At 42.4% G+C, this 232121-nt stretch overlaps 8 protein-coding genes across 22 annotated transcripts; 3 read left to right on the forward strand and 5 right to left on the reverse strand.

The window, feature by feature from the left end:
- Positions 1–876: 876 nt before the first annotated feature.
- alcamb (activated leukocyte cell adhesion molecule b) lies at positions 877–43088 on the reverse strand. 2 transcript variants are annotated; one of them, XM_086126065.1, is made up of 16 exons: positions 42648–43088; positions 15333–15439; positions 14780–14996; positions 14143–14207; positions 13696–13783; positions 12437–12610; positions 11838–11962; positions 11618–11750; positions 11238–11350; positions 11009–11135; positions 8314–8435; positions 6037–6169; positions 4079–4108; positions 3640–3751; positions 2539–2684; positions 877–2468 (listed from the first exon to the last, which is right to left on the reverse strand). In XM_086126065.1, exons 1-15 carry the CDS (start codon positions 42712–42714, stop codon positions 2582–2584), a joined length of 1716 nt encoding a protein of 571 aa, XP_085982191.1. In that variant the 5' UTR covers positions 42715–43088; the 3' UTR covers positions 877–2468; positions 2539–2581. The 2 variants fall into 2 exon arrangements, with proteins under 2 accessions (XP_085982191.1, XP_085982192.1); XM_086126066.1 differs by lacking the exon at positions 4079–4108.
- Positions 43089–80524: 37436 nt separating this feature from the next.
- On the reverse strand, positions 80525–89401 carry zpld1b (zona pellucida-like domain containing 1b). Its single transcript, XM_086125771.1, has 10 exons — positions 89241–89401; positions 86926–87146; positions 86589–86770; positions 84926–84998; positions 83396–83493; positions 83098–83178; positions 82799–82970; positions 82625–82730; positions 81155–81184; positions 80525–80927 (listed from the first exon to the last, which is right to left on the reverse strand). The coding sequence occupies exons 1-10, from the start codon at positions 89380–89382 to the stop codon at positions 80743–80745; spliced, it is 1290 nt and encodes a 429-aa protein (XP_085981897.1). The 5' UTR covers positions 89383–89401; the 3' UTR covers positions 80525–80742.
- A 6568-nt stretch (positions 89402–95969) lies between these two features.
- picalmb (phosphatidylinositol binding clathrin assembly protein b) lies at positions 95970–115452 on the forward strand. 11 transcript variants are annotated; one of them, XM_086125169.1, is made up of 24 exons: positions 95970–96672; positions 100221–100363; positions 100510–100585; positions 100657–100759; positions 101564–101657; positions 101813–101924; positions 101997–102103; positions 102196–102237; positions 103622–103633; positions 104947–105032; positions 105121–105244; positions 105329–105462; positions 106013–106113; positions 106214–106453; positions 106798–106881; positions 107124–107216; positions 107360–107470; positions 108653–108769; positions 109413–109443; positions 109519–109618; positions 110126–110185; positions 111317–111421; positions 111803–111908; positions 113808–115452. In XM_086125169.1, the coding sequence occupies exons 1-23, from the start codon at positions 96543–96545 to the stop codon at positions 111893–111895; spliced, it is 2298 nt and encodes a 765-aa protein (XP_085981295.1). In that variant the 5' UTR covers positions 95970–96542; the 3' UTR covers positions 111896–111908; positions 113808–115452. The 11 variants fall into 11 exon arrangements, with proteins under 11 accessions (XP_085981295.1, XP_085981296.1, XP_085981300.1 ...); XM_086125174.1 differs by having other exon boundaries at positions 95976–96672; positions 106301–106453; XM_086125170.1 differs by lacking the exon at positions 103622–103633 and having other exon boundaries at positions 95974–96672.
- A 3136-nt stretch (positions 115453–118588) lies between these two features.
- Positions 118589–139116, forward strand: sytl2b (synaptotagmin-like 2b). Of its 4 annotated transcripts, XM_086125791.1 has the most exons (19): positions 118589–118792; positions 120466–120620; positions 123844–124001; positions 124226–124331; positions 125693–125741; positions 125847–126373; positions 127484–127641; positions 127785–129749; positions 131626–131739; positions 131820–131870; positions 131951–132042; positions 132130–132201; positions 132985–133154; positions 134296–134398; positions 134511–134672; positions 135030–135114; positions 135931–136027; positions 136103–136308; positions 137387–139116. In XM_086125791.1, the coding sequence occupies exons 2-19, from the start codon at positions 120520–120522 to the stop codon at positions 137533–137535; spliced, it is 4365 nt and encodes a 1454-aa protein (XP_085981917.1). In that variant the 5' UTR covers positions 118589–118792; positions 120466–120519; the 3' UTR covers positions 137536–139116. The 4 variants fall into 4 exon arrangements, with proteins under 4 accessions (XP_085981917.1, XP_085981919.1, XP_085981920.1 ...); XM_086125793.1 differs by lacking the exon at positions 132130–132201; XM_086125794.1 differs by lacking the exon at positions 127785–129749.
- A 39-nt stretch (positions 139117–139155) lies between these two features.
- Positions 139156–145372, reverse strand: LOC147197467 (zona pellucida-like domain-containing protein 1). The gene is made up of 11 exons (XM_086125795.1): positions 145269–145372; positions 144456–144556; positions 144143–144369; positions 143896–144080; positions 143729–143801; positions 142620–142717; positions 142459–142539; positions 142197–142368; positions 140513–140612; positions 140012–140038; positions 139156–139407 (listed from the first exon to the last, which is right to left on the reverse strand). The coding sequence occupies exons 1-11, from the start codon at positions 145370–145372 to the stop codon at positions 139328–139330; spliced, it is 1248 nt and encodes a 415-aa protein (XP_085981921.1). The 3' UTR covers positions 139156–139327.
- Positions 145373–148659: 3287 nt separating this feature from the next.
- Positions 148660–156082, forward strand: hspa8b (heat shock protein family A (Hsp70) member 8b). The gene is made up of 9 exons (XM_086124723.1): positions 148660–148828; positions 151549–151758; positions 151837–152042; positions 152298–152450; positions 152529–153084; positions 154218–154420; positions 154500–154698; positions 155319–155551; positions 155652–156082. Exons 2-9 carry the CDS (start codon positions 151554–151556, stop codon positions 155850–155852), a joined length of 1956 nt encoding a protein of 651 aa, XP_085980849.1. The 5' UTR covers positions 148660–148828; positions 151549–151553; the 3' UTR covers positions 155853–156082.
- A 2506-nt stretch (positions 156083–158588) lies between these two features.
- On the reverse strand, positions 158589–161437 carry lim2.3 (lens intrinsic membrane protein 2.3). Its single transcript, XM_086124724.1, has 5 exons — positions 161299–161437; positions 159925–160100; positions 159373–159522; positions 158826–158960; positions 158589–158746 (listed from the first exon to the last, which is right to left on the reverse strand). The coding sequence occupies exons 1-5, from the start codon at positions 161361–161363 to the stop codon at positions 158685–158687; spliced, it is 588 nt and encodes a 195-aa protein (XP_085980850.1). The 5' UTR covers positions 161364–161437; the 3' UTR covers positions 158589–158684.
- Positions 161438–163130: 1693 nt separating this feature from the next.
- LOC147197470 (roundabout homolog 2) lies at positions 163131–225418 on the reverse strand. The gene is made up of 25 exons (XM_086125589.1): positions 224966–225418; positions 210647–210973; positions 196890–197047; positions 195514–195773; positions 194324–194451; positions 188683–188807; positions 187298–187469; positions 186661–186866; positions 182950–183031; positions 182715–182883; positions 181307–181473; positions 180204–180325; positions 179883–180099; positions 179581–179699; positions 176624–176801; positions 175230–175454; positions 173082–173124; positions 172410–172546; positions 172059–172340; positions 170888–171023; positions 167806–168089; positions 167590–167706; positions 166135–166263; positions 165877–165968; positions 163131–164602 (listed from the first exon to the last, which is right to left on the reverse strand). The coding sequence occupies exons 1-25, from the start codon at positions 225024–225026 to the stop codon at positions 164591–164593; spliced, it is 3948 nt and encodes a 1315-aa protein (XP_085981715.1). The 5' UTR covers positions 225027–225418; the 3' UTR covers positions 163131–164590.
- Between the last annotated feature and the right edge of the window lie 6703 nt (positions 225419–232121).

Genomic DNA, 232121 nt, shown 5'->3' on the forward strand with positions numbered 1-232121 from the left:
GCATTGTATTCAGATCATCCATCCATCCAACCATTTTCTATTCCGCTTATCGTCACAAGGGTTACGGGGCGTGCTGGAGTCTATCCCAGCGGTCTTCGGGCAGTAGGCGGGGGACACCCTGAACTGGTTGCCAGCCAATCGTAGGGCACACAGATGAACAACCATCCGCGCTCACATTCTTAACTAGGGACAATGTTGAGTGTTCCATTAACCTGCCACGCATGCTTTGGGAATGTGGGAGGAAACCGGAGTACTCAGAGAAAACCCAGTGCAAAGAATGTGCTAACTCCACATAGGAAGGCCGGCGCTGGAATCAAACCCTGCACCTCTGCACTGTGAGGTGCAGATCAGAGCAGATTATTATATTTCACTAGTATTCTTTTAAACCGTATTCCCTCACATAGTAGACAGGGACAATTATGTACTCAGGTACAGAAATTCACAAACGTAGGGCCCGTGGGCACTAGGTGGCCCCAACAACAATTATTTCAGTTGTAGATTGACATGCAGGCGTATTAAACATTACTGAAAATTTTTTTTGGGCGGGGGGGTAATACGATACATTTAAACAATCACGACTAAAAGTAACCAATTCAAGTCATTTCAGTTCAACATCTAAAAATTTGTGGATTAAACATCAGAGAAATATTTTCCTGTTTTTTTTTTTCAGTAAAACAACCCAATTCATATAACTTCGGTTACATACCGGTTTAACCAATTATGGGAATAAAAACAAAATGCTGCTAAATTAAAATATTTAATTGAGGGAAGATGTGGCATAAACCCTTGAATAGGGAGCTGATGTGCATTTGTGAAGCCATGGCAATGAAAAGTCCACTGACAACAATAGAAAAGGAAAAAAAGACAGTGAGCAAATGTTTTCCACATGACCACTTTATTTTAAACAAAAGTACAAAAAAAACAAAACAGATATTTACAGTACTTGCATGGCAATGTTTACTTTCTTTGGTCATTCTTCTAATTGGATGCTTTCAATTCAGAAATTATCAACTACGTATCTCAAGCCTGTAATCGTGTTTTCATCTATAATTCAAATTACCGGACGTTCATCTTGCCCAACATAAATAGCAACAGCAACAACAAAATAATATTCATACTTCACAATGGCATTGTCCCATTTTGAGAACCAGCAGTGGCAACTCAACAACTCAAACATGAATCATTGAATGCAGACACGAGCAGGTAGATTTCCTTGTAAGGCATAGGTGTCAAACTCAGGTCCTGGAGGGCCACTGTCCTGCATGTTTTCCAAGTCTCCCTGTTGCAACACACCTGATTCAAATGAACAGGTTCAATGTTAGGCTTCTGCAGAGCTTGCTGATGATCTGATCATTATAAATCAGGTGTGTTGCAACAGGGAGACTTGGAAAACATGCAGGACAGTGGCCCTCCAGGACCTGAGTTTGACACCTATGTGTAAGGGATGCGAAATGGACATCAAATCCATCCAAATCACTTGCTCGGCCGATCTACCCGGTCGTTGACGTTCGATGCCGTACAGTACATTTGGAAAAAAAAAATCATAAATGGCACATTCTCGCCAACTTCAGTACTAACCCTTTAGCCATTTCTCGATGCAAATGAACATACACATGTACCATATTTTCCGCACTAAAAGGCGCACCTAAAAGCCTTCCATTTTCTTAAAAGCTCACAGCGCGCCTTAAAATTCGATGGGCCTTGTGTATGGTCATTATGGTAATATTTCGACTCCAAAAAGGCTCCTGGCTCGAGACATGCTGACAATGCAGAGTTCAAACTTAAGGCGATAGGGTTATGCAGCTGAACACGGAAATAGAGCAGCGGCAAGAGAGTTCAACGTTAACGAGTCAATGTTATAGCTTGCTGTTGGTTAAGTGAACTGTGTCGCTGCTTTATTAAATAAGTTTTACTGACATCTGATTGTTCCGTTGGTGTTTGCTAGAGCGTAGCTCCATCTAGTGGATGCATTCTAGAGTGAGTCTTATAACGCGGGGCTCCCAATGTATAAAAAAAATGACAAAATAGGCCATTCATTGAAGGTGCGCCTCATAATCCAGTGCGCCTTTTAGTGTGGAAAATACGGTATGTACATTTAACCCCCCCCCAAAGAATAGATGACATAAGCCACGATGCACTTCGTACACATCTTTACAGCAAAGACAAAACTGGACTAGAAGTTATTTCACTGGCAGCAGCTAACTAAAAAATGCTCTTTCCTAACAACCATGATTGCTAACATAAGACAGAGCTACACTGTGTACGTATATGAGCGTGTCAAGTAGTGCATGTATATCACATATAGTATCCAATTATTGTTGTTTTTTTTCCCAGCGTGTGATTGGATTTGTAGTCAAATTCTCCCTGAAATCAAATCCAAGTTGTCTTCATTGTAATGTACACTTTTTTTTCTTCGTTTCCCAAAAGATGAAGTGAGGAGGAGAAACGTGAAATGTTCTATGTTCTCACTGCAAAGGACCACAATGTTAGTTAGAATTCACATTGATATGATCGTGTGCAAATGTCTCCGGATGCAACCTTTTCGCATTCCCACAGGATTGTAGGTGGCTTTCGCGTTCCTCTACACTTCAGCTTTTTGGCTGTTCTCCTCCACCTTCTCCTCGAGCTTTCGCTCCTCATCGGAGGAGCCGTTCTCCTTCTCGCCAGTCTTCCAGCTGCCTTGCCTGTGGAGGACGGTACATGTTTCACAATGACGAGAGCTGGGACGATGAATCGAATAATTCAATTACAAAAAATAGTCAAAGCAAGAGATCTGCTTTGAAGCTTCGCTGGGATAATTTTTTCCACGTGGCCGAATGTTTCTGCACTGTGCGCTGCACCCAGTGTATTTGCATTCTCCTCCACTGACACCCACGTCACTCACCAAGCCAGGACCCCAAACATTTAAAGCCACACACACACACACACACACACACACACACACACACACACACACACACACACACACACACACACACACACACACACACACACACAGGCGTAATGTCATTTTATCCAATTATTTGATGAATCAATGGGATAATCAATAGAATCCAGCCCTAAGTGCTAATCATTACAGTGAACCTTTTTGGCGGAACCTATCCTCAGTTACCGAAGATCTTCTCGATTGGCTGTTTTTAGAATTAGGCCAAAGCAAAGTCTTACTTTTGTGTCATCTTTAGGTTGAATGCAATGATACTGTTTTTTTTGTTGTTTTTGTTGACTTGAATGCACCTCGTGCAGCCAAAAGTAAAAGTATGTTTGTACTTCTCCTATGATGCAGCTCCAAATGGTCACGTAATTTACAAATTGCGTTACAATTTGCTTGTATTCCCAAATATCTATTATTGTTTGCATAGGTCTGTAAGTTTAATGACTAAAGACTGTTTGTGTTTGGTGCTAGTGTGCATATTTGTTTGGCCATGGGCGATGTTGAGTTTGTGCTCGTGTCTTATTCAGGCTAGTATGCTGGCTAATGTGAGAATGGCACGGTTGTGTTGAAAATTTCAACTGGAGAATTCTGTTTATGTGACAGGGGTTCATGATTGTGTCCCTTCTAGTTGCATGGTGTTAACGTTAATTGAGGCCTTATTCCCCTCTATTCCGCTGTACTGTGTAGTAGGCTCGATTCTGACTCACTTGGATTTCTTCTGGCAGATTCCGTAAGCCAGCCCAATGACCATGGTGGCGATAAAAAGGCCGACCACCACTCCAACCACCAACTTGGTTTGATCGGCGTCCTCCGATTCGTCTGCACGACAAAAGACAAACACAACCGTCACACACCTGACGGTCACGCACAAGTGTGGACCTCCTGACCACAAACAGGAAGTTGTACCCTTAACATATCGGCTGGATGGACACACTGCCCCTGTACATGATTATGAATCGCTGTGGTAAATGTTCATGACAGAAATCCCGTTTACCACGTCATTTGTTCAGCCAGCAGGAGAATGGGTCATGTTTGCCAGGATGCTGGTGGCACTGTTCCTCCTGTGTATTTATCTACCGGTAATTCTTTCAAAGAACATTTGATTTCCAGCCACTTCCCCCAATTCTCACAAGCAAGAACACTTACCTCGTTTATCCACTCTCACCTCCTCAAATACTGAAATCAGATACGAAAAAAAAAAAAAATTAACGTCCAACCAAGGCAAAAATGACATCTAACGCTATGTCTAGTCTACTGTCTGCGTGCAGGAGGTTCAGATCAGAGGGAGGACAGATCGAGTCCCAGCATCCCAACACACACACACACACACACACACACACACACACACACACACGCACACACACACATGCATGCGCAGACATGACTCAGTAAGACAGAATGAGACAGTGACATGGCGAACCGTTGAGACGAGACTGTTGTCATGCCAGCATCAGTTATTTGTGATGAATGACAAAAGTATTCAGACATGCCTTCATGACTTTATCAATTCAGCAGTGTGGAAGAAGCCGAGATTAACCCTCCTCTTATGTTATGGAAAGCTTTGTTATTTTATTCTTTTTATTGTACAGTGGACCCCTGCTAAGAATTGTGAAAATGAATATCTGTATATTATTCACGCTTGCACGATTATTGCGTTGACATTTTATTTTAAACCCACAAATTCTTGTGGAGGGTGGCACAATGGAGGACTGGTTAGCACGTCCACCTCACAGTGCAGTGGTGCAGGGTTCGATTCCAGCTCCGCCCTTCCTGAGTGGAGTTTGCATGTTCTCCCCGTGCCTGCATGGGTTTTCTCCGGGTACTCCAGTTTCCTCCGACATACCGCTCTAAATTGTCCCTAGATGTGATTGTGGGCGCGAACGTTTTTTTTTTTGTCTATGTGTGCCCTGTGATTGGCTGGTAACCAGTTCAGGGTGTCCCCTGCCTACTGCCCGAAGACAGCTGGGATAGGCTGCCTGCAACCCTCGTGAAGATAAGCGGATTAGAAAATGGATGGATGGATGGATGGATGGAAGGAAATTCTTGTAGAAGCACGGATATACTACGAATGAGCATCAACCATCAAAACTATATACTATGTATTGGAAAAAAAATAGTCTGCCAATAGGTGAACCCGCCGGAGTCCGTTGTTTAGATTTTAGATTATAATTCTCGGGGGCGGCATGGTCGAGTGGTTGTCTCCCAACCCAGAGGTTGGGGGATCAATCCCCGGTCATTGCGACTTTATCGAAGTGTCCTTGATCAAAACACTGAACCACCAATTGCTCCTGATGCTGCATCATCAGGAGGTAAATGAAACAGTGTCAAGCGCTTTGAGTACTGAAGGTAGAAAAGCGCTGTACAAGTGACAGCCCATTTATAGTTGATGTATTAGATAGGGCTGCATGTATTGTTTTTTTAATATGGACTATGATTGTATCGATAAACACACCAATTAATCAAGTAATCAGATAAAAATGATTTGGCATATTAAATACGTGCAGTGCAGTGATTCCCAACAATTAATGTGCTGTGTGAAATTCTCCATTTTCAATTTATCATCTCCCTCCCACCCCCACTAACAACAACAAAACTATCATTGGACATTTATCTCTGCCAGTGACGTATAGTGACAGGCTAAATTAAATGTTGTTCCACTAGATGGCAGAAGGTACATAAATGCTTTCTGTGATCTTTCTGTTTTGCTGGTGTGCCATTTTGTTCTTCTGTAAAATATGTGCCTTGGCTCAATAAATGGTGGGAGACACTGTCAGTGTAATATCTCCAATATTCACATTTCTTGCATTCTGTGAAAGAAGCTAAAATAATTATTGAAATCCATTCATTCTCTTTTTTCCACATTTTCTTCCCCAGTCGTGTCCTGTTTTTGCAAAGGCTAAGTGACCAAATACTTTTGTCCATTAATTTTTTTTTTACCTGGAAAGGAAAAAAAACCAAACAAACAGTAAGGTGATGGTTAATAAGAGTGAACATGATTCGTGTTGTGATGTCATGCGAGCAGAGTTGAAGAGCTGCGTCGGTGGGCGGGGAGGTGAAACGACACACCTCAGCGGATGACACCGCCAAGGAGGATGAATACTTACGAGAAGACACATCGATGGTCCATGTGTCCACGCCAAACTCATTGGACACGGTGCACGAGACCGTCAGGTTGATGGTGGGCACCACCGTGATTTTGTGCGTGACCTTGCCATTGAGGAAGGGACTTTCTTCAAGCTGCAGGACAAAATCCAGCACAGTTCATTTGCCTTTTCTGAGCACTGATTGTTTTTTTTATTTTATTTTTACAGCAGCATACAATTTCTTGCATATTTCCCCAAATCCTCACCAATAAAACCTGCCGTCCACTTAATTTATTTTTTCCTGAAACGTCTTAGCTATAAATTGCACCACATGGTAAAATCTGCATTGCGCAAGCTTTTATAGGTCAAATTTAACAATAAATGAAAATATCTCCAAAAACCCGAAATGCTTGGGAAAAAAAATTGAAGTCACCGTCAAAAATGCATTTAGGCCATCTCTGATTAAAAGTTGTTGCCTCATTATTGGGGCATAAACCGCGCATGTTACAGCTTTGAGCTCAATAATCAACAATAATACACAGTTTTGATCAGGGTTCGAATAGTTGTGGATCCCCATCCAAAATTCAATTAGTTTTAGTTAGTTTTTAGTGTGGGTTTATTCGTTTTCATCAGTTTGATGTCTCAAAAAGTCTATGTTTTACTTTTACTACTGTTGAGTATTTTAGTTTTTTTTATATGGAGTATTGTGGAGTGTGACATAAAACAACAACAACAACAACAACAACTGAATCAGGTGTGTTGGAGGATGGAAACATCTAAAACATGTTGGATAGCCAGCCCGCCTGCCCAGGACTGGAGTTGGTGACTCCTGGCTCGATTTGTAATAAAGGAAAGTCACAGAATGTTAAGTGCTTGTTGACACCACTAGGAGGCAATGTTCTACTAGTTTGACTTTCTTTTAAAAAAAAAAAATACGCGCGCGCGCGCGCACGCGCACCCCCCCCCCCCCCCCCCCCCCACACACACACATTCGCAGACATGACTCAGTAAGAAAGTATGACCGTGACACGGCGAACCGTTAAGACGAGACGGTTGTCATGCCAGCATCAGTTATTTGTGATGAATGACAAAAGTACTGTATTCAGACATGCCTTCATGACTTCATCAATTAAGCAGTGTGGAAGAAGCCCATCAACCCTCCTCTTATGCTGTGGAAAGCTTTGTTATTTTATTCTTTTTATTGTACAGTGGACCCCTGCTATGAATCGAGAATATGAGAATATGAATACCTGCGTATTACTGACACTTGCACTATTATTGCGTTGACACTTTATTTTAAACCCACAAATTCTTGGGGTGGGTGGCCTGGTTAGCATGTCCGCCTCACAGTGCAGAGGTGCAGGGTTCGATTCCGGGCTCCAGCCTTCATGAGTGGAGTTTGCATGTTCTCCCCGTGCCTGTGTGGGTTTTCTCTGGGTACTCCGGTAATGAAAGGTTTTTCGTTTTTGTGTGTGTGTGTGTTACATTGTTTTTTTTGTCTCAGAAAAATGAAACTTGATTGAATGAAACTATTATCAAAAACAATATTCGATAAATTAAGTTTTGTTCACACAATGATTTTTTCCTCTTAGTCCCTGCCCAAAATACAACTTCATACATAGAAGTTCATTTATACATTTATGACATCCTGTTTCAGAAAAACTTACATGCCGTACATTGAAAGGAAAATGCTATTCCTGTAATATTTTAATAGGTTTTTCTAACATAAAAAAATTATTGTTATATATTTTTCCCGAACTATAAAGTACTATTGTAATTATGTTTCCTTTTGACATTTTCTTCTTTTGCCCTAAAAACAAGTTTACTCTCATAATATCGTTTTTTAACATATTCTTTTGAAACAACTTTAAATGAAATACACTAATCGACTTTTTTTTCTTGAAAAAGACTGAGTGTCATTAGCATTGTCAAGGCAGACTATTCGTTTTTGTTTTTTTTACATCTCATTTGGGGATGCATCGTGAATGCTAATATGGCGAACAGATGAAAAGAACACCGTTTCATTTCAATGCAAGGTGTTAAAGAAAATTAACTAAAAGGGAGAACACAGCCATACGCTGTGGTGCGTCTTAGGTAAAAGAAGAAAAACAAAACACACACACACACGCACACACACACAGACTTATATATGCACAAAAACAGAAAAATATTTGTGACACCCTTTTTGCTACTGCTTGTATATTTTTCTAAGAAAGGCAATTAATAATTTCCAAGTGCTGCCGCTGCTTTGGCAGTGTGTGTATGTGTGTGTGTGTGTGTGTGTGTGTTCATACATACCGAGGTGCCATTGATGCTCCAGGAAACAGATGGCTTTGGAGAGCCCTCGGCCTCACAAATCAAGACTTTATGTTGACCGTCTTCACTACGCTGTTTGGACAGCTGTTTGATCACTGGAGCGCCTGCAACGGGATGCTGTTGTTGTGATGTTCTTTTTTCTTTTCATTTACAAAAACGCACACATCCAAAATAAAGTCAGCAAAGCTGACTACTGGTAATTAGTCAAAAGGACATAATTTAACTAATATCCTGGTGTGTGTATGTGTGCAAAAAAATAAATATATATATATATATTTGATGCACACACACACACACATTTTCTTTAAGTGTACAGCTGTCTGGGACTTTGTGGAGTCTCAGATAGTTGCCTGGCAACAGGTCCTGGACAGCTGGGCACAGAAATGCAGAAAAATCACAAAGGGTTTTTACACTGCATTTTTTTTGTATGCAAAAAAAAAAAAAGAAAAGAAAAAGGGGCATGCTAATTTATGCTTATTGAGCGTAACATTTGCTCGCAATGCTCATAAAATGTGCATCCCTCAGGGTTATGCTGAAATTATAGCCATGGAGGGGTTGCTTGACTTGCTGAGTTCAGCTTGACTGATATGACAATCGAAGGAATTGAGGTCATATTTAGTGAGAGCTGATCACCACTTATTGTCAGTGGATAACATGTAATTATACAAATGACTTCACCTAGAAAAATAACAAAACAAATACACCCATGATTTAAAAACAAACAAACCCCAAAGTGAAATTTTAAATATGATGTAAATATAGTACAATCAAGGTACACAGAAAATGTATTATGATGTGGTACATAAGTTGGTCAAAAACCATTACACATGATGTCAAAAGAGTACAATAGAGCTGCATGGACCATGAAATATTGTCCAAAATACTCGAGCTACACATATGATGTGAATGTGTTTCATTTGAAGTGCAAAGTCCATTCAATATGATCTAAATATGGTACATCGGATGCACTTTGGTGATTAAATACGGTATATTAGAGGTGTGCAGAACATTAAATGAAATTTTACTGTGGTAGAGTAGAGGTGCACAGTCCATTAAATCTGATATAAAAACACGAAATTGGAGTGGTGTCAACCATAAGTAAGATATAAATTCAAAAGCAATGACTTGAATGAAGCAAACAAATAAACGAAAAAAAATGGAACCTCCGAACAGAACCTCGGTTCCCGAACAGATCAATTTGCCACATTTTTTGGGGGACAAATTTTGCTTGGGTACACAAACTATGCTATGCAGTAACGATTCTGGATTGACTCGACTGACTTTAGCATGTTTCAAAACACTGAAGAATTTTAAAGTGGCCCTTTCATCCATCCATCCATCCATTTTCCGAACCGCTTGATCCTCACTAGGATCGCGGGGGGTGCTGGAGCCTATCCCAGCCGTCTTTGGGCAGTAGGCGGGGGACACCCTGAATCAGTTGCCAGCCAATCGCAGGGCACACAGAGACGAACAACCATCCACGCCCACACTCACACCTCGGGACAATTTAGAGCGTCCAATCAGCCTGCCATGCATGTTTTTGGAATGTGGGAGGAAACCGGAGCACCCGGAGAAAACCCACACAGGCCCCGGGGAGAACATGCAAACTCCACACAGGGAGGCCGGAGCTGGAATCGAACCCGGTACCTCTGCACTGTGAAGCCGACGTGCTAACCACTGGACTACCGGGCCGCCCTTTCATCTTTCTATTTTTATGTATGCGGCCCTCAAACGAAAACGTTTGGACACCCCTGACATCCACATACATGTACGAGGTCAGTGCATATCAGGGCTCTCGACTAACCTTTTGCACTGGTACACCCAATGTTTTTATTTTGGTGCAGCAGCACACAAGTTAGGTGCAGCCACATTTTCCACTGCATCACATTCAACAATGAGGTATTACAGGTTCACTTTTTTTTTTTTTAATATAACATTGCTGCCTGCCTTTTTAGGCAATATTGACTGGTATATGATCAACTACAATCTGGTCATCATAAAGTTATTTATTTGAATCACAAGTCCACAAGACTGCTAACTTACTCAAGTTTGCTTGAAGTGATCTGTGTCAGGGTGTTGCTTCGAACTTTTGAACATATCAGGCCGTAACTTACCATTCAAGGCGTTTTCAGTTGTTCTTATCCTCTTATCATATGCAGCTTTTTACACTTTATATTTGATGGGCGTAGGTCACTTACCAAGGCCGGTCCCAATAACACATTTTTCGAACAATCAATTTCATCATTGTTTTTCTACACTGCAGATACCGCGATAAATCATCGGAAATTGAGTTTTTTTTTTTTTTTAAAGAGCAAATAACTTTCTTCTCAGGAACATTGAACATTGGCATTGAAATGCAGAACAAGAACAAACTCAATATTGAACATTGGCATTGAAATGCAGAACAATAAATAAAATGTCTTGGATAAATTAAATAAATAGACGTACAACAGACTCACGCAAATTGCACGTAAGCAAATATTAACCATTTGGTACAGAGGTATTGTCACGAACACCTTCTTCTCCAACCGCTCAAAAGGCTGGTCGCACCGGTGCAACCAGTAGCACATGAGCACAAACTCTGAAACCTTATCTTTATGTAGTAGATCAATGTTGCATTGACTATTATTTTATGCCCACCAGAAGTGAGTGAGTGTGTTTTTTCTAGGGCTCTTACCTTCAACAACCAGGTCAAAAAAAACCTTCTTGCTAAGTGCTCCCATCTTCACGTCACTCTCATAGCGGCCAGAATCAGAGTACTTGAGCTCGGTAAACTTGGGCTCTTTGTCCAGCTTGACATTGTCCTGATGAGAACGTAACAATATTTTTCATTTCAAGAACAAATTCATTCTTTGAAGCAGACACTTTCAGCAGTGGAAGTCGTTGAGTGTATTTTTTTTTTTTACCTTGGTCCAAGAGACCTTTGATTGTCCTGAAGAGTCGATCTGGAAAGATAGCTCCAAGGCCTCCCCAGCTGCCTTGACGACGCTCCCGGTGGGACTTAATTTGATGTCTAGGTCTAAGAGAGAAAAAAGACATGAGAGGATGGCAAAACGTCTCCCAGCTCTGACAAGCTCAGAGATATTTCTATTATTGTTACACTCCTCTTGCTGCGCCGCAGCTTTTTAGCAGAGGATGACACAACAAAGTGAGGAGAGCAAGAAATCTGAAAGCGACGGGGCCAACACGCTTCAGTCTCGACAGCAAGTCCGGAGGCTCCAAAAGAGGAGAAAAATGACATCTCTGATGGGATAATCTTTCAGAGAAAGGCAGCGTGGTGTCTTACAATTGACTGTGACGTCCTTGGAAGCCATCATGGCGGGGTTGTCAATTAGGGAGCATTGATATTCACCGGTGTCGTCACGCGAGACATGAGTGAGTGTGTAGGTATCCATATTTTTCACAGGAATGACATCGCCCTGCAAAGACACACAATAGCTGCTGATTAGCTCGGGATGCTCTGCTGATTGATGACACAATAAGAGACTACAGACTCATGAGTGTACCTTCACGTGGAAGTTGAAGCTGGTCGGGGCAGGGTTGCCGTCTGCCGTGCACTTCAGGGTCACGTTGTCACCTTCCACCAGAGGTTCTGGGGCAATCACCTGCAGGACAATGTTCTCCGTGGAGTCTGGAGGGAGCAAAGGGGCAGAAACTCCAAGCGCTCAAATGGGAGAACTGGTCTACAGTTTAGAAATGCACGGCATCGTATGGAGTGGTGATTCGAATATTGTGGTAACTTCATTGAAAGTCTCTGTAAAGTGAAAAAAAATCCAAATTTAACACAGCACAGAGAAGACTGTGTTAGCCTCCCCACGTGAAACTGCACCTGCTTATTTGGAGGCTACGCCGGGCAAGGTGGCTCAATATTTCATGCGGCTTCTCCATTAACCCCATTTTGCACTAAAGACCAAAAGTCTGGAGGCTTTTTTTTTCCAGACAACATGCACAACGGAGCTGGGATGTAAAAAAGAAAGGGAAAAAAAATCCTTTTGTCAAGGGAGGTAAACACACGTCAAAATGATTATTTCATACTCCGCGATGATGAAACTCAAAGAAACAATAGCAATGTTGCATCCAAATGCAGAGAAAGCGTTCGGCTCACATGTGATGGTGAAAGTGAGCGCAGACGATGCCAGCTCCTTCCCCACGACGTGCTGAGCGCTGCATGAGAACCGGGCGTCGGTGTCCTCCTTTGTAGCCGAGTACTCCAGTATGGACGAGGTGCTCGACAGGCCGCTCGCCGGGTCCACCTGCACCGAGGCTCGGATGGAAACGCCTGCGCCGAAAAACAAACAATAAGCTGGAGCTCGCCAGACACAAACATAAATTCACGGCAACTTTAGCCCCATGCAAAAATGTCTGTTGACTCGTACTCTTTCAACGTACACTACAAACAGACTTCACTAGGAATTCCGGACTAGGACGAACAGACTTTAGGGTGGTCAATTTTCCATGCAGCATCGAATCATCAGTCCATTTTATTTATTTTTTTATTCATTTATTTCATTGGGACAGTGCACTTTAATCAACACAACAGTGTAAATGTGCCGGACTGAGCATAAATGCTAATTTTCAGCCGTAGTCTCAAGGTAGGTTTCTTAACATAAACAAGACAGTTAGCATAACAGAATAATATAACACAGCACAAGTCAAGTCAATGATATACAGTACCCTAAAAAACAATGATTTATGTATTTAATACTGGATGCCATTTATTGTCTGCTCCGCCAATTGAAGTTTCTCCCTGGGGAGTTAATGAGCTCTTGATGAATCATTTTTTGCACAACTCGCTGTATTTAATACTGAATACAATTTAACAGGAGAATGAGAGCAGCAAAGTACAGTAGCAGACCACTGCAGTCATATGGTGACTGAGCAGTATAAATTCTGCATGTCTCGGCTAAGCTAACGTCAACACGCGTGTTTATTTGAGTAATTTCTCACTGGGTTTCCTTCACTCTTACAATGACAGAGCAAAGATGAAAATATTGAACAATTAGTGAACAGAAATGGTTGCTATCACCCATATGGTGTCTGCTTGGAAACCTTTGAACAGGTAACAAAACTCTACAGAGAGTAAAAAGGGGGACAAGGTATTGAGAAATTGGTATTGTGATCCCCGTAGTTGGTTTTTACGCAGCTAATGTGGGATGAATTCTCAATCAATGCCGCGGTTTGCAATAGCCCTGCAACTTAACACGTGACTATGAGACTTGAAATCCATGGTGATGATGTATAAAGGCAAAGGACCACAAGTGCCAATACAAACTAAAGACAAACCCAATACTCACATGTGTTTTCATGACATTAATACTGAGCACATCCTACTCCGATGATGAGTTTTGTAACACAATAACACACCTTTCCCGCCATCCACCAGGGGTTTGTTGTTCTTGAGCCATGTGATGTTGGCTGCCGGATTGGCGTCCTTTGCGATACATGTGGCCAGCTGCGGGACAGAAAGACAAAAATCCATCAAAAACACTTCCAACGTCATTGTTTACACTGAGTAGCAGTCAAACCACCCCCACCGACGCCTTCTGATGATCTGAGGATATTCTAGGCAACAGACCATGAAATGCCCAAAGACTCCTTTCCGGTACTTTGGGTATTCTAATTGCAGCAGCGACGAATGTGCTTGTTACTAATTCATGAGCACCACTTCAAAAGGACTCTTTATTGTAGTAAAATAGTTGCTGCCACGCCTCACGAGTGGGGGTTCCCTTGATGTGTGTGTGTGTGGTTTTTTTTAATGTCGATATAGGAAATGTTTGTCACACACAGGTAATAAAAAAAATAAAATCATACCTTTGTAAGTTTGCCAATGGCCAGCTCTTGTGCCTTGTCAGAAACCTCCACCCCTGCAGGCGCCTCTGCAATACACACAATTATGAATATATTAATAATCCAAATGCGATCATAAAGTGCAGCAGGAAGCAGGCAGAGGTTACAAAGTTTTTCTCTAAATTTCCAGTGTATTTCAATGTGAATTTAAAATGGGTGACATTTTGGATATATTCCACATTGGAAACTTCCCACGGGAATTAAGGGTCATTGAATGGAAGGGGGTCTCATTTGTGCTTTAATATAAACATTTTGTTTTGTCATTTTTTTAAGTGTGAGATGATCCAAAACTTTGTACATTCGCTCTCTTTTACACATTCACCACTCCTCTTGGCTCGCTGCCATCGCACCAACTTCTTTCTTCCACTGAGTGGTGCGCGAATCTGCACTTTAATCATCTGGAAAAATGGTCACCACTAGAAGGTGAATTTTTGGCTTCGACTTTTGCACTGTAATCAAATTATTCCAGCTAATTAATGGCTTATCCATCTCAGCCCTAATTTAAGTTCCCCATCAAGAACTGAGCTTCATTTTTCTAAATTAATTCTAATGGAAAGTTTCCGATTTGGAATTTCGCAACCCGACACTCCACTCCACTCACTATAGACGACCACGTTGACTGGGTACTCGTCAATGTCTAAGCCGACCACCACCATGCAGGTGAAAGTGCGCTGGTCGCTCAGCTTGAGGGCAGAAAGCAGCAGACTGGAATTGGCGGCCATGTTGATGCGACCCTTGTATTCATCGGTGGTGCTAATGGAGACGCTTTCAGTTTTCTTTCTGACCAGCAGGTCTCCTGAGAGTCCATCCCCTTTGTCCTGGAAAGGATTTGTTGCAGAAGACACACGAGGAATGAACCCATGAACACACACACACACACACGCACACACGCACACACACACACACACATGCACGCACACACACACACACACACATGCACACACACACACACACACACACACACACACACACACACACACACACACGCACACGCACACGCACACGCACACGCACAGTGAGGAACAGATGCACGCTCCGGTGTGCAGCAAATGCACTCAGACCGGGTGTGGCTCAGACATGATAAATGGGTGTCAAACGCTCGGTGTCAGACAGACTTCTGCATTTCGAATCCATTGACCTCTGCGTTGACTTACATATTTCCACTTTGTGATCAGCGCGTCTTCCGCTTTCATGGCTCCTTTGTTGCACGGAATCTCCAGTGTTTGGTCGTACAGGCCCATCACCGTCTCCAGGCCGCTCACTGTGAAGACAAATCAGCAAAGGGAATGTTATTCCACTTATAAACGAATAATTGAAAAGCACATCATTATGATATTGATGCCTAATGAGCGATGAGAATTCAAGTACGTGCATGTATAAACCTACCCATCTATCTTTCCCCATGACCACCACTTTCTCTCCATATTTTAAGAATTAATACCACTTCACTTAATGTGTGGATCAAAGGAATAATTTCAAATAAGTCCCTCAGACAAAGGAACAAACAAAAATAACCCTCTTGGCCTAAGTTTCATTCTCAACATTGCCATGGAGACAAAGTGCTGGTAAGGAGGGTGGGAGGAGGTGCCTTCGATGGGATGCGGTGAGGGGTGAAGAGGGAGAAGGCTGCAGGGAAGGAGAGGCTACCATGTCCCTACTGGTAATGAGCTGTTTTTCTATTGAACTTTTTCATGTGGACCATGTGGGGACATGCGCACGAGTCGCTGTCAACAGTCAGCCAGCAACTGACAACTAAAGCTTGAATATGAAAAAGAGCTCATCAGCACATGTCAAATCTAAGAGGGCAGAGTAGTCCCCAAACGTGGTCTGGCAGAAGAGTAATGTCCTTGCGCTAAGGGGAAATTAAAGGCACATTCAAGAGTGGCTGTTATTCATCATGTCGCGTCGTATTCGAGTCACAAAGAAAGAGACGCCAAACGCCTTTACTCTTCCCCTTCCTGTGTTGTAAACGAGCACAATAGATGAAAAAGTTGAGTTTCCGTACTTTAAATTTGGTTCACAATTCACCTCACATTTGAGACTTGCTTGAATCGACATCATCATTACAGCTACTGTTGTGTGCAAGGACGTCACAGCAACTACCTTGCTGGCGTATTTGTCTGTGAAGAGGACAAACATATCAAAGCTCGCACCCTTCACTTAATTGGATGCCATTTACTCGTCTGGAGAAATATGTGAGCGGTCTACTACCAGGCAACCATGTATAATGCTGCTGTGGTGTGGACACAAGCAAACGGAATGTTATCACAAGACCGTATTTTTTTGCAGGGGAAAAACTAGTAATGTTTCAAGAAACATTAGTAGTTGGAGATGTTTGGAGATGCAAGTCAAAATGTGAATTAAGTAATATTGGGAAGAATAATTTTTGGGGTAAAAAAAATTGTCACAATAGGAAAAAAAAAAGTGTCAAGTTATGAAAAATGAAGTTGAAATAAAATTTGTAAATGTATTCTTGTATCATTACATTTCTAATCAAATCAAGAGTTTTGTAACATGCCAACATACAGTATTTATAAAGTGGGAACTGTGTTATCCTATTTGTGTTATTGTCAAACACATTCTCATATGACACGGTGATTCATGATTGCCCTGTGACTTTATTGTAGTTTTATTTTTCGATTCAGCAAGGCCAGAGTAATCCAACCGTCCATTTTACGCAATATTCATGAGAGGCGTGCAATGTTTCCAAAGTGTTGCTGACATTTAAAGTGAAATATAAGCGTTGGCAGAAACCTTCCAGCAACATGTTGCATATCGAGATACAATACCTGCATTTATACTGAGGCTTGGTGGCATTTAAGCACATGGACCAAACAAAGCTTTTCACAATTTAATACACAGAGAGCTGCGTGGAGTCGAGTTGATTATAGGTCTGCAGCGATTCAGGCGTAAGGTAAAAAAAACAAAAAAACAAAAAAAAAACCTAAGGGAGTAAAACCTGCCTGAGTTCACATTTGAACAATAAGGAAGCCAACTGAGCAGACCACCACGTAGAACAAAGGGAAGAAGGCACTAAACTGAAGATGAGAGCGTTCGAGGAGAAGCAGCTGATTGACTGCAGTACCGCGGGGCGGGGCTGATGAGCCCGATAAGACGCAGGTGTGAAGACAAAAAGGTGGGAAATGCAAAGACAGGGCACGAAGGTGAGATATGCGGGTAAAAAAAAAAAAACTCAATAAAACGAGACAAAAGACTCCAGGCGCGCTGCATTTTAACCCGAAGTTTCACAGAGTTGAGGTTTAAACTGGGGGTGCGCATGATGCTGCCGCCAGACGACGCTTTTATTTTTGTGCTGTGCTGATGCAAACGCAACGAAAACCGACTCGAAGGCTTCAAGGGGCATTTTGAGTCAAAAGCACATCCTACGCATATGGATGCTATGCTGCCACACTTTGAAATAGTTGTGCATTATCGAGATGAGGGAACTATTTTCTATACTTTTCCCAAAGTCAAATTCAAGCAAACCATGTCAGTGTGTCATGTCAAACTGGGGTGTTAAAAGAAAGGATGTTTTTAGAAGAAACAAGGCAGACTGGGGCAGAAGGGGGGAAATGAACCACATCACACTGTGGAGCAAATACATCAACATTTCCTGTGTGTAAAGACAGTATTTCCGCATATTGTAAGATCAACTTTAATACTGTGCAGGAGATTTGTTTACATGCTCTAATGCTGCTGTTTTGGTTAGCAACGAAGTTTGCCAGAACAGAGATTATACTGTTTTTTTTTCTGATGGGAAAGGGGAGGCATTTATTTATTTTACCCCCCTTCTTACCTGAAGTTAACTTAGATAGGCTGCGGCTAATATGGGACCCTATTGTGAAAAAGTAGTTTAAAAGATGGATTGATTGATGGATGAATAGACTCACTGTGTAAACGTTGGTTAGTGGTAGACAACAATGTGTTGTGATGTGTGTTTTACATATCCTTTGTATCCATATTCCCCATAGTTGTTACACCCTTGGCAATCTTGCAATAGTCAGTTACACCTGCCACGGCATATAAAAGATCCTTTGAGTTAAAAAGACAGTTTCTTTTCTTTTTTTTTTTAAGTGTAAAATGTGTCTGAGGTTTAGAAAGTGAATTTAAGAAACTGGTCCTTATCTGCACCGATTGCATTGTTATACACTGACAGCTAATTGCACGTTGGAGACGACAGAGCCGCCGCTGCTGGCATCGACTGAGATAAGGTAATACTTCTCAACTAAAGTAGGTGACGTCCGTGACCTCACTTTGACAAACACACGCAAAGGCATGAGCAGCTGTCCCAAGTTTAAATCAAACCGCATTCCTTCGAGTGTCATCAAGTGCAATTTATGAAACACATTAGCCCTATGAACTCGAAAGGGAATTCTCAGCTCTGGTGGGAATGTTCTGAGTGGACAAGGAGACGGCGACAAGAGATAAATCAATGAGTCGACAGGTGAGCGATATTGACAGGAGGCGGCGCCACAGGAGATGCTTTCATGTTCCTGATTAAGGTGCCTCCGTAATAGGCAGGAGACGGGGTGGGGTGGCAGCTAAGCTATACGCTCACCGGGGGAAATCAGCCGTCTCCCTCCACACACACTCTTCAAAGCATCCCTCCATAGCCACTTGAAGCCCTCTCTGCCCCCCACTGGTGCAAGTGCTTGTCATTCAGCGACACAAGAAAGAGCGGGTCCAAACTTATTAAGTACTGAAAATGAGGCCTGCGCATTGAATGGAGGTCCCGTGGCGCCTGTCCACAAAGACAGGATGGCAAATAGCCTCGTTCCAGCAGCGAATCAGTGGTGAGAGGGCAACTTTAGTTGGATCGATACCACTTGGGAAAAGGCTTCTGATAAGGAGCCTTCAGTAAATGCCTTTTGACTTTTGTAAATAAACTCACTGGCCTAGACAGTGAACAACACATGAGATGAAATACAAATTGCTTGACTGGACATAATCTGTAGGAAAGTCTGAACTCACTATGCATCACACAAGCAAAGACACAGCCGCTAACCAGTTACAAACACAACAGCGACCATAACAATTAAAAAATAAATAAATAAAGTAGTTTACCGAAATTACAAAAAGAACATAGGGGTACATTGACGACATTTAATCACATTAACACAAAGCTTTTAAAAGTAAAAAAACATTTAAAAGTAAGTTTCTAAAATTACTAAAATATATATATATTTTTGTAAATGTTCAAAACACTTTAACCTAACTTCACTTCTGTTTGCTGCTTATTCAATTCGCGTGTAATTTTGCCTCTGTAAATTGGGAATTTCTCCATTGTGAGACAAATAAAGTTTTTCTTATCTTATCTTACAAAATGTTCACTTTGTACTTGTTGAAATTATTTTGACAATAAGTGCAGTCTGACGGCAGGAAGGGCCTCAATCACATTGTTGACCTTTCATTCATGTCGCTCAATGAAATGGGTTGAAATGTCAAATTTGTGCTGCGCCATAATTTTGCCTTTTCAAGCACTCCGTAATTGCCCATCACTGTCATCACAACGTCACGTTAATGGTATACCGTTCTGTATGATTTTAAAAAAAAACCACTCATGTCCAAGGCGGGCAACTAGCATGCTTTCATTGTTATTGCACAATATATCGTTTTTTTTTTTGCGAGACTGTAAAGGAAAGGTGGAAAAAATTTACAGCCAAAAGTTTACCCCAGTTTCACACAGTAACCTTCCTTTAAAGCAGCCTTCGGGTTGGGACCAGGTCGCTTTTTATTGGGGTGCCAAGTGAAGAGTAAAAGACTGTAAACTGTTTTATTGGCTATCAAGCAGGCACACATTTTCTTGGCAAAGGTCTTTTTGATTCATGGATGCCTTGGTTAAATAAAGTCTGTTGTGTTCTTTATCAGTAGATTATATGTACAAATCGATGTTATAGCAATGTATTGTACATTTAGAAATTACGCTGCAAAAATTTGGGAAACCCTGCTCTAATGCAAAAAGTTTAAATGTGACCTTTAGGAACCTCACTGTAGGGATGCAATGATACCACTATCTTGGGCCGAGTAAGTGTACAAATACTTGGTACTCACTGATACCAAGTACTTGATAATGCCATCATGTCTTGCAATTACGAAGAAAATATATTATTTTTCAGTAAAAACTTATTGAAAGTAAAAATTTAAAAAAAAAAAAAAAAGAATTGTTCATACGACCCCCCAAAAAGCTCTCTCATTTTTATTTATTTATGTATGCATGCACATAAAGAATCTGAATCGAATCTAGGAATCGCAACCAGAATCGTCCAAATTCAAACGATGCCCAACCCTAACACTCATGCTACATTAGCACTAGCACAGGTGCTAACATTATTAAGATTAAGATTAAGATATCCTTTATTTGTCCCACACCGGGGGAATATTGTTGTTCCACATTAAAATTTGCCAACGGTGTTTACCACAAATGGTCGCTGTCCAATGCTAAACACATTAAAAAAAAGTGTGGACGTTTTAGAAAATTTAAATATGCATGCATTCTGTATTGGACAGTGACAATATGTGCCTCAATTGTTATTTACCATCGCTTCGGCCCAAACCTTTGATACGCAATCAATTCCAAATGTCTTACTTTATACAGTATACTAAATATGTCTTAACTTTACATGATATGATGGCAGTTAGCAGCATCAAATGACTATTCTGCAAATGTGACAGAATTCTTAAAGATCAATTCATCGATTAACCTAATTTCTAGTTGCAAAGAGGGCGGCCCGGTTGTCCAGTGGTTAGCGCGGCAAACTCACAGCGCAGAGGTACCGACCGGGTTCAAGTCCAACTCCGGCCTCCCTGTGTGGATTTTGCTTGTTCTCCCTGTGCCTGTGTGGGTTTTCTCCGGGTACTCCGGTTTCCTTCCACATTCCAAAAACATGCATGGCAGGCTGATTGAACACTCAAAATTGTCCCTAGGTGTGAGTGTGAGCACGGATGGTTGTTCGTCTCTGTGTGCCCTGCGATTGGCTGGCAACCAGTTCAGGGTGTCCCCCGCCTACTGCCCGGAGACGTCTGGGATAGGCTCCAGCACCCCCCGCGACCCTTGTGAGGATAAACCACAGAAAATGGATGGATGGATAGTTGCAAAGAATATCTGACGGATTGTTACTGTTATCTAGAGCAATGTACTGGTAGAGAAAGACTCACTCTTGCTAAATACATTCATGTGCTGGGAAATAAAAAGGAGGCAAATCATGTAAAATGGATTGTACAGTGTGAGAATTTCAGCTGTGCCATCTGTTTCAGGTCAGAGTGACCCTTGCCTCAAAAAGATGTTGCCCCGCATCTCCGTGACCTTCAAAGGGGTCCTTTTAGAGGGAATTGTGTGAAAATAGGTCCGTTTGTGTGTTAAGAGGTGAGAGACAAAGGTTTCATTTACTGAGGGCGTTAGCCCCCACAGGCTCTGTCTGAAGACCGGCTCAACTAAGTCATGCTATTCTTTCCTCTAATAAGTGAGCCACTTTATCCCACTTCTTATCTACAAGTTCCATGAGATTTATTGTCAAAAGTCACACGTATATATGAGCTTTATGACGAAAACGTCTGATATGGTCTGACATGGGTATCATGCCGAACTGATGCACAGCCATCCAATGCCAAAAATATATCACAAGTGATAAATTCACACTTTGGAGCACATTGCCTTCTCCCCTGCCACTCATAATGTGCAGGAGATATTCCGCTGGGGGATCCAACGTGAAAATGAATTCATCATTTGCATAGCAAAGTTTCAATCAACAATAATAAACAACCACACAGTAGCAGAAGACAAATAACTGCTCTAGGACAGTTTTAGCACCAGCAACGTAAATCTATCATTATATAGCAATCACTTTAAATTTGTATTTATGAGCAAAGTATTAGCACTTGCTTCATCAAAATTCTTCAAAATAAATGCAATGATCTCAGTGGTTGTTTGGACGTAAATTTTATTCAATGCAAAATTTTTGCCAAAGTGATTGTTGATTATTCAGGTGTCGAAGAAACTGACGCATAATCCAGCGGTGCCTTGAGATACAAGTGACCCCACTTGCGAGTTTTTCGAGACTCGAGCCGCCAATCATCTGATTTTATTGCCTTGACTTGTGAGCATAAATTTGCGATACCAGCGCTGCACAGTGGCAGTCAACTAAACTCACCACGAAACAAGCAGCAATTTGGCAGATGGCAAACAACTGTCCACATTGCATATCAATGGCGGACACTTGCGAGCATGTATTCTTTATTCTCTGTGAGGAACAGCAAACATTACGCCAGTTTACAAAGAAGCTTTGAGCATCTCCCGTTTTATAACTAAGAGCAGCACAATGCCAAGTGAAATTAAGCAAAAAGTATGGCAAAAACATTTTACACTGTGTTGAATTACACCAAGACTGTATCTTTCAAATGAAGTACAATACAATGAGGAGCGATGTTTTTTCCGATCAATAACAGCGGACGCAATGTTAATTCCTTTCAGTTTGTGGTCCACAGAAAGGACAACTTGAGCTACATCTGGAATGCAAACAAGTTAAAAACATCCCGCCATCTCTACCAATTCAATTATATCACAAGAACTCTGTTCGGTGTTTTGGTTGACAAAGTAAAAAGACCCACAGCAGCCTGCAATGGAGTTGTATGAATGTCAATTATGTCAGTTTGGCATCATGGGTCAATGTCCACTGAGCATAATAGCTCCTCTCTGTCACCAGGCAACGTGCATTTTTTTTCTTTAAACATTGTGCTGTCGAGTCGGCGATGGCTTGGCAAACAAAACCCCCAGCATGTCATTTGGGAAAAATACGCCAAAACTTTTATGATGAAGTGAGAGGCTTTACAAGGTTTTCATGCTTCTCTGTGCTTCATTGTAATTGAAGACTGAATAGGCCAGGCTATGATTAAATGGCCAGTGTGAAATAGAGGTTTTCTGAGGAGACATTTTAATGGCTGCCACCCCCTCCGGCAAAGAAAACTATTTTCATTTGCTGCATCATGTGTGGTCACCAGACACTCACGAAGGGTAGCAGGTGGGAATCCCGCTAATGCATCACTTGCAATCTCACTTTGTCCGGTTTCTATTGTTCCTTTGTGTCTGCAAACGTTTCCTCGGTTTCTGTACCTGTTCTGGCCTGCCGCTGTGGCATCAGGTTTCTGTTTCCCGCCAAGACAGGAGGGCCGAAGGCAGGACAAAGGATAATTTTACCCTCTGGGTTTTAGAATGTACTTGTTTCAATGATACCATGACCCGAAAGTTAATTTCCTGAAATATTTTTTGGTTCAGGCGGCAAATGAATCTGTTCCACTAACCTTTGCGCGATGTGGGATTTGAATGATCTAATGAAGGATCTTTTTTTATATTTTCATCGCATGAGACAGGCAATATATTGTGGTCTGATGAACACTTTGTATTGCTAATTATGACAATGATGACTTTGTGTATTATTGCGATGATGTTTTGCTACTCTTTGTTTTTCCATTCGTGACCACAATTGTGCTTCCGAAAAGGAAAAAAAAATCTTTCCATACAGTCCACACTTTGCCGATGACTTTGGTTTGGAGAATCAAGACTCTCACCATTGTCAAGACAAAAGCCATCCACTGCTAGCTACTTTGTTTTAACAAACCAAGCATCGCTATCGTTGGTTGATGAACGTAATGTTCTAGCATATGCTCTGGTTCAGACATAGATATCTCAGCTTGAATATTCTAAAAAATGAAATGCTGGGCCAGCCCTACACAATGCGGTGCCCTCAACAACTACCATGATATGGTAGGTGGGGCAACGTGCTTACAAAAGAAGTCAAATTTCATTGTTTTTACCTGTCTTTAATTTAGAAAATAACATGCCAGCTGTGCGTTGCTTATCCAATGAGTGAAGAAACAGTAAGCCCAGAGAAAAGTGAGTCCTTTTTGCCAAAAACAGTGAGTGCATTGCATTATGGTCCATCACAAAGACAGTCTCGGGCTTGCCGTTGTGTTGTGTTGGTTTAAACAACGAGGAACAATCCTGGAGATTCCGTATTATATGCATGTTGCTGAAAGTTGCGCCATTTTTTCCTCAGCGTGATGCCTGATTGTTTCTGCGCAGATGAACTTGAGCAAAACACGGCACCACATAACAACCCAGGCATCTTGTTGTGAGCGCTGGTTCTATTCATGTACTGCAATCTCACAGAAGAAATCGAAATGCTTGTCTTGGAGCCAACATTCAAGCTTTGATGCCGCATGGAAGGGAAACATGCTCAATTTACAAAACACAGAAAACGGCAACACATTCTCTCACATTTATCCCTTTTGATTAGGAAGTAGGCTTGACATGAGGCTGAGATGGGGGTTTTTCTTTTTCTTCCAATTGATTAACATCTAACTCTGAAGGGACTCGCAGCACAATCAAAGCAATCGATCTGGATTTAATTTCAATGGTTCCGAAATCATGTTTTTGCTTGCAGTCTCTCACGTTTCCCCTGGCGTTGTCTTCCGCTGTTTTGATGAGGAAGATAAAATGCATATTACCCAAGAAAAGTGGATTATCACTATTTTAATGATGTGCCAAAAGGTAGAGAAATTGATCTCGCGAGTACGATCATTATTCTTTGAAATTATTTCCTCCGCGTACTCGACCACACAAGCATCCTCTTTAAAATCACGCAATAAATTGCGTCTGCAGATGAGCTGCTCTTAAAGACTCCATCCGGCTGTAGTGGTCGAGCGGTGAGTGCACTCAGAAATCATGTCCATTATGTTGTGAATTATGTATTTAAAGGGGTCCAGGCTGTGGGGGTGGGGGGGGGGGGGCGTAAGGCAATCAAGACCATTGGAGAGGTCACTGTCATGACTTAAAAGACCTCCCATTAATGGCATGCCATTAAAGGGAACAGAAGGCCATTAAGCAGGAACAGCCATTAACTCCACCTTATCCATTAAACATTCCTGATATAAGCCAATGTTTCTGGGATTTTTTTTTTTAAACAGATCTAGTTTCCTGGTAAGCCAGTGGTTAGTGCGTTGACCTCACAATGCAAAGGTACCAGGTTCAATTTCAGCTCCGACCTTCATGCGTGGAGTTTGCATGTTCACCCCGGGCCTGCGTGGGTTTTCTCTGGGTGCTCCGGTTTTCATCCCACATTCCAAAAACATGCATGGCAGGCTGATTGAACACTCTAAATTGTCCCTAGGTGTGAGTGTGAGCGCGAATGGTTGTTCGTGTCCGTGTGCCTTGCGATTGGCTGGCAACCAGTTCAGGGTGTCCCCCGCCTACTGCCCGAAGACGGCTGGGATAGGCTCCAGCATGCCCCGCGACTCTAGTGAGGATAAAGCGGTTCAGAAAATGGATGGCTGGATGGATGCTTTCCTGGAAGTGTTGATCTCAAACCCAGTCACAAGAGGGAGCAAATGGACTTAACGTGTCACAAGAAAGATGTTTCGTACGTGATCATTCACGCATGACTGACTGCAGGGATATTAAACTCTGAAAGTAATCACACTGTGGACTCAGTCAAAGGTTTAACAGCGCAAATGGGATGAGCAAATAATTTCCAGATATTAAAAAGCAACAAGCGGGTCCTGCCAACCTGATTCCCAAAGCAACGCTGATAAAACTCATTCTATTTCGCGTGGTAACGTGCGGAAAATGATGTGCAACATATTTACGAGCGCTCAAAAATTCCACATGGGGCATTGTGATAGATGAATCAAGTATGTGGAAGCCATTCTCACTCCAGTAAAATTGACTTCTAGTGCAAGTAACCTTCACTCTCAATGTATCTTCTTTAGAAGTAAATCCATACGGTTAGTCCATGACAAATGGTGACATGCTCGATGGTGGACCCCCATTCGCTCCTCTAAAACCAAACCAACGACCTCAGGAAATGGGGGCAACAGGAGCAGGATTATTGCATCGATACGTTTCTTCTGGCAGAGAGCATCTATTAATCTTTTCACCAGACATTGGGGTCAAGCTCTGACCTTTATGAAGCTGAAGTGCTTTAAGGAGTCATCGTTCTTTCTTGCCCACGGGATGAACCAAACCTCAAATGCTTCCCAATTTAGTGTCACCAATCTGTGATTCACGTTCTCTCGGACAAGGTAGGTTTCGAAGGATCCCCGATCATGGTCAAAATGACTTTGGCTTTCAATCAAAATGGCTGACTTAGTGTGTATTTTCCGGCATGGGTTCATAAGACTGTGGGTTTCCTTTTGATAGAAGTCAAACTGCCTTCCCAAAATGAGATGAGTTTTCCAAGACTCCTGGGCGGGGCTCTATGGAGCCAGGTTTTCGGGGTTGCAATCAGGCATGCATTTTGACCAGGACGAACATGCCTGAAAGTGAAGGCAAGTTTTCTGGTATGAGAAACCCCTGAAAAGGGCCATGTATTTGGCTTAGGTATAAAGAGAGAAGAGCAAAACAATTTTAAAAAGCCTTAAGGGGACCATTAGAAGACCCCCAAAACATTCAACACATAAATGCTCATAATACATCGTTGCATAATATGTTTTCATAAATGTACTCTGGTCCTCAGAGGGCGTAATACTTTACGTCAATACTGAACCGGCCCCTGATCGGAAATGTTTCCCCACCTCTGCTCTCATTACGGAAAAACAGCAATCAAAGCATGCCTATTAAAAATAACAGTGCGTTGCTCATGGGCAACGGGCAACAATGTGAGGTTTATAACGCTCCAGTAAAAGAAGCTGTGCAAAATTTATGAAATGTATCCACCTGCCTTTCAATTTCCCTGGCAGGATCCTGCAAGCTTTCTTGTTGCCTTGCTGCTCTTTGTTGATTCATTCTTCCTGCAGTATATGAAACAGCTCTTGGAGTCACATTTGGTTACCGAAGCTGAACAATAGCTACCATTCAAAAGGCTTTTCCCTGGCCATTCTTGACTCAGGGGCGCTGATTAAATCCCTTCGATCCATTTCAACATTCCGCAGAGAAACCGTGGTTTTTGCCACAGGCGTGTAAGAGGAGAGAGAGAGGCAGTAGAGTCGAAAACATCATTTGGCAGCATGGCCCGTCTTTCCTTGCACATATTGCACGGATTTGAGCGGATCTATAAGGTTTCGCTCGCAATACGTCTTGAACCGACGGTGGAGAAAAGAGGTTGCGGCGCAGTGCAAGGAAGGCAAGGCTGGACTTGTTTACAAAGTATATCGTTTAGTCAGGGTAATTAAAACTACAGCCTGAAATCACAGAGAGGCATCCTCAACTCAAGGAGGGGTTTACATGGCAGTGAAACTGGTCTCTTTAAGAGGCATCGCATTAGCCGTCGAGGGTTGACTCCTTGTCCTGACTGTATATGAGTCATCACTCCTAATCACTTTTGTTCATCACCTAAAAGGCTCCACTTGTGCCATAAAGCGGAAGAAAGCCTGAAACAGCTAATCAATGAAATTGATTCATCTTCAAGCCCAGAATTGATTTCGTCATCAATCAGTCTGCCCTATTTCACCGAGAAGTGTGTTCAAATATAGAAATATTATGCAAACGTGTCTATTTGAAACTTTTGGAAGACAGGCAGGATGAAAAAACGGGAAGCTGGGATGGGACCTGTGTAAAAATGGGACAGAACAATGGAGCTGGCAAAGTCCGCTGGGACTTGAGACTCGGGGCTCGAAACAGTGACTGACCCAATGAAACCGGGATGTCTGGTCACCATATTTCAGTGGCGTCTTACAGCACAGTTCAATGTCCACAGAGAGCTTCCAGAGCAGAAGGATTTCACCGTTCAAAGTTACCAGTCAGGAGAAGGGAACAAAAGAAATTTTCCTGCAAAATGAGAGTCAACCAAATTGAAGCAGTTTCAGGAATTTGATGCAAGTATTGGTTGTTTAATACATGTGACTATTATCTTCTGTTTTCTTCGTGTCTGGGCAATGGTGAAGGGTGGCAAGACGGAAGCCTGATTTTACAAAAAATAAAATAAAATTTAAAAAAAATCTCGAAATCTCCCAAAACTCATGTGGGACAATATGTTATGGTCAATGCCGTGTAAAGATTGGGGGCCAAAGGGACGCCACCGTCAGGCATCGACTTGAAGGGGGCACAACATTGCTCATCACCAAAAGCACACCATACCGACAGTGACTCATGGTAGTGCCAGCGTTATGCTTTGGGGTGTTTTTTATTCAGCTGGAACTGAAAAGCCTTACTCAAGGTGGACGGAATTACGAACACTTCCACATGCATGAGTGTTAACACAAAACCTTTGGCCCTCTGCTAGAAAGTGAACAAAACATAACGATTTAAGGAAAAGCCTACTAGAACAGCGGCCGTGTATTTGGGGTTCATCAGAGGCACTTGGAACGGTAGCAGTTGTGTGCTCCCATTTAACTTGAGTTTGAATGTGATGAGTAAATTCTGAATGCAGTCACATTCCCATTTAGAAGATAATATGTGTAACCACATTATCTCGGGTGTTTATCTTTACTCCTACCTTTTATTTTCAATTGAGTTGGACAAGTAGTTGTTTTGAAATTATGTATCTTGGTCTCATCGTTTTAATCAGCAAGCCCTGGCATTTGAAAAGGGGCTTGTTGATTTTTCCTAACCGTTGTACGTGCGCTCTGATTATTAACGCCTGATTTGCATGCACTATGTCGACCGTGCTTTATGTCTTGACAGTCTGTAAACGGCACACATTATTAAGAGGCAATATCATTCACTCAGCAGATGGTTTTGTGCTGCTGATTGTCGTTCCGAGTCGGATACAGTACTTTCACATGAAGCCAAGATGAAGTGCTGCATGTTGCGATACACTCATAAGGCAACAGCAGACCTCCTGACCCCCTGTCGCTGAGGACCACAGTGGGCCGTGCCTGCCATCCCAATAAGCCCGGCAGTCTGGTTGATAATGAGAGGGCAGGACGCTTTCAAAGTGCACTCTAATTCACGCTCTTAGGGGGGATATGCGGAATGCAGAAAATGCACACAAAGGATTATGTATATGCTTTCAGAATACAATCTCTGGCTTTTCCACATTACACATCTACCAGTGGAGCGTAGGCTTACCTCTTTGATCAAACCACTAACCTGATTTCTTTTGATTCGTTAAACGTCATAAAAAGTGGAGTAAAATGCCTTAAATCTCTTTTATCATGCGCGACAGCCACATATCAGCACTCCCCACGGGACCTAATTTTCACCTACATAAAAGGATTAACTCCACATACGTGTGGCTTTTTGCTTCTATGGCTTTCTGTGACGCTTTTTTTTTTCTGAAAGACAGACAGTGGTTAAGAGAAGTCTGTGAGAATTTCAGACAGCTATCCCCAGAAAGTCACTGTGAGCTCAGCTCAAGCAGTACCGCAAGTGTTTCCGTGTCACGACAGTCCGAGACGCACCCAGTGTAAGCCTGTCAACGACCCCCACGAGTCCACGTTTCCCAGGATCCTGTGTCCATTTTCATGGGCATCCATAGTCCATACGACACCGGTAACTAAGTATGAAGTTCTCTTAACTCGTTTACAGCTGGGCATTTTTCAAAGCATATTGGCAGCCCTTTTCAAGCATTCCCAATGATCATTCGAGATGCACAAAACTGTACACACAACAAATCTAATGAAGGAAAGAAGAGCGTTCACCTCTTCTTTCACCAGCTTAAAAAAAAGTGTTTCTACATTTCTCCATTCTTTAGCAGAACATCATGGTATTGTCACCAAAAAAACAAACAAACAAAACATTGATTTCTGACTAATAGATGGAGAAAACCACAACATGGCAGGCCATAATTATTTTGTTCTTCTACTTCTTCCTCTCATAACTTTGCTGCTGTGAAGTGGGAATTTCTCCATTGTGAGCCGATTAAAAGTTTTCTTATCTTATCTTATAACTGCCACTTCAAACTATAAAATAACGAAACAAGAATGGGCAGAATAATTTCTTTATGGATGAACAACTCAGAAAAACACTTTTAGCCGTCACTAAAGGTATATTTCTTAGTTCACCCACAACGGTGAGATACTGTCCCCCACCTACCTATTGAAAAACACGCTTAACAGTAAACAGTTTGATACCAGTTGACGCATGTCCACTGCAACGAATGAGTTAAATTATTCGCACACTTTGGTGAAGGGTTCCATATTCAGGGGGGGGAGGGGGTCCATATTCTGCAGCAGTAAATGGACCGGGTAAGGATTTAGACTGCAGCATGAGCTGCTGTACAACAACAAAAAGGTTATTTTATGTGTGTTATGGTTTCATATTTAAATTACATCAGTCATTTCTTTTGTGATAGTTAAAACTCATTCAATCCCAGCCATTTTCACTGTAGCAACCCCCTCAATCCCAGCGTTTGACTGGATTTTGACTGATCTTGCAAGGCCCACAGAGTATTTGGTTCTAATGCTATATAAACATGGAGCCTACCAAAATAAAGTTTGGACTCTCTTCTTTCAGCAGAAAAAAAATGTTTCTATCTGTTTCCATTCTTCAGCAATCGGCATTACAAAATGGCTAAGTTTCATGAAAATGGCGATTCCTGGGCAAAAAAAACGAGAAAAAGAGCTTTCTTCATAACTTTGCTGCTGTGAATTGGGAATCTCTCCATTGCGAGACTAATAAAGGTTTTCTTATCTTTTTCTTATCTTATTTTTGTAAAAGCATGCATTTCAAGCACGTGAGGCATCACTGCCACCTGCTGGGCGCTTTTTTTTCCTGGTTTACAATGCAAATGGATTATTCTCATTCACAGATTGCATCAGACCCTCCTCCTCTCTATGACGCAAAAATAAGACTTAGACGTACAAGTACGTCCTTGGTAGGCGGGGCCTAATTTTAAAAAGACGTACAAGTACACCTTGTGGAATGAAAGAGTTAATGTTTATCACCCCTCTGCACAAAGGTAAAAAGGGTTAAAAATTGTTTCTACATGTAGACCAGTTAACTTAGCTCATGCTTATATGCGGTTTAGGAATGTTCAAATGTTACTTACAACATGACCTGCTCAGTCAAAGGGTTTGGTGATGTCAACAGTTTAGACTCGGGTCTGGTGTGGATTAATACAATTGATCTCAATGCATCCATTTCTGATAGAGCAATTCGAAGAACCACCGGATCTCATATATGTGTTTTCTTTAATGAGATTCAATCCAATTAAGCAGAACATTTGTCTTTTGGCCATACAAGGTCAGTAATGGTGTTATCTTGTTTTCTTCCAACAATGCGTAACAGATCAAAATGTCACAACAAACCCAAGTTGGCTTTTTGGGGTCTGCTTCTTTTGTTTGGGCAGGAAGAGATAACCATTCTCCACTTGATGCACTTCAGCATATGTCGCTGGCGTCATGGGTCCAAATGTCCTTTAAGGCATCATAATTTCATTAGTAGTGGCCATTACGTTTTCTTCTTCCATCAGGACATGAAGGGAAGCCATACATCAAGATAAGTGCTTTAAACCATCAGCCTTGAACGGCTGCTGCTTTTCCTGTGTGGAACAATTGGAAGACTTTTGTGTGCGGCGTGAGCCCTGCAGATCTACCGACTGATGAGCTTTACAGACGACGAGGGAAACATCGCTTCGCAAAAAAAAAAAAAAAAAAAATTAAAAATAAAGAAAAACTGTCTGTCAATACAAAAAGAATGTGCCACCCCCACCTTCCCTTCCATATCCAATACAGGGCCCAAAGAGAAGAAAAACAAATCTCTGCACATATTATTCCCTTCAAGCAAACTGAGCCTACATTGTCTCAGGAGGTCTCTGGAGGAATCTTCTCCTGCAAGGTCGGACGAGCGCAGACGTCTTCAGGCAAATGCTCCAGCAGGAGAGAAACCCCCCCCAAAAAACGTTTGTTTAAAAAGGTACACCTTTACTGTTTCCAAACTGAAATACTCCAAATTCACTCTGCCACAAATATCACACATTTATCACCAAAGGCAATGTGGAGATGTGTGTTGAAAGTATGTTTATTATTTTATTAAAATAACAACTGTCAAAACTTCACATATTCATGCAAGGAAAAATACTTTTATGAACGGTGTTTATGGCAAGTAGCTAACATTAAACAGTGTAGCAAAACTCCATGTAGATTTGACTGAGCAATTGCTTTGTCATTGTGTACATGTTAAAGCATCTTCAATGGTTTATACAATTGCAAGCGTAGCATCTCGCTTCAACACCATGACCACATTTTCCAAACTTATGATGTGACGAGAGCCATGGAACAACGACACCAAAAATTATGTCGTCTTCTGTTTTCGTCATGTTAAATATAATGACACAAGATGGGAACATTTTCAGCAGCAAGAGATAGAAAATGAATGTAATCATTCAGGTTTAACATGGGAGAAAATGGCCCAAGCTGAAATTTAACAAAATGATCTCATGATCAAAAATCCGTCTGGGAGCCGTTAATGTCTTAAATGTTCACAGAACAAATAATGGAGGCTCTCCTCCTTTTGTGTGTGCTCTGCTTTTAGACTGTGATATGGCAATCCGTCGAACATCCGTAGACTGGTAGACTTGACATTTCCTCTGTCAGACTGTTCCCGACTGACATTCAAGTTTTTCACGCCGACTTTATGGTATGACACTGCACATTCATATCAAAGTGTCTTTTTGTGAAAATGAAAATAACAAAGAGCATAATTGGCTCCATATATGCACCGCAAAAGCTAATTTAACAAAGACCTCATTCTCTAAAGTGTCCAGACATGGCAATAATGCTGCACGCCACACGGGCCTTCCAAAGGAATATGACACACGTTGATTTGTTTGCACCAAGGGGATACATCAGCTTAAAAAGTCTGCATTAAAATGGCAGCGAGGGGACGCCGTGTAATACTTAACAATTCACGCCAGGGATCACAAGGCCACTTGACCTCTTCAGACATTCCATTAGTAAATGAAGTATCACTCCCAATTAGCAGACAAGCATCTCTTCACCTTCCCCGTGAGGTCTGCCAGTGGAGCTGAGGAATACTCAACAGCAAAGTAAAGCGTTTTATCAGTAAAAAACAAAAAAAAAACAAAACATCTTAAGCACCGGCCACACATTCGCTTGTGGGAGTAATCGCCATGCAAACAGTTGCCACTTGACTTATTTAACTACATTACATTTGGGCACACAGAAGAACTTTTTACACTGCCCAAATTATGAACAAATAAACAAATCATTACTTGAAATTGTTTAAATGGTGGGCCTGAATCTATAATCTAGGAAACGTTGTCTTTTTCAAAGGAATTATGAAAAACAACATTTTTTAAATCCATGATCTTCAAATATTTTGGAATGTGTCTGTAGCTCGAGCTAATAAGGCTAAGAGCTATTCTCCAGCCACAACTGCAGCAGCCGTAGAAGACCGACTGGACAGGCAAGTCGGCAGATTGGATGGCGAGATACCACTAAGACATGTAACATTTTGTCGACTTCATACCGTTAACTTCAACACGAGTAGTGAAGTAGACTCGTCGACAAATCGGTTCGACCCCTGAGACTGACATCATTTAATTATTTCATTGAAGTGAAAAGCGCATATGGCTAACCCCCCCCCCCCCCCCCAAATTTTTAAAAGTCAAATAAATACTGATTCTTTTGTCACAGCTCAGTCATTTTGTGGAATTTTCCGTTGCATCCACAAGTCCGTTACTTTCCACTACATCTTTTTTTTTCCCGGTAACCAAGAAGTCACACATTAGGAAGTATGAGCCCCGCAGTGGGGAATGAACTTTAAAGTCTCTCTTGCACACCAGGGGCGTAACTCGTGAATTCTGTACTGTGTAAAAGCAACAAACATTCCCGGAAAGAACAAAGTTAGCAGGAGGATGCAACATCGATAAACACAACAGAAAACTTTGGGCTTTAATGTCATGATTTCAACACCCATGACATTTAATGTTGCTTTGCCTGGGTTTGGATTGAAAGAATTGTAGGTGTTTTTCCAGATGGATCTTTTCTTTCAATATAATAACTGGTTGAGTGACGATGGTGCCATCAGCATGTCTATGCATTTTTTTCCCTTAACATTGTAATGCTACTTCCCCTACTACCCAACTCCCACAGCAGCTGTATCATGGCTTTCAAGCAAAAACGAGGGTCATTGCATTAAGCAGAACGTTTCCCCGTATGCAGAGATCCACCCATCCATTTTCTGATCCGCTTTATCCTCACAAGGGTCGCGGGCGTGCTGGAGCCTATCCTTAGCTATCTTCGGGCAGTAAGCGGGGTAACACCCTGAACTGGTTGCCAGCCAATCGCAGGGCTTATATAGACAAAGGACCATTCGCGCTCAAAATCACAGCTAGGAACGATTTAGAGTGTTCCATTAACCTGCCATGCGTGTTTTTGGAATGCGGGAGAAAACTGGAGTACCCGGAGAAAACCCACGCAGGCACGGGGAGAACTTGGAAACGCCACACGGGAACTCTGGACCTCTGCACTGTGAGGCGGACGTGCGAACCGCTCGATCACTGTGCTGCCCGTATCCAGAGACTTGCACGCGTTCACAGATGCCCTGAGCACAAGCGGCTTGATGACCCTGGAACACGGCCCTGCTTTTCCATCTTTCATCTCCGTTATCACTTAGCCAGTAACTGAATGCTTTTAATTCCAACCTCTGATAAATGCTCCGCTGTAAAAGAGGCTGAATTAGGGCTGCTGTCTGCTACGAGGTCACGCCCAGCAGCATGTCATTGAAGATGGCTTCGGGCTGTCGATGTGCTGGACTGCAGCGCTAAACAAAGACACAGCCTTCAAAACGGCAAGAATGTGAGGTCAGCGATTGACACAGAGCACTTCTGTTGGCCGCCAAATGAAGCACCATCATGTAGCTAGCAATGAAAAAGAGAAGCAATCCTGTGTAGTAGCGTGTGCGTCAAAGTCCAGGGCTGACTTCATGCTTAGTACGAGTTTGGTGGGTCGAGAGATGCATGCAGGACACTTCATTGGAATATTTTTTTCTTGGAACCAAACAGTAAAAAGCATCCAGCCACATCGTGATTGGAGTTTGACATATTGCGTCACCAAAATGCTGTCCGCTGGGTCACATACATTTGTTGTTTTATGTGCTTCTGTTGCATGTGTTGGAATTTACTGCGATAAAATCTGAATTCCAATGCCTGTCCTTGGCTTTGATCTGTGCAGTGTTTCTGCTGGAGGTGAAGTCAACTATCACAAACAGACCAGATCACTCAAATAATTCGATAACAAAAAGTCAAAGCTTCGCACCGATCATTTTCCCACACAGACTTTGTATAGAAATTAGTTGGCGCGTTCATGTAACACAGAAAAAAAGAAGACGAATTGCACTAACACATCACAACAGCACATCTAATCATCAACACACCATAATTAATAGCCTACCACCCCTAGTAGAATGCATTGTAATTTCCCCACAATTGAACAAAGATAGACACAACTGCCAGTGCACATTCATCTGCTTAGCTGAAAAACCGGTAACAAAATAAACAAGTCATGGTCACATTCATACACGAGCTGCTAATCATTTGCCTACCAGTTAATTGCCAGTCGCTCACCTATGCTGACAACAGCCAACTTTACACGGTTATTCGTCGACTCCAACATCACTCACCAGGCCAGATCCAACCATTAAATCGACACACATTCAAAGTCACAGATATTATAGTGTGGAATGTGAGGATGGCGACCCCATATGGACAACAACTATACATGCATCTCACGTGTGTATTGTTATGTATCGTCTATTCGGGCAAAAATAAATTCAGATGATAGTGACCAGAACGAATCACAAAACTCGCACCGTTAAATGAACCAGAATGCAACATCCCGAAATCCGTGTTTCATTTATGGGCCAGAGGCTTTGAATGAAAGCTTCACTTTCAGCACAAAAGCCTTGTTGACCCAAGTGACTTCCCTAAACCCCGGACAAACCCCAAATAAAAGTCTAATACAATAGCCTTACCATTGGACTCAATGACTTTATGGGATTGCATGCATAAATATCAGCCACAGACCACTCTTTACGAGTCAATTCCCTCTTTTCACTCAAAAAAAAAAAAAACGTGGTGCTCTTTCGGCGCCAGGACCAGTGCTGTGCTTAGTTGGTGCGGAACAAGTTCTTACGAAGAACATGTTTGGTTTTCCACCCAAAAGCGCTTGCGCTATTCATAATAATAATAATAATCATAATGTGCTGTAAGCATCTGCGAGGCAACTTGGCATAGCATCGATTATACTTGTATGTAGTGCATATTCCTCTATGTTTGCAATCATCATGATAATCCCGCCCCCCTGACCCCTGAGGGAGTTGGTGCCGGAGTCTGGCCCAGCAAATAATTGGGGCCAGCTTAAGCACCAGAGCTAGAGCCAGTTTCGGTGGTGGAAAAAGAAAGAACTGGTGCTAACCTGGGCACTGGCCCGGAACTAGCACTAGCACAAGCGTGGTGGAAAAGGGACGAATAACAGCCACCTGCTGTTCACACCAGTTAATGTTAATGACAAAAAGACGTTCAGTAAGTGTCATTTAAACAAACAAAAGCACATGTCCTTGCAGTTATTCTCCAAGGTGGCTTACTTCTCATCACAGCTAATGGAGCCATCTTACAGAATTCATTAAAGCGCTACAAAGACTGTAAGGGAGAATTTGAACAAAGGTCCGGTTAGAAAGTGGGCGTGGCAACTAGCTTTTCATTTGGAGGAGTAATCCTACACTTTCTGGACCATAAAAAAAAGTCAGGTTAGGCATGAAGTGCAGTAACACACAGCGGCGGCCGCGTGCGCCCTCTCCGAGGAATGTGTGCTGTTCCAAAGACAGAAGAGGCAGCAAGAAGTCGCCATCATAAACTCATTTGCTTGAAAAGAGACGCCTTCACAAAACAGTCGGTAGGAGTCCGCAGGAATCCAGTGAAAGCTGAGGGGGGCTGTGTCAATGACAAAAGATGACGCAACCTCACTTTTTGTTGTTTTTTCTTTTTGTCTCTAGAACAAGGCCTGCCCAATTTCTTGGTTTTCACCAGAAGCCCAGCCTTCTACCTTAATACATGTCAATGGGGGAGTTCCTGCATAAAGAAGGCAGCGCTACAGGCAGGGCAGCGTGAAGCCTCTGCCTTTATTTCAGAAACAATGACACTCTGGTCCCCTCCCTCCGATAACAAATAAACCATTATTTTTGCACAACACACAGAAGAAGAGCCTGTGGCCAAAATAAAGAGAGATAGCAAGCACGCTGTAATCTGACTTGGTTTGGTGCCACGATACAGAATGTAGCTCAAGTTGGCTTTAAGCTTTTAAAACTTTGGAATTCGAAACAGAACAATTATTCTTGTGTACCGATACCGCTCTTTACAGACCGAGTGCAAGTACTTACATTTGAGAACTCGCCGATCCAGATAAGGATACTTGGAAAATGCCATTTTGATGAAAATATATTTAATTTAAAAAAAAATTCAAAAACTTTGAACTGTTACAAGAAAAAAAATTAAATTAAATGTATAGTATCTAGAAGCACCACTTTATCATCCTTCAATATATTTTGGTGCACCGTTGAAGTTTGAATGGTCATTTAAAAGTTTATCAACGCTATTCCTTATCCCGTCTGTCGCATGTTGGATTGTGTGTCCGCGTTAGGCTAGCGGAGACCAACTTGTTTGTTCGACAAAGTATATGTTTGATAAAATGTACAGTACAATATGTGTAGCGGTAATTCTCTCAATTGTGTGTTCATTTTTTTTTTGGGATATTTCACCTGGGCTGTCAATAAAGAGCTTGAAGCAAATATGTTTGACCTCCTTTTCATGAAATGTTATCTGACAACCGCACACCCAGGGCAGACAGACTAGTTTAGTAAGTATATAAACAGGATGGTATTGGGTATCATAGTATTGGAGTGTTTTTACAAGTCAGAGTTTGAAGACGAATGTAAATTATCAGCACGGATACAGATATCAATGCTTCGCTAGTTTATAGCAGTGGTGCCCAAGCCCAAAATAGGTTAGTTTGTCGTGGGTAAGAGTGAAATGGGATTTTAATGCTCATCATGCAAGCTTTGTAGGAAAAGTCGGCTGTGTTCTTATTTTGATTTTATGAAGAATCTGTATCGATGTTATACACTCCTCACAAAAAGTTCGGGAAATTTGTCTTTCGGGCGAAATTCCAGGACGAGCCTAAAATGCATTCAAAACTTTACAAGTGAACTTAATGTGAGCTTCTCTCAGCTTTTGAATGCACATGTCCAACTATGAAATGTTTCTTTCAGTCCTTTTTGCACACGTTGCTCTTCCCTTACTAGGAGCTTCTCAGCAAAATTCACAACAGGCGTTTGATGTGTTTAAGCAATCGTCCTCATCATGCTATTCACATTTTCACATCAGAAATGATGGCCGCCAACTATGTTGGAGACGTCAAGAAGAGCTCCATACATCAGCCATTGTTGTCACCAATGAACCTTTTGTGATTGCGGTGTTACAGTGTGGGCGGGCGGGTGAGTCCAGTTGGTGAGTCCAGAACTGAATCCTATTGAAAGCCTGTGGGATCAGCTGAGTCGCCGTGGAGTGGCTCAAAACCCTGCCCCCGGAACCACAAAGACCTGAGGGCTGCCCTTCAAAAAGAGTGGGATGCCATGCCTCAGCAGACAAGACGTCGACTTGTGAACAGCATGAGACGTCGCTGTCAAGCTGTAATTGATGCTCAAGAGCACATGACGAGTTACTGAGACGTTGACATATTTTTGTGGTGGTGTACCCATCCATTGTTGTTAACTTTAGTTTCAATGATTTGTTTGAGATGAGGAAATGGCCTTCTACTGAAATGTCCTAATTTCATGATATGATATCACTGGAGCGTGAACTTTTTTACATTTTCCTTAAATTTCACCTGAAAAGCACATATGCCTAACTTTTTGTGAGGATTGTATACTTTCACAAGATCTGCAAGAAAATGACAAATGTGTGTCTTGAGCAAAAGATTTTTGGGGAAACAGGTAGTGAAGCATGAGGCAACCCTTAGTCCCCCAACATGGATTTCCAACACAATTCTAAATGGATTAACCAAAAATTCCACCGCATTACAGGTGCCAGTGTAAAGCAGCACATCTTCACCTGACTGGAAAATTAAAGCAAAATTAGACACCTGATGAGGCTATTGCAACGGGAATTAAATGGGGGCCAGTCGCAGCAGCAACACTCTAAAAAACGGGTTGGTGTAATTAAGAGTCACTTGTCGTTTTACTGACAATCGTGACTGTATAACTGTTGAGGGTTAACAAAAGATCCCCCCTTTTTACACTGAATGATTCGCAGGGAAACAATTTGTGTTTTCATTCTCTCAAGGCAACGTTAGTTATAGATCTCCTTCCCTGCTCTGACACAGAATGAGTTCAGCGTTTGCTTGCAGGAAGCTAATTTTCCTCCAACCCGTCTGTGACCAGCAGCGACCAATACCATTTCATTGCTGTTGGCAGAGTTGTAATCAAATAATAAACAATAAAAGGTTGAAAGCTGAGAGTCATGTATCTCACGGTGAGTGATGGCAACAGAGCGTTTTGCTTCCAACAACTGCACACACAAAACAGGAACCATAAAGAGACACTCCACTTGTGGCACTCCTTCGTTCCAAATCAAACACACACACACACACACACACACACACACACACACACACACACACACACACACACACACACACACACACACACACACACAGAAGCAGAATACGGCTGCAACAAGACACATTTTGACACATTCCTAATTCAACATTGAACCGAGGGAAGTCTACTTATTTCAATATTTGAGTTTAAGAATACTAAAAAAGTGACTTAAAACATTGCGTGTAAAGTAATAATCCCAATCAGAAAACTGTGCTGGTCTAATGTGGTAATTTCCCCATTGCAAGGCTAATAAAATCTTATTTATGGTCATGTGGTTAATCAATTTACCCTGGAAAATATCAATTCAGTTGCCATGACTTCTCTGGGATGTATTTTTGTTTGTTTGTTTGTTTTTGCGTGAGGACCAAATAGTATAACTATTCAGTAAAGGGACCTGTTTGTCTTTTAAGGTTCACCTGTATATAGTCACAGAGCCAATTATTTGTTGGCTGAGGCACCCAAGCAGACAGACTAGCAGGCTGATATCCACAGCCTATTTTAAGAGCAGGAATGGCAAAAAGTAAAGTACAGAAGCAGCATTTTTTTATTCAAAGACCAGACGGATTTGTCAGGACTGAAGTTTCCACAAAGGGATAGTTTTCATGTCTTTTAAGGGAGGAGGAAGGCAGATTTGAGGAGGGGGGCCATCTGCTTTCTTGTGGAGAGAAGACAAGATGTGACACGCAAGCACAGCCGCAGACAACTTGTCCACCTTGCTATGAAGCCTTCAATTAACAGGAGCCTCCGACATCCTGGCGCGCAAGTCTGGACGAGACCTGGCACAGGATGAAAGAGTGGACCCATCTCAGGTGAAACTGGGTGGGTGTGTGAGACGCATGCACCCACAACTCACCACCAGGCGTTCATCCCAACCATCCCCTCCCCACTCACAAAGTCCATTAGTGGTGGAAGAGCCCCACTTGCTTGACAAGTAATACCAGCTGTGACACAGAGCGCAGGATGGCTGTGTGTTCTGTGGTAAGGGAGGGGAAGGGTGGGTTCGGCGTGTTGGGGGTAGGGTGGAAATGAGGGAGTGAACAAAAAAAACATCTTTCCAGACTGTTCCTGGAGAGATTTAAGGCTGAGATTGTCTTTTTATGCGGGCCTTAAATACAAAGACTCGAGAGCAGCGGTGAGGCAACATATGGCCCGTGTGCCAGATAACGCCCACCACAGCATTTGATATGGCCTGCCAGTCAAGTCTAAAAACAAATAAAACCACGCTTAAACCCACAAATGCTGTCCAATTGTTGATTCATGATTTTTACACACAAAAATTTAGCACAGCCCTGAGGACTTCACAAAAACTCAAATGGGCCCAGTTCTGATCTGTTCACTCGCAATAAACACCGGTTGGTGCGTTTATGTTTATCGCTATCAAGTACCGATGCGCTTATTAAAATTAGGTCTAGCAGTCCACTGACACTCATCACTTTGATCATTCTAAAGCATAGGTGTCAAACCTATGCTTCAGCTTACCCTGCATGTTTTCCATCTCTCTTTGTTGCAACACACCTGATTCAAACATTAGCTTCTGAAGAGCTTGCTGATGAGGTGATTATTTCAATCGGTTGTGTTGCAACAGAGAGAGATGGAAAGCATGCAGGATGGCAGCCCTTGAGGACTGGAGTTTGACACCTATGTCTAAAGGAACCTCAAGCCGGACTGAGGGGGCCATCTGTTGTGTGCACATATTTACACCATCACTCCTAAATACAAACACAGAGCAGCAGGTGGGACAGTAAAAGTCTGACCTCGACCCAGTGCGCTTGACCATGTGAAGATGGGAGTAATGGCACAGCGGTGTAAAAAAATAATTTGTTTCCTCTCAAATAAATGGAGTGGTAGGTGAACATGGGGGTTAATTTCTAGGAGAAACAGCCGTGACGTGACGTGACTGAAGCTGAGGTCAGAACAGCAAGTCCACCCCCTGAGTTTCTGCAGTTTTTGCTTTTTAATGGCCAGCCACGAGGGCCAGAACATACGAAGCTTGCTACCTATTGGCCTACAGGCGAGGAACTGGTTTCGAAAGAAACAACTGATGCTGTCGAGCCAGTCCCTGTATCCATAACCATGTGCTGCAATTCCCAGCCCATGAGAACCTGCGCAAGAGGAGCCTTCTGACCTTTAGGCAAAATTATCAAAACCAGCCTCGTCAAAGCCTCTGGATCATAATCCCAGTAATTCAAGACAAGATGTGTAAGAAGCTCCATCCCGCTGCATTAAATACGAGTGGAACTACTTGAAACGCGCCAGAGGTGAAATCATAGACGAACTCATGCTCATACAGTACAATGGGAGCCACAAATGAGAGACGTCACATGATGGTAGGTATTGACAAAAAACAAGTCATGTACTATCTATCAAGTCATCCAATGGTCATACACAAAAAATAAAAAAATGAAGTACATGTTGATTTATTCAAGTCATTGATAGTGTTCTTTTGCCTGTCACGCCACTCCGTGATGGTGTGCGAGCTGTGTGTATTAAGTCCATCCTCATCCCTCAAGAAAAGAAAAAAAGTCCAATAAATTACCTTCTGTATTGGTAATTGATGCGTGCAGCGGCCATAAAGCCAACCAGAAACCAAATGAATCACAGAACGGATGAGTGGGTGGAGGAGAAACCTAAATTCTATTCAAGCGGTTTTGAATTCAAGTTAATAATATACACAAACCACTAGAGACGATTTATCATAAATTATTATTATATAAATGGAGGGCTAAAAAATATATACGTTTAACATATATTTAAAATATTTAAAACGGATTGCTAATTAAGTTTTCGTCAGCACCTGCGCAGCGCGACAGGCGGGACATTGTCCTCTCGGGAGGCGAGCGGGACCACACGGAAGTCGGGACAGACATCTCGTAGCCAGTGGAGGACACGATTTGATGACTTAAAATGTCAAAATGTGACTTACCTTGGCCGAAAAAAGTGGGGAGGAGAAGGAAAAGGGAGCCCAGGCAGTCGGCGGACAACAAGTGCATGGTGGCGAATCTCACGCAGGGGGGTCCTCGAGTGGCAGGGAATAAAGAAAGATGTTGGGTTCCCACGACGAGTTATTGTTGAAGAAAATGTCGTTTGGTGTTCTCTTAGTGATCCTGGAAAGCGTTGAAAGCAGTTCAAGTGAGGTTTTAGTGTTTGCGCGCGCGTGTATGTGTGTGTGTGTATCTTGGGCTGGGGTGACGTGGCTCACGAACTCGAGGGCTGTAGCCAGTTGCGCTGGAACAGGTAATAGTGGAGAGCGGATCGAGAGAGGAATGGGCGGAGAAGGGAGAGGGAGTGTTCATGGAAAAGGGGGGCACGGTGTGAATGTGTGTGTGCGTGCGTGCGTGTGTGTGTGAGCGAGCCACGCCCCATCCCCCCCAGGTCCCATCCCCCCCAGTCGCCCCCCACCCTCCACACGCATATTCCCACTTCAAACAAGTGCTCTTCTTCGACATCGCCCTCCAACCCACACACACCCTCTTACCTCCACCCCTCACCATGCCCCTCTCATACCCTCCTCGCAACCCCTTTACACTTATCTCAAACATTTCCCTCTTTCTCTTTATCGACATCTGCAACACACACACACACACACACACACACACACGCACACACACGCTTTTAATGGCGGGAGTGCAAACCTCCAGAATATGAAATTCAACGAGGTAGTGGTATTCAAGTTGTCCCCCACAGCCGCCAACACCACCACTTGTCATTTCAATGTCAAAAATATACTATGCTGCATCTTCAAAATAAGTGAGTCGGCGAGGTGCTTTGAGGTTATGTACTCGTTAATTTTGCCAACAAAAGTGACGTGATTCGAATCTCTTCACTGCTGGGTAGGGCGTAATAAAAGTTATTAAAAATACAGTTGGGGCGGCCCGGTCGTCCAGTAAGCGCGTCGGCCTCACAGTGCAGAGGTACCGGGTTCGATTCCAGCTCCGGTCTTCCTGTGTGGAGTTTGCATGTTCTCGCCGTACTTGCGTGGGTTTTCTCTGGGTACTCAGGTTTCCTCCCACATTCCAAAAACATGCATGGCAGGCTGAATGAACACTCTAAAATTGTCCCTACGTGTGAGTGTGAGCGCAGATGGTTGGTCAGCTGGAATGGGCTCCAGCACCCCCCGCAACCCTTGTGAGGATAAAGCAGATAAGAAAATGGATGGATGGATGGATGGATGGATGAAAAAGAAGGGCGACAGTCTGAAAATGGAATGAATAGGAGAAAAAATCAAGAATTAAAAGCTATCAAAGCAATAAAGGGACTTAGACACCGTACTTATTTTTTGAGGCTCCCACTGCGGGGTGGGGATGAGGGATGGCAACTCAGCACAAACTTGCTCATATGTATAGCCAGTTGCTAAGTGACCGAACAAGTTGTAGCCTGGTGCCTTTTTTTTTTCCAATTCTTTTTTTTATTGTGAATTCACAGGTCCATACAGTCAATGAAAGAACAAAGCGTACAAGTCCTTTATACATCTGATCTTACATAAGATTAGCTCAATTTAAAATAACCAGGACTGGGTAAGCAATACATAACGTGTAAGGACCAATAACTATATTGCCATTTTTTTAACTATAGTAAAATGAAAACGGACAATAAAACAACAAACAAACAAACAAAAACCAAATGCCTGGTGCCTTTTATTGTTGTTTATTATATGTCTTCACTGTCGAGCACAAAACCCACATGCTCAATTTTATATATTTTTTTTTCATATGATAGTCATTTGTTATTTTAAAAAAGTTGGTCATTTTCTGTAGAAGCCACTTGCCTCGTCTTATCCCACCCCAAAAAACTCTGACACATCTGGTTTACAGTAACATTTGTTGCTCCCTTCCTGCTCCTCCTACATTGCACAAGGAGAAAAAAGGAGAAAAAAAATATACTGTATGAAATTAACTTCATAATCGTCGCTCATTCACTCAACTCTGCAAGCAGCCATTCATGTCCTCAAAAAAAGAAAAGAAGAGAACATTACCGGTGGCAATTGGCGGTTATTGAAACATTGATTTTTAAAACCACGGCAAACTCACAGAAAATCTGGTCAAAAAACAAAAAAACAAACCCAACTAAATTCGAGAAAAACAGAATCATTTCGTTTTTTGTCATCATATCTTCTCAAACTTTTCCTTTCATCTGCTACTTCTTTGATTGCCTGACAAGCCTCAGGAGCGGGTCTCTAAGTTGATGGGTCAAAATTACCTTGACGTTTCAAGTGGCGTCACTTGCCACAAAGAACTTGAGTTAAGTAGCGCAAATTTGAGAAGATTCGTGAAAAGAGCAGTGTGTTCATTCAGGAGAATCCGTCATTCACTTTAGTCATCAATTTTATTTTCTCAACCGTTTCTTTTCGACTGCTACTTCTTTAATTGACTGACGTGTCTCAGGAGCGGTTCCCTAAGTTGACGAGTCAAAATTACCTTGACACTTCAAGTGGCGTCACTTGCCACAAAGAACTCGAGTTAAGTAGCGCAAATTCGAGAAGATTCGTGAGAAGAGCTTTGTGGGCAGTGGAATCAATCATGCACTTTAGTAATCAATTGTTGTTTCCTGATTAAATTTTTTTGGGGTTTTTTTACATTGCTAATCATTTTCTTACTTACATTGCTTTTTAATAATTTTCTTACTCACATTGCTTATTCCAGATGACCATGAAGTTGGAAATATCCCACTTACAGCTACCGGGATCCAACATCGAAGCATTCCAGTGAAACAGGGGGAAAAAAACATGGATCCGAACAACGATAAGCTCACTCGTGATTTCTTTGTGAAATATTACGTCATTTCTTTTGGCCCAGTTGTGGTCAGAATTTAGAATGTCGTTCCACTTTACATTTTTGCTCATCTTTGGATGGAAATTCCAACTTACCAATGACCAAGTGTGCTCAGTTTCATTTAGCATTTGGCCCCTTGATCAGGCTCGAATTAACAGCAACAGCTCTCAGTTTGAAGCAGTACAGTGAGACCACTGCAACTTATTAGATAGAATGTTTGATAACGTTCGTGTAGTGGGTGCCGCTGATTCTCTGGTTGTAGTTCATGTTGTGGCTGGTGACTGTATTTTAGGAATTATGTCATCAGGGCTTTCTTTTGTTTCCGAAGAGTAGGCGTGGCGTGTGTGCGTAGATGAGCACCTGGTGTTCACAGATGCACTTACTCACTCTCTCACACACACACACACACACACACACACACACACACACACACACACACACACACACACACACACACAAACACACAGACACACACACACACACACGCGCGCACACACAGTTTGAAACAGGGCCGTAGCATCACATAACCGCTTTGTGCCTACAGGCAGCTGACAGAAGTTTCATGGTAATGAGGCTGTATAGGATGTGAGTTCAACGTTAATCATAATGAAGACATTTTCATATTAATAATTCAGAGCCAATTAATAATTGAGCACACCGGTCATATCTTCTGACAGTTTCTTTGGGAGAGCACATTCGTATCTAGCAACCAATGATTATTTCCCATATACCATATTTTTCGGACTGCACTTTTTTTCATATTTCTCATTTTTTTCATAAGACAAATAGAGCACTTTTTCCAATTGATCTTCTTGGGGAATTTAGTTTTGAGTTGAGTCGGCTTCTTGGAACGGGCTGTGTTTGACTTTGGAGGTTCCGCTTTTTATGTGCAATCTGTGTCAGTATTTCTCATGTCAAACAACAATCGACGATGCTTTCCTGTAAAAGTAAAACGGTTCTATTTTAGAAGTTGCGAAAATGTTTAGTCTGCGACTGCAGGATCATGCTAGTCTGGTCACACCGTGTGTGTGTGTGCGTGCGTGTGTGTGTGTGGGTGTGTGTGTGTGGGTGGGCAGGGGTGAGTCAGTGTTCCTCACCCTGGCTGTGAAATTCATCTTGTTTCATGATGGTTTGTGCAAATGGAGTAAAGGCACTGGCAGTGAAAAGTTAATGCAGCTTGATTAGAAGTTAACTGAAAAGCTACATTTCCTGCCTGGCTGCACTGTGAGAGGGAGGGGGTGAAAAAAAAGCTGGGAAAAAAAGAGAACTATTTGGTTGTTTTCTGTGTGGGTGAAAACGAATGACTGATGACCGGGCCTGAAGCCTTGTGTTCAATTACCAAACATCTTGCTCATAATTGTGAATCCAGGAGGAGGGACTAAATGTGAAAAACAAAACATCTTCACCAGTGAATCGATCAGGCTGTTGTGTTCAAACTTCCCATTACAGCGGCAAATGCGGCTGCAGGTTGGTTTTGTATTCACAGGAGAGCATCCCCCCGCCCCCTACTTTCTCCCCTGTGCCTGCTGCAGGAGATTACCTACGGAATAATGAATTCTAATACGTCATGTCATGTTGCAGAAAGTGCCGGTGCCCCTGCTGTCTGTTATTTGATGAAAGAGTGAGCGCTCTTATTTTGACAGGTTGCGAGGCATCTTGTGACATGACTTCGGCTAGCACACAAACAAATGCGGCGTTGTCACGGACAAGGAGAGAGGGGGAATGACAGCACTTTTTTTTTGACATTCTAGTGTCATACCTTCACGAAGGAAATAAGCAACAACCCCCCCCCCCCCACTCCACTTCGCGCACACACACACACACACACAGGCTCATGTTACATATCCAGTTTGCATAAAATATGTGTTCTCCAGGTTGAGAAATAACATGGTTTTAATGCTTCTACAAACGTGAGCTGGCAGCAGGGAGAATGACCCAGTTAGAACCACAATAAGTGCACAACAGAAAAATGTCTCCGTCTGTCTGTCTGTCTGTCTGTCTGTCTGTCTGCATGTCTGTCTGCCCTGATGAATGCAAAAGGCTAGCCGTTTGGTACACAATTTTACAGTGCAAATTAAAAATAGGGCGGCCCAGTAGTCGAGCGGTGAGAACGTCGACTTCACAGTGCAGAGGTCCCGGGTTCAATTTCAGCTCCAGCCTTCCTGTGTGGAGTTTGCATGTTTTCCCCATTCATTCATTTTCCGATCCGCTTATCCTTACAAGGGTCGTGGTGGGTGCTGGAGCCTATCCCAGCTGTCTTCGGGCAGTAGGCGGGGGACACCCTGAACCAGTTGCCAGCCAATCGCATGGCACACAGAGACAACCATCCATTCGCACACTCAAACCTAGGGACAGTTTTTGAGTGTTCAGTCAGCCTGCTATGATTGTTTTTGGAATGTGGGAGGAATCCGGAGTACCCCGGCGAAAACCCACCCAAGCCCGGGAGAACATGTAAACTCCACACAGGAAGGCCGGAGCTGGACTTGAACCCGGTACCTCTGCACTGTGAGGTCGACGTGCAAACCACTGAAACCCTGGCCTGCCTTTTATTCATTCATTCATTCATCTTAATTCATTCATATTCCGAAGCGCTTCATCCTCACTAGGGTCGCGGGGGGTGCTGGAGCCTATCCCAGCAGTCTTCGGGCAGTAGGCGGGGGACACCCTGAACCGGTTGCCAGCCAATCATAGTGCACACAGACACGAACAACCATCCACGCCCACACTCACACCTAGGGACAATTTTGAGGGTTCAGTCAGCCTGTCATGCATGTTTGTGGAATGTGGGAGGAAACCAGAGTACCCGGAGAAAACCCACGCAGGCCCGGGGAGAACATGCAAACTCCACACAGGGAGGCTGGAGCTGGAATTGAACCCGGTACCTCTGCACTGCGAAGTCAACGTGCTAACCACTGGACTACCGGGCCGCCCCCATCTTTTCATCAACGAATATATTTCAGACAAATGAAGTGACATTGGACGGTTTCCTGCGTCACCACAAAAAGCTCTTTCACAGCATGCTCGTGTGCCATGGCACGCTGGCTGGCAATCGCTGATTTAGAGTCTTGAGTTGAACCTTTGGAATGGGGGAGGAACCGGGAGTACCTGGAGAAAGGCGTTGTAAAACATGTAAAAACTAAAATAAAACACGACAACTGCGAGCATAGTGTTTAAGGAAGTAGAGTGCAGGGTAGGTAAGAGAAGGCTTTCTTTTAACATTTCTTAACTGTCATACAAATATGTGAATACATTTACATCCAAAACTCACCACCGACCTCCCGTCAGGACTTATATCATTGATATCCCTTCATCCACATTGCACCGAGTAGTCACAAGTTCACAAGGTGGATGTGCCGCTTTTGTTTCCAAGTTCCATTTCTGCTTATCTGCATTATTCCCCCTTTACCTTTTCTTTTGCCTGATCAGTCCCACCGACCCCCCATTGAATGGGTTTTGGTCTCAAGAAGTAAAGAGAGAGTGACCCTGACATTTTGAGAGTGTGTCAGGGAGGGTAAGATCCACTTAATGGCCACTCCTGCTCTCTGGCCCGCAGCCCTGACTGGGTCGATAATTGCTTCATTTGTTAATCCGATTGAGTGTGGGATCGGGCTGCTGTCGATGCGGACTTGCCTCCCGTTCTGCAAAGAGTATTTCTTTTATTGATTTCATTGTTCTCTCACAGAGCCTAACTTTTCCTTCTCAACTAATCCTCACATTTGCACCAAGAGAAGCTAAATGGGTTTCTTAGTTTGAACCGCTCCCCCCACCCCCTCTCATTCTCTGCATCCACGGTGTTCTTATTTCAAACGTGGATGAAAGTGAGAAAATGCTGCCTTTACAATGACATGCACACTTTTGATTGACACCGGCGGAGGTAGTGCATTTACATTTACCTTCTCCGGGTGGGTTGATCGACTGAATGCCTTCCATTTTTCTCCCTGAGGGAAAAGTGAATCGAAACTACAGTTGACGACTGTCCCGCATGACATTTCATGGTTTGTGTTGAAGGGGAAGAAAATGTGGCATACGAAGTCAGGTTCGGTCACCTCCATAGCTAATATTTTTCATTTATGGCCTAAAAGTGTTTTTCATCTTTCAAATATTGACGGCATTTACCGTATTGGCCCGAATATAAGACGCCCCTGATTATAAGATGACCCCCTCTTTTTCAAGAATCGAGTTTGAATAAAGACTTTTTGAACACCAAATTAGTTTTTATACAGAAAATAATTTCAGTACATCTGAAATAAGTTATTATAACAATATATATGAGAGAAAAAGCATGTTATTTTGCCTCAATTTAATCTTAATATCTGAACATTTAAATATGTAAACAAAAGTGCAATCACATTCGTAAATGAATGGCCTCTGGTTTTTGAAATGTAAATTACATCATAATTTCTCCTCAGCTGCCGGTTAACCTGGCCGACCTTCGACCCACTTTTCTCCAGATTGTGGCTACGTTTCTCCATTTTCTGTTATATCTTCTATTATTTTTTTCTCTTTTCTTTCTTACAGCAATTTTTTATTTTTCTTCTTCATGCTACCGCTATTTTTATTTTTATTCTTTGTGGCAGGGGTTCACTTTGGCCTGGAGAGTCAAGTTCAGCATTCGCTTCAATGATTTCTGGCGCTATCTAGCGTCGTGAATGGGTATAATGTCTAGACCCCGAATATAAGACGACCCCCACTTTTTCAGCTTATTTCAATGCAAAAAAACACCGTCTTATATTCGGGCCAATACGGTATTACTTTGGCACTGCGTGAGGTTACGTCAGGAATAGACTGCGGCACGTTGAGTACATCAGGTTATGTCGCCGTTCTGTCGACGGCATTCAGTTGTAAATAGAAGACGCCATGTACCTCAATTGAAGCTATTCCTCACACACGCAAACATTGAGTTAACTACTGAGCACGTTGCTACTCAGTCACAAAAACAACTGCACCTACAGTGCCGAGGTCCAAAAACAACATAATATGCATGAGCTCCCTGCGCACTATGAAGCATCATTTTACATTGTGCCTCTTTGACGACATTTCCAGTCGACTCTGACATCTGATCATGCCGCAATGTAGTGTGTGGCCCAGTCTGCCTTGCAGTTCTTTCTACTTCTTTGAAACTCTACTTTCAATACAAATATTATTACAAATCAAGTCCAAACTGTATGGGGCTTTATTTGCCTGTATGGGGCTTGTCTTCATGAGGGTCACGGGTGATCTTGGGCGTATCCTTTGCCCCCTTTAGGTGAGAGGCGGAGTCCACCCTGGACTGTTCATCAGCAATTGCAGGCCGCATAGAGTGAAACGAGCATTCAGACTCACATCCACACCTCTGGATTTTAAAAAATTTTTTTTTACTGACCTTAACCCGCTTGTACTTTGGAATATGGGAGGAAAGAAAACTCACGCAAGCATGTGGAGATCATGAAAAATCCAGACAGGGGCCGATAGTCAGTTCCTAATCCTCAGAGGCGTGAGGCAGATGTTCTAACCACGAATGCTCCGTGCTGCCTCCTCAACCCTTCTGCATTTAGCGGGGCCGTACTCCGTCATCCTGACAAAAGTTTCTCATAATTTATGACCTTGTTTCGGTACATAATTGGAGCGTGTTATGAAAACCATCATGACACGATACTGGTCCTCTTGCACAAACCAAAGGGCTAGCTTTGCCTCCTTTTTTTTTTTTTTTTGAGAGCATGAAAACAGTTTAAAGGAAGGTGTCAAGGGTGTAATCTTTGGAAACGGCAACCTTATCAGCCTCCTGCAAATGGGCCAGCATGCTGTTGCTCTGAGGCATCTGTCAATGATTCCCTTGTCTACTTTATATCTTCATTGTCTGCATTTCACCGGCCCTGCTACTGTACTTCCCGTCTTATCAGCTCCCTGCATTCTACTCGCACTCTCCCAGCGGTGTCGTTTTACACCGTTAGTCCTTCTTGTGATAACTACTTTCAGTTTCTTCGAGGATCATTTGCTCAGTCCTGCTCCGACTCCCCCCAGCGATTTGTTGAGTCTCACCGGTCCCATTCATGATCCTAAACCCGCCGGCCTCCTTCTAAATCACGAAGGTGTTTGTGCTATTGGTGATGAGCCACTGCGCACAATAGATTCATAGTGAAATTCGACTTGCCAAGACAAGGATGTTCCTGTGAATGATCACATTCTAAAACAACAATTTAGAACCATAACCAACAGTTTATAGAAAAAGGTTATACCTATTAAGCTGCGCCAAAAGTTGACCCCGCAACAAATGATTTCTTTCTATTTATTTTACACACCCTGCAGTATGAAAAATTCAGAAATCCAAACAAATTGAATGTATCGGAAAGAAAATCACGTTTTGTGCAAATCAACAATAACGTGTCCACAGAGACAATTACTTGCATGTAAAAGATTGGCCCTTACGGAAATAAATGACTGGTTTTATGTGCTCAGACATATTGTCATATAGGACCATGAAATGAACTATAAAGAGAGATCTCGGTGATACCTTCAAGACCTATCTAATTTTATTTCATTCTCTGCCATTGCTTGATTATGCCATTATTATTATCGCTATTACATGACACACAGAGAGCCGACATGAGCATGCACCTGTAACTTGCCGTGGTTTATTGTTAAAATCCGTCTTGGTTCCCTTGGGGTGGGCTTTATAATCCTTGTATTGAGGGCGCATGTCGGTATAAATTTGCCATGACAAATTTCCTGTGAATCAGTTGTGCTCGGCAAAGGAAAGTGATTTCATCAACTCTGAAACCTTCCTGGAAAATTGGTTTCCTCTGAAGGCTTTTACTTGTAATGGTTCCAATTGCCATTGTACTTTTGATGAGAGGCATTTCCAGCCCCAAACATGAAATATGATGCGTGCCGTGTTTGACTCATTCAAAAGATTCTGAGTCATAGTCAGCATAGTGCGCGTGAAAACGGATGAGGTGATGCCCAATTTGATACAACCAACAGTGATGTGGCTGAAATATCACATGGCGACTCTGATTTGTTTTTGCCCATTTCCACATTGGGGAGTATGGTGGCCCCAAAGGGATGAAAGATGTGCAAAGTGCTCCCCGGAGACAGCTGTGGTGAGTTGCTGAGTTGTCATGACTGAACTGGTATGGTTACGGTAGTCTCACATGCCAATGTGTGATCTTGACAACTTCATGCAGTCTGCAATATCAGATTAGTTTTGGAGACAGAACCGGAAAGAAAATAGGTTATTTTTTAAAAATACGGTTTGACTACGCTGTTATATTTTGCAGAAAATGTCATTGCAAATTTGCAAGAATAGTCGGAATATTCCCAAAATTTTGGTTGTTGTTCCCCCGTAACAAATATACTGTATTGTGTACATGTTTTAAGATGAGGACGAACAAGAATTTGGTTTTGTGACACTTTTATAGATATATTTCACGAACAAGAAAATCTATCAATCTATCAATTTTCTGATCCGCTTTATCCTCACAAGGGTCGCGTGGAGTGCTGGGGCCTATCCCAGCCGTCTTCGGGCAGTAGGCGGGGGACACCCTGAACCGGTTGCCAGCCAATCGCAGGGCACATAGAGACGACTAAACCATCTGCGCTCACACTCACACTAGGGACAATTTCGAGTGTTCAATCAGCCTGCCATGCATGTTTTTGGAATGTGGGAGGAAACCGGAGTACCCGGGGAAAACCCACACAGGCACATGGAGAGAATGCAAACTCCATACAGGAAGGCCGGAGCCGGGATCGAACCCACGACCTCTGCACTGTGAGGTCGACGCGCTAACCACTGGACCTCCGGGCCGCTGAACAAGAAAATAGTCTTCAAAAGTAAGAAAATGATGTCACGACAGTAATTATGACAATTTTCCTAATGTGAGAATATAACACCTAAAATTTACCTTGAGAATAAGGATGTCTCTCATGAAAATAACATACTTATTACTTGAATAAAGACAACAGTTGTGATCGTCTTTAATGTTCAATGACCATAGATCCAATGTGATGATCAAGCAAAATCCGGTGTGCTTAAATAGACGTGTTTTGGGTTATGGTTGGGGTGTTCAAATTACTCGACTCGCCCTGGGCCGTGGCCGCCTACACTGCGCCACTGCACAAAACCATTCGTCAAAGACGCAAGCGTCAGCTGTCTGAAAGTCGATTCAAAGGCACAATAAGGCGAAATGTTCTCAGCCCGTCCGCAATTTGTCATCTGCGTGGGATGTACAGTGTAGCCGCTGTCATGTGATCTGCTCGACCCGTGGTGGCAGGCTTTGCCGCCGCCAACTGCTGTATCCACTGAGCAAAATTACCTGGCTCCATCAATGTAATTCCCTGGCAACATGAAAGGCTGCTTCCTCCGTCTGCAACATGTCGACCGAGCGACTCTACATCTGTCAGCTGCCAGCATTGATTATTTCTCACCTCGGCTTGAAACTATTTGTTGGCTTGTCACTTAATGGCGAGAGGGGGCCGTTGCCTGCTGCCGGCTGCGGCTTTGAACAACAAGCCCAAAGTAAACCACAAACAAAGCATACAGATACTTGTTACTCCTCTTTTAACATGTCAGCAAATATTCTGGGGAAAAACTTCAAGCACTTTCTCTTGATTATCTGCAACTCCCGAATGCTCCATGAAATTCCCACTTAAATGAAAGGACATTGTTATTGCGATTCTTTATATGAAAAAAAAGTGTAAAAATGTTCAGCACACTGCTGTTTCCAAGGTGAAAATGCAGCAGACTTTTCTTCAATCAAATAAAGAAAAGTACCTGTCTTTCCCTTTTTGAAAAAAATTCAAAGGATGACGAAGTGAAAATGGGTTCTCTTGCGCATTCTGTGAAGTTTTTCTTCCACCAGACATTTTCAATGGTATTTAGAATATTGTGGATATTTGTGTGTGTGTGTGTGGGTGTGTGTTTTTGTGGGTGTGTGTGTGTGTGTGTGTGTGAAGTTGTATCAATCTTTTTTTCACTTTCTTTTGTGGTCGATATAATTGCCAGGCAACCTGGCGGTCGAGTGGTTAGTGTGTCGACCTCACAGCACAGAGGTCGTGGATTCGATTGCAGCTCCTACGTGTGAGGAGTTTGCATGTTCTCCCCAGGCCTGCGTGGGTTTTCTCCGGGTGCTCCGGTTTCCTCCCACATTCCAAAAACATGCATGGCAGGCTCATTGAACACTCAAAATTGTCCCTAGGTGTGATTGTGAGTGCGGATGGTTGTTCGTCTCTGTGTGCCCTGCGATTGGCTGGCAACCGGTTCAGGGTGTCCCCCGCCTACTGCCCGAAGATAGCTGGGATAGGCTCAAGCACCCCCCCCCCCCGACCCTTGTGAGGATAAAACGGATCGGAAAATGGATGGATATAATTGCCAGTAATTTCATGTGTTCATATTTAAGGAAGATCACCATCATTATTCCACCTCCACACCCCGCGGTGGGAACACAAGCCTCAGTCGTTCCTAACTGTACCATACACGTCCCCAGCTAAGTGAACCACTGAGTGGCTTTTGTTCCCATTCGGCAGCACAGCGTGACTGAAAGTGCCACCTGCAGCAAACACATCTCAGACAAGGTGCAGCAACCTCAGGCACTGCTTGCAAACTGGCATCATAGTTCAAAATTCAGACTCCAGCCCAGATGTAAGATATGAACTCTTTTTGTGATCCCTGGCCTCAGGCAAGTTTCAGGGGCCATCTGCATTGCAAAACAGCTTTACCAAAGCCCTCCGCCGTGTCTTCTGTGCCCAGATGTCTCTCCGGAAGCATTGTCATGGGCACGGCATGGAGCTGAAGAGGAGACGAGGGCCTAAAGAGTGCTGACTGTTATGCTAACGAAGGTGTGGTTGGGTGAGTGTGGCTAATTGCAGTGTTCTATGGAAGGTCAGTGGCGTGTATGAACTCAGTGTCTTCAATGAGTTCAAGCCTGAGGCCTCTAGAAGATAATGTCGGCCAATGTTCGAAGGAACAAACAAGACCAGACCTTCAGGCCAAAGACGCTCGAATCCAGATACTGTACATTCCAAAGTCGGGGGGGGGGGGGGGTTCTTCAGAAGGCTGGGGCTCCTGTGTCTTGCAATGGGGCGTGTTTAAAAAATCTTAATCAGATTTGAGTCAGTTGAAGGCCGGGCTCGGTCTGCATTGTTGCCTCGAACAATGAATGGCTCAAGATGACATCAGGGAGGAGCCTCTTTCATACCCGGCAAATAAGGCGACTAAGTAAGCAACGACATGTATAGCTAAGAGGCTAAAATAAATAATAGCCCCAGGAAAGATTTTTTTTGCCCCCAAGTCATAATTTCACTAATATAGTAAATGCACAGGATGAATATTTATTGTTGTCATTTATATTATTTTTAATTTTTTTTAACTAAAGTGTAGTCGTGATGTCAGTTTTCGAGCAGTCTGAATCTGAATGAAAACTTGAGTTAGGATGCCAGCCTGCAGCAAAATTATTTTTCATTTCAAAATAATCCCACACAAGATGGTCAAGTCAAACAGGTCAAAGTTCAAAAGACGCGCATGTCAAATGGAAGCCGTCTCGCTGTCAAGGCAGTCGACGTTGGTAAGTGACCTGCTCCCAGGAGAGGATATCTGACCCCGGAGAAGCACACACATCGCAGGTTATGAAAGTACACACATGACATTCCCTGCTCATGTGCCATGACATGATTCCAAACATCGATCAGGGTTTAAATTACAACATTAACCTGAGCAAGATTATTTGGGAATTTGAGGGGGAGAAGAAAGCAAGATTTGTTTCAAATTATAATCTGATCGTTGAATAAAATAAGTTGAGCATTTCTAGAACAAAGCCTTTTAAAATTGCTTGTTACTGTACAATTTGCATTTTAAAATTTACAGTAATTAAATCTTTTTTTTTCAATAATTCTTAATTCTACAATAATACAATATGAAAACGCAAAAAATGAATCTGACAAAATAAAATATGGAGTCATTTAACCATGATCACTTGTTGTTGTTTTTTTATATATAAGATATATAATATATTTGACAAGAATCTCGATGAACTTTTTTTTCCAACAAAACTGAATCTTTTATCTGTTATGAATAGGTTCATGTTCTGTTGACCCATATGTGCAACAGGATATCTCCTTGCATGTGCAACATATAGATTCTCGTGATCAGGTCTCCTCTCCTCAGGCAGTGGCACGTGAACTCGAAGCCATTGCCAGCTGACACTTGCTGAAATTGTTTCTCTGTGTTGAGGGGGTGAAAATGTCAAAAGTCTGTGCAATCTTAGAAATTGGATCACAAGGAAGTTGTGGAAAGTGTCTGAAAACATCCCATATAGGCTTGACCCTGACACCTGAGGTGCATCTTCCTAAACCCCAGTGCCCCAAAAAACAGGTCTCGGAGATGAAAGTTTGTCTGGCTTGTGTGTTGAGTTTCTAACTGGAAAACTCTCCACTAAGTCAGGTAAGGGAGTTAAAATTTGCTATTTTACAGCGGCATGAATGTCGGCAGGTGGGCCGTGAAGCCGCCGCTCAAGCGTTACTTGAGACCACTCATCTGGTTTTATTCTCCAAACACATTTCAACTAGGGCCGTAATTTCCCCGGTGGTGCCCTAACTTGTAAGTGGATCAAAATACACATTTGAGTGATTGTTTATGACCTGCGATGAATTGGAGGGTCACGTGATTAAATGACACACTCCTCAATTCCATTAGGAAATTGTGATCATCGCACAAACAGCAGCAGTCGTGGCCGTCTGCGCCAAACCAGGCATGAGATCATCACGTGCACGTTTGACGGATATCATCACTCAATCAATCAATCAAACTTTATTGATATAGCACTTTTCACACGTGAAAATGCAACTCAAAGTGCTGTACAAAGCTTTAAAACATTTCAAATGTACAACATAATAAATAAATAAACAAATAAATAAATACCTCATGACAAGGACTTGTAAAATTAAGGACGCACTTTGCTTTGTGATATACGCACCCTGGGTACGACTGTACGACCTGGGTACCTGGTCCTGGGTACGACGTTAAACTGCATCCAACTGGTCCTCCAGGTTGGGGGTTGGGCGTGAGGTTAACCTGTTACAGAAACGACGAGAGGAAGCCATTCCGGTAAACCACGGCGAAGAAGAGACGACACATCCTTGGATGTATCTATGACGGGGCCGGGTGAAATCCAGCAGGAAGCCCGACCCCTGATGACCCCGATCTTTGGAACCAAAACCAACACCAGAGTAGGCACCTGGAATGTGCGCACAATGTTCCAGTCTGGTCGCATGGACCAGGTGCTGAAGAATATGAGGGACTATCGCCTGGACATCTTAGGCGTTAGTGAAATGAGGTGGACGGGGCAAGGGCGTCTCGTGGTTGATGGAGCAACTTTTCTGTACTCTGGGAAGCAAGACCACCATTCCCATGGAGTCGGCATCATCCTCTCCAATAGTGCAGCAAAAGCATTGATTGGATGGAAGCCGGTGAATGAACGGATTATTACAGCAAGGCTCTACACCAGATATGCCAAAGTAACCATCGTACAAGTCTATGCCCCAACCGAAGCTGCCTCAGCGGACGATAAAGACACCTTCTACAACCAGCTTCAGACCGTGCTTGAGGAGATCCCCAGACATGACATCAAAATGCTGATTGGAGACTTCAACGCAAAACTGGATAATGACAGAAGGGGCCTGAATGCCACAGTTGGACCACATGGTTCTGCAGGCTCCACGAACGACAACGGGGAGAGACTGTTAATGCTAACCAGTACCAACGGCCTCAGCATTGGCAACACCTTTTTTGAGCACAAGCGGATCCACAAAGTAACCTGGGTTTCACCTGGTGGCGGGACCCAGAACGAACTGGACTACATCTGCATCAACACAAGGTGGCGCTCGTCATTGCTCGACGTTCGCTCCCACAGAGGTGCAGATGTGGGTTCAGACCACTTCCTTGTGGTGAGTAAAATCAAGCTGAAGCTGAAGAAGGTGAAAAGGGTGCAGCCCAAGAGACCTTATGCAGTGGACAAGCTAAAGGATAACAACATCTCAGAAAGCTTCTGTGAGGAGTTGAGTAGGAAGCTCAAGGTATCACAACACCTTGCAAACATTGAGGAGCAGTGGAGTATGTTCTCTTGTGCCATTGCTGAAACTGCAGAAGCAGTTATCGGCAGAAAGAGGGGTACCAACAAAGAGAGATGGATAACAGACAACACCTGGAAGTTGATTGATGAAAGGAAAGTGGCCAAGATAAAAAGAGAACAAAAGAGGAGGCTCCGGAGCTGGAGGATGGAAGACGAGGAGTACAGGCGCTTGGACAGGGCAGTGAAGAAGAGTTGCAGGAAGGATAAAAGACAGTGGCTAGAAGAGAAAGCAAGAGAGGCACAGGAAGCAGCCGAGAACAACAACACGACGACCCTATACAAGATCGTGCGGGAGCTAACCAACTCCAGGAGCAGCTCTAGCGTGCCAATCAGGAGCAAGGATGGCAGGACACTTCTATGCGACGAGGAGCAAGAAGCAAGATGGCTGGAACACTTCAGGGAGGTTCTCAACCAACCAATGCCTCCCGTGCTCTTCAATTTCGATCAAGAGACACCAGCTCCAGCTCTAAATATTACATCGAAAGAGATATCCGAGACTGAGGTTGCCAGAGCAATCAAGGGCCTTAAGAACAACAAGGCACCGGGACTCGATGAGGTAGCTGCCGAGATGTTGAAACACGGCCAAGACGCTGTTGTGGAGAGCCTTACCCACCTGTTCAACCTGATTTGGCATGCTGAAGAGGTTCCTGCCGACTGGAGACGTGGGGTCATTGTCACGCTTCCTAAGAAGGGAAACCTCGCAGACTGCAATAACTGGCGGGGCATTACACTGCTGTCAATCCCCAGCAAGGTATTCTGCAGTGTCCTGCTACATCGCCTTAAAGATGAAGTGGATAACATCTTGAGGGAAGAGCAAGCCGGTTTCAGGAAGGGAAGGTCTTGCGCCGAACAGATCTTTACCCTTCGAAACATCATAGAGCAGTGCCAAGAACTTCAGACACCACTCATGATCAACTATATCGATTTCAAGAAAGCCTTCGACAGCATCCACCGGGAGTCACTGTGGCAGATCGTCCAGCTGTATGGTGTACCCCTCAAGTACATCAACATCTTCAGGTCATTGTACCACAACTCAACCTGTTGTGTCAAAACCAACAGTGGCACAACTGATGATTTTGACATTGTCACTGGTGTAAGACAGGGTTGCATTCTGTCACCCCTACTCTTCATCATCATAATTGACTTTGTGATGAGGAAGTCCATCACAGGGGAAGAAGTTGGTATCAAGTGGGGAGGGAGCAGACTAGCTGACCTGGAATTTGCAGATGATTTGGCTCTGTTAAGTCACACCCAGCCCGCACTCCAGGAGTTGACCAACAATCTGCATGAGCACGGAGTTAAGGTCGGTTTACGAATTAGCCAGGAAAAGACCAAGGCCATGGCCGTCGGACAGCACCAACACCTTCAACCACTCACTCTACACCAACATGACATAGAGTACATTGACAGCTTCACATATCTTGGGAGTAACATCTCAAATACAGGTGGTGTGGAGAAAGACGTCAACAGTAGACTTGGTAAAGCTGCGGGAGTGTTCCAACGCCTCCGCAACATCTGGTCATCGAAAGCCATCACTACGACCACCAAGCTACGCCTCTATATGTCAGTGGTTATCCCAACAGCGATTTACGCCTGTGAGACATGGATGAAGACAGCCAACATTACCAACAAGTTAGATGTCTTTCATCGGCGCTGCCTGAGATCCATCCTGAGGATCTCATGGAGAGACCACATCACCAACGAGGAGGTGATGAAGAGGGCAGGAGTGGCTGAACTGTCAGACATTGTCTCTGAAAGGAGAAGGAAAATGATCGGCCACGTACTCCGGGTGCCAAGAGAGAGACCGGCAAGTGTGGCCATGGACTGGATGCCAGAGGGTGGAAAGAGGAAGAGAGGTAGGCCAAAGAAGACGTGGAGACAGACTGCCAAAGAAGACCTCAGTGAGATGGGTGTCAGCTGGCATGGAGCAAAAAAGGTCGCCAGTGACCGGAACAAATGGAGGAGGCTCGTCGCCCAATGTTCCAAATAGGAGCGGGCGGAACTAACTAACTAACTAACTAATACGCACCAAAACTTTCTTTGGAGTCTGTGATAAACAACATTTTCTGATGCAGGCTGACAGCAACATGATGAGCTCATCGCGCTTCCTCCCTTTTCTTTAAATGCTTTGTATTTGGCTCAAGTGGACTACAGGAAACCCCCCAAGCCCCATGCGTGTATATATATATATATATGTATATATATATATATATAGATCTCAAGAAGTCCTATCAGTGGCTAGAGAGGGCTGGCCTGAAGGACAGCACAGAGGCACTCATCCTGGCTGCTCAAGAGCAGGCCCTGAGCACCAGAGCCATTGAGGCCCAGATATACCACACCAGACAAGACCCAAGATGTAGGTTGTGCAAAGAGGCACCTGAGACGATCCAACACAGGGTGTAAGATGCTGGCAGGGAAAGCCTACATGGAACGCCATAACCAGGTGGCTGGCATAGTCTACCGAAACATCTGTGCGGAGTATGGACTGGAAACCCCAAGGTCAAAATGGGAAACACCTCCGAAGGTGGTGGAGAATGACAGAGCGAAGATCCTGTGGGACTTCCAGATCCAGACTGACAAGATGGTAATGGCGAACCAACCAGATATCGTGATCATAGATAAAGGGCAGAGGAAAGCCGTTGTAGTGGATGTAGCGGTCCCAAGTGATGGAAACATCAGAAAGAAGGAACACGAGAAACTCGAGAAATACCAAGGGCTCAGAGAGGAGCTGGAGAGAGCCTGGAAGGTAAAGGTGACAGTCGTGCCTGTGGTGGTCGGAGCACTCGGGGCAGTGACCCCCAAACTAGATGAGTGGTTGCAACAGATCCCGGGAACAACATCGGACATCTCAGTCCAGAAATGTACAGTGCTGGGAACAGCAAGGATACTGCGCAGAACCCTCAAGCTTCCTGGCCTCTGGTAGAGGACCCGAGCTGAATGAGGGACGGACACCACCCCAGGGGGGGTGAGACGAGGATTTATATATATATATATATATATAGAGCCACTTGATCCTCACAAGGGTCGTGGGGGGTGCTGGAACCTATCCCAGATGTCTTCGGGCAGTAGGCAGGGGACACCCTGAACGAGTTGTCAAACAATCGCAGGGCACACAGAGACGAACAACCATCCGCGCTCACACTCACACGTAGGGACAAATTTGAGTGTTCAATCAGCCTGCCATGCATGTTTTTGGAATGTGGGAGGAAACCGGAGAACCCGGAGAAAACTCACGCAAGCACGGGGAGAACATCCAAACTCCACACAGGGAGGCCATAGCTGGAATTGAACCCGGTAGCTCTGCACTGTGAGGTCGATGCGCTAACTACTGGCCCAACGGGCACCCTTTACTTTATTTATTTTGTTTTAAATGTCATGTTTGTTTCGCAATTGGAAGTGTTCCTCATTCATTGCGCACTTTTTGGGCATGTGTATATTCATTGCGGGTTGGTTCACAGAAAGCTCCAACTGTAAATGCACGGCCCGCCATTGCAAGTGTGTGTCATTTCTTACCTGTTAATGTTGAAAAAGTCTCCTAGTGTGAGGCGAACACTTCAGCTGTTATTTTGGCTTCACGAGCACCGTCAAACTAACTCTTTCCAAATCGTTCTCATTGAAGAGATCCAATTACCTGAGCGCCTGCCATCCTGGAAGAGTTCAACATGTGCAAAAATCTCACAACAAACTTTTCAATGAGTTGTTTGATTACCCTTGGCAAGATGAAGTCTTTTCTTTTCTGGTGGGTTGCCTGTGTGATGTTCTTTCTTTGCAGACAGCCAGGGTACGTGAGCTTCACCCTGCAGCTGACAAAAGTGGTGCCTGATTGCGACATCACAATGTCTTAAGATAAGATAAGATAGGAAAACCCTTATTTGTCTCACAATGGAGAAATTCCCAATTTACAGCAGCAAAATTATGAAAGGGAGAAAGTAGAAGACCAAAAAGTATATAAATAAATATAAATATAAAATATAAATATAAGCATATTAAAAATGGGTGAGTGGGGGGTGGGGGGGGGGGTCCAGGTTTTCAGGACCATCTATTCAATAGCCTGACAGCAGTCTGCAGGAACGACCGTCGGTACCTCTCCTTCTTGCAGTGCAGGTGTATCAGTCTCTGGCCTGGAAGGGGTGGGAGGGTCTGTCCATCATAGCTGTTAGCTTAGCTAGCATCCTCCTGTTGCCCACCTCCTCCAGAGTGTCCAGGGAGGAGCCCAGGACAGAGCTGGCCCCCCTGACCAGTCGGTCAGGCTCCTGTTCTCGCCATAACCACGGTCGCAGTGCTTCTCTGCCAACTCCCTGGTTATTTTTTTTTCGGGACGAGAAAAGTGTCTGCAATGCTTTTGTTTTTCAATTCTTTGATTAATGTTTGAGGATGTCTTCGAGCGATCATTTTGGAGAAACACGCGCTCACGTTAAATGTACTCTTGCTTGTTTCCAGCTGCTTATTTCCCTATTTTTTAATAGGAGTCAGCTGCACGCATACATTTAAAAACAGTTGACTACATTGTTGATGTGATCTGACTTTTTTTTTTTAACTAACTAAGCGACGAGGGATGATGGATACTTGACGACAGAGCCAACCTGCTCACACGGCTCATTAAAACATCACAAAATCCAATGTGACTTCAAATAAGGAAAAGAAAATGTGTGGTGGATGTGTGGATATTCTGAATTTACATGAATTTACACTCTTGCATACCAGGGTGGTGGGAATTAAGGTGGCTGGGATCAGACTTTGCATTTCTGACATGGAGACCAAATAACGGCGAGGCTGCAGGGCACGATCTGACTGACATCCTCTGGAGAAGCAGGTGTCTGAGAACCTGTCAGCGTTAAAGCATCCCTGCTTATGCTGCTTCTTTCGAGCTTGAGGGGGTTTTCACACCACCCCTTAAAAAAGAAAATGGAGAACAATGATAGCAAATGACATGATTTTTTTCCCTTCATTTTGTTTTTCTGCCGACGACATCATGTTCTTCATTGTTGCAATGTACTTACCGGTATTCAAAAAAAGAAAAACTAAATGGAAGTGCATTACAGTGTTCCAGTGTATAGAGAGTCATCTGGCTGTGACATCAAGAAGTCAAGATGGTGCCCGAGTAGGCAGCCGTCAGCAAGTGCTCTCATGAGCCTTGCTTTTTTTGTTGTTTTTGTGTTTGTTTTGTCACTTTGCGTTTGTTGTTACGTCGTGTGGACCTGATGTGGACTTTTTTCAGCATTTTTTGGCCACGACATTCATCAAGGAGGAGACTCTGTGCTTGGTGGTTGCGCCTTCTCGGCAGCATGGGTATACCAGCACTGTTTTTGACTGGGAGGAATGTCGGCGCCATTTGACTGTCGTTGCTGGACAGTCCCGGGGCGCTTGTGTCTTGCGCCTGTAATGGGCAGCATTTTTCACCGCTTTGTTCAGCGGAGAGATCGGTGCTGTTGAACGGTCTGCGGCTGGATGGATGTAAGTCTTGAGGAGCCGACGATGAGAAGAAAGGAGCGTTAGTGCGGAGCGCCGATGCGGATTTGGAACTGGGAGTCGCGGCTTGGAGTTTGAAGCGGATTACGTGGGACAGGAGAAGTGAACTCATCTCTTTTCGTCAATGGACGCTACAGCATCGTGTTTGCTTTCAAAACTTAGCTTGTAGCAGACGTCTGCACATTTTCAGCATGACGTCTCTGATCCACTGGTGAAAGGACACTTATTCCACATATTATTTGACTTGATGAAAAAGTGTCCATTTATTAATATTGGACTGTGATTTACAGCCAGTAAATGTCTCCAGTTTGAGTGCAAATGCGTCTGAATGGCGTTTTTTATACGGTTTGCCGAGAACGACAAGTGAGTGAAGTTCACTCATGCATTCACCGGCGACAAACAAAACGGCTGGAAATGTTTGCAAGCATGTAAATATTGTAACCTGTTGTGATATCATCACTTCTTGATCGTGATGGAGAAAAACTGGGAGCCACTTCCTTACCCTAAACATGCTGTCTGCCAATGCCAGGAGATAGCTTTTTCCTCCCAAAAAAGAGAGAAAACATGTCTGAAAGGCTATAAATCTTTAATCACACACCGGTGATCCGCTTGGCTTCCAGCGCTCTCCTCTGCATAGCAGGAGAGCAGATGCTGAGATCTCGCATCCCTATGGATAAATCCTCATTCCCCGCCACTAAGGTCTTGTGGGAGCTGCTCTCTAAGGATAACACCTCTCAGTTTACGGGTTCCCTTCTCACCAACTCCCACCGGGAGCCTGCACTCTTTTACCGAGTGTGAGGCGCAGGCAGGAAGTGAGCACGCATCATTATTTAGCTCCCAGTTAATTATGCTAAACAGGTCTTGGTTCAACATGCAAAAGGGAGATAATTTTTCAAGTTAACCACAAACGGAGGATAAAAAGTTCATATATTTATTCAGTACAGGAATAAACAGTTTTAAAAGTACAACCCACACTGTAACAACACACTGAAGTGTGTTGAGGTACATTTTTCCTCCCTTAACTGCTCAGGAAACAATCAGGTTACCAATAATTTGGAAATATTAAACCTGTTCTTTGCTTATACAACTTATATTATGATTTACATTATGCGACCATATGTTGTGTGAAGGAGATGTCGGTTGTGCGGGCTGGATTGCTGATGCTAATGCTAAGAACAGTGATCATAATAAAGCTAACTCCGGAAAAAACTGCTGGTCTGTCAGGCAAATTACAAAGCTTTTAGTATGTTTTTCGCAGGACCATGTGTTTGTTTGTTGTCATACAACCGAACCTAAGTGATATTTTTTCAAAGAGAAAACTTTTGTAATGTGATACTTGCATAATTACGGGGGCTCCTCGGTTTGCAATGGAGTTCCATTCCTACAGCAGCAACTTAACGCAAATCAGTCAGAATAGTCTATCCCAAACCTACGCTATTGAAGTAGCAAACTTACAAGCGCAACAAACATTTGATTGAAAAACACTTACACATTCCCCTTCAAAAGTATTGGAACAATTCCTTTGTTTTTGTTGTAGACTAAAGAAAGTGAGGTTTCATTCCACAAGGTGAATTTGAGACAGAAGTTCAGAATTCCATTCTTTTATTTCACGGTATCCAGAGGTGTTAAACAGCTCAGAAATGCGCATCTTTTTTTTGGGGGGGGGGGGGGGGGGGGGTCAAAAGCAGATGCTTTGGTACTCCATACTTTGGCCTTTCACTCACTTTGGTAGAAGTTAATATTGGTCTCATCAGTCCATAAAAATTTGTTCCAAAACTTTTGTGGCTCATCTCCGTGCTTCTTTGCAAAATCCAATCTTGATTTTCTATTCTTTTTGCTGATGAATGGTTTGCATCTTGTGGTATGGTTTCTAAACAACAAAAACACAGGAAGTGACCTTGCCGTTTCAATACTTTTGGAGGGGACTACAAGCCATGGATAAAAAAACTATCAAATAAAAAACTGTAACGATTTTGCCGTGAAATAAGCACAATATACGTATATATATATATATATATATATATATATATACCTGTATATATATATATAGTATTTTCATATATATATATATATACTGTATATATATATATATATATATTGCAGAGGCATTCGTATGAATACATGAAGTGCATTTGTATGAATCCCCGCCCCCCACATACACACATATATATACAGTATATATATTTTGCCTCCAGCTAGAAAAGCATAATCTCCTGTAAATAGCACTGGCTGATGCACTTCATAAGGAAATAAAATAATCCACTGATGGTCTTACTAAAAATTTCCCTTTCCCTCTGCCATTCATCTCTTTCATTCATAAATAATCACTTCCTGTTTTTATCACCATCATGCACAGTTTGCAAGACGGCACTTAGCATAAAATCCATATGGGGTCAGAGATGTCGAATGTAAACTACTCAAAGAAGAAAAACACTTTTGTGGCGTGTGATGCAGGAAATAACCCATAACGAATGACTCAACTAATGACTTATCACTGCAGCAATCGAGCACAAAAGGTTGAGGGAAGAGCATCACCTCCAATGCTTTGGAAACCAGCTGCGCTCACTCAGAAATGTAAAATGTCAAACGAAAAACACCAGTTCTGAGGGTGATTGAGTTTGCCTGGTTCATGGAGAATAATGTATTACATTTCGCTGCTCCACAGTTCATAGTCCAGCTTCCACCAGTGAAGGCAACACACAGGCAAACTGTTACATCACTACGCCCAGAGGTGGACAATTTACCAAATTTTGCCTGTCCGTCATTCGTCAGTGCCTTGGGAACCCATCTGGCATCGTCAGTCCATCAGTTTTTTTTTCAAACCGATAGATGCCTCCACCCATCTGCAGTTGAGTAAATAAACCCGCCTGGCCAATGAGTTACTGTACATGACTCCGGGGACAGAAAATTGCATCCAGTTTGGACATTTAGCGGTGTTCTGACTTTTGTCAGTGCAGTGTGGATGTGGGTGTGAATGGTCGTTTGTCTCCATATGTGCCCTGCGACTGACTGGCGACCAGTCCAGGGTGTAGTTTACCCTCCGCCCAAAGTCAGCTGGGATAGGCTCCAGCAACTCCACGCGACCCTGTCCAGGATAAGCGGTGTTGAAAATGGATGGGTGGGTATACTCGCTTTTGTGAGCGACTGCCTCCTGTACATTTTTACATAGCCATTGCTTTTGATTATGTTCAAGCATTAGCTGTGCTATTGCTTTGCATCACACTAAGGCTTTCCATTTTGTATCACTCTCCATTAAAGCGCACTAAAATGCCAAACAAAAAGTTGCTGCATGTAAACAAGGGGCAAAAAAAATGTTGACGACGAAGTTGCAATAATTGAAATGTTTAGAGTGACACCTCAAAGCATGCGACGCAGCTAAACAACGGCGCTTGGCAACATCATAATTCACAGCTAAGAAGTTTGCACTCCTGAGTATGCGGGGTAATTTAATTCATCTCCTGCCTCCCGTTAGCATTCGTTGCCGCATCAAAGTCTTGCAAATGCGGCTCGGCGGGGATTTAACGGGAGGAGTGTGGCTACACTGAGGGATTTATCAAAAAACCTTTGCTGCTGGTGTTTGTCGCAGCCGTTTTTGTATTTTTATTTTTTTGCATTTCGAGAATTTGTCAACGCATGCCACTTAATCAATTAATTTTTTTCATTTTTTAAATAACATCTATCCATTTTCTATACTGTTGTCCTCAATAGGGTGATGGGTGAGCGACAGCCGGTCTCAGCAGACTTTGGGGCAATAGGTGGGAGAACACCCAAGACTAGTTGCCAGCCAATCACAATTTTACATTCACATTTTAACTTTAATTTTTTTTTAAGGTCATATGAGGACCTCCAAAATCAAATGTTACAGTAATGACTTAATATTTTTATATTAATGGATGGATGAATGATAGATGATAGAATTGAAAATTGGTGGCATGGTGGTGGACTAGTTAGTACATCCGCCATACAGTGCAGAGGCTCTGGCCTTCCTGTATGGGTGTTCTCCGGGTACTCCGGTTTCCTTCCATACTCCAAAAAACATGTGTGGTAGGTTAATGGAATACTCTAAATTGTCCCTAGATGCAATTGTCAGTCTGAATGCTTGTTTGTCTATGTGTGCCCTATGATTGACAACCCTGTCTACTGCCCAAAGACAGCTGGGATAGGCTCCAGCATGCCTGCTACCCTATTGAAGATAACCGGCCCGTATATTGGATGAATGAATTAAAAAGACTAACACTGCTTTAATTTGAATGTGGCTCTTTGTGGTGCTCCTGCATTGGCCACATAGATGCAATATCAGACGGACAGATATACTGTTCATTCAGACATCTCAACTCCTCACAGCTTGTCAGTACAGCACTAATATTAGTCGTTCATCACAGAGGATAAATAGTATATTACTCAGGGCTGTTATTGTCATGAAACATGTTACTGTACCTTTTGTTTTCAATTTGTTGCTTAAAGGGTTATAGCCAGTGGCGTTCCGTCAGGTCCAGCAAGGCCTTCTCTGCTGGCCTAAACATTCTCAGAAAAGTACATTTATTAAATTTACTTTTCTGAGAATACCATAAATTTAATTTGTTATTTTATTTTCATAAATATGTCAACAAAATTATTCTCTGTATTCTTTACGTCATATTATTTCCACTTAGTCGAGTGGCTTTCAATGTTATTTTAAATAACATTGAAAGCCACTCGATAAATAACTTATTTATTATGGTAGAGTTTTTAACCAATCATATTTCAGATAGCTTGTGTTGCCAGGTAAACTAAACTTGCTCCGGCCCCTGTGCGCTGTAAATGAACCGGCACAGTCAGCTTGCAATAGCCAATCAGATCACGAGTCTGCGTACCAGGGCCAGCGAGAAGGGCTTACGTCGACACTGGACGTGCGCGTTCGGTGATTGGATTAGCGCCTGCTAGAGGGAGCTCTTGCTGCATTTTGACCCAAAATGGCCGAAGGAGAAGACTTGATCTGGTTGCAGGACTACTTTCCACACAATTTTCAAGACGGACCTTCCACTGGATTTACCAATTTAAGTTGTTTTACCAAGGCAGCAAGGAAACATCAGAGCACGGCTGGGCACTTACAAGCTACGGTGCGTTTAAAAACGTTTGGGTACACTCGCGTAGATCTGCAGCTCAGTGAACAGGCACTACATTGGTGAGTAAATGAATTTTATTTTACATTTCTTCTTGTTATTTTATTTCGTTAGTATTAATGGTCACGAAATAAAATGACAAAGATACAAAAATGTATCAAATAAATCAGCTCACCTGCAATTTATAATGGCGCATTGTAGTCAGCTTCGTGCACTAAAATTCGTTCAATCTCAGCTGCTCAACATTTTCAGTTATTTGCTGTTGTATAGCCTATTCTCAAAATGCAAATGATCTGTTAATTTTATTTTCAAAGAATAGTTTGTTTTGTTATTGTGTGGTTGGTGTCTTATATGAAACTGCGACATTGCGCAATTTATTGGACAGACTTGTTTATGATCACACAGCGTAATTTGGGTGGCATTTTATTTAGTATTTTTTAAATCTTTTTATTTTTGACAATATCTGTAAATTTAGTTTCCTGCTCTTAATTGTGAATGCATACTTGATGGTTTTAAATGCTCCCGAAATTAAGTGCTGCCTGACGAGCCTATATTGTGTTAATCTATGTGACGTCACTGAAGGTCTAAGGTTGAAATGCACGGCCCGCCACTGGTTATAGCACTGCAACATACATACTAATTTGCATGACTATTAGGCTAGGAGACTGAAAGGCAAATCTACTGTATGTAACGTTTTAACCTCATCTGTGAATAACCTTGCCCATGTGATCATATTAAAATGAAAACGTCCTTTGCCATTGAGTTCTATAGCTGTCAAATATCTATGTTAAGTGGTAGCGCTGGCAGTGAATGAGTCATATGAGGCCCATGAGCTCAAATGTTTGTTCTCCCCTGACCTAAATGCAAACTTAACTCAGATACATCTTTTTTTTTTTTTTTGAAGTGTTTCAGAAAAATGTTAAGTGAACTCTGAATTGGCCAGCTTTTGATGTAATGTCCTTTCGAGTTTCCTCTTTAGCTGACAAAAAAAAAAAAGGGACTGTTTCACCTTAGCCCAGCCTGAGGCTTGTCTCTTTACGGGTGTCTGCCTTCCATGAATTATGAAGGATAATCCCCGCAGGATCCCCGGTGGCCACCAACAAATTGGGGGAGCACATCTCTGCCAGCTGTTTATATGTGTTCCCATGTCCCTCTGGTGTCTGCAAACCATACTGGCATCACGATATAAAAAAAGACAAAGGGACACTGGAAGTATACATGCATGTGAGCGCGAGCAGGAAATAACTTTTTGGAGTCACGAGTGTCCCCATGATGAATGAGGTCAAAGCAGCGAAAGACAAATTATCATGAACGTTGATAGGTAGCCGAAATAAGGATCCACATCGCTGGAACTGCAAATGTTTGAGGGAAGCCATTTGCAACACACTAACTTAGGGGTGGACGACTTTTGTGCTCTGAAGGACAGTATTTGATTTTTAAATCCACAAATGGGTCAAGTCAATTAGAGATCCGTTAAAAAAAGAAGAAGAAGAAGAAGAAAAAAAATGTGTGTACGTAAAATAGTTTAACAAAGTACATATATTTTTTATTTAATTATAATTATCATTGCAATTAATTCAATCATAATTAAATCACAGAGGATTTCTAAGGTAAATTACATTACAAATTTAAAAACACCATTTTTTTTATTTACAGTAAATGAGGTAAATTAGTACAAAGGTATTTTAACATAAAACAAAGCTTTGGAGCTTGTTCAGCTCTTAATATATATATATATATATATATAGTATTTATTTACTTCACTCAGCTTTTGAATTGCATTTTCCAATTCAGAAACGAGGCAGAAAGCGGCATTATTGTTTTTAGTGAACACCCCCCCAAAAAAGTTTAAAATATTTTAGAACAATGTGGCGAGTGCTAGTTTTAACTCTTGGGAAATCCAAAGTGAATATAAATATTATTTTCCCTTTTCTTTTCAATTCTGTAGCAGACAATTGTTGAACTGGGTCAGAGCGATATGTTAACCCATCTGCCATATGGTATGTGACTTTTATATTAGATATAAATTCGGCAAATGAGATCGTAAAACTGAGCTAGGATAACGTCATACAATCATAAGCAACAATTCCGTATTAATCCACTGAGTTTTTGCTAGATGATACATCTCCAAGGAGGAAGCATATTCACAGTTTGCTTCACTTTGCCACATCCAATATGACTGCGGCGTCAACGTACTCAAGGCGGCGTCTTTGTATCCTGTTATTTAATGTTGTTTCTGATAAAAACGTGTTTACATTTAGCTTAAAAGGCACTCTACAAGATAGAATCAGCAGTGTTACGCGAATGAATGGAGCAAAGTAAGTGCTGTCTCATCTGTAGGGTATTACTTGACCCCCCCCCCCCCCAACCCCTCTCCCCCATGCCTCTCTCCCACGGTGTCATGCACGGATGCTTTTTTTCGGAGATGGGGTGGACTGGGACAGAAACGCTTTAAAAGGATGAGGCTACAGAACGATTATTATATGAATATGGACGGGGGGACGATGACGGAAGTGTCCCCAGGTTGCGGACGGAGAACGGACCGGCAAAATAAGGTAAAGTGCCTATCTCGACTTAAAACTTCACTTCAAAAGTACCACTGTTTTTACCCCGGCTCCTCCAGTAAAAGGCCCCCAACTGCTTCCCCTACTGGCAGCGCCGACCCCTCAGCTCTACATTATTGATGGAGCTTCTGTTGAATGTGCCTTTTGTTCCTCCATCAGCGGACGCAGAGCGCATCTCCCCTGCACAGGGAGGGGCGTCGAGTGGCCGCGAGCAGAGTTGGAGGAAGGGGGGAGTTAGGATGAGTGGGTAACCCAAGCCAGTCGCATCCTGCAGCGGTCTGTTGATCCATCACGTTAAGAGGTGACGCATCAATCATTAACAAGTAGCCCAGTTCTGAAAGAATGATGGAAAGCTAGACAAATAAGTGAAGATGAACTGACGCAAGATGATGCTAGCATTTATATCCCCCCACCCCCACCACCATTTATTCACAGCAAGGTAATTTTTCAAAATCAACATGAAAATGTGAACATTGTAAGTTTTTCTATTTTAGACTGCATGATTAAACTTGATGATTATCGGCTGTGTTTCGCCTTTTGTTTTGTTTTGTTTTTTAAATTCAGAGTGTGTGCGGCAGAGAGAGGGTGTGCCGGTTCCCTTTGAATGCTGATGGCGACGTGTGACTTAAAAAGTGCATGATAAACTGATCTAAGACAGGAATTTCTGAACTGACTGCTGTAAGTAGGCTTTCTTTTGACATTTTTTGAAGGGTCTTTGACTGTGTGGAGGGGTGCACCCCCACACGAGAAAAACAAATAAAACAAGAGTTGTTGTAATTTGTATGTTCATGAAGAAAAAAATAGCACCCCATAACATTGTACTTTATGAAAACCTACTGTAATGACATAATTAAATAAAATTTAAAAAAAAAAGAATACTGTTCTTGACGCACTGCATTAATTGAATGTTGCTCATTGGTGGTCGTGTTGTGCTTAACTTGGCCACCTGACCCGAACCGACACGACCAGATACTGCAACATAGACGACAATAAGCATTAGCATCAAGCTAGCGGAATGTGAAGTTACCCTGTGGTTGTTTTCAATAAGGTGTAATTGTCTTTGTTTCATGAAGGAAAGGAGGGGTGCCAACTCTACCAGGGTGTTAAAAGCGGTGCATATTTTAAACTTTTTTTTCTTCATCCAACTATATAGTGTGTGGAAGCTTGAGAAAGCCTTTGAGAGGATTTGAAGTGCAGGTATGTTGTAGAGTGGCTCAACATTCTAGTGCTCTGTGCCCCACCCCCCCCAAAGAGCTCCAGGTTGTTTGTCACAACAGCCTGAAGAAGACACACGACTATGGGTAAGGGATGTCATCACCTGTAGAAGCAAGGCACAACCAATCAATATGTTTAAAACCATCATCAATAAATACAACTACATTGTCATGGGTTGTACTGACGATGAACCCGCAAGGTATGCAGCACTTCGGCAATTCAAAGGACCAAATAGTGAAAGCAATCAAATTCTTTATACATTTAAATACTTATCAATACTTATGACTACATTCCACTCTATCAATGCCAAGTTTACAAGGACTGATTGGAGTCTAGGTATTTCTACACCACCTGGAAAAGCTGCTTTTGTTCCTTTTTAAAAAAAATTTTTTTTTACTGGGTCGCTGTTTGGTCACAAAATCTGTTGACTCTGCAGGATTCTGTTTGCCCTGCAATTGGCTGGCACACATGATGTGTTCATTGATGATGTGCGTGGCTCCGTGCTTCCCGTGATGACTTCAACGTGACATTTTGCTTTACCCGCAGCCGTCCACTTTCTCTGTCTTATTACTAAAGATGAATGGAATAACAAGACTTCCTCCACAGTGTGTCGTAACACTTTCACACCTCTCTCTATCCACACATGATTTTTCTTCCTATTATTTTATCTCCTGCACCGTCATCACGGCCAATATTCCAAGTCATGGCCCTCTGTGTTCGCGTGCCGGTCTTAAACTAGGCTACAGCTGCTTCATCCATTTTTCATGAAAACTGTCTGCTCAAGCTACACCGTAGCCTACAGACACACTCATGTGCCTTTTAATTAGAGTGGAAATGACAGAACAATTATTCATCCATCTGATCGAAAGGAACAAAAGAACCTAAGAAGCACCGAGAAAAGAGATTTTAGTTTTTCCACCCTTGTCTGACAATATGAAAGCGACAGTTTAAATGGCATCCATTCAAATACCGTTCACGATCACAAGACAGCATGAGTCGGCTGCTAAGATATCATAAAATATGGCCTGTCATTTTGCAACACGGGCGGCAGGTTCCCGACAAATTCTGAAGGCCCTAAACACTTTAAGAGGGCAAAGCCACTGAGTTCTCAAGGTCAGTGTCCATCCCTGTTGTTTTAATTAAATTACATGGAAGTCATAAAAGGAAGGCTTCATTGCAAGCGCACATTTACCATTACCTTAATGGAGTGAGCTCAGCTGGTCGTCTCCCCTCCATTCACGTTACAAAGTGGCTCATCTCGTCTCTCACACACACACACACACACACACACACACACACACACACACACATATAAATGCTGCAGACATAGTAAATAAGACTGCATTATCTTTGGAGAACCTTGTTAAAAAATTCTAATTAGTCTGCAATTATGCGTGTTTAATGCTTATTTTAGATCACCCATATAATTGCAATTTTTTTGTGAGAAAACACAGAGTGCATATCTCTCCTCGTGGTGATATATAGAGAATGAGAGATCTTCAATTGGATTTAAGTGGTCTTTAAATGTCTTAAATATGACTTTGTTAAATGATTTAACTGATTTAACTTAAATCTGTTGCTTAGCGTGTCATCACACCAGCTAAAATCTCTTGTGATCAAGTGAACTGTGGTGGTGGTGGTGGTGGGTGGTCTTAAAAATGTTTTTTAATGAAGTTAAAAATGGTGATTAGACCCCCTCCGGTGGAGAGTCATCACAAAAACTGCATGACTGTAAATACAGTACAGATTCTTCCCTGTAAATGCTCATACTGGACTAGTTACTGTCAGGAGACGGTGTGTGATTTGAGTTCATTTGAGTCTGTCACTGGAACACGCTCTGTATTTTTGTACATCTTGCAAGCTTTAATAGTCAATGTGTGTCATGCCCAACAACAACAACAACAACAAAAACACATCAGCAAGGCTTGTACAGTTTTTTGGGGTTTGCCACAAGATTGTTACCTTTTGAGGAGCATTCAGACTAATGATGTCGAGCACGCACCATGAAAGGAAGCCCATGATGAAAATAAATAAATAAGATAAGATAACCTTTATTTGTCCCACACTGGGGAAATTTGCAGTCTACAGCAGCAAAATTGGGGGGAGGTGGGGGGATAAAGTGTTTCATTGCACAAAATAAATGTTTCAGAAAAGAACTGTACACAGTTCAATATAAGTGCAATATAAAATAAAGCATGAGCAATATATTTGTAGAATAAATATAGTAAATTAGCAATAGCATAGAAAACAGCATAGGTGGCTGTGCTAAATGACTGTATTAGTGTATCGTCTGCAGCTTTATGTGAAACGTTGTTACAACATGTGTGCGACACAATGCAAGTCAAGAGCATGCATCTGGTTGATTAAATACACATGCAAAATGCTTTTTCGGATTTCGAGCGGACTAATGCGAACGAGTCAACTCCGGCTTGTATGAAATACCTCAACAAATAGATGCAGGCTGTTAGGAAGCACTCTTGATAAAGGTTCATGCAGATAATCTCGTGATCCGTGCATCGTGATCCATCCATTATCCAGAAAACAAGCTTTTTAAGTGCTTCCGCATACGCCATGTACCACCGCCAATTCTGCTCCGTTTAGCATGCTGACCCATTGTGAGCTCAGTTGCTTCAGCTTTTGATAAAAAAAATATTAAAAAAAGTAGCCGCCAGTCAAAATGGCCATTACACCTATCACAAAGAGGATGACCACAGCAATCCCCAGGCCCACCGGCATGCCCTTGCCATCAGACTGGCCGTCGCCGGACCGGGCTGTGTGCAGAAGGAAAGGAACGTAATACTTCACAGAGACACGGTTGCAACACAGGAAATTGTGGAATGTGATAATGAAAAAAGTTGCTTTTGTTTGCATAGCGGTGGGATGAGGGGGTGGGGGGGGGGGTACTTACCTTTCTTTTCTCCTGTTGTGACTGTTTCTCAGCAACAGCGATTTCCTGGCTCTGGAGCAATTTGACCTCCTGCGGATTAATAAGTCTTATCACAAACCATTTCAACTGATGTTTAGTGCAACTGTGTCCCCCGCCTCACTGATAATGCTCCACTGAGTACAATTCACATTAAAAGAAAAATATAGTTTACATTTTAATGGATGGTGCACGTCAATTCAGAGTGAAAATGACTCACTAATTTAAAAACGAGATCCACCATGTGAATTTCTGTGAACAAAATAAGACATTAGCTAAATGGATACATTGTCTCTGTCTACGTATGTATACAGTAATTCTTAACCTTGTTAGAGGTACCGAACCCAACTGGTTCATATGCAGATTCACCGAACTCTGAGTGAAAAATAAAAATATGATTCGAGAAGTGTTCCTTCAGTTTTATTGGTGCGACACTAGAGTTGCTCAACTTGGTATGACAAATCATGCAGATAGGACGCTGAGTCCCATCACGTTCCGTGATGCATGGGAATCCATGTTATACATATTCGTCTGACCAGTTTCTCTTTTTGCTCGACATAGCATGTGTTAAAACACTTTTTAAAAATTATAAAAATCACACGACGTACAATCACGACAGTCACACATTGACGACGAAGCGAACTAAATTTCCCACAGCACAGTGGATACATTGGTAGGAGAATGTTAGAGATGGGGCTACTAGGTAGGAGACAGAGAGGAAGGCCAAAGAGGAGATTCATGGATGCCGTGAGGGAAGACATGCAGGTAGTTGGAGTCAGAGTAGAGGATGCAGAGAACAGGGAAAGATGGAAAATAATGACTCGCTGTGGCAACCTCTGAAAAGGGACAAGCCGAAAGGAGAAGAAGAAGACTGATTGGACAAGCAATGTCATGTGACCATCTGCAGCAGTGATGGCCAAGTGGGCATGTCATAACTAAATGACATGTTGAGTCGGCCGTGTCTTAATTAACCTCCATGGCAGAGTCTCCGTCGAACCCCTGAGACTGATTCACCGAACACCTGGGGTTGGATCAAACCCAGGTTAAGAACCATTGATTGAGAGTAAGCTTTTGCTATTGAGTGGCCTCAGCTTTGCATCTCTGCTCTTTACATTTCATGTGGTTCTGTTGGCCTCATCAAGCTGCCATCTTCAGCTCTCACTTGAGCAGTTAGTTCGGAGCCGAGCGGGATGAGAATGACCACCTCTAAATCTGAAACCATGGTACTCAGTCAGAAAAATAATTACTGTGTTAAATGAAGACTGATTTCTTTCTTTTTTACTATTTTATTTACCTTATTTTCTGTCAAATTATTACTGTATACATTTTATGTTCAATAAACAAACCAAAAAAAAAAAAGGTGGAGTGCCCTCTCAAGTTGGGAGTGAGATGCTGCCCAAAGTGGGGTTCAAGGATCCTCGGCTCTTGTTCGTGAGTGAGGGAAGAATGGAATAGACGCATTGGTGCAGCGAAGCGGACTCTGGATCGGTCTGTCATAGGGAGGAAGGAGCCAAAAGACAAAGTTCTCACTTTACCAAGAAAGCTACGTTTCCACCCTCAGCTCTTGTCACGGGCTGCGAGTCGTCAACGAAAGAACAAAAGCACAAATGCAAGTGGCGGAAATAAGGTTCCCCTGCGAAGTGGCCGGTCTCTCTCAACATACAGTGAAAATCTCTCTAATCCACTAGGAGCTCAGAATAGAACTGCTGCTCTTTCGTATCAAGCGGAGACAGGTGAGGTGGCATGGGCATCTGCGAAATCAGAGGCTTGAGGAGTGAGGTTTTAATAACATGCACTGACAGCCCAAGTTGGTGTCCTTTACATTGGCTTAACTCTGTTGCTATGAACGTAGCATTTGAACATTTCACTCTAGGCAAGATGAATCATTTTACAATAAATGGCTGAGTCACAACGTCGGCGCTCAATGCACATTGTCACAAGTGCAATCAATCATTAAAATGTCTGGGGGGAAACACAAGCAAGCTTCACAAACATAATAGAAAATCTGCATCTCATCACACCAAAGTGCGGGTTCAATTCCAGCTCTGGCCTCCCTGTGTGGAGTTTGCATGTTCTCCCCAGGGCTGCGTGGGTATTCTCTGGGTACTCCGGTTTCCTCCCACATTCCAAAAACATGCATGGCAAGCTGATTGAACACTCCATATTGTCTCTAGGTGTGAGTGTGAGCATGAATGATTGTGCGTCTGTGTGTGCCCTGCGATTGGCTGGCAACTGGTTCAGGGTGTCCCCCGCCTACTGCTCGAAGACAGCTGGGATAGGCTCCAGCGCCCTCCGCGACCCTTGTGAGGATAAGCGGATCGGAAAATGGATGGATGGATGGATAAATGATGTTAGAGCATGGGTAGGGAACTCCGGTTCCTCAAGAGCCATCTCCTGCCTGTTTTGGATCCCGCCCTACTTCAACACACCTGATTCAAATGATCAGTTCATCAGCAAGCTCTGTCGAGGCCTGAAGCGATCATGAACAATTGAATCAGGCAGTGACGTGCGGTGAAATTCGAGACTGGTGAGGCACTCCTTCCCCGGAGTGAGGTCAAAAAATATGAAGCGGAAAAAGATTAGCCTTATTACAATTATGATCTACGATAAAACATGTCTCAAATAAGTTCACAATTGAATTTTGACCTTATTTGAGACATGTTTTATTCATCCATGGATGGATGGATGAATAAAATATGTTTCAAATAAAGTGAAGATGATCTTGTCAGCTGAGCCAGCTGGGAAGAGAAAACTCAGATGTCAAAATGAAGGATAGGAGTTTCCGTCAGCATGACGTGACTCCAAGCAGGGCATCTTCTTATCCATTCTTACTTTTGTGAAACAAGATATTAGTCACCCGAGGCAGGGGACCCCTTAGGTCTCGCTCCACTTGTTCCATTGTTCCTTGTGTGTGATGGAGACATACACGCACGTGAGGTCTAGACTTTTATCACATGGGTCATCGCGAAGGAGAATAAATTCAGTGGAAATTGGAAAGTTAATTTCCGGCAATAATACTGTAGCCGTTGGGAAATGTTTTAAAAAATATAAAATAAAATAAGAAAAACCAATCAATCCACATTACCTCTCCCGAAGTGAGGACTGAAAATGTTGAAATGGGCTGTTTGTTGAACACAAAAATATTGAACATTAACTCAACACATATTTTATGCATGTTTTAATAATAATACAATTATGTGGAACTGGCTGACATGAAAATATCAAACCACGTACCTATTTCTCATTGATTTGTTTTTTTTTAATGAATGACTTCTGTATAAAATAATGCACCACAAAAGTAGATGGATTTTCTCTGTATTAAATAATATTGTGTTAAAAACACATTGGATATAAAAGTATACGAGTGTATATTATTTTTCTTCAGCTGGACCTGGGGCCAAGTGGGAAGGAATGTTTAACAATTCCAAATACCACTCAGTTAGCTCAAACCCTTCAGGCAACTGCGAGTAAACAAAACTGTTGTCAAGAAAAGCCAAGGAGAACAACTGCACTTTATTTTCTGTTCATCAGCCGCATCTCGATGTAGAGGATGGGTTGCATACGTGTGTAACCATATTATCTCAGTTTGTTTGCACTTCCCCTTGTAACAACTTTTTTAAAAATTCATTTTTTGCACTGGTTATAGGTTACGTTAAGGCCAAGAAGAGAATGTTTTGAAATGATTTCGCTCGGTCTCAATAGTTTCCAGATCACAAGAGCTGACTTTTGAACAGTGGTGTGTAAATATCTTTTTATTATCCACTCTATGTAAATATAAGTATGTTACACATTGTGATGGGTGATTATAATAATTGTATTAATTTTCCAAATACAGTGATCCCTCGCTATTTCGCGGTTCGTTTATCGCGGATTCGGTGCATCGCGGATTTTTTCAAACATATTCATAAAAAATTGTATATATATATATATATATATATACACACACAGTATACCTGTATATATATATATATATATACACACAGTATACCTGTGTATATATATATATATATATATATATATACATACACACACACAGTATAACTGTATATATATATATATATATATATATATATATCTTTTCAAATACAGAGTACAGTACTGTATATGTTGCTCTATGTGACTCGCTGTTGGTTTTCAGCTTCTCACGGACTGTTTGCGGACTTTTTGCGGACTTAAAAAAAATATTATTTTTATTTTTTTACCAGTATATGTTAATTGGTCGCTACTTCACAGATTTTCGTTTATCGCAGGTGGTTTTGGTCCCCATTAACCGCAATAAATGAGGGATTACTGTAGTATCATATAATCATCATCATTACCATAACCAAAATGGTATATACTGTTAAATAACAGCTTTACATACAGAACTGAACAACAAAAATAGTTTATATTATGTATTATATTATTAATGTTGCGCTGTTTTAACATACATACACATTAACATTTTTTTATTTAAAGCATTCAACAGTTACAACAGAAATCTAAGTTGTTTGAAGGTGTTTTTAGAAAGTCTATAGTTTAATTTTTTTTAAAGAATCTCAAAAAATTATATTATCGATTGATAATTAGAAAACAAAACAAAAAACAAAAACAAAACAACAACCTATTTTTGATCATGCTTCTTCTACACTTTATGGTTGGTCAGCATTATAATAACGGCATGGATCCACCCATCTTAATAGTTCTTAATAGTTATAAAAATCCAAACTATCTAACCTGAAGATCCATTTTCTTCTTTTCTTTTTTTTCTGATATGTATTGAGAATATAATCCTTCATCAGATGTCAATAATGTAGGCGGCACACAACACCTGAAACACACATTTAATGATGTGTGTGCAAATTAATTCACTACAGTGTGTTTATAATTTAATGTGTTCATTTAAAAGCAGGGTTCCAAGCTCCTGAGGCTGCAGCAGCCGAGGAGGATGGTGGGAGGCGTGTCTTCTGCAGGAGATGCAGCGACAGCAGCACGAAGCCGACGCTAATCCCGCCCAGGATGACCACGCCTGAGATCAGCGCTGTGGTCATCGGATTCATCGGCTGTGAGGGGTCGCCTGCCACTGTAAGGTAAAACGTAATGTGTGGCCAATAGAAGAAACTTGAAACAGATGCTTTGACATGAAACTTATCGCGACGTCGCTTTGTTGTTTTACTGCCAGAAAAACATGCCAAAAACAAACAAAACCTAACATTTTCCTAATAATCCCTTGTTGTCAATCTGAACATCCCAAAAAGGTCTCACACTTTTTGTGTGTTTGTTTCATCAATGTTGTGGAAGGCTGCTTACCAAGCTGAGTGTTGTTGGTGGGGGTATCATCTGGAATAAAAAACACAATTGGTTATATTTTAAATTCAGGTAGTTTGTGTCGCATAAAATAACACCAAAATAAACATGAAGGGTAAAAAAATAATAATAATTTGAAGACAGATTGTAATAGGGTGAACTCTTGCTATTAGCAAGGGTTAGGGACCAAGCCTGCCCCCCTACCCCCTACGTCAGTTTGCCAAAAATTAGACACCCTCCTAAAAATGAATTGATTAAAGCGGATCAGAAAATGAACGGATGGATCTAGTTTATTGAATCTGCGATCTGCATTTTATTCCAAATGACAGAATCAGCATTGTCCTCAGAAAAACCATTTCAGTTGGGCTCTACTGTTCACACTGTCAATATGTTACATTTTACCATCATACTCGGCTATATTTATCATTTCTGATGTACCGATGGCACAAACGAAAAGAATGGAGAGTGCGTGGGTGCAGTCAGTGAATGGGGTGACCGATCATTCCCTGTCAATGTGGCCACATTTCTGCCTTATTAGTGCGCATTTCCTCTCTTTGTGGCAATGCGCTTTGTCCTTGTTTTTGTGGTTCAGTGAAAAGAGAACGAGAAGCATTTGGAGCTTAAAAACCCGATACAGGGTGATTCTTTTTCCTTTGCGGCGTGTCAGTTGAATGATCTACTTCAGTCGCAGAGACCACGCAGACCTCTGCTGTGACAGTAATATTAAGAACAATATGAAACAGGCACAGCAACAAGGGTTCAGCACATCCATAGATACCAAAACATCAGTGAATGAATCAATTGTCTTACAGATTGGTTCTGCTGGCACTGCATACCGTATTTTCCGGACTATAAGTCGCAGTTTTTTTCATAGTTTGGCTGGGGGTGCGACTTATACTCTGGAGCGATTTATGGGTGAAATTATTAACACATTATTATATCATTTCACATGTTATTTTCACATTAAACCACCACGATGAGTCTGACGTAAGCGATGTAGAAGAGGAAGCGCTGCATCTTCTACCTCCGGAGTTGTTGGAGTTGCTTTAAAGTGACACAGAGGATGAAGATTCCATTGGATTTAGTGATTTGGAGTGACACAGATGGTTTGGTGAACTTGTTAGCATGTTCTTTATGCCATAGTTATCTGAATAACTCTTAATATGTTACTTGAACATACCAGGCACGTTCTCAGTTCGTTGTTTCAGCGTGTTGTTTTCGATTGAATTTTTATTTTAAATTGCCTTTCAAGATGGCATGTATGTTCTTGCTGTTGGATTTTATCAAATAAATTTCCCCCCAAAATGCGATTTATACTCCAGTGCGATTTATGTCTTTTTTTTCCTTCTTAATAATGCATTTTTTGGCTGGTGCGATTTATAATCCGGAGCGACGTATAATCTGAAAAATACGGTACATACCGAATATGTTGGACCTTATATCTAAACATCAGTTGAAAGAGTGAGTTCGTACCACTCCTGGTGATGATAGGTCCGGCGCTAAGAACGGCGTTGCCACTGGCAGCCGGAGGCGAACCGAGGCCGGCCCCTTCGTCTCGCTTTCTTCGCCGCCCGCAGATCTGCCAAACACAAAATCGGTCATCCCGGGATGGTAATGTCAGGCCCTGCGGCGGCGATGACGACATACCGGCATCAGCATTATGCAGTCGTCACTTTTACACAGCTTGGTGACGCAGTGCAGGAACACCGTGGACATCTTCTGGTGCCGGTGCTTCACAAAGCGGAAAACCTCAAAGGAAAAACGTCCCATCTGACTCTTGCCATTCTCAAAAACGGTGGTCTGAGGGTCTTTGTAGCAGCTGCGCCGAGACGGAGAGAAAGCCACGCATATGCGATATGACGTTCTGACATTGTTGCATTCAGCAGAGGCGGCCATGAATGGCTAATAGCTCCCCCTTTTGTTCGTGCGCGGACAAGTCACATTACCCCAGGAAAAGGTCGTAGCGGAGTTCATCATTAGGATTCCCTGAGGGGGTGGTGTAACAGTAGTCCATCAAGATGTTCCAACTGCAGGGGGACAAAACTATGAGATTGGGATGCCAGATAGCCATCTGACTACACATGGGAAAGCACACACGGGCCTTTCTCCGTCTGTCACGGCCTGGCGCCTCGGTGTCGTATAATATCATAATGGCTGCGCGTCAATGCCGTCGACCATTGACTTATTTTCATTCACGTCACATCTTTAGAATTTTGTCGGCGTTAAATAACCCCATCGCGGTACCGTTTGTCCAGGTTTGTGGCCTTGACTGCGGCAAACACTCTGGTCTTCAAAGCCAGACCGGCCATGGGGATGGAGAGCATTTGATTGTATGTTGAATCCTACACAAAAAGATATTTTGAATGAGACATAATTTGCATTTGTTTCCCTGAAGTGTTTGTAAAAATGTCAGTATTGACTATTTTTAACTGTTTTTACATTTCAGTTGTCAGTAAATATGCAGTACAGGGCCTCAGCCTAACTGTTTATATATTGATTTTATTTTTTTTTAACGAGTACCATAGTAGCCCCAAACACTAACTTTTACGGGCACAAGAGTTCAGGGGCACACACTGCAAATTGAATTGTCGAAATGTTCACATTCCCGCTGTCCTTTACTATATTACTCATAAATGTGCTGGAGCGTGGAGCAGGAGTTTGTCAGCAACAACAACAACAAAATACTCAAGAACAAAGAAAATCAGCAAATGTACTGGTTGCACATGCATGACAAGATGACATTTTTACTTGAACTGTCACAAATTTTAGGGGCAGTCTGAAGCCCTGCTCAGTAGATGGAATTACCCTAATTTATTGCAATTGAAAAAATATTTTAGGAAAATAATACTAATGATGACAATAGGGATGCTGCTTCTGAGATATTTGTTGTACTTCACACCAAAGAAAAACAATATTTGATTTTGGGGGAAGTAAGAAATAATAGTGTAGACTTAAATTCAATGTTCAATTTTTAATCTGGTGTATTTTTTTGTTGTTGTTGTTATCAATTTTCACTGTAGCATTTTTCATATGAGACTACAATAGAAAAAAATTAATTACAGGTAGTTATAAAATGAGAGTTTTAAACCAGAATAGCAATTGCCAGACACATTTTCTGTTAGCATTACTAGTCCTGCCGTTGCAAAAAAAAAAAAAAAGATACAATAAGCTTCAGCTTTTCAGAGGTAATCAAAAATTAATGACAGAAAAAAAGAATGAAATATGTGACAAATGTGTTTTTTTTCCATGATTGATTTTTAACATAGTTTAAACATTATTTTAAAAGTAAATGTACGTTTTGTGACTTAATAATCATAATCATCATCTTTATAGCTGTCTATAGTGTTGTCATAGTTATGAGCCTCCGAAGGTATAATTGGACCTCCAATGGTCAACTATTTTATTGATCCCTGCGGCAGACATACAATTTCTTTTCAAATGGCTTTTTCAATTCATATTCATTGTAACGATCTTGTTAATGTTTCTTCATTACGCATTCACATCTATACTGTATATCAGTGTTATGGCAAAACATGATGGAAATCAAATTCATGGAGAGGAACCAAACTCCAGAACAAATGAAGTTTAAAAAAATTTGAGGGCGTTGGGGTGAATTGCTGCTGCAAACCAAAGAGAAATAAGGTGATCTACACCTGTAGGAAATAGGTATGAACTTGGGCAAATATTGATTCTTTTGCAAACACAACAAAAGTCTCGACTTGAAGTCGAAAAGGTTTTGTGCAAAAAAAAGCAAGGCAAGGCTCTCTCACTCACGTTGTACAGCATGAGACTCAGCGTGCTCACAAACGTGCCGTTGCTGTCCTTGACGGATATTGCGACTGACGAGCTGTGAAAAGATAAGGCGGGTGAGCTCGGGTGCGATTCATAATAAACGCAAGTGTTGGAAATTAACAAAAAGACTTCATGGCTTCATCTCACCTCAAGGTTTTACACCGCAGCTCTTGTATTACTGGTACTCCAGAAATCGTGTTGAACTACTGTACATCAACATGTTTGTCAACTAAAGGTGATGTTTGAATCAAAATACGACTTATAAAAAGTGAGGCAGATTGGGCAGAACAAGTCGTGCAGCGGACGACTTGAAATGATCTTTATACACTGCACAGAGAATTAGCAATTGGTCTGTCACACTTCAAGTTGTCCCGGAGTTCACATGAATGGATGTAATTATTCCAATTATTTAGTTTTTTTTTTTTTAAAGCATCAGAGTCACGGGCGGGGTGGCGCCTATTGTAGCTGACTTTGAGCGAGAGGCGGGATATACCCTGAATTGGTCCCCAGCCAATTGCAGGGTACACAGAGACAAGCAGCCATTCACACTGGCATTCATATCCAAGGTCAAATTAGTTCAAGTTCAAGTTCAAGTCAACTTTATTGTCGAATGTGCTACATGTGCAACATACAGCACAGATAAATTTGATTCCTCCCAACCACAGGAGAGAGAGAGGAGCCGCTGCGGGTGCCCGCGCCGCCATCAAATTCACCATCAGATTCTCAAAGCGTGTCACGTGTGCCACTCTCTTTATGTGGGCTCCCCCTGGTGGCATGTGACAGTATCACTGAATGAATCAAAATGTGTTACGGTGGCTCTTCAACTTTTTTTTTTTCAATTCATTTGAATCCAATCCATTTGGTACACTTCACTTGTATTTAACTTTTTTTGTCCAATCCATTTGCAACTCACCATTTGCTTTATTTCAAGGTAGCTTCTACTTAACATTTATGTGCAATACATTTTAATTAAATCATTTTTAAGTCGATTTTTTTCCCCTCCATATGTTAATGTGAATGCAGTGTTAATGGTCAAACTGCTTAATGTTCCAGTGGCTGTCATTGATATCGTATTGTATTCTAATGTTGGTCACTTTGGAAATATTGTCCGAGGTTGGTACAAAAAGTTTGAGAACCATAGATTTAGAGTCGTCAATGAAAATACATGCATGTTTTCGGGTGGTGGAAACAAGCCGGCGTGCCTGGGAGAAATCCAAGCAAGCTACAAGCAAAAAAATGTTGACCATTGTTTTCCAAAGTAAAAGCAGATGTTTGCAAATGTCTTATTTTCATCAAACAGGATCAGTCTGGTGTTGTGGAAGACAGAAATTGGAGAATATTTGTTGTTGAGAGGCTGAAATATCAGGATTTGGACAATTTGATGTTAAACAATACCTCTAAACAATTAAATGATCAGCAAAATCGTCGATTAATCGAATAATTGTTGCCCCTCTCATGGACTAGCACATAGAGTTTGTATCCTATCCATAGCGAGAACAAAACATTTTTTTGTTTTCTTTCCACACCACATTCTGAGTCGACAACAGTCCACAATGTCTTCATTTGATGAAGAATTTAACATTCCTATAGTTATAAATCCAGATTGATGAAAACATAAGAATTGCAGAAAAAAAGTCCAACTTACGATGCCAACTCTGAGTTATTGACCAAGTACTCCAGTGGGTAGCTGCAGCTGAATTTGTATAACAAACCAGGGAGGTAGCTGATGATTGTCGGCGGGTCGGGGGAGTCTACAAAGCCGGAGATGTTCCCGATTTGTACCAGCGACATGTTCCCGTAAGCGTTGGGCCCGAGCGCTGTGCTGACCTGCATAGAGAGCGAGAGTCGTGTCGCTTGTGGCCATGACAATAAACAACATAATGAAGCTAACTTATTGATTTAATCAAAACAAAATGGCTCTGTGTGTGTGTGCGTGTGCGTGCGCGTGCGCGTGACCGTGCGCGTGCGTGCACGCTGTCTACCTCCAGGCTGTTGCCACAAGCTTCCAGGGTGCTGAGTCCGATGGTGAACAGCACAACCGTGGGGAAGGTGTTGTTGTTGATGAAGCCACGGCACTGGGTGTCGCCATGGTGACCGTTGAGGGCCAGGTCCGTGTCCGTGTAGCCAGAGAACAGCACGGGGCAGAAGTTGATCTTCACCGTGATGGTCTGCACGCCGCAGTACACGCTGATGTCCCGCTCGCCTTACAAACAACAAAAGCTCTTTGTACTGTGAGTATTACTTGATGCTGCGATTGGCTGGCAGCCGGTTCAGGGTGTCCCCCGCCTACTGCCCGAAGACGGCTGGGGTAGGCTCCAGCAACCCCCCCCCGCGACCCTTGTGAGCTTTAAGTGGATCAGAAAAACGAATGAATGGATGGATATTACTTAATGAACACGTCTTCAAGCTCCCGGGAGCACAAATCTACCCAAATACATCATGTATGACCATAACATTAACATATACTGTACTGTATAAAACAAGTTTGAGACGATAGATATGAAGTTTTGCCAGCAAACATATTGACTGGAACAGTCTTTTGCCAAGACACTATGTGAAGCAAAATAAGATTTCATCATTAGACTCCCAGAATAAATAAAAGAAGCACTAATCTACTGTAAACTGCAAAGTCAGTTCATTCAACGTCTGGGGATTAAAAATGTGTACATATTTTTAAAATTCTTGGACAGTCGTGTAATTCTTGTTCTAATTTATTCTGCACTCCGACACCACTGAAAGAAAAAACAATTCTGTTTGACATAATTTTTTTAATTTTTTTTTTGCTTTTTCAAACATATCACAACCTCGAAATGTATAAATGCCTTCCTTTGTTTGAAACAGGTTCTGACTATTCATTGGAAATATATTTTTATAATATAATATACTGTATTATTTAACATGTAAAATTAGTTATGAATAAGTATACGACTTAAAGATACATGATACAGAGTTTTGAAAAGTGAGGTTCAGGAGCCGAACCTAATTGTATGTTTTTATGATTTGTTTTTCTTTTATCCATTAAAGTGTATTAAATCTTTTAATATGGTCTAGCACCCCTCCTTCTTAAAATATTCGAAATGATGAGGCCTACTTGCCAGTGTGATGGAGTGCACACTCTTGATGCAGCGATTGCCTGATAACCGATTTACTGAAATGCACTCTTAATAGAATAACTTTTTTTTAAATCATATTTTCCAGCAGACTCTGGGAGATATAGAATACGGAATTTACATTTCTGTACATTCTCAGGTGTTTTTTCAAAACAGTCTTGTCATAGCAGTAGTACGGCACCATCTCCTAATATCCGGTACGAGAGCTGTATCTAATATTCTGCCTCTACCAAGGTAGATTCACAAGGAAGATTTTCACTTTTGATTGATACTGTCAGAGCACTGTCAATTTCGCAATAGTTTATAACTCAGGTGTCAAACTCAAGGCCCGAGGGCCATATCTGGCCCTCCACATCATTTTATGTGGCCCGTGAAAACAAATCAAACATGTCAACTTCCATGATGCTTGCTAAAATCTCTCCCAAAATGTAAAATTCTCATGTAATAAATAACAGACATATTGTAAGCATTTTCTTGTGACCAAACCCCTCATGACAGTAACTTAAACAATAGTGGAATAAACCGTAATTATTGAACTTTTATATGGTTTCAGTCTTAATGGCCCTCCAAGGGAAACGGAAACTAAAATGCGGCCCACGACAAAAATTAGTTTGACACCCCTGGTTTATCACATTAGCAAATATAGTGGCTTTACAGTGGTACGTTATGGTACTGTAATTTAATTCAGAAAGTGAAGATCGTATACTAGGTTCGTTAAACTCAAAGAAAAATCGCCACCTAATTTTTGAAAGATACATTTTAGATTGATTCACTATTATATTACATCTCTTTCTCTCTCGCTCTCTCTCTCTCTCTTCAATACTGTATACCCTTGTGAGGATAAGCCAATTCGAAAATAGATGGATGTTTTCAATATTTTTTAAAAGGACAGCTCATTAAGTATAAAGATGTTCCTCACGTACTTGTGTCACTTTGTATTCAAACAAAAATCATGCAAATCATGAAATATTTGGCTGTGTGTGGTGAATCTACATAATCCTGAGTCCACTTTTTTAATTCAACCGTGAAAATAAAATAACATGAATGAACTTCACAAGATCCTCTGAGTGGCACAGTACACGTCGACAATACCGCAATCAACAACAATCAAAATTTGACAGAATTCTGTGTATTTGATATGTAACGCGGTCGTGATGCTGCGGCGGAGGGGCGCATGTCATCCTCACCAGGAAACCTGCTGTGGTGGCTGGCGTCACAATTGTATCCGTTAAACTGCGCCGACACCGACGCAACGCCGCTCATCAGGAGTAGGACGAGGAAGCACGATGGCGTCATTTGGGCACCCGCGAAACGTTTGGCCGCCGTCATTTTCAGAGGGTCAACATGGCGTGCCTCGCGTTCCCCCCGGGCGGACGCTCAAATGTGGCGTTGATCTCCCGAGCGCGAGAGAGAGTCCGGAGGCTAATGCCCTCTGTGACCTCGATCAAAATAGTGCCACTGTCTGTCTCCCGCTTCTCGGTTCCACTTCTGCCCTCCCCCTCGCCTCACTCGCTCATCATGGCCGCCAACCTCCCCATTTTTCGGGGCCTTTTTAAGCCAGGTCGCGCCTCATTACACCCCCACTGCTCTCTTTTCTACACCTGTTTAACCGTTTCCTGATGCCTTCAAAGCGACCCCACAAGGGAGAAGGCGACCTCGCCTGCATTTTGTTGTGTGCGCGCAGATATGAAAGATAGCACCGCCCATTATCCAAACACAGCCTCGGTGACGGACATGGGAACCTCCATCAGATCTCAACAAATCTTTTCACAGAGCCCCGAAACCGGAGCTGTCTGCGCCGTTTCCCACTCGCTCCTCCACCGTTTCTGATCATCACCTGTCAGCTGGCACAAACGCCGGTCCTCACTAGGGGAGGGGGAGTCGTATTTGAGTTGGGGGGTGCGATGGGGGGTCAACCCAGGAATTAAGCTGTCATCGGCCACTGCGGCGGCCCACATTCACATCCAGATAATCGTCAACTCATGGTCCGATGCGGAGCTGTCTTGAGGTGATTGGGATGCACAAAGTATCGCTAAAAGCCTCTGCGAGGTCCACGCTGGGCTGTAAATTCAGCGCATCACAAGGAAAAGTGGGAATGTGGAGTTCATTTTACACTGTTGTCCTCTGCGCCTCAAGCTACTGCGTCAACCGAGTATGAAAACCGCATTGTGAAAGAACTACCGTATTTTCCGGATTATAAATCGCAGTTTCTTTTGTAGTTTGGCTGGGGGTGCGATTTATACTCTGGAGCGATTTATGGGTGAAATTATTAACACATTATTATATCATTTCACCTGTTATTTTCACATTAAACCACAAGAGGCCGCTCTAGACCTGTATTGATAAAACCACGATGAGTCTGATGTAAGCGACGTAGAAGAGGAAGCGCTGCATCTTCTACCTCCGGAGTTGGTGGAGTTGCTTTAAAGTGACACAGAGGATGAAGATTTCATTGAATTTTGTGATTTGGAGTGACATTGATGGTTTGGTGAACTTGTTAGCATGTTCTTTATGCCATAGTTATCTGAATAACTCTTAATATGTTACTTGAACATACCAGGCATGTTCTCAGTTCGTCGTTTATGCATCATGTAACGTTAGCATATTGTACACTTATTCAGCGTGTTGTTTTCTATTTTTTTTTTAAATTGCCTAGATGATGACATGTCAGTTCTTGGGGTTGGATTTTATCACATAAATTTCCCCCCAAAATGCGAATTATACTCCAGTGCAACTTATGTATGTTTTTTTGTTCTTTATTATGCATTTTATGGCTGGTGCGCCTTATAGTCCGGAAAATATGGTACAATACACTCATTTTTCTGCAACAAAAGACGCATATGGTTTATTATAACACTTCAGAACTTTGAAATAAAATGTATTCCTTTGCATTTGAATTTCGTTCTATGTCGATATACTACCCCGTACCCTCAACCACCCGTCGTTGAGGACTTGCACAGAGCAAGAAACAAGACAAGGGCACGGAAAATTCTCGTGACCCCCACCTTCCCCCCCAACACACACACACACACACACACACACACACACACACAATAGCTATCCAGCTCCTCCCCTCAGGTAACCGTTATTGAACCATGCACACCAAAACCAGCAAACATTCAAAGAGCTTCTGGCCCTCTTGCCATCAACTCCCGAGACAGTTGAGTCAAATACCATCATGTTTTCCCTGTGTCTATTTTGTTATGTCTTGTGTTGCTTGTTCTGTTTTTGCTTCCACACGCTTCTTGTCAGCCTGGCCTTTGCCTAGGAATCCAAGAACATATCTTTCCGCATTCTGACTCATAGAGACAGCAAAGGCTTTATTTGCTTGCAGTGCTTGCCTCTTCCACCTGCTTCAGGCCAGTGTCAGTGTTGACCTCCTCTTCTAAACAGGTCTTCCCTCCTCTGAGTCGTCCTGGACCTCGGCCTCGCGTGTCGGCCTCTGATCACGTTTGGAATTCCTGATGAAGCCCGTGGCTGTTGACGATGAGGTTGAGCTGAAAACAAATATAGGCCGCTTCCAAGCAAACAAGTGGCAGTGAGACGCGGACGGGATCAGATGGCCGTAAACACATGAAATGAATCCTTATGGCGAGCCAATTAGCATCTTTCTTATTTTACAATTCCCACCCAGCGAATGACCTATTTCGTCAGTGTATAGCCGAGCCATGTGTTCTACTTCTGGCCTCATCTGTCAGACACACGAGTTTCTTGACACACCAAATCACACACTCACGCTGTGTTATGAGTGCCATTTCTAATACGCTGTTGAAACTAAGATGTCAGGCGCCGGGATGGATTAAGATAAGAAAACCTTTATTAGTCTCGCAATGGAGAAATTCCCGATTCACAGCAGCAAAGTTATGAAAGGAAGAAGTAGAACAACAAAATATAGGAGCTGCTGGAAAGGCAGCCACTCATGCTGCGCCATGTTGAAGTCAAAATAACAAAAATAACACAACACAACACATAGGACACAGACAGTGGTGCAATCTTCACCACTTTTCTGCATACACGTTGTTCTCTGAAGCAGTTACAGTGCCTAGTTAACCCATTGCATATTTTTATTTTCCTTTTTTTTTACTCTGCTGTCTGCAATCAGGTCAGCCATTCAAACGATGATTTTCTGTTTGCTTATCTAGTTGAATGGAGGTTAAATATAAAATCACAATTGAAAAAGAAATCAATAGAATAACCGCATAACTTTAACTTACAGTTGGCTTTAATGGGAAATGCCATTGACAGGATGACAAATAGCATCTACGTGGCTGTTACAATACTACAATGTAACGTACATTTCAAATGAACGGTGCAGCAAAATTTGACAATTTAGTCATACTTGCAGGCATGTGTTCTTACAACCTTTACAAAAAGCGACTGTAATATACTGTCGCCTGGTGGCCAAGGGGTGCACACCAGAAGGAGGCACAATGAATGAATGAAGATACAGTGATCCCTCGTTATTTCGCGGTTCGTTTATCGCGGCTTAAGTGCTTTGCGGATTTTTTCAAACATATTCATTAAAAAAAAAAGATCATATACATGGAATACAGTATTGTATATGTTGCTCTATGTGACCTGCTGTTGTTTTGCAGCTTCTCGCGGACCGTTTGCAGACTTTTTGCGGACTTAAAAAAAAAAGTTTTTAATATGTTTATTGGTCGCTACTTCGCGGATTTTTGTTTATCGCGGGTGGTTTTGGTCCCCATTAACAGCGATAAACGAGGGATTACTGTACACAAACTGCTTAATAAATGTACATGGTCAATTATTCATATTCCCACAAAGATACTTACAATCCTCATTTACGTACTTTCTTGTATTTTTATTTGATTTTATTTTACAGTGATTAACTTCTTTCTGGAGCAGTATTTCCTGCAACCTTTCTTGAGCCCGTTTTGTAGACAAACAAAAAACAAAATAAAAATCTCAGCAGGGCAAAACGAAATGTCACATATAGCATGTGAATTTAAATTATGATTTAGTCTTAATTTACTCACAAATTGAGTGACCTCTTATGGAAAACATCACTGTAGAGTTGATGCTTTTTTTGGCTCAACTGTTTGACTGAGGATTATTTTCCATTACTGCTGTTTCCGTTAGAAATTTGATTTCCATTTCAGTCATTATCTGCATCTTCAACCATCCTCATGTTTGGCACGGGAGATTGCAGTGATTTTCTTCTCATTGCGCATCTCGGGCCACGCTCTGTTGAAGAAGACTATGTGCACCGTAGCACTCTGAGACTTTTAAAGGCCCACGAGTCACGACCCACTGCCGCTTTCAAGATGTCCCAGATAGAGCTGCTGCTATCTGATGCAGCTGAAACATCCACACTCGTCTAAAGCGCACAGTGGTGCTGGCATCACGAAACCCGTGAGAGTGAGGCAGTAATCTGACGCGCCGGTTTGAGCACAGGTGGGAAAGTGAAGCCCTCATCAAAGGCTCTACTGGGATTCAACCCTCAGTAAACGGTGATTACAAAAGCCAGAAAACTTGTTTTGGGGGTAGGGGATTGTTTTGTTGCACCTCAACAGAAGAGAAGTGTTTGGAGGTATTTGGGTCGAAATATTTTCTGTTTTGTAGAGCTCAAATGGGACACAAAAATTTGACATGTTGCTGACATAAAACCCTTCCATGTTCATTAGGGTGGTGGCTAGGGTGGTCTCCTGCAACTAATCTAAGTGGAGCAGGGAAAACATAATAGCACGTCATTGTTTATGAATGTAACCCAATACTTTCTCCTTGTCTACATATGTCTACGTGTGTGCATATGAGTCAAGGATGATGTGGACATAGTAATGATTTCTCCTCAAACAAGAACAATAAACTGTACAAGTAATCTCTTTCTCTTCCTCTGTCTCACTTTTTAATATTCCTTTATGTTTTAAAGAGTTTTGCTAAAGCTTGCCATTAAATTTTTTCTTATTTTTTTTTTTTAGCTTGCCATTAAAATAAGTCGGATGTTTCAATCATTTATTTAGTCGACAAGAGACAGGAGACATGGCTATGTGCTGCCCTCGTGTGGTTAGTATTTCTCACTGCACCACAGGTGCAGTCTCCACTCTTCCCGTTCTGGCTTCAAAGGCTGGAACAAAAGCAGGAGGTTCGAGAAAAAAATCGGTGGCTTTATTAGTCTTAATTATGCGATTGTACTCTGTTGTTCATCTTGTCTTCTTCTTTAAGAAAGACTTGATCTCCCCCGCCACCCCCGATCCCCCACAGGTCTGTTTTTAATATATAATTTTTAATATATATATATTGATCCCTCCATGGGGTGAAAATGATGCCATGTTGGTACCTGAGGAGCTTCTTATGATTTCCACCACTTGTCGTATTGCCTAATGACATTATTCTTTTTAAATTATCCATCCATCCATTTTCTAATCCCCTTATCCTCATGAGGGCCGCGGGCGTGCTGGAGCCTATCCCAGCTGTCTTCGGGCAGTAGGTGAGGTACACCCTGAACTGGTTGCCAGCCAAATACAGGGCACACATAGATAAACAACCATCCGCGCTAACACTCACACCGAAGGACAATTTTAGAGTGTTTTTGGAATGTTCCAACACGGTGGGAGAGGCAAGGAGGAGTGCTACCCAGATATTGACAAGGAACATTTCAAACTAAAATGATTTTAAAACGACCAGACCAAAAATTGACTGAGATTAAGCTGATCAAAACCAAAAACAACAGACCTAGAAACAGGACAGGACATGGTGCAACAGATGAAAAATCAGTCGTGCATGACCGTTTTTCGATTGTATGGGAGTATTTCACTTGCCATAAATTGTATTTGAGTGGAAAAAGACAGTTGTCTGTGTGTGGGTATTTCACTAGTGACTGTGCATGGAAAAACTGTTGTGTGTGTGTGTGAGAATGTTTCACTAGTGGATGTAACTGAGAAAAATCAGCTGTGTGTGTGTGACAGCGTTTCAGTACAGCATGTCAAAGTGTTTCACTTGTGTGCATGAAGGCAAAAACTACAACTGCATGAGAGCTTTTCAATTATGTGTATGAGAACATTTTAGTCACGTGTGAGAGCGCACGTGTTTAAAAGTGTACATGGACAAACATCAGTAATGTAATCCTCGTCGTTCCATTTATATTTTCAATAATTATATGCTTGTACGGGTAACTGTTTTGTTCAGCGCTTTGTTACAGCTGCAGCTGGTGTGTAAGCGCTATATAAATCAGGATGTATTGTATTGTGTTGGGGGCGGCCTGGTAGCCCGGTGGTTAGCACGTCGACTTCACAGTGCAGAGGTACTGGGTTCAATTCCAGTTTCGGCCTCCCTGTGTGGAGTTTGCATGTTCTCCCCGGGCCTGCGTGGGTCTGATTGATCACTCTAAATTGTCCCTAGGTGTGAGTGAGGGCGTGCATGGTTGTTCATCTTGGTGTGCCCTGTGATTGGCAGGCTACCAATTCGGGGTGTCCCCCGCCTACTGCCCGAAGACAGCTGGGATAGGCTACAGCACCCCCGCGACCCTAGTGAGGGTGAAGCGGTTCGGAAGATGAATGAATGAATGAATGTATTGTATTGTATATGCTGTCCATGCATGTATACAATAGCAAGAGCTAACTGAGCTCTAGTGTATGTGAGCAAAATAATATTCTGTGTTTATAAATGCTTTTCAGTAGTTTGGATGATTGTTTCAGTAGTGTATGGGAGTGTGGGGTGGGGGGGGGGATCAGCGCGTATGAATGTTTTTAAGTAGAGTGTGAGAGTGTTTTGTTGGGGCATGTCGGTCAAAACATTGTGTGTGAGTGTGTATGCGCGCGTGTGTGTGTATGCGCGCGTGTGTATGAATGAATGAATGAAAACGTTTCAATAGTATATAAGAAATATACAAATAATAATATTTTTATGGAATTATGTCCCTGACGGCTCCTCATACCCCTCCTCAACTAGACTGAGGTCAGTTTATCCTGCACCTGCGTCACCGCACTCAAAAAGCCAGGCGGTGATCCATCTGACTCCGGGTCAGCGGGACGTCGTGTTCTCCCGACAAGTTCCGCCATTTCCCCCCACTTGAGGCCTTTTCTGTCCTTCCTTCCCACCATTGCGCTACATCGGCGACGGCGGCACCGGGAGGCGGAGCGGCGTGAGGCGAGTTGACAGACAGCGGGAAGGCAGGCGGGGATCCGGTGTGCCACAGCGGCATGAGAGCGAGACCCGCGGCGGAGGAGTACAAACACCGCAACCTGTATGTGCGACGGGCAGCTATGCGGCGCCACGACACATTGTGAACGTGTGTTGTTGTTGTCGCCACATTCCGCCCCCTTATTCTAATAGCCGACTAGCTTAGCTCTGATTTCATACCGACCAACGCCGTGGGAGAGGCAAGGAGGGGTCCGGCCAGGTTTCGCAAGGAGGTGGACGTTTTATTCTCCCTCCGCTAGGGCTCGCTGACGACGATAAACGCCAGCAAGTGCTCTTTCCCCCCCATCCCCAGATTTCTTTTTGTGTGTTGTACCGAGTGAGGGAAGATGTCCGGGCAGAGCATTACGGATCGGATAACGGCAGCCCAGCACAGCGTAACGGGATGCGCCGTGTCCAAAACAGTATGCAAGGCCACCACTCACGAAGTAATGGGCCCGAAGAAGAAACATTTAGACTGTAAGTATGCCCACTTGTCTCTTTTGTTATCTATTTAAGAGCCAAGTGTCGAGGCTAAAAGACCCCCACTAGCTCGGTTATGGCGGCTGTCGGAACGACTAGGCCTCAAAGCCTGAGGCGCCGCTAACACGCTAACGCTATCGCAAGTCACGGAGATGGACGTTGAGCATAGCGAATGAAGCTGCGTTCCTTCACTTTCGTGTTTTTTTAACCAACTACTGAATCTGACTTTGGAGCTGTCTGGTGTCGATAAATGACGTTTCTTGTCGTCGTAGGTCGTTTTTCGCTCTCAGCCTGTACTTGAAGGCGACTCTAGTAATGGTAGTCGAAGTAGTAAATGCGATGCTAACAGTATGAGCCAGGACCCCATTTGACATTTAATGTAATTGTTGCCACATTAACACCTTCACTCTCCGTTCAATAGGCGGATATTCAAACTTAAATAAATTCGCAACAATAAATATTATTTATTTTTGAGGAATAAGTTTGTATCACATTTTGTGTCGTTGGCAGGTGACACACCTGTTGTGTTGTTCAGGTGACTCCTCACAGGTGTCATAAATTAAAGAAACGGACTGGGAGGCGACGTGCAGCCCGAGGAACATTTTTTAGCCAGATGTACAATCATTAAAAGAAAAAGAGATGTGACAAAAAAAAAGTGCAGCGCTATAAACATTCTAATCACAAGTGCACATGTAAACAGTGCAAGGAGGTATACTGATTTTTTTAAAAGTAACTTGTTGAAGTGAAGGCAGGCAGAAAGGGAGGGAAGGATGGATGGATGGATGGATGGAAAAATACGTTAAGACAGTTCACCGCCACTTTTAGGATCTGTCTCTACTAGGCCAACATAACTACAAACCGTAACTTGAAACTTTGACCCTGGTTACAGACCCTGCTTAGAACTTTTAACCCTAGCTTGAAACCCTCAACCTTACGTGAAACACTGTTTTGGATCCCTGATCACTGCTTGAAACTCTAGCTACAAACCTTCAGCAAGGATAGAAACCCCAATTTGAAAACTTAAATCCTAGAAATGCTATTTTAGAACACTGCTTTGAAATGCTCAAGCTAGTTAGAAACACTGACTTACTTCCTGAACACTAATCTTGTCTTGAGACAAGGCTTTACGCGATCAGGATTTTGGGGTCGAAAAGCGATCAGTTTTAAATATAAACAGTTTTCTCTCACATTCGATCAGAATATGAAGCAATATATCTGTTTAAACAACTTCTATATTTACTCAGCAGACGACCCACACCATCGTGAAAATGCACTGGAAAAAATAATTTAACCCCCCCCCCCAAATTCTGAAAAAAAATGCTCATAAACATTAAATACAATAAAATGTTAATTAACATCAACTCTGCACATTAATGGAAAAAAAATCCATTCACATCACCAGACATTAAGGTTGCCAGGACTTTTGCTAAAGCGATTGCTGTCTTGGTTCAACAGCTGTAAATAAGTCAATTCACTTCCTGAAGAACTATGCCAAGTAGCCAACCCTTGCTCCTTTTTGACTTTTATTGGAAGCTGGCTGTGTTGTATAAGTCCTGGCTCGCACAAACAGTGATTATTTCGCCCTGTTTTTTGCTGACATTTTACCACCTCGTGTATATGTTCCTTGTATGTGATAAAGTAGCACATTCTCAAAGCCCTGTGTGTGTTCATGCAGTTATTCAAGGTGCACAAGTATATATCGCGCATATTAAGAATTAGGACAGTATAATTTTGAATACATAAAGTGGGAAGATCATTTGGACTTTTATATCATTCACATTTCATTCGTAGCTCACATGCTGAAAAAGATGCGGTCTAGTGGCTAGCAGCTAGCCGCTAAGCTGTTGCTCAATATTGGCTTGCAAGAACCAATGGACTACTTTTCAAAGGCAATTTAAAAATCTTGACATTCCATGACTCCCCTCACACTTAAGAATCTTAATTTGAAACCCAAAACCATTGCTTGATACTGCTATAATTAGTCTCTGAAACTTATTTAAATGGATGCAATTGTGTGGTTCTCCGTGTTGCAAGGTTGCAATAAAATGTTTGTTCCATTTAGTGTGACCCTGAGTTACACTTTGAACTTTGAGCCCACACGTAACATGATTTATTTCCCTCAGAGTTATCTTTGTCACGCTGACGCATGGCAAGTTATTCCCCTCAGTAGGAATCATCACTACTGTCACACGAGTGTGATTATATCACAAGAAAAGCCCCCCAAAACCCGGAGTATTCACTGTGACATGGCACTGCTTCCACCATATTCATCCTCCTCCTCTTCTTCATTTGGCCCTCCAGTCAGTCATCCATGCTCACTAGCGTCCGCTTCTTGCGAAGGTTACCCTGCCCTATTTTGAAGAGTCAAATATAGGACGGGGGGAAAAAAAGAAAAGGAAGACCAACTACTTCATAATGATCTGCGCTCTCGTTTGCCGTGTTTGTTGATGTTAAATTTTTTTAAAAATATTTCTTTTTAAAAGTGGGTCGAACAGCTTTGATATATATCCCTCGGCCAGCACTGTGGATGTGAAAAATGATATGAGCCGCGAGCAAGTGGGACAGCACATGTATGATTTACTGATAGCTGGCAGCGGTCGTTATCAGTGAACAGAAAACTGAATGAATTCAGCACACTATTCGGTCATTACTATTAAAAGGACATTATGTTAAATCCAATTAATTGATCAGCCATTCCTAAATTGAGTGAAGAGCCAGTTAACATCATCACATTATTAGAAAGGTAAGCTTGGAACCTGGGGTGGGGGTTGGGGTTCCTAGCTACAACACGGGGGTCCCTTCCAACAAACCCAATGAAGTTGGCACATTGTGTTAAACATAAATAAAAACAGAATACAATGATTTGCAAATCATATTCAACCTATATTTAATTGAAAACACCGCAAAGACAAGATCTTTAATGTTAAAACAGATAAGCTTTTTTTTTTTTTTTTTTTTTTTTTTTGGGGGGGGGAGTAAATGCCCATGAATTTAGAATTTTATGGCTGCAACATGTCCCACTTGACCGGGTCAGGCATGACAAACGCAGCTTGTTCATCACCACCGCGGTCACTTCTGTTTATTCATAGCCAGCAGCGGCAGGTGTTGGTCTGCTCATGGACTCAACGTGTGTGGGAATGCATAACGTCACCTCACTACTTTATTGTCGATGAAGACATATATGACCCTCACATGAGTCACCCTCAGGTACCAACATGGCATCGCTTTCACCCCATGGAAATCCTACCGTGTGTTATTTTTAGGCAGCATATGGACAATTGTCACGAATCATTGCAACAGCACAGTTAATGCGATTTTATTTTTCATCCATTTTCTACCGCTTATCCGGGGTCGGGCCACGGGGGCAGCAGCTTTTGCAGGGAAGCCCTGACTTCCCTCTCCCCAGCCACTTGTTCCAGCTCTTCCCGGGCTTATCTCGGGACGTTCCTATTTGTGTAATTGGATTTTCTTTTTGATATTAAAAGAAAAAAGAGTGAAACAGAATGTACAACATTGCATTTCATCATCGTTGGTTCCCATGTCAGATTTGATCCACTGCACCAATGAGATGAACGTGAACATTCCCCAACTGGCCGACTCGTTGTTTGAACGGACCACCAACACAAGCTGGGTGGTCGTGTTCAAGTCGCTGATCACCACACACCACCTTATGGTCTATGGCAATGAGGTGAGTCTCACACACGTGCACATGCACACACGCTGTGTCAGATAATCTCACTACAACCCAGGCAACTGATGTCACGCAGATTACGATTGCATGTATGATTAGATTAATATCTTTTAGTGATGTATCCCCCCCACTCTCATTTGCAGCGTTTTGTGCAGTACCTTGCTTCGAGGAACACATTATTCAACCTCAGTAATTTCTTGGACAAAAGTGGCCTGCAAGGTAACCTCAGCACCTCACTCTGCAAACTTTCATTTTGTATGACGTGACGCATATCCATTTTTTTCCTCCAGGTTACGATATGTCCACGTTCATCCGGAGGTACAGTCGATACCTGAACGAGAAGGCCGTTTCGTACAGACAGGTTGCCTTTGACTTCACCAAAGTTAAGCGAGGGTAAGACATTCAAGGTGATGTTCTTCTGTCCTGCAATTTGGAGGTGCCCTTTTTTTGACAAAAGCCTCTTGAAAAGTAGCAGCATTGCATACAAACAGCAGTAAACTGCAAAGTAGAGAAAATATTATAATGTGCACTTGTTCATAACACAAGCTTCCTATTTGTTTGTTTAACTATCTTAATCGCATGTAATCGCAATGTTGCCAAGCTATAAATCATATTTTCTCGAGGTAGCCATGGGAAGATGTGGATAAATGTGCTTATGTGTTTATTTTTGACTGTTTGTTCAATAGTGATTTTTGCTTCAACATTTTTTTGTAGTCAAATTATTTGAGTTGGATAACCCTAACATAATGTTGTGATGTTTTTTATTGTAAGCTGCCATTTTCAACCCCAAATCCAGCATATCGCAATGTCTACTTAGACGACACTAACCATCACTCTGCAGACACACACTGCTATTTCAGACTTCATAAACCCTTTTTACGCATCAATTTTGCAAATTTGGCAGTATTGGCCTGGTGTTAAACAGGTATTGTGCATTCAGGCAACAGCTAGCTGAAAATTCCGTCTCCCCCACATTCCATGCTGATGCTGTTGAAACACAACAGCGACATGGAAAAATGCCACCTCTTACATGCAGCGTAAAAAGGGCTCCAGTAAAGCCATCTCTTACAAGGGTGCCTATTTGAAGTGCATTGTTTATTTGTTCAAGCGGACAACGCACATGGCAACTATTCAAAGCAGAAGATACTATGTCGCTGTCTTACGGTGTCTGCTGATGGTCCCCCTGTGTCGTGACAGAGTGGACGGCGTCATGCGGACCATGAATACAGAGAAGCTGCTGAAGACCATCCCCATTATTCAGAACCAGATGGACGCCCTCCTTGATTTCAATGTGAGTCGGAGGTGAAGCCCCCTATCGTGTTGCAGCTTTAAAAAAGTGAAGGCTTGGGGGTTGTGTATGAGGCTGCTGCATAGATGCATTCTCTCAGCCACAAAAAGATAAATGTCAGGCGTGTGTGCAAACCATGGCTGATTGCTTTCCCGCAGGTCAATGCCAACGAGTTGACTAATGGGGTCATCAATGCAGCCTTCATGCTCCTTTTCAAAGACTCCATCAGACTCTTTGCCGCCTATAACGAAGGCATCATCAACCTGCTTGGTAAGAAAAAGCCTCTCCTTCCCCTCCAGATAGTCACACCAACATTTAATCCTCACCTTTTTCACTGAATAGAGAAATACTTTGACATGAAGAAAACCCAGTGCAAAGAAGGGCTGGATATCTACAAGAAGTTCCTCACCCGAATGACCCGGATATCAGAGTTCCTCAAAGTAGCTGAGGTACATTGGTGGTTTACAGGCTGGTAGTTGGCTCTCATGCAGGATGGGGGGGGGGGGAAACAACTAATTTGGCTTACTCTGTGCTCAAACAGCAGGTGGGCATTGACCGAGGAGACATTCCAGACCTTTCCCAGGTAAGCTTGCAAGCTTCTCGCTCTCTCTCTCTTGTTCGGTCTCTGTCTCTCTACCACTGTCTTTCTTGTTTTGTCTCTCTCTCGCTCTCTGTCTGTATGTCCCTCCCTCCCTTTTCTGAAAACAACAGAGATAAATAAAATTACCGACCAATGTATACACTCACTGGCCACAATGTTCGGGACTGATGCATAAAGGAGGTCCAGTCCAAATGCTGTATCAGAAAAAGTGACTTCACAAGAGCAGTGTCCCATTTTGTTTGATGCTGTCAGAGTGGTATTTTTGTTTGCAGTTTTTAGTGGCACTGCACTTTGTCACTGAGGGCTCTTTCTAATACCGGGTTTTTCTTGCTGGAAATTCAACGGAATTCACTTTCTCTTACGGGAAACATACCTTAAGCTAAGAGTTCCAATTAGAATATGACTACTACAGTGTTAAAGCATTTGGTTATTAAAAAAAGCATAAAAAAGGCCTCTTCTCAAATCCGCAAACTCTTGGGTAAGGATTCATAAGTGCACTCACAAGTACTGCAAGGTGAAAAGTGCAGTGTGAAAATACAAATAAAAAAGCAATAGAGTAAATGCACAAGTTAGCCCTGCAGTGGATGACTTGAAGCGAGCTAGCAAAACTAACGGTGCTAACATCACCCGGCCATAAGTCAGAAGTGAGGCTCATGTTCTTATTTCCTTTTGTATGGATATGCAGAAGCATGAAACCTTTTGTTCCAGAAGATAGCGGAGCCTCGGAAGCCTGAACCGTATGCGGCCAGTGGTTGAGTCACACACAAAAGTCAATGGTGCTAAAAGATTGGTCGCCAAGCGCCCATGACACTTCAATAGTGAAATCAGATCACATCGTTTGAGCCCTTGGCTCCTCTCTGGCAAAATATGGCATTATCCTCAAGTTCCACTTTTCCTTTCTTGGTCAGCGAAGCCGTCTTCGTTGGCTTTCAGAACGCAGTCGTATCTGTGCCATTCGAGATGCTTCTTTTAATACTAACCAACTATTTTGGCTACCTGTGAGCAAAATGGCCACCATTGGTAGTGCTCTCTTCTCTCTACACTTTGCATGCTTCCTCCTTGAGCGCATGCTTCCACAGGAGGTGCTCTCTTGTTTTTTCTTCTTATTCCTTAAGCGTTCCTTTCTCTCTTCTTCTGCTGCTTTTTCTTCAGCATCCCCTTTTACAGTACAGTAAATAAAGGTGTCAGGTTCACTCAAAGGTTGCAGTCTAGTCACAGTCGCACATTGACGGTGAAGGTTATACACAATACGTGTACCGTAATGCTGTGCTGTTGGCCGTTGATTTGCTGTGCAGCTCAAAAGGATCCATCCCCTGACTGTCACCACCTTTATATTCTGTATTCTCCCCTTATCTTTCCACTTCAGTTCACAGTCTGTGTAAGTACTATCATTTCACTCTTCCATGTGTGTGACTTGCTTTGCTGGTGTTGTCCTTTTGCATGCCTCTGCGCCGTCTCACACGTCCGTCCATCCATTTTCCGATCCGCTTTATCCTCACAAGGGTCGCGGGGGCTGCTGGAGCTTATCCCAGCCGTCTTCGGGCAGTAGGCGGGGGGACACCCTGAACTGATTGTCTATGTGGTGACTTTTCTCATAATGAGGTGTACAATCAGAGTAGCTCATTTACTGTTAAATGGCTGCTCTGTTGTGCTTAGTTGTGGCCCATTTCAACAACCTCCCGCAGGTTGTTGAACATCCTTTGGTATAGTGAATCATCCCATACACATGTTGCTCCCATGCAGAGTAAGTGTATGGCTGGAATGCAGTCACTGGTGCATCAGTGGTGGGCAACTACAGGTCTATGTTGAACCCTCAAGTCACAGAAAATAACATATATAGTGGTACTACAAAGGTTGACTCAAAACAAAATTTCACATTGAGGTTAATTATATTTGGAATCTTTAATAGAGTCCAAACTGTCGCCATCATCAAACCTTTGCTAACGGTACAGGCATTCTTTTCGGGAAAATGTTGGTATATATTTCTATAGTGCTTGTCTACCTTAGGGTTGCTGGTGAGTTGGTACCTATCCCAGCTAACTTTGGGCAAGAGGTGGGATACACCCTGGACAAGTGGCCAGTCAGTAGCAGTGCATATACACTATATGGGCAAGCAACCACTTAGACTCGCATTCAATTTGGTCTTCAGTTAACCTAAAATGCATTTTTTGGGGGGGATACCGGGAGAAAGCCTACAAGTAGAGGGAAAATAGATATGATTCAAACTCTGAACTTCATAACTTAACTGTGAGGCAGACATGCCAACCATAACTCACTATGCTACTCTGAAAGTTTTGTCGGACAAAGTTACTTGGTGATCGTGTGAGTCCACTTACCTCACGGAAAATTCCAGTTAGTCTTTCGGTGCTGGCTGTGAAATAAGCTCTTTTGAGGTGCCCAGACAGGTTATGTTAATTCAATGTTCGATTTTTTTTTTTTCTAGTGCGAACATTTAAGGGATATTTTTCCGAAAAAATGTTGTTCAATCTACAAATTGTATACACTTGAAGTTGTTTAACTTTGGAGGTCCCATTGTATGAAAAGGATGGTTTATATCCTGTTCTTGCTTGGTTGCCCACCACTTTCCTTCATGGTGTCAATGTCGCACACACACAGACACACACACACACACACACACGGTCATGCGGTGTATGAGCAGAGTGCTGACTTTGTGTTTTCTTGCCGTGACAGGCTCCCAGCAGCCTCCTGGAAGCTCTAGAGCAGCACTTGGCCTCTTTAGAGGGCAAAAAGGTGAAAGACTCCACAGCAGCCAGCAGGTATGTTAATTTGGCCATCGCAGTCCGTTTCCTCGGGACTGCCATGGTGTGTCGCCCGCACCCCAGCATGAGTCTGTCTGTCCCACAGGGCAAGCACTTTGTCCAATGCCGTGTCGTCGCTGGCGAGCACGGGAATGTCTTTCACGAAAGTGGATGAGCGGGAAAAGCAAGCAGCACTGGAAGAAGAACAGGCCCGACTCAAAGCACTGAAGGTGATTCAATTTCGGTGACCTCATCTCAAGAATTGTTTTCCAGCCTCTCTGCTTTATAACTGATGCGCGTCATTTCTCGTGCAGGAACAACGACTCAAGGAGCTCTCCAAGAGGCCCTCCTTTGCCACCACCGATACGTCGCCCATTTCCACCACAGGGGGAACGATTAACACAGCTCCGGCCATCGACCTATTCTCCACACCGAGCTGTTCTAACGGGTAACTTAAAATAAATTGTAGATGGAGCTGCAGACGGGAAATGACGGTTAAAGTGCAATTAATTCAAATATGCCGCGACTTTTGCACTTTGCATTTCATCAATGTTCTATGAACAGCCTCCACCTCAAATCAGCTTTTATTGAACAGCGACAGTAGATATTTTATACTGTACTTTGTTTTGGAGCAACGCAAAAAAAACCCAACATTTTTGTATTCCTAAAAATCTGACTTTGTGGACATGCATTATTTTCATTAAAATGACTTGGTGTTATCTATGTCAATACCACAGTATGATTTTCATGTATTTTGTGCATACTGTTCTCACTGTCCATGGTAATAGTATCTCCAAAGTTTCCTTTGTCATGCATAAAACAAACAAATTTCCTCCATGTTTTGGATTAAAAAGAGGGACTCATAATTTAATACACAGGTAAAATCATCACACCCCGTACTAATGTGCCTTTCCTGTATTATCTTTTATCACACGAGGAGATAGAATGTTGTTTAGTTTTTATAACTGGATGGATAATTCATTATTTTATGTTTCCAGTGCAGTGAAAATGGAGAGCGACCTATTTGACCTTCAGTCCACGTTCCAGCCACCCATGCAGTCCGCCTCGTCAGGGCTCCCCGTGGCGACGGCGTGGGCAGGTAGAGAGCGCCACCGACGCAGCTCTTGATCGCTACATGCGTCTTTTTATTATTATTTTTTTTAACTGCTCTGCATGCTCTCTCTTCTGATGTCCACCAGTTCCTCTCCACTTGTTTTTGGTCTGTTTCATTTTCTCCTCTCTTTCTCTCTTTGGCTCTTCCGCTGTTTCTCTTTGCCTGCCTTTAGATCCTTTCACCTCTGCCGAAGCTGGAGATGACTCCATGCCAAACCTTAATCCTTTCCTGTCAAAACTCGTTGTCGATGCCTCTCACTTACCTGCCGTGTCTTCAGACGGTGTTAGCTTTTCCACTAGGACATCTGCTCATGAAATGTTTGGTGGTAATGACTCTCATTTTGTTTTTCCCCATTGTCCTCACTCATGTGCTGTTGATGTAGAAGCATGATGTAGTTTGCTTGTCCTCTATGCTGCTGTTGTCTTAATGTTACCAGTGCACTTGTTGTCTTTGAAGCTGAAATCGCACTGTTTCCAGTGAAAACTTGTTCCTCCTCTTTATCAAGATGTCATTCAAGGCCAAATACTCGTCCGATTTAAAATTATCCCTCCCATCCACCCAATTCTATTTTTTGATTTAAAAAAAAAAGTTTTGTCTGTGATGTGTTGCTGTAGTGTAGAGCTTTTAAGTATTTTTTTCCTTTTACTAATACTATGTTTGATTCTCTAGATCGTTACAATCCCTTTATTGACACAAACTCGTCAGTTTCAGCCAATAATAAATGCACAGTCCGGCTAGAACACTCTATCTCAGGTACTACAATGGTTTTGAGTCCTGCAAACATTGGATCCTATACAATTAATTTTAGTATTCAGTCACACCTTCCCATTTCCAATAACATTCGCTAATATTTCACACTTTTGGGAACATTAAAATGTTAACTGCATTTTTTTTCCTGCCTGCTTGTTTGGCTAGTTCCTGAGACACTTTTCTTTCCCCCCACCCTCTGGTTCTTTCTCTCCTTCTTATTCTTAACGCTTCCTGTGGCGTGTCAGACTCCTTCTGTGGCCCAGTGTCCATTGCCCAGCACCTCCCACACCAGGCTCCCTTCCCCACAGAGCCCTCTACTGTAGCAGGTCTATTCAGAGGTATTGAAGGCGCTCTCTGTATCGATGTGTGAATCCCGCTCCACTGTTAGCTGAGCCCCCTCACCCCCATGCTTGTAGAACTGAGTCCCGTTTTGAGAGGCATCACTTGTCTTAACCGCAGCTGCCTTCTTTTCATCTTTAAGGATACTCAACGCCTCAGCCCCCTCCCCAGCCACCTGCAGGAGGTCTCCAAGTGGACTTTGAGTCTGTGTTTGGAGCCAAAGCTGCTGGCAGCAACAGCCTCAACGCTGAAGGTTTGTACTTAATGTCGCCAATGGATTTGCCTCATGCATTTACATCAATGTATGTAAGCATCTTGTGTGGGTTTGTCCTACTGTTTCTACCAACTGCTTTAGTTAGCGGGATGGGATGAAAAACACAACCAGCTTCCATGACAAGTAACAAAACTCATTCAACTTTGGTGCACATCCAAATAAAAATGTTCATGTCCCGTCATTTGCTACTTCGTTCCTGTGATTTTTCTTGAAGCAGGCTGATCCCTAATAGATGGACATCTGACAACAAAAATACAGGGAATTTCCTTTTTATATCATGATGCCAATTCATCCTCACTGTGGTACATTACAGTCAGATTGGTATGATTCACGTTCCAATTTAATGCATACACCTGTAATGTGTGGAGGTGTTTTGCAGGGAACAGAATAGCCATGAGGAGATTGTGTCCTCATGCAATTTTATGGCTATTTGCCGCCATCTTATGATCACATAATATTACTACATTGAGAGAGAGAGAGAGCACTCACAGGAGATCCTAATATATGTAATACCTACCCTGATGAGGTTTTGCTGTTTCGGTGGGTGCGAGTATTTATCGTGCTCCTAACAACCAACATAGTTTTACGTTGTATATATGATTTATAGGGTAGCAAAAAAGTGACTTTGTTTTTAACCTGTCTGCCTTACAATTGTGATGTGCGCATTTCCATCCCTGCTCTGGGCTACCTGTGTAGAGTTTGCCAATTTTTCCCATGCCTGTGTAATTTAATCTCCAGGTACTCTATCCCACATGTCAAAACAAGCATTGCAGTTTTATTGGAGAGGGTCCGGCTCACCTGTGACCCAAATGAGGACAAGCGTGGTAGAAAATGAATGAATGGATACATATGACAGCCGATTTTAGAGGTGTCGGTCAGTATTTTCCATGTAATTTGTATATTTCACGAGAAGCATACTTTATAACAAGTTGGCGACAGGTAATCCAGTGTTGGTTGTCAACAGAATTTCATGTCATGGTCAACAGTTGGTTTAATCTTTGCATTATGCAAATTTCATCAAAACATTGTCATAGTGACTGAAAGGAATCCTACCTGCATACGAACAAAGCCATTGCCCTCATTAAACCCAATGTTGGTTGCCAATGAACCCCACAACACAATCTCTTAATTTATAAATTTGATCCTGCAATGTCTTGTCAGATATCGCCGGGGGTATCCTGAAACCCACTCTTGCTGCTTCCAACCTACCGTCCAATCAGCAGCCAGAGAAGCTGGTGTCGGACGACCTTGAGTCCTCCCTTGCCAACCTTGTCGGGAGTAAGTATGCAATTTTTTGAATATTGGTCACATAAAATGTTACGAGATGTAGTATGTTATGAAAAAAAATCAAATCACCTTTGTATTAAAATAGAAAATATAATTGAATGGAAATTTATGACAAATAAAATGGGCCCATGTTACTTTTATTGTAGGACACAGGTTATCCTAAGCATAATTCATTAAGTCAATGTGTCCAAATATGGTCCCACATTATTCAATCATAAATAATGGAAAACATGTCATTTAATAAAACACCCATATTTGAGTCACCTGCCTTTAAAACGTGTGAAAGAGCCTCATTCACGAGGCTCGTAAACTATGTCTATGTTTGGACTTGCTAAATGGAGCTGTCCATGTGTCGCCTGCGCCGTCTCTTCAGGAGGCAGCGTGAGCGTATGTGTCAATGTATTCTTCCAACTGTAGTTGAACTGCTGGGTGCCCACCCTGGAAGTGGTAATCGCAACCTGGAAGTGGTTATCGTCCTGTTTGTAGATTAAAGTGGGGTGGAAATGAAGAAATGTATTGTGTCCGTTGTGAGAGAAGTGCACAATTACTCATGGGTGCAGTTTAGAAGGGAATATTGGTTGCAACGTAATTGTTGTGTCGAGGATTTTTAATGTTTGTTCTATGTGTTCCTCAGACCTTGGCATTGGAAATGGGACCATGAAAAAGTAAGTGGCGCACAGATACTCGCCGTCGTTGCAACAGTGATAGAAACGCTTAACTCGAGCTGCCTTAATTCACAGTGACATCCACTGGAGTCAGCCCGGCGAGAAGAGGATGACAGGCGGCACAAACTGGCAACCTAAAGCGGCGCCGACGACGACTTGGAACCCCGTCTCCATGGTGATTAATATATATTTTGGTCGATGAACATATGGCCCATGCACAACATGCGTCCTGGCAGAGTATTTTATCAGGCCTGCCATACAATTCTAAAAACCAATAAAACCTCAAAAAGCCCATCTGAGAAGACTTCCTAAAATCTGAAATGATTTCTGATAACTGGTGGTTCAATCCTCAGCCATTGCAACCATGTTGAAGTGCCCTTGAGCAAGACACTGAACCCCCAGTTGCTCCTGGTGCTGCGTCACTAGTAGGTGAATGACAATGTGAAGCGCTTTGAGAACCCTACAAAAGTGGCATGGCTCATGGCTTCCAGTAAGTGTGCAATATGGACAAAAATGTATATCCCGAGATACTGATATTCCTTAAAATTAAATTAATGGCAATGTTCTTAGTTCTGGCAAATTGGCGGCCCCCTGAGATGGATGGAAGCGGGTGGATTTTATAGAGTAATTCATATTCCGCCATCCACCTGTTAAACTTAAACAACTTTTTCTGTCCCTGCAGCCACCATCCACCATGGCCTTCCCTGCCACCACACCCACAGGCATGATGGGCTACGGCATGGTGAGTGTAAAATCCATGTTTCAGTGGTGCCTCAACTTCAGACTTTAATATGTTACATGACTACACTTACTCAAAACATTTGTATCTCAAATATTCTTTCTCCATTGAAGTGAAAACAAACACCATTCATTTGTTCTGGCCCACCACAATATGAAATACTTGTTGTGTTTTTAATAAGAATGGTATTCTACAATATTGTGTTTTATAGAAATGATAAAACATTTAAATAGAATGAAACAATTGATGCATAATAATACATGTGCAGCACCTTGTGGTGTGCGGGTCGCGGCCACTAGGGGGCAGCTTCTTCTTCTCCTTTCGGCTTGCCCCTTTTCAGGGGTTGCCACAGCGAGTCATTAATTCTTTCCCTGTTCTCTGCATCCTCTACTCTGACTCCAACTACCTGCATGTCTTCCCTCACGGCATCCATGGATCTCCTCTTTGGCCTTCCTTTCTGTCTCCTACCTGGTAGCTCCATCTCTAACATTCTCCTACCAATGTATCCACTGTCCCTCCTCTGTACATGTCCAAACCATCTCAGTCTGGCCTCTCTAACTTTTCTCCAAACTTTCCTATCTGAGTTGTCCCTCTGATGACCTCATTTCTGATCCTGTCACTCCTAAGGAGGGCAGCATTATACATAAATAGGCAAATAAATCGAAGCATTTCACAACGACTCAGTGGGTTTCAGTGATTGTCCTTTTTCACAGAGGATAGAGAATTTATGCCCTTGGCTATGATGTTGAATGTTTTGCAGGATCCTTTGTTTTCAGATAGTCTTTGGTTAAAGGATTATTGACATTGCAACGAGGATGCAAGTTGTTAGCCAGTATATGGCGCATTTGCATTATGCTGATGGGTTTTTGTATAAGACAGTTTTGTGGTGATTTTAAATTCCTGAGATGTAATGCTTCAAAAGCACTCTTGACAAACTGCTGCTTGTTGTGAAGTTCGCTACTAGCATTTAGTGCTCATATCTCAAAGCCTCCCAAGACAAATAGCCAGAGTGACGACTTGTATCTTAAAAACTCTGTGATGGGTTTCTTGGTGCCACTGTTCATACTTTTGGTCCCAGTACCAGTAATTAGGCGACAGTATTTGACAAATAATCCTCCGTGTCTCCTTTGCAAGCCTCCACACATGAGTTCCATGGGCATGATGAATCCTCCCACCTTGATGTACAGTCAACCTGTGATGAGGCCGCCCAACCCTTTTGGCTCGGTTTCCAGCACTCAGGTGGGTGCGCCTCGTCTCCCTCGTTCTGTCAGGTGTCAGTGTGTGTGGAATCATCTTGCTGTGTTACATTCCCAAGTTGGCACAAACACCGATGATGGCGGTTTAAGCGAGCCTCGGTTCTCATCTTGAACTGTGCATCATCTCTTTTTTTTATTTTTATAAATCCTCCATTTAACCAACGCATTCAATTCAACATCGGTGCTTGCCCAAACTAATCTCATTCCCCCCTCTTCCTTCATCTCTGCGCTGACTCTGGCCCTCCTATTTCCTCTGTGTGTGTGCGTGTGTGTGCGCGTGTGTGTGTGTGTGTGCGCGTGTGTGTGTGTGTGTGTGTGTGTGTGTGTGTGTGTGTGTGTGTGCGCGTGTTCGTTCCTATAATAGCCCTCGGCAGCCTCTAGTCCTTCCAGCCAGAGTCCTCTCCGAGCCCCCGGACAGGACCCGTTTGCACACCTATCTCTCAAGGATTTCTTGTAGAGCGTCTCTTTAGGTACAGCATGCCTCTTCTGCTGGCGGCTGTGACTGTGTGTGTCTGCTTGTCTTCTCTCATACCATCTTCATGCTTTTGTCTTCATTTGACATAGATGCCACATGCGTTTTTCTTTGCTTGATATTGATCTTGTTTTGCTCCTCTCACCGTCCTGATTGTAGTGAGGATCACGCTGCCTGGTTGAGCCTGACACTCATCGCATATGGCTGCGAACTGATTTGTTGTCTTATTTTTTTGTTTGTTTTTAAACACATGATTGAACTTAACCAGCTGACAGTTCTGCATACCACGCCCACAAGCTAGTCTCACTCTGCAAGCTTTGCATGGCATCTCTTAGAGAGGGACACACAGCAGTACTCAAATGTTCCAAAATTACATTTTGGAACACTTGAATACTACTGTCTGAACAACCTTTCAGGTACAGCGGTTACTACAGTGGACAACTTGTCATGTTACGGTGCGCATGAAAAGGTTAATATAACTCTTTTGGATATGTTTTGTATGCAAGTTTGATGCAAGCCAGCATCACTAACCTATCCAAACATACTATGAGCTGTATGCACGGTATTTGTGTGGTCGACACATTTAACTGGGAAATATGACATAAACGACGATGGATGAATGGAAAGTAAAAAACTGTTTCATAAAAAAATAAAATAATCCTCACTCCGAACAAACAATTCCTCACTCTTGTCATGTTGGCGCGCTCGTAAGGGGGTCAAATTCCACATGACGACATTTTCAGAAGCTGCTCCACAAAATACTTAATTGTGCGCTGCTCGTGTATCTATAACTAAAAGTCGACAGCCATTTTTCTAAATGTACACTACACAGAAGAAGTTTTGGAATGTTTGGCGTTCATGCTATGTTTCAGATTGAACCCAAAATGCATTATACCCTTTAGATGAACTTAATTTGTCTTTATCTAAGTGTTTGAATCTCCATCCGTTCAACATGTTTCAGGACTTTTCACACAACTTGCTGTTGTATAATAGGGTGCTAGACAGCAAAATCCCTGCTCGCTCAACTAGAGTTGCTTCCGGCGCCTTCTGGGAGAAGCCTTTAGTTGTAAAACATTTTTGGAAGCTTAATAAACAAATGTAAATGCAGCTACATTGACCTCTTTTAGTGGTTTTAAGCCATTAATTCATTTGTATAAGGACAATTACATACGTGCATGAACAGACACAGCCGGTATGTATCTCTCCGGACTGTATTTTTCATTTGCCCCATATGGTTGAAAACACAAATAGCAGAGCTCCACCTAGTGGCAAGGTTGGAGTATCACCGTGTCTTGTCTCTGAAATTAAATTGAGGCGATCCAGCCTCAAATGTTTCATACCTTTCAACAAATTATTTGGCTGTTGGTATCTTTTAGCAAAACATCATGCACAGATGTGGCAAACGGCTCTTGAGATGTGTGGGACATACTTTTTAAAGAAAATGTCTTTTTTTTCCTTTTTTTTCCCGCAACCATCGAACAATCTTGAGGTTTCTAGTCCCTTTCATTTAGGACATTGGTTATGCTTATATTGAGAATGTAGTGATTGTTTCGGACATGGAACCTTTTGCCAAAATGTAAAAAAAAAAAAAAAGCCAATTGTTTTGAGCATGGAATATTTTGTCAAATTGTCCCCAAAAAATGGCAAGTGTTTGACAGGCTTGTCAAGTAATGTAAAGTGATCAGAGTATGTACAATATTTGGCTTAATTGTACCTTTTTTAATGCCATTATTGAAGCTCATTTTAAAACTGCATTATAAATTGTCAGAGAGGAAGTTAGTTTAGCGAAATGAATATATGTTAGTCTAGTGAGGGAAGATGTTGAGCTCACTGTGAGGTGGGGCTTACCCAAGAGTCACACTCAAATGATGTGGTCATTTTAACTTGTGTCTTGCAGACGCAGTTCATGTAACTTTGAAGAGCTCATCTCTTTTGGAAAGGTGAAGCACTTAGCAGCAAAAAGCCTTGTCCTCGTCGAGGTCTCCGGAGAGACATTCACGTACCCCCACCCTGCCCGTGCCCTCTTAGACCCCCACCACTCACTCACACATGCACCCTCACAAAATATCAATTGTGTTGAGAACTGCGGCGGCGTCCAGTAACCTTGGTAACAGAGGGTTCCGTCTCCGTTTTACAGTGTCATCTGTAAAAATAGTTCTGGCTGCTGAAAATCTTTGATGTTCTGTATTTGGGTAAAAAGAAAAAAACAACTTAAAACTACGGTTGGGTTTTGAGTGAGCGGAGAGGTGCGTTAGTTGTAGGGCGATGGCGACCTTCCCCCCCCCCCCCCTCAATGCCACAAAGTCACCCGTCACGGTGTAGTGATGCTAACGACGTTTACGCCCGTTTAGTTTGTCTTTTTTAACGTGTTTACAGTAGACATTCCCTGTGTGTCGTTTGTATTTATTTATGATTGTCAGTCGAAGGAGCTCGAGTGGGGGTTTCTTGTAAAATCAACAGCGCATAATAATGGAGCATCGAACATGCGTGGGAGTGCTTGAGCCATCATCAAGTGGTAGAGTGACAAATAGCTATTGTATAAATGACACCTATTAAGCCGAATGATAGAGCACTAAATATTGACTTTGTTCATTTGTTGGTTTTTTTTTTTGTTTTTTGTTTTTTCTTTTTAAACTATTGTTAGATGAAAATTTAAAAACTTATTATAAATTCACAGCTGCCACTGTGCTGAGAGTGCAGATGTTTCCACTAAAGCTCGGGTGGGAAACCAATGCGGTCCACCAAGCAATCATAAAAATATGCGAATAATATATGATTACAACAAACAAACGAAAACCCTAACCCCCCCCCCCCCCCCCCACCCCCACACACACACAAGTTTGTCATATTTTTTGTCCACTTAGTATAGCCCTTGGAGGACTTGATAGGAAATGGTTGACCCACCCCGGAGCTAAACAATACATAGTGCATTCTGTGCCTATATCGGGGTCTTTTTTGTTGTTGTTGTCGTCTGTAACTTGAGTAACACTTCACACACCATCCCAGCGGCAGTGACGGCGGACTCGATTTTGCTTTAATAGCTTGGCACACCATCGACTCGGTGAGCGCGCTCGAGGCTGCCTTTACTCTCTGAATGTGAAGAGTTGTCTTCATGTTGCACACATCTTTCTTTCCACACCGCACGCGCAGCCACTCACCCGCCGCCCCACTTGTCAAAACATGCTTGAGTGGCATGTTTGATGTACAGGAATTGTACAGGAGATCAAGATGACCGCTTGATGGTGAGGGACGGCGGGCAGGTGATGTCAGCGGAGGTGCAGGACGAGGGACGAGCGCTGTTGATCGGTGCTCACTGTAAATATAATAATTAAGACAAAAAAAAGTGACTGTTCTTTGATTGCAAGAGTGAAAGATGTATGAAATATGAACATGATTCAAATCCAATTTGACTCTACCTATTAAGTCTTGATTCAGGATGATCCTCTGCAGATCTCTTGTCTGTCATTAGAACCTGTAGCAGGCGACCACTCAAATCTTGTTTTTTCTTTTTCAAATAAAGAGCAGCTTACACAAAAAACACAGTCCCTTTCTCTCACTTTTTCTTATTTTTCCCTCTTACGCAAAAACAACTAACAATGACCAAACATTTGCCCAGGCCACAAACTCGCTTGAAAACTCAACGGTGTATATAATACAACAGCCCTGTGGCAAATCTTAATTTCATTGGCAAAAATGTGAGTTGATGCCTAAAGCTTTTATTTGGATTTTTTTGGAGTTTGTACTTTGATTTTTCATATTTGTGCTTCTCGTGACTTTTACATGTTTGAAATGGGCAACAATAAGGTCAGGATTTGGCTCAGAATCTTTTTAGTAAGCCTCGGCGACCAATTTATTATTGAATTGCAAGCTTTTTTAAAAAATTAAAATTAAACTTTGGTAGTTATTGTTTTTCAGAATTTAATAAAAGCATATGAAAATGATCTTTCAGAAAATTAAATGGCAAGAAATATCAGTTGAAAAAAAAAAGGTTCCACCAAAACAAATCAACCTCAAATTTGAGTCGCTGTGAAGCAACTTGACTGTGACAGGTTTTCACATTTAAAAGTATATATTGAGCTCTCGAAAACAAAATTTGAGTCACTGCTGAAACATGGCAGTTTTTTTTGTTTTTTAAAGATTCACAAAATCCGTTTTTCCGAAAACATTTGTTTTGATCCATTGTTCCAAATGATACCAAATGTAAGTCACTGCAAAAAAAAAATCCCATAATGGGTTGATCTAAAAAAACAACCCAAAAGTAAATATAGTTCATAGAAAAAAAGTTCATGTCTGCTTGAAATTGTTCCCTGATTAGATTTCATTTTTATCGTAATTTTATCGGTTTGTACTACTCAGGGTTGAGGGGGACCTTACTACTTTTATCTATAGCTATTTGTTCTAGGATTATTTTGTATAATGTTCAAACTGAAGAATTTGTTTTTAGCAAATGATCTGTAACTTATTTTCTGGCTGTAACACATTCCAGAAAAGCTGGGACAAGTGAGAAAGTTGAGGAATGCTCATCAAACACCTCTTTGGAACTTCCAACAGGTGAACAGGATAATTGGGAACAGGTGAGTGCCATGATTGGGTGTAAAAGGAGCTTCACTGAATTGTTCAGTAGCTCACAAGTAAAGATGGGGTGAGAATCACCACTTTGTGAACAACTGCGTGAGAAAATAGATGAACAATGTTCCTTAACGTACAATTGCAAGGGAATGTAGGGATTTCATTTTCTACGATTCATTATCATAGGTTCAGAGAATCTGGAGAAATCACTGCATGTAAGCGTCAAGGCCGAAAACCAACACTGAATGCCCGTGAACTTCGTCCCATCAGATGGCACCGACATCACTGTATAAAGTATATCGCCACCTGAGCTCAGGAAAACTTCAGAAAACCACTGTGAGTAAATACAGTTTGGCGCTTCATCCTTAAGCATAACTCAAAACGCTACTATTCAAAGCAAAAGCCATTTCTCAACAACACCCGGAAACGCCGCCCTCTCTGGGCGCGAGCTCATTTAAGATGGACTGATGCAAAGTGGTCCTGGTTAGCGCAGCAACCTCACAGTGCAGAGGTTGTGGGTTCAATCCCCGCTTCGGCCTCCCTGTGTGGAGTTTGCATGTTCTCCCCGGACCTGCGTGGGTCTTCTCCGGGTTCTCTGGTTCCCTCACGCATTCCAAAAACAAGCATGGCAGGCTGATTGAACACTCCATATTGTCTCTAGGTTTGAGTATGAGTGCGGATGGTTGTTCATCTCTGTGTGCCTTACAACTGGCTGGCAACCGATTCAGGGTGTCCCCCGCCTACTACCCGGAGACGGCTCGGATAGGCTCCATCAACCCCCCGTGTCCCTTGTGAGGATAAAGTGGATCGGAAAATGAGTGGATGATGCGAAGTGGAAACGTGTTGTTTGGTCTGATGAGTCCACAATTTTTTTTCTCTCCCCCCAATTGTGGGTGTCGTGTCTTCTGTCCAAAGAGGGGAAAAAAACCACCCGGACTGTTGTGGACGCAAAATGTGATGGGATAGGCCTGTGTTAGTGCCAATGGCATGGGGAAGTTGCACATCTATGAAGGCACCATTAATGCTGAAAGGTTCCGAAAATAATTTGCAAATTGACGGCCCGGTAGCAGGGGCGGTTCTGGATCAATTTCACTGAGGGGGCCGGGCTGGGGCCAGGGGTTTTGATGGGGGGGGGGCACATTCAACCCAGGGCTAAAAAGACAGATTCGAAATCTTATTAGACTTTTTATTTCTTCAGACTTGGGTGTCTTGAAAGGCGCTTATAAATAAAATGTATTATTATTATTATTAGGAGGGCTAAAATGTCTGCAAGCGTAACAGTACGTCTGTTGAGAATATTCAAGCCAGGGGATGATATGGTACCAGCCTGCCGGGGACAAAAATTGCAAATACACTGAAGCTAGATGTTTTACATGCATATCATTATCCAAATTTTAAAAGGCAATGTCTTATATATTGATCCTGTTAAATAAAAATTAAAATAAAAAGGGAGACTAAAAAAGTTACACACACACGCGCGTGCACACACACACACGCGCAAATAGCACTCGTGTCGTGGTAATTTCCTTCTCTGCGGACTGCTTCTCATTTTCCCGCTCATTTTTAAATGGCGCAGCGCACTAAAGGGTCCGACTAGAATGTTAAATCACGCACTTTGGTTCCAACTTTCGCGTCGGCGACTCGGCACGACTGCGTAATCTGCGCTCGGAGGGGGCCAGAATCGGTGCTACAGGGGCACTGGCCCCCGTTGCCCCCCCCCCCCGCCCCCCAGAACCGCCACTGCCCGGTAGTTGACTACTTAGCGCGTCGGCATCACAGTGCAGAGGTGCAGGATTCAATTCCGGCTCCAGCCTTCCTGTGTGGAGTTTGCATGTTCTCCCCGGGCCTGCGTGGGTTTTCTCTGGGTACTCCAGTTTCCTCCCACATTCCAAAAACATGCATGGCAGGTTAATGGAACACTCTAAATTGTCCCTACGTGTGAGTGTGAGTGCGGATGGTTGGGCAACAACCCAACTGAAAAAGTTGCCAAACAGGTGAAGGTGTTTTACACGCCCTTTTGGTAAACACGGACGACACCTCCAGGCCACCAAGTGATATTACAACAGGTACACGATTTGATCGCAATTTATTTTTTTTTTAAATGAGCCGTTACAAGCTGCAAGCCACACTTGTGCTTGAGTGAGGAGGTGGTCTGCCTGCACATGTTCACGTTGGTCCAACCCATCTCGAGTGAGTCCTGCCCCTTCTCTTAGCTGCACACTCAAGGTTTTGAGTTCATCCAAGCAGAAGCGGCGGATCAGCGGTGGCTGAACTACGTTTTTGCACTCCCAAGAGGCAAACCAAAGCTTCAAGGTAGGAGACATATTCAATATTTACAGTGCACTCAGAGCTGTTCCTAACCAAAATATTAGAAACTGCTTTCAGTATGAGGCAGCGCTGTTCCTCATAGGGCACCAAAACAATTAATATTGTTAAATTACGCCTTAATACGAAAGTGGGTATTATTGTCATTGTAAATGTAACATTTACGACACAGCTAATTGGGTAGCAAGTGCCAAGTGAACCAATAAAGGAATTTCAGAATATTTAAGTCTATTAATGTAAACGTTTTCATAAATGATAAAAACCCATAAAACGTTACTAAAAAGTATTTAACTATTATATAAAATTAATAATCCTAAATGAAAAATTAGCTTAGTCCTTGTGGAGGCAGGATTTAAAAATTAGGACACAGCTCCTGTATTGGATCTTACGTTGTGACTTACGTGAGTATATTGACTAAATACAAATAGTCATAAAGATTGATTTAAAATTCATTTTATTTTGTATTCATGTAGACAAAATATTTTTCTATTATGTCTTTTTTTTATTTGCCTAAATTTAATGAATTGGATATCTTCAGGAAAGAAGCAAACAACAAAATAGTTTTTAAAATGTGTTATACAATTATCTTTATTTAGCCAATTTAAAATACAATCAACACAATATAAAGAAACGTTTTGGTTAAAGATTATGAAATATTCTAACAAATTTTGTTTCTCAGTTATCTATTTCATTTCCTTTCTTCAACAAATATCCTTTTCATATCTGTCTTTCTGACACCTCTTTGTGCACTCCACCATATCTTGCCTGAAATGACATATTCAAATGTTCTTGTCAGTGCAAATATTTGAAAAAGCTCCTAACCGGGCTCTATCCGCAGCCAGGCATGGATAAATGAAATAGAAATACACCAATAGATTCACCGGAGCGAGAAGGCTTTTGTGTCAGAATGTAGAAACACACACACACACACACACACACACACACGCAAAAGCTCTTTTTCCTCATTTGTGTTCACTGTGGAAAAAATACAAAAATAATGTTCAATTACACTTGCACTGAAACTTCAGTCTGAGTGTCAACGTTGACATTTTGGTATGTTTGAAATTCATCTGCAATTTACCTGGCTTGCAAATCGGCATGAGGGGTAAGTTAGCAAGTACATTTAGTGGCTGGCAGCTCTTCACAAAAGCCTCATTTGTCATGTACTAGAAGAACTGGAAGTGTGCTGTGCTTGTTCACTGTTCTTGGTTTCATCTAGGGCTGCTTAAAATTGTTGAAAAAGCTCAAATGTCAATGATATCATTGATTGCTTATCAGCCAAAGAAATACAAATGAATGAAGAAATCAAAGCACATTTTAATGTGTGACATGTTAGTAAGTTGACATGTTTGCTGAAGAAATCAAATTAAGTGACCGTTGCAAAATGTTTCTGGTTGACACAGTTCGTGGATGAACTAAATGGTGATTGGGTCCCACAAACGTAGATACAAATCAAGCCTGTTACAAAAATATTTAAGGAAAAAAACCCGAAGGTCAGACAAAGTACAACCAGAAATTGCTGGCGAAAAAAAGCCAGGAAAATGAAACGTGAACAGAAAGCGCTTGCAAAAGGGGAATGTAACGGCAAAACCTGAAAATACACAAAACGAAAAAGAGTCCAAACACACGTCTTATCAACTTCTCTGCCCGTGCTTCTCCAGGTGTTTTCCAATCTGTCTCCCACTGTCGGAGGGAGAGAAGGACAACACGGAAGGATGATCGACCTGAGCTTCCTGACGGAGGAGGAGCATGGCGTCATTATGACAGTGCTGAGGAGGGACGCCCAACTCAAGCAGGCAGAGGAGCAGAGAATCAGGTTCATCATCATATACTTCCAGCATTAGGATGCTTTTGGAACCTTCCTTTTTGAGCTTTTCACGGCCCGCCAGCCTTTTGTTCAAGACCCCTGGGATAGACTAACACGATAATAAGGTGGTGGCTGGGAATGTGACATGAAGAATTCCGTTCATGAACACATGGGCTCACGGTCTGGTACACGCAAGAATGTCAAACATTGCCTTTAATAACCAGTCACAGCTAAGGGGGAGGTGGCAAAGCACCCGTGCACTGGCCAGAGGATTAGGTACACCTGCTTTCTGGTGCCAGATTTAGAGTAAAACAAGTACAACTGAAAAAGCCAAGCACAACAAATGCTTGTCTATCTGTTTAAATGAGTTATCAAACTTTCATTTAGGTTGACTCATTTTGAATGCAAGCTTCTGTTAAGTGCATCTCAAATTTCAGAATTTGGGAGAAAAGTCTTTTTTTTTTTTCCCCAGTAGTTCAATTCAAAGAATAAATCTTATACAGATTAAGGAGAAAGTCAAGTCAAAAATGTTCTTTACAACAATATGTTAAATGCACTCAGGCTAGTCTAAACACGGCAACATGACTACAATTGTGTTTGTGGAATATGAATCAAGCAACAAAATCTGCCCATTTTTATCCATCTCAAGGGTCGGACATTTTGCTACTTGGTGTCGACTGAAAATGGCATCGCTGTGCCGAAGGACTCTGGTAACGAGCAATCACAGCTCACCCGTTTTTCTGCGTTTAGTCATGTAACGTTTGCAAGCTGAGCCACGATTGGTCGTTACCTGAGCCCTGAGCAACTGTGATATCATTTTCTGTCGACAGCAAGTGGCAAAATGGCCACCCCCTGAGATGGATTGGAAAAGGACGGATTTTGCTGCTTAAATCAAATTTTGCAAATGTAATAGTAATCACAATGCACTGTTTAGACTACTGGAGTTGGGGCACATTGAAGATCGTATTGTCAAGAACATTTTGGAGTTGACTTCCCCTTTAAATGTGTCGGAAAATGCTGTTCAGTTTGACACCTCCTAATTTCTATGTTCAAATTCATTTGGCTTGTTTCTTAAATTGTCAATTTCTTGAGATTGTGTGTTTGTTTGTTTTTTAGCTTTCTTTTGCTCTGTGTGTTGTCAAGCTCAATCAGTGATTGTCAAGGCGTGGCCCGTGGCTCCCTCAAGTAATACGGGAAAGAATCACTGAATTACATGTTCAAACTGTGCAAAATGGTACAGTAGGTTAACATTTTTTCAAATCCAATACAGCACATGTATTAAGTACACTTTTTATTGGAATCTTTTTTTTTTTTTGCGATGGTTCTCAAACTGGGGTCGCCCCAGGCGACCGGGGACCCCAGTTTAAGAACCACTGCCTTAATGGACCCAATTGGGCCTCCACGATCAAAGAACTGTGTTTCACTTTAAAGACGAAAATATTTCCATGAAATATTTTTTTTTAACTGTTTTTAAATGTTTATTTATGAAGAATTTATTAAACTGGTGTGCAACACATTTCAACCGTATCATTATTACAGTACAGGTTTACATTTTCCTATATTTAATCACAGTGTTAATTTGAGAACTGTAAATGTTTTTGATCAGAAGTTCGGTTTCCAGTCGTTTTTAGGTCACTATGGTGGAACTCTTGAGATCCGAGCATTCTTTTTTTTGGGGGGGGTGGGGGGCTACTTGGTGTAAGACGTTTGACAACAACTGAATATAAGTTTTACTTTTGGAATTTAATTGCTGAGAAATTTTACACCATGTTCTCCCATTTTGGAGAACTGAATTTAAAAAAAAAAACAAAGAAAAATAGTTTATCCTTTAATGCTTGCGGAAATGAGTGATATGCATGACAAAAGTGACTTTAAGAAGCATATTTCTAATAGATTATGAATGGTAAATTGTTATGGTAATCAACCCTTTCGTGCACCCTGTAACCTGATAACATGATCAGCTGTCCACTGTAGTAACCGCTGTCCCTGAAAGGGTTAAAACTCTAGGTCAAGTTTGATCCAGCATTGGATCCGTGCATGTGTACCTAATGTTGTGGCCTTGGAATGTTTTTCACTCCAAATGGGGTTCAAAGTTCATCAAGCGCCCAACTTGAAAGCATTTTTAAGACAAGCATCGGTGAAGAATGCGAGCAGACAATATGCTCTTCATCAGGATTTAAGTGGAGTCGGCTGGCCAGTGTGCGTGCGTGCGTGTAAGAGGATTATGACAACATCCCATAATAATTGCCCTGCCTTTTCATCACATGACACCGTCTTTTGTTGATTCGATTTCCACTCGATGGAGATGTTTGCCTCTTTCCCCCATCCCGATCATGTGCTGATTCTTATTGAACACATCACATTTCTGTCGGCACGTAGCATTGTTGCTCGTGGGGGGAAAAAGCGGCTTCGTAGAAAGTTTAAAGTTTAGTGTCGGGTATCTGCGACAAACGACTAGAGCACAGTGCAGAAGTGTTCCCCCCCCCCCCCCCCCCCTCCCCTACACTTTGCAAATTTTCTCAGATTGTCTTGGTGAATATTTCATCGGTAGAGTTCGGAAAATAATTGTTCAAAGAATTTTCAACCTAAGCTAAAAAGAATGGCAACAAACCACATTGAGTCTTAACCCATATTAACCCTTTCAGGGCCAGCGGTTACTACAGTGGACATCTTATCGTGTTATCGGGTGACGGGGTGCATAAAAGGATTAAAGGTTTTGATGGAGGCTTTTCAGATCTGTCATGTTGTCGTTGTGTTCTCAGATGGCGGTGTAGTGACCAAACTAAAATTCCATTGGCTTGAAATGAAACTACAACAAGTTGACCGATAACAAGCTTACAGAACCACAGGGAGTCATAAGACATACGAAAGGTCTCTTATGAGGGCTTCCAAATTCTGTAATGATCTTGTCACCAACGTATGATGATTCCGACTATAAAAAAATTGTTGTTGTTGCTGTTTTTGCTTGGAAATCTCACCATGCTCCACAAAAAAAGAAAAAAAACCCCCGCCCAAAAATCAAGTGCCACCCATCCACACCTCATCTTAAAGGTCTCCACAAAGGCTTTCCAAATCTGTTCTTATGTTGTCACTATACTCGTATGTGATGACATGACCAAAAACATGTCATTCATTATCTTGTGTGTGTGTGTATATATTAATATTCTCTGTGCTATGTATCATTGAAATTGATATTGCATGAATTCAAGTATTCTCCCGCCGCCACCACCAGGAAGCTGGAGAGCATCCTGAGCCAAGGTTCATCATCAGACTCCAAGTTGAAGTACCTGACAGGCCAGTGGTTCTACGAAGCCAAGTCTCGCAGACATATGGACAAGATCCATGGCTCCGAAATCATCCTGGCCTCCATGAAGCAGAGGAGCGCTTCAGGTAGGTGCAGGTAGATGCACCTCAAAACATCTAGGTTTTTTTTCCTCGTATTTGTCTTCAAAAAAAAAAAATTATGGAAATAATTCAATGCACCCTGTGGATGAGGAGGATGCATCGAGTGGATATTGCGAATAGTTGGACATAGAGAAGATGGCAAGACTCCCTCACCCTGAAGTGTGTCTGATAATCCCTAAGAGGCTTCATATGTTTTCGTCCTGTTGCAGAGGGATCTTATAGATCGGAAAGACTGAGAGCAGCCAGCAGTCAGAGTTGTGATGTGGAGGTGCCACAGAAACCTGCCAGATGTTTGGACATGCCACTGGAATTAAAGTACACTTCCTCTTCTTTGAATTTACACTTTGACAACAGTCGACACAAATATTAGTTTTCCTGGTCATGGGTTGCTAACGCGGAATCGATAGGAGTCAAAACTTGGAATTGAGCGGAGAAAGTGGTCATTTTAATAGGAACATTCAAATCCATTGTGTGAAGATTTTGATGTCTTTTTAATATATATATATATATATATATATAACTTTTGTCATTGTCACCTCTTTTTTTTTTGTTTTAATATGACATTTTTACTGTTAAAAAACAAACAAAAAACAACTAGGCCTTTTATTCTTTCAACTTAACGATCAAAACAATACAACTTTTTTTTTTTTTTTTTTTTTTGTAGGATTCCAAAATTTTTCCCGTCAAAGTGTGAACTTGTCTCAAAAGAGCATGACTTTATTCTGGGAACAAAATGATTTGACTAATATTTTTTTTCCCCCTGTAACAGTAAAACTTTCTCTCCAAAAAGAAACATTACTACTACTACTACTGCAGCTCTTTTTCAACACACTACTGTTTTTTCCTCGTAATGTAACAATTTAGTTTTTCCATATGGAAATCTCTTAAAGTCTCAAACAAAGAATAATTCCTCTGCTTGAAGCTTCCCCCACACTACCTGTGTGTGGTAATGTGTCCGTGTGTGTTTGTCTTGTGACTTGCCGCATGTAAACAAAGGTGCGCCAAGAAGGAATATGTGACTTTTTACGAAGCCGGTAGCCTGCACGGGTGCTCTGAATACTGTACTTTAAGTCCATGAGTTCCAGTGTTCTCCTGTGGTGTGCGTGTTAAGCAAAGTGTTTAATGCAATAAAACTCTTTGCGTCATTGCCCCTGAAGGAGAAATGGCTGCTCATTTTGGCACTTGGACTTCCATGAAAGGGAATGGGATGTTTTCTGACATTGTGATTATTTTTGGTTGGATCTAAACTGGATAAAGTTTATTAATTCTTTGTGAAATCTTTTGGAGGGGAAGTTGACTTCTTGGGTTCACTTCCAAGAGATCTTTCATTGTGCTTTCTTGACTCAGGAAATATTTGACTTTTTTTTTTTTTTTCAGCCTTGTACTCAGAAGAGTCCTGGTGGTTTCTCAAACTTCTTCCATCTACCGATGACTAACCTCATTAGGGTCTTTAAAGTAGAAATAAAATCAGTACCCTTGAGACAATCCTCTCACACAGGTCTCTTATATGCACTTTCATCTATGGGGACCATCATGATGTACCGTAGCCAGGCGTGTGCTTTTCCAAGTCACATGGTGGTTGGACATCTACGCCAGAGACCTAACTGCTTATTTTAAAGTCAATTTTCTGTGATTTCTTGTTCATAGTTAATATATTTATTTTATTTTCTCTGCAGTAATGCAAAGAAAGACGATTTGACGTCAGCAGTCCATTCTCCAAGAATGGTAGGCATGTTTGTTTTGGAAAAATAAACATTTGCTCCTTGTGCGTCAGGATGTTTTCGACAGTAATTTTCTTGTTGGTCCTACTGTGTTTGTTTTGCCTTCCAGACAAGACACAACCCTTTCAATCGGCCTTCCCTCATTGTAGTGGAGCCAGCCGAAGGGCTCTCTGAGACAGCCGAGCAAAAATTATTCAGTGATACAAATCCCAACGCAATGTTTCCAAATGGTATTTCCCCTTCCTTAGAGGCTACCTCCCCCCCAAAGCGTCAGCAACACGGTGGGAGCAGTCAAACATCGGGGACCTCCATGACATCTGAGGGCTCCTCTGCAGGGTTCAGACCCATCCCCAAAAAGAGGACATGCATCTCGAAACGAACCTCAAGCGTGTCGGGCAGCAGCGGCACAGCCCCGGACCCTCAGTTGGTTTCGGTCGGGTTCCTGCCCGCCCTGAGACGAAGCCTCAATCAGGGCTCAAATGGAAGCTCAACCCGATCCATGGGTGAAGTCGCTGGCTCGGCCCACTCGTCTGCTTCTACGGAGATTCCTCAGCAGCTCCTATGTGACGGTTCTCAGGTTTTATCTCATTCCAGTCTGGAGGGAGGCAGAAAGCCATCTTTGGTTACAGCTGACAGGTAAGTGCAAACCTCCCTATTATGACCCAGCAAGCGCTTCTACGGGCCCTGAGTGTGGAAAAGAAATTCAGCACTCATAAGATCGTAAAAGAATCCACTGTATTTTCACTCATGGAGTCAGCACTTCACCACGAAGCTGCTGAATTACACTTGACATTTAGTGTAGCAGATCTGTGCATGTGGCGCTTGCAGTGGACACATCGCCAAATCGTGAATGCCACCTGCCTCGCGTCGATGACCTTGCGAAATATTTGAGTGCTTTTTATCCGAAGCGAACACTGACAACGCCTTTGGCGAATGCTAATCTGTGCTCGCACTGCAGCTCTGCTTACCTTTTGAATTTGACATGATAGTGCGACCGTGTAGTCTGACCGTTGCTTGAAGATGGTGGATCACAGAGAGAAAATTCCGAATGACCCACTCAGAGGCACATTTGCAGAACTCTTACAAGCTTACAAAAGACAGAAAAGATTTACACATTGTGTCATTTCACATTTGATGAGTGGGCAGCCAATGTAGCATGACATAATGTCCATGTCCCACTGGTAAAGATGTTTTCTTTAACTTCTACTTTGTAAGAATTTTTTTTTTCTTCTAAAAAGTATCAGATCAAAATTTAAAAGAATAGATAAAATAGGAACATCCAACCTTTAATTCAAATGCATTTATTCAGTGGGATAAAAAAATTCCACAATAAGAAGTTATTCTTTTCCATGATGCTAATACATTACAACCCTTGTTTGCAACAAGACAGCATCTAATTGAATCTGTCCACATGTAAAATGTGTGTAAAGTTACTGAAAACTAACATTTGCTGCTGCTATTGCACCCTTTGTGGAACGGACTCGCTTCTGTCTTCCGTTTGGCTAAAGTCCTGATGGTTATTGGTCGCGTTTTGGCTGCCGCTGCTCAACCCGTATTGTTTTGTATTTTTTGTTATTGTAAAGTGTCCTTGGGTGTCTTGAAAGGCGCTTATAAATAAAATCTATTATTATTATTATTATTATTATTATCACACCTGTTGCTAGCGCAGACTTATGTTTAGATTTTTAAATACCATTGTACATTTGGCTCTAAAAAAACTATTAATTTATTCATCACATGTACTAGAGGTGACGCATTACTTGACGGAGACACGGCACAGATCATCGAAGACAGTTCCACCCACCGAGAGTATCTAACCGCAGGAAGAATGCAGGATTCTGATCCAGTGATTGGCAGCAGTGTGATATCTTCGGTGAAGGAGCCAGAATGGCAAAGAACTGCCGGTAAGTCTTGATCTGTGCGGTCAGTAGTCAATGAACGAAAATGTGTTGTCTCTTAAGACTTGCAGCCTGTGTTAGGGAAAGGCAGATGCTACCTTCCTACTAGAGCTCATGTTCCTCTTACGGGTTATTTTCTTTACTTTTAGACCCTCCAATATCCTATGACATCAACTTTATTGAGCCCTCCCATCAGAAGAGATCTCAACAGAAACGCTCATTCAAGTTGACCACGCAGATCTCCAGTCCCACAGGCAACGACGAGGATTCCATCTCAAAAGTGCTCGACTGGTTTAACCGCAGCACTGACAGCAGCGATTGGCTGAACGGAAAAATTCGGCCAGAGGTCTCAAGGAACCCGGACAGAAACCGTGAGACGCATGTGCTGGGAAGCGAGAAGATCTTAAAGAAAGATGTTGCAAGTATTCGGGAGAAGGAATCAGTTGAAATGACGACAGGTCAGTCAGAAGGACCGGCCAATGAGATGTTGATCGATGCGAAAAATGTTGACGGAGAAAGCCACGACACCTCTGAAATGAAATCATTTGGGGAGAACACTAACAAATACCCCCAAACCATGACATCCACAACACCCGGAGACAACGCCGTGACAAGGGAAGGAAACGAGAAGACGCCAAACATTCATTGTGGCGTATTCGATGACAAGGTAACCTACGTTGCAAATGTGGTGAATGGAAGTCAGCATGTGGGATTGAAACATGACCAAGAGTTGGAGAGTTTTGACTTGGGGAACCCTGATAGTATGACTGCTCATCCCCAAGTAGCGGAGAGAAAAGGTTCAGATGTTGAGCTTTTATTTGTTGAGCAACTAGCGCCAAAATCAACTCTGTGGTCTAGTCCAGAGTCCCAGGTCTCTTTAGGTCAACCAGAAACGCTTCACCAGTCCATAGATCTCCCAAGTCCACAGTCAGAGAAGATCCATTTGTCTCGAAGCCGCAATTTTCCAGACCTCAAGACTTGTGGAAACGATGGAGAGAACATCTGCACAACACCCGGGAATTCCAGCGAAGACCATGCACAGTCACCCAAAACTAGAGACGCAGATAGTCCTCATTCCCCCAAAAGACAAAACCATCCTCGGCAAGAAAGCACAGCAGCGAAGATCAAGCAGCTCAAATTTTTCTGGGAGCAGGAGGCAAGCAAGCCCTCGTTGAATGGTAGTAAACCCAAAGGGATGCGGGGCGCAAAGCTGAACAAGAGGTTCACAAAATCAGAGTTTGACTTGCGGGCCATTGCCAACAATTCAGGCAGTGATGGGGAAGACTCCAATAGAGGTGATTTGACTGGTCTGCCTCTAAATCAGAGAATAGATAAAATGTCGCCCACACTTGGCAGGAGCCGGGCACAGTTTAGCAGTCTGCTAGAGTTCTGGGATGACGCCACCACAGACTCAAAGCCCAAAGCCCTCAAAAGACAAGTCAATACTCCGCCACAACCTCAAGAGTTACATGATTCTGAGCCCGAGCCACGCCACTTGTCTCCCGTTGAAACAACTCATGTTGCAGTCAACGACAACAAAAAGAACCTGCCGAAAGAACCTAAAAAGACCTTGAAAGACTCAAGCAGGCAAGAAAAGGACGCAAGACCACCACCAACTCCAACTAAGGAAGCTCGTTCTCCCAGGAAAAGAAAGGACAGTTTCAGCCATTCCAGCAGTCGCGGTAGGTCTTTGCGTCGAGCCGCCAGCATGTTCGCACTCGTTGATCCGGAAGAACCGACGCTGAAGATCCATGTCAGCCCCGTCAACTCCCAAAGCAGGAAGCAGAGCGGCGATCGCGCTCAGAGCATCAAGCGGGCCTCGGATGGACCAAAGACCCCCCTCGCGAGGGCCTTCGTGCCCCAAGACTACAGCCACTACTTGGGGCTGGCCAATGAGCCGGGTACCCTGCCACCAGAGGAGGAAGCTTTTGAAGGTTTTGATGGGCCTATGAGGACCAGCACTCCAACAGGCTCAGAGGAGCGAAGATTCAATCAGAGCACCAGAATGAGTCCGCCCCACGCGTCGATAAATAACAGCAGCACAGATGCTGATCCCGAGTCACCTATAACCAGCACGTCCGAATCCTGGTCCAACTCGAGGAACATTTTTAAATGTAAGCGATATCCATCGATCCGTGTTCTATTCTGCTTATTTTATCAAGTCCTGTCAAAGGAAAGCATCTGTCAATGACAAGGCACGTGCAGTCTCTTCCAAAAGTATTGGAACGGCGAGGACGATCCCTTTGGGGTTTTTTTTTGTGTACTGAAGACATTTAGGTGTCAGATTAAAAGATGAATATGAGAGAGCAGTTCAGAGGTTCAGCTTTTATTTCATGGTATTTGCATGTCGAGGTTTTAAACACCTCAGGGTGGAGCACCTTTTGTTAGACGCCGCCCACTTTTCAAGTGAGCAAAAGTATGGGAACGGACATTATTAGATGGATTTGAAATGAATGAGATTTAATATTTGTATAACCCTTACTTGTGTGAACTTCATCCAGCCTGTGACAAATTAACTTCACCAGTCTGTTGCATTCTTCATTTGAAATGCATTTCCACGTGCCTCATGCACAAAGACTTGGGTGGCTTTCATATTAAAACGGCATACCACCCAAATCCAGAAAAAGTCGCATGCACCCACAACAAAAAAATCCAGATGCATTAATCTGTATGTATGGATGAATCAAATCAGTTTCCTCTCATATATCTCAATCGATGCAGAATCGTTGGAGTAGGAAACTCCTCGCTCTCCACGCCCCATATGAATATGCAAATTAGGCTTGTCGGTGGGACTGGTCTTGCTGCATGCTCAGATAATCGCGATGTGATCACAGGGACTTAATTAAAAAAAAAAAAAAAGTCGATCCACACAACAAAAGTCTCCAGTCCTCTCCTGTCAGCGAAAAAATTTCGGGTCACAACCACCGCCAATATTGGATGAACGCATGTGTTAAGGGAGCATCAGTTTGTAACTGTGGATGTTTTAACTGAAAACATCCACATGTAAAATCAAAATATATCCCCCGTTGTGTTGGTAGCATTGTTTTGAGTAATTGTCTTTATTGCATGATGAAGAGTCTTCCGATGAGATGCATTTTTCTGTAAATGACAAGACAAAACAGTTTTGTAGACTTTAGAACTCATTCTGCTACAGCCATCGTGAGTTACATCGCCATAAAGACTGGTGTGCCCGTTCCAGAAGCATCCATGTAAGCCCAAGTCACGACATGATCTCCACCATGCCTCACAGATGAACTGGTGTGTGTCATCTCTGTACTTCTCTGACAAATCCTATCTGGCCTTCCAATTCGTTTTTTCCCCCCTCTTCTAATTGACAAAAACATAAGAGAAGCAATATGAAAACTGACTTGTCATGAAAATGAAGCTACAATATCTCTGGTGAAACATTTGTTAAACAAACACAAGGCACTTTACTGTATCCGTGTCTGTGTTATCTTTGTTTGCCACGGTTAGTCTCTTGTCTTTGATGTTTGGCTTGAGGGTTGGGAAAGTTCTTCGGGCACACCAGTAATGCTAACATTTTCTTTCTTTCACTCTGTTGGTTTACAACATTAAGCACAGTTGTCATTTCTTGATATTACTTGTACAGTATGATCGAAGCAACTGCACAGGACTTCATCCGCGCTCGCTCTGACAATTCCTAATAACGCAGTCGAATATTATTCACTTCACCTGCTTTCTGGAGGATGATCAACGGGTGGGCAGTGTCCTTATGATCCCGGGGATGCACTGCTCTATTGATGAACTCAAACTATGAGAATACATTTCAAGTTTGAATTTTGTTTCAGTTTTTCCAAATGAGTGACTTCTTTGCATTAACCTAATCCCGTAACAATATGTGCACCGTCGAAACAACTGCTGTGAACAAGCTAGCTGGCAGTGAACTAAGTACAATCGAATCAAGCTAGTCCTATATTTGAAATCACTGCTTCGAGTCATACATTTGCACCCCCTTTTTAACATTGCCAGGCAAAAATGATGATGAGGAGGAGAACCCGGTGAGGAAAGCACTGCGGCGAGCAGAAGCCCGGCCTAAAGGGCTAGCTAAAAGTATGGAGGACCTGGCAGGATCTTTATCACCAAGTGAGCATCATCATCATCATCCTCACTGTTTTTTTTTCTTCCCTTTAATTACACTTGCATAACTTAATCCTCTCTGACAGGACAAGAGAGAAGACCAAAGCTGAAGACTGACACGAGGCAAATCGGTGACGGTAACCATCTCAAATATCGTAAATATTTAGGGCTTGTGTTTAATTTCCTCACCTTGCTCTACCTTTTTACTGTGTCATAGGTCCCACGGTGCTCCCTCCTTCTCGCTTGTTTTTAGGCCAGGCGCACCTAAAGAAGATGAGCAAGTCTGTCCCCTCGTTCTTGCAGAGGGAGGTAAAAAGAAGCGCGGTGTTGGCATGCTCCTTGCACATCCCTGCATGCATGGCTCTCCATGCATGATGTACCACGTGTATGTTGCAGGATGACAGCCCCATTTACGAGGACATTTTCCACCCGATGGACTCCTCCTTTGACTTGGCCTCTGTGTCATCTGTACGTCTCACTCACTGCTCCATGAAACGCTTATACTAACTGTGCTTGCTATAATGCTACACGACTTACCGTATTTTCCACACTAAAAGGCGCACCTAAAAGCCCTTCATTTTCTTAAAAGCTCACAGCGCGCCTTAAAATCCGATGCTCCTTGTTTATGGTCGTTCCGGTAATATTTCGACCCCAAAATTGCTCCTTGCTCGAGACATGCTGACAACGCAGAGTTCCAAACTGAAGGCGATTGTGTTGCGCAATTGAACACGGAAATAGAGCAGCGGCAAGAGAGTTCAATGTTAACCAGTCAATGTTATAACTTGCTGTTGGTTAAGTGAACTGTGTCGCTGCTTTGTTAAATACGTTTTACTGACATCTGATCGTTCTGTTGGTGTTTCCTTGAGCGTAGCTCCATCTGGTGGATGCATTGTAGATTGCGTCTTATAACGCGGTGCGCTCCAATGTATGAAAAAAAACCCCTACAAAATAGGCCATTCATTGAAGGTGCGCCTCATAATCCAGTGCGCCTTTTAGAGTGGAAAATACGGGACAAGTTCCTAATGTGATGTTCACGGGCAGACGTCTAAGAGTTCACTGTTGCTAACAGAAACTGCAAACTCACCCAAAAAACCCAAACTCACTACTAGTTGCAAATATGATCTTATGTTACTTCACCCAGTCTGCATCAGACCCTTTTTTTTTTTAAATTTTGTCTGAAACTGGTCTTCCCTTGAAATGAAATTGTCACATACAGAGAGCTGAGATTCTCTTGTGTGTGCTGGCTGGCAGTTCAGCGGCAGTGTGATGACCATGGAGAGCGGTGACTTTGGCAGCGTGGACGTGCAAGGGAGCATCCAGTTCTCCATCAACTATGTGCAAAAGCTCCGAGAGTTCCACATCTTTGTGGCCCAGTGCCGAGACTTGGCGGCAGCTGACCCCAAGAGAGGCCGCTCAGACCCGTGAGTCCTGTCGAGGAAGCATTTTTAACATAGACTCTTATCTCAGGAGTCGGAAGTCTAAGGTCAACGTTGTACAGTATATGGCTGTTTTTGATTGGTCCCAACCACAGCGGTATTCAACAGTGGGTGTCGTGCAATTTCGCAACTGGCAAAATGAGCTATGAACCACCAGCATTCCAGACAAAATCACATTTGTTTGGATATTTCTTATCCTCATCTGAAACCAAATTAAGTCTTCACTGCGGCCAGGTTGCAAATTAAACTGGAGTCTTGATGGATTTGAGTGTAAAATGAAAAACAACCTTTATCTTTCATGAGGCAATATAATTAAGTTTTAAACCCATTTGCCAACAGAATAGCGCTTGATGTGTTGTCACATCACCAACGAGTTTAAATGGAAACCCAGAGAGCTTCCTTATGAACTTTCTAGATTTTGGCTCTCTAAAGTGTAATCATGTTTGAAGCAGTTGATTATATGCCAACGTCGGACTCCGTCAGCCCAACTATTTTCCAATTGTCATCGATTCTGTATATTTGAAACTAAATACTTTTTCGGGAGGCACAATGGTCGACAGCTTAGCACGTCCGCCTGACAGTGCAGAGGTGCAGGGTTCGATTCGGCTCCGACCTTCCTGCGTGGAGTTTGCCTGTTCTCCCCATGCCTGGGTGGGTTTTCTCCGGGTACTGCGGTTTCCTCCTGCATTCCAAAAACATGCATGACAGGTTAATGTAACGCTGTAAATTGGCCCTAGGTGTGAATGTGATTGCAACTGGTTGCTCGTCTCTGTGTGCCTTGCGATTGTCTGGCAACCAGGTCAGGGTGTCCCCCGCCTACTGCCCGAAGACAGCTGGGATAGGCTCCAGCATGCCCCCGACCCTTGTGAGGATAAAGCGGATTAGAAAATGTATGGATGGATAGATATTTTTTTTTAGTAAAATTCAAAAACATTAAACATATTTTAAAAAACAAAACAAAAAAAACAACAAGTATTTTTCAACTGTGAAAATGAATATTTTACAGCAGCTCAAAATGGGGGGGGGGGGGGGGGCATAGATACCTGATGGTAGCCAGCTGCTATTCCTCATGTGATAAAGAATTTTAGCTCCCAACCAAATTTGTGTGCGTGTGTGCTTTTCCCAGCTATGTCAAAAGTTACCTTGTTCCTGACAAAATTCACCTTGGCAAAAAGAAAACATCTGTCAAGAAAAAGACACTTAATCCGACTTTCAATGAGATCCTCAGGGTAAGTGGACACAGAAACGCACTTTTCCTATATTTAATCTCCACAGCGTATTAATATCTACAGCACATTATTGTTGTTATTGTCATTCATTTGCACCCACGTGGTTTTTCAGTATCGCGTGAGCAGCGAGTATCTCAGGACCCAGACGCTGGTTCTCTCTGTGTGGCACCATGATACGTTTGGCCGAAACAACTTCTTGGGCGAGGTGGACACGGACCTCTCCAAGTGGGACTTTGACCACACCCACATGAACGACTTGCCGCTGAGAGCCAGGGTAGAATGCACACACAAGCACACGTATATCCACAGACGCAGTGGAAGCTGCAATGTTGCCCATTTCAAAAGAACTATTTTAAATAATTGTTATTTCTGGTCTGAACGCTAACTCAAAATGTCTACACTCATATGGTCACAACACAGTTTAAAAAAACAAACAAACTATATGCAGTCAGTCCCCTTCAGCCGCTTGGTGCTCATGACCAGGGTCTTACGTTGATCCCTTCTCCGGTACTTATGCGCGATCTTGTGTTGAGACCCAAAAGTACACGTCACAAATAGAAAATCTTTTAATATAGCTCCAACAATTTTCAGGAATCTTGCAGCCTCGTGCTTGTTTTGTCCTCTGTTTTAGACAAGAAGAACTCTGACGCCTTCAAGTGGGCGAGGAGAGATTAGAGTGGCTGTACGCTTCCTGCCCAAGGTCATTCACAGTGAAGGTATTATAAAATAATCATAAAAAGTAAAGTTAAAATGAGACATCAGATTTTTTTCCCCCGTCCATTTAGGTTTTATCATGATTTTTCCCCCCCTCTTGCTTGCTGGAAATGACATTGTCCTATGTCCAAATTTAGTCAATTTCAAGTTTTTTTTCCACATCTATACTATTGCTCGGTCCCCCATGTGGGTCTGCTATTTTTACAAATTATTGACCAATCTGAAGTGTTTACGACAGCTACCTATCTTTGACGATGCACTGTTAAATGGCTAAAAAAAAAAAAAATTGGGGGGTGGGAGGTCCTGAAAAGTGATGATTTAGGAGATGAGAGGAATGCGGCTTTTCTTTTGTCGTGGGTGGGTCTGATCAGCGGTTCGCTGTGATGGGTGGAACTGATCAATCTGCCAACCCTTCTCAAATTGCCTCATGACATCCAAAATTTGCCATTTTCAGCATTTTGCCACATGCTGTCGACTGGCAACGACGTCACATTTACTCAGGAAACGACCAATCACGGCTTGGCGTGCGGACGCCACATGAGCCGTGACCGGTTGTTATCTGACCCTCCAGCAAGCACGTTATCTCATTTCCAGTTGACAGCAAGTGGCAAAGTGTGTATTTAAAGGTGTCAATTGTACATGAAAAATAGCAACCTGATCAAGTTCATGATTGACAAAATAGTTACTTGTTACTGCACAAAATGGCCAAATAAGTATCACAGTAACCCCGGTTACTACAGTGGACAGCTTATCAGGTTACAGGTTATCATTATTTGTGCATGAAAGGGTTCAAATAGTGTCTCCCTCTCTCGCTTTAGCTAACGACGCTCCCACCACAGGAGAGATTCATATCTGGGTGAAAGAATGCAAGAGCCTGCCCTTAATCAGAGCCACCATCGACCCTTACGTGAAATGGTACGCACTGCACAAGTTGGAAATCTTTAGCGCTGATGTCCAAATGTATTGACTCCTTTCTGGCGCCCTTTCCAGCTTTGTGCTGCCCGACACGAGCCGCAAGAGTCGTCAGAAGACGCGCGTGCTGAGGAGGACGGCGGATCCCGTGTTCAACCACACCATGGTTTACGACGGCATCAGGGAAGTGGACCTCGCCGAGGCCTGCGTGGAACTCAGCGTCTGGGACCGGGACAAGCTGGCCAGCAGCCTGCTGGGCGGACTCAGGCTCGGAGCTGGCACGGGTACTGCACTTGAACACAGTCGAGTACTTAGAGGCGAGGTTATTTTGATGAACAAAAACTACAGAGAGAACTTAAACTAACATTGAAAAACTATTTTGTGAATGAAATAAAACTAAAAAAACGAACAATAACTGAAACTACATTTTGCTATTACCATGCTGACAAAATGGCGTCAGATTTCAGGAAAACAATTACTTTGTCGAATGTACGAAATACCAAATATTTTTTTCATGCTTTTTTAAAACGGTATTTTGTTGAATTACTTGTGACATAAAAATATTTCATTTCAGATTTTCTAAATTTACTTTAGGGCGGACCGTTGGCCCAGTGGTTAGCACATCGACCTCACAGTGCAGAGGTCGTGGGTTTGATCCCGGCGTCTGCCTTCCTGTGTGGAGTTTGCATGTTCTCCCCGGGCCTGCATGGGTTTTCTCCGGGTACCCCGGTTTCCTCCCACATTCCAAAAACATGCATGGCAGGCTGATTGAACACTCTAAATTGTCCCGCAGTGGGAGTGGGAGCACGGATGGTTGTTCATCTGTGTGCCCTGCAATTGGCTGGCAACCAGTTCAGGGTGTCTCCTGCCTACTGCCCGAAGATGGCTGGAATAGGCTCCAGCACCCTCCGCGACCCTTGTGAGGATAAAATGGATGGATGGATTGACCTTTAACCATGCACTCGGAAGTCCATGTTTTTAACCCCCTGGAACAAACACAAGCCAGACAGTCAAGGGCGTGTTTCCATCGGTCGTCGGTGAAATGGGTGTCCGTTAGTGACGGACTAAAAGCTCTGTTGGCACACCCACAGACGAAAATTCACCTCCATCAGTGCTTCGTCCAACATTTTTTTTGGAAGTTTGTCCTCATTCGTCAGAAAAACGGGCATCCGTCAGTGACGGGTTGATGGAATGTTCACCTCTGGAAGTTATTTTTATTCTTAACATAGTTATTTGTTGTTACCCAGTCACAGAAGGAATAATGGCGCTAGTAGTACTTATACTAGTCGTAGTTTGTGGTTAGTATTGTCTTTAGTGACCACCTCCAGTATGAATTGTGAAAAAGATTCAATCTCTCTTCAGGAAGGAGTTACGGCTCGGCGGTGGACTGGATGGACTCCACTCCTGAGGAGGTGGCGCTCTGGGCGCGCATGGCGGCGGCGCCCAATGAATGGGCAGAGGCCGTGTTGCCGTTGCGTATGATGAGCTCGGCCAAAACGGTCTTCAGATAAGTTGACGTCGACATTTTGCTTGCAATACAGCTTTCAAAAGTAACATTTGAAAATCCTTAAGCCAAAAGCCATCACGACTTCTTGATGGGATTCTTTTTCGATCATTTTTCAACGGGGCCAAAGATGAACAAACGAGAACCAGGGAGCTTAAAAAAAATGTCTAACACAACTCCCTCATTTTAATGTGTTGAAGTCATTCACTACCAACAAGGGGCCCATTTATCGATCACGCGTTAAATCGTTGAGTGAATGTGTCATTGTCGCCTGTGTATTACTGCAACTTTCACCTTGGACACGCACTGATGCAACTCTTGCATGAAAGCATCCTTTCAACTCAGCAACAATTTGCTTTTTACAAGCGTGGCCGTAGCCCGGGATGAAGTCCCACTTTTTGTATATGCAAATGGCTAAACGGTTGTGCAAAGCGGCAAACAAATACGGTCCACATTGTAAAAGTTGTAGTAACCGCGACTCTGGATGGATGTCTTCTGCTTTCATGACACCGCAGAGCAAAGACTCCTGAAGCTTCTTTCAACCACAAGTACGGAGACATAAACCAAACTAGAAAACCATGATTTTCTGTCCTAACACTGTCCATTATTTTAAGGGATTAAAAAAAAAACCCACATACAGTACGAAGAAACAAGAAAAGTTTTGCTTGTAAAAATCATCACAAGATAGAATAAACCATAAAAAGTGTATGTTACTGAAAATCGTTTTTTGGAAAACAACCCAAACTTGTGCACTTCATAGAATAATTTGGGAGAGGGGAGGGGGGTTAAAAAGTTGTATGTTACTTGGAATTATTTATTTTAGAAAATAACCAAAAGTTGTTTGTCTCATAGAATCAAGTTGCAAGTCGAGAAACAAAGGTTTTACATTAGATTACGTTGAAAAAAATTAGCAAAAGTTGTACACTACTTAGATTTGGTGAAAATAAATAAATTGTACATGACATGTTTTTTTTTAAAAGTTGTACGTCACTAAGAGTAATTCATTTATTTTTCAAAGGAACAAAACCTATGTTAGAATAATTTACAGGAAAGAAAACAAAAGTGGGATATTACTTTTATTTGAAGATTGAACACAAATTGTACATTAGAATAATTTCCCCATTTTTTTTTTAAATATAACTAATTTTTAGGCAAAAGCTTCATCGAATATTTTTTTTTAAAAATAATTAAGGAATATAATCATAAAGTTTCAAACCTTTGTACTTTAACCCCTCTGGAGCTTGGTTAATATTTTCCCTGGCTACGGCCCTGTTTACAAGCTATCCAACTTCTGTAGCTCATTGTAACATGACTACACATTGCTTTAGAATACTGATAGATGTATTGGTTACTGTGAAGCATGGACTATATATAATACAATACATCTATATTGATATGGCGATTTTACAACAGCTGTAGCTGCAACAGAAATTCAGAACCTTTTGCAATTTACTAAAAATACTCGACACTCTTGGCATTTCTTCAAAACACTTTTTACAATCGCAGTATTTTCACTTCAATGGTTGCATTTTGACTGCATGCATGTGATGAACTGTTTCCACATGAATAAAACTTCAAGTGACTTTAATTTATTCATATATATTAGTCATTCTGTACTGTCATCACTTCTTATGTGACACCAACAATATTTTTGTTGATGTTCACACTAAACTACAGATGGAAAAAACACTTCTTCAATTTGCGTCTGTTAAAGTTTGCATTTACAAATAAGGTGCTTTTGAATAACGTGCCTGGGGGGAGGGGGAGCTAAACATGGTAAATATTCAGAAAAAAAATATTTAGAATCTAAAATCGGCCAAGATGACGATATTGATGATGACCGCCACCACAAGGTCTCTGTAGGGTCTCGCTGATACACCTGAGGAATGAAAAAATATACACATTGATTAGAATCATCCATACATCCATTTTCTAATCTGTTTATCCTCATGAGGGTCACGGGTGTGCTGGAGCCTTATCCCAGCCGTCTTCGGGCAGTAGGCAGGAGACACCCTGAACTGGTTGCCAGCCAGTCGCAGGGCACACAGAGACAGACGAACAACCACCCACGCTCACACTTACACCTAGGGACAATTCTGAGTGTTCAATCAGCCTGCCATGCATGTTTTTGGAATGTGGGAGGAAACTGGAGTACCCGGAGAAAACCCACGCATACACGAGGAGAACATGCAAACTCCACACGGACCGGAATAGAACCCTGCACCTCTGCACTGTGAGGCGGACGTGCTCAGCAGTTGTCCATCTATACTTACTCTCTAAGGGACAAGTATAGAAAACGCACAAGGAATTTAGTTTCACAGTTTCAACCCGTCCAGAGGAACGTAAACAGTGACCAAGAGAGGGAGACAGAACGAAAAGCCGACATCTTAGATGTGCAAGGAAAAGAATAGGGAACAAATTCAGTTACTTATGACTTCATACCAATGGCTTTTTTTTCTAAATAAAGACGCATACATTCTTACCATAAGAAGCTGTGTTAGTTTGAAAATCTGAAAAGAAAAACAAAAAAAGACATGAAATCAAACACAATGTGTTCATGACTGAACTGAATTCCCTTTTAGTTTGATTCATTTCCGAGGGTGAATAAAAAGACGTTCTACTCCAGTCGCCATTTGTGGCCGACTTCCCCCTTTTTTTTTTTAATGTTTAATTAGCCTGCCGCACATTCCCTGACAGTATTCCCTCACTATTTAATTTACTTAACTGCTGTCACACGCATAATAATAATTTAGTACTTAATCACCTACCACGGCAAGCTGGAATTTAGACTTTTTCTTTCTTTAAATATGTTTACCCGTTTAGCATACAGTATGTTGACCATCACAAGGTGAAGTGAGGCCTTCCATACATTTTCCTGTCTGTGATTCTCAGTGGAAAAAGTTTGGTCATCCCTGGTTTATATGGAGTGCGTGTGTGTGTGTGTGGGAGGGCGGGGGGGGTCAACATATATTTAAAATACACACCTCTGCTCTTTTTGGCCACCATAATGGGCAGCGAGGTCACTGTCGCGTTAGCCAACACGTCCTCAACCTCTCTTCTTTTTCTGCGGCTACCTGAACAGACCTGTTCAAACCAAACGGAACAAATACGTGTTGTTTTTTCCTCCAGGGCTTCCCAATTCTGATTTTCAATGTTACGTCCCAGCCTTTGTAGGAACAAAGGTTATTATTTTGCCGGACGGCAAAATAACCATTTGCACCTGTTGAAACCCGTTGCACCTCCTGTAAAGCGTGTAGTCCTGTATATATTTATTTAAGCGATGATCTTCTAAAATGGACATAGCTTGCTGTGCGGTCGGAAGTACTCGTGGTGTCAATTAAACTTGGCTTTTCTTCACATACTTGCTGATTAAGATAAAAAAAAGAACGACGACGGATAGCTGGGTGCAAATGTGGCAGGATGGAATGTGTAAAAATCAAATATCATAAGCAAGTTTCCCTTCGCCATGACAAGTAGCACGATATTTTTCATTTGTCTACTTTGAGTTGGACTCCCATTTTCATTCTGGGTCAAAAGGAAACGTTTTTATTGTAACTTCAAAGAAAATAAATTCTTCATTATCCATACTCATTGGCCCATCCGTATGTGAGCCAGCAGGCTAAATTCCTCCTTCAAGGAAAATGACGAATGACAGGACTGAAATTGGAAAATTCCTCAAACAAATGTAATTTTTTTTAAAAAAATAATAATAATCATGTCGCGCCATATGTTCGCTATTTTGTCGGACCATGTTAGCTAGAACAGCGGTCCCCAACCTTTTTTGCCCCACGGACCGGTTTAATGGCAGACGATATTTTCAAGGACCAGCCTTTAAGGCCGGATAAATACAACAAAATAATGTGATATGACCGCCATGAAAACTGGTATTTTCGAAACATAATCAACACAAATCATGACCCGAAGAACGTCCTATCTGGCCATAATGCTGTCTAGTCGCTATGGTAACGTTTAAACGTGCCTTCAAAATAAGATGCTGTACACCGCAGATAAAAAGTGCATGAAAAATACGGGCTTGGTGCGTGGGAATCTCCCGTTGAAATAGATCCATAATTTAGGTAGGACTCCTGATACTGTCTATTCAATGTAGCCTTTTTTTCTTGAAGGTTGGAGTCGTTCTGTCTCCTGGCTGGGCCTTTTCCCCTTCCCCCCCAAAAAAACTTTCCAAGACCTTTGTTTTTAACTCATTTTGCGAGCTCCTGGGTTTCATTTTAGCGGTAACCTATCACGTGACCGAGAAGTGCGCCTCAACCCGCGTCAAGAGTGACATACTGTAGTCGTATGTAACAGAGAAGTCGGTAAATTTTCTAAATAATCCATCTTTCAGATTCCGAAATGAATAAAACGGAAATAATGTAAGTTATTTATCCTTTCTCTGCGGCCCGGTACCAAAAGACCTACGGACCGGTACCGATCGGCGACCCGGTGGTTGGGGACCACTGAGCTAGAAGGCCACCTACTGATTAATGGAAATGAAGCTATCAGAAGAATTGCACTCTACCACTTGCATTCGGGAGGAAAGGGAACAGCGAGAAGATCAACGCGCGTAACAAAAGGGAAAGAAACATGTACCGCACGCCATGTGTGTCTGCTCATTTGTCGATATGTTACCTAACAGGCTTCAGGGTGAAGTTTCATTCGGAGGCTCACCGGTTTTAGGGCCTCACAGGCGGACACTTCACACAGCCTCGTGACACAGTGTAGGTAGAACGTGGACACGGTTCGATTCTTGTGCTCCACGAATCGAAAGGCTTCAAAGGAAAAGTGCGCCACCTGGGATTCGCCATTAAGGATGACCTCGGTCTGGTCGTCACGTGTACAGCTGGGGGAAGACATAGCGGGTGTGTGTGTGTGTGAACGGCGAGATCGTAATGCGTACCACTCTTTGAGTGCAAAGCCATCGTCTGCTCACCCGATAAAAAGGTCATAGAAGTAATCGAAAGCTGGGTAGGGGCTTGTGGTGGCGTAGCATCGATCCAACAGCACGTTGAATCTTTCAAACAGATGCGAGAGCAGTTGTCTTTTCAGTTGTCTTTCGAGACGACATGAAAGCTTTGAGAAGATGACAGGCACCTGTCTGTTAAATTGGTGGCTCGGACGGCGACGTAGATTTTGGTCTTCAGTTGGAGTCCCGTTGTTGGTATGGTGAGAGCGTTTTGGAATTGATTGTCCTGACCAATCAGAAAAGGATCCAGTTGGAGTCAAAAAGTACCAAAGGTTAAAATATGACAGCAAGAATGGATCAGAAAACTGATTGTGAGTTTCACACACAGATTGGACAATCACGGTCAGTGCTTGAACCCGGAAGCTTCCGGAATGCCTTTCATACGCAAAGTGTTTGGGCTTCACTCTCTTCTCTACACCTCATTCAAAAGAAACTAGTTGGGTTGGCGCTATTTCAAATGATTCCCTGCCAAGTTGTCCGACGGGGCGGAGACATTTGGCAGACTAGAGTTGAGCTCACACCTCACAATTTTCAGTCTCGGACTGAAAAGCAAAAGTCTTAAGGACGTGTTAAGAGTTTGACATATACTCCATCGTTGAATGTAAGCTGTTTTAGACGTCTTTTTTTTCCCCCCAGTCTTGGGTTTACGACGACATCAAACATGTCTGATATCATCACAACTATTTCTGGCTTTGTGGTGACATGAAACAACTGATAGATGAGCTCAAACAAAACCAGAAACCTTGCAAACAATCCGAGGGCAACGTGGACGAAGGGGGAAACGCCATCAAAAACGTTTTTTCGTTGCAGCCAAAAGCTTTTCCTCCATTTTGCAGGTTTCCAGTATCTCCCCGGTGGAACAAGGAAGTCCCTCGGTCTGTGTTTCAAATTGGTCTCATTTGTCTTCTCACGGGGTACTTCTTACCGTTGTCAAATCTTTGACAGCATTATCGTTAGTTTCACGTGTTATCTTCTTGTAAATGTACCCTGCATTCATCGGCAGTGTTCCTTGACTTCTCGTGCCCGAAGTCAACTCAAATAGGCTGCAGTTCCTCGCGACCACACTGAGTTCGAGCGCTACGGAAAATGGACGGACGGCAATTTGATCCTGACAAGGCGAGCATTCGGGCACGTCGCCTGCCTTTCCCCATCAGGCTCCAGCTTGCCCCACGACCCGATCACGGTCACGAGCGTAGCAAACGGATGAGTCAGCTGTAAAATCCAGATCCGCTCTTACTTCATATAACTCCAAGCTCAACGTGCTGATGAAGCTGCCGTTGTTGTCTTTAATGGCCACATTCACACCAGCTCTGTATATAATTTTAAAAAAAACAAAAGAGAGAGGGGGTTTGTGACTTAGAGACCCACAAAAGCGGCACGGTGCCACGACGCGCCCCCACTCACACGCCCAGCTCAGTGTTGTTGATGATATATTGCATGGGGTAGAGGCAGGAGAACATGTAGATGAGCTGCTGCCTGTAGGTGATCATGCTGACCGACGGGTCGATGGAGTTGACGGCGCCGGAGATGTTGACATATTGGACGTTGGAGAAGTCGGCGAATGCTCCGGTGCCCACTTGATTGATGATCTTCAGAGAAAGGCTTCAGTCAGATCATTGAGCTCGCAAAGTTAAACGACGCGACAACCTACATTAAAGTCATTCCCGCACGACGACGTGGCGCTTTCGTTGATGGGGAAGCTGAATTTCAAGACGGGCGGGTCGACGGCGAAGTCTGCCACGCCGAAACATTCGGCGTTGTTCAACTCGTTATTGAGCACCATGAGGGACTCGTTGTAGAGAGCTTGGTACACGGGGCAAAGGTAGACGCTCAGGTCCATGTGCTCAGTGCCGCAGTACACCATGATGTCGGAGTTTTCTGAAACAAACGCATGTAAGGCTTGGACCTCCTCACCGCACAAAGAAAATGTGAACAAAGTATACATCCGTGTCAACATACAGTACCTGGCGGTCTGTTTGTGTCACTCGTAACGCACTCAGCTGGTATCTGACCCCGGGCACCTAAGAGACTAAGTTGGCACACAAGCAGCGCCAGCCACATTTTTCTGGAAACACGAGACATTACAGCGACAGATATGAAAAACATCCAGTGGAGTGCAAACCTCAGTACCCACCTGCTGGGGAAAAGTCATCATTTATGAGAAAAAGAACAATTACTGGGGGGGGGCTAATATTATGAGAAAAACATTCTAGCAGCAATTATAGGAGATAAAAGATGCATTCTATGAGAAAATGTTTGCAGTTATGGAAAAAAATCTCTTTTTATGAGATATCTTAATATTAATTATTAATTCATATCATTTTAAAAATGAACAGAAATTGAATTCTATGAGAGGAAACAAAGCCTTAATTTTTTTCAAGAATAAACTTTTACGAGTCTCAAGTTTGACTGTATTTGTGTAAGGCATATTAGAATGAAGTGAACAAAGTCGCCAGTACAAAATGAGCATTGAAATCTTATAAGTTGTAATTTCACAAGAACAATGTCATGAGAATTTAATTTTTTTCTGTAAATATTAAGACTTCTTGTGATATTGTTTGTTTGTTTATTGAACATAAAAACAATTACAGTAATAAATTGACAGAAAGTAAGGTAAGTAAAATAGTAAAAGGAAAGAGAAATCAGTCATCATTCAACACAATTATGTTCAATTGAGTAGGAAGAAGTTGATATGACTATTTTCCAAAACTATTGTAATGTTATAAATAATTTTATGATGACTAATAATAATTTTAAAAATCATGATGCGTTCTCACCTGTGAATCATTTTGTGTCTTCCAGTCGTCACGCGTATGACTCCATTTATAAAGTCACTCAAAGGGGGCGTGTGAGGGGAATGCACCGAACAATAGTGCAACATGAGCCCTGACTTGCACAGCATGAATGCATTTTATTTTTGTTTTTTCAATTTCTAAATTTCACCTTTTCTTTCTGGTCAAGGGTGAAAAGGACACTGTAAATACACCAGCGATTTTATACCAGAACAATTATACTGCAGGTATTCAACATTTATTTATAAATGGTGTAATTTCAATAACAATCAAAAAGGTGACTGTCTTTCATAATTGTCCAAAATGCATCTTGTATTTGATTGTTTGTAAGGTGCTATATGTTTAGAATATTGTTTTCCATGCTTTAATAAGCCAAGGTACATTTTTGATGTGAGCAAAATCTTACAGGATGCCACCAAGCAAAAAGAGAGGTGAAGCGGCAGTCAAACAGGCCAAAATCCAGATGGAAGTCACAGCAAAAAAAAAAAAAAATGCCTATCATTTGTGGTTCAACCAATTTAATTTAAAAAAATCTGTTTTGATAGCACTATTTCCAAAGTTTGAAGCTTGAAAATTGAATGCTTGAAAAAAGGCATACTGTAAATGTTGCTTTGGCTTTCAAAGGATTAAGTTGAGGTATAAACATTTCTGCAGAGGGTGCCGTTCTGATTTCCATAGTGAGGGCACTCCAGAGTACTCTAGCCTTAACCGAGAATGCTCTAGAACTTGCTTGTTTTAAAAAAAAATTTTTTTTAGCTCTCAGAGTCACCAAAAGACCAAAACGTTACTGGCGTAAGGCTTGCTATGTAGTCATTTCTAAATGTATCATTTCTTGTGGGACGCCAAATGATCTCTCTGGATACAGCAACGTGCCACAGCATGGCGATTTTTGGGAAATGGCTATTCTTCTCTTGTGAGAATGCCTGGGGAAAGGTAAGGGCAGTTCAAGCGTTGCATAGCAAAACAACAGCCGCAAACAAAGCGATGTGAGAAGGCCATATCCTCACAACTCTTTTGATGTGATAAAAATGGCGCTTGGCACTTCTCAGAGTTTCGTAACCGACACTCTTTTGTTGCTGCCTCAGGGCTATGCTGATAACTGTAAAGAGGGGAAAGAAAGAAAAAATAGCAAAATAGAGAATGTTGTGGCTGTTAGGAAAGGCCACACCCATGCGGGAGAGATCCTGTTTTTGGTCTTTGCATCAAGGGCCGTCTAGCTTTACTGCTCCCCTGCGACTGTTGCCACAATGCGCCACTGTGTGAAGAAGGAAGGACGTCTTACAACACATGAGACGGCTCACCTTGCAAATGCCATTTTTAATTACTTTTGTCGTCCATTATCTTGGAGCCATGCCTTTGGCGTAAGTACCTGACCAAATGTCCCAGAGCAGTAAATCTTGTACCCCTGGGGAACTACGGCTTGCATGTATACATTGAAGGCGATTGAGCAAAAGCACATTTTGTCAAAGTAGCATCCACAAAAAGAACTCAGAATAGCAACGTGACCTCGTTTTACATGAAGACAAAAGTGTTGGACGACGCCCTGTTTAGGTGCAACGTGGTACCTGGACCACTTGGGAACAAGTCATCCGTTATTTCTAATGATTCCGGGTTCGGTCATCGCTGATTTTTGGATTTTTTTTCCAAATTGATTTTGCAGCAATCGATCTCTTACTTTTATATTCATTTTTCTGATGATTTTTTTTGTCCTACATCCCAAAAAATGTACAGTATATCTGTACTTTCTACTATCTTCATTGTCAAAATGCTTCTTTTTTTTTCAACCTCTGCAGATTACGACACAATGTTGAGGACTTACCGTATCAGGTGGTTCATAAAATGACTAAAAATAATTTGCAGCGACATGGAGTAACATGAACCGGGGAGCAATAATGACTATAACGCAATAGATGTGGAGAAACAAGATATTTCCCAGCCATGGTCTTATTGAAAACAAAACTGTATCAGAGATGTAAACAGTTCTTTTTTAAGTGTGCATATCTTATTTACTTCATATTTATTGTAAAATAAATACATCCTGACTTAAAATTGAGTGTCTACACAGTTATGCAAGCCCCCATTTTTAGCTCTTTATCTCTTGGGAGAGTGAGATTGCCCCCCCCCCCCCCCCCATCATGTGATAAATTGAAAATCGGAAATGATACACAATGAATAAACCAAGAAGGAAGTGTGGTCAAATGAAAAGATAATTTTAAGGAACTATCATTTAATACTGTGATTGGCTGACAACCAGTTCAGGGTGTCCCCCGCCAACTGCCCATAGACAGCTGAGAGGCTCCAGCACGCCCCGCAACCCTTGTGAGGATAAGCGGATCAGAAAATGGATGGAATGGATATCATTTAATAAAAGGGCAGGAGATAAAATAACTACGACAGAAGTTTTACCCTTTTTTATTCCAATATTGACACACTTTATTTGTTTAATTCTGACAGAATGTGAGGTATTGTTGAGTAACTGTCATGTGTCAGTGAGTGTGACGTCCATAAATGAAGGCACGTGACAATAAAGGCATGCACGGATGTTTACAGTGTGCAACATAAATGGACATCTCGAGGGGTGGGGGCAAACACGCCTCTTCACTGGTGACACTCTCGAGGCATGTGCACTCATAGTCTGTACACTACATTACGTAACACACAAAATACACAATGCACAAATCGAATGGGATATACTGTATATGCATCATATTGTCAGAACCATCAACAGTGAAACGAAAGAAAATCCGTTGAGGAAAAAGTGGAGTGCGAAATGTAAACGTAGCCTTTGTATTCACTTCGCGATATTGAGATAATACTCTGAATGATCGATGCAAACAGTGAAGTTCGTTTTTTGGGAGGCTCTCGTTTTTCCGGGGATCCCCTGGTGTAAAACACACTGATTACTGTGATTTCAGAAAAAAAAATCTGAAGTTGTTATTAACGTAAAATGGTTGTCCACTAGCTTCTGTAAGTCTGTGCATCCATCCCAAATACACAAAATGCCCCCCTCTCTTGCCATACAAACAGTTATCGCAATGTAATGTTATTTTATCATGATGTGATGTGATAGTGGTGTGAAGAGGTGGATTAGGTCACTTTCTACACGTCCCCGATGAAGGCCCATATCATATTCATCATGTACTTCTGTCAATCAGAGTGGGCTGTCGAGTTACGTCGAACCTGTGATGAGTAGTTTTCCACAGTTGTGTAACAACGTGACTGCAACGTCATAATTATTCACGCCGCCGTTTTGGGGGCGGGTATTTTTAAACCAAAGAAAAGCCTCCTTTGCAAAATGTCCTCCCTCCTTGCGGAAGCAACAGAGAATTACTTTTTTTTCATTGGACCGTCGACGGACGCGCATGCGTCAGTGGCCCTGCCTTTGCTTCTCGAGACTTCTGTGGCGGGTGTGCTGCGACGTTAAAGGCTACAGGCGAAACCAGCTCTTTCTTTTTCCTCTTGGCCATCCAGTCGACGTTTCGAGAGTGGGCCGATCCAGCAGCACCGCAGAGGCCTTAAAGTACTACGACACTTTGTGAAAAGAGGTGAGTACGACCAATTGCATTTATCTTTACTGTTGGCGAGAGTAACTTTCTAAAAGGTAACAAGCTGACGTTACAGAAGTTAAGGTAGTCGACCACGAAGGTTAATAACGGACGAAAATGGCCATTTTTAGTCCCATATGTTACAGTATCGGGGCAAATTGCAATTCGATGGCTACTATTGAGATACTTTAAATGTAGCAACGCACACGTATTGCAATTAATCCATTTTTGGGAACTTGTTACGTACCTGAGTCACCCATGTCTAGCAGAGCTTTTTTTTTTTTTTTTTGCGTGAATGACGCACGTAATACCCGACTATGGGTCACGTCGTTTTGATAAGAACTTTATAAGAATTCTCTTGTGTAACAAAGTTTTGTAAGGAAAAGGAATGCTCAAGAATGTTCGCCTCGAGGAAGTGAGGAGCCACACCCTATTAACGAGTTTTGAGGGCGTAGTCCAAGAAACGCGCATGCGTGCTTTGTCACCATTAGCTCAATTTTTGATCAGCTCTTCGGTCTGGTTTATGTAACACCTGTTACATGCATCTGTTTTCGAGAGTCCTTGGCATAGTAAAATTAGTCATACATGTATAAACACAAATACATTCAGTTCTTCAGTCTATGTATGGGGAAGAAGTTTTGCTAGATGGGTGGCAAGGATCCATATCACCTTTAATCTTGTGAGGAAATGAAGGAAAAGACATTGAGCTAATGGGATAAGAAAATGACAACCAGTATCTTTTTTTTTCGTTTGTAAATTGCTAGCTGTCAAATGATGATCCCATGTATCTTTAAAGTGTCCAAAAAACAGTTTAGTTAAGCTCATCAAAGTGGTTTCGTGCAAATTTCTTTAAGTGGTATTTATAATGTAATCGTAACTAACCATTGTGTTTATGTTAAAGATGTATACGTATATCCTTGCTTGAATACTTTTTTGTTCTAATTATGATCAATTTCAACCAGATTTAATAAAACTCAACAGGAATTAAAAGTGAATTTCAATTTGTCCATTTCTTTGGGGCAGTGCTTGATCTATTACAGGATTTTTGATTTAAATCTTTGCTAGGCCTGATTATAGAATTGTGTGGGCCCATGATCCGAACTTTGCCCTCCTCTAATCTTTTCAGATTAGTTTAATTGAAAGAAGGCGGTGCAATTTCACAAAACGCATGATTAATAATAATAATAATATAATAATACATTTTATTTATAAGCGCCTTTCAAGACACCCAAGGACACTTTACAATAACAAAAAACACAAAACAATACGGGTTGAGCAGCGGCAGCCAAAACGCGCCAGCGTTCACTCAACCCGAAGGTCAGAAAGAAACCACAGGGGAGGGAGAGAGGGAGAAAAAAACCCCACGCTCGAACTACCCTCATTTTGAGGATAATTTGAGTGAGGCAAAAAAACTCCTGCACAAGCATATGACAGTTACAACAGGTCACAAGACATAAACAATGAAGACGGTGAATCAAGGGAATGTATGAGGGAGGGGGTAATGGTGGGGGACTAGCTTCCGTGCATATTTTCATCAGGGGAAGGTCAAGATAGCAGATGTTGTTTTGGTAGCAGGCTGCCCAAGAATTTAAGACAGCCTTGAGTCCGTGGCTTATGTCTCTTTAGTGGCGTCGATCAGCCAAATCCATGATTTCAGTCAGTAATTGAACACGGATTCCAGTTTTCTCCAAGTTGTTGTCCATCCTGCTGTGACGCTCCAAACCCGCAACAGTTTGTGGTTGAGCACAGTCTGAGTCTGAGTGTTGGACATCCGCGTTATGCCATCCTTAGACCGGCAGCCTCGTCCAATAGAGCCGCTCCCGTCGGTTGAATTTTCGATAGATCAGGAAACTGCTCCCACCAAACAGCAGCATACCTGTTATCGGAAGGCCGAAAATGTAGATGTCGTCCAAATCCTCAACGGACAGTGTTGACAGGCACACCATTCTCCGCTTCCAAGGATCTAGGGTGTACCCAGCAGCAAAAGTCCCCGAGGGGCAAGTAGGCTCCCCACTGCCTGCTCTTCTCATCGAGAAAATGTTGTCGATGGCATCGAGAGACCAGCCAACCAATTCCATGTTTGTTTTTAGGATGAAAATACGACAGGAGGCTAGGAAAAGTCAGACAAAAGACAGCACAAGGACTGAGTGGCGAGCAGGGAAGGGTGGGGGTGGGGTGGGGGACAGCGCAGAAAGCAAAAGCGTCCGCCTTCGTCGAGAGCCAAGCAAGAAGCCTGAAGATTAAAATACATTTACAAGGAATAGTAAGACACTAAGTACTATAGTGGCGTTTTTGTGGTAATTGCTGTCGGGCAAAAGAACAATTTGTCAACTTCCTCTTATGTGGTTTGCATAGTTACGAGCATCATACTGCTTTATTGAGTTGCACATTCATAGTCCTGACCACATGATCAGCATTCAAACAGACTGGCCGTGTTGCCACAATAAAGGCATCAGAAGTGGCAAGGCTTGAAAACAAGTGCTGCGGACCTCCAAGTGGACATTTTTTATTTCTCTTCTCAGACTCTGATGAGTTTCTTGGGCCCAAACTGCGATGTTTCGGCCAGCATTTGATCTGTCACTCTGAAACCCACCCAGGGGACTGTTAGGAAAAGGCTGAAAATAAAAGTCTCGTACGGCTTTGAAATTGAAACGGAAATGATTCCGAATGATTGGGCGCTTTATCATTACAGAGCTCTTTTCTTATCGCCATCTTTTCAGAAGCCATGGCCAAGGCACCAGCAGTTGGTATTGATCTGGGCACCACCTACTCTTGTGTAGGCGTGTTCCAGCACGGCAAAGTGGAGATCATTGCCAATGACCAGGGCAACAGGACCACGCCCAGCTATGTTGCCTTCACAGACACGGAGAGGCTGATTGGCGACGCAGCTAGGAACCAAGTCGCCCTGAATCCCAGCAACACCGTGTTTGGTATAAAATACTTTTATTAACCAATGACCTTGTTTGTTTGTTTATTTACTTTTTTTAAATTATGATTGTCCCCCTCAGATGCCAAGCGACTCATTGGCCGGCACTTTAAAGATGATGTGGTTCAGTCCGATATGAAGCACTGGCCCTTCACTGTCGTTGACGATAACTCGCGTCCCAAAGTCGAGGTGGAGTACAAGGGCGAGACCAAGACCTTCTACCCTGAGGAGATCTCCTCCATGGTTCTCCTTAAAATGAAGGAGATTGCAGAGGCGTACCTTGGCAAGGTATGGCGGCGGCATATACACATTTTAGATTAATTCATTTAGCAGCTTACCTGATCAGTTTCCTCCTCTCTGAAAACAAGTTAATGTGATGTAAAATGTCAAGGCAATTGGTAGCAACCTCACCATGTTGAATTTAGGGAATAAAAAAGGCCGGCATCGGGCACGGTGACAGTTGGTCCCAAACGTTGCTGCCGTTTGTGTGGCACGTTGACTGGTGCAGTTGTAGAGTAAGCGTTGCACTGTGTTCCCTCGCAGTCCGTAACCAGCGCCGTGGTGACCGTGCCAGCCTACTTCAATGACTCTCAGCGTCAGGCTACCAAAGATGCTGGAACCATCTCCGGACTCAATGTCCTTCGTATCATCAATGAGCCCACCGCAGCAGCCATCGCTTATGGCCTGGACAAGAAGGTGAGGCTATATCGACGAAGCTTGACAGTCATTCTTTCCTTCAAGTCTAACCTCAGTGCCACGTGTGTCTGATGGCAGGTCGGCAGCGAAAAAAATGTCCTCATCTTTGACCTGGGCGGCGGCACCTTTGACGTGTCCATCTTGGCCATCGAGGACGGCATCTTTGAGGTCAAGTCAACGGCGGGTGACACTCATCTGGGTGGCGAGGACTTCGACAACCGCTTGGTCAACCACTTCATCGCCGAGTTCAAGCGCAAGCACAAGAAGGACATCAGCGACAACAAACGAGCCGTGCGGCGCCTGCGCACGGCGTGCGAGCGGGCCAAGCGCACGTTGTCTTCCAGCTCGCAGGCCAGCGTCGAGATCGACTCGCTCTTTGAGGGCATCGACTTCTACACCTCGATCACCAGGGCCCGCTTTGAGGAGCTCAACGGAGATCTGTTCCGCGGCACCCTGGATCCCGTGGAGAAATCGCTGCGTGACGCCAAGCTCGATAAGTCGGCCATCCACGAAATCGTCCTAGTGGGAGGCTCCACTCGCATTCCCAAGATCCAGAAGCTGCTGAAGGACTTTTTCAACGGGAAGGAATTGAACAAGAGCATCAATCCCGACGAGGCAGTGGCCTACGGCGCAGGTATTGTGAGAAAAATGTGCAAACCAAAGTCCAATAAAATCCAACCTGATACTGGTTGAATTGCACATTTCAGAACTTGGTTTCCACATACGAAATGACGTGAAGTCCATTTAATCATCAGGGCGTTAAAGGGACAGTGTTTTATTTTCTTCATTCAATGTTTCAAAAACTCACTATTAATTGCTAATCACATCGGGCACGCCTTCCCGGCAGGAGGCTGCCATATTTCGTCGCCATCTTTCTTTGACGGATCCCCAAAGGACACAAACATGGTGAACATACTTCCTCAACATGACAAGAGCTTGAGGGGAAGACTAGAAGTCCTTTAAATGAATTGCACTTGAGTGAAGTGTCTACCTTGAAGTTAAAAAAAGTGTCCTTAAGAAAACCTTTATTAGTCTCGCAATGGAGAAATTCCCAATTCACAGCAGCAAAGTTATGAAAGGAATAAGTAGAACAGCAAAATATAGGAGCTGCTGGAAAGGCAGCCACTCTCGCGGCGCCATTTTGAAGTCAAAATAACACAACACATAGGACACAGACAGTCGTGCAATCTTCACCACTTTTCTGCATACACTTTGTTGTCTGAAGCAGTTGTAGATGAAAGAGGAGAGGATCAAAGTGTCCTTTCACCAGTGGATCAGAGACGTCATGCTGAAAATGTGCACACGTCTGCTACAGGCTAAGTTTTGAAAGCAAACACGAAGCTGTAGCGTCCATTGACGAAAAGAGATGAGTTCACTTCTCCTGTCCCACGTAATCCGCTTCAAACTCCAAGCCGCGACTCCCAGTTCCAAATCCGCATCGACGCTCCGCGCCAACGCTCCTTTCTCATCCATCTAGCCGCAGACCGTTCAACAGCACCGATCTCTCCGCTGAACAAAGCGGGGCTGTGAAAAATGCTGCCCATTACAGGCGCAAGACACAACTAAACTGTATTTAGGCAAGGAGTCATTCACGTACCACTGAAACGGGAGTCCATGCACCCTTTTTAAAAATCATTGCTTTCGATGTTGACTGAGCTCAAGTCTTGCTATATTTTCTCATGTCAGACAAGTTTTGTGCAACATCATTTCCCCCTAGTGTGCGGTTCCGTTATGCGAGTCTGTCTAAACACATTTTTGATGTTTCAGCCGTGCAGGCTGCCATCCTGTCTGGTGACAAGTCTGAGCAAGTTCAGGACCTGCTGCTGCTGGACGTGACCCCCTTGTCTCTTGGCATTGAGACGGCCGGCGGCGTTATGACGGCGCTTATCAAGAGGAACACCACCATCCCCACCAAACAGAATCAAATCTTCACCACCTACGCTGACAACCAGCCCGGCGTGCTCATTCAGGTACAGCCCACCGACGCTGCTCTCCCCGCTCGGAACCATGCGTGATAAATGAAATAAGGCTCCGTGAATTACCCCGCAGGTGTATGAGGGCGAAAGAGCCATGACCAAAGACAACAACATTCTGGGGAAATTTGAGCTCGGCGGGATCCCCCCAGCACCCCGCGGCGTTCCTCAAATCGAGGTGACCTTCGACATTGACGCCAATGGCATCTTGAACGTCAGCGCGGCCGACAAGAGCACCGGCAAGGAGAACAAGATCACCATCACAAATGACAAAGGTGCACATGACGCTACACTCGCCAAAACAAGCCATGTTGGAGGACAAATTGAAAGTGGTGTTACGAATAACCTTTTTTTTCCCCCGGTTTTAAAAACTATGTTGAGAGAGGGGAGTGGGGGTACACCAAAAGGTCATCTTTAGAAAATGTTCTGAGTAAAAGAACTCGTGATTAATTTGAATGAAAAAAAAATGTTATGTTGCAAGTAGGAACAGTCTGTTTTTTGGAATTCAAAAGGCGAATGTTATGGGTTACAATAGTTCAACGAAAACATTGTAGTAATACTCAATTTTTATTTCTGGAGAAACACATTTAAGATTCCCCCCACCAAAGCAATGGTGAGTTCCCACTGTAAGAGTACAGCTACCATGTTTTGAGAAAAAGTTTGTCTTTTAGCCTTAGTTTGGGATGTGCCCAAATTGGGGCAGAAATGGAAACGGAAGAAAATGGGCCCAAAAACGAATGGAAATTTATATTTGAGGTTTTTGAAAAATGAAGCGTTTATAAGAAGAATACAGCATTGCAACTGGAAATCCCACACGCAATCCCCAGTTTGTGGAAGTTGTACTCAAGTTACAGTAGAAGTGAACATTTCTTCACATTGACTTTGCAAACATCAGGTCGCCTGAGCAAGGAAGACATTGAACGCATGGTGCACGAAGCGGAGCAGTATAAGGCGGAGGATGATGTGCAGAGAGAAAAGGTGGCTGCCAAGAACGCCCTGGAGTCATACGCCTTCAACATGAAAAGCACCATCGAGGATGAAAAGCTGAAGGACAAGATTAGCGAGGAAGACAAGCAGAAGATTCTGGACAAGTGCAACGATGTCATCAAGTGGCTGGATGGGAACCAGGTGCCATAACTTAATGTTTAAAGTTGTGAAGTTTTGTTTTTCAGTTTTACTTTTTGTGGTCTGTTTTTATTTTTTAAAACCCTTCTTACTCCTCACTCAGTCTGCAGAGAAAGAGGAGTTTGATCACCAGCAGAAGGAACTGGAGAAGGTGTGCAACCCTGTCATGACCAAGCTGTACCAGGGGGCAGGCGGCATGCCAGGAGGAATGCCGGGAGGAATGCCGGGAGGCGGAGCTTTCCCTGGGGGTGCTCCCGGAGGAGGCTCGGGCTCTTCAGGACCCACCATTGAGGAGGTGGACTAAATCCAACTCTAGTCCACCATGACAGATGTTGAATGCCTTGCCATCTGTCAGCAGCTTCTTTTGACCTGCTCTTTGTCTGTCATGGCTTTTGAGGTACTTTCTTTGGCTTTGGGCTCTCTTTGCACACAAACCAACTCTTTGGTGTTGCACTTTTATTCCATTCTGTCTTTTTGACTATAAAACTTTTCCTTAATAAAATTGCACACAACTCATCGTTGTTTGCCAACTAATTCCTGTTTGATTAGAGGTGGCTTATGTGCTTAAGTTGTTGAAATGGTGTACATTTTTTGATGGCTTATGCTCATCAGACTAGTTTTAAGTCACTAAACTTATTACTGTATTTTTAATATAACATTGCTGTAAGAGCAGAATGACTACGACTACACGCTATTCATGATATGCTAAATGATGTATAAACCAAGTTCAAACTTCATGTAAAAAATGTTTGTTTACATTGCCTTGCAGCACCACCCAATTTAACAATGGAAAACTGATTACTTAAGTCCCATGCCTTTTAAAGTTGGTGTTGCATTAGTTGGAGATGAGAAGCTGCGAAGTTGAACAAAAACTAAATTGGGGTGGGGGGTGACGCATTTCTTTAGAGGACGATCCCCGTCTGCGTCATCATAAATTGCGCACGCAAAGGATCGGGAGATCCTTTATCAGGCTGGGGAGGTGTGGGTGGGCAAACGTGAGTTTTTGAGTAGTTTAAAAGTGTCGTCGTGTGTGGCGCAGTCAAGCGTTATAGTTTTTGAATAGTTTAAAAAAAATATCTGTGTGTGTGTGTGTAGCGTTGTTAAAGTAGTTTAAAAAAACTCTTCCTAGCCGTTCTCTTAATCCCAAAAGGAAATCGCCCGTCAAAAACGCTGAAGGAGGCTGTGGCTGCATGCTATTTACCGTACAGACTGGACCGAGAATATCATCAGGAATGCCCGCGTTTGGCGTGCTCATGTCATTTCTTGTAAGTTATCGTGGCTATAACTTGATCTCTGTCTTGAAACGTGTAAGTGGTCAGGAATTTTGGAATAAATGGCAGGGCGTGTTACTACTGCTAGCTAGCACCTGTAAGTGGTCGCTAACTCATTTAGCTATGAGCTTCCTTGCGCACACGCTCAAAGTAACCAAGGCTCTCAATTCGTTGGCATGACGGTGATTGTTATTTTAGCCGTTTCCCCTTGGGCATCCGGAAACAACCCAGCAAAGTGGTTCGCTGCTGATGTTTGCCACAATTGTATCGTTTCCGCCATTTTTGTGTGATCACGTGCTAGTATGTCTTGCGCTCTGCTTTCTTAAAAATGTGGTTTCCGCGTCCATTTTTATATAGGATGTAACAGTGAAATCTCCTCTGTCGCCTCGTTTTCAATTTGATTCTCACCGGGGCACTGGTGCCTATACTTAAGAAATTTCTTCCAGAACCAGTTAATTTAGTAACTTGAAAATTTTGGAAGCAGAGCCGCGTTTTCCATGTAAATGCCCTAATCAGTTCCAAGCCCCTCCAAAATTCTGAAATGTTTTCTAAAGCATCAAAATATGTAACAAATGCATGTTACAATTACATTATTGCACATTAAATGAGAGTTGTGCATAATATAAAGAACAGAGTAAAGAATGTAATAATGGTCATTTAACTTATAACTGCATCCTCTTTTTTTTTTGTTGCCCTCTTTAGTTCATGTTCTCTCCCAGAAGTGGTTTTTGCCTGGCGTCAGCCTATTAAATGATTTTATTTTATTTTAGCCTTAAACATCTCAAGTTTTCTTGCCATCTCTGCTAAAATCAGCTCCATCCTCAGATAAACGAGTCATACAATTCAACCCTTGAAATGAAATTATGAAATGGAATTTGTTCCGTTTTTCTTGTTCTATGACAAATGATGTGGGCCATCATTTTAGGAGACTGACAAAATGTAGATAAAGATATCGGTGGGATGCAGTCTGGGCATTCCAAAAGTTGTTTTGCTGGCCCCAGCACCATCGGACGCACGGTCCGACATTTACAACTTGAATGGGACAACATGAAATGGGAATCATTTACTGTATTCCCAAACATCTTTTGACTTAACTTCATGTCGTTTGCCGTTGTTTGTGGCTAATTTCTTTTCCAGTTAACTTTCGGGTGAGTTGCTAACATCATGGCGCAATGCCTTCAGAATCCCAAGTGCACCATGAAGCATGTTGACACAATGACACTCTGTATTGATACTGTGTCACTGACACCTGCTGGACTTTAAAAATCTTTGCAGGCAACCCATTTGACAGACTGAACTGACACTGATTTGATGACCAAGTGTATACAATATCATTCAAGTCTTTGCATTCATATTGTACTATTCCATACCTGGAAATATTGTGAACATGTATCATAATATGAAAATCTAAGTGAAAATGATGTGAATGCTTGTGGACTTTTTGTAAGAGGTTCTACTGTGTTGTTGGGAACAAAAGTTGGAAACACCCGAGTGAGGTCGAGTACACTTTTTCTCAAATTATTTTTGGGGAAAAATACATTTTTAATAAATAACAATGGACATTTTCAGAGAATTAAACATAAAGATTGTTTTGAATACTTGAATCTAATTGGGATCCAGAAATAAAGACAAATTCCCAAATTTGTCATGAGGCTTTAAAGGGTGTTATATGGATTTTTCAAATATATTAACACTATTTACCTTCTTTTTACAAGCAATCAATAAAAAGAAAGAACTGTTTATTTCAAAACAACAACGTGGCAACCAGGCAGATGCACTCAGTGATTTATTGACCTTGCTTATGAATATTCATGAGGCTTGAAGAGGAAATTAAGTTGGCAGTTGGCACGGGCATCTCGACGATGTCAGCGCGGGTTTGAATTCCGTGGGCATTCGTGCATGCGGTAGGCGCACATGTAGAAGATACCTGCGACGAGCAACAAGGACTTCTCAAAACTGCAAAAGCGTGTCACGATGATGATAATGTTGAGGAGGAGGAGAAGTACCTGAGAAGAAGGTGAGCACCACTGCCACCCAGCCCATGATGTAGGACCAGGAGAAGCGCCAGCTCCCATAGCGTTTACCGTAATAGTTGACCGTCACGCCTGTGTACACTGCCATAGCCAGCAGCACAAAGAAACCTAGGCGCATACAAATTAGGACCCAAAAAATAATAGTATCAAAACCGGATGTAAGGTGTATTGTTTTTATATTTCTATTTTTTTTTAAATTAGGAAACATTTAGCATTTTTTTCCCCAGCGAAAATGGTGAATATTTTCAGAAAGCTGTATTCCTTTGGGGAAAAAAAGGAATATTTTGAGACAGAACTTGTTTTGGTGAGATACTTTTTTTTGGATATCTTGACAAAACATTTTTGTGAGAATCTGAAAAATTTGTTGTATTTCTGGGGGGGAAAACAAATCCGAATATATTTGAGAAAAAGATGCATTTTCTCCACAACCGATAATAAGATAATCCAAGAAATGTAGACGGCGACTAAATGGCAAAAAGTGAGGCTGGATGGAATGCGGAAGTGCTGCTTTGGCGCTCACAGGAGATGAAGAAGAGGATGCCGGCAGCGAAGGTCTTGTCAAAGCCGTCAAAGGAAGAATAGTGGATGAAGGCCATGACGCCGATGACGATGCCGATGAAGCACGCCAGCAGGGACAGGATCATGAAAGCCCGCGTGGCGTCCCAGTATGCTACCGACCGAAGGGATGCAAGCAAGCGCAGTCAAAACGCTGCAACTTCTCACTTTCCTCTCACGACCGAAGGGATGCAAGCAAACACAGTCAAAACGCTGCAACTTCTCACTTTCCTCTCATGCTTCATTCACCAGCAAACAAACCTCCATGGATGGCCCATTTCAAAGTGGAATCAATAACTTCATTTTCCGATTCAAATCATCTTCCATTCTACCCAGGAAAAAAAGTGTATATTTACACACACACACACACACACACACACACACACACACACACCATATACAGTATGAAATGTTCATGGCTGATACAGTGTATTGGGTTTCATGACATAGTCTACCAAATAAATGATAAATTCATATGGAATTCAAATGCACTTGTGTGTGTGTGTTTTGGTCTTACCGATGCTGTCCGTGTGTGTCATGCACTTGCCGGGCACACAGTAGCGCCACAGGCCCTGATGCATGTAGTTGCTGGAGTGGCGGTATTGCATCCAATAGTCGGTTGCCGTGGAGACGATCAGGAGGATGTTGCCTACTCCGGCGCAGAACAAGCCGCCTCCCATGAAGCTGTACATACTGACCCCGCCCCCCCCCAACACACACACACACAAAAAACATGCATGAGCTCATGCTTTCATGTCAACCGAATGAGCTGCCTCGAAGGTGAGCCGTTGTCGTTTATAAGGGGAAACAAAAGTGTGATTGTTTAAAAAAAAGACACTGGGAAGAAATTCATCTTTCCAAAGAATTTTAATGAACAACAATCAAAAAGGACTATAACATTTGTAAAATTGTGAAAAATCAGTGGGGGAAAAAAGTTTAATATTACGGGAAAGCTACCAACATATTTTGAGCATATCCACATTTTATTTTCTGAGGAAAGTTTGTGGAAGGGGTTGTTTTATTTCTCCTTTTTTAATTTAGATTTTAAAAAAGAATATATAAAAGCATCTAAATATTCCAGAAAGAAGGGTTTCAGTGTTAAAAAAAAATCACAATACTTTAAAAACGGAATCTTTTTTTTCTTTTGCAAAATTAGCAAGAGTGAAAAAACACAATAGTTTTTAGTGTTCTTTATCTTTTGAGAAATAAAATAGAATGCTACTTTTTATTGAGAAATAATCCCATAATCCCATTTATTCAAGTTGAAAGTGTTAATTTACAGAGAAAAAAGTCCAAATATGACAAAGAAGTGACCATTTTCAGTCAAAAATTGGAACATGGTGAGACAAAAAGTAAAAATTTTCTAAGAAATAATTGAAAAAACGTTTTAAAACAGAGAGGAAAGTCCTAATTTAAAAAAACATCTTCAGAGAAAAAAAACCCCTAATGTTAAAGGAAAAAAAGTTAAAATTTTCTGAGACAAAAATTGGAATTTGGAATTTGGAAAAGTTTAACAAAAAGTAGCAATCTTCAGAAAAATTCATCTGTTTTGAGAAACGTGTTTCCAAAGATTATAATTGTGCAAAAAACTTTTTACTTTGTATTAATGCATGGAGTGAAAAAACAGCATTTTTGGAAAGAAAACAATCACATTTTTTTTCTTTAAATAAAAATGGGATACTTAAATGGGGGGGACGATATTTTGGGAAGAAATGCATTAATTTTCTAGAAATAAAAACCAAGGCAAAGTTCAGATGAAATGACAATATTACGAGTCCCCCCCCCCCCCCCCCCCCCCGTTTTGAAGAATTGTTTTCCCCCCCAAAAAATTTCAGACAAAGACTGAATGTGAAACTATGATGACGAAGATTTAATGCTCTGCTTTTCTCACCTGGCCGGCGTGCTTTCCTTTCCCAAAGCAAAGTGTAAGCGCCGCTCTGATGAGTCCACGCGCATGCAGACAAGGCCGAGTGTTGCTGCAAACGTCGGGAAAGTTTTGTTTGCCGCAGGGAAACGCCGAACAGTGGGGGTGCGACCAATCGCGGGGCGCCGCTCGCTTGTGCTGTTTTGTTGTTGGAGGGAATCTGCTGAAAACACAAAACCATGAAAGCCCTAAGTGATGACTGCGCCCTTTCCTTTCAAAATGCTGAAAATGCCACCAAAACTTTAAAGGACAATTGCTGGCCAGTCAACCAAACTTATTTACGGGTGACACTCGGACGTTTGGAATAAGGTTTCAAACTAGGGTTAATGTTGCTAGAAAATCCGTTTTTGGAGTTAGCGTTTCACATTTATGTTTGAAGTTAGAGTTAGGGTTTCAAATTCCGATTTAAAATTTGGGATACATTTTCAAATTAGAGCTTCAAGGTAGGGTTGGGGCTTCAAATCAACGTTTCAAGTTAGAGTTTCAAATAAACAGTTCAAGTTGTGGTTTCAAATTAGGTTTAAGGTTTCAAGTTAGGCTTTCCAGTTATCTTCATGGTTTGGTAGGGGTTCAAATTATGTTAAGGGGTATCCTTTTTATCGACAGTAGAGTTAGGCCAGCATTAGTGTTCCAAATGTGGGTTTTACTTGAGGGCAAAGGTGTCAAACTCAGGTCCTGGAGGGCCACTGTCCTGCATGTTTTCCAAGTCTCAGGAAGAACAGGTTCAATGTCAGGCTTCCGCAGAGCTTGCTGATGATCTGATCATTTGAATCAGGTGTGTTGCAACAGGGAGACTTGGAAAACATGCAGGACAGCGGCCCGCCAGGACCTGAGTTTGACACCTATGCTTAAGGGCCTCAAATGAGGGCTTTGAGTTTGTGTAAGGATTTTAAATGTGGGGTTTCAGGTTAGGGTTTCAAATTAGTGCAAGGGCTTGATGGTTGGAGTGTGGTTTCAAGCTAGGGTTAGGGTTGCTTGCAAATTATAGGTATTGCGTTTGGGTTTCAAATTCATCTTTCAAGTGAGGGTTAGGGTTAGGGTTACAATTTTGACATTAGTTTCAAGGGAGAGTTTTGATCTAAAGTAAGGCTACAAATTACGGTTGTGAGCTAGGGCGAAGTCAGTAAAATTGGACATCAAAAAAATAATAATGGTTATTGTTTCCAAGGGCAAACAAGATGACCAGACCAGGCATTGGTTAGGTTTTCAAATAAGGGATTTGAGTTAGAAGTAGGGTTACAAATTAGGATAAATGTACGAATCCCGGGTTATGGTTTCAAGGTAGGGTTATAATCTAGGATTAGGGTTTCAAAGTAATAATAATAATAATACATCAAGTAGGGTTTTAAATCAAGGTTGTGGTTTCTACGTAGGGTTTAAAACCTGGGTTAGGGTTTAAAAGTAGGGTTTTAAAGTTTGATTAGGGATTCAAAGTTTCAAAAAAATCAGTTTATAGTTTCAAAGTAGGGGTTTAAAATAGAGTTAGGGTCTCAAAGTCGGGTTTTAAATGAGCATTAGGGTTTTAATATTGAATATTAAACTAAGGTTAGGGTTTCAAAGCAGGAGACTCAGCGTTAGTGAGCAAGTGGAGCAAAAGACGGTGGCAGATGTCACTCAAGGTATGAATCTGAAACCATGTAATGATGAGCTCGTCTTAATTTAGTCCCAAACTGACATTGTCAGTATGACTCCATTGTGGGGATGACATCCAAATTGTGAAAATTGAAACCTTTGGAAATGAAATGTATCTCTTGTCAAGCAGTCCTGGAACCTTTCCGGCACACCATGCAATCACCCAGTATTTTAAAAATGGATTTATTAAAAAATAATGAATGGATCAAAGCCAGTGGCGATGTACAGGGGTGTCACAGAACAGTGCAGTATTCACAGACACGCAGATCAATAAGTACACAGGTGCACTGACACTTTATGATTCAAATGTAATATTCACATCATTTTCTCAGCGATACATTCAAAAATGTTCTCTCCGAGATCCAAAACGACTTTTGGCTCCCCCACGCACGTTTTTCTGTAGCTGATACAACAAAAGTGGAAGCAATTGCATTCACACAAAATAGGGGCAACGTTTTAATAAGATCAAATATAAACGACCACAAGTAAGGGACATACACATCCACTTTATTGTCAGGTTGCATCCTTATCAAAGCAACAAAAATAAACTATCTGTATTATTTTAAGGATAATTAATGATTTTTGATACCTTTAAAAGGGAATTGCTGTGTAAAATAGTTAATCCATTCATTTTATTGGGGGACCTGAAGTAACATTTATTACATAAGATTTATTGAACATTTGTTTCGATATATTATTTTATTTTCCATAAATCAAATGGAAAATTTCAGCTATATCGATAATGTTTATTAATTTAAAATAATGTATATTATATTCAAAATTGAGATCCACATCTTGAATATTATATGAATGAACAAATAATACATTGAAAATTAAAATGTGAAAAATAGCGTTCTTAAGTGTTTTATACAGTTGGGAAGTCATTATATAAAATTATACAATGAGAAAATATGTAATGAATTGAACTTTAAAATATAATCGAAAAATAACTGCTTGTTTCACAAACAGTGTTAATTCATATACTTTATATTTAAAATGGACTAATGCATTGAAGTGTTCTCAAATTAACCAATACAAAATAAAAATGGACTAAAGAAATATGAAAAGTCTTACATAAACAACTATTTGTTACTATATGAGTTTAGAATACCGGTTTATTTCACAACCATTTGCTATTGATTAATTTTCATTGTCCCAGTCATTTGCATGTGGTCCAATTCCCATCTGGGCCACCAGTGGGCGCTGTTGCATGCCAATGGTTTGATAGTGTTGCCCACAGGTCAAGTAGTGTGTGCGTGTGTGTGCGTTTTAATAGCAGCAGAGAATTACAAAAGCAAATACCTCTTAGACAGCACACCATCACTGTTGTGGCCTCCTGACTTTGGCACACAGTCAATGCAAACATTAAACACACAGATGCACACGCTTGTCACTATGTCGTAGATGTGCACAATTTAATGGTAGCTATGGATTAGCATGAGCTAATATGTACACTTTATTTTTATTTCAATAATCCAGGATGACAAAACACTGTAGGAATCGTGAAAAGGTCAAATGGATTGAGTCTGGACATTTTACAGACAGCTTGGATGTGAAGTCCTTCATTTATTTTTCACACTTTTTTTAATGGATGGCTCACAAAGAAGGAAATTGAGAAGATGTCGGCTCACATAAGGTTCTGGAAGGAAACAAAAGTAGCACAGTTAGCGACGCTAACATGCGATACGTGGCTATGCAATGGAAGCAGCTTGCTTAAGTTATCTCCATCTCCAAATGCAGATGAATAGGAATGTTTTAATTAATAGTTTTTCCTGGCGCTTCTTGTTTGTTGTAAAAGAAAATCAAGATTTAATTATGATTTTAGCCAGCTAGCTTGTTGGCAGATGCAAAAAGAGATGAAAATTGCTATACGGAAATTTTAATCACGATTTTATGTTGCAATAATTTGCAGTAATCTGAATAATTGTAAGAAGCTATAATTTTTGGTGTCTTTGTTACTACTCAGAAACTAAATCGCGGGCGCAACCTAATTGAACAGATCATGTTTTCTGGTCTGTGATAAGGCAGAAAAGTTGGTGCAGCAATGTAGATCTACAGAAGTGTTGGATTCTTCTTCATGGTCCTGCTTGTTAGGCAGAAATGTCAGGATTTAATTAATATACAGTGGTACCTCTACTTATGAACATCTCTTCATACAAAATGTTCAAGTTACAAAACGCATCAGCAGGAAAATATTGCTCTTGTTACGAAAGAAATGTCAAGATACAAAAGGTAAAAATACAGTATGGGCTGCTAATCGCAGATGCGAGGTTCCTGAACGCAACTCACTCATAGCTGCTCTGCCACCGGCTAGTACTGAGCATCATCCTGGTATCCCATTGGCTAAGAGGGGCCTCTACCGAATGTGTCTATGTGTGGAGATAGATAGCTATGTGTCGATGCAGCGTCCTCGTCATTCGCCACTCGGGCCATGAGATGTTCCGATAGTTTTACGTAAATGTGAATCACCCAGAAAAAGTGCTCACCAGTCGGGCGATCGCTTACTATGGTGATGTTTGCCTTGGAAATTTTAATTGTAACATGTATTTGTTACATATTTTGATGCATTGTTATGCTTTAGGAAACATTTATGTCTGAATTTTGGTGGGGCTTGGAACGAATTAGGGCAATTACATGGGAAACACGTCTCTACTTACAACATTTTCTACTTAAGAAATTTCTTCCAGTATCAATTAATTTTATAAGTAGAGGTACCACTGTATTGGCAAATAAAAACGATTTTTATCATTGTTTTTCCTGGTCCTTGTCGCTAGGCAGAAACCTGAGTTAGAATTTTGGCTATTATGCTGTTCGGATAAGCATAACGTAATAATGCAACAACAGGACTACACATGGATTTCCCAACTGAATCAGTGGTGTGTATGACTAGCAGCTAGATGGTTCGCTCATCACCTGTCCAGAAGCTGGGGATTGGGTAAAGACGCCGACCAGCGACCCATAGCCCGACATCTGGTTGGACGACCCGTACTGGATTACATTCTCATCTGTAAATGACAACCGGATCACGTGAATTTATTTCAACATATATACTGTATATAGGTCAAACGCTAAACCCGATGTGAAGGTACAGGTCCCCCATCCTAATATCTGGATTTACATGGTCATCGCATTAAAAGTCATCCAGCTGTTGTTATCTTTACATCCACCTACCCTGTGATGACCATTTTGCGGCTGCTCTCGGGTGGGAGGAGACATGGTTGTCGCTTGCGAGGGTCACAACATCGGCAAGAGGCTGCAGGGAGTTCTCAGGGGGCGGGGGGGATGGAGGAGGGGGCAGATCTGTGGCCATGTGGGAAATAAACACCCTGCTTAGTTACAACTCGTATTAGGGGGGAAAATAGGCCTAAAGGTTCGACCGCTCGAGGCAGATGGCTGCCCCCATGGCCACAGATGCCTTTAAATATCACCTACTTTAGGCATACCATGTGCAATGTAAACAAATGCGCTAGAGACTTTTTAATCTCATCTGGTTCATTCGATAATGCTTATTTTTCATTATATTGTATGCAATTTCATTCTCAAAGTGCATTTCAAAACACATTAAGAGGATGAACACGGAAACAACTTGTTCAAACATGAATATGGTAAAATAAAATGAACGTTGCCACAGAATGATCAAATGTCAGTAAAACGTATTTAATAAAGCAGCGACACAGTTGACTTAACCAACAGCAAGTTATAACATTGACTCCTTAACGCTGAACTCTCTTGCCTCTGCTCTATTTCCGTGTTCAACTGCGTAACCGATCGCCTTAAGTTTGAACTCTGCGTTGGAAATATATCTCTAGCAAGGAGCCATTTTGGGGTCGACATATTACCGTTCCTCCTTGCTGCACGGCACGGCCCGAAATACCAAGCAATGCGCCGTGACATTACTTTTAGGTCTGATCATTTTTGTGGTTGAAACATTAGAGATTTGTCGTCTGTTTGGTCCAAGGGTGTGTTGTCTTTGGTTTGGTAGTGCGACGTAATGTTATTAAAGCCACGGTCTTGCAACTCATGACACAACAGGTTTGAGCTAGCATCATGAAGAACAGAGGCACGGTTCTGTCTGTGCATTTTGGAAAAACTGTTTGAAACAGTTTAATTGGCTCACGATTGCCGGGTGATCGCACGACAGTCAAACTTAATGACAAAAAAAAAATCGGATTGTTTAGCCATTTACGAGTTGCCCTGAATTTCCCGATTGCTGCCCCAAAATGATGTCATTTGATTTTCGGTGTGGTTTCAGTGTGTAGAGCAGACGCGATGAGGCAGACAACAGCTTCATTTCTCACCATTTTGAAGCCTTATTTTATATACTTTGACAGGGTTGCGAACAACACTCTTCTCTGTAGTGTGTCAAAGTCTCTTTATGTTTGCTTTACGGGGATTTTAAACGATTAGTGGGTGTTTGTTTTTTTTTTTACATAAAAAGGCTTTTTTTAACATAAAAAACTACATTGACCTCTTCAACCTCGTAATGCTCTGACTGGGCTAGTATTGCAGTGTTTCATACATTTTTTTTTGATGTTTTTATGACATTAGACTTACTTTGATACATTGGCCTACATTTCAGTGTCATGTGGCGCTAAAGGACAGACAATGCTACAGGGTCCGTGATACCTGCTTGGGTATGTGGCTCCCGCCTGAGTGTTCCATCCTTCGGGGATTTCTTCTTGTTCCTGCATCTGTGCGCCAGAGCCGCAGGGCTCAAATCGCCAGGCGCGGCATGAGATTGTCCTGACAAGAACGCGTGGTTATCAGCCTCGAGGATCCAAAGAGCTTGAAAAATAAATGGGATCTGATATTTGCTTCACATAAGGCCCAGTTTCCACTGACCTTTGGAGAAGCCGTTGCCCCTCAAGGTTTCTGCCCAGCGGCTGCTACCATGGTGCACCTCAGCGGTCTTGGTGAACAGATCCGGGTTGGACTGGGAAAAGTAGGAGTGCTGACTAGCCAGCAGGTTCACGTGCTGCGGACGGGGACTGTCGGTGGGGTTCAACGGGTCTCGCTGAGGGGAGGACGTAGCAGAGTGGAACTGCTGGAGGGCGGTGGAAGGTTCGTCCATCAGATAGGTTCTGGCGGGCAGCGGGGGACACCAGTCGTCGTCTTCCTCCCCGGAGCTACAAGACCACAAAGATAAGACACTGCAGTCCAAGTGGTTGTCTTCAAGGCAAGGGCTACATATTCAGAACATCTCACGACTCTTTTTCCTTCTTGTTTGTTCGGGTTTGGGTGAGTAATGGTAAGAAACTGCATTGTAAATGATTTCATCGACTTCACTGTTCCAGAATGTTGATGGACAAGCCAGGACACACATTGTGTTCCGCGAGGATTAGCATACGGTAGGCTAGGTGCTAACATTTTTTTTTATGGTGAAGTGTTATCTCCTACTCGACTGGTCCCCCAGTTACATAGTACAGTACATAGCAGACCTTTTTGGAGCACACATTGCGCTACAGCAGGGTTGTCAAACATACGACCCGCGGGCCGGAACTGGCCCCCAAGGAGGTTCGATCTGGCCCGCGGGATCATTTAAAAGTGAAAAAAAAAATGTAGTCACAGAATGAATATTTTAAATAAAATGCAATTTGTGGATTATCCGCTAGGGGGCACACTGTTTTGATCACAGTAGAAGACAACATTGTTTAGATCGGGGAAGAAAACAGCAGTCTCAGTCTGTCACCGAGATAGACCCAACGCAGCAAATGATATGAAAGCGCCAATCAATGCTTCTTGAGACCAAAACAAAGGAAAGAGATGATATTTTGGTGATTCATAGCACAGTATGGTATAATGTTAATGGTTCGGCCCACTTGACATCTACCAAGTCCGTATGTGGCCCACAAGTGGAAATGAGTTTGACACCCCTGCGCTACAGTATCTGCACATTGAATCCTTCACAGTCATGGCCCAGACACATGTAGCCCAACCTCTAAAAAATTTCATAGAACCATTTAAATAAAAATCTGTAATGTATTTTCTAAAAGGAATGCAGCTGCTATAATGTTGTATCAATAACCACAGGTGGGTAGAGTGGCCGAAAATGGTTAGGGAAGAATATCACTCAAATAAAAAGCAGTCCTTCATAAAAATAATTTTCATAAGAGTAAAAAAGTACTCTGGGGAAAAAAAGTGGTGAGTAATTTCGGTTTTTTTAGTTTTGTTTGGGTTTTTTTTTCCAGAAAACGAATGTCATATAAAATAAAATATGAATTGGCAAATAAACAAATAAGATCTGTATAAAATAAAGGCAAATTCAGCTCCAAGAAATCCCGGCGATATCACATATACCTGTGGTTTATAGCAGTTGTTTTTTAATGATGTTTTCACCACATGAGGGAAGGGTAACGAACTAAATATCTATAACATGGCAGTCTCCAAACAGCATTTCCTTAGAGTTGCTTTCATTTCAAAGTACCAGGAGCACTTTTGTGACTAACATTGTCAGTGCCAACAGGCTCAATTAAATGTCGGACATGCTGCTGCAAAACACAATGAGTTAATTCATTTTGTCAGATTACGGCTAATGCCATCAGTAAAGACACGGCACGGTCAGAGCAACCCTGCCATGCCACGTCGTTCTGTCTGCAATCCAGCCTGTCACAAGTCGTTAGAAGAGACGCAAAACACTCGGGAACCTCAGAGCGCCGACTGCAGACACCACTGCATGTTCATTTGCTCAAGCCACACTCAGATCAAAAGTTTGCTTTGAATAAGTTTGACAGGAAATTGCTGCAATCTTCAATAAAACTGCAGTCTCCCCGCCCCCACCCAAATCATGATATTTATAAAATAACAAAGGAGAGGGAACAAAAAGACTAATCTCCTGTGAGGTAAGCACAGTATGGATTAAAAAAAAAAAGACACCTCAGCAAACAGGCAAATACACATTCAGACACGACACAGACTAACACATGTGGAGGTCAGGTGGAGAATGCGAGGTGAGGGGGACGGGGGCATTACAACCGAAATGCGGTGGGCAGGTTAGGTGGAAAGCACTGATGGGTAGGCTTGCGTATTGCATTACAGTAATCCCTCGTTTATCGCGGTTCATGGGGACCAAAACCACCCGCGATAAACGAAAATCCGCGAAGTAGCGACCCCCCGCCCCCATATAGGTAGGTACATGTACATAATATTTATAAGGCCAAATTTAATGGTATACATACATGTAAAAGTAAATTTAGAAGTCATTAACATGACTTAATGCTGTATACTAATAGATTTATACAATATAGCACTTTCACAACAGCGGCAGCTGTAACAAAGCGCTTAACAAAACAGTTAACATAAAGTAAAATAATAATTATGAATAACAAAATACAGTAAACATACACTGTACATGTAGTACTGTATATGTTACTTTATGTGACTCGCTGTTGTTTTGCTGACTTTCGCTGCTTCTCGAGGACCTTTTGCGGACTTAAAATTTTTTTATGAATATATTTGAAAAAATCCGCGATGCACTGAAGCCGCGATAAACGAACCGCGAAATAGCGAGGGATCACTGTAGTGGGATTAGAAGTTTGTATGCATTTAACTCTGTGTCCTCTTGAATCCTGCTAGAAATGATCAAAATTTTGATGGGGTGCTATTTCGCTGTTCAATAGGGCCCTGCTGCGAATATCCGTCCCCAAAACTATCAATAAATGAAGTGAATTTAGATTACCGGTACAGGTGTTTCCCACAGCACACTTGATAGTCTCACAGGGCAACCCGGTGAAGGATCACTGCACTGCACTGTGTGCAGCATATGGAGATTCCCAACAAACTCCTCTCCGGAAGTTCACCCACCTTCGCCGGTCATGTCATTGGCGGCGATACTCATTGTAAGGTGGATATGATGCAAATGAGCCCCTCTGTTCCTGTATGTCCTTGTCCTTTAAAGAAGGAAGGGGAAGGTTGATAGCCGTCTTACCTGCACTGGTCCCCGCCGTCCACCTCTGGGCGATGTCCGTTCTTGTTGGCAGGAAGAGGAAGAGACAGCACGTCCACCCAGGTGAGAGGCGCTGGCGTGCACACCGACCCGCTGGATCTCTGCTTGACCAGTTTCTCTGTCAAGATTACAATCATGACAGCATGCTTCAATGACCACTTCAGTCCACTTGCTCAACCTGTTAGGGCATGAAGAACACTCTTCTCTCTGTGACATTTTTTTTTCCAGCTTCAAGGACATCAAGTATGTAAGGCATGCTTGTCCAGCAATACTGAGCTCAGTGCATTAACTAATTATTTTTGATTTTTCTTTTTTTTTTTTTTTTACTTTTTTGCAATTATTATCCCAAAATATGGACTATTGCTATGAATGACATCATGCAATCAGCTCATATCATGCGAGACCTCAGTTCAGCGAGCGTCGCATGCAGATTCAAATGAATGGGCTCTGCTTTGTGTTATTTTCATTTTTATTTTTTTTGCAACACTAATCAATCTTAAAGTGGGCTGTTTTGACGATTGGTTTTTAATCCGGGTATGCGTGACACCTGCATGACCAACACTAAGACTGAGCAATTTATTGTTTCATTTGAATTTAGTATCAACAACTTATTTTCGCACAAGATTGTGAGTTAAGAATGTTAAAATGCTTTTTTTACTCACAGAAAATTTATTGGGAAATAGCAACAAAAAAAGTCAACTCTTTTATATCATGACCAGTCTTTTTATTTTATTTTTGCAGCTATTTGTGGATATGCAAATTGAAACAAAAGTAGTGTGTTTAAAAGACAACTCAAAACCGGTTTGTATTCCTTGACTTTCATGCAGCTTGAGACTGCCCTTGTTGAATTGTTTCTAAATAATGTTCAATTGTCTTCATTTTTTTTCTTTTTTGTATTTGCAGTATTTACGCCAGCGTCTGGTTTCAACTGCGGTTGTTCTTCGAGTGCCTTATAATTAAATTGAATTGAGTTTAGTGTTTAGACATGGAATGGAATTCACCGAAGCAAGGACATCTTATTATTATGCCTCTCGGGCTTAGACTGTCGCTTGGCAGAGTGTCCTGGTGGTTGCCAGGACAGCAGCAGATGTTGAACCAATACATTCTGCAACCTTGTTAGGGCTTCATGAAAAAAAAACAGCAATCCATTCACCGTTGCTCTTCTTGGTGTAGTGCAGCTTGGCGTATTCTGAGGTGGAGTTTCCCGACTGGGCAGTCCACTGGTCCAAGTCCTGCTCCAGAGCCACCAGGCCACTGTTGGACAGTGCCGGGCTGCTGCTATACGGGTCGGGCCCCTGTTTGTAGGAGGCGCTGGAGTAGGTGTCGTAATAGCTCAGCAGGTCCTCCTCGGCCGCCGCGTTGATGGTGCTGTAGATGGGACTGTCGCCGGATGCCATGTTGCGCTTCTCCGGGTGGTAGTTGGCCATACCGACAGCTGTACAGAAATGTGGAACACTATACACCCCCACCCAAAAAAAAAGTGTTCACTCCCACACTTTCTTACCGTTGTAATATTTCTCCGAGTTTAGTTTGTCGGAACAGCAGTTGATGGAGTCTTTGCTGTTGTGCATCAGGTTAGGAGCGGGCCAGGAGTCGGCCAGCCACGGGAAGTTGCCCATGTTTGATCCCAACATGCCCGGCCTGGAAGAAATGAAAAGGTGAATTAATATCAATAAGCAAACTGGGAATCCTCATCATGTTTACTAATGTGGTTGTGATTTGCGTTGGTATTGAATGTGCAAATGGGTTGTGTTCTCATTGTGAAGGCAAAATTAGTTGAAGGAGTACAAGTGATGAATTTGAATCTGGTCCAAAAGTTTCGTTATTGCAGTAGTTCAACCAATTTACACCGACTCAATAAACATAAAGGGGATAAAAAAAAACATTCGAAAAAGTTATAGAGTACCTTGTTTCTATATCAAAATTAATTTGGATTATTTCAAAGGTAATATTCACATTTATTGAAAAAGTGAGTATTGGATTTTTGTTTGGCGCAAGCTGTAATTTACATCATGAAATTGTTTCCTCCACGGAGAGTACATGAGTTTCACTTTTTTTCTTTTTAAATCGAACTAACTGAAATAAATGCTTTTCTCATCTATTGACATGCATTTGTATATGACAACACGAACATGAAAACAGTCATCAGAGCTCAATTTGAAAGCATATTCTTTACCCTCCATTGATGATTTCAGTTCCTTCACCGTGAGCAAAGCCAACTAAAGGAAGGGAAGGAAAAAAAAGTATGATGCATAAGTCATGTTTTAAAAACATGAAGTTGGAAAAAAAGGACAAGATTTTAAAACAATTTCAACAGCATTAAAGGGATTTCAACTGAATTTGGGACTCAAAACGAGTCTGGTCAATTTTTCAGTGAGTCACCATTAAATTTCAATTATCGCACGCGCACAAATTTGGGGCTTTCTATGGATGAAAGTGATTCTAACGGTTCAGGTAGGAAATAATGTTTCTGAATTGGGCCTTGAGTTGTAAAAGTTTGAGAATTGATATGGAGTTACAACTGTTATAAACAAAACAAAGACAAGACAATCCGGTGACCTTTCAAAATGATGATGGAAAGAATAGTTTTTCTTGGTTTTCGGTTGTGGCGTTAACTGAAGCATACAACACAATTCTAACACAGAAAGTCTTTCTTAACATCAAACAGATGAGCTCATGCACCAGAGGGCTTGTTCTAAATTAAAGTTGTCACAGTTTGCTTCAGTGCTATTTGTTTTGCTACCTCAATGAAACAAATACACTTGAATCAGCCAACAATGACATGGCGCTTTGAGCATGTCCCATGAGGTCTAATAAGAACTTTTCCACTAGCTGTTTTGATGAAAATGTGTCACAATGGCATTGGGGGTGGGGGCTCTTTTGAACAGAAGTGACACCTGAAGTCACAGACATCCTTTTGACTTTGAACGACACCCCACACCTCGAAATAGAAATTGTCAAATTGTAGAGGTTCAACCCGAGTTCACTTTGGCTGCATTTAAACTGCATGGTTCAAGTGACACATTTTTTTTTGGGGGGGGTGCACAGATGGGATTTGTGTCACGACAGCATAATTAGGGAAAAAAAACTATGCGTGGAAACTTTTTCCTTCACATTCAGGTCTTTTACAAATGTGAATAAAAACCTGTTGAATGTGCCAGTGCAAAAACTGAGTAAACACAGATCGGATATACTGAATGTAAGCCAGTGTCGTTTGTGATATACGCTACTAAAAAAAGCCTCTTCTCTATGGTGGTACAAAACACAGCAACATATCTAAACACAAGAGCAACCCCCCCAAATAAATAAACAAAAGCAAAAATATATATATATCCGCAAATTCCATCCATCTATTATCCAAGCCGCTTTTCCTGATGAGTGTTGCGGGTGTGCTGCACCCTAGCAGTGGGCGAAGTACATCCTGAAATGGTTGCCAGCCAATTGCAGGGCACACAGAGACCAACAACAATCATTGACACTCATACTCACAGTCACCCTGTGGGACTAAAGTGTTCCAAGCTACCATGCATTGGAATAGGGGAGAATACTGTACCGGAGAAAACCCACAACTTCACAGGCCGGAGCTGGACTTGATTAAAAAATAAAATAAAATAAAAGCAAATGTAAGAAAACACACACAACTATTCAACACGAAAAAAAACCACAAGAGCAAATAAAAACAGGATAAAAAAACCCCCAAAAGCAAATTAAAAACAAACAAACCCTGAACTAAAATGAAAGGAACAGCCAATCAAAAAACACAAGAGCAAAACTCATCACCAGATCTTATCAAATGCTTGCTTTGATTTTGTTTTGTTGTCTTCAGAATGTTTTTGCACTTTTCAACACCCAGGCACACATTGTTCACTTTCTTCCATTCACGACACGACTGACTGGAATGATAATTTTGTCATCATCTCAGCAACAGTGCCGATTCACACTTCTGCTTGGCCTTGCAGAAAACCTCAATCGACAAAGGACTGTGTGTTATTGCTTTTCTTAGGTAGGAGAAATTGTTTTTTTTTTATGTTTCGTCCATATTACATTAACTTGGGCAAAAAACTTGGAAAAGTGCTGCCTATGCTCTTTGCTCAAGCTAGCTGCCAAATGACAACAACAGTGAAGTCTATTTAGTTTAACTAACGCATGAAATATGAGGTTTTCTCGACAAATTTAAATGTTTGGGGGCATCCATGACCAAAAAAAAAAAAAGCTATTGACGTTGAAGCTTTGTAAACGTGGCCTTTGCTATCTGTGGTTTGATTGCAAATTTCTCCATTGTGAGACAAATAAATGTTTTTCTTCTTCTTCTTCTTCTTCTTACCAGCTGGTGTGTACGCGAAGGACGTGGTGTAGTGGCCCAGCTGCTTCCTGCGGCGGTGGCGACAGTAGAACCACCCGCTGAGGCCCATCAGAGCCAGCCAGGCGGCCATACCCAGCCCGGCGATGAAGGCCGGCTGCCGCACCACCACGGTGATCTGCTCCGAGATGCTCACGTCGCCACCGGCGCCTTTCCTCACGGGCGTGGAGGTGTAGCCCACCGGCGGAGCTGAGGGATGAGCACACAGTTAGAGTCGAGGTCCTGCAACCTGTCCAAGCTTAAGGTGGACAACACTCAACTGTTTACCAGTCAATCGCAAGGCCATTGAGTGGTAATCAATCCCTTGCCACCTGCATGAAAGTAAGCAGTAAGTGTGAACCGCAACAACAATAAAACAATTGTATTAATTTTAGAAATGAGCATGAAAAAGAAAATAAATTCAAGCCACACAGCTGGAGATGACTACAAAGAATACTAACGATAAAACAAATGCATTTTGAAAATGATGAGTAAAGAACAACAAATAAATAATAAATATAGTGGAAAAATGGGTAAATATAGAGAAATAATGAAAACTAGTTCTAAAGATGGAGAGACAGTAATATAGACAGATGCAGGTAGACAGACAGACAGACAGGTATGTAGGTAGAAAGATAGGTGTGTGTGTGTGTGTGTGTAAAATTTATACATATATATATGTATAAATGTATGTAACATACTGTATATATATATGTATATATATATATATATATATATATATATATATATATATATATATATATATATATATACTGTATGTGTGTGTGAAATATATTACACTTACACGCAAGCACACATTCATAGAAAGCGCTAACGACTGTAGATAGATAGATGGCTAGCTGGATAGCTAGCTAGCTAACTAGATTTTCAAAAAATGAAATATAATAAAGCAATTAAAAACGATGATTCAAGAAGTAAATACATGAAAATAATAAGTAAAAATAGTTGTATAAAAATCAATGCAAATAAAATAGAAATGAAATATACAAAGATGTATTTTTATAATATATTTATTTACAAGTACAGTAGATCATAAAATGGAAATATTAAAAATAACTACAATAAGAGTGTTCTAAAATAAATCAATATAAGTAATAAAATTTTAAAAAGGGATTGCCAATAAATGCAATAAAATAAAAAAACAAAGGGATTGCCAATAAATGCAATAAAATAAAAAAACAAAGGGATTGCCAATAAATGAATCAAGAGCTAGACAATGGTGATAATGAAATGGATGAATAAAATTAAAACTGTTCATAAATCAGAAACATAAAAATTAGAAACACCAATCATGCTGATCATATAAAATAACGACAGTATAAGAGAGTTAATTAGTCGAGCCGATGGGTGTGACTCACTGAGGACAAGGTGGACAGGTGAGCTGGGGGTGCCGACGCCCAGGCTGGTGACGGCAGCCACGGTGACGGCGTAGCGCACGTCAGGTAGCAAGCCGGTGAGCAGGATGGACACGACGGCTCCGTCCACTGTTCGGTTGACGTGCTTCTCCTGGTCCAAGCTGCTGCTCACACACCACACCTGAACACAACCCACGCACACAATTAAAGAAAACAAAAAAAAAAAAACAGTTTGTTACTTCGATTGAAAAAAACCCCAGAACAAAACAAGTATTCCTTTTGGAAAGTGGCTTGAGAATTCTGCCTAGTGAAGCAGTAGTGTGACTAATGAGCACACTGCTTGTCTTGACGTTACTGTGGTGACTACATAAAATAGAGAAGAAAATTTAGTTAGACTGTATATGCAAAAGAGTTCTACCCGAATCAATATTTAGAGTCTACATTTAAACCAGAAGGAGAGTTGGAGCAAATATGGCGAGTAGTTTAAGGGGATTAAAAGTGATCCTTGCCTGAGGCAGATCACAATCGCACTTCTCATTACAATATCACAGACAGACGTGCGCACGGAATCGAAACAATACAAGTCTGTGCTCTGCTTTAATGTTCTTTTTCTTTCCTTTTCTTCTCAGAAATGAGGTCTCAAGTCTGAGTCATCGGCATGGCGCTCACACTGGGAGAGAGTAGATAATCAGAACGCTGCCTTTTTATTTTTTTATCAGCGTGCTGAGAGTAGATGACAGGCACAGTGGAGCTGAGAACGCGATGACAACAGCATGTACTGGCAGCAGATAAAAGGACGTGAGTAATCACCAATTTCAAAATGCAAATGTTGAGATACAGAGCAAAGGTGGATTTCAAAAAAACGTCGGCTCCATTTTCATCCCGCCACGCCCAGCTGCTCCCAATGACTTAAATGCATGAATTAAAGCTGCGGTCAAGGAGAACTGCACTGCTTCCCCATACTGCATTGCTGCGATGAATGCGAACAGGCAGGGGTACAAATGTCAACACGCTGACCAAGTTGGTTATATAACAAGTAGCGGGAAGCAAAAGAAACCGTGACAATAACAGGCTCTGAAGCCATTCCAGTCAATGTACATGCTAAATGCTAATAAGTCATCCGACCATTGAATGACTGTTACTATGGACGGCAACGTCAGCACGAATGCAATCACAAATTACGACAGTGTGCTGCCTAGTTCAAAACGATTATAAACCATTATAATTGAAGGAGGTCAAGTCCAGGAAAATGTGCACTCGTCAAGGTCAGGAGCATCAAAGCTCGCTACGTTACAGTATTTATTTCTTCAGCTATGAATATAAAAGTCTTATTTTACATATTGCTCAGTGGTTTTATGGGAGGCCTTAAGTTGATAAGATTTGCTTCTGCTCTTTCATTTTTAGCCTGAATATATTTCCTTTTTTTTTTTTTTTTAATTTGTTTGTATTTTTTAATCTCCCTTCGTTCTATGACTGAAAATAAATCCCACTTCAAATTTACTGGTCGCGCATGCACAAGTAGATAAAAAAACATTTATTTGCACCGTCTCAAATTTCAGGGGAAAAATGCCACCATTTAGGGGCAGTCATCTGTGTTTTATTGTTTTTGTTCCTGATTGTAAAGTGTCCTTGCGTGTCTTGAAAGGCGCTTATAAATAAAATGTATTATTATTATTATTATTATTTGATAAATGTGTGTGTGTGTGTGTGTGTGTGCGTGTGTGTGTGTGTGTGCGTATGTATGGTTATTTACAGTATTTACCTATAGACATTTTTATTAGGGGTGTGACGACAAAAACCAAATTGAATCCGAAAACCGTTTTTGATGTCAAATATGTGAGCACACCTACTAAGGTTTTGGTTGTCTAAACACACACGAGTACTGACTTGGGTTGGGGACAACTTAACCGAGACACACGTGACACTATACCTCTCAGTTGAGCAACATTCCCATCACCGAATGCCTCAGTACGACCGGCGAATTAAGTGAACAAATGAACCAAAGCTAGTTATAGCGAAGGTCCTAGAACAGGGGTGCTAAACTCATTTTTGTCGCGGGCCACATTGCTGTTACGGTTTCCCTTGGAGGGCCGTTATGAATTTTGAGAAACCTTGTTTAATCCCCTCCACATATTTCATACAGAGCGCACAACAAATTGATGAATGACTAGTTTTAAAATCAGAAATCAAGAATAATGACCGTTATTGTGGCTTACATATGACAATTTGAAATTTTGGTTCAGACATCAGCAAGCATCATGGACTTTGACATGCTTGATTTGCTTTCGCGGGCCACATAAAATGATGTGGCGGGCCAGATCTGGCCCCCAGGCCTTGACTTTGACACCTGTGTCCTAGAACACACAAAAAATTGATGTGGCTAAACGAGTGAATAGCTATGGCAAAGAACGAACACGATGCACTCAACAAAAGACAGCGGCGCAATTACACAGGGACTGGCTAACACGCACAACAAGACAACACACACGCGACACAGCCAGCCACCTCTGAAAGCAAGTCATTTGTGGTGGTTTAATGAGCGTACTTGGTGGCACAACAGCAACCAACAACTAATGAGGCCACTCTCCCCTACACTGATTGGTGGGCAGAGTTGGGGATGAGGGCCACCAATCAGGGAGGAACTTGTGGAGAGCACAAAGATTAATCCTCATTAAAAAAAAAAAATGCATTAACGGACACGAAATATCGTTAAATACCGTTCATTCATATGTATGTCAAGTAACAAGAAACACATTCCAATCCTGAAGTGAGCTGGACCACACTGAATCGAAGCGTAATCCCACTGAATTGAACAGAATCACTTTACTTCAAAAACAGTATTGAATCAACTTTTATTGCAGAGAATGTTAATGATTAACCAAGTGTCTCAAATTGGTGACTCAAGGTTCTGGTTTTCGGTCAGATTGTCGCTTTAACAACGGAAACCGTAAAGTCCTCACCTTGTACTCTCGAACGACGCCGCTATAAGCGCTACGAGGCGGCGGCTCCCAGGACACGCTGATACTGGAGCTGTTGGTGAGCTGCACCACCGACACCGCTTGCGGCGCCGCGCTCAACACTGCAGAGTGAGAAGAAAAGAACGGCACTGAAATAGTAATTTATCGTTGCGATCAAGCATGCACATTCTCCATTAGCGGCAGTGTTTCCCCTGCGCCAGACCTGCTCCACATGTAAAGAGCCCTGAGAAATCCTTCTTTTGTGATTTGAATTGTGTTGAATTCTTGCCCGTGGTGTCATTTACCTTCCTCCGGGGTGCGCAGCAACACCATGAGGCTGTCGTGTCCCTGCAGCTCATTGAAGTAAGGCCTTATCTTCACCTCGTATTCAGTGTTGCGTAGCAAATCCTCTAAGACGGCGCTGTGGTCCGACGTGGCCTCCACATCCTGGACCAGCCAGGAGCTGCCGACGGTACGGTAAAACACGCGGTAACCCTGAACGTTTTGGGAATGACGGGCCACCTGCAGGGAGTTGGTGCGGAAGAAGCAGAAATTTCATGATGCGATGATGGAGGCGCTTTTGGGGAAGATAAGCGCATCTTTTACACTCTGCCTGTACGACTCACGGTCCAAGAAATCTTGGCACTGGTGGGAGACAGAACAACAGGCTTTGAAAGGTAAACCGACACCTCGCCAAGTTCCCGCTGCACCTGTCTGTGGTCCACGCCTGTTTCTGGAGGACTCCCATCTGGAACACACAATTCTGTAAGTACCCGACCACAGCGAATTAGCAGAAAATGGTGAACTTTGGTTGACATCCAACCCGGGTTGAAATAGTTTAGGAGTTGTATAGTTAGTTTTGTCTTTGTTTTGACTTGCTTTTTAAATGTACAGTCAAACCTCGGTTTTCGAGCGTCTCTGTTCTCGACCAAATCTGTTTTCAACCAGAAAATTTGAGATTCGTATGCCTCGGATTACGGCCGAAAACCGTTTTTCGACCAAACTGAGCAAACCCGAATATGCCACTTGTCTGCTCTAGGCTTCTTTATTCCTTGTGTAGCGTTCATTGTGAGCAGACGTGTTTGTTGTCATTTACGCAAATCTGACATTTCTTTTAATTTTATTTCTGCATAATTTGTTCGCCCCTAATCATGCGCTGATAAAATAGTTTTGGATTTCGAACAAATCGCTTTTCGAACAGCCTTCTGGAACGGATTCTGATCGAAAACCGAGGTATGACTGTAGTTTCTTTTGAGAGCTGGTTTGTTTGTTCGAATACGGTTGAGGTGGGTTTTGGCAGAAGCTACGGTGGTTTTTTTGGGGGGGGGGGGGTTCATGTTCGGTGAACTGCTGATTTTGGTGGAAATGTGTGGGACAGGTAGTTTTGGTGGGCATAAAATTGTTTTGGTAGACTTGTTGCTTTGGGGCAAGATCACCTGTGTTCAGTGTTTTTGAAACTCGTAAAATGTGGCTTCAACAAAGGAGGTTTTGATAGAAAACTGGGAGAAGAGTGGTTTTGGTGGAAATGTGCGATGCAGATTGATTTGGTGGATACATGGGAGAAATGTGCCTTTGGCATGTGGGTGAAAATTGTTTTTTGGTGACTGGTGGTCCTGGTGGAAATGTGGATGAAATATATTTTTGGTGGAAATGTGGCTCACAACTGCATTTTGGGGGGGGGGGGGGGGGGGGATATGGCATAAGGGTGATTTAGGGTTTTGGATCTCACCTTGTGTCCTGACAGGCTCGGAGATGGGGCTGGGGTCGCTCAGGCCGTAAGAGTTGAGGGCTCTGACGATGAAGAGGTACACGGTGTTGGGCAAGAGCCCCACGACGGTGTGCCGCTCATGCCTCACGTGGTCGGCCACCGTCTGCCAGGTGCTTCCCACCGATTGGCTGCGGGTGACAATCAATCAAGCCGTCAAACAAAATGCCCTCACTGCGCTTGCGAATTTGCCAAACAAATGAACGAATTCGCTGACGGCGGACAAAACGAGACGTCATGTCACACCTAAAGGTGAACCCGAAGGGATGCCTGCGTATGCTGATAATAAAACGCACAACGTTGGAAACTGGCTGCCCTTTGTGTGCTCATGTTCTAGCATTGTTATCACGCTATCTGCTGATAACAAGGTAATCCCAGTAGAATGATAAGCGGGATGAAAGTTGCGGAGGCAATGACATTTGAAATCACACGCCATCAAATGTTATTACAGTAATAAACTACAGCTACCGTATTAACAAATAGGAAGTCTTTTCCACCAGCGGTGGAAACTAATGGAATATAAATCCCATCTGTTTACGCAAATATTTATTGATCTGATGCCTTTTTACTTTTATCACTTATTAGGTGGTACTTGTTTATAACTGTCAGTGCGGATACAATTGTTATTTTTGCACTTAGTGGTTTGTACTTTTTTACTTTTGCTTAAGTGTCGAAGTTGAATCAGTACCTCTGTGGTTTTTTGTTGTTGTTGTTATTTTTTGTTTTATAAACAGCCAAAATCAATCACCTCAACCGAAAAATATAGGAAAAAAATCCAAATTGGTGAATCCACAATAATTGTCGCGATAATTTGGTCACGCCTTTCTCCTCTTCCGCAATAAACTTCCCACTCTTGCTTTTGAATCTCTTTCCCGATGCAGCCAGTGTCGCTTCATGTCACTAAACAGAAGCAGAACGCCCTTTGGCACCGATGAGTCATTGGTGAAATGTAAATGGGTTGAGATGAATAGGCCAGGCTTCAATAGGTTGGGAAAAAAAAGTCACCGATTAGAACAGACAGCAACACAGTGCCGGGTGCATTAAAAATAATTGGCGATCTTTTCTTTGAAGAAAAAAAGGGTGGAAAGTGCTGAAGCCGAATGTCTGGACTGATAATACCCACTGGCGAACCACCCCGAAAACTTTGTAAACATTTATTTGTCTGTCTGGAGTACCACTGAAAAGACAATGTTTACAATTGTTGCACCAGCAAATGATTTTGACTTCACGATAATATTATATAATCATGCAAAATTTTAACTGACATGACCAGAAATGTATCAAGCGCTTCTTTCTTTTTCGACCACTGCATGAGGTGGCGCAGGTGTGCCTAATAAAGTGACCATTGAGTGCAGACCGGTGCCGCCCATACCTGAAGGCCTCGAGGACGTAGGAGGTGACGGCGGCCCCGCCCTCGTGCGGGTTGGACTGCCAGGTAAGGGTAACGCTGTTCCTGGTCACGTCGGTCACCACGGGCTTCTGCGGTGGTCCCGGCAGCTGGATGAACTCGGAAATTCTTGACGGGGACGAGAGAGCGCCTTCTGTTGAGGATTGGGACAGTGAGAGGTTTTGCAAATGATGTGTTCGGTAACGCAGAGACCAAGTACCTCTGACAGTTAGCATCCCGCTCCAACTCGACTCCCCGGTGGGGCTGGACGCCACACACGTGTACATGCCCGAGTCCGCTTCCTGTTGGGCCAAAGTCAGCATTTGAGGACGACAAGTGACATAAATTGGGAAAAGGTCATCAATCTACAGAGACCACAAACATATGGAAGATATAAAACTGCTGACTGGATACCACCAAATTCATGATAACAATTTCATGGTTTGGGGCTCTCGTGAGGGGCCTTCGCAGACAGCTAAAGCTGAGAGATCTTTCACCACCTTAATCTGGCCGCAGGCAGAGCAAAGCATTCTCCCGTGCTGCCTTATAAGTAATCATCCATCCATCCATCCATCCATCCATTTTCCGATCCGCTTTCTCCTCACAAGGGTCGCAGGGGGTGCTGGTGGCTGTCTTTGGGCAGTAGGCAGGGGACACCCTGAACTGGTTGCGCGCCAATCGCAGGGCACACATAGACGAACAACCATCCGCGCTCACACTCACACCTAGGGACAAATTAGAGTGCTCAATCAGCCTGCCATGCATGTTTTTGGAATGTGGGAGGAAACCGGAGTACCCGGAGAAAACCCAGGCAGACACTAATCCCTTTTCATTCAATTCGGGGGTGCAAAATTACAGCACCAGAAATATGCATACCATAAAGTCGTTATGCTCATAGTTGTAAATAAACAAAGAAAAAAAAAGAGTTTTAATGTGCCATAGTCCTGAAACTCTTCAAGATTGAGCAGTGACAGCATGGAGCTGATCAAAGCGTCACTTTGTTTAAATTAAAAAAACAACAACAACAACAAACATCTTTAGAAATGAAATGAGTTGAGTTGTGTCATAGTATAAGTTATGGCAAGGCCGGTGGGTGCCCTTGTGGCCCAAGTGGACAGAGGTTAGGGATGGGAATCGAAAAAAAATTATAAATAAAGGAGCAGTTCACACAAATAATTCCTAGGAATTTTGCTCATCCATTTCTCTTAGATTGCAAATGAGTGATGGCATCAAACGCAAATAGAGTATATTTTTTGTTCCAACATGGTGCTACTGTGCAATATAATCCTCTATCATTTGTATTATTACTGTATTATATAAATATTTGTAAACCTCTTCACCTGAGTGTTTTCTATTTGTATTTCAAACAGTAATCCTGTGTGTCACGAGGGCAGCACATTCTGTAGCAGTTAGGCTGCCGCACTGCACTGCAGCAAAGATCCAGAGACCTCATGAGATCATGCTCCAGAGTGTTGACCTTGGCGGTATGCAAACGGGTGAACATCTCCAGATGACTTCAGCTCCTCAATGAAATATTGATGGCACGCTGTCGGTGCACCGGCGGGGTAAATATTTTTAGTCCCTGACGCGTCATCTTCATTTCTACTCTTTTTTTAGTACTCCCTTGACACCCACACGATGCTCCACTAATGCATCTCTTCTGTTCCATTGAGCACATTGCCGCGGCAGATCAACCACTTCCTCTTCCTCTCAGTGGTGCACTGGAGCAAAACTTAATGTTAAGTTTACGAGAGCAGCCAAAAAGCAGGCCTTTTAATTAGAAGCGAGTTAAGATGATTAATAGGCTATCTCTAGTCAATTAAGGATAAAGGATGCCGCCTCGCCACCCTCCAGGTGGGGGTTACGGCACCCGTAGCGCGCGCTCCTTCATCAAAGCACAGTGCATTAGCATGTGCAAACAGGAGCCTTCATTAACATTACAATTATACACCGCTTGAGCACGTAATTGCAACGGAGAGAGATAAGAGCCACCTCAGAGACTTCGCTCTTGGAAACGCGCTCTGAATGTTATGAACCAAATTGGAAATTGGCATGAAAGGCGACATGAATTTGGGGAGGAAAGCTAAAAGGAGGGTGAAGGATAGACAGGCCTTTACCTTTGACCTGAAGTCTATTCAGAGACTTTAAACTGTTCATAATTTGACCTTGATATCTTATATATACATATATACATAACGGGTCGATCGCAGGAGGTTGGTTGATCGAAAAGTAGATCTTCGATCAAAAAAGGTTGGGCATCCCAGCTTTACAGGATGCACTTTAGAAAAAAAAATAATCAAGAAGGCTCATTGTGTATTTGTAGCCAATTTAGTCATTTTGATGGGAGGGTAATATAGATACATATGGTGTGTGTTGCCTTCATTATAGGGCTAAAAAGGCCTAATATACAGGTATATATATATCCATCCATCCATCCATTTTCCGAACCGCTTGATCCTCACTAGGGTCACGGGGGTGCTGGAGCCTATCCCAGCTGTCTTCGGGCAGTAGGCGGGGGACACCCTGAATCGGTTGCCAGCCAATCGCAGGGCACACAGAGACGAACAACCATCCACGCTCACATTCACACCTAGGGACAATTTAGAGCGTTCAATCAGCCTGCCATGCATGTTTTTGGAATGTGGGAGGAAACCGGAGTACCCGGAGAAAACCCACGCAGGCCCGGGGAGAACATGCAAACTCCACACAGGGAGGCCGGAGCTGGAATCGAACCCGGTACCTCTGCACTGTGAAGTCGACGTGCTAACCACTGGACTACCGGGCCGCCCGGTGTGTGTATATATATATATATATATATATATATATATATATATATATATATATATATATATATATATATATATATATATATATATATATTAGAGCTGTCAAATGATTAAAATATTTAATCTAATTTAAAACGCAAAAGGTAATAATTAACTCATAATAACTCATAATCGTGACTACTCACACATTTTTTATCGTTTCTAAATTTACTTTTTTATTTATTTTTGTCCTATTTTATCCTGTTTTAATGCTCTCATCAACATGGAATCATGGATCAGTTTTCTATGTGCAAAATGCAAATATTTACTGAAACAACAATTTGGATTTTCAATTTTACATGAACATTTTTCACTTGGAGCAGTTATTCACACATAATCTCTCACACAATATCACTGTCCATCAACAACAGTGAAAAAAAATTGTCACACAACAGCTCTTTTTAGGGAATCAAAACATAGCAATATAAAATTATAAAGTGCACATCTAAGGTAAACTAGTACTCAGCCAATAGTGGATTTAAGCCATGGTTGCATACTTCGTTATAACATCTGATGCTACCGAGTGGTGTCTGCATTAACAGCAAGTCGCTGTGTGGACTCCGACCACTTGGCAATGACGATAGCAGCTTGAAACAGACTTAACTATTTGAGTCAATTGAATCCTGGCGAGGAGCACCAACACACTATTTGTTGAGCCTTGAAAGATAAGTCAGAATGCTCAAAATTGGCAGGCACTCAATATGGCAGGCATTTAAATTCAATTGGCAATCACATGAATTGGTTTTACGTGTTCCGACTGTCTGCGAGTCCATAATTTTTTTCAGAATGCTAATTGACTGAGCGCCGGTCTGAATGTGTTTGAATGAACGAGTTGGGGTGGGGCCCAGTGCAAGCATGGGGGTGAAAGCGTGTTTGGAGAGCAAAAAGTGCACTCCGTGAGTTGATGCCTAAAAAAAATATCAATTACATCATCGATTAATCAATGGAAACTGCTCTATCATCATTTTAGCGTTGACGAGAAAAAAATCGTAAGTCATTCAAATACTGGAGTGGTCTGTGCAGAGGTTGTCAACATAATCGTAAAGCAAGTCTAAAAAAAATCAATTTGGCTTTTTTGGCTTTCAGTTCACCCGACTGTCACTCACCTTTATGTCTCTTATTTCCAACGTGCCGTTCGCCGCCACCGTCAAGCGAGCATCGTTCGCCTCAATCGTGTCTCCGTCCTTCTCCCAAGAAATCCTGACCGAGGGTCCTCCGATGACTCGGCAGTGCAGGCGGGCTGTGGCGCCCTGGGACATCGTTTGATTGGCAGGGCCTTGGCGAATGATTGGGGGGATCTGGCCTGAAGGTCCTACCGTGGAGGGATTGATCAGAATGACCTCTATCATCCGGTTTGTGAAAGGCATTTTCTTACATCTATGTATAAAATTTTGATTTGGTTTGTCTGAGTAATTTAGCGAAAAATAATGGCTAGCCTGTCAGGTAATGTTAGTTAATTTCAACGGAAAAAGAAGCCCCTCTGCTCCATTAGTCCGAACAATAGAGAGGCCACTGCAGTAATTAGTGAGTATGTCAGAATTTTTTAATGAACTGTTGTCAATTTCGACTGGCTAACAATTTACCCTGTCTTCTGGATATTTCTGCCTTTGTCAGACAACACGTAAGGGTTTATTTACCGGTGGTGCCAAAGAGTCTGCCACCCCTCAAGAATGATCGCTCACTACAAACTTATATGATGAGGTGAACGGTCAAGACGGTTCAACCAGATCCGGTAAATCGTACCTCCTTCCACCTCCAGTAAGGCCTTGCTGAGCACGCTTCCCGCCACGCTGATGGCCTGGCAGATGTAGAAGCCAGAGTCCTCCGGATGGACGTCAGTGATGGTCAACTCGCCTTTCATGGACACGGTGTAACGACCTGACTGGGATGGCGGCTGGCCAGGGAACAGCAACATCTAAAAACACACAACAGCGACAACATGACTGTCATATACAGTAACTTTGATCTGCCCTCGCAAATAAGAAAGGACAAATAATTACGTTGATGAGATAATTAGATTGGCCTCGATTCTTAACTCATTCAGTACCAGCCAATTCTGGACCAAGTCTGAAAAGACGTTTAAAAACGTCTTTGGGAGTGAATGAGTTAAGTGGGGAAAAGGGAGGAGCATCTTCGATGGATGGCCTTTATTTGAGGAAATAGCTAAGTGCTTCTGTTTTGGCTAGCAACAGAGCTGAAATGGTCTCAGCATGCAACGGCGCCTATGACATAATATAATTATAGTTTTCACCATCTTTTTAAATGGGTATAAGGAGATGGCGATTAGACGGATGGCTACTATTTGAGTAGAATATGGGTAGGCACTGCTGTTTTGGTTAGCAACCAGAAGTTAATTAAACTAGGCTCAGAAGACAATTGTGTTTAGAACTGAGGTGATTACAGTCAGAATGTCTTTTTTTTTTTAAATATAAAGTGCACTAGTACGACAGCCACTATACGAGATAATTTCTTATGCGGTGGTTTTGATTCGCAGCAGAGTTCAAGTAGGCTCAGCAGACAAAAGTCTTCATGAACTGATGTCGTTATCGTTACTGTTACTACACTTTTTGGGAAAACAGAGGACTTTGTCTGCGAAAATTTGGTAGAATAAAAAACGGTCAGCAAGAGCTCTTCTGATGTTTTCCACATGATGGCCACTTAAATATTTTACACTTTTTTTTGCCATTTTCCAGAGTGGGACATAGCATAGATGTGTTTGCACCCCCGTGCATGTTATTCCTGTAAGAGGCTTAGAGTTGAGTGGAAGTACCAGGGTTAGAAGGCTGCACATAATCCCCACAAACTCCGTCCACCACCCCCAAAAAACCAAAACAAAAAAAAACAGACCAAGTTCCCAGTTGGCTCGAGGCAGAGAAAAGAAACAAACATTTGAAGCAGCTTCCTGTTGCTGATTATTTACAGCCGCCATGTGGAAGGAGGACACTGTTTGTCTTCGAGTCATGCCCGCAGAGGAACTTCACACACCTGCTGTACTTCCTCCTCCACCTTTCCTTCCATCCGCTCAACACAAGTTCCTTCCACCTTATGCCGCAATGTCTTCCAAGAAAGGTGTCACAAGTTTTGCCTCGAGTCACCGTGTCATTCAAGCGACTATTTAAATTCCTCACCTTACTGCCCTCTTTCTGCCAAAAGATGGCAGGCGGGGGGTTACCCGTGGTGCCGCACTGGAAGGCGACGCTCCTCCCCTGGGAGGCGATCTGGTCCCGCGGCTTGGTTGCGATCTGAGGTGACACTGCAGAGAAGAAGACAAGAACTAAGGAACAGAAGACGGGCTTGTTAAGCATATTCGTTTTCTCACTGTCATCATTTCCCGTAACACACATAAGATTGCACTACTCATCAATGATGAATAGGCCATTAAACCTCATGGCTTTTAGTCCGGCCTTATGTTTGCAGGCACATTTTGTGCATCTAACACGGGGGTCGGCAACCCGCGGCTCTAGCGCCGCATGCGGTTCTTTAGCATGTCCTAGTGGCCCCCTTGAGCTTTTTCAAAAATGTTTGAAAATCGAAAAAGATGGGAGAGGGAAATATATATTTTTTGCTTTAATATGGTTTCTATAGGAGGACAAACATGACGCAAACATTCTTAACCTTTTCCAGCGCTGAAAAATGTGTAGAAAAAATTTCAACATTCCTGTCAATTGAAGATATACGCCATAGCCTGCGACATGTTTCTATTAGCAGGGCGGGATGTCAGGCAGGTGGCTGTTGTAAAAGTGCGTACATATGCGTGGTAACGGGTCGATCGCGGGAGGTTGGTTGATCGAAAAGTAGATCTTCGATCAAAAGAGGTTGGGCATCCCAGCTTTACAGGATGCACTGGAGGAAAAAAAAAATCAAGAAGGCTCATTGTGTATTTGTAGCCAATTTAGTCATTTTGATGGGAGGGTAATATAGATACATACAGCGTGTGTTGCCTTCATTAATTAAAAAGGCTTTTAATTTTTTGCGACTCCTGACACACACATACATACTGTATATATATATATATATATATATATATATATATATATATATGTGTGTGTATAGAGAGAGAGAGAGAGAGATAAATATACACAGGGCGGCCCAGTGTACCATTGGTTAGCGCATCGGCCTCACAGTGCAGAGGTCGTGGGTTCGATCCCGGCTCCGGCTATGTGGAGTTTGCGTGTTCTCCCCGGGCCTGCGTGGGTTTTCACCAGGTACTCCGGTTTCCTCCCACATTCCAAAAACATGCATGGCAGGCTGATTGAACACTCTAAATTGTCCCGCAGTGGGAGTGGGAGCACGGATGGTTGTTTGTCTCTGTGTACCCTGCGATTGGCTGGCAAACGGTTCAGGGTGTCCCCCGCCTACTGCCCGAAGATGGCTGGGATATTTTCCAGCACCCCCTGCGACCCTTGTGAGGATCAAGCGAATCAGAAAATGGATGGATGGATATACAGTATATATATATATAGAGAGAGAGAGAGAGAGATCCAATTTGGCCCTTACAGCATTTTAGGTTGCCAACCCCTGATCTAACACTATCAGATCATGGATAGTGGAACCTCCAAAGCCCTAAAAGAGCTACACTTTGGTGTTAACAAAAAAATGTTTTGGAAAAAATATGCATCAGCAGTAGCCTTTTAGTGAGTAAGTGAGTGGGTGGTTTTCGTTGCTATAGTTGAGTTAGTTAGGCATACTGCAGCAGAGATCTGAGTCAGAAAAAATTTAACACAATGCGCACTGATGTGGTCAAAGCTAAGAGAGAGGCAAGGACAGCAAGTAATGTTAAGGGTTCGTTCAGAAAGACTCTCCAAGCTTGCTCTACTTCACGCCGACCATTTGGAAACTCAGAGTGTTGTTCAAATACGCTGTTCAGTTATTCAGAGTGTCTCAAGAAAGGCGTGCCGGAGCGTGTTCTTGGCACTCCAACTGGGGACAGAGCGCCCTCAAGAGTGTCAGGCAGAACAGACAGAAACAGTTCAAGCAGAAGCTGCTGATTGATTTATATCATACAGCAGGGGTGCCCAACCATTCGATTGTAATCAACCGGTAGCCCCCAAACTAGTCCCAAGTCGATTGACATAAAAATAACACACTGCACCCTAAGCAACCTCTCAGTCAGTTTCACTTTCACAAAAAAAGTATTCAAAAAATAAAATAATACAACAAAGCAGGTCACCCGTAACCGACGGCGACACGCTTTCGACCTGCATCACCGGAAGTTGTTACCGGTCAGCAGTCTGCAATTGCAGCTTGCGATCACAGCTGTTGCCTTATATCTTTTTTTATTTTTATTATCCACATTCAGTTTGTTTCATGAACAATTCACCGATGGCACTGGCAAAGAATGGGAATTTGGAGCGCCAGGAGAAGCATCTTCAAACGGTACACGAAAGCTACGATAGTGACGTTGCACTCAAGACGCTGCCAAAGGGCGCCCAGTGCCACCGCGTCTGGTCTCGACAAAGTTAGGCACTGATTCTTTTTTACAAACTCACAAAATCTTATATTGATTTTATTTTTCTGTTTCGTTCATGTTCGGGGCCTGTTATGGCTGTTGCTCATCATGGCACGCGTCTGTGTATGCGTGCACGCGCGGTTCGCGGGTCGATCGCAGTGGGTCGGTTGCTTGAAAAGTCGATCCTCGGTCAAAACAGGTTGGGCACCCCTGTCATATAAATTGCATGCGCTCCCTCTCCGAACACACCCACTCTCAGTCGTGTTAGGGCACCAGAATGAATTTTTGAACACACCCTAAAACGCATTGGCTGTGACACATCCTGAAACTTGTCGTACTGGCAGAGAACAAAGAACGACAAGATTGCATTCGCTTCTACTTGACAGTTATGTGGTAAAAAATGAATGCATGGACATTTTGGGGGAGAATCACCAACTTGAAATGAAATGAAAGGGGGTGTCAAGATTGTTTATTTGGAGTACGGTGTGAAACATTGAGTTCCGTGAGTCACATGAGGCCATCTCATCATGTTGATTTCTACCGCCCGTATTTTTATTTTTTTTGGGCAAACACACTCGCCTCTGAGCGCAGAGCTTCTCCTGCCTCGCCTGCTCTTGTCCACATATGCGCGCAAACACAACGCTGCTGCCTCAACACACACACACGCACACACAAATGCTGTTTGGCACATTTATAAGCATTTAAACTTGTTCTTTTGGCAATAGTTTTACTTAATTATTCCACTATGCCTGTGTGTATTATTAACACCTTGTCAAGAACACGACAAATTTTTAACAATTGAGAATATTCAGGCTAAAATGTGCAAGTTCTGTGTTCTATGCTACCAGTCATGTTTCCCCTCCCAAAATAGATTTTAAGGCTTTCCGAGCGAGTTTTGTAAGAAATATAACAACCAAAATAATTGGGGGTCCAGTCCATGGATGACATGATTGCACTAGCGGTCACAATTTCCTCCTCCTTCTTTATTATTCTTTCAGGGATTGTTCTTTTGAATGCGTGATCCACACAAACCGCAATTCCAAAGAATTTGGGACCTGGTGTGAATCATAAATACAATGACATGCGTCCATTTGTGGTCAGTGATTGTGATGGGAAATGAAACCATAGTAGATAGTAGGACGCGATCTGAAGATTGCATTTAATAATCACTGCAGTTGTCATTTCAAGTACACTACACATTGTCACCTACCAACAATCATGCCTAATTTGAGGAGTATTTTTATTTTATTTTTTATCCCGCTCCAATCAATCAGCAAAGGTCCTATGCATAGTATTAGATATCTTTGAAAGATGTCCTTGAGTGATTATTCTATGTTGTGGGGGGGGTGTTAAAAACAAATTGTCCTCCGCAATCTGCTCGGAGAACAGCCAGGGCCGACAATCATAAATGTTAAACCTGTTCAACATTGACAATCGAAAATCCTTACGTTGGCCATCCGGAGTATACCACACAGATTGTAAGAGCAGGAGTAACACACTTTCCCCATTTTGTCATCCTCTCATGGGTCCCTCATGAGCTGATTTTTAAACTGTTTTGTAAAAATTACACATAAAAATATATATATACTGTATATCAGGGAAGACATCACTGTTTATATTGTACCCTGTATAAGTCAAAGCAATAATAATATTGCTCTTAAAGTATATCAGACCAATTTTGAGTCAAATGTTGCTCATCTCTGTTATAAGGTAATTGCACTAATTGGATGCTAAGAAATGCTACGGGGGAAGAGTCCAGAGTGAGAATTAATTCAAGCAATAGAAGGACAAACGGAGACATGGGAGGATTTCTGAGCCCGTGATGTTTCAATTTGGTCTTGTGCTTATCTTGAGGTTTTTTATTTTTTTTCCGTGCCCCTGAAAGCGAAGGAAGGGGCGCTGTCTGTCAAACAGGAAAATAAGAATACGAAACGAGACAGCATGGGGGTGGAAAAGGGGAGTGGAAGTTACACAGCCGGCCAACTGGAATGATGATCGCGTTTGAAACAAGACAGAGCAAGATGGAAAATTAATGAGATGGATGAAACACACGGCTACATCACAAAAGCGCTGATAATATGGAGAAAAGAAAAAACACAGTGAATAGGGGAGAATGGCAATTTGCCGGGATTGGATTTCATTTAGACTGATAAAAGCATTAGTGGAGGAACGCGTTTAAATCAAGACACAGGGAGGAAAAGCTCGGAACGTGAGGAAGACTGGGCAGGAGAAGAGGAAGAGGAGTCATGTTTTATTAATGCAGCGACTGCTCGCCAGCAGGGAGTTCGAGTGCACGTCCAGCAAACATCTGTCAAATGACATAATCCCAACAGTTTAGCGTAATCCCGATTGACGCACTGAACACTAGCCCCAAACAAGCACTGGACAGCAAATGACCAGATTTTTTTTTTCTTTTTCAATGTGTGAAGAAGCTGTGGATGTGAACAGAGTATTAGTGCTACACTAAAAAGATGCCCCCGCCGCTATCCCCACAAATCAAACAAAAGAGATTTAAATTGTAGTGTTGATAGAAATAGAAAAAGACAAAAAAAATGTAAAGATAACAACAAAGTCAAATTTTCTCTTTTATATACTGTATATATATATATATATAGAGAGAGAGAGAAAGAGAATATTCATTTATTTTTTAATTTATAATCCAACTGTCATGTTTCTCTTTGTTTTGGTTTCAGTTCCCGGCAGGAGTGGAGGGCGTTCTGTCCAGCGCCGCACCTGTCATGCGTTATCATCAGTGGACGACTTGAAGACTGCCACGCCTACAATTTGCTGTCGGATTACAGTATTCGCCTTGCTCACGACTCTCATACCAAGTGCTTATTCTCGAGGAGCAAATTGATCTGGTTTATTCCAGAACATCAAACTTACAAAAATGAAGGTATATTTAGGAAAAAAACGTTTTTGAAACAAACATTCGTATTGCATTTAGAAAAAATAGAATCAGTTTGTATTTTTCTATGGGGAAAAAAATTACAAGAGTAATTCCGAGGAAAAAAGCATGAGAAAAAGCTATATTTTATATTTTTATTTTCCATTTTTGGAGGGGATAAAAAAATCTTTTAATTTTAGGAAAATACATGATTTTTTTAAAATAAAAAACATTTTAAAATGCAAAAAAAAATTTTTATTTTTTTATATTTTATATAGACTAAGTAATTCTTTACAGAATTTTAAAAGACAAGAATAAAGTCATAATTGAAAGAAATGTTTTATAATCTTGATAAAAATAAAAATATGAGTGAACTGCACCACGTTTTCATGCATGTTCAGCCGGCATACAAAATGCATGGCGTGCTGCTTACCGTGCACCTGCAGCATGGCCGAGGCCTCCGTCTTGCCCACGCTGTTTTCTGACGTGCAGGTGTACGTTCCTTCGTCGTGCTCTTTCACGTGGACTAAACGCAGGCTGTTACCATTGCGGATCTCAAACCTAACAAACGGAGAGAGGAAGCTATGCTATCATTTGGAGAATGATCTGCACTGATTTAAAAGGGAAGTCAACCCCCAAATTTTCTTGAAAAATGGGCCTCCACTAGTCTAAACACTGCATTATGCTTACAATTATGTGTTTGTGGAATATGAATTAAGCAGCAAAATCCACCCATTTTCATCCAACTCAGGGCGCGGCCATTTCGCCACCTTCTGCCAACTGAAAACGACATCACGGCTCCTCAAAGCTCACCTGTTTTCTGAAACTGAGTCATGGTGGTTGTTACCTGAGCTGAGAGCAACTGTGATGTCATTTTCAGTCGACAACAAGTGGCAAAATGACCGTCCTCCTGAGATGGACAAAAACGGGTAGATTTTACCGCTTCACTCCTATTTTCCACAAATGCAACATTAATCACAATGCTGTGCTTAGACTATGAAGGCTGCGTAGGACTTATTATTGCGGAGAACATTTTTGGGTTGACTTCCCCTTGAAGAAGCCAATCTGGTATTAATGTGCGTAATAAGCTCAAACGGTTAGCTGTGTTGCAAAGAATGGAAAGTCATTCCAATGAGACATTAAACTAATCCTCAGCAATGAATCTCAGATATGAACAAAACTTGAAAGCGAGCAAATGCAGAATTATTTAATAGCCTTCGCTAAGTATACTACATACTGAGTCGGAAGAAGAAGGGGGAAAGAAAATCGGTCACAGGATAATTCAGCCAGCTAATGAATCCTTTTATGGTTCCTTCTTTATTAAGTTATGTCAACCCCACCGATCCACACACTCATATTCATCCACGAGTAATTGAGTACACATCTTCTCGGTCACATGTGGAACATTCCTTCCTATAAATTCCTAAACCCTGCCTGACCTGAGCCTCACCTATAAAACCAAAACAATGCATGATCAATCTGAAATTATTAATTATAATGGAGATTAATGTATTGCTTGTGTTGGAGGACCTTGAAAAAAAATCACTGCATATTCAATCGCAATACTGAGATTAAAAATAAAAATCGGAATTAAATTATTTTTCAAAATCACTCATCCCCCACCTCTCTCGGGGGAGTTCCCCATCCTCTCGCCGCCATCGCACAGTCGGAGGAGGATCGCCGTGGACCTCGCACAAGAAGTCGACAGTGTCATCCTCCATGACCACCTGGTTGACCGGTCTGCGCACCAGCACGGGTCGCTCGTACACCACCAACTCGGCCGGGTCGCTGTCGCGCTCGCCCACCATGTTGGTGCCCACGCACACGTACATGCCCGCGTCACCCTTCCTGGTGTGCGAGATCATCAGCTTGCCCCCGCGCACCTAAAAATAACCGCATCACTGTTAATTCGCGAAGGCAGCTTTTTTTTCATATTCAAGCAGGATTTTTGAAAGAAAAAAAAACATTTGTGGGTTTTCTCCAGTTCAGGGTTTACTTGACCTACTGCCCGAAGACAGCTGGACTAGGCTCCAGCGCGCCCGCGGCCGTCGTGAGGATAAAGTGGTTCAAATAATGCATGGATGGATGGCTCAAACAATACAACTAAGTCAGCATGTTGAAATTGAAATAATTCAACAACAAAGTCGATTTTATGAAATAATAACCGTATTGGCCCGAATATAAGACGGCCCTGATTATAAGACGACCCCCTCTTTTTCAAGACTCAAGTTTGAAAAAAGACTTTTTGAACACCAAATTAATTTTTATACAGAAAATAATTACAGTGCATCTGAAACCAATGATTATAACAATATATTTGAGAGAAAAAGCATGTTATTTTGCCTCATTCAAATCTAACGTGCAATCACATTCGTAAATGAATGGCTTCTGGTTTTTGAAATGTAAATTACATCATAACTTCTCCTGAGCTGCCGGTTAACCTGGCCGATCTTCGACCCACTTTTCTCCAGATTGTCACTACGTTTCTCCATTTTCTGTTATCTCTTCTATTATTTTCTTCTCTTTTTATTCTTACCGCTATTTTTTATTTTTCTTCTTCGTGGCAGGAGTTCACTTTGGCCTGAAGAGTCAAGTTCAGCATTTGCTTTAATGATATCTGGCGCCATCTACCGTCGTGAATGGGTATAACGTATAGACCCCGAAAAAAAGACGACCCCCACTTTTTCAGTCTTATTTCAATTCAAAAAACACTTAAACTCTTATATTCGGGCCAATACGGTAATAAGGACTGAAGAACAAAATTGTACTTCAGTCTTGTGGAAAAGGTCAGACTCAACAGAAAAAATGTCAATATTTCAAGAGCAAAGCCTGAGATCGATAAAAACCTTTTGCGCCTCAATTCATATTCCACAAATGCAAAATTCATCAGAGTGCCATGTTTAGACGAGTTGGGGAAACATAGAAGCTAATATTGGAAAGACGTTTTTGGAGTTGACTTCTCCTTCATGGTGGGGCTTCAATATTTTGCCATCACTCACTGAGATACGTTCATCTTTCGTGTTGACCCTGACGTTGTTGCGCTTCCAGGACACCAGGGGTTCCGGGTGACCGCGCGGCGGCACGCACTCCAAGACGGCGGGTTCGCCGGCGGCCACCACCACGTCACTCGGGGCTTGACGGAAATCATCTCGGAGGACTGCGGACGAAAGAAACGCAAGAGTGAGTTAATTCAGGGTTGGCTGTCGGGTGGGCGAGAAGCGGGTTGCCATATTGCTGGGGAAACATTTGAATTGTTTAGTCTTGATTTTCGTGACTTCTCTTTTCGCGTTTTCCTCTGTTGTCCAACCTGGCAGAGCTAATGAATAATGCAGATCTTCCCGTCCAACTCTGAGTAAACAAATAACATTGCAGATTCATAATTCATAGGGACGGGGGGGGGGCAGGCCTGTGTGTATTTACAAAAGCATTGCGTTATCTTTTCAAATAAATCAGTAATATACTGCAGCTTTGGACGTGACTAAATCGAGAGTTTGCATCTGTGTATATGGGAGAAGTTTGACTTTGGAAAGTCTTGATATCGTTTAATTTCCTGCTGTGATTGACAGACCAACGCTCAAGTGTCAAGCCAAGCTGTCTCCTCCATGGCAGAATCCATCATTGTAATCTCGCTCAGCAGATCAACTTGGAAAACTTTGATCAGGCGGTTTAAAGTACCGGTACCCCAAAGTACCCTTTTGAAAAATACTTCAGTCTGCTTCAACATGGAGGTAGCTCGTTAGCATCATCGCTTCAAGTGAAATGTCTTGTGTCTTGTGTGTCTCGTGTGTGTGTGTGTGTGTGTGTGTGTGTGAGAGAGACGTTTCTATGGAAAAGTGGGCATGGTTTGGTTACTTACACAATGTCATCATGAAGTTGTTCTCTAATAGATGATTGAATCCCAAACGGTAGGGTTCTTACACACCTCTTCCTCATCATCTTAATTTTTCAGATGATACAAAATTTCAATCTGAATAAGAGGGAGTGAATGTGAGCTCTCCCAGTGATACACGTGTGCCTACGAGCTCAACGGAAATGATGACAATTGCCGTGCAGCATCAAGATTCAAACCCGCCGGGCTCCTGCAAAGCTCATTTGAAATTAAATGATGGCAGGGTTGTAAAAATGGAACGTTATCATCTAGTGTCTTGGGTAAACAGCTATGAATATTCCAACAACTTTGCAAGAGTTCTGCCGAGGCACCTCAAATTATTTTCGACGGAGGAAAAGTGACCTTTTACAGAAATGAGGCCTCATTAGAGATGACGGTAAGTACGCATACGCATTTATATTCATTCACCTAATGTAAATGGGTTTGACCAAGCAGCAACACCGCTGCAATCAACATCTCAGTTGAAAGCAGATGAACCAATTGGAATTCTATTCTTGTGATGTTGATTTCAGCAGTCGTTTATATAATGTAGAACATCAGTTTTGAAATGTCAAGTTTAAATTCGTCACGCTATCCACTTTGCATTTTCGCCTTTGTCTGTGTAACATGCACACACTCGCAGCCACGCCAGCGGATTAGCTGAACATTTTCATGGGGCAGGCGTAGCTAGCGGGCTACCTACCATGGAGAGCCGCTGATGTGAATGAAGACGTTCAAGCTCTAATACAATGGCAGAGGAAGACTCGGGCTCACTGGGCACAGTCCCCCCCCCCCCCCCAATAATCTAATGCTATATCTCCACAATTGAGCATTACGACATTTTCGATCTTTGCACATTTCCAGAAATTATGTTCAAATATATACAGCAAAATGTATTTAGAAACTAATCTCTGCATCCATTGCAGTGTTTTAAACCACAAAGATCATCCAGAACTTCTCCATTGTGCTTTGAATAAAAGGGGCATCCAAATTGTGATTTCCCCCTCCTCCCCCCATCATTGGAATTTAACTTGATTATATTACCGTATTTTGCGCACTATAAGGCGCACCCAAAAGCATTCCGTTTTCTCAAAAGCCGACAGTGCGCCTTATAATCCAATGCGGTTTATATATGGATCAATCTTCTGATTTCTTGGACATAGTATTTTAAATGCTCTGTCATGCGCTTTGTTACGGCTGCAGCGGTTGTGAAAGCTCTATATAAATGAAGCTATATTGTATTGTATTCCCTTTAGCGGAACTCCATCTAGTGGATGCATAACGCAACTGCAGCCACTATTGTAACTTCTATGTGTTTTATAATGTGGTGCGCCCTATATATGAAAAGAATTTCAGAATAGGCCATTCATTGAAGGTGCGCCTTATACTCCGAAGTGCCTTACAGTGCAGAAAATACAGTAATAAACTGTAAATAATAAATTCATTTGTATTACATTAACAACATTAGATTTACTATTCATTCATGTTTGGGTCTGATACTCTAGGTTTGGCTTATGCTTCAATAAAGGCAAATGAACCATGAATGATTGAGGGCCTTTTTTTTCGTCAACTTTAATTAGAGCTGATAGCATCTTAAACACTTTGACTTGCAGTCTCTCAAGTGTTCACCATGACAACTGTACAAAATTCTACCAAACGAGTGTGACATAAACATGAGTAGGAAAGTCATAAATTAGATCATAACAATACTGGTTGCCAGCCAATCGCAAGGCATGCATAGACGAACAACCATCCGCGCTCACACTCACACCCAGGGACAATTTCAAGTGTTCCATTCACCTGCCTTGCATGTTTTTGGAATGTGGGAGGAAACCAGAGTACCCGCAGAAAACCCACGCAGGCACGGGGAGAGCATGCAAACTACACACAGGAAAGCCGGAGTTTAAATCGAACCCTGCAACTCTGCACTGTGAGGCAGATGCGCTAACCAGTCGACCGTTATAGTAATAATAATGAAAAAAAAAAATGTGGCTTGAGCACTTCAACTTTTTTTTCCCATTAAACAGTAATATGAAAACGGAGACTGCACTTCATTAATGAATTTATGTAGACACTGTCAGAATAAAGAAAAGCTCTAAAATCTACTCCATTCTATTTTGTGTACTCCGGCACTGTAGTGCAATGAAGAGTTGTTGCCGTCACCCACTCTTCAATCCTGGGATGCGAAAACAGAAAAGGGCTCCATTTTGGCTCCTGTTGTGAGCACTGTTCTAAACACTAAAAGAGAAAATACGGTGATCCCTTTCCAAATAAACCCGCATGACATTTGCTCTGTACGCAAATAATAATAATAATAATAATACATTTTATTTATAAGCGCCTTTCAAGACACCCAAGGACACTTTACAAGAACAAAAAACACAAAACAATACGGGTTGAGCAGCGGCAGCCAAAACGCACCAGCGTTCACTCAACCCGAAGGTCAGAAAGAAACCACAGGGGAGGGAGAGAGGGAGAAAAAAACCCACGCTCGAACTACCCTCATTTTGAGGATAATTTGAGTGAGGCAAAAAATGGTCTCTGATGCAGCTATCAATCCAAAGCCTTGGATCAAAACCTTTAAAGCGGGCACTAAATAAGAGGGCGTTCACTTAACTCTGCCTGAGGGCATCGACAGACAGATGGTACTTGAGAGAGGAGAAAGTTCCACAGGGTGACAAATGAAACTTTTCCTAGGCTGCATTCTTAAGCGCTTGTCCAAAGATGACGAATGGTGGTTCCATTGTTTCCCTTAAAGTGCAGCTAATGAGATCCTTCCGGGTGGCACTTCAAACTTTCACTGTGACAGAACTGGACGCCCGGGCCTCCCTCCCATCCCAAAGCTTAACTTCTCCGACAAATGATCCTCCTCAAATGCTCGCTGTGTCCGTGCTCGCTTGCGGGGGGTGGCAGCTGAGACTTTGACCCTGCCTCTTTGCAGCAAGACTAATCGTCCCACAAAAAGTACCCGAGGCGCTTCCTGTGCACTTAAATAAAAGACAAAATGGGGCTAAACGAGTGTTGCATCATCATTCCTCACAGGGAGCCGACTCTCACTGGAAAGATGTTGATACCCCCACTGAGCTTTGCAGAAGGGCCTTCATTTTGAATATGATGACAAATAAAGGGAGGTAGACTAATCTCCCCCGCCCCCCGCCAAAAAAAAAAAACGAAAAAAAACCCGCCCATGCACAATTTCAGTTGATGGCTCCTTTTTATGCTCATCGATTGTGAGCGTCGAAAAAAAACAGCTGCGGGGCGATTTAGTCAACAGACGATAAGCTATTTACATAAGTGACACACTGAAGGCAACATGATGCTCCTCTGTCACATTGTGAAGGGGAAAATGTGCAGCCATGGGGAAGCGTTTTCCCATCAAGTCTTCTCAAGGACATGTGAGCACATATCAGCTATATATAATTTATTATTATGCATTATGAACACGTGAAACAACTACGATTTCATTTTTATATCTTTTTGTTTTTGTTGGTATTATTGATTGAGTAATAAGGGATGCTTTGTTGATTTCCCATTGCACCAATGCTACATCGTACCATACAAGGCTCCGTACTATTATATGGAACAATACGACACACCAGGGATGGCCAACCCGCGGTTCGCGAGCCGCATACAGCTCTTTGCCTCGGCAGTGGCGCTGCCATTCAAACAACTGCACTAAGTACAGCAGCACTTTGACGTCAGCCTATTGAATAAACAGACCGGACCTGCCCCCACTCACCCATTCTGAATATGCTTATATTTATATTTTATCATTTATATTTACTGATATTTTGTTTGTTTGTTTATTGAACATAAAAACATATACAGTAATAAATTGACAGAAAGTAAGGTAAGTAAAATAGTAACAGGAAAGACAAATCAATCATCATTCAACACAATTATTAAGAAGAAAAGAACTTATCGAGTCCGACTCCGATATACTTTTTGTTCTACTACTTCCCCCTTTTAGGTCAACCCGTCAGATGTCAACTGAAATTATGAAAGTTACGCCATCGCGCATGCGCAAACAACGGCGCTAAACTAGCCAGCGAATTACGTCTGATTTTAAGGCAGGGGTGCTCAATACGTCGATCGTGATTGACCGGGATCCAGCGGACTGGTCCCAAGTTTACCGCGAGGGGTGGGAGGAGGAAATGAGGTGGAAAAAAGATTTGTGTGTCTCTGTTTCGGTTTTGTCGATGTTCCGGCTGTACGTCGTCGTAGCGTGCGTGCGTGCGTGCGTCCATACGCTCGCGTGTGCGCGTGCGTCCATACGCTCGCGTGTGCACGGCTGGGCGCCTGCGTGCGTGCGCGTGTAAGCCGCCTGCGTGCGTGCGCGTGTATATGCTTGTACGTGCGCGATCGGGTCGATAACGGGAGGTTGGTCGTTTCAAAAGTCGATCTTCGGTCAGAAAATTTTGCCCCATGTGGCAAGCAGACCCGAGTAGGACGTAACCGCTGAAGCTCGCGTACAGACAGCGCTTGCTTCGAGTGGCGACAACGGAATACAAGCCCGATTTGAAGAGGATTGTTCAAGAGAAGGAATGCCAGAAGTCCCTGCACTAAGGCGCTAAGCAACATCCATAGTAAGAGAAAAACGTTGTTATATTTTTGTTTGTGGACTTGGTTGAACTGAGAGTGTGTGTGTGAGACAGTGCACACAATATTCATTGTTGAACATGACAGGCCTGTGGTCTTAGTCCTGTAGGAGTCCATTTCTGTCATTATCATGTTGGTGCGTGAGATTGACAATCAATCTGGCTGAGCAGAGGTCTGAGTTTGTGTGAGTGTTATTTGCTGATGGAGATCTGTCGCAAAGACAGTTCTGTTGATTTGAGTTTCTAAAGTGCTGACTGCAGGATAATTGGGATGCATTTGAAACATGTGCCCCACCTGTTTTTCACTGGCATGTTATTCATGACATTATTTCAGATGATATATCAATTGGATTTATAAAAGGTCAATTGGCTTTATAAAATCCAACAGGTAAGAAGCCTATCATTTAGTCAACATTACTGTTGAAGTGGCCTCTGTTTGTGTTTTGCATTGAAAACTCATGAATCGCTGCGGACTGTAGCCCTGCTCTTGATTATGAACTTTCCTATACTCGTGTGTGTGTGTGTGTGTTACTGGTTAAAAGATAAAAGGAACAAGTGGGTCTTATTGGGGGGGGGGGGGGGGGGTTCTTTGAACATTTCATTTGGCAGTAAGGCCATTAGGAGATGTGGTCTGATTCCAGTGGCCCGTCACACCTAATAAAGACATCGGCAGCTGAGGCGAAGGCGATTGCTTTAATCCTCGCATTGTCTCATTGTGCGGGTGGATGATGACACTTGTAAACCCGGAATGTTCTCCGCCTCTCAGCCACACTACAATTACACAGGTGCTTCTTACACTCAAGTGCGGGGCGGCCAAACTCCCCGCTGGGGGCTCCCGTGCAATGTCTGACAATTAATTTATCTCAGCGCACATTGCTGCTTTTTAAAAAAAATTATTATTGCACTCTCCTTGTATGCATTTCATTCAAATATCAGCCCTGTTTAACAAGCTGATGTGACGACTTCTCGGCTCATGGTAGGAAATTAATTTTGCCTATAACAAAGCGGAAATTTGCAAGTTTAAAAATGTTGTTTTCCTTATTTTTCCCCAAGCAGATGTTCCAACTCTCTTATTCATCTATGTAAGGACTTATGAACACATTTCCTTGAACTATAGCGGAAATAACGGTCATTTGAAACATTTCCAATTGAATCTCTGTATGGGCTGAGCCCCTGTTGCAATGCCCGTGTTGTGTTGAGCAGAACCATGCCATAGCATCAATGTAGTTCAGTGTCTGACAGCTGGCGCCTGGTTGTACAGCGAACTCCCATATGCTCATGGATTGGCATATACTCTGATTAAAAAAAAAAAAAGAATTTTTTTGGGGGGTTTTGGCGGAGGCGTGTTAAATTTTCATAGCAAATGCATGTTGAATGTATCTTGATGTTTTCTGAATAATTTTTTTGGGGGGGGTTAAAAAAAAGTTTTTTTCCAACGCATTAAATGGTCGTTAATTACACATGGATTTTTGCTAACCCGGTCCCTATCCTTATTTAGTGCACTACAGTTAATCAGCCATCAATTCAATCAATAAAGATAAGATTGCTTCATTTCTCAAGCTACTGCTCCCCATCGTTATGATTTCTTTGTTACCGATTTGTTGCTTTACTGTTGTATGTGTTAGTTTCTCCATGTACAGCACTTTGTATGCAGCGATGGCTGTTTGAAAGTGCTCTGTAAATACAGTTGAGTTGTCCATGCAAGGACATGCAACTGAATAAAAAAATGGCAACACACAGTATTGTATTTTTATTTAAATAATAACATTCACTCATAATAATTAAGTGATATAATCGACTGGAAGAATTGTTTTAATGCGTCACATGACTTTGTGTTCCAAAGCCGATCGCTACTCCACCATATTGTGCTGCTTCTGGCGCGTGGCCACCAGGTTGCGGTATAATATTAACAACATATGTAAATCCACAAAGAGGGCGATTTATAACCCTAGCAGTCCCCAGCCTTTTTTTTCCGGCCGTAATCGGTTCATGTTAGCACTGATTTTTCGCGGACCTGCAGCCATTTATAGACGTTAGGTTGGAGGTGGGTGAGTGTTCCAGTTCAGGATGTATATGTTCTGGAAAAAAACAATCCTAATTTATCTGTACGATTCAATAGGTACCAGTCCATGGTTGGACAACACAAGTTAAAGCTCAGCAAATGTTTTTGTTTTATTCCAGCAATTGCCCTGCCATAAAATGGCAGCTGGTCCTCGGTGAGCAACAGATGGGCTAGGCTCGAGAAAATGGGCAATTTGCCTCAGTTGCTTCAAGATAAGATACATCAACATTCTATTTCCATCAATTGGCACTGGAGGAACAATTTCCACTTATAACCTTTATCCAAACTATGAGCTTATACCGTGTCAGAATGAGGCATTCGCGTCCAAACGGGAGAAAACGGCTCCGCCCAGCACAAGTTAGGCTCCTTCCTAATCCCTCATCAGGAGTAACAGGAACATCTGGATGGAGAGCCTTTTAAAGCAACTTTTCTTTTTTATTTGTCCTACTTTACTCTAATCCTCCCACGCCATGTGACCGTCTCTTCACTGACGCCTTAGCATCGCCGATGCCGCAGTATGTTGTGTGTCGCAATGAGGCAAAGGAGGGAAGAGGCACTTGCGTCTGCCCCCTCATTGTCTCATTATTTTCTTGTTCTTGTTTTTTTTCTTCTTTTTTTTTTTTTCAAGGATTTGGAGGCTTACAGAAAGAGAATATTGACACTGGCTGGCATCAAAGAGCAAAAAAACACTTAAATACAAGGTACTTCCTGGCTGGAAGACACAGGAGGCAAATGTAACATAAAAATACTGAAATCAAATCTTACGTGGCCATTTTAGGTACAATTAGAACAGGGGTCGGCAACCCAAAATGTTGAAAGAGCCATATTGGACCCAACCCCCCCCCCCAACAAACAAACAAACAAACAAACAAACATGTCTGAAGCCACAAAAAGTTAAAAGCCTTATATAAGCCTCATAATGAAGGCAACACACACCGTATGTATCTATATTAGCCTACCATCAAAATGACTAAGTTGGCTACAAATACACAACGAGCCTTCATGATTAAATGTTTTTTTTTTTACCTGCAGTTCATCCACACAATTCAAAAAACAAACATGTCTGGAGCCACCAAAAATTAAAAGCCTTATATAAGCCTCATAATGAAGGCAACACACACCATATGTATCTATATTAGCCTACTGTCAAAATGACTAAGTTGGCTACAAATACACAATGAGCCTTCACGATTACATGTTTTTTTTTTCCCCCTGCAGTTCATCAACACAATCCAACATGGATCAAATTAGGAGAGTTGACTTGTCGCCTTGCTAATGAATGTCAAGCTCGCTGAAATTTGTCAGCGGGTTGTAAAGTCATCCACTGAGCCTCACAGACCGCTAAGAGTGAAACAGATGTCTGGCTATTCATTAGCGCTCCTGAGACTTGGACGGGAGTCCTTTCCACCACCTGTTGTTGTGCCACACGCCCATGTGTGCGCGCACACGCACACACTCATGCAAGACCACCACCTTAAAACTGGCCTCTCATTAACACACTCCCACACACTTCCATCCTTGTCTACTCTGCCAGAGCTAATTGGGTCACATTTTAGCCCACAGTCAGCACAACCACCCTCATAGGGGAGGGGGCAAGGGGGTCTAAGACCGCCACCACCACCATGCTGGTTTAGCATATGCCCCTCTACTCTAGAGGAAGCCAGATTAGAAGCAGATAGGCATGGTGAGACTCAGTGCGTGGCTGCAAGAGAAGTGTGCCTTTTCTATTACTTCTGTTATTACGTTGCCGACAGAATGCGCTCCATGCATTGAATCTGGAAAGTATTCTTCAAGTTTCATCTCTTCCACATGTTGTCGATATTGTTTTGGTTTTTACTTTAAAGGATATCCCCTTTGACATGCATGACCTCATTTTCGAATGGGGGTCCTAAATACTTTTAAAAAAACACAATGTAAAACATTTGAACACAAAACACTTGAGCAAGCACACTCGCACCCAAATCACTCACACTCAATGCTGCCTTAAGACGAGCCTCCCACCAGCCGCCATATTTCATAACATTAACTCATACATACAACAATATTAATAATACCTATATTCCATATATAGCATGCACAACCTAAGGCACAAGACACACTGTAAATACATTATGACATAAGGTAAATAACTGTAAACAAGTCGAGTGTATGTCCAAATGAAATGAATCCAGCAAAAAAAATTGAAGAAGAGGAACTTTTATTCCGGTCCGATGGGGCTTTGAACTTGAAGGCCCGCCGACCAATTTCTTTTCTTATTCTTTGGCAAGACACGCTTCAAAATATCAAAGGAACGGCTTCGGGACAATTGTGAATGGCCTTGAGTGGCTCATCAGGAGCCCAACCTTGAATGTGAGTCAAGATCTCTCAGAGAGATCTAAAGGATGCACAGATGCTACCCATCTAACCTGATGACGCTTGAGACATGCGGTAAAGACAAAATGGGATGAAACTGGCCAAAAGGGGTGGAAAGCTTGTAGCATCATTTAGAAACCCTTGAGGCTGTAAGGCAGCCCAAAGCCCATTAATAAAGTATTATGGATAGAACATAGGAGTTGCACTTTTCTTTTGTGGAGGGGGAGTGAAGCTCTGAGAATACTTTCTGGATGCATTTTATCATCTTTGAGAGTCATGTAATGTATCTGAGGAGGCAGCAGGCTGTGTGTGTGTGTCTGGCTGTGTGGGTTGTTTTTTTTGTTGTTGTTTTTTTTAAATGCGGATGCGAGATGCAGAAGAGGCTAGCCGCGCAGAACACGGCGTCAGTCGGGAAGCCTCAACACAAGATAAGACTCCAACTGCTGTTTTGCATCTCCCCAACCGGGGGGACGATCCGACCTTGCTAATCTTTGCCGCAGCTTCCCTAATCAAGGCGCCGACTAATCCATTTCCTCGCGCCAAGCCGACTGGCGGTTCAGCCGGGGGCCGAGCCACACTGGCGCAATTAGGCGGAGGGAAGACAATGGCGCATGTCCCGGGTCGACGGGAAAGAATAATAGCCGAGCGAGCGTGTTGTGTGCCCGCTCCCCTGCTGTACTCCTCAGTTGCACAACCAAGACAAAACGCACACTCTCGCGCGCGCAGTCAAATCTCAAATGATGCAATTAAAGAGGAAGTCCGCCACAGTTCAGCAACAATCAATGTGATTTGTTCCAACCCAGCGGACCTGAATAAAAGACTGCTGTTTCTGTGCAACAGTAAAATATGCACGAATGTGACCCCCTAGCTACCACAACAACATTGCCCTCCATAATTATTGGCACCAGTGGTCAAGATGTTTTCCTTAGCTTCGAGGAAATTCATTTTTTTTTTTTTTTTCTAAATAAGACAGGACCACAATTTAAAAATACGTATTTCAAGTACATTTATTCAGTACAAATTGACATCAAATCATGGGTGGTACAATTAATTAACAACCGCCTTTTGCCAACAAAAAGGCACCCAATCTTTTGGTGTTTAGCTCATTCCACAGGTTTTCAATGGGGTTGAGGGCTGGGGACTGACATGTCATGCATAGGCAAGGAACTTGATTCTGTGCTTGGTGAACCATGACTACAATTTTCAGTATAAGAGTACGCTTCTTCAATTAAAAAAAAAAAAGTTATTTTAACGCTTTTCACACATCTTAACCAGGGGTGTCAATAATTATGGAGGGCTTTGTGTGTCAAAATCAAGAGAAATCTTGTACCAGTGGGATCTGCGCATGCAGTATGAGAAAAGTTGGGAAAGGAAAACATGACCGACAGAGGGTATACCAGATGGGTTTTAAAACCAATTCTGCACTTGTGTTGGTGTGGGGCCGTACAAAGGAAGGCGAATGATGGAAAGATTGTCAACAGAGCACTGACAGCAAGGATGGGCAACTGACCTCATGAGTGGCCTGCTTGATTAATTCCAAAACATCTTATGATTTTTGAGCATTTTATTTTTTTTCTTACAAACCCAAGATATTTTCCCAAAACAAAGATAGACATTCAATACCCCTGTTTCACGAAAAAATGAGGGTTAAAAACGTCCCTGTAAAACTGAGGGGAAAAAACAAGATTAAAAAAATTGGAGAAAAAAAGATCTGTGAATATGCATATTCACAGGTGCCGAACTGTGATACAGACTGTAATTTGAAGTTGTAATATCACCATTCACCACTAGATGGCATAAATGACTGAGTTGCACTGACACAGGGTCACTATACTGCCTTATACTATTTAAGTGGTATTTTCTGTTGCGCATTTAAAGGAAAAACACAATACTTCAATAATGAAAAAATAAATAATAAATACAAACATACCATTTATTCTTGTGCTGAATTTTGCTTTGCTGTTCAGCAGTTTTATGCCACCCTTTAATGGCAATTATTATGCACAAGAGCCCTTTGGATTGGGAGAGTAAAAAAATAAAATAAAATCAGAGTATCTGGTTAATGTTTTCATTGCTCAAACCCTTTGTTGTTAAAGGGTGGGTTTTTTTCATACATGCATTGAGAAATGTACTATGAAAAATGAAATATCGAAAGAGCACATATTTTGCACATAAGTACGTACTGTATTGTGTCCATGTCTAAAAAAGCATTTTTGTCATGAATCTAGTTGGGAAGTGCACAGTCAACCTTTGCTCTCGTATCCATCATGTAACCTTGACGCCCATCAAATGATTAAACTCTAGAGAGTTGGAACTTTGACTACAATTCCTCGAGAATTCAATGAAGAAGAAAAAAAGCAGGCAGTCCTATTCAAACCTTCATGGCCAATCTTGCGCACATCACCAAGAGAATGAATAATATGTTTATGTGTTTAATGTTGACATAAACAACCATTTTAAAATACCTGAATAGTGTGTTTATATCAATGCAAACAAAAGTCTACACACCCCTATTCAAATGACAGATTAATGTGAAATACAAAAAAAATTGAGACCAAGAGAAATCATTTCCAAACTTTTTTCCATCATTAATTTGAACTGTAGCCCGTACAATTCAATTGAGGGGAGAAAAAAATGTGTGAGGGGAAGCAAGAATAACCAACTGAAATAATGCAGTTGCACAGGCTTTTATAACTGGAGATGTGGCTGTATTCAGAATCAACCGATAACATTGAAACTTGCCAAATGGGAGTCAGTACAGACCTGCCACCAGTGCATCTGATTAACCCCTAAATAAGTTTTGTTGTTCTGGTCGACTTTTCCTGACAGATTTGTAGCAGAAGCCTGAAGGTTTTGCGCCAGCACTGACAGCTATTATTCATCATTCCCTCCACCGAGGCTAAATTCCCAGTTCCACCTGGGACAAAAAAAATCCAAATAAAAAATTACACAGAACGATGCCGCTACCATCAGGCTTCACTGTCGGTATATTGTTATTTTGGTTCCGAACGGTGTTGTGTTTGTGCCAAACCTCCTTTTTGGAATTATGGCCAAAGCGTTCAACATTGGTTACATCAGACCAGAACGCATTTTACAAAATGTGTACGGAAAATTTCAAATGTGTTTTTACTTTCTTTGAAGATAAGGTGGGCAACCCGGTGGTCCAGTGGTTAGCGCGTCGACCTCACAGTGCAGAGGTACCGGGTTCAATTCCAGCTCCGGCCTTCCTGTGTGGAGTTTGCATGTTCTCCCCCGGGCCTGCGTGGGTTTTCTCTGATTGCTTGGTAGGCTGATTGAACACTTGAAATCTAGGTGTGAGTGTGAGCGTAGATGGTTGTTCGTCTCTGTATGCCCTGCGATTAGCTGTCTACCAGTTCAGGGTGTCCCCTGCCTACTGCTCGAAGACAGCTGGGATAGGCTCCAGCACCTCCCGCGACCCTTGTGAGGAAAAGCGGCTCGGAAAATGAATGAATGAATGAAGATAAGGTTTCCGTCCAGCCACGCTACCCCTTACACCGGACATGCTGAATGAAAAAGACAGTAGATTGTTGTCACATGTACTAAACAGCCAGTAATGGACAGAAATTCCTGCAGCTCCATCAACGATGCTGTCAACCTCTCTGTAACCTCCCTGGCCAGATTATTTATGATCTTTTCATCATTATGGAGGTACATCCAGTTCTTGGCAACCACCTCACTGAGTTTGCGTTTAAAAAAAAAAATAAAACGTAAAAGTTGCTCTGAACTTAGCATTGACAACTTTGAATGAATAAAAAATATTATGGGGAGCAGGCGGTGGGTGGGGGGGGGGGGGGGGGTTAACTACAGAATGTGTAATAATTTCACACTCAATGATGAATAATCAAATAAGCTTACTAGCAACTTCCAGCGAAGCATTGCGACTGACGGCCTCTCCCAGGTAGTTGCGTGCCACGCAGGTGTACACGCCCTCGTCGGGTTTGCTGCGACGACCGTGGACAATGCGCAGGAAGAAAAGCGAGCCGCTGGGCAGGAGCATGCGGTGCGAGCGGGGGTCGTCCTTATCCGTCTCCACCCGCTCGCCGTCCTTGTACCACTCCACGCTAGGAGGCGGGCGGCCCTCTGCTTTGCAGTTGAGGGTGGCCGGCTCTCCTTTGGAGACGATCAAATCGGACGGGTCCTCCGTGATCCAGGGGGCGCTGTCTTCGAACCGCACTCGTGACCCTGAGAGAGAGAACGTTGTTTTGAGACATTTTGAACAAAAATCCATGGAAAAAGTACGGTGATAACCGAGCATGCCTTCCTCCTGTGTGCCAGCTAGCAAAGAAATGAAAAATTATTCACAATTAAAATGTTTCAAAATTGTTCCGCCCTAGTGTCCTGTGAATCCCAGAGGACAAGGTCTGCGCCAAGTATTTAAAATGTCGGGGCTGTTGCAGTAGAATGAGATTGGCGGTTGGGCCAAAAGCTGGAAATTGAGAGAATGATAGGTGAGCTATGGTGATGAAGATAACTCTCTCTCTGTCTCTGCATCTCCCTGGGGATCCATTACTAGCTTTTCCTTGCCGCTGAGGGGGGGGAAGGCCAGCAGATTTACGCTAAGCTTTTAGAGGCAGACCCCACGTCCCTAACAACGTGTTACTCTTCGCCATGAATAATTCAAAACGGCGGTGCTTTTAGGTTGATTCTGATGAACAGATGGTCTCCCCCGCGCGGAATTAACCCAAAAATAAAAAGAAAATGAAATGGTCATTGCACCGCTTTTACAGGCATTACTTCCAGCACGTAATCTGGCCCAAAAGAAAAAAACCATCCATTAAGACTACATACAGATGAACAGTCTAGAGTAACCGAATGACTCACATTCTAATGTTAAATTCGACTTAAAGGGCTGCAAAAGCTCCTTTTTATTTTATTTTATTAAATTTTTTTGCCATAAGCAGATTGACATTTTTGATGAACCTTGGCCGCTGCCACCCCCGAAGTCCCGCACTGCTCCAAGCACTTCATGCAACCGTTTATCGAGCCATTAGAAACGAAGCATCGGCGCCCTCGCTGGGTCACCGTAAAACACACACGGCTGTTTATAAAAAATAGAATTCACATTATTTCATGCGTGACCCTCAAGCCAATGCTTTGGCACCAAGACGGCCTTTTCTGTTAGTTTCGCCAGTGCGCTACTTTGACACAGTTTGCAAAGCACATTTTTCAGACCCAGGGAGGCTAACCAAGTCCTCAAATAAGTATAAAACCCTTTGGAAGGCCCAAACTCCCTTTTCTTTGCCACTGTAACCAGATTACATCACAAAAACAAACACATGCTGGGAGAATGTGACTTTTTATGGCAGATGCGAATGCACATTTACGGCTCACAATGACTTTGTAAAATGCTTATAATATGACACCGCATTTGATCGGAGCATCTAAAAGCAACCGCATCTTAGTTTTCTCTCAACTAAGATGACGAAGAGTCGTCACACAACTCCATCACAGAGACTTAAAAACATGTTTTCACAGCATCTTATTTAAATAATTTAATGATAGTATGAGAGTTAAAGTATTGGTTGCCTGAGCTTTTTCCCAAAACCTTTTTATGTCTTCATGTGTTCTTTATCTAATTTATTTTGGGGTGTAGTTTCACATTTAGCCACTAGATGCCCGCAAACTATGTGTTTATCCATCCAAACATCCATCCATCCATTCTAAGAACCGTCTATAAAAAATATATATATACTGTATATATATATATATATATATATACTGTATATATATTTTTTTTTTTTAACACAAAAAATAAACCAGAAAACGCTTCAAATTCAACCTCGCGTTTGCTCAAGAGATTAGAAAGAGATTACGGAATGTCTCAATCCTTTCTCATCCTGCATTTTATGACGATAGAAAGTAATGGCCATAGATTAATTTTATAATGTACATCGTTGAGCATTATTGGTGAGGTTGTCTTCAAAGCAGCCCTCGCTTAGCAGCCAGCTGGTCTCAAATCAAACTCCTGCAATGCAGGAGGAATTATTGGGAGCCACACTGTGGGGGCAAAAAGTCATTAAAACTAGTGTGAGTATGAAGTTATAATGTGAGAAAAGAATTGGTAATGATTTAGAAAAAAGGGAAAATAAATATAATAAAATATAATTTATAATATTAGGGACATATTTTTTAAGTGGAAACATTCTATTGAAAAAAATAAATCAAAGGTTGGATGATAAAGTAAAAATGATGTAAAAATGTTTTTTTAAATGTTGATGTAATTAGAATTTGATTATGGATTTTTTTTAGTGTTGGAAAAAAATGTAAATATATATATGTGTGTATATATATATATATATATATATATATTTGTATTATGACTATCATTAGATTTGTTTTCTTCACACGGGAGTATTGTGGCCACAATGAAAGAAGATAAAATTACGTTAAAAGTTGTAACATGAGAATCAAGTCATAATATGACAAGATTTAAGATCATTTAATTATTTTCATTCTTTGGTTTTTAGATTTTTAATTTTTTTTTTGTAATAGCAGGGGGAAAAAAGCCTTTGAAACCGACTAATTATGGCACCACATCTGCAAAACAGCCTTTTGAGCGTCGCTGTGTTTGTGGGAAATAAAAGTGCGTTGCAGTAGGACTAGATAGCCGATTTCTTCTGGAGCATGTGCACGTGGAGCTCACAAAGGGTGTACATTTCACATTCATGCTGCGTGAAAACAAAATGTAATTTAGTGCATTACTAGTTGTACAATGGCGGTGTGAACACATCGTGCTACTCGGCAGAAGTTGGAGGCCACTGCCAATAAGAACACTGGTTTAAACAAGGCAGCACATTCAACACCCTCCAAACCTAATTACAATTTTCAGAGAATGGTAGCAATTCAATTAGAAAAACATCTCTGGAGACCATTCAAGGGAGACGGAGAGGCCCGTTCAGGGAAGCACAATAACGACGTTGAATAAATCATATCCAATACGAAAGGTACTGACTCATTAGGTGACCATGAAGGCCCATTATCAGTTTGAACAATCAATATCTTCTCCTTTTAGACTATTTAATTCAATATAGGTTGAACATCTTTCACAAATCATTGTATTCTGTTTTAATTTAAAGCAACAAATTACAGTCTTTAACAGAGACAAAAAAAAAGAAAAGAAATGAGCGTCCTAAGCCATTTTCTTATATTCTGAGACTGGATATTGTTGAGCAATAATCAGCGCCCCACAATCAATAGCCCTCTTAGGGTAGAGCCTAAATATTCTGTGATTAACTTCGAATGAAATACATGCAAATCCGCTTGTCATTTTGATGTTGGGACCGTGTTTGCAGGTGCTGAATGTAACTTAACTACTTTCAAAACGAAGTCACCAGGAAAGTAACGCAGGTTATTTTTAATAAAGTAATCAATCAAGTGACTACATTTTCCAGGTAGCTGTGGCAACACCGAGTACGCCATTATAGAGTGCTTTTATTTTTTCCCTTTTGAAAACACACTCGGAAAAAATATTTGGTTTGGTTTTGGAGGATGAAACTGATGAATTCAATTTGTGTTCATTTCAATGTAGAATCATGATTTGAGATAGTGTTGACTTAAGAATATAGTCACAGAACAAATTCTTAGCCCGAGGCACATTGTACATGAGCAAGCCCCGCCACAAACCGAGAAATCATCTGTGAAAAGAATTTGCCGATAGCAAATCGCGAACATGCAGGCGAACGCTGTACTCTGTGACCCCCCCGTTGTAAGCTGCCGATGACCTCCACACAACATTGAAGAAGCACAAGCAAGAAAAGCTATTCATTATTTTAGCAACACCTTCTGAAGCATGAAACCCGCCAATTACGCTCTCTACGCATGGACTAATAACTCAATTGACCATCAGGAGAACTGAGGAACTAACTCCCAGACAAATGACTTTAAATGGACGAAATTAATGACACGCCGCGGCGGCACAAACGAGCAGGCTTCTCATTCACAAGCAGTCATTTGAAACATTGTGCCGCTTCAGCCAGCCTGGAGCTGACAACCGTGTGTGTGTGTGTGTGTGTGTGTGTGTACACAACACCGTTTGCCAACGTGTCACCGTGACACCACTCTAGCATATTCACTTCGTGCGACTCCCGAGCTTCCTCTAGTGACAAACCTGCAATTCGGGACATGTCTACGCCACAATGAGCAACCATGCCGACACATTTTCCTCGGAAGAAAGATACATTTGGCTCACTAATGTTTAAACGGTGACAGGATGATTGCTTGAAAACATCTTTGAAGAGGAACAGTCCAACATCACCTCCTGCTTGAAATGCGCCACAATCTTCCCCGTTCCAAAGAAGTCAACCGCCAGCGACCTGAGTGATGACAGGATTGTTGCCCTTCCGCCTGGGATCGTGAAGTGCTTCGGGAAACTGGCTGCACATCATATCAGGTGCTCTCTTCCACCCTCAGTTGATCCCCACCAGTTCGCTTACAGAGAAAATCGATCTACTGCGGACGCCATTCAAACAGCTCTCCACAACGTACTGAACCACCCAGAGCATCCAGGGAACGATGTGAGGATGCTTTTCATCGACTTCAGCTCTGCCTTCAACACAATCATACCGGACATACTGACAAGACAAAATCTCCCTCTTTGGACAATCCACTCCCATAATCAGTTGGATAAAGGATTTTTTTTAACAAACCAGCCACAAACTGTTAGGCTCGGCCACCACCTTTCCACCACCATCACGCTTAGCACAGGCTACCCCCAAGGTTGTGGACAGAGTCCTCTCCTTTACTCACTCTCCAACTTCGACTGGTCACCAACGAATCCCTGCAACTCCACTGGAAAAGATTGTTGCTTCCCAGCTCAATTCCCACCTTGCCTCCAATAACCTCCATAAAATTTTTAATCTGGTTTCCTCCCGGTCCACAGAGTGTACGGAAACAACACTCATGAAGATCACCAACAACCTCCTCCAAGGCTCTGTCTTAGGCCCACTGCTCTTTATTATCTATCTCCTCCTTCTTGACAAATTCAACATACAATGTTATGCCGATGATGCTTTCCTCCTTTTGAATGCTTCTCCATACCAAAACGCTGGCTCTCATCCAATTTTCTAAAACTCAACAGTGATAAAACCGAAATCTTATTGAGAGGTACCAAGTCCTCTCAAGCCAAAACTTTCCATGACACTTGACAACACCTCCCCTCGGGTTAAGCGTCTCGTGTCATCCGAGACAGCGCACTGTCCTTTCAATCACAGGTAAATGCCATCACTCGATCTGCATACTCTCACTTACAAAACATTAAACAACTCTGTCCATCCCTCATCCCCCCACAACATTGTCATTCTTGTTCATAGCCTCGTCGTTTACCGCCTGGAATACTGCGGCTCTCTTCAGTCACCACAAAAATGACAACTTCTCCAGAACCCTTTTTACCCACCACATTACTCCAGTCTTACAACAACTCCACTGGCTTCATGTCTGGTACCGCATTCAAGGCAAAATACTATCCTGCACCTTCCTCAGATCTTCGTCCTCCCTCCACCTCTCCATTCCTTCTGCCCGTCTAACCACTGTTGAGGACAGAGCCTTCGGCCGCTCTGACCCTCGTCTTTGGAACTTATCACCTGGCGTCCGTAACGCAGACTCATTGTCACTCTTTAAAATCTCAAAGCACAACTATTTCGGATTGCTTATTTGCTTTAATGTTGCCCAGATCATTTACTATGTTAACCCTTTCATGTGCACCCTGTAACCTGATAACATGATAAGCTGTCCACTGTAATAACCGCCGTCCCTGAAAGGGTTGATAGATTTTTTTTATGTTCTGTTATTTTATTGTGCTGCTTTTCAATTATGTTGTACCTCGAATGCCCTTGAAGGCGCCGATGAATAAAATGTTTCTAATTATTATCATTATGCATCAAAGCGAGGACTGTTGTATTCTAAACAATAGATTTCCCAGTAGTACATTTCAATCTGGCAACAAAGATATTGTACCCATTGCATTCTCCTTCTTCTTCGAAGTCAAAGATATGTTGTTAAAGTGAAGGCGCAAAAATACATATAGTCAATGTACAACTTGCTGGTTTCATCAATCCAGCGAACAGGCCTTGTGAGAGGTGCAAAGAGCTTCTCTGGCAGAAAGACAGCAATTTTCTCTTTCATGTGATATTTGAAAACAGATATTTATCCTCCTTCCGTCAAAACAGACCACTTCTGTGATTTATTAACAGCGCAGTTGATTTCTCACTCACCGTGACCCGACTGTGAGGAGGATTAGACGGCACTAATCACCTCGATTGTATCTAAGCCGTGAGGATTTATTCATCTTCTCCCGGCGTACAAATACATCAAGGCGGGAACAGGATGCGGGACACAAACCATTAGCGAGTCTGACAGACAAGCTCTTAATTGCAAAGTGAAAGACCGTCTCCTGATACGTTTACGGCACATCAAACACACAAGGTTCTCAGACAAAATAATAGCTGGAGGGAGGCCTGTTTGGTGTCCCGTCATCTAGCCTCAGGGCCGCTTACCGAGGTACTATCTGGCCACCTGTAACACTTTCTAGCTCGAGGAAAACCTCAGCGTGGTCCCAACAAACAACATAAACTGTGACTAATGGCTAAATGCAGCAAAAATTAGGCCTGGTAGTGACGATAATGTGTTGGTATTGTGTGGTACAAGTTGCCATGTATCCTGATTTTTAAGCATGATGGCTATCTATGCCTCCAAACCTTTTGACTGGAACGTATAGTTTGGTACAGATGGCGCAAAGGGGATGGTGAGGGTGAGTGCATGTTTATACTATACGGATTCAACACTTTTTTAAACTTGTTAAAACATTTTTTTATAAAGGACAATGAAAAAAAACTGTGCCCGACAGAGTGTGCTGGCAGGAAGATCAAATCATGGAAGTCATTTATTGTTAAGTGAAATGGAAGAGGAGTTTGAAATGATCAAGTGTTTTTGGATCATAGTTTGGGGTATGATGAGGGTCCCAACTATTAATATAAGCAATAATGACCTATTACTTGTGGGCTTTGTTATTCACGTTGGCGGGTTCAGTGTACAATAATTTTGTATTTATTTATTTTTTTTTTTAGGGGGGGGGGGTACCTTTCGCAAGCTTTTGGCTTTGGGATCTTTATGAACAAAAAAAAAAAGACTCCACAAAAGGCTGCCAAAGCCCCATCTAAGCAGGAAAGTAGCACAGTAACTGTCATGGTAGCATGTTGAAGGAATATTTAATCTGGAAGACAAATTTTATACTTTATGCCAGGCAGGTGCTGGTTTAATATGGGTTGTTAGTAAATTTATGGAGAGTCTTCACCATTTATGCAGGTAGATGCAGACTTTTGGTGCCCCCCCCCAAATATTCAGAAAAAAACTCTTTTGGGTGGGGGAGGGGAGAAATCATACTTTATATATTGAATAATGTTGGCAGTTTTAGATTTTAGGGAACATCGATTATGTGACTCAATATCTGCAGGCCCTCATTATTGTCATTATATCTCAGAAGAGGGGACATTTGAGATGCTTCAACAGACCAGCGACACAAGTCATGAAAAGGACATCTTAGATGGGCCGTGTAAAAGGGACTAAGGCCAAGGTGTGAGATTAAAAATGTTATGGCGCTCCGGTATAATAATGAAACATTTAACAGGGAAATTGATGACGCATAAAGTTGATTTTATAAGTCACAAAGGATGAGACGAATTGATAATGAGTAAAGAATGTGAAGCCACTGATAGGGAGAGATGCGTTGGACCAGGAGAAGGCGTGCCTTATGGACATTTTCAAAAAGTCAAAGGTTTGGCATTCACCCACATGTAAATTCATGTTTTTGGCCTTGGAAAATGATCTTTTTGAGAACTCCAGCCTGGTTAAAGACTGTCTTGAGCGTTTTTCTTTTTTTTTTTTTTTTTTGGCTTTCATCATGAAGCGTGTGCATGTGGGTGGAGGGGGGGGGGGTGCAACAACTCGTGTGGCTTAAATGTTTCAGTTTGGCTGTCTAAAGCCGTTCTTGGCCCTGAGCTGAATAAATACAATATAATTACAACATAGGGCAGCCTTTGGCACACTTTTTAAGACAAGCAACCCCTTCAACATTCCAACAGTTGGCACACGTCCCTCAAACACCCTTTACAAAACCTTTTTAATGTAAAAAAATATTTTAAAAAATCCAAGAAAAAGCAAATTAAAGAAACGTTTTTTTCAGAGTCGCTAGTTTTTTATTTTTTATTTTTTACAGTAGTGTCTTTCACTTTCTGAAGTAATTTATTCAGTGGCCACATCTGAACCACAAAACAACCACATTTCAAAGCATCTCTCTCCAAGTAAACATGGTGAAGCGGCATTTAGCGGTTATGCTGCACACAAGTGGAATCCTTCTGCTGTCAGTGAAAGGACCACTGGTGGCAGTATAACACTGTATAGCGTGTGTGTGTGTGGGTGCGCGCACACGCGTGTGTGTGCGTGTGTCTAGATGTGTTGCTGCACCATTTGTGTGAAAATAGCCATCCAACCATTATCTGATCCGCTTATCCTTACGAGGGTTGTTCAAACATCCATTACTTAAATAGTGCAATAGTGCACTTGTGGAAAAGTGGAGTTATACCAGTTCGCCACTACACTTAATAAACACCTTAATTTGGGAATCCCACTTGTAGGCCTATGATGCCACCCTAGTGACAGTCATGGGGTATGCCTTGAGCCGGGGGTCGACAACCCGCGGCTCGAGCACCGCATGCGGCTCTTTAGCGCCCCCTAGTGGCTCCCTGGAGGTTTTTCAAACATGTTTGAACATGGAAAAAGACGGGGGAGGGAAATACATTTTTGGTTTTAATATGGTTTCTGTAGGAGGACAAACACGACACAAACATTCTTAACATTTTCTAATGCTGTAAAATGTGTCGAATAAATATTACATTTCAACATTTCTGTCAACAAAGATATTTCTATTAGCATGGCGGGTTCCCAGGCAGGTGGCTATTGTAAAAACAAAAAACAGCATTTCAGGTACAATTCACCGAGGGTTCTGGCAAAGAATGGGAATCTGGAGGGCCGAGAGAAGCATTTTAAAACGGTACACGTGAGCTACAATAGTTAACGCCGCAAAAGTGCGCCCCGTGCCTCCGCATCAGGTCTCGACGAAGGAGGTAGGCAGTGATTTTCACAAACTCTTGTGTATACTTAATTTTTTTACTTTCATTCACCTTAGGGGCTGTTGTGGCTGTTGCTCACTATGGCATGCGTGTGTAAGTAAGTGGGTGCGTGGTGTGTGCACGCGTGTGCGGTTACGGTTCGATCGCGGCAGGTTGTTTGATCGAAAAGTAGATCATCGGTCAAAAAAGCTTGGGCACCCCTGCTCTTCAATATGGACCGCAGGGAAAAAAACATTTTATCATGAAGGCTCATTGTGTATTTGTAGCCAACATGGTCATTTTGATAGTAGGCTAATAGAGCGAATATAATACATACAGTGTGTGTTGCCTTCATTATAAGGCTTATATAAGGCTTTTAATTTTGGGTGGCTCCAGACATATTTGTTTTTTTCCCCTTTCAACATTTTAGTTTGCCGACCCCTGCCTCAAGCCAATTTTTGCCTGGACTTCACCCAATTGTTCACAACTCTCCACACATAACGAAGTAAACTCTGGCCAATTCCAACTCATTTAATCAATTTTCAGTCATCTACATACTCCAAAGACCAATATAAAGGCAGGCGCAGTTCTGTAGCACTCCAAGTATTCTCTGCAGGAGGGCGATAATGTTTTTGATGGAGACATTTAAAGCAAAGTCTGGTTTGATTCTATTCTGGCCTTGCTGCGAGCCATCTGAGCCATTGTTTGCCTCCTCTCGGTCCCTCAAATCATCTGCTGGTGATGTCATCACCGGCTGTACCCGAAAGAGGGACATCATCAGCCTCCGTCAGCGTGACTCAGGAGACAGCATATGAGACGACCGACCACTTTCTGCTCAGCCTTTATCAAGAATAGTCGTCATTTTGTGCTTGCGTGCGCGTGTGCAGGGAGATGCTTTACCGAGACTGTCACCATGCAACCACAAGCAGTGGACGCAAACGATCGGGCCAGATTTGTTTGTCACCACCATTCAGCGCAACAGGCGCCAACGGAGCTCCCATCGTAATGGGATCTAACGAATTAACAGAGATTTGTGTCTGCGGGGATCAATGAAGTCAGTCACCTTACCACTATGCATGCTAAACATAGTCAGCGTCTAATACGGTCATGCCGATTTGTTTTTGTTTTAATATGTGAGCAGAAATTCGAGATACAAGTGCCTCATTCACCCAAAAGAAACGATTTATAAGTAAGTGGGATTGAATGTCAAGACTCTGTGAAGACATACCTGTAGGTCTAAGTACCTCCTGGGGATTGAATGGAATTTATCACTACCTTCTATACAATGCTACTGTCCAACTTCAATTGATTCTGCCATGCAGCCAGGGACGAGGCTCATAAAGCCACAGGTTGTTCATGAAAGTTATTTGGAAAAGGCTCCAACGATAATTACAGTACCGTATTTTCCGCACTAAAAGGCGCACCTAAAAACCTTCCATTTTCTATAATGTTTAAAAAATATACGCTCATTAAAAAAAAAAAAAAAAGCAATACACCTTTTCTTTTTGTCACTATTGGACGGTTAATGAGGCCTAGAAAGCAAAAGGAAGTGTGGTTCCACACAAACAGAAATATAATTCCTCATTTATTAGAGAATGGGCAATTCCAAAACCAAATTAGGATATATATATATTTTTCATTTTATCATCAAGCTAATATTTTGTAGTTAAAGTCAGCAAACTAGAGATTTTGCATCACTGATACTTACGCAATGAAGTCCGTTCGGAAAAGTGGAGTCAGTCATTTGAAACAGTGCCGTCTTTTCCAATGTTAGAAACGAAGCACTTTTTCTCGCTCTCTCCTTCTCCTGATGACATCATCCAACGAAAGTTGAAGGAAAGATGGCATAAAAATGAAGAGATTTGACTTTCAGAAGAGGCCCCTGGTATAAGGTAAATTAACATGTTTATTTTTTGTCATTTCTCGTCATGTATACTTAAAGGTTGATGAACCTTCCAAACCAATGAGTGACCAGCAGTGGTTAATATCACCCATAAATATACTTTTTTTTTTTTTTAACACGCAATAGCTTTGACTTTCACCTATCAAGGCCAATTTCACACAGCCGCCTACCGAAGAGGTTCTTTGGCTCTCACACTCCTACACAAAACACATCTTTTAACCTCATTTTGTTCGCCCAATACAACAAACCAAATGAGCTCCACCAGCTACGCTCTTCAAAACCTCTCGGAATCCACTCACGCTTGAGTGCTTTGCAGTCGGATGCAAAGGGAAATATGCAGTTTAAATGAGCCACAGCCATCTCCATACAGTATTAATGGATTTGGGTAGACAAGGAGGTGGTGGGTGTTAGAGAGCACCTGAGATGGTGAGAACCTACACCACTAGAGAAAGCCGCCGTCAAGAAATGTGGACTAGGAGGTGGCACAATGTGAAACATGTCAAATCTTCCCAGAGGAAAATGGGAAAAGGTCGCTAAACAGTAAACGCTGAGATGGTTGTGAAGGGTAATTCAATGCAAATGTGAACTTCCAAACCAACAGTACTGATTAGTAATGGCCAACAGAGGGCAATTTAAACAGCAGGATAATTAAGCCCAATGGTAAAGCGAGAGCATTTGTTAAGACGGGAGTCACAATCGAAATCAGATTCTGCCTATTTAATCCCCAATTTTTTCCAGATGTATAAACATCAAAATCAATCATAATAATAACAATAATTTAAAAAATAATCATAATAATAATGATCGGCCCGGTGGACCAGTGGTTAGCACGTCGACCTCACAGTGCAGAAGTATTGGCTTCAATTCCTGCTCCGGCCTCCCTGTGTAGATTTTGCATGTTCTCCCCGGGCCTGCGTGGGTTTTCTCCGGGTACTCCGGTTTACTCCCACATTCCAAAAACATGCTTGGCAGGCTGATTGAACACTCAAAAATTGTGCCTAGGTGTGAGTGTGAGTGCGAATGGTTGTTCGTTTCTGTGTGCCCTGCGATTGGCTGGCAACCGGTTCAGGGTGTCCCCTGCCTACTGCTCGAAGACAGCTGAGATAGGCTCCAGCACCCCCCGCGACCCTAGTGAGGATTAAGCGGTTTGGAAAATGGATGGATGGATAATAATGATAAGTAATTATTGACACATAAGTGAAAAACATGTTTTATGATTGGTCACAATTCTGACCGGTGCGATAATATGCTGCAATGTCACATAAAAACTAGGAAAGTGCTTTATTTTCATTTTTTAACAACACACGCAGAAGATCATATATGTCAACAATGAGTTTTGTTTTCTTTGAAAATAAACATTTGCATATTTTCTACATGTCAATATAACATTCTAGTGCAGAATTCAACAGGTGTACATTCCATTAAGTCCTAGAACACTTTTGTTTGGGAAAAACAATTTCGAATTACTGTCAGTGAGTCAAACTGTCAATACATGAAAAGATCATAAACGTAATATTAAATAGAGGCCTGCCATGTTTTCAAATGTGGTGCCTTCTAATTGCATAAAAATTGTGATTGAATCTGGATCATCGGTCGGAATGATTCAATAGAAATGATCAACCAACAATCTGCACAATCCACGAATTGTTTTCCTCAAGATTTAATTTGGGGTTTGGATTAAAGCTTTGTAAATGTAATCTGCTATTAATGCAATGGTTGGAATGCTTTTATAATCCAGCTCACAACAGTAATAAAAAAATAAGCGTTTAAAAGCATTTTTGGTTTGGATTGGGGGGTGGGGTGGGATAATGGGATGAGGGGGCTATTTCAAGCTAAGACCAATAACTCTACATAGAAAGAGATTTTATTGGAACACTAGTGGTTGTTTATGGACATAAAAGGTCGAGGTTTGGTGTGTCCTTTGGGCCTGTACTACCTTTTTTGGTGTCATTTGTCCAACTTGGATTGTTAAATCACAAGGACAAGACATCATATCAAAGTACTGTACATTAGTCCAGTAAAACCATTTTTTTTTTCATGCGTACACAACACAGCCTCGACTCTCATTTGTGTGTCATCTTGCTAAAATCTGTACCGGAATGTCAAATTGTCATGTGTAATAAATGACGTTGATATTTTGCAATAATTTTGTTACTCAGTTTACACTCCCTTGAATAAAAATTAAACAAACCATTATAATTGACTTGACTGATTTCAAAACGAGTAATCTATTAATTTTTAGTGTACAAGTAATACTTTTGTGGTTTCACTGTCATCACGAACCTCTGAGGGAGGACGCAACTCCAAACTGGCCCGCTACTAAAATGAGTTTGACACCCCTGTTCTAAAGGGTTTATAACAGCTTCATAGATTGATCATTACCGGTTGTTTGGATATTTTACAAAGAAACTGGCACGAGTCATAAGATTTGCACGTGACACTAGTTTAAACATACCTCACACAGTAAATTGTGGTAAGTAGTTTCCGAATGTTTACAATATTAGTGATTCAGTGTAGATAACATCATGACTAACCGAGTCATAAATCATGTGTGCCCTTATCGTAAAGTAATTTTAAACACCCCATTTGGGAACCCGATTGCCGTGTTGACTTGTATCGGGCATACACAATATATCAAACAATTGGAGAATGTCCAGTGGAATAAACTTTGATGTTCTACAGGTAGAAATAGTCATGCACAGCTCTTTAAATTTGAGAATAAAATGATGCTAAAGGACGGCACTGGGATATTTTTTTTCTTTTTATTGGTACATATTACATAACATACAGGCTGCCGCTAAAGTATCGACACAGACTACAAGGACATCCTCTTCATAATAAAAAAAACTGGATGATGCCAATCATCATCGGCAATAATTCCAAACCAGTATGAAAACGGTCCAGTTTCTCTTAATTAGTCCAAAAGTCATTTTGCAAAAATAATGTCTTTTTGTTGATCTATTGATGCCAGCAACAGACAACAGGCAGAACAATTAAAATGCTCATCCACAAGATGGCATTCAAGCAGTGCACCCCATTTTTGTATGGAGGTGTCCCATACTATTTTTACCCCCTCATGTTAAATATGTGCCGGGGCTCAAAAATGGTTGGGAAAGTCGTCAAACACAATCTGCGCATGCAACCCATGCCTTTATTGTAGCCATGCCTTACCTGATGTTATGGTGCCGGTGAATGTGGCCAACAACCCAAACAGCAGATGTTGAAAGTTCATCTCCAAGCCTCTGTGTCAAAGCTCCAATCCGTGATTTTTTTTTCTACCTTCCTTGACACTCCAAGCAGCTCCTGCTTTAGCACTGAAGCTCTTTAGCCCCAGCTGGATGATTTCAAGCGAGTGAAATCACCCCCAAACAAACTTTACCATCTCTCCCAGAGCGCTTTGTCAGCATCATCATCAACATCAGCATCGTCACCGGCCTGGAAGAACCTACAAGTCGGCAGTGTCACTTGAACCCGCCCATAATCTCCCACAAACGTAGGCTGTCTGATTGAACCCTGTCAGCACACAAAGAAAGGGTCGCTTTAACTCAGTCAAGCTCAGTCGTGAATAAGAAGAGTGTATTCTCAGCGTGCGCTCCAGACACCAGTGTGAGGCGAGAGCTGCACTCTGCCGGATGGCTGCAACAAATCCTCACCAAGCTCCACTCTTTAAAGGGACAGACACGACATCTGTGCTCCGTGTGAGTGTGTACGCACACACAAATCCCCATGCAATTGGGGGGGGGGGGGGGGGGGGAATACAATGCAATCTCCCTTTGTTTGTTTTCGGTGTAATAGCTGAGTAAAGCTCTGGGCGAATTAACAGTGAGGACATCGCAAGGACAAAAATGGAGACTGGGCCAAATTGGAGTGAAAAGATAAGTAATTTTTAGCAGCATTACGGATCACATCTATTTTCAGATACCGGCTTTAGAATGACTCCAAGCAAACAGAACATGAATACAGTATTTTGTTTTTAGAGACGGACAAAAAAAGCACACGACAATTAATTTGAGCGAGATGGACATACATAAACACCAATAATCTGATCCATCCATCCATCCATTTGCTGATCCACTTTATCCTCACAAGGGTCACGGGGGTGCTGAAGCCTATCCCAGCTGTCTGCAGGCAGTAGGCGGGGGACACCCTGAACCGGTTGCCAGCCAATCGCAGGGCACACAGAGACGAACAACCATCCGCGCTCACACTCACACTGCGGGACAATTTAGAGTGTTCAATCAGCCTGCCATGCATATTTTTGGAATGTGGGAGGAAACCGGAGTACCCGGAGAAAACCCACACAGGCACGGGGAGAACATGCAAACTCCACACAGGGAGGCCTGAGCTGGAATTGAACCCGGTACCTCTGCACTATGAGGCCGACACATTTACTACTGGACCACCGGGACTAATTTAAGCATTTTTCCTCCTTTCCGATCAAACTCATCAAGTCTCAATTATCGGAACAAATATATAAAAGATTATTCTGAGCCATTATCTTGTGACGTGCAGTGTGTTCACAGTGATTTTTTCTTTATGATCTGCGTGGAAAAAGTTCAGGGCAGACGATTGTAAATGTTCAATATTTCCAATAGGACATCCTTATAATGTATGGCCAACACAGACGGACAAATAGATTTTAATATAAACAGATAAGATCACTGTAACATTTCTCACGAGTCATTTTTGGGTTTGAAGTAGCAATGTGGTTACCAGATAAGATAACAAGTAGCCTAGCTTCTTCTCTTGCTACTACTACTTCCTCTTTAGTTGCATGCAGTCTGGATGCCTTCCGGCACCATGTCGCTTATCACAGGTCAGTCTTGGTACGACAATAGAGACTCAAAATTGGTGGTGGAACACATCTGACATTTTATATTTGGTTGGTTCAAATGCGGGTGGGCAAACGCATCTTCAGAAATTGTTTGGGTACAATTTTTCAAATAAACACACTGTGTCTTGTTTGAATGTGTCAACGGGGGATCAATCTGATAAAAGAATACTGGTGAGGTTCAAGTAGTGGCTGATTGATGATCTGAAGCACCTGTGCGCCACCTGTGCGCCTAGCAAGGTAGCTAAAATTAGGTGCGCGTGGCAACGGAAGCTAATTGAGAAGAACTGCACTCCGGCAAAGTAATATATTTCTCACAAATTCGAAGTAAAAGATTGACGGGATTCATTTAAGGATACTGCTAATAAAAGCTCATTCACTTCACTCTGAGGTGAATTCAATAACCCCATATGGGTAAGCAGTTCCAGGACAAGTTCAATGCTAACAGGATAAAGCACAAGTGTCTTCGAGGGCCTGCGTGTTTTGGATGTTTCCCAACTCCAATACACCTGATTCAAATGATCAGGATCTTTATTAGATTTGGTGAACTCAAAAATACCGCAAGAATTCAGCCTGCAGGCAAAGTTAGTTGGTTGTAGTATCTTAACATGTACTGTGTAGCCACAACAATGCCTTTTTGCTTTCTGCGAATACAACTTCAACAAGATACATGGAGTTTGCTAGGTCAGCTTGCTGGTGTACAGAAGGAAATGTAGAGACATAAAATCAACAAGCCATGCACCAACCATGAGTTAATCATCCCAACATAAAAGCGCCAAATGATTTTGCCGTGTATAACTAATCATCCTGTGGGTCAGAGCAGAGCCACCATGTAGCTAATTTATTCGGCAGCTGTTGTTCCCACCCACAATCTGGCCATGTTGGCGTCTCCACAGGCTTAACCGGATGTCTCTCTTGTGGAGTGCTGTGGACACACGTCTCCCTGGAGAGGGGACTGGGGGGGGGGGGGGGTACAAGCTCACTTTCACTCAGAGCAAATGGTTCCGCCATCTCATCCCTCTGCCTCATTGTGTCCGTGTCAGACCAGGAGAGGCGGTCATGGTGGAGAATGACTTTTGGTTGCCTTTGTTCTCTCTGAATGCGACTGAGGAATCGGGCTGCTCAAGAGGAGTCCAGATGTCCTTTGCCGAGTGGGACACAAAGAGAGGCCCCACAATTGCTCCGTTTCTGCTTCAGTCAAAGTGTGCAGTTTATTTGTGGGGGCCACAAAGAGCATCGAAGCATGAAATAGAGGTGGATGTCCTGGAGGTGTCACTTGAGAGGATTAGTGTCATTGTCCTCAAAAAGCCCCCAAAATGTGATCAGACACTCGCAAATAGCATCTTCGATGTACAGTGCCGTCTTCTCCATTGTGTGTGCGTGTGTGTGCGTGCGTGTGTGTGTGTGTGTGTGTGTGTGTGTGTGTGTGTGTGTGTGTGTGTGTGTGTGTGTTTCAAAAGTATCCTATAACATCTTGAAGATGTTGGAAATGCTTCTTGTCATTTTCTTTGTGGTGAATGACTCGTGAGACACGTTATCAAAGGGGCCACTAACCTTTTCGAAACTTGGCTATTGCTTTGGTACTGATTAATGCGAAGGGCTACTAGTTTGATACACACTTCGAAAATAACATATTTGCTGGGATTACCTTTCATAATTAATTCATTTGTGTGAAGACACTGATCATGTTAATGATTTCTTACAATAATTGAGAAACATGTCAGTTTCAATATGGAGCACTTTAATTCTATAAATCTCGGCCAAAGTTTACATTTCCAAATGATCACTTCATCATTTCAAAAATAAAAAATCACAATGTTTCATCACTTGTGAGCTATCTTTAGAACAAACTCGCAGACTACTCATATGATCCTTGTTGGCTACCCTACTGGTGCTTGTGGGCAACATTTGGGTGACCCCTGCATTATGCAAACTCAATCCGGCTGTAAACGTTTATGATTTATGATCTCAACTGTATCTCTGAGCTGATTGATGGATAGAAAAAAAATAGGAAAAAAATCACTCCCAACACACAAACCAAACCAAAGATTAATCGCGCGACTTTCGTCACAAAAAGTAAAGCCAAACTCTCAATTGGATGTCTGAGATTTGGGCCTTTGCTGACTTTTGTCGCAAAGAGCTGAGAAAAAAAACCCAAATGCACATTCATCCAGATTATTGGCATGCGTGTGCCCCCTTTAGCTTCGAAAGGCGCACACAATTTTATAGTTGTATCCGCAATTATTGCAGGTTACGACAACTCAAGCGCAGGAACTCAGTTCAGTTAACATGAAAAGGTGAATTGCACCTTTTGCTTTTTCTTGATCTTTTTTTTCCCATCAGGACCATGAGATGTATGTTTCTTGAATAACTTCTTTTCAGACGTGTATGTCAGTTCATGTTAAAAAAATGAATTGACAAATTAGGTTCCACTACAGTATTGCAGACTCATTTGTCATTTAGACTTTTTTGTGTGTTTTATTGTTTTAGCATATTAATTTCACAATGTTTAACTGATTTTAAAATGTATATATGATTGCTTATAATGTTCATTTGGTTTGAAAATTGACGGTACATTTAAGGGTTTCAAAATGGCACAGGTTTTGAACCTGAAACAAATGACTCCGTTTGACATTATTTCCTTTGGTGAATCATTCAAACACATCCCGTATTTTTTGTAAAAGTAATGGAAAACAGCTTGTAGGTTAAGGGAAATGACTTCCAGTGCAGAAAATGGATGCCACCTCGCCGACTTGGTCATTTGGATTCAGGAACAAGCGATTCCCTGGACAAAGTGCACGCATCAAAATGTCAAGCGCCCCATTTAAAGCACATGTAATATATTTGGAAAGAGCAAAAAATCCGTTAAACCCCTAAAGCACAATCTATATGGAAGGATTTTGTATTACTGTCATTTCAGGGTATGTGCATGTGTGTGATAAGGAATTTAAAGTTGCCACCGCAGGTTATGTTGTGTATGTTGTGACAGAAGGGGGGGGGGGGGGGTCGAGATGGTGAACTGGAACTGCCAATCTGCTTGATGTAGAATGTAAGATTCAGCTGTCCCCTTAAACCTCCCGGACTCTGACCTTATGTGTCTCACAAAATGCAACCTCCTATAATATGTTTCCCAAAATAACCACATACACCCAAAAATCATCAAACAAAGACAAATAGCATCTATTCTAGGGCCTTCCACTTTAAAGACATTTTCCCCATAAGAAACAATGTAAATAAAACATTTACTGAGAACCCCTGATACTTACTGGTGGTGTTATCGTTTCCATAAATGTCCCAATGACTTGCCGTTACAGTACAAAACTGGTGGCGTCCCACAAGACTCACTGCTCACTCCACAGATTTTTACAGTATGCTATACTTAACCTGAACATCAAAATTACTTGGCGCTCCAGTCGTAAAGAGCATATAAAGAAGCCTGGGCTTCAACAGGCCTGACATTCGAGGTGATGCATGACATGCAATTAGCCAGTTTGCGTAGCAGTTTAAGAATGTACTCTCACTCAGCACAAGAAGGTCGGCAGTTATCGTCGTACAGCACATGTCAAAGGGGTGAGTAATATTTATTTCGAGTCCTCTTGGAATTTCTGTTTGATATTATTCGTATAGAACAGTTGTGAAGCAACTTTTGGGAGGTCTCGACGTGCCCAAAAGCTCACCAAATTTTTGCAAGCAATTACATCCTGGTGAAAGCTGATGTATTGGAGTGGACAATATGTGTTTTAACGGACACAAACATCAACCACCAATTACCAAACTGATAAAATAAGCAAATAAATAAATAAATAGCAAACCGGGGAGCCCGGTGGTCCAGTGGTTAGTGCGTTGACCTCACAGTACATGGGTTGTGGGTTCAATCCCGACTCCGGCCTCCCTGTGTGGAGTTTGCATGTTCTCCCCGGGCCTGCGTGGAATTTCTCTGGGTACTCCGGTTTCCTCCCACATTCCAAAAACACCCATAGCAGGCTGATTGAGCGCTCCAAAGCGCACCTAGGCGTGAGTGTGAGCGCAGATGGTGCCCTGCGATTGGCTGGCAACCGTGTCCCCCGCCTCCTGCCCGAAGACGGCTGGGATAGGCTCCAGCACCCCCCGCGACCCTTGTGAGGATAAAGTGGAGAAAAAAAAAGGATGGATGGATGGATGGATATATAAAATCCTGTAACTCGAGTATTTTACATATTTGAACTTTGTTCCATCCTCACGACAAATGTTTTGGCTCTTGCGTTCAAAAAAATAAAATGTGGCCCTCGGGTACCAACGTTTTCCCACCTCTGCTCTAGTATGGACATTGTATGGTGATGCGTCTGCTGGTGCAAATTAGCGCCTGTTAGCACGTCATCTGAGTTGTTGACCTGAGCGGACACTTCTTCAGCACATTTCATTCGTGTGTGTGTTTGCATATTGCGCAAACACACACGTATTTGCGTATTGAGACAGTCAAATGAACGACAGGGCTTTATTTAGAGTGCAATCGGGCTGCAGAGAAGCCTTTCTTAAAGCACCACTCAACATTTCGCTTCCAGTCCCTTTTAGCTCGTCCAGTGTGCTCAGCATTGTGTGACTTGTTTGCAGTGAGCCGTGCGCACGCAGGCCCTGCGGGAACGCTGCTGCTATCTCTGTGATAAACTGATATAATGAGCCTGAATGAGGCGATTTGCCGGACATCGCACTGTTTCACATTTCATTTGCTCACAATTTCACATTACACTTCCTCTATGAAGTGTCGTTCCTTTGCACGAGAGCCCAGGCTTTGTTCAAAACGTTTTTGATCCATCCATTCCCGAGAGCTTTTTCCTTCATGAAGGTCGTGGGTAAGCTCAAGCCTGCACAGCAAAAATTAGAACTAGTCAAGACGACATTTTCAAATGAAGGAAAATGCTTGTTCTTCGTCACCTGAGATAGTTCTTCTTCCAAGATAGATTTTGTGGAATGTTTAACTTGCTTCAGGCATTTTTTGACCGAGTTTAATTAGTTTGAAGACATCGGTAGAGGCTTTCAAGGTGAGCTACATTGATTTCTCTAAAGACATGCTGCCAAGTTAAAGTTCTACTGGCAGATAATTCTACTTAAATGAAGTAACATGTTCCTCATTTCATGTCTTTCTTGCTTTTTAAGGCCAGTTTTTGCCCTGTGTTCAAATTGAGTTTGTGCAAGAAGGGCGCACTCTGGAATGGTCGCTAAAGGTCACATTGCACGTATAGACAACCATTCACGCACAACCACAAACAATTTCGAGAGTGGGAGGAGAACATGCAAACGCCAAAGCCAAGAACGAACAGGCTAATGAATAGGCCCTTCATGCTGCCGTGCTGCAGCTTTCTTTCATAAAAAGTCGCATAAATCTTCAGCTCTTGTCAAAATGGAGGCCTAATTAGTTGGTAAAGCACATACATCATTATTAATTATGCCTTATGGGCCATTGTCTCGCAATGTGGCCTTGAGTAAAACGTCTGGGAAAGTAGGAGTGGAGAAGTTATA

The sequence above is a fragment of the Hippocampus guttulatus genome, chromosome 12, assembly GCF_054856545.1.
Source record: "Hippocampus guttulatus isolate MCC_2025c chromosome 12, RoL_Hgut_1.0, whole genome shotgun sequence".
NCBI lineage: Eukaryota > Metazoa > Chordata > Actinopteri > Syngnathiformes > Syngnathidae > Hippocampus > Hippocampus guttulatus.

What these genes read in the sequence shown, in the direction of transcription:
- zpld1b (XM_086125771.1), bottom strand. Translation starts at nt 89,382, where the DNA reads ATGACGGCGGCCAAACGTTTCGCGGGTGCCCAAATGACGCCATCGTGC. An exon ending in AATAACTCAGAGTTGGCATC is followed by an intron (nt 84,999 to 86,588) that starts GTAAGTTGGACT and finishes ATCTTTTCACAG; the next exon opens with CTCGTCAGTCGCAATATCCG. An exon ending in ACCTATCATCACCAGGAGTG is followed by an intron (nt 81,185 to 82,624) that starts GTACGAACTCAC and finishes TTTTTATTCCAG; the next exon opens with ATGATACCCCCACCAACAAC.
- lim2.3 (XM_086124724.1), bottom strand. Translation starts at nt 161,363, where the DNA reads ATGCGCGTGGACTCATCAGAGCGGCGCTTACACTTTGCTTTGGGAAAG. An exon ending in GACACACACGGACAGCATCG is followed by an intron (nt 159,523 to 159,924) that starts GTAAGACCAAAA and finishes TTCGGTCGGTAG; the next exon opens with CATACTGGGACGCCACGCGG. An exon ending in CATCCTCTTCTTCATCTCCT is followed by an intron (nt 158,961 to 159,372) that starts GTGAGCGCCAAA and finishes GTATGCGCCTAG; the next exon opens with GTTTCTTTGTGCTGCTGGCT.
- picalmb (XM_086125169.1), top strand. Translation starts at nt 96,543, where the DNA reads ATGTCCGGGCAGAGCATTACGGATCGGATAACGGCAGCCCAGCACAGC. An exon ending in ACGCCCTCCTTGATTTCAAT is followed by an intron (nt 101,658 to 101,812) that starts GTGAGTCGGAGG and finishes GCTTTCCCGCAG; the next exon opens with GTCAATGCCAACGAGTTGAC. An exon ending in CCCGACTCAAAGCACTGAAG is followed by an intron (nt 105,245 to 105,328) that starts GTGATTCAATTT and finishes TTTCTCGTGCAG; the next exon opens with GAACAACGACTCAAGGAGCT.
- hspa8b (XM_086124723.1), top strand. Translation starts at nt 151,554, where the DNA reads ATGGCCAAGGCACCAGCAGTTGGTATTGATCTGGGCACCACCTACTCT. An exon ending in GGCAGTGGCCTACGGCGCAG is followed by an intron (nt 153,085 to 154,217) that starts GTATTGTGAGAA and finishes TTGATGTTTCAG; the next exon opens with CCGTGCAGGCTGCCATCCTG. An exon ending in CACCATCACAAATGACAAAG is followed by an intron (nt 154,699 to 155,318) that starts GTGCACATGACG and finishes TGCAAACATCAG; the next exon opens with GTCGCCTGAGCAAGGAAGAC.
- LOC147197470 (XM_086125589.1), bottom strand. Translation starts at nt 225,026, where the DNA reads ATGAACTTTCAACATCTGCTGTTTGGGTTGTTGGCCACATTCACCGGC. An exon ending in CACCGGCACCATAACATCAG is followed by an intron (nt 210,974 to 224,965) that starts GTAAGGCATGGC and finishes TCTCTCTCTCAG; the next exon opens with GGTCACGAGTGCGGTTCGAA. An exon ending in CGAGCCTGTCAGGACACAAG is followed by an intron (nt 180,326 to 181,306) that starts GTGAGATCCAAA and finishes TGTGTGTTCCAG; the next exon opens with ATGGGAGTCCTCCAGAAACA.
- LOC147197467 (XM_086125795.1), bottom strand. Translation starts at nt 145,372, where the DNA reads ATGTTGCACTATTGTTCGGTGCATTCCCCTCACACGCCCCCTTTGAGT. An exon ending in TGACACAAACAGACCGCCAG is followed by an intron (nt 144,370 to 144,455) that starts GTACTGTATGTT and finishes CGTTTGTTTCAG; the next exon opens with AAAACTCCGACATCATGGTG. An exon ending in AACAACACTGAGCTGGGCGT is followed by an intron (nt 143,802 to 143,895) that starts GTGAGTGGGGGC and finishes AATTATATACAG; the next exon opens with AGCTGGTGTGAATGTGGCCA.
- sytl2b (XM_086125791.1), top strand. Translation starts at nt 120,520, where the DNA reads ATGATCGACCTGAGCTTCCTGACGGAGGAGGAGCATGGCGTCATTATG. An exon ending in AGAATGGCAAAGAACTGCCG is followed by an intron (nt 127,642 to 127,784) that starts GTAAGTCTTGAT and finishes CTTTACTTTTAG; the next exon opens with ACCCTCCAATATCCTATGAC. An exon ending in CTTTCAATGAGATCCTCAGG is followed by an intron (nt 134,399 to 134,510) that starts GTAAGTGGACAC and finishes GTGGTTTTTCAG; the next exon opens with TATCGCGTGAGCAGCGAGTA.
- alcamb (XM_086126065.1), bottom strand. Translation starts at nt 42,714, where the DNA reads ATGCACTTGTTGTCCGCCGACTGCCTGGGCTCCCTTTTCCTTCTCCTC. An exon ending in TGATCACAAAGTGGAAATAT is followed by an intron (nt 14,997 to 15,332) that starts GTAAGTCAACGC and finishes AATCCTTTCCAG; the next exon opens with GACAAAGGGGATGGACTCTC. An exon ending in AGTCAACGTGGTCGTCTATA is followed by an intron (nt 14,208 to 14,779) that starts GTGAGTGGAGTG and finishes TGTGTATTGCAG; the next exon opens with AGGCGCCTGCAGGGGTGGAG.